We start from the raw sequence: 288,358 nt of genomic DNA on the forward strand, positions 1-288,358 counted from the left end.
GCGAGCTGCCAGGCCCCAGACTGCGCGAGCTGCCAGGCCCCAGACTGCGCGAGCTGCCAGGCCCCAGACTGCACGAGCTGCCAGGCCCCAGACAGCGCGAGCTGCCAGGCCCCAGATTGCAGACTGCGCGAGCTGCCAGGCCCCAGACCGCAGACTGCGCGTGCTGCCAGGCCCCAGACCGCAGATTGCGCGTGCTGCCAGGCCCCAGACCGCAGACTACGCGTGCTGCCAGGCCCCAGACCGCAGACTGCGCGTGCTGCCAGGCCCCAGACCGCAGACTGCGCGTGCTGCCAGGCCCCAAACCGCAGACTGCGCGTGCTGCCAGGCCCCAGACCGCAGACTGCGCGTGCTGCCAGGCCCCAGACCGCAGACTGCGCGAGCTGCCAGGCCCCAGACCGCAGACTGCGCGTGCTGCCAGGCCCCAGACCGCAGACTGCGCGTGCTGCCAGGCCCCAGACTGCGCGTGCTGCCAGGCCCCAGACCGCAGACTGCGCGTGCTGCCAGGCCCCAGACCGCAGACTGCGCGTGCTGCCAGGCCCCAGACCACAGACTGTGCGAGCTGCCAGGCCCCATACTGCGCGAGCTGCCAGGCCCCGGACAGCACGAGCTGCCAGGCCCCAGACTGCGCGAGCTGCCAGGCCCCGGACTGCGCGAGCTGCCAGGCCCCGGACTGCACGAGCTGCCAGACCCCGGACTGCGCGAGCTGCCAGACCCCGGACTGCGCGAGCTGCCAGACCCCGGACTGCGCGAGCTGCCAGACCCCGGACTGCGCGAGCTGCCAGACCCCGGACTGCGCGAGCTGCCAGGCCCCGGACTGCGCGAGCTGCCAGGCCCCGGACTGCGCGAGCTGCCAGGCCCGGGACTGCGCGAGCTGCCAGGCCCCGGACTGCTCGAGCTGCCAGGCCCCGGACTGCGGGAGCTGCCAGGCCCCGGACTGCGCGAGCTGCCAGGCCCCGGACTGCGCGAGCTGCCAGGCCCCGGACTGCGCGAGCTGCCAGGCCCCGGACCGCAGACTGCGCGAGCTGCCAGGCCCCAGACTGCGCGAGCTGCCAGGCCCCAGACTGCGCGAGCTGCCAGGCCCCAGACCGCAGACTGCGCCAGCTGCCAGGCCCCAAGCCCCAGACCGCAGACTGCGCGTGCTGCCAGACCGCAGACTGCGCGTGCTGCCTGACCCCAGACTGCGCGTGCTGCCTGACCCCAGACTGCGCGTGCTGCCTGACCCCAAACTGCGCGAGCTGCCAGACCACAGACTGCGCGAGCTGCCAGGCCCCAGACTGCGCGAGATGCCAGGCCCCAGACCGCAGACTGCGCGTGCTGCCAGGCCCTAGACCGCAGACTGCGCGTGCTGCCAGGCCCCAGACCGCAGACTGCGCGTGCTGCCAGGCCCAAGACCGCAGACTGCGCGTGCTGCCCGAGCTGCCAGGCCCCAGGCCCCAGACCGCAGACTGCGCATGCTGCCAGACCCCAGACTGCGCATGCTGCCAGACCCCAGACTGCGCGAGCTGCCAGACCCCAGACTGCACGAGCTGCCAGACCCCAGACTGCACGAGCTGCCAGACCCCAGACTGCGCGAGCTGCCAGGCCCCAGACTGCGCGAGCTGCCAGGCCCCAGACTGCGCGAGCTGCCAGGCCCCAGACTGCGCGAGCTGCCAGGCCCCAGACTGCGCGAGCTGCCAGACCCCAGACTGCGCGAGCTGCCAGACCCCAGACTGCGCGAACTGCCAGGCCCCAGACTGCGCGAGCTACCAGGCCCCAGACTGCGCGAGCTGCCAGGCCCCAGATTGCAGACTGCGCGAGCTGCCAGGCCCCAGACCGCAGACTGCGCGAGCTGCCAGGCCCCAGACCGCAGACTGCGCATGCTGCCAGGCCCCAGACCGCAGACTGCGCGTGCTGCCAGGCCCCAGACCGCAGACTGCGCGTGCTGCCAGGCCCCAGACCGCAGACTGCGCGTGCTGCCAGGCCCCGGACCGCAGACTGCGCGTGCTGCCAGGCCCCGGACTGTGCGTGCTGCCTGACCCCAGACTGCGCGAGCTGCCAGGCCCCAGACTGCGCGAGCTGCCAGGCCCCAGACTGCGCGAGCTGCCAGGCCCCAGACTGCGCGAGCTGCCAGGCCCCAGACTGCGCGAGCTGCCAGGCCCCAGACTGCGCGAGCTGCCAGGCCCCAGACTGAGAGAGCTGCCAGGCCCCAGACTGCGCGAGCTGCCAGGCCCCAGACTGAGAGAGCTGCCAGGCCCCAGACCGCAGACTGCGCGAGCTGCCAGGCCCCAGACCGCAGACTGCGCGTGCTGCCAGGCCCCAGACCGCAGACTGCGCGTGCTGCCAGGCCCCAGACCGCAGACTGCGCGTGCTGCCAGGCCCCAGACCGCAGACTGCGCGAGCTGCCAGGCCCCAGACCGCAGACTGCACGTGCTGCCAGGCCCCAGACCGCAGACTGTGCGTGCTGCCAGGCCCCAGACCGCAGACTGCGCGTGCTGCCAGGCCCCAGACCGCAGACTGCGCAAGCTGCCAGGCCCCGGACCGCAGACTGCGCGAGCTGCCAGGCCCCAGACCGCAGACTGCGCGAGCTGCCAGGCCCCAGACCGCAGACTGCGCGAGCTGCCAGGCCCCAGACCGCAGACTGTGCGTGCTGCCAGGCCCCAGACCGCAGACTGCGCGTGCTGCCAGGCCCCAGACCGCAGACTGCGCGTGCTGCCAGGCCCCAGACCGCAGACTGCGCGAGCTGCCAGGCCCCAGACCGCAGACTGCGCGAGCTGCCAGGCCCCGGACTGCGCGAGCTGCCAGGCCCCGGACTGCGCGAGCTGCCAGGCCCCGGACCGCAGACTGCGCGAGCTGCCAGGCCCCAGACTGCGCGAGCTGCCAGGCCCCAGACTGCGCGAGTTGCCAGGCCCCAGACCGCAGACTGCGCCAGCTGCCAGGCCCCAAGCCCCAGACCGCAGACTGCGCGTGCTGCCAGACCGCAGACTGCGCGTGCTGCCTGACCCCAGACTGCGCGTGCTGCCTGACCCCAGACTGCGCGTGCTGCCTGACCCCAAACTGCGCGAGCTGCCAGACCCCAGACTGCGCGAGCTGCCAGGCCCCAGACTGCGCGAGATGCCAGGCCCCAGACCGCAGACTGCGCGTGCTGCCAGGCCCTAGACCGCAGACTGCGCGTGCTGCCAGGCCCAAGACCGCAGACTGCGCGTGCTGCCCGAGCTGCCAGGCCCCAGGCCCCAGACCGCAGACTGCGCATGCTGCCAGACCCCAGACTGCGCATGCTGCCAGACCCCAGACTGCGCGAGCTGCCAGACCCCAGACTGCGCGAGCTGCCAGACCCCAGACTGCACGAGCTGCCAGACCCCAGACTGCGCGAGCTGCCAGGCCCCAGACTGCGCGAGCTGCCAGGCCCCAGACTGCGCGAGCTGCCAGGCCCCAGACTGCGCGAGCTGCCAGGCCCCAGACTGTGCGAGCTGCCAGACCCCAGACTGCGCGAGCTGCCAGACCCCAGACTGCGCGAACTGCCAGGCCCCAGACTGCGCGAGCTACCAGGCCCCAGACTGCGCGAGCTGCCAGGCCCCAGATTGCAGACTGCGCGAGCTGCCAGGCCCCAGACCGCAGACTGCGCGAGCTGCCAGGCCCCAGACCACAGACTGCGCATGCTGCCAGGCCCCAGACCGCAGACTGCGCGTGTTGCCAGGCCCCAGACCGCAGACTGCGCGTGCTGCCAGGCCCCAGACCGCAGACTGCGCGTGCTGCCAGGCCCCGGACCGCAGACTGCGCGTGCTGCCAGGCCCCGGACTGTGCGTGCTGCCTGACCCCAGACTGCGCGTGCTGCCTGACCCCAGACTGCGCGAGCTGCCAGACCCCAGACTGCGCGAGCTGCCAGGCCCCAGACTGCGCGAGATGCCAGGCCCCAGACCGCAGACTGCGCGTGCTGCCAGGCCCCAGACCGCAGACTGCGCGTGCTGCCAGGCCCCAGACCGCAGACTGAGCGTGCTGCCAGGCCCCAGACCGCAGACTGCGCGTGCTGCCAGGCCCCAGACCGCAGACTGCGCGTGCTGCCAGGCCCCAGACCGCAGACTGCGCGTGCTGCCAGGCCCCGGACTGTGCGAGCTGCCAGGCCCCGGACTGTGCGTGCTGCCAGGCCCCAGACTGCGCGTGCTGCCAGGCCCCAGACTGCGCGAGCTGCCAGGCCCCAGACTGCGCGAGCTGCCAGGCCCCAGACTGCGCGAGCTGCCAGGCCCCAGACTGCGCGAGCTCCCAGCCCCCAGACTGCGCGAGCTGCCAGGCCCCAGACTGCGCGAGCTGCCAGGCCCCAGACTGCGCGAGCTGCCCGAGCTGCCAGGCCCCAGGCCCCAGACCGCAGACTGCGCATGCTGCCAGACCCCAGACTGCGCATGCTGCCAGACCCCAGACTGCGCAAGCTGCCAGACCCCAGACTGCGCGAGCTGCCAGACCCCAGACTGCACGAGCTGCCAGACCCCAGACTGCACGAGCTGCCAGACCCCAGACTGCGCGAGCTGCCAGGCCCCAGACTGCGCGAGCTGCCAGGCCCCAGACTGCGCGAGCTGCCAGACCCCAGACTGCGCAAGCTGCCAGACCCCAGACTGTGCGAGCTGCCAGACCCCAGACTGCGCGAGCTGCCAGGCCCCAGACTGCGCGAGCTACCAGGCCCCAGACTGCGCGAGCTGCCAGGCCCCAGATTGCAGACTGCGCGAGCTGCCAGGCCCCAGACCGCAGACTGCACGAGCTGCCAGGCCCCAGACCGCAGACTGCGCGTGCTGCCAGGCCCCAGACCGCAGACTGCGCGTGCTGCCAGGCCCCAGAACGCAGACTGCGCGTGCTGCCAGGCCCCAGACCGCAGACTGCGCGTGCTGCCAGGCCCCAGACCGCAGACTGCGCGTGCTGCGGGGCCCCGGACCGCAGACTGCGCGTGCTGCTTGGCCCCAGACTGTGCGTGCTGCCTGACCCCAGACTGCGCGTGCTGCCTGACCCCAGACTGCGCGAGCTGCCAGACCCCAGACTGCGCGAGCTGCCAGGCCCCAGACTGCGCGAGATGCCAGGCCCCAGACCGCAGACTGCGCGTGCTGCCAGGCCCCAGACCGCAGACTGCGCGTGCTGCCAGGCCCCAGACCGCAGACTGAGCGTGCTGCCAGGCCCCAGACCGCAGACTGCGCGTTCTGCCAGGCCCCAGACCGCAGACTGCGCGTGCTGCCAGGCACCAGACCGCAGACTGCGCGTGCTGCCAGGCCCCGGACTGTGCGAGCTGCCAGGCCCCGGACTGCGCGTGCTGCCAGGCCCCAGACTGCGCGAGCTGCCAGGCCCCAGACTGCGCGAGCTGCCAGGCCCCAGACTGCGCGAGCTGCCAGGCCCCAGACTGCGTGAGCTGCCAGGCCCCAGACTGCGCGAGCTGCCAGGCCCCAGACTGCGCAAGCTGCCCGAGCTGCCAGGCCCCAGGCCCCAGACCGCAGACTGCGCATGCTGCCAGACCCCAGACTGCGCATGCTGCCAGACCCCAGACTGCGCGAGCTGCCAGACCCCAGACTGCGCGAGCTGCCAGACCCCAGACTGCACGAGCTGCCAGGCCCCAGACTGCGCGAGCTGCCAGGCCCCAGACTGCGCGAGCTGCCAGGCCCCAGACTGCGCGAGCTGCCAGGCCCCAGACTGCGCGAGCTGCCAGGCCCCAGACTGCGCGAGCTGCCAGGCCCCAGACTGCGCGTGCTGCCAGGCCCCAGACTGCGCGAGCTGCCAGGCCCCAGACTGCCGACTGCGCGAGCTGCCAGGCCCCAGACTGCGCGAGCTGCCAGGCCCCAGACCGCAGACTGCGCGAGCTGCCAGGCCCCAGACTGCGAAAGCTGCCAGGCCCCAGACTGCGCGAGCTGCCAGGCCCCAGACTGCAGACTGCGCGAGCTGCCAGGCCCCAGACCGCACACTGCTCGTGCTGCCAGGCCCCAGACCGCAGACTGCGCGTGCTGCCAGGCCCCAGACCGCAGACTGCGCATGCTGCCAGGCCCCAGACCGCAGACTGCGCGTGCTGCCAGGCCCCAGACCGCAGACTGCGCGAGCTGCCAGGCCCCAGACCGCAGACTGTGCGTGCTGCCAGGCCCCAGACCGCAGACTGTGAGTGCTGCCAGGCCCCAGACCGCAGACTGCGCGTGCTGCCAGGCCCCAGACCGCAAACTGCGCGTGCTGCCAGGCCCCAGACCGCAGACTGCGCGTGCTGCCAGGCCCCAGACCGCAGACTGCGCGTGCTGCCAGGCCCCAGACTGCAGACTGCGCGTGTTGCCAGGCCCCAGACCGCAGACTGCGCGAGCTGCCAGACCCCAGACTGCGCGAGCTGCCAGACCCCAGACTGCGCGAGCTGCCAGACCCCAGACTGCGCGAGCTGCCAGACCCCAGACTGCGCGAGCTGCCAGGCCCCAGACTGCGCGAGCTGCCAGGCCCCAGACTGCGCGTGCTGCCAGGCCCCAGACTGTGCGAGCTGCCAGGCCCCAGACTGCGCGAGCTGCCAGGCCCCAGACTGCGCTAGCTGCCAGGCCCCAGACTGCGCGAGCTGCCAGGCCCCAGACTGCGCCAGCTGCCAGGCCCCAGACTGCGCGAGCTCCCAGCCCCCAGACTGCGCGAGCTGCCAGGCCCCAGACTGCGCGAGCTGCCAGGCCCCAGACTGCGCGAGCTGCCCGAGCTGCCAGGCCCCAGGCCCCAGACCGCAGACTGCGCATGCTGCCAGACCCCAGACTGCGCATGCTGCCAGACCCCAGACTGCGCAAGCTGCCAGACCCCAGACTGCGCGAGCTGCCAGACCCCAGACTGCACGAGCTGCCAGACCCCAGACTGCACGAGCTGCCAGACCCCAGACTGCGCGAGCTGCCAGGCCCCAGACTGCGCGAGCTGCCAGGCCCCAGACTGCGCGAGCTGCCAGACCCCAGACTGCGCGAGCTGCCAGACCCAGACTGTGCGAGCTGCCAGACCCCAGACTGCGCGAGCTGCCAGGCCCCAGACTGCGCGAGCTACCAGGCCCCAGACTGCGCGAGCTGCCAGGCCCCAGATTGCAGACTGCGCGAGCTGCCAGGCCCCAGACCGCAGACTGCACGAGCTGCCAGGCCCCAGACCGCAGACTGCGCGTGCTGCCAGGCCCCAGACCGCAGACTGCGCGTGCTGCCAGGCCCCAGAACGCAGACTGCGCGTGCTGCCAGGCCCCAGACCGCAGACGGCGCGTGCTGCCAGGCCCCAGACCGCAGACTGCGCGTGCTGCGGGGCCCCGGACCGCAGACTGCGCGTGCTGCTTGGCCCCAGACTGTGCGTGCTGCCTGACCCCAGACTGCGCGTGCTGCCTGACCCCAGACTGCGCGAGCTGCCAGACCCCAGACTGCGCGAGCTGCCAGGCCCCAGACTGCGCGAGATGCCAGGCCGCAGACCGCAGACTGCGCGTGCTGCCAGGCCCCAGACCGCAGACTGCGCGTGCTGCCAGGCCCCAGACCGCAGACTGAGCATGCTGCCAGGCCCCAGACCGCAGACTGCGCGTGCTGCCAGGCCCCAGACCGCAGACTGCGCGTGCTGCCAGGCACCAGACCGCAGACTGCGCGTGCTGCCAGGCCCCGGACTGTGCGAGCTGCCAGGCCCCGGACTGCGCGTGCTGCCAGGCCCCAGACTGCGCGAGCTGCCAGGCCCCAGACTGCGCGAGCTGCCAGGCCCCAGACTGCGCGAGCTGCCAGGCCCCAGACTGCGTGAGCTGCCAGGCCCCAGACTGCGCGAGCTGCCAGGCCCCAGACTGCGCAAGCTGCCCGAGCTGCCAGGCCCCAGGCCCCAGACCGCAGACTGCGCATGCTGCCAGACCCCAGACTGCGCATGCTGCCAGACCCCAGACTGCGCGAGCTGCCAGACCCCAGACTGCGCGAGCTGCCAGACCCCAGACTGCACGAGCTGCCAGGCCCCAGACTGCGCGAGCTGCCAGGCCCCAGACTGCGCGAGCTGCCAGGCCCCAGACTGCGCGAGCTGCCAGGCCCCAGACTGCGCGAGCTGCCAGGCCCCAGACTGCGCGAGCTGCCAGGCCCCAGACTGCGCGTGCTGCCAGGCCCCAGACTGCGCGAGCTGCCAGGCCCCAGACTGCAGACTGCGCGAGCTGCCAGGCCCCAGACTGCGCGAGCTGCCAGGCCCCAGACTGCAGACTGCGCGAGCTGCCAGGCCCCAGACTGCGAAAGCTGCCAGGCCCCAGACTGCGCGAGCTGCCAGGCCCCAGACTGCAGACTGCGCGAGCTGCCAGGCCCCAGACCGCACACTGCTCGTGCTGCCAGGCCCCAGACCGCAGACTGCGCGTGCTGCCAGGCCCCAGACCGCAGACTGCGCATGCTGCCAGGCCCCAGGCCGCAGACTGCGCGTGCTGCCAGGCCCCAGACCGCAGACTGCGCGAGCTGCCAGGCCCCAGACCGCAGACTGTGCGTGCTGCCAGGCCCCAGACCGCAGACTGTGCGTGCTGCCAGGCCCCAGACCGCAGACTGCGCGTGCTGCCAGGCCCCAGACCGCAAACTGCGCGTGCTGCCAGGCCCCAGACCGCAGACTGCGCGTGCTGCCAGGCCCCAGACCGCAGACTGCGCGTGCTGCCAGGCCCCAGACCGCAGACTGCGCGTGTTGCCAGGCCCCAGACCGCAGACTGCGCGAGCTGCCAGACCCCAGACTGCGCGAGCTGCCAGACCCCAGACTGCGCGAGCTGCCAGACCCCAGACTGCGCGAGCTGCCAGACCCCAGACTGCGCGAGCTGCCAGGCCCCAGACTGCGCGAGCTGCCAGGCCCCAGACTGCGCGAGCTGCCAGGCCCCAGACTGCGCGAGCTGCGAGGCCCCAGACTGCGCGAGCTGCCAGACCCCAGACTGCGCGAGCTGCCAGACCCCAGACTGCGCGAGCTGCCAGGCCCCAGACTGCGCAAGCTGCCAGGCCCCAGACTGCGCGAGCTGCCAGGCCCCAGACTGCGCGAGCTGCCAGGCCCCAGACTGCGCGTGCTGCCAGGCCCCAGACTGCGCGAGCTGCCAGGCCCCAGACTTCGCATGCTGCCAGGCCCCAGACCGCAGACTGCTCGTGCTGCCAGGCCCCAGACCGCAGACTGCTCGTGCTGCCAGGCCCCAGACCGCAGACTGCGCGTGCTGCCAGGCCCCAGACCGCAGACTGCGCGTGCTGCCAGGCCCCAGACCGCAGACTGCGCGTGCTGCCAGGCCCTAGACCGCAGACTGCGCGAGCTGCCAGGCCCCAGACTGCGCGAGCTGCCAGGCCCCAGACTGCGCGAGCTGCCAGGCCCCAGACTGCGCGAGCTCCCAGGCCCCAGACTGCGCGTGCTGCCAGGCCCCAGACCGCAGACTGCGCGTGCTGCCAGGCCCCAGACCGCAGACTGCGCGTGCTGCCAGGCCCCAGTCCGCAGACTGCGCGTGCTGCCAGGCCCCAGACCGTAGACTGTGCGTGCTGCCAGGCCCCAGACCACAGACTGCGCCTGTGCGCGTGCTGCCAGACCCCAGACCGCAGACTGCGCGAGCTGCCAGGCCCCAGACCGCAGACTGCGCGTGCTGCCAGGCCCCAGACCGCAGACTGCGCGGGCTGCCAGGCCCCAGACCGCAGACTGCGTGTGCTGCCAGGCCCCAGACTGCGCGTGCTGCCAGGCCCCAGACCAAAGACCGCGCGAGCTGCCAGGCCCCAGACCCCAGACTGCGCGAGCTGCCAGACCCCAGACTGCGCGAGCTGCCAGGCCCCAGACTGCGCGAGCTGCCAGGCCCCAGACTGCGCGAGCTGCCAGGCCCCAGACTGCGCGAGCTGCCAGGCCCCAGACTGCGCGAGCTGCCAGGCCCCAGACTGCGCGAGCTGCCAGGCCCCAGACTGCGCGAGATGCCAGGCCCCAGACCGCAGACTGCGCGTGCTGCCAGGCCCCAGACTGCGTGAGCTGCCAGGCCCCAGACTTCGCGTGCTGCCAGGCCCCAGACCGCAGACTGCTCGTGCTGCCAGGCCCCAGACCGCAGACTGCTCGTGCTGCCAGGCCCCAGACCGCAGACTGCGCGTGCTGCCAGGCCCCAGACCGCAGACTGCGCGTGCTGCCAGGCCCCAGACCGCAGACTGCGCGTGCTGCCAGGCCCTAGACCGCAGACTGCGCGAGCTGCCAGGCCCCAGACTGCGCGAGCTGCCAGGCCCCAGACTGCGCGAGCTGCCAGGCCCCAGACTGCGCGTGCTGCCAGGCCCCAGACCGCAGACTGCGCGTGCTGCCAGGCCCCAGACCGCAGACTGCGCGTGCTGCCAGGCCCCAGACCGCAGACTGCGCGTGCTGCCAGGCCCCAGACCGTAGACTGTGCGTGCTGCCAGGCCCCAGACCACAGACTGCGCCTGTGCGCGTGCTGCCAGACCCCAGACCGCAGACTGCGCGAGCTGCCAGGCCCCAGACCGCAGACTGCGCGTGCTGCCAGGCCCCAGACCGCAGACTGCGCGTGCTGCCAGGCCCCAGACCGCAGACTGCGTGTGCTGCCAGGCCCCAGACTGCGCGTGCTGCCAGGCCCCAGACCAAAGACCGCGCGAGCTGCCAGGCCCCAGACCGCAGACTGCGCGTGCTGTCAGGCCCCAGACCGCAGACTGCGCGTGCTGCCAGGCCCCAGACCGCAGACTGCGCGTGCTGCCAGGCCCCAGACCGCAGACTGCGCGTGCTGCCAGGCCCCAGACCGCAGACTGCGCGTGCTGCCAGGCCCCAGACCGCAGACTGCGCGTGCTGCTAGGCCCCAGACCGCAGACTGCGCGTGCTGCCAGGCCCCGGACTGCGCGAGCCGCCAGGCCCCGGACTGCGCGTGCTGCCAGGCCCCAGACTACGCGAGCTGCCAGGCCCCAGACTGCGCAAGCTGCCAGGCCCCAGACTGCGCGAGCTGCCAGGCCCCAGACTGCGCGAGCTGCGAGGCCCCAGACTGCGCGAGCTGCCAGGCCCCAGACTGCGCGAGCTGCCAGGCCCCAGACTGCGCGAGCTGCCCGAGCTGCCAGGCCCCAGGCCCCAGACCGCAGACTGCGCATGCTGCCAGACCCCAGACTGCGCATGCTGCCAGACCCCAGACTGAGCATGCTGCCGGACCCCAGACTGCGCGAGCTGCCAGACCCCAGACTGCGCGAGCTGCCAGACCCCAGACTGCGCGAGCTGCCAGACCCCAGACTGCGCTTGCTGCCAGGCCCCAGACCGCAGACTGCGCGTGCTGCCAGGCCCCAGACTGCAGACTGCGCCAGCTGCCAGGCCCCAGACCACAGACTGCGCCAGCTGCCAGGCCCCAGACCGCAGACTGCGCATGCTGCCAGGCCCCAGACCGCAGACTGCGCGTGCTGCCAGGCCCCAGACCGCAGACTGTGCATGCTGCCAGGCCCCAGACCGCAGACTGCGCGTGCTGCCAGGCCCCAGACCGCAGACTGCGCGAGCTGCCAGGCCCCAGACTGCGCGAGCTGCCAGGCCCCAGATTGCAGACTGCGCGAGCTGCCAGGCCCCAGATTGCAGACTGCGCGAGCTGCCAGGCCCCAGACCGCAGACTGCGCGTGCTGCCAGGCCCCAGACCGCAGACTGCGCGTGCTGCCAGGCCCCAGACCGCAGACTGCGCGTGCTGCCAGGCCCCAGACCGCAGACTGCGCGAGCTGCCAGGCCCCAGACCGCAGACTGCGCGTGCTGCCAGGCCCCAGACCGCAGACTGCGCATGCTGCCAGGCCGCAGACTGCGCGTGCTGCCAGGCCCCAGACCGCAGACTGCGCGTGCTGCCAGGCCCCAGACCGCAGACTGCGCGTGCTGCCAGGCCCCAGACCGCAGACTGCGCGTGCTGCCAGGCCCCAGACCGCAGACTGCGCGAGCTGCCAGGCCTCAGACCGCAGACTGCGCGTGCTGCCAGGCCCCAGACCGCAGACTGCGCGTGCTGCCAGGCCCCAGACCGCAGACTGCACGTGCTGCCAGGCCCCAGACCGCAGACTGCGCGAGCTGCCAGGCCCCAGACTGCGCGAGCTACCAGGCCCCAGACTGCGCAAGCTGCCAGGCCCCAGATTGCAGACTGCGCGAGCTGCCAGGCCCCAGACCGCAGACTGCACGAGCTGCCAGGCCCCAGACCGCAGACTGCGCGTGCTGCCAGGCCCCAGACCGCAGACTGCGCGTGCTGCCAGGCCCCAGAACGCAGACTACGCGTGCTGCCAGGCCCCAGACCGCAGACTGCGCGTGCTGCCAGGCCCCGGACCGCAGACTGCGCGTGCTGCTAGGCCCCAGACTGTGCGTGCTGCCTGACCCCAGACTGCGCGTGCTGCCTGACCCCAGACTGCGCGAGCTGCCAGACCCCAGACTGCGTGAGCTGCCAGGCCCCAGACTGCGCGAGATGCCAGGCCCCAGACCGCAGACTGCGCGTGCTGCCAGGCCCCAGACCGCAGACTGCGCGTGCTGCCAGGCCCCAGACCGCAGACTGAGCGTGCTGCCAGGCCCCAGACCGCAGACTGCGCGTGCTGCCAGGCCCCAGACCGCAGACTGTGCGTGCTGCCAGGCACCAGACCGCAGACTGCGCGTGCTGCTAGGCCCCGGACTGTGCGAGCTGCCAGGCCCCGGACTGCGCGTGCTGCCAGGCCCCAGACTGCGCGAGCTGCCAGGCCCCAGACTGCGCGAGCTGCCAGGCCCCAGACTGCGCGAGCTGCCAGGCCCCAGACTGGGCGAGCTGCCAGGCCCCAGACTGCGCGAGCTGCCAGGCCCCAGACTGCGCGAGCTGCCCGAGCTGCCAGGCCCCAGGCCCCAGACCGCAGACTGCGCATGCTGCCAGACCCCAGACTGCGCATGCTGCCAGACCCCAGACTGCGCGAGCTGCCAGACCCCAGACTGCGCGAGCTGCCAGACCCCAGACTGCGCGAACTGCCAGGCCCCAGACTGCGCGAGCTGCCAGGCCCCAGACTGCGCGAGCTGCCAGGCCCCAGACTGCGCGAGCTGCCAGGCCCCAGACTGCGCGAGCTGCCAGGCCCCAGACTGCAGACTGCGCGTGCTGCCAGGCCCCAGACCGCAGACTGCGCGAGCTGCCAGGCCCCAGACCGCACACTGCTCGTGCTGCCAGGCCCCAGACCGCAGACTGCGCGTGCTGCCAGGCCCCAGACCGCAGACTGCGCGTGCTGCCAGGCCCCAGACCGCAGACTGCGCGTGCTGCCAGGCCCCAGACCGCAGACTGCGCGAGCTGCCAGGCCCCAGACCGCAGACTGTGCGTGCTGCCAGGCCCCAGACCGCAGACTGTGCGTGCTGCCAGGCCCCAGACCGCAGACTGCGCGTGCTGCCAGGCCCCAGACCGCAGACTGCGCGAGCTGCCAGGCCCCAGACTGCGCGAGCTGCCAGGCCCCAGATTGCAGACTGCGCGAGCTGCCAGGCCCCAGACCGCAGACTGCGCGTGCTGCCAGGCCCCAGACCGCAGACTGCGCGAGCTGCCAGGCCCCAGACCGCACACTGCTCGTGCTGCCAGGCCCCAGACCGCAGACTGCGCGTGCTGCCAGGCCCCAGACCGCAGACTGCGCGTGCTGCCAGGCCCCAGACCGCAGACTGCGCGTGCTGCCAGGCCCCAGACCGCAGACTGCGCGAGCTGCCAGGCCCCAGACCGCAGATTGTGCGTGCTGCCAGGCCCCAGACCGCAGACTGTGCGTGCTGCCAGGCCCCAGACCGCAGACTGCGCGTGCTGCCAGGCCCCAGACCGCAGACTGCGCGAGCTGCCAGGCCCCAGACTGCGCGAGCTGCCAGGCCCCAGACTGCGCGAGCTGCCAGGCCCCAGACTGCGCGAGATGCCAGGCCCCAGACCGCAGACTGCGCGTGCTGCCAGGCCCCAGACTGCGTGAGCTGCCAGGCCCCAGACTTCGCGTGCTGCCAGGCCCCAGACCGCAGACTGCTCGTGCTGCCAGGCCCCAGACCGCAGACTGCGCGTGCTGCCAGGCCCCAGACCGCAGACTGCGCGTGCTGCCAGGCCCCAGACCGCAGACTGCGCGTGCTGCCAGGCCCCAGACCGCAGACTGTGCGTGCTGCCAGGCACCAGACCGCAGACTGCGCGTGCTGCTAGGCCCCGGACTGTGCGAGCTGCCAGGCCCCGGACTGCGCGTGCTGCCAGGCCCCAGACTGCGCGAGCTGCCAGGCCCCAGACTGCGCGAGCTGCCAGGCCCCAGACTGCGCGAGCTGCCAGGCCCCAGACTGGGCGAGCTGCCAGGCCCCAGACTGCGCGAGCTGCCAGGCCCCAGACTGCGCGAGCTGCCCGAGCTGCCAGGCCCCAGGCCCCAGACCGCAGACTGCGCATGCTGCCAGACCCCAGACTGCGCATGCTGCCAGACCCCAGACTGCGCGAGCTGCCAGACCCCAGACTGCGCGAGCTGCCAGACCCCAGACTGCGCGAACTGCCAGGCCCCAGACTGCGCGAGCTGCCAGGCCCCAGACTGCGCGAGCTGCCAGGCCCCAGACTGCGCGAGCTGCCAGGCCCCAGACTGCGCGAGCTGCCAGGCCCCAGACCGCAGACTGCGCGTGCTGCCAGGCCCCAGACCGCAGACTGCGCGAGCTGCCAGGCCCCAGACCGCACACTGCTCGTGCTGCCAGGCCCCAGACCGCAGACTGCGCGTGCTGCCAGGCCCCAGACCGCAGACTGCGCGTGCTGCCAGGCCCCAGACCGCAGACTGCGCGTGCTGCCAGGCCCCAGACCGCAGACTGCGCGAGCTGCCAGGCCCCAGACCGCAGACTGTGCGTGCTGCCAGGCCCCAGACCGCAGACTGTGCGTGCTGCCAGGCCCCAGACCGCAGACTGCGCGTGCTGCCAGGCCCCAGACCGCAGACTGCGCGAGCTGCCAGGCCCCAGACTGCGCGAGCTGCCAGGCCCCAGATTGCAGACTGCGCGAGCTGCCAGGCCCCAGACCGCAGACTGCGCGTGCTGCCAGGCCCCAGACCGCAGACTGCGCGAGCTGCCAGGCCCCAGACCGCACACTGCTCGTGCTGCCAGGCCCCAGACCGCAGACTGCGCGTGCTGCCAGGCCCCAGACCGCAGACTGCGCGTGCTGCCAGGCCCCAGACCGCAGACTGCGCGTGCTGCCAGGCCCCAGACCGCAGACTGCGCGAGCTGCCAGGCCCCAGACCGCAGATTGTGCGTGCTGCCAGGCCCCAGACCGCAGACTGTGCGTGCTGCCAGGCCCCAGACCGCAGACTGCGCGTGCTGCCAGGCCCCAGACCGCAGACTGCGCGAGCTGCCAGGCCCCAGACTGCGCGAGCTGCCAGGCCCCAGATTGCAGACTGCGCGAGCTGCCAGGCCCCAGACCGCAGACTGCGCGTGCTGCCAGGCCCCAGACCGCAGACTGCGCGTGCTGCCAGGCCCCAGACCGCAGACTACGCGTGCTGCCAGGCCCCAGACCGCAGACTGCGCGTGCTGCCAGGCCCCAGACCGCAGACTGCGTGTTGGACCTGGGCCTCTTGGCAGGGTCATCCCTAAACTTTTTGCCTTCCTCCAATACTCTCTCTGACCTGTTTTTGTTGGTTTAATGACTCTGGGCACTTTACCACTGCTGACCAGTGCTAAAGTGCATATGCTCTCCCTGTATAAAATGTAACTGTGTTTGGTATACCTGATTGGTTCATTGGATTTACTGTCAGTCCCCAGTAAAGTGCACCAGGAGTGCCAGGGCTTGTAAATGCCAATACTGCTAGTGGGCCTGCAGCGCTGGTTGCGCCACCCACAGAAGCAGCCTTAAAATGTGTCTAGGGTCTGCCATTGCAGAACCTGCGTGCAGTCTGGTACTGTCATGCTGGCTGGGCAAGTGCACACATTTGCCAGCCCCTAAACCTTCCCTTAACTACATATTAGTCACCCCTATGGTAGGCCCTAGGGCAGGGTGCATTGTAAGTGTAAGGTAGGACATGCTCTGATGTGTGTGGCATGTCCTAATAGTGAATTACAGCCAAATTCGTTTTTCACTGTGTAAGGCTACCTGCTCCCTTTAGGCCAGAATGGGCTGCTGGAATTATTACACTCTATAATCCCAGCAGGCTCAGGGAACATGGTAGAAATTAATGTTTAGTATGCCTGAACTCAGAATAATAAAATACTTCTTTTAGTAAAGTTTATTTTAATATCCTGTGTTTGCAAATGCTACTTTTAGAAAGTTAGCATTTGCTTGTCTAACCATTTCAGCCCACCTCTGCAGTATGTGTATCTGACTGTCTGGGATGTGTGAGTGACAGGGCTGGGGGATGACAGGTGGTGAATGCAAGGATTACACCTTAGTGGGAGGTAGGAGTGCCCCTTGACTCTTAATCTGGCTGTGCTCTGCCACCACAATGCTGGCTCCGCCCCCCTGGGGAGCGACTGATGACTCAGCCTGCACCTGGCCCAGGAAGGGCGAAGCCCCATCATCAAGGTACTCCTGGCTGCCCCTGTCCACACAATGCTGGCTCCACCTCCTGTGGAGCGTCTGACGTGCCTGCCCTCACACTGAATGCAGAAGCCAGAAGTACCCCCAACAAGTGCTCAGAGGCTGAGAGCAGTTATGCAAAGGCCCCCCTGGCCTGTCAGAACAAAAGAAATGCAGTATAAAGGTAGGAGCCCTGCTCCTAAGAAATTAGAATCCTGTTTTACCACAAAGGACCTCTGCCCGACTAGAAGGAGAAGAGACGCCGGAAGGACTGGCCTGCTGCTTGCCTTGCTGAAAAAGGAGAGGAGAAGACTTACTGAGGAAAGACTTTGTTGCTTTGTGCTCTAAACATTCTCCAAGGGCTTGACTGAGCTTGCCCCCTGATCTGGACCCCAGGACTAGTGGGTCCTTGGTGCTTTTGCTCGTCCTGACATTCGAGCCGTGTGTGCATCCCGCTGGAGCCAGACTGCGCCCCTCATCGCCCCTCCTAGGGCTGTGGCACTCGGGAGCTTGCCTGCCTTTGTCCTGTGAGAGCCTCGCTCCGACCGGAGTCGCTCTCTGCCCCCAGGCTTGGCTTCCTGCTCCTCTGCCCCTTGCCTGCTACTGGAGTGCCCTGAGACGCTCTCCCCCCTCCTGCCGGAATTCCCTCTACAGATTGCGATCTACGCCAGGTCGACAGCTGCACAGTCCGTGCCCTGTGACCCCGCTTCGCGATCTTGGAGGCTCGTCAGGCCGCGCCGCCCCCGTTGAGGAGACCCCCGCACCGTTGTGCCAAGGGTCGCGGGCCGCGCCTGCCTGACTGCACACGCCCGCTGGCGTCAAGATCCAAGAGTGCCCCCAATCACCGGAGTCGCACAAGCCTGTGCCGACCCCCGCTGAAGAAGAGGAAGTGTTCGTGAAGTGCTCCTCAATCACCACCGGGCTCGGGCCCGCAACTTGTGTTTACCCCGTTCTTGCTTTGGAGCCGAGCAGAGAAGCATTCCTGAAGACGACATCAGCCTTCCCTGTGCCTTGGCCCCAGAGGCTCCTCTCATCGCCTGCTTGCTGCTCTGCTCCGCAGCTCAGCCCCCACCTCTGGAAAAGGCCCAGGGTTTCCCCGAGGCCCTATCTGGTCTCCATTCCAAGCCTACCGCGAGATGCGTGAGAGTTGGTAGGGGCCGAGTCAGTTTCACCCTTGAAGGGCCGGGACCGGCACAGGAGTGCTCACTCCCGATGCGTGAGAGTTGGTAGGGGCCGAGTCAATTTCACAGTGGAGAGCAGGAGAGGCGCTGCAAGGCACGCCGAAGGCCCGGGGTGGGTCCAGAACCCATCGAACTGAGGGAGAGGTTTCATTTTGTGAGAAAGTAAGCCGCATTTAATAAAGAAACCTGTTAGAAACGGGACCCTGGCTGGCCAAGACTCGCGTCGAGGTCAGTCAGGGATCACCATTCCCAAGGTCAGGGCAAGGGAGTCACACACCAAGGCAACCCCTACTCGCCCTCTAGGTAACGTGGCGCGAGCAGTCAAGGCTAAACTTGGAGGCGATGTAAGTTAAGTATTTGCGCATGCACCCCAGCAACAACACCCAGGACCCACCACAAAGGAAACTCCACACAAGGTTATATAAAAATAGCCTTTGTATTAAACCAAAACACATTAGATAGAACACACACTTTACAATGTGCCAGGGGCACGGGCAGAATTTACAAGGGGAATTATATGTACATGGGACAGGGCCACATGGGCCACTGTCAGGGTGTGCACTTTTAGAACTTAGCACTTTTTAGATCATAGAATTAAAATTACTGTAGCACAAAATAGAACTTGTAACACACAACCAGTCACTACTGGTACCAGGTGAGCACCACCTATGCAACCCTCACTATCTTAGGAGATTACACTAGGGAACCTGGGCTCTGCTAGCACCACCTGTACTAGCAAGAAGGAAACCACCTAAGTATTGCTATACCTGTAGGGGTCTAAGGAAGGAAACACATGATGCATCACAATACATTCAGCGGTGTAAAAGGACAAAGCACAAGAGAACACATGATGAATAATCTACCCATTCAGAGGTGTAAGCAAAAACACACAGTTGCGCAAAACTCAGATAAGTCACCACCTGTGACAGTCCCTAGGCCAACTGGCCTCTCTAGGGCTAGGACGCCCTGTGTCCCGAAGTCAGGGGGCCTAAACGTGGCAGTTGCCCACAAAGTGCTGGGCAACTGGTGCAGGGAAAGTTAGCGCAACGTTGGAGCCCTGTGGGCTCAAGAACCACCACTGTGGCACTGCGGAGCCTCGCTGGGCTCCTGGACAAGAAATGGCGCCCTGAGCCTCTCTCAGGCTCTTCAACTCGAAATAGGCACTCGAGCCTCTCAGGGCTCGCAAAGCAAAAGGCAGGCTGGAGCCTCTCTGGGCTCAAGAACGAGGAAATGGCACCCTCAAAGCCTCGCAGGCTCTGCTTTCCAGAACAACTGTGCCCCAGAGCCTCTCAGGGCTCTCAAAACGACTATGGGCACAAGAGCCTCTCGGGGCCCAATGAACAATGGCCACGTTGGAGTCCCTCTCGGGGGACTCGGAGCAAGGACAAATGCACCCCAGAGCCTCACAGGCTCACGAACAAAGAACTGCCCTCGAGCCTCTCAGGGCTCGTGAAGTAAGGAAATGCCCCCAGAGATCGTGGGAGCGACCCGCTGCCAACCGGGGCCGCTCTGAGCACACTGATTGCCACCTCTGGACCCCCGGCCCTTCCCTGCGCAGAGGAGCGACCCGGAGCCCGCCCGCACTCACCGGCTGTTGGAGGCGGCGGCTCCTCGCGGCGTCAGCTCTTCTCTGCTGGGCTCTTCTGGGTGGCGGCTCCTCTCGAGAGCTCCCGCTCCTCGGGGGCTCTCTCCACTCTTCTCCCTCTCTCCCTGGGGCTCTCCCTCACTCTTGGGGGCCCCGGGGGGACGGATGACCAGGCGCCGGCTCTCTCTTCTGACCGGAGCGCGGGGTGAGCTCCCGTCCGCTTCCGGTTGTCTCGATGTCCCGCCCCGGCCTGCCTGACTTCCGGTCTGGCAGCCAATGGCAGCGCGACCCCTTGGCCGAGCCTCCAGGCTCCGGGGCGCGCTGCTAAGATTACTGCGGTGAATTTCGAGGGGCAATGCCGGGTGGGCACCGGCTTCAATTAATACACAAAGCGAGGTGGCACTCGCTCGAAGGCGGCAATGTCCCTGGCAGGGCGGGCACCTGCCAGAGGACTCGAAAATCGTCACGCAGTGGGGCAAACGCCGGGTGGACTCTGACTTTCAAAAGTAAAGTGCTCCTCAGCGCTAAAAGGCAATTCACAGCGCTCCCTGCGCTAAATGCAAAATAAAGCGCTCTTAAGCGCTAGAAGCACAGACACAGCGCTCCCAGGTGCCCTCAGGCAGATAAAGCGCTCCCAGCGCTGGCAGACAAAATAAAGCGCTTCCAGGCGCTTCAGGGGAAACACAAGTCCAGCAAAAGTCCTTCCAAGGGGCAGGGGGCAAGGCTGGGCCCAGAGCCAGCACACTGGGTCTCCAGGCAGGGAGACACCCCAAGTGGCGGTCCTCTGGCCCAGCAGCAGCAGCAGCCCCCTCAGGATCCTGGAACAAGAACAACTTCAGTGGGGACACAGCCCCTTCTTATACTGTAAATCCTTTGTTTAAGGGTGCAGGGTGGGGGAGAAACCAGTCGCAGCTGGTTCTGGAGCACTCTTGATGGCCCAACCACCCATTTCATTCACTGGGGAGGCTAGGGTCGTTAGACACACCACAGGGGGGCGGAGCCAGCATTGTGTGGGGAAAACCCAGCCCATCCAGGACACAGGTACACTCCTCCCACACATCACTCATGCTAATCTCCCACTCACCACCGGGCAGACCCATCCAGACTTCCTGGAGCCTGGCATGCCAGCCAGCTCCAGCCAATCACGCTCCAGCACCCTCACTGCACACATATCTCAATGTCCAGAAGTAGCACTTCCCTTCTAGACACATACATGCCGCAGACACCATCTCGCAGCATTCACTCTCACGAGTTTACACATACTAAACTCGAGCCTGCACTCCTCACTCATCAGGAACTACCAGGGACCCACACATTCCCCATGCATTCCTATGGGAGGGCAGGCCAGCCATACTACACGCACGCACTTTCACTCTGGGACTCGGGGAAAAGTGCGCAGAGACCCAAAAATCACTAACACAGGGTCACACATAAGGCAAAAAGTCTAGGGGTGAACCTGCCCTAAGGGCCAAGTCCAACACAACCCCCTTCCAGCCAAAACGCAGGGTAGAACAATCACCACCGTGATGGACTTCCCTGCTTGGGGCGATAGAACACGGACGCAGGCCCGCCACTGCCGGGACACCCTCCTGTTCTATGCCACGGTGAACCCCTAGGGTTCCTTCTAAAGCTACTGTAAGGACCAACTGGGCTACCCCACTGGTACTCCTCAGCTGTCCGCGGCCAGGACCAGGCCCTGGGCCACCCAGGTGCCACCGGTCCTTGCCAATTCGCCGAGCGTGGGGTTGTAACCCCTGGCACATAGTATCCATTCTCCACTCTCCCTGTCTGCAAGACAGGACTAGACTGCCACTGGTTCTCCAGCCTAGGGTCTACAACCTTAGGTGGACCAGGAGTCGCAGGGAAGGCTCTCCTCCCCTTACCTCTTCTCCTAGGGTTCCTCCTCCTCCGGCGAGGGGTACACCTAGCACGCCATTCCAACCCAGGGTTTAACCCCTCAGGCTGCACCGGGGTCAGAGGTGGGCTTTCCCACCCTCTGCACCCCCTTCCAGAGGTCTGCCCTCTCCCACCTGGAGAAGTTCCTCTGGAAGAAGAACCGGTCAGGACACTGGTTACAGTCGTCCTACCCTTCAGGTCAGGCTGACCCTGAACCTGGCCATCCAACCTCCGGTCTAAAACCTTTGGTGGAACAATTGCCTGGCACTCCAGGACTTCTGGGGACTCACACGCAATCCCCCTGAGGCTAACAAATGTCACATCTGTTGCGTGACTGTCTGTCTGGCGCAGATCTCCCGCCCTCTGTCCACCTGACAGTGCGTGACGATCCCCCAGACCAGAAGTGGCACCACCCGGGTCCCTCCAAGAAGATCTAGCCCAACTGGCTAGTCTCTGGTCCACTGGTGCATCCACTGGGAAACTCATCCCCCAATCACTCCTCACGCTGGACTCCTGTACCCTCCCTACCGGAGCGGTACTGCCAGCCTCTAGAACCACAGGAGCTCTGTTTACAGACGCTCCAGGCCCTCTACTCACAAGGAGATCCTCCTCAAATGGGCTAACAGGACAGCCTAGGTCCCCAACCTGGTGTTCCCTCAAGAAACCACCCAGGTTCTGAGACAGGGCTTCGGGCCTCTGGGGGCTCTCAGCCACCCACTGACTCCTGCTCCACTGAGCCAGGTAGTCAGCCCCTGCACCCTTCTCACTATACTGGGACCTAGCTGGGCTACACTGAGCCTCTTCCACCACGCTGGGCTGGAAGATCCCTGACCCACTACTTTCGGAGTCACTCCCTAATGACTCAAAGGAACCTCTTGCACTCTCCCAGCGCCCTGCTTCATCTGCAAGGTCCCAAGGACTAAGGGATTCAGACTTCAACAGGTGCTGGCGCAACTCTGGACCAACAACACTGAGCAACTGCTCTTTGAGAAACATATTCAGTACTCCGTCTCTCTCATCATCCGAGCTAGCCGCCAGCCAATCCCACATTGCATCAGAACAGTCATCCACAAACTCCCCCCACTCCTGGTGAGGCAGTCTCCTAAGGTTCCTGAACTTCATCCGGCCCTCCTCCTCTTGGGAACAAGGGACCATACGTTGGGCCCTGGGTAGGGGACTTCCTACACTGAAGTCTAAATAGCTGCCACCACTGGACTCAACCCTCCCGGGGGGATCCAAAAAATTATGACTGCAGTCAGGGGATAACCTACACTCTAGGGCTATCTTCTCCCTGGCCAAGGCCCTCTCAGCCTCTGCAGTCCGCTCATTCACACCCAGCTGCGCCATCTCTCTGGCATACTCTAACCTAAGCTTCTCCATGGCCAGCTGGTGCTCCCTCTCTTCTCTCTTATCCACCCACTCCTCTGGGGACAGGGAAAGGGATGGGGTGCTACATCTGACACTGGACCCAGCAAGGGACTCCCTATCTAGGGGGTACTCGCTCTCTGCTGGCGCCCATTCACGGTCAAACTCACTTTCCACATCAGACTCTTCAGGGCTCCCCTCAGACCCACCACCCTCATGGTGTGCGGTCCGGGCCCTCTCCCTCTCACTGTGCTCACGCTCCCAGTCACTCTTCTGCCACAGGATCATGTTATCCCTAAGCTTGGACTGGGTGTCTGACTCACTCACTGGGATGTCTCTCTCCTTACATAACCGTACCAACTCATGCACACTGTACTTAAACAGGCCACAAAGGTTAAAAGGAGATTCCATCTTGACAGGATGCTCACAGACACATGCAACACAAGGGACCTAGCAATCTGAAGTAAAAGTACACAGTTCCAAAACTTCCACACTCTCCTTAAAAAAAAGAACTCACTCATGCGTCCAGGGAAACACACCATTCATCCACACACACCCTCCCCTCGGATCGGTAAGGCAGTTTCTACCACCCCTGACTTCTCAACCTGACCACATGTGACACAGGTACCAAACTCTGGAAGCAGGGCGGGGGACAAATGTACTGAACACAATTATCAAATGACACTCTTCAGGAGAAGCAATAATGGAACTTCACCAAAAACACAATAATCCCCAAAAATGTGGTCATCTAAAATGCAGAGCTTTGTAGTGGCCAGTTGCCACTGTGGTACAACGCAAACACAAATCCTTATCCTCACCGCTTGCCGCCAATGTTAGAAACGGGACCCTGGCTGGCCAAGACTCGCGTCGAGGTCAGTCAGGGATCACCATTCCCAAGGTCAGGGCAAGGGAGTCACACACCAAGGCAACCCCTACTCGCCCTCTAGGTAACGTGGCGCGAGCAGTCAAGGCTAAACTTGGAGGCGATGTAAGTTAAGTATTTGCGCATGCACCCCAGCAACAACACCCAGGACCCACCACAAAGGAAACTCCACACAAGGTTATATAAAAATAGCCTTTGTATTAAACCAAAACACATTAGATAGAACACACACTTTACAATGTGCCAGGGGCACGGGCAGAATTTACAAGGGGAATTATATGTACATGGGACAGGGCCACATGGGCCACTGTCAGGGTATGCACTTTTAGAACTTAGCACTTTTTAGATCATAGAATTAAAATTACTGTAGCACAAAATAGAACTTGTAACACACAACCAGTCACTACTGGTACCAGGTGAGCACCACCTATGCAACCCTCACTATCTTAGGAGATTACACTAGGGAACCTGGGCTCTGCTAGCACCACCTGTACTAGCAAGAAGGAAACCACCTAAGTATTGCTATACCTGTAGGGGTCTAAGGAAGGAAACACATGATGCATCACAATACATTCAGCGGTGTAAAAGGACAAAGCACAAGAGAACACATGATGAATAATCTACCCATTCAGAGGTGTAAGCAAAAACACACAGTTGCGCAAAACTCAGATAAGTCACCACCTGTGACAGTCCCTAGGCCAACTGGCCTCTCTAGGGCTAGGACGCCCTGTGTCCCGAAGTCAGGGGGCCTAAACGTGGCAGTTGCCCACAAAGTGCTGGGCAACTGGTGCAGGGAAAGTTAGCGCAACGTTGGAGCCCTGTGGGCTCAAGAACCACCACTGTGGCACTGCGGAGCCTCGCTGGGCTCCTGGACAAGAAATGGCGCCCTGAGCCTCTCTCAGGCTCTTCAACTCGAAATAGGCACTCGAGCCTCTCAGGGCTCGCAAAGCAAAAGGCAGGCTGGAGCCTCTCTGGGCTCAAGAACGAGGAAATGGCACCCTCAAAGCCTCGCAGGCTCTGCTTTCCAGAACAACTGTGCCCCAGAGCCTCTCAGGGCTCTCAAAACGACTATGGGCACAAGAGCCTCTCGGGGCCCAATGAACAATGGCCACGTTGGAGTCCCTCTCGGGGGACTCGGAGCAAGGACAAATGCACCCCAGAGCCTCACAGGCTCACGAACAAAGAACTGCCCTCGAGCCTCTCAGGGCTCGTGAAGTAAGGAAATGCCCCCAGAGATCGTGGGAGCGACCCGCTGCCAACCGGGGCCGCTCTGAGCACACTGATTGCCACCTCTGGACCCCCGGCCCTTCCCTGCGCAGAGGAGCGACCCGGAGCCCGCCCGCACTCACCGGCTGTTGGAGGCGGCGGCTCCTCGCGGCGTCAGCTCTTCTCTGCTGGGCTCTTCTGGGTGGCGGCTCCTCTCGAGAGCTCCCGCTCCTCGGGGGCTCTCTCCACTCTTCTCCCTCTCTCCCTGGGGCTCTCCCTCACTCTTGGGGGCCCCGGGGGGACGGATGACCAGGCGCCGGCTCTCTCTTCTGACCGGAGCGCGGGGTGAGCTCCCGTCCGCTTCCGGTTGTCTCGATGTCCCGCCCCGGCCTGCCTGACTTCCGGTCTGGCAGCCAATGGCAGCGCGACCCCTTGGCCGAGCCTCCAGGCTCCGGGGCGCGCTGCTAAGATTACTGCGGTGAATTTCGAGGGGCAATGCCGGGTGGGCACCGGCTTCAATTAATACACAAAGCGAGGTGGCACTCGCTCGAAGGCGGCAATGTCCCTGGCAGGGCGGGCACCTGCCAGAGGACTCGAAAATCGTCACGCAGTGGGGCAAACGCCGGGTGGACTCCGACTTTCAAAAGTAAAGCGCTCCTCAGCGCTAAAAGGCAATTAACAGCGCTCCCTGCGCTAAATGCAAAATAAAGCGCTCTTAAGCGCTAGAAGCACAGACACAGCGCTCCCAGGTGCCCTCAGGCAGATAAAGCGCTCCCAGCGCTGGCAGACAAAATAAAGCGCTTCCAGGCGCTTCAGGGGAAACACAAGTCCAGCAAAAGTCCTTCCAAGGGGCAGGGGGCAAGGCTGGGCCCAGAGCCAGCACACTGGGTCTCCAGGCAGGGAGACACCCCAAGTGGCGGTCCTCTGGCCCAGCAGCAGCAGCAGCCCCCTCAGGATCCTGGAACAAGAACAACTTCAGTGGGGACACAGCCCCTTCTTATACTGTAAATCCTTTGTTTAAGGGTGCAGGGTGGGGGAGAAACCAGTCGCAGCTGGTTCTGGAGCACTCTTGATGGCCCAACCACCCATTTCATTCACTGGGGAGGCTAGGGTCGTTAGACACACCACAGGGGGGCGGAGCCAGCATTGTGTGGGGAAAACCCAGCCCATCCAGGACACAGGTACACTCCTCCCACACATCACTCATGCTAATCTCCCACTCACCACCGGGCAGACCCATCCAGACTTCCTGGAGCCTGGCATGCCAGCCAGCTCCAGCCAATCACGCTCCAGCACCCTCACTGCACACATATCTCAATGTCCAGAAGTAGCACTTCCCTTCTAGACACATACATGCCGCAGACACCATCTCGCAGCATTCACTCTCACGAGTTTACACATACTAAACTCGAGCCTGCACTCCTCACGCATCAGGAACTACCAGGGACCCACACATTCCCCATGCATTCCTATGGGAGGGCAGGCCAGCCATACTACACGCACGCACTTTCACTCTGGGACTCGGGGAAAAGTGCGCAGAGACCCAAAAATCACTAACACAGGGTCACACATAAGGCAAAAAGTCTAGGGGTGAACCTGCCCTAAGGGCCAAGTCCAACAAAACCTTTGCCCCTGGAACTGTAAACTGTTGGTGGGACATTTCAAGAAGAAATCCACATTAGAGCTGCAAAGAAGTAAATTTATAAGGGAACCCTGTGGAAAGCCTTTTGAACTGAAACTAAGAACCTTTGCCTATTTACAACCTGTGGTGCACCAGAAACGTTATTTGGTATTGTGATAAGTCTGACCTAAGAGATATATATATTTTACATAAAGAAGCGTATTTTTATATACTCACAGCCTGGTGTCCATTTGTGGGGGGATTGGTGTATTTTACTGTGTGTGTGATTACAAATGCTTAACTAACTAACGCCTGGAGAATAGCCTTGGCTGCTCACGCCACGCACCTAGAGGGTGAGCAAGGGTCATTCTAAGGGGTCATCCTTCGCCCTGACTTAGAGGAGAGGGTCCCTGCTTGTCACAAGTGCATACTTGCGCCAACCAGAGACCCCCAATTCTAACATTGGACGCAGCGGTGAGGATTTGCGAATTTGCATTTGTGGTTTACATACAGTAAATTGCTGATCACCACATAGTGAGAGCAGACCGATAACGCAGCCACAGATTTCCATTTGTTTAATTTTGCTGGGAGATCTCCATGTGCTGGTAAAACGTCATGCCTGATTCAGTGAGGATGGAAAAGGCAGCAACCAGATGCCTGTCGCCAGAGGAGTTGGCAGACAGGGCAGCAGCCAGGGCACATGAAATGGAGATGGCGAGATTAAAAGGACAATTGGAAATGGAGAAGCAGAAATTGGCAATGGAAAGCCAAAAATTAGCCATGGAGGCGCAAAAACGCCAAAGAGCTCACTACTTGAGGATGAGAGAACTTGATTTGGAGCTTGAAGCCAGGAGGGCGTCAGCCCAACATCCAGAGATGTGTGTAGCTCGCAGATGGAGCTTTGCTGAGTTGGAGGTGGAGTCCAGCTCAGCTGGTGGCAGCAACATTCAGGTACCTAGTGCTGACAGCATAGTGCGCGCACCTAGAGATATGGCACCTGACTTAGAGGGGGTTAACTTACACCAGGAGGTTCAAGGGCATGAGGTTGCTCCAGTAGTGCGCAGCGTCCCTGAAGGGAATAGGGTGGCGGGCGTAGGAGTTCATGGTCCTAGTGGTGGGAGGAATTCCCCCATGGTTGAGGTCCTGGTGGGTGAGTGTAAGGACCGCCCAGAAGAGTGTGGGTTGTGTGACAGAGTCAGTCCGCTACTGTCTGGCCAGTCTCAGGAGAATGGTGTGGAGTATGTGTGTGAGGCGCTGGATGGTGAGGTGAAGGATGGTTTGGCTAATCCTGCTAGGGGGCTGTGTAATCCAATTGTGGGAGAGCATACTTTGAGTCCCAGTTTTCCAGAGCTATGCCAACACCTGTTTGAGAGTGAGTTCTCTGACCCCAGGGAGCTCACATTGGAGGCAGACCTTGTGGTGGATTCCAGAGGGTCTGGAGAGGCATTGGGGTGTGATCCTGTGGGGAGTGGCTCAGGTATCTTCCAGCCCGAGGGCTGGAGGTGGCGCAGAGTAGCCCAGCTAGGTCCTGTAGTAGTGAGAGGGGTGTAGGGCCTCACGTCCTGTCCTTGAGGGGAAGGAGTGAGAATGGGTTTTGTCCCGGTAGTGCCCAACCTCAGTCTCAGAGCCTGGATGGTTCTTTAAGGGAACACCAGGTGGGGAGCCTAGGCTGTCCGGATGAGTCATCCTCTGAGGGAGATCCTCCAATGGCTAGAGAACGTGGAGGCTCTGTAAATAGAGGTCCAGTAGTTCTGGTATCGGGCAGTACCGCTCCAGTTGGGAGGGTGCAGAGGTCCAGATGGGGGGGCGAGAGGGGGAAAGAGTCCCCAGTGGAAGAACCAGTGGGTCAGGGGCCAGCCAGCAGGGCTGCGTCCCCAGTGAATGACCATGGGGACACCACTTCTGTCCTGGGGGATCTTCCCGCACTGTCAGAGGGACAGAGGCTGGGAGATCTGCACCAGGCAGACTGTCGCACGGCACATGAGCTATGTGCCACCCTCAGGGGGGGCATGCGTGCTCCCCGAGAAGTCCTGGTGCGCCAGGCAAGGGTTCAACTGCAGGGTTGGGTCCCTGAGTTGGAGAGCCAGGTTCAGGTGTTGTCTGACCTGGAGGGTGGGACCACTGTAATCAGTGTCCTGACCCATGTCACTTCTAGGGGTACCACTCCAGTGAGGAGTGGGCAGTACTCTGGAAGGGGGTGCAGAGGTAGGGAGTCCTTGCCTCTCACCCCGGTGCAGTTTGAGGGTTTAGACCCTGGGATAGAGGGCCAGGTGCAGGGTGTCCCCCCAGACCTGGTGCCCCAGTTGCAGGATAGCACCCCTGAACTGGTGGGTGAATTGTGCAGATCACCTGCCTCAGGTGCCCTGACAATTCTGGAAGGGGGTACCACTCCAGGTGGGAGGGTACAGAGCCCCAAGGAGGAGGACCGGGTGTGGGAGAGGCCACCCCCGTGTTTGGTCCAGCCGCCAGGTACAGGCCTCGAGCTGGTGGGTCAGTGCCAGGATGACATACCTGACCTGACAGGAGGGAGAGTGGACAAAGGGTGCCAAGCACCTGGGGCTACTGCCCCCCGCTCTCTGAGGCCACAGAGGTTTGAGAGCCCTGAGAGGCATGAGCCCTGGTTCTCCACCGTTGTGAGAAGTTGGCCCGATATGCAACGTTCGCTATTCTAGCGACCGCTATGTATCGTTCCAACGACCCTTATGGTGTTTGGTTGTAAGTCAACCTATAGACCAGCTATCCTAGTAGTGTGGATACGAGCAGTCTAAGGCTAAAGACTCGAGAGGGCGTGTTAAGCCAGCTGTTTACCACACATGTACCCCTTGAACACCCAGTGAAAGGACACCACACAAGTGTTATGAAAATAAACAGGATATTTATTAAGAATCACAACAGCCCTGTACTCTTTATGAGGACAGGGTACTAAGCACAAACCAAATCTCTTTAGCAAATACTTCAAGTGCACAATTAAAACAAGTGTCCGAGGACACGGAAAGGTTAAGGTCTCGGGCGGACCCGATAAGGCAAGTCGGAAGCGAGGGACTCGGGACCCTAGAGTAAGGAGGCTATGCAGGCACCGAAATGCCGAGTTACCTAGCCACGAGGGCTGCGGCTGCACAAGTCTTACAGGCGTCGGGGTCTTCGCTGACGAGCCAGGAGCCGGAAGAAAGGAGTTGCTGGCCGGCGACCAGTGCTGAATAGTTCGTAGAGATCCAAGCCTGGATCGGAGATTGATGAAACCTGAAAGCAGAGGGGACCAAGTTCGTACTACTAGCCAGTAGTCAGAGGGTACCAGGAAGGCACCGGTTGGCCGTCACCTCGACTAGGTGAGTGGGCGAAGCTGGGCTCTGCAGTCTCACGGACCAGGAGGCGTTGTCGGCGACCACGGTGGAGGTGCGAGCTGTCCCACGAAGGATGATGCTGTCGGCGTCGCTGGGCCCAGGATGGGGCAACAAGCCTTGGCAGATCTCAGGGCCACGTGGTGGGCCTAAGATGGCGTCTTGAGTGGACCAGGAGGGTCCGGGGTGCTTCTCGCAAAGATGGAAGCAAGGGCCAGTCTGGAGCAACCAGACCAGCAGTGATGATTCTCGGATGTCGTCACAGAAGGGCACAAGCCAGCGGCGAGTGACCAGACAACGTGCTGAGCAGCGAGCAGAAGGGCCCCACGCAGATCGTGGAGATGCTGGGAGACTGCACTTCGGTGCTAGAGCGGCTCAGGGTCGGGGCTTCTCGGACCCCAGAGCACTCACCAGAGAGTTACCTCGATGGTCGTGCTGGTTTTTAAGAGCGTGCAGGTTCTGATGATGGCCGGTCCCTCGAGGTCTCGTCGCACCCACAGATCACAGCTGAGCTGATGACGTGGGTAGAGGTCAGAGGTGCCAGGGAAGCCGGTTCTCGTCGAGCTGGGCCGTCGGATCCTTGAGGAAGGACTTGCAGCAAACCGCAGAGTTCTTAGATGGTGCCTGCTGATGCAGGGTGACTACTCCTTAGTCACAAGGGAGAAATCTTGAGAAGAGTCTTGAGTGTCCTTTCGTAGAAAGTAGTTCTTGATTCAAAGATGATCTAATTTGGAAGGGTCCCCGCTCCGGTCTTTATCCTAAAGAAAGGGGTGGGTACATGACTAGGTCCTGCCCTAAGGGCGGGACCAGGAAGGGGGGTAGTTACGCCCCTCTCCCCTGCCGGACTTTCCCCAGGCCAGGGCTGTCGCCCCTGGAACTGGTTCTAACCGGCAGATGCGTAGTGAGCACCGGGGTGCCACTCCGCAGTCACCTTCTCGCCAAAGCCCTACCTACCCAGAATACACAAACCCTGTCTGGGACGGTGCGAACAGCGCCCTCGACAGGAAACCCTTTGTCCAAGTGCTCCTCGCTGGAAGGACTCCCAGCAGCAGGAGGTCAGACTTGTGTCTGTGGTGGCAGCATCCATTTTGTGGAGCTGAGGCTTCAGTTAACTTTAACCGGGGTTCACAGTTACGTACATGTCGTGTCCCTCTAGAAGGGTGGGATGCTAACCTCATCGCCAGGGTTGGTGAGAGGGCAGCATCCCGATTCGTATGACACCTTACTCGACATGTCTTGATAACGCGACACCGAAGTTACCGATGTGGTACGCGTTATCATGGAACAGCCATTGGGTCTTGATTCCGCAAGCTGCAACCGGGCTCGGCTCGGGCCTGAACCTAGCTCACACGAGCCCACGCACTCTGCCTTCAGGATTGTTAAGGCCTGCCATAGGAGTGACTGATAGGAACTCGGGTGTCCATTGTATGGTTAGATATAGAGCTACTATACCTAAAGCGAAGGGTGGTTACACGTCTTCGCCCCAGCTGTCGTGCAGCCAGTTGTGTCAAATTTAAGAGGCCAGCCAGGGGTGGCATAATACATGCTGCAGCCCCTGGCGGCCCTGGGTACACCTATGCCCTGCGTTACGGGGTCTGATAAGGTGGCCCAGTACCAATTGGTAAATGCACCTAGGGTACATATCGTAATTTAGAAAGAGAACAGCCAGGCTGTGGGTCTGATTAGCAGGCCCACAGCCAGAGAAAGTCGTAAACCAGTGAAACAAAAGCAAAAAATCTGGGTGATCATAGGATTGCAGACCCTACTCTCCTACAACCGTGACTACTGTCAGTGGCCACTGTGAGTTGATGACTGTCTGTTGGGACACACCTGTGAGCCAGTTAAGGTTAGAAGCTGCACAGGTGGTGTCCACAAGGAAAGAGAAGGGTGCCCCATGGATTAGCTGGGTGAACCCTGAGAGTATGGACAGAGGATTTGAAATAGGTTCAGATTGGTGTAGAACTGGAATGTGCCCCTGCTGTTGCGGGCCAGGTCCAGGTTCTATCGCCCAAAGCAGGGAAGCCCATCACAGTGGTGATTGGTCTACCCTGCGTTTTGGGTGGAAGGGGGTTGTGTTGGACCTGGGCCTCTTGGCAGGGTCATCCCTAAACTTTTTGCCTTCCTCCAATACTCTCTCTGACCTGTTTTTGTTGGTTTAATGACTCTGGGCACTTTACCACTGCTGACCAGTGCTAAAGTGCATATGCTCTCCCTGTATAAAATGTAACTGTGTTTGGTATACCTGATTGGTTCATTGGATTTACTGTCAGTCCCCAGTAAAGTGCACCAGGAGTGCCAGGGCTTGTAAATGCCAATACTGCTAGTGGGCCTGCAGCGCTGGTTGCGCCACCCACAGAAGCAGCCTTAAAATGTGTCTAGGGTCTGCCATTGCAGAACCTGCGTGCAGTCTGGTACTGTCATGCTGGCTGGGCAAGTGCACACATTTGCCAGCCCCTAAACCTTCCCTTAACTTCATATTAGTCACCCCTATGGTAGGCCCTAGGGCAGGGTGCATTGTAAGTGTAAGGTAGGACATGCTCTGATGTGTGTGGCATGTCCTAATAGTGAATTACAGCCAAATTGTAAAAAAGTGTAAGGCTACCTGCTCCCTTTAGGCCAGAATGGGCTGCTGGAATTATTACACTCTATAATCCCAGCAGGCTCAGGGAACATGGTAGAAATTAATGTTTAGTATGCCTGAACTCAGAATAATAAAATACTTCTTTTAGTAAAGTTTATTTTAATATCCTGTGTTTGCAAATGCTACTTTTAGAAAGTTAGCATTTGCTTGTCTAACCATTTCAGCCCGCCTCTGCAGTATGTGTATCTGACTGTCTGGGATGTGTGAGTGACAGGGCTGGGGGATGACAGGTGGTGAATGCAAGGATTACACCTTAGTGGGAGGTAGGCGTGCCCCTTGACTCTTAATCTGGCTGTGCTCTGCCACCACAATGCTGGCTCCGCCCCCCTGGGGAGCGACTGATGACTCAGCCTGCACCTGGCCCAGGAAGGGCGAAGCCCCATCATCAAGGTACTCCTGGCTGCCCCTGTCCACACAATGCTGGCTCCACCTCCTGTGGAGCGTCTGACGTGCCTGCCCTCACACTGAATGCAGAAGCCAGAAGTACCCCCAACAAGTGCTCAGAGGCTGAGAGCAGTTATGCAAAGGCCCCCCTGGCCTGTCAGAACAAAAGAAATGCAGTATAAAGGTAGGAGCCCTGCTCCTAAGAAATTAGAATCCTGTTTTACCACAAAGAACCTCTGCCCGACTAGAAGGAGAAGAGACGCCGGAAGGACTGGCCTGCTGCTTGCCTTGCTGAGAAAGGAGAGGAGAAGACTTACTGAGGAAAGACTTTGTTGCTTTGTGCTCTAAACATTCTCCAAGGGCTTGACTGAGCTTGCCCCCTGATCTGGACCCCAGGACTAGTGGGTCCTTGGTGCTTTTGCTCGTCCTGACATTCGAGCCGTGTGTGCATCCCGCTGGAGCCAGACTGCGCCCCTCATCGCCCCTCCTAGGGCTGTGGCACTCAGGAGCTTGCCTGCCTTTGTCCTGTGAGAGCCTCGCTCCGACCGGAGTCGCTCTCTGCCCCCAGGCTTGGCTTCCTGCTCCTCTGCCCCTTGCCTGCTACTGGAGTGCCCTGAGACGCTCTCCCCCCTCCTGCCGGAATTCCCTCTACAGATTGCGATCTACGCCAGGTCGACAGCTGCACAGTCCGTGCCCTGTGACCCCGCTTCGCGATCTTGGAGGCTCGTCAGGCCGCGCCGCCCCCGTTGAGGAGACCCCCGCACCGTCGTGCCAAGGGTCGCGGGCCGCGCCTGCCTGACTGCACACGCCCGCTGGCGTCAAGATCCAAGAGTGCCCCCAATCACCGGAGTCGCACAAGCCTGTGCCGACCCCCGCTGAAGAAGAGGAAGTGTTCGTGAAGTGCTCCTCAATCACCACCGGGCTCGGGCCCGCAACTTGTGTTTCCCCCGTTCTTGCTTTGGAGCCGAGCAGAGAAGCATTCCTGAAGACGACATCAGCCTTCCCTGTGCCTTGGCCCCAGAGGCTCCTCTCATCGCCTGCTTGCTGCTCTGCTCCGCAGCTCAGCCCCCACCTCTGGAAAAGGCCCAGGGTTTCCCCGAGGCCCTATCTGGTCTCCATTCCAAGCCTACCGCGAGATGCGTGAGAGTTGGTAGGGGCCGAGTCAGTTTCACCCTTGAAGGGCCGGGACCGGCACAGGAGTGCTCACTCCCGATGCGTGAGAGTTGGTAGGGGCCGAGTCAATTTCACAGTGGAGAGCAGGAGAGGTGCTGCAAGGCACGCCGAAGGCCCGGGGTGGGTCCAGAACCCATCGAACTGAGGGAGAGGTTTCATTTTGTGAGAAAGTAAGCCGCATTTAATAAAGAAACCTTTGCCCCTGGAACTGTAAACTGTTGGTGGGACATTTCAAGAAGAAATCCACATTAGAGCTGCAAAGAAGTAAATTTATAAGGGAACCCTGTGGAAAGCCTTTTGAACTGAAACTAAGAACCTTTGCCTATTTACAACCTGTGGTGCACCAGAAACGTTATTTGGTCTTGTGATAAGTCTGACCTAAGAGATATATATATTTTACATAAAGAAGCGTATTTTTATATACTCACAGCCTGGTGTCCATTTGTGGGGGGATTGGTGTATTTTACTGTGTGTGTGATTACAAATGCTTAACTAACTAACGCCTGGAGAATAGCCTTGGCTGCTCACGCCACGCACCTAGAGGGTGAGCAAGGGTCATTCTAAGGGGTCATCCTTCGCCCTGACTTAGAGGAGAGGGTCCCTGCTTGTCACAAGTGCATACTTGCGCCAACCAGAGACCCCCAATTCTAACACTGCGCGTGCTGCCAGGCCCCAAACCGCACACTGCGCGTGCTGCCAGGCCCCAGACCGCAAACTGCGCGTGCTGCCAGGCCCCAGACCGCAGACTGCGCGTGCTGCCAGGCCCCAGACCGCAGACTGCGCGTGCTGCCAGGCCCCAGACCGCAGACTGCGCGTGTTGCCAGGCCCCAGACCGCAGACTGCGCGAGCTGCCAGACCCCAGACTGCGCGAGCTGCCAGACGCCAGACTGCGCGAGCTGCCAGACCCCAGACTGCGCGAGCTGCCAGGCCCCAGACTGCGCGAGCTGCCAGGCCCCAGACTGCGCGAGCTGCCAGGCCCCAGACTGCGCGAGCTGCCAGGCCCCAGACTGCGCGAGCTGCCAGACCCCAGACTGCGCGAGCTGCCAGACCCCAGACTGCGCGAGCTGCCAGGCCCCAGACTGCGCGAGCTGCCAGGCCCCAGACTGCGCGAGCTGCCAGGCCCCAGACTGCGCGAGCTGCCAGGCCCCAGACTGCGCGAGCTGCCAGGCCCCAGACTGCGCGAGCTGCCAGGCCCCAGACTGCGCGAGATGCCAGGCCCCAGACCGCAGACTGCACGTGCTGCCAGGCCCCAGACTGCGCGAGCTGCCAGGCCCCAGACTTCGCGTGCTGCCAGGCCCCAGACCGCAGACTGCTCGTGCTGCCAGGCCCCAGACCGCAGACTGCGCGTACTGCCAGGCCCCAGACCGCAGACTGCGCGTGCTGCCAGGCCCCAGACCGCAGACTGCGCGTGCTGCCAGGCCCTAGACCGCAGACTGCGCGAGCTGCCAGGCCCCAGACTGCGCGAGCTGCCAGGCCCCAGACTGCGCGAGCTGCCAGGCCCCAGACTGCGCGAGCTGGTAGGCCCCAGACTGCGCGAGCTGCCAGGCCCCAGACTGCGCGAGCTGCCAGGCCCCAGGCCCCAGACTGCGCGTGCTGCCAGGCCCCAGACCGCAGACTGCGCGTGCGGCCAGGCCCCAGACCGCAGACTGCGCCAGCTGCCAGGCCCCAGACCGCAGACTGCGCGTGCTGCCAGGCCCCAGACCGCAGACTGCGCGTGCTGCCAGGCCCCAGACCGCAGACTGCGCGAGCTGCCAGGCCCCAGACCGCAGACTGTGCGTGCTGCCAGGCCCCAGACCGCAGACTGTGCATGCTGCCAGGCCCCAGACCGCAGACTGCGCGTGCTGCCAGGCCCCAGACCGCAGACTGCGGGAGCTGCCAGGCCCCAGACTGCGCGAGCTGCCAGGCCCCAGATTGCAGACTGCGCGAGCTGCCAGGCCCTAGACCGCAGACTGCGCGTGCTGCCAGGCCCCAGACCGCAGACTGCGCGAGCTGCCATGCCCCAGACCGCACACTGCTCGTGCTGCCAGGCCCCAGACCGCAGACTGCGCGTGCTGCCAGGCCCCAGACCGCAGACTGCGCGTGCTGCCAGGCCCCAGACCGCAGACTGCGCGTGCTGCCAGGCCCCAGACCGCAGACTGCGCGAGCTGCCAGGCCCCAGACCGCAGACTGTGCGTGCTGCCAGGCCCCAGACCGCAGACTGTGCGTGCTGCCAGGCCCCAGACCGCAGACTGCGCGTGCTGCCAGGCCCCAGACCGCAGACTGCGCGAGCTGCCAGGCCCCAGACTGCGCGAGCTGCCAGGCCCCAGATTGCAGACTGCGCGAGCTGCCAGGCTCCAGACCGCAGACTGCGCGTGCTGCCAGGCCCCAGACCGCAGACTGCGCGTGCTGCCAGGCCCCAGACGGCAGACTGCTCGTGCTGCCAGGCCCCAGACCGCAGACTGCGCGTGCTGCCAGGCCCCAGACCGCAGACTGCGCGTGCTGCCAGGCCCTAGACCGCAGACTGCGCGAGCTGCCAGGCCCCAGACTGCGCGAGCTGCCAGGCCCCAGACTGCGCGAGCTGCCAGGCCCCAGACTGCGCGAGCTGCCAGGCCCCAGACTGCGCGTGCTGCCAGGCCCCAGACCGCAGACTGCGCGTGCTGCCAGGCCCCAGACCGCAGACTGCGCGTGCTGCCAGGCCCCAGACCGCAGACTGCGCGTGCTCTCAGGCCCCAGACCGCAGACTGTGCGTGCTGCCAGGCCCCAGACAACAGACTGCGCCTGTGCGCGTGCTGCCAGACCCCAGACCGCAGACTGCGCGAGCTGCCAGGCCCCAGACCGCAGACTGCGCGTGCTGCCAGGCCCCAGACCGCAGACTGCGCGTGCTGCCAGGCCCCAGACCGCAGACTGCGCGTGCTGCCAGGCCCCAGACTGCGCGTGCTGCCAGGCCCCAGACCAAAGACCGCGCGAGCTGCCAGGCCCCAGACCGCAGACTGCGCGTGCTGTCAGGCCCCAGACCGCAGACTGCGCGTGCTGCCAGGCCCCAGACCGCAGACTGCGCGTGCTGCCAGGCCCCAGACCGCAGACTGCGCGTGCTGCCAGGCCCCAGACCGCAGACTGCGCGTGCTGCCAGGCCCCGGACTGCGCGAGCTGCCAGGCCCCGGACTGCGCGTGCTGCCAGGCCCCAGACTGCGCGAGCTGCCAGACCCCAGACTGCGCAAGCTGCCAGGCCCCAGACTGCGCGAGCTGCCAGGCCCCAGACTGCGCGAGCTGCCAGGCCCCAGACTGCGCGAGCTGCCCGAGCTGCCAGGCCCCATGCCCCAGACCGCAGACTGCGCATGCTGCCAGACCCCAGACTGCGCATGCTGCCAGACCCCAGACTGAGCATGCTGCCAGACCCCAGACTGCGCGAGCTGCCAGACCCCAGACTGCGCGAGCTGCCAGACCCCAGACTGCGCGAGCTGCCAGACCCCAGACTGCGCGTGCTGCCAGGCCCCAGACCGCAGACTGCGCATGCGGCCAGGCCCCAGACCGCAGACTGCGCCAGCTGCCAGGCCCCAGACCGCAGACTGCGCGTGCTGCCAGGCCCCAGACCGCAGACTGCGCGTGCTGCCAGGCCCCAGACCGCAGACTGCGCGAGCTGCCAGGCCCCAGACCGCAGACTGCTCGTGCTGCCAGGCCCCAGACCGCAGACTGCGCGTGCTGCCAGGCCCCAGACCGCAGACTGCGCGTGCTGCCAGGCCCCAGACCGCAGACTGCGCGTGCTGCCAGGCCCCAGACCCCAGACTGCGCGTGCTGCCAGGCCCCAGACCGCAGACTGCGCGTGCTGCCAGGCCCCGGACTGTGCGAGCTGCCAGGCCCCAGACTGCGCGAGCTGCCAGGCCCCAGACTGCGCGAGCTGCCAGGCCCCAGACTGCGCGAGCTGCCAGGCCCCAGACCGCAGACTGCGCGTGCTGCCAGGCCCCAGACCGCAGACTGCGCGTGCTGCCAGGCCCCAGACCGCAGACTGCGCGTGCTGCCAGGCCCCAGACCGCAGACTGCGCCTGTGCGCGTGCTGCCAGGCCCCAGACCGCAGACTGCGCGGGCTGCCAGGCCCCAGAACGCAGACTGCGCGTGCTGCCAGGCCCCAGACCGCAGACTGCGCGTGCTGCCAGGCCCCAGACCGCAGACTGCGCGTGCTGCCAGGCCCCAGACCGCAGACTGCGCGTGCTGCCAGGCCGCAGACTGCGCGTGCTGCCAGGCCGCAGACTGCGCGTGCTGCCAGGCCCCAAACCGCAGACTGCGCGTGCTGCCAGGCCCCGGACCGCAGACTGCGCGTGCTGCCAGGCCCCAGACCGCAGACTGCGCGTGCTGCCAGGCCCCAAACCGCAGACTGCGCGTGCTGCCAGGCCCCAGACCGCAGACTGCGCGTGCTGCCAGGCCCCAGACCGTAGACTGTGCGTGCTGCCAGGCCCCAGACCGCAGACTGCGCGTGCTGCCAGGCCCCAGCCCGCAGACTGCGCGTGCTGCCAGGCCCCAGACCCCAGACTGCGCGTGCTGCCAGGCCCCAGACCGCAGACTGCGCGTGCTGCCAGGCCCCGGACTGTGCGAGCTGCCAGGCCCCGGACTGCGCGTGCTGCCAGGCCCCAGACTGCGCGTGCTGCCAGGCCCCAGACTGCGCAAGCTGCCAGGCCCCAGACTGCGCGTGCTGCCAGGCCCCAGACTGCGCGAGCTGCCAGGCCCCAGACTGCGCGAGCTGCCAGGCCGCAGACTGCGCGTGCTGCCAGGCCCCAGACTGCGCGAGCTTCCAGGCCCCAGACCGCAGACTGCGCGTGCTGCAAGGCCCCAGACCGCAGACTGCGCATGCTGCCAGGCCCCAGACCGCAGACTGCGCGAGCTGCCAGGCCCCAGACCGCAGACTGCGCGTGCTGCCAGGCCGCAGACTGCGCGTGCTGCCAGGCCCCAGACCGCAGACTGCGCGTGCTGCCAGGCCCCAGACCGCAGACTGCACGTGTTGCCAGGCCCCAGACCGCAGACTGCGCGAGCTGCCAGACCCCAGACTGCGCGAGCTGCCAGACCCCAGACTGCGCGAGCTGCCAGGCCCCAGACTGCGCGAGCTGCCAGACCCCAGACTGCGCGAGCTGCCAGGCCCCAGACTGCGCGAGCTGCCAGGCCCCAGACTGCGCGAGCTGCCAGGCCCCAGATTGCAGATTGCGCGAGCTGCCAGGCCCCAGACCGCAGACTGCGCAAGCTGCCAGGCCCCAGACCGCAGACTGCGCGTGCTGCCAGGCCCCAGACTGCGCTAGCAGCCAGACCCCAGACTGCGCGAGCTGCCAGGCCCCAGAACGCAGACTGCGCGAGCTGCCAGGCCCCAGACCGCAGACTGCGCGAGCTGCCAGGCCCCAGACCGCAGACTGCGCGAGCTGCCAGGCCCCAGACCGCAGACTGCGCGTGCTGCCAGGCCCCAGACCGCAGACTGCGTGTGCTGCCAGGCCCCAGACCGCAGACTGCGCGTGCTGCCAGGCCCCAGACCGCAGACTGCGCGTGCTGCCAGGCCCCAGACCGCAGACTGCGCGTGTTGCCAGGCCCCAGACCGCAGACTGCGCGAGCTGCCAGACCCCAGACTGCGTGAGCTGCCAGACCCCAGACTGCGCGAGCTGCCAGACCCCAGACTGCGCGAGCTGCCAGACCCCAGACTGCGCGAGCTGCCAGGCCCCAGACTGCGCGAGCTGCCAGGCCCCAGACTGCGCGAGCTGCCAGGCCCCAGACTGCGCGAGCTGCCAGGCCCCAGACTGCGCGAGCTGCCAGACCCCAGACTGCGCGAGCTGCCAGACCCCAGACTGCGCGAGCTGCCAGGCCCCAGACTGCGCGAGCTGCCAGGCCCCAGACTGCGCGAGCTGCCAGGCCCCAGACTGCGCGAGCTGCCAGGCCCCAGACTGCGCGAGCTGCCAGGCCCCAGACTGCGCGAGATGCCAGGCCCCAGACCGCAGACTGCGCGTGCTGCCAGGCCCCAGACTGCGCGAGCTGCCAGGCCCCAGACTTCGCGTGCTGCCAGGCCCCAGACCGCAGACTGCTCGTGTTGCCAGGCCCCAGACCGCAGACTGCGCGTGCTGCCAGGCCCCAGACCGCAGACTGCGCGTACTGCCAGGCCCCAGACCGCAGACTGCGCGTGCTGCCAGGCCCCAGACCGCAGACTGCGCGTGCTGCCAGGCCCTAGACCGCAGACTGCGCGAGCTGCCAGGCCCCAGACTGCGCGAGCTGCCAGGCCCCAGACTGCGCGAGCTGCCAGGCCCCAGACTGCGCGAGCTGCCAGGCCCCAGACTGCGCGTGCTGCTAGGCCCCAGACCGCGCAGACTGCGCGTGCTGCCAGGCCCCAGACCGCAGACTGCGCGTGCTGCCAGGCCCCAGACCGCAGACTGCGCGAGCTGCCAGGCCCCAGACCGCAGACTGCGCGTGCTGCCAGGCCCCAGACCGCAGACTGCGCGTGCTGCCAGGCCCCAGACCGCAGACTGCGCGTGCTGCCAGGCCCCAGACTGCGCGTGCTGCCAGGCCCCAGACCAAAGACCGCGCGAGCTGCCAGGCCCCAGACCGCAGACTGCGCGTGCTGTCAGGCCCCAGACCGCAGACTGCGCGTGCTGCCAGGCCCCAGACCGCAGACTGCGTGTGCTGCCAGGCCCCAGACCGCAGACTGCGCGTGCTGCCAGGCCCCAGACCGCAGACTGCGCGTGCTGCCAGGCCCCGGACTGCGCGAGCTGCCAGGCCCTGGACTGCGCGTGCTGCCAGGCCCCAGACTGCGCGAGCTGCCAGGCCCCAGACTGCGCAAGCTGCCAGGCCCCAGACTGCGCGAGCTGCCAGGCCCCAGACTGCGCGAGCTGCCAGGCCCCAGACTGCGCGTGCTGCCAGGCCCCATACCGCAGACTGCGCGAGCTGCCAGGCCCCAGACCGCAGACTGCGCGTGCTGCCAGGCCCCAGACCGCAGACTGCGCGAGCTGCCAGGCCCCAGATCGCACACTGCTCGTGCTGCCAGGCCCCAGACCGCAGACTGCGCGTGCTGCCAGGCCCCAGACCGCAGACTGCGCATGCTGCCAGGCCCCAGACTGCGCGTGCTGCCAGGCCCCAGACCGCAGACTGCGCGAGCTGCCAGGCCCCAGACCGCAGACTGTGCGTGCTGCCAGGCCCCAGACCGCAGACTGTGCGTGCTGCCAGGCCCCAGACCGCAGACTGCGCGTGCTGCCAGGCCCCAGACGGCAGACTGCGCGAGCTGCCAGGCCCCAGACTGCGCGAGCTGCCAGGCCCCAGATTGCAGACTGCGCGAGCTGCCAGGCCCCAGACCGCAGACTGCGCGTGCTGCCAGGCCCCAGACCGCAGACTGCGCGTGCTGCCAGGCCCAGACCGCAGACTGCTCATTGCTGCCAGGCCCCAGACCGCAGACTGCGCGTGCTGCCAGGCCCCAGACCGCAGACTGCGCGTACTGCCAGGCCCCAGACCGCAGACTGCGCGTGCTGCCAGGCCCCAGACCGCAGACTGCGCGTGCTGCCAGGCCCTAGACCGCAGACTGCGCGAGCTGCCAGGCCCCAGACTGCGCGAGCTGCCAGGCCTCACACTGCGCGAGCTGCCAGGCCCCAGACTGCGCGAGCTGCCAGGCCCCAGACTGCGCGAGCTGCCAGGCCCCAGACTGCGCGAGCTGCCAGGCCCCAGACTGCGCGTGCTGCAGGCCCCAGACCGCAGACTGCGCGAGCTGCCAGGCCCCAGACTGCGCGAGCTGCCAGGCCTCACACTGCGCGAGCTGCCAGGCCCCAGACTGCGCGAGCTGCCAGGCCCCAGACTGCGCGAGCTGCCAGGCCCCAGACTGCGCGAGCTGCCAGGCCCCAGACTGCGCGTGCTGCCAGGCCCCAGACCGCAGACTGCACGTGCTGCCAGGCCCCAGACCGCAGACTGCGCGTGCTGCCAGGCCCCAGACCGCAGACTGCGCGTGCTGCCAGGCCCCAGACCGCAGACTGTGCGTGCTGCCAGGCCCCAGACAACAGACTGCGCCTGTGCGCGTGCTGCCAGACCCCAGACCGCAGACTGCGCGAGCTGCCAGGCCCCAGACCGCAGACTGCGCGTGCTGCCAGGCCCCAGACCGCAGACTGCGCGTGCTGCCAGGCCCCAGACTGCGCGTGCTGCCAGGCCCCAGACCAAAGACCGCGCGAGCTGCCAGGCCCCAGACCGCAGACTGCGCGTGCTGTCAGGCCCCAGACCGCAGACTGCGCGTGCTGCCAGGCCCCAGACCGCAGACTGCGCGTGCTGCCAGGCCCCAGACCGCAGACTGCACGTGCTGCCAGGCCCCAGACCGCAGACTGCACGTGCTGCCAGGCCGCGGACTGCGCGAGCTGCCAGGCCCCGGACTGCGCGTGCTGCCAGGCCCCAGACTGCGCGAGCTGCCAGACCCCAGACTGCGCAAGCTGCCAGGCCCCAGACTGCGCGAGCTGCCAGGCCCCAGACTGCGCGAGCTGCCAGGCCCCAGACTGCGCGAGCTGCCAGGCCCCAGACTGCGCGAGCTGCCAGGCCCCAGACTGCGCGAGCTGCCCGAGCTGCCAGGCCCCATGCCCCAGACCGCAGACTGCGCATGCTGCCAGACCCCAGACTGCGCATGCTGCCAGACCCCAGACTGAGCATGCTGCCAGACCCCAGACTGCGCGAGCTGCCAGACCCCAGACTGCGCGAGCTGCCAGACCCCAGACTGCGCGTGCTGCCAGGCCCCAGACCGCAGACTGCGCGAGCTGCCAGGCCCCAGACTGCGCGAGCTGCCAGGCCCCAGACTGCGCGAGCTGCCAGGCCCCAGACTGCGCGTGCTGCCAGGCCCCAGACCGCAGACTGCGCGAGCTGCCAGGCCCCAGACTGCGCGAGCAGCCAGGCCCCAGATTGCAGACTGCGCGAGCTGCCAGGCCCCAGACCGCAGACTGCGCGAGCTGCCAGGCCCCAGACCGCAGACTGCGCGAGCTGCCAGGCCCCAGACCGCACACTGCTCGTGCTGCCAGGCCCCAGACCGCAGACTGCCCGTGCTGCCAGGCCCCAGACCGCAGACTGCGCGTGCTGCCAGGCCCCAGACCGCAGACTGCGCGTGCTGCCAGGCCCCAGACCGCAGACTGCGCGTGCTGCCAGGCCCCAGACCGCAGACTGCGCGAGCTGCCAGGCCCCAGACTGCGCGAGCTGCCAGGCCCCAGATTGCAGACTGCGCGAGCTGCCAGGCCCCAGACCGCAGACTGCGCGTGTTGCCAGGCCCCAGACCGCAGACTGCGCGTGCTGCCAGGCCCCAGACCGCAGACTACGCGTGCTGCCAGGCCCCAGACCGCAGACTGCGCGTGCTGCCAGGCCCCAGACCGCAGACTGCGCGTGCTGCCAGGCCCCAAACCGCACACTGCGCGTGCTGCCAGGCCCCAGACCGCAAACTGCGCGTGCTGCCAGGCCCCAGACCGCAGACTGCGCGTGCTGCCAGGCCCCAGACCGCAGACTGCGCGTGCTGCCAGGCCCCAGACCGCAGACTGCGCGTGTTGCCAGGCCCCAGACCGCAGACTGCGCGAGCTGCCAGGCCCCAGACCGCAGACTGCGCGAGCTGCCAGGCCCCAGACCGCAGACTGCGCGTGCTGCCAGGCCCCAGACCGCAGACTGCGTGTGCTGCCAGGCCCCAGACCGCAGACTGCGCGTGCTGCCAGGCCCCAGACCGCAGACTGCGCGTGCTGCCAGGCCCCAGACCGCAGACTGCGCGTGTTGCCAGGCCCCAGACCGCAGACTGCGCGAGCTGCCAGACCCCAGACTGCGTGAGCTGCCAGACCCCAGACTGCGCGAGCTGCCAGACCCCAGACTGCGCGAGCTGCCAGACCCCAGACTGCGCGAGCTGCCAGGCCCCAGACTGCGCGAGCTGCCAGGCCCCAGACTGCGCGAGCTGCCAGGCCCCAGACTGCGCGAGCTGCCAGGCCCCAGACTGCGCGAGCTGCCAGACCCCAGACTGCGCGAGCTGCCAGACCCCAGACTGCGCGAGCTGCCAGGCCCCAGACTGCGCGAGCTGCCAGGCCCCAGACTGCGCGAGCTGCCAGGCCCCAGACTGCGCGAGCTGCCAGGCCCCAGACTGCGCGAGCTGCCAGGCCCCAGACTGCGCGAGATGCCAGGCCCCAGACCGCAGACTGCGCGTGCTGCCAGGCCCCAGACTGCGCGAGCTGCCAGGCCCCAGACTTCGCGTGCTGCCAGGCCCCAGACCGCAGACTGCTCGTGTTGCCAGGCCCCAGACCGCAGACTGCGCGTGCTGCCAGGCCCCAGACCGCAGACTGCGCGTACTGCCAGGCCCCAGACCGCAGACTGCGCGTGCTGCCAGGCCCCAGACCGCAGACTGCGCGTGCTGCCAGGCCCTAGACCGCAGACTGCGCGAGCTGCCAGGCCCCAGACTGCGCGAGCTGCCAGGCCCCAGACTGCGCGAGCTGCCAGGCCCCAGACTGCGCGAGCTGCCAGGCCCCAGACTGCGCGTGCTGCTAGGCCCCAGACCGCAGACTGCGCGTGCTGCCAGGCCCCAGACCGCAGACTGCGCGTGCTGCCAGGCCCCAGACCGCAGACTGCGCGAGCTGCCAGGCCCCAGACCGCAGACTGCGCGTGCTGCCAGGCCCCAGACCGCAGACTGCGCGTGCTGCCAGGCCCCAGACCGCAGACTGCGCGTGCTGCCAGGCCCCAGACTGCGCGTGCTGCCAGGCCCCAGACCAAAGACCGCGCGAGCTGCCAGGCCCCAGACCGCAGACTGCGCGTGCTGTCAGGCCCCAGACCGCAGACTGCGCGTGCTGCCAGGCCCCAGACCGCAGACTGCGTGTGCTGCCAGGCCCCAGACCGCAGACTGCGCGTGCTGCCAGGCCCCAGACCGCAGACTGCGCGTGCTGCCAGGCCCCGGACTGCGCGAGCTGCCAGGCCCTGGACTGCGCGTGCTGCCAGGCCCCAGACTGCGCGAGCTGCCAGGCCCCAGACTGCGCAAGCTGCCAGGCCCCAGACTGCGCGAGCTGCCAGGCCCCAGACTGCGCGAGCTGCCAGGCCCCAGACTGCGCGTGCTGCCAGGCCCCATACCGCAGACTGCGCGAGCTGCCAGGCCCCAGACCGCAGACTGCGCGTGCTGCCAGGCCCCAGACCGCAGACTGCGCGAGCTGCCAGGCCCCAGATCGCACACTGCTCGTGCTGCCAGGCCCCAGACCGCAGACTGCGCGTGCTGCCAGGCCCCAGACCGCAGACTGCGCATGCTGCCAGGCCCCAGACTGCGCGTGCTGCCAGGCCCCAGACCGCAGACTGCGCGAGCTGCCAGGCCCCAGACCGCAGACTGTGCGTGCTGCCAGGCCCCAGACCGCAGACTGTGCGTGCTGCCAGGCCCCAGACCGCAGACTGCGCGTGCTGCCAGGCCCCAGACGGCAGACTGCGCGAGCTGCCAGGCCCCAGACTGCGCGAGCTGCCAGGCCCCAGATTGCAGACTGCGCGAGCTGCCAGGCCCCAGACCGCAGACTGCGCGTGCTGCCAGGCCCCAGACCGCAGACTGCGCGTGCTGCCAGGCCCCAGACCGCAGACTGCTCATGCTGCCAGGCCCCAGACCGCAGACTGCGCGTGCTGCCAGGCCCCAGACCGCAGACTGCGCGTACTGCCAGGCCCCAGACCGCAGACTGCGCGTGCTGCCAGGCCCCAGACCGCAGACTGCGCGTGCTGCCAGGCCCTAGACCGCAGACTGCGCGAGCTGCCAGGCCCCAGACTGCGCGAGCTGCCAGGCCTCACACTGCGCGAGCTGCCAGGCCCCAGACTGCGCGAGCTGCCAGGCCCCAGACTGCGCGAGCTGCCAGGCCCCAGACTGCGCGAGCTGCCAGGCCCCAGACTGCGCGTGCTGCCAGGCCCCAGACCGCAGACTGCGCGAGCTGCCAGGCCCCAGACTGCGCGAGCTGCCAGGCCTCACACTGCGCGAGCTGCCAGGCCCCAGACTGCGCGAGCTGCCAGGCCCCAGACTGCGCGAGCTGCCAGGCCCCAGACTGCGCGAGCTGCCAGGCCCCAGACTGCGCGTGCTGCCAGGCCCCAGACCGCAGACTGCACGTGCTGCCAGGCCCCAGACCGCAGACTGCGCGTGCTGCCAGGCCCCAGACCGCAGACTGCGCGTGCTGCCAGGCCCCAGACCGCAGACTGTGCGTGCTGCCAGGCCCCAGACAACAGACTGCGCCTGTGCGCGTGCTGCCAGACCCCAGACCGCAGACTGCGCGAGCTGCCAGGCCCCAGACCGCAGACTGCGCGTGCTGCCAGGCCCCAGACCGCAGACTGCGCGTGCTGCCAGGCCCCAGACTGCGCGTGCTGCCAGGCCCCAGACCAAAGACCGCGCGAGCTGCCAGGCCCCAGACCGCAGACTGCGCGTGCTGTCAGGCCCCAGACCGCAGACTGCGCGTGCTGCCAGGCCCCAGACCGCAGACTGCGCGTGCTGCCAGGCCCCAGACCGCAGACTGCACGTGCTGCCAGGCCCCAGACCGCAGACTGCACGTGCTGCCAGGCCGCGGACTGCGCGAGCTGCCAGGCCCCGGACTGCGCGTGCTGCCAGGCCCCAGACTGCGCGAGCTGCCAGACCCCAGACTGCGCAAGCTGCCAGGCCCCAGACTGCGCGAGCTGCCAGGCCCCAGACTGCGCGAGCTGCCAGGCCCCAGACTGCGCGAGCTGCCAGGCCCCAGACTGCGCGAGCTGCCAGGCCCCAGACTGCGCGAGCTGCCCGAGCTGCCAGGCCCCATGCCCCAGACCGCAGACTGCGCATGCTGCCAGACCCCAGACTGCGCATGCTGCCAGACCCCAGACTGAGCATGCTGCCAGACCCCAGACTGCGCGAGCTGCCAGACCCCAGACTGCGCGAGCTGCCAGACCCCAGACTGCGCGTGCTGCCAGGCCCCAGACCGCAGACTGCGCGAGCTGCCAGGCCCCAGACTGCGCGAGCTGCCAGGCCCCAGACTGCGCGAGCTGCCAGGCCCCAGACTGCGCGTGCTGCCAGGCCCCAGACCGCAGGCTGCGCGAGCTGCCAGGCCCCAGACTGCGCGAGCAGCCAGGCCCCAGATTGCAGACTGCGCGAGCTGCCAGGCCCCAGACCGCAGACTACGCGAGCTGCCAGGCCCCAGACCGCAGACTGCGCGAGCTGCCAGGCCCCAGACCGCACACTGCTCGTGCTGCCAGGCCCCAGACCGCAGACTGCCCGTGCTGCCAGGCCCTAGACCGCAGACTGCGCGTGCTGCCAGGCCCCAGACCGCAGACTGCGCGTGCTGCCAGGCCCCAGACCGCAGACTGCGCGTGCTGCCAGGCCCCAGACCGCAGACTGCGCGAGCTGCCAGGCCCCAGACTGCGCGAGCTGCCAGGCCCCAGATTGCAGACTGCGCGAGCTGCCAGGCCCCAGACCGCAGACTGCGCGTGTTGCCAGGCCCCAGACCGCAGACTGCGCGTGCTGCCAGGCCCCAGACCGCAGACTACGCGTGCTGCCAGGCCCCAGACCGCAGACTGCGCGTGCTGCCAGGCCCCAGACCGCAGACTGCGCGTGCTGCCAGGCCCCAAACCGCACACTGCGCGTGCTGCCAGGCCCCAGACCGCAAACTGCGCGTGCTGCCAGGCCCCAGACCGCAGACTGCGCGTGCTGCCAGGCCCCAGACCGCAGACTGCGCGTGCTGCCAGGCCCCAGACCGCAGACTGCGCGTGTTGCCAGGCCCCAGACCGCAGACTGCGCGAGCTGCCAGACCCCAGACTGCGCGAGCTGCCAGACCCCAGACTGCGCGAGCTGCCAGACCCCAGACTGCGCGAGCTGCCAGGCCCCAGACTGCGCGAGCTGCCAGGCCCCAGACTGCGCGAGCTGCCAGGCCCCAGACTGCGCGAGCTGCCAGGCCCCAGACTGCGCGAGCTGCCAGACCCCAGACTGCGCGAGCTGCCAGGCCCCAGACTGCGCGAGCTGCCAGGCCCCAGACTGCGCGAGCTGCCAGGCCCCAGACTGCGCGAGCTGCCAGGCCCCAGACTGCGCGAGATGCCAGGCCCCAGACTGCGCGAGATGCCAGGCCCCAGACCGCAGACTGTGCGTGCTGACAGGCCCCAGACTGCGCGAGCTGCCAGGCCCCAGACTTCGCGTGCTGACAGGCCCCAGACCGCAGACTGCTCGTGCTGCCAGGCCCCAGACCGCAGACTGCGCGTGCTGCCAGGCCCCAGACCGCAGACTGCGCGTGCTGCCAGGCCCCAGACCGCAGACTGCGCGTGCTGCCAGGCCCTAGACCGCAGACTGCGCGAGCTGCCAGGCCCCAGACTGCGCGAGCTGCCAGGCCCCAGACTGCGCGAGCTGCCAGGCCCCAGACTGCGCGTGCTGCCAGGCCCCAGACCGCAGACTGCGCGTGCTGCCAGGCCCCAGACCGCAGACTGCGCGTGCTGCCAGGCCCCAGACCGCAGACTGCGCGTGCTGCCAGGCCCCAGACCGCAGACTGTGCATGCTGCCAGGCCCCAGACAACAGACTGCGCCTGTGCGCGTGCTGCCAGACCCCAGACCGCAGACTGCGCGAGCTGCCAGGCCCCAGACCGCAGACTGCGCGTGCTGCCAGGCCCCAGACCGCAGACTGCGCGTGCTGCCAGGCCCCAGACCGCAGACTGCGCGTGCTGCCAGGCCCCAGACTGCGCGTGCTGCCAGGCCCCAGACCAAAGACCGCGCGAGCTGCCAGGCCCCAGACCGCAGACTGCGCGTGCTGTCAGGCCCCAGACCGCAGACTGCGCGTGCTGCCAGACCCCAGACTGCGCGAGCTGCCAGACCCCAGACTGCGCGAGCTGCCAGACCCCAGACTGCGCGAGCTGCCAGGCCCCAGACTGCGCGAGCTGCCAGGCCCCAGACTGCGCGAGCTGCCAGGCCCCAGACTGCGCGAGCTGCCAGGCCCCAGACTTTGCGTGCTGCCAGGCCCCAGACCGCAGACTGCGTGAGCTGCCAGGCCCCAGACCGCAGACTGCTCGTGCTGCCAGGCCCCAGACCGCAGACTGCGCGTGCTGCCAGGCCCCAGACCGCAGACTGCGCGTGCTGCCAGGCCCCAGACCGCAGACTGCGCGTGCTGCCAGGCCCTAGACCGCAGACTGCGCGAGCTGCCAGGCCCCAGACTGCGCGAGCTGCCAGGCCCCAGACTGCGCGTGCTGCCAGGCCCCAGACCGCAGACTGTGCATGCTGCCAGGCCCCAGACTGCGCGTGCTGAGGCCCCAGACCGCAGACTGCATGAGCTGCCAGGCCCCAGACTGCGCGAGCTGCCAGGCCCCAGATTGCAGACTGCGCGAGCTGCCAGGCCCCAGATTGCAGACTGCGCGAGCTGCCAGGCCCCAGACCGCAGACTGCGCGTGCTGCCAGGCCCCAGACCGCAGACTGCGCGAGCTGCCAGGTCCCAGACCGCAGACTGCGCGTGCTGCCAGGCCCCAGACCGCAGACTGCGCATGCTGCCAGGCCGCAGACTGCGCGTGCTGCCAGGCCCCAGACCGCAGACTGCGCGTGCTGCCAGGCCCCAGACCGCAGACTGCGAGTGCTGCCAGGCCCCAGACCGCAGACTGCGCGAGCTGCCAGGCCCCAGACCGCAGACTGCGCGTGCTGCCAGGCCGCAGACTGCGCGTGCTGCCAGGCCCCAGACCGCAGACTGCGCGTGCTGCCAGGCCCTAGACCGCAGACTGCGCGAGCTGCCAGGCCCCAGACTGCGCGAGCTGCCAGGCCCCAGACTGCGCGAGCTGCCAGGCCCCAGACTGCGCGAGCTGCCAGGCCCCAGGCCCCAGACTGCGCGTGCTGCCAGGCCCCAGACCGCAGACTGCGCGTGCGGCCAGGCCCCAGACCGCAGACTGCGCCAGCTGCCAGGCCCCAGACCGCAGACTGCGCGTGCTGCCAGGCCCCAGACCGCAGACTGCGCGTGCTGCCAGGCCCCAGACCGCAGACTGCGCGAGCTGCCAGGCCCCAGACCGCAGACTGTGCGTGCTGCCAGGCCCCAGACCGCAGACTGTGCATGCTGCCAGGCCCCAGACCGCAGACTGCGCGTGCTGCCAGGCCCCAGACCGCAGACTGCGCGAGCTGCCAGGCCCCAGACTGCGCGAGCTGCCAGGCCCCAGATTGCAGACTGCGCGAGCTGCCAGGCCCTAGACCGCAGACTGCGCGTGCTGCCAGGCCCCAGACCGCAGACTGCGCGAGCTGCCATGCCCCAGACCGCACACTGCTCGTGCTGCCAGGCCCCAGACCGCAGACTGCGCGTGCTGCCAGGCCCCAGACCGCAGACTGCGCGTGCTGCCAGGCCCCAGACCGCAGACTGCGCGTGCTGCCAGGCCCCAGACCGCAGACTGCGCGAGCTGCCAGGCCCCAGACCGCAGACTGTGCGTGCTGCCAGGCCCCAGACCGCAGACTGCGCGTGCTGCCAGGCCCCAGACCGCAGACTGCACGTGCTGCCAGGCCCCAGACCGCAGACTGCGCGAGCTGCCAGGCCCCAGACCGCAGACTGCGCGTGCTGCCAGGCCCCAGACCGCAGACTGCGCGTGCTGCCAGGCCCCAGACCGCAGACTGCGCGTGTTGCCAGGCCCCAGACCGCAGACTGCGCGAGCTGGCAGACCCCAGACTGCGCGAGCTGCCAGACCCCAGACTGCGCGAGCTGCCAGACCCCAGACTGCACGAGCTGCCAGGCCCCAGACTGCGCGAGCTGCCAGGCCCCAGACTGCGCGAGCTGCCAGGCCCCAGACTGCGCGAGCTGCCAGGCCCCAGACTGCGCGAGCTGCCAGGCCCCAGACTTTGCGTGCTGCCAGGCCCCAGACCGCAGACTGCGCGAGCTGCCAGGCCCCAGACCGCAGACTGCTCGTGCTGCCAGGCCCCAGACCGCAGACTGCGCGTGCTGTCAGGCCCCAGACCGCAGACTGCGCGTGCTGCCAGGCCCCAGACCGCAGACTGCGCGTGCTGCCAGGCCCTAGACCGCAGACTGCGCGAGCTGCCATGCCCCAGACTGCGCGAGCTGCCAGGCCCCAGACTGCGCGTGCTGCCAGGCCCCAGACCGCAGACTGTGCATGCTGCCAGGCCCCAGACCGCAGACTGCGCGTGCTGCCAGGCCCCAGACCGCAGACTGCGCGAGCTGCCAGGCCCCAGACTGCGTGAGCTGCCAGGCCCCAGATTGCAGACTGCGCGAGCTGCCAGGCCCCAGATTGCAGACTGCGCGAGCTGCCAGGCCCCAGACCGCAGACTGCGCGTGCTGCCAGGCCCCAGACCGCAGACTGCGCGAGCTGCCAGGCCCCAGACCGCAGACTGCGCGTGCTGCCAGGCCCCAGACCGCAGACTGCGCGTGCTGCCAGGCCCTAGACCGCAGACTGCGCGAGCTGCCAGGCCCCAGACTGCGCGAGCTGCCAGGCCCCAGACTGCGCGAGCTGCCAGGCCCCAGACTGCGCGTGCTGCCAGGCCCCAGACCGCAGACTGCGCGTGCTGCCAGGCCCCAGACCGCAGACTGCGCGTGCTGCCAGGCCCCAGACCGCAGACTGCGCGTGCTGCCAGGCCCCAGACCGCAGACTGTGCATGCTGCCAGGCCCCAGACAACAGACTGCGCCTGTGCGCGTGCTGCCAGACCCCAGACCGCAGACTGCGCGAGCTGCCAGGCCCCAGACCGCAGACTGCGCGTGCTGCCAGGCCCCAGACCGCAGACTGCGCGTGCTGCCAGGCCCCAGACCGCAGACTGCGCGTGCTGCCAGGCCCCAGACTGCGCGTGCTGCCAGGCCCCAGACCAAAGACCGCGCGAGCTGCCAGGCCCCAGACCGCAGACTGCGCGTGCTGTCAGGCCCCAGACCGCAGACTGCGCGTGCTGCCAGACCCCAGACTGCGCGAGCTGCCAGACCCCAGACTGCGCGAGCTGCCAGACCCCAGACTGCGCGAGCTGCCAGGCCCCAGACTGCGCGAGCTGCCAGGCCCCAGACTGCGCGAGCTGCCAGGCCCCAGACTGCGCGAGCTGCCAGGCCCCAGACTTTGCGTGCTGCCAGGCCCCAGACCGCAGACTGCGTGAGCTGCCAGACCCCAGACCGCAGACTGCTTGTGCTGCCAGGCCCCAGACCGCAGACTGCGCGTGCTGCCAGGCCCCAGACCGCAGACTGCGCGTGCTGCCAGGCCCCAGACCGCAGACTGCGCGTGCTGCCAGGCCCTAGACCGCAGACTGCGCGAGCTGCCAGGCCCCAGACTGCGCGAGCTGCCAGGCCCCAGACTGCGCGTGCTGCCAGGCCCCAGACCGCAGACTGTGCATGCTGCCAGGCCCCAGACTGCGCGTGCTGAGGCCCCAGACCGCAGACTGCATGAGCTGCCAGGCCCCAGACTGCGCGAGCTGCCAGGCCCCAGACTGCGCGAGCTGCCAGGCCCCAGACTGCGCGAGCTGCCAGGCCCCAGACTGCGCGAGCTGCCAGGCCCCAGACTTTGCGTGCTGCCAGGCCCCAGACCGCAGACTGCGTGAGCTGCCAGGCCCCAGACCGCAGACTGCTCGTGCTGCCAGGCCCCAGACCGCAGACTGCGCGTGCTGCCAGGCCCCAGACCGCAGACTGCGCGTGCTGCCAGGCCCCAGACCGCAGACTGCGCGTGCTGCCAGGCCCTAGACCGCAGACTGCGCGAGCTGCCAGGCCCCAGACTGCGCGAGCTGCCAGGCCCCAGACTGCGCGTGCTGCCAGGCCCCAGACCGCAGACTGTGCATGCTGCCAGGCCCCAGACTGCGCGTGCTGAGGCCCCAGACCGCAGACTGCATGAGCTGCCAGGCCCCAGACTGCGCGAGCTGCCAGGCCCCAGATTGCAGACTGCGCGAGCTGCCAGGCCCCAGATTGCAGACTGCGCGAGCTGCCAGGCCCCAGACCGCAGACTGCGCGTGCTGCCAGGCCCCAGACCGCAGACTGCGCGAGCTGCCAGGTCCCAGACCGCAGACTGCGCGTGCTGCCAGGCCCCAGACGGCAGACTGCGCATGCTGCCAGGCCGCAGACTGCGCGTGCTGCCAGGCCCCAGACCGCAGACTGCGCGTGCTGCCAGGCCCCAGACCGCAGACTGCGAGTGCTGCCAGGCCCCAGACCGCAGACTGCGCGAGCTGCCAGGCCCCAGACCGCAGACTGCGCGTGCTGCCAGGCCGCAGACTGCGCGTGCTGCCAGGCCCCAGACCGCAGACTGCGCGTGCTGCCAGGCCCTAGACCGCAGACTGCGCGAGCTGCCAGGCCCCAGACTGCGCGAGCTGCCAGGCCCCAGACTGCGCGAGCTGCCAGGCCCCAGACTGCGCGAGCTGCCAGGCCCCAGGCCCCAGACTGCGCGTGCTGCCAGGCCCCAGACCGCAGACTGCGCGTGCGGCCAGGCCCCAGACCGCAGACTGCGCCAGCTGCCAGGCCCCAGACCGCAGACTGCGCGTGCTGCCAGGCCCCAGACCGCAGACTGCGCGTGCTGCCAGGCCCCAGACCGCAGACTGCGCGAGCTGCCAGGCCCCAGACCGCAGACTGTGCGTGCTGCCAGGCCCCAGACCGCAGACTGTGCATGCTGCCAGGCCCCAGACCGCAGACTGCGCGTGCTGCCAGGCCCCAGACCGCAGACTGCGCGAGCTGCCAGGCCCCAGACCGCAGACTGCGCGAGCTGCCAGGCCCCAGACCGCAGACTGCGCGTGCTGCCAGGCCCCAGACCGCAGACTGCGCGTGCTGCCAGGCCCCAGACCGCAGACTGCGCGTGCTGCCAGGCCCCAGACTGCGCGTGCTGCCAGGCCCCAGACCAAAGACCGCGCGAGCTGCCAGGCCCCAGACCGCAGACTGCGCGTGCTGTCAGGCCCCAGACCGCAGACTGCGCGTGCTGCCAGACCCCAGACTGCGCGAGCTGCCAGACCCCAGACTGCGCGAGCTGCCAGACCCCAGACTGCGCGAGCTGCCAGGCCCCAGACTGCGCGAGCTGCCAGGCCCCAGACTGCGCGAGCTGCCAGGCCCCAGACTGCGCGAGCTGCCAGGCCCCAGACTTTGCGTGCTGCCAGGCCCCAGACCGCAGACTGCGTGAGCTGCCAGACCCCAGACCGCAGACTGCTTGTGCTGCCAGGCCCCAGACCGCAGACTGCGCGTGCTGCCAGGCCCCAGACCGCAGACTGCGCGTGCTGCCAGGCCCCAGACCGCAGACTGCGCGTGCTGCCAGGCCCTAGACCGCAGACTGCGCGAGCTGCCAGGCCCCAGACTGCGCGAGCTGCCAGGCCCCAGACTGCGCGTGCTGCCAGGCCCCAGACCGCAGACTGTGCATGCTGCCAGGCCCCAGACTGCGCGTGCTGAGGCCCCAGACCGCAGACTGCATGAGCTGCCAGGCCCCAGACTGCGCGAGCTGCCAGGCCCCAGACTGCGCGAGCTGCCAGGCCCCAGACTGCGCGAGCTGCCAGGCCCCAGACTGCGCGAGCTGCCAGGCCCCAGACTTTGCGTGCTGCCAGGCCCCAGACCGCAGACTGCGTGAGCTGCCAGGCCCCAGACCGCAGACTGCTCGTGCTGCCAGGCCCCAGACCGCAGACTGCGCGTGCTGCCAGGCCCCAGACCGCAGACTGCGCGTGCTGCCAGGCCCCAGACCGCAGACTGCGCGTGCTGCCAGGCCCTAGACCGCAGACTGCGCGAGCTGCCAGGCCCCAGACTGCGCGAGCTGCCAGGCCCCAGACTGCGCGTGCTGCCAGGCCCCAGACCGCAGACTGTGCATGCTGCCAGGCCCCAGACTGCGCGTGCTGAGGCCCCAGACCGCAGACTGCATGAGCTGCCAGGCCCCAGACTGCGCGAGCTGCCAGGCCCCAGATTGCAGACTGCGCGAGCTGCCAGGCCCCAGATTGCAGACTGCGCGAGCTGCCAGGCCCCAGACCGCAGACTGCGCGTGCTGCCAGGCCCCAGACCGCAGACTGCGCGAGCTGCCAGGTCCCAGACCGCAGACTGCGCGTGCTGCCAGGCCCCAGACGGCAGACTGCGCATGCTGCCAGGCCGCAGACTGCGCGTGCTGCCAGGCCCCAGACCGCAGACTGCGCGTGCTGCCAGGCCCCAGACCGCAGACTGCGAGTGCTGCCAGGCCCCAGACCGCAGACTGCGCGAGCTGCCAGGCCCCAGACCGCAGACTGCGCGTGCTGCCAGGCCGCAGACTGCGCGTGCTGCCAGGCCCCAGACCGCAGACTGCGCGTGCTGCCAGGCCCTAGACCGCAGACTGCGCGAGCTGCCAGGCCCCAGACTGCGCGAGCTGCCAGGCCCCAGACTGCGCGAGCTGCCAGGCCCCAGACTGCGCGAGCTGCCAGGCCCCAGGCCCCAGACTGCGCGTGCTGCCAGGCCCCAGACCGCAGACTGCGCGTGCGGCCAGGCCCCAGACCGCAGACTGCGCCAGCTGCCAGGCCCCAGACCGCAGACTGCGCGTGCTGCCAGGCCCCAGACCGCAGACTGCGCGTGCTGCCAGGCCCCAGACCGCAGACTGCGCGAGCTGCCAGGCCCCAGACCGCAGACTGTGCGTGCTGCCAGGCCCCAGACCGCAGACTGTGCATGCTGCCAGGCCCCAGACCGCAGACTGCGCGTGCTGCCAGGCCCCAGACCGCAGACTGCGCGAGCTGCCAGGCCCCAGACCGCAGACTGCGCGTGCTGCCAGGCCCCAGACCGCAGACTGCGCGAGCTGCCATGCCCCAGACCGCACACTGCTCGTGCTGCCAGGCCCCAGACCGCAGACTGCGCGAGCTGCCAGGCCCCAGACCCCAGACTGCGCGAGCTGCCAGGCCCCAGACCGCAGACTGCGCGTGCTGCCAGGCCCCAGACCGCAGACTGCGCGAGCTGCCAGGCCCCAGACCCCAGACTGCGCGAGCTGCCAGGCCCCAGACTGCGCGAGCTGCCAGGCCCCAGACTGCGCGAGCTGCCAGGCCCCAGACTGCGCGAGCTGCCAGGCCCCAGACTGCGCGAGCTGCCAGGCCCCAGACTGCGCGAGATGCCAGGCCCCAGACCGCAGACTGCGCGTGCTGCCAGGCCCCAGACTGCGCGAGCTGCCAGGCCCCAGACTTCGCGTGCTGCCAGGCCCCAGACCGCAGACTGCTCGTGTTGCCAGGCCCCAGACCGCAGACTGCGCGTGCTGCCAGGCCCCAGACCGCAGACTGCGCGTACTGCCAGGCCCCAGACCGCAGACTGCGCGTGCTGCCAGGCCCCAGACCGCAGACTGCGCGTGCTGCCAGGCCCTAGACCGCAGACTGCGCGAGCTGCCAGGCCCCAGACTGCGCGAGCTGCCAGGCCCCAGACTGCGCGAGCTGCCAGGCCCCAGACTGCGCGAGCTGCCAGGCCCCAGACTGCGCGTGCTGCTAGGCCCCAGACCGCAGACTGCGCGTGCTGCCAGGCCCCAGACCGCAGACTGCGCGTGCTGCCAGGCCCCAGACCGCAGACTGCGCGAGCTGCCAGGCCCCAGACCGCAGACTGCGCGTGCTGCCAGGCCCCAGACCGCAGACTGCGCGTGCTGCCAGGCCCCAGACCGCAGACTGCGCGTGCTGCCAGGCCCCAGACTGCGCGTGCTGCCAGGCCCCAGACCAAAGACCGCGCGAGCTGCCAGGCCCCAGACCGCAGACTGCGCGTGCTGTCAGGCCCCAGACCGCAGACTGCGCGTGCTGCCAGGCCCCAGACCGCAGACTGCGTGTGCTGCCAGGCCCCAGACCGCAGACTGCGCGTGCTGCCAGGCCCCAGACCGCAGACTGCGCGTGCTGCCAGGCCCCGGACTGCGCGAGCTGCCAGGCCCTGGACTGCGCGTGCTGCCAGGCCCCAGACTGCGCGAGCTGCCAGGCCCCAGACTGCGCAAGCTGCCAGGCCCCAGACTGCGCGAGCTGCCAGGCCCCAGACTGCGCGAGCTGCCAGGCCCCAGACTGCGCGTGCTGCCAGGCCCCATACCGCAGACTGCGCGAGCTGCCAGGCCCCAGACCGCAGACTGCGCGTGCTGCCAGGCCCCAGACCGCAGACTGCGCGAGCTGCCAGGCCCCAGATCGCACACTGCTCGTGCTGCCAGGCCCCAGACCGCAGACTGCGCGTGCTGCCAGGCCCCAGACCGCAGACTGCGCATGCTGCCAGGCCCCAGACTGCGCGTGCTGCCAGGCCCCAGACCGCAGACTGCGCGAGCTGCCAGGCCCCAGACCGCAGACTGTGCGTGCTGCCAGGCCCCAGACCGCAGACTGTGCGTGCTGCCAGGCCCCAGACCGCAGACTGCGCGTGCTGCCAGGCCCCAGACGGCAGACTGCGCGAGCTGCCAGGCCCCAGACTGCGCGAGCTGCCAGGCCCCAGATTGCAGACTGCGCGAGCTGCCAGGCCCCAGACCGCAGACTGCGCGTGCTGCCAGGCCCCAGACCGCAGACTGCGCGTGCTGCCAGGCCCCAGACCGCAGACTGCTCATGCTGCCAGGCCCCAGACCGCAGACTGCGCGTGCTGCCAGGCCCCAGACCGCAGACTGCGCGTACTGCCAGGCCCCAGACCGCAGACTGCGCGTGCTGCCAGGCCCCAGACCGCAGACTGCGCGTGCTGCCAGGCCCTAGACCGCAGACTGCGCGAGCTGCCAGGCCCCAGACTGCGCGAGCTGCCAGGCCTCACACTGCGCGAGCTGCCAGGCCCCAGACTGCGCGAGCTGCCAGGCCCCAGACTGCGCGAGCTGCCAGGCCCCAGACTGCGCGAGCTGCCAGGCCCCAGACTGCGCGTGCTGCCAGGCCCCAGACCGCAGACTGCGCGAGCTGCCAGGCCCCAGACTGCGCGAGCTGCCAGGCCTCACACTGCGCGAGCTGCCAGGCCCCAGACTGCGCGAGCTGCCAGGCCCCAGACTGCGCGAGCTGCCAGGCCCCAGACTGCGCGAGCTGCCAGGCCCCAGACTGCGCGTGCTGCCAGGCCCCAGACCGCAGACTGCACGTGCTGCCAGGCCCCAGACCGCAGACTGCGCGTGCTGCCAGGCCCCAGACCGCAGACTGCGCGTGCTGCCAGGCCCCAGACCGCAGACTGTGCGTGCTGCCAGGCCCCAGACAACAGACTGCGCCTGTGCGCGTGCTGCCAGACCCCAGACCGCAGACTGCGCGAGCTGCCAGGCCCCAGACCGCAGACTGCGCGTGCTGCCAGGCCCCAGACCGCAGACTGCGCGTGCTGCCAGGCCCCAGACTGCGCGTGCTGCCAGGCCCCAGACCAAAGACCGCGCGAGCTGCCAGGCCCCAGACCGCAGACTGCGCGTGCTGTCAGGCCCCAGACCGCAGACTGCGCGTGCTGCCAGGCCCCAGACCGCAGACTGCGCGTGCTGCCAGGCCCCAGACCGCAGACTGCACGTGCTGCCAGGCCCCAGACCGCAGACTGCACGTGCTGCCAGGCCGCGGACTGCGCGAGCTGCCAGGCCCCGGACTGCGCGTGCTGCCAGGCCCCAGACTGCGCGAGCTGCCAGACCCCAGACTGCGCAAGCTGCCAGGCCCCAGACTGCGCGAGCTGCCAGGCCCCAGACTGCGCGAGCTGCCAGGCCCCAGACTGCGCGAGCTGCCAGGCCCCAGACTGCGCGAGCTGCCAGGCCCCAGACTGCGCGAGCTGCCCGAGCTGCCAGGCCCCATGCCCCAGACCGCAGACTGCGCATGCTGCCAGACCCCAGACTGCGCATGCTGCCAGACCCCAGACTGAGCATGCTGCCAGACCCCAGACTGCGCGAGCTGCCAGACCCCAGACTGCGCGAGCTGCCAGACCCCAGACTGCGCGTGCTGCCAGGCCCCAGACCGCAGACTGCGCGAGCTGCCAGGCCCCAGACTGCGCGAGCTGCCAGGCCCCAGACTGCGCGAGCTGCCAGGCCCCAGACTGCGCGTGCTGCCAGGCCCCAGACCGCAGACTGCGCGAGCTGCCAGGCCCCAGACTGCGCGAGCAGCCAGGCCCCAGATTGCAGACTGCGCGAGCTGCCAGGCCCCAGACCGCAGACTGCGCGAGCTGCCAGGCCCCAGACCGCAGACTGCGCGAGCTGCCAGGCCCCAGACCGCACACTGCTCGTGCTGCCAGGCCCCAGACCGCAGACTGCCCGTGCTGCCAGGCCCCAGACCGCAGACTGCGCGTGCTGCCAGGCCCCAGACCGCAGACTGCGCGTGCTGCCAGGCCCCAGACCGCAGACTGCGCGTGCTGCCAGGCCCCAGACCGCAGACTGCGCGAGCTGCCAGGCCCCAGACTGCGCGAGCTGCCAGGCCCCAGATTGCAGACTGCGCGAGCTGCCAGGCCCCAGACCGCAGACTGCGCGTGTTGCCAGGCCCCAGACCGCAGACTGCGCGTGCTGCCAGGCCCCAGACCGCAGACTACGCGTGCTGCCAGGCCCCAGACCGCAGACTGCGCGTGCTGCCAGGCCCCAGACCGCAGACTGCGCGTGCTGCCAGGCCCCAAACCGCACACTGCGCGTGCTGCCAGGCCCCAGACCGCAAACTGCGCGTGCTGCCAGGCCCCAGACCGCAGACTGCGTGTGCTGCCAGGCCCCAGACCGCAGACTGCGCGTGCTGCCAGGCCCCAGACCGCAGACTGCGCGTGTTGCCAGGCCCCAGACCGCAGACTGCGCGAGCTGCCAGGCCCCAGACCGCAGACTGCGCGAGCTGCCAGGCCCCAGACCGCAGACTGCGCGTGCTGCCAGGCCCCAGACCGCAGACTGCGTGTGCTGCCAGGCCCCAGACCGCAGACTGCGCGTGCTGCCAGGCCCCAGACCGCAGACTGCGCGTGCTGCCAGGCCCCAGACCGCAGACTGCGCGTGTTGCCAGGCCCCAGACCGCAGACTGCGCGAGCTGCCAGACCCCAGACTGCGTGAGCTGCCAGACCCCAGACTGCGCGAGCTGCCAGACCCCAGACTGCGCGAGCTGCCAGACCCCAGACTGCGCGAGCTGCCAGGCCCCAGACTGCGCGAGCTGCCAGGCCCCAGACTGCGCGAGCTGCCAGGCCCCAGACTGCGCGAGCTGCCAGGCCCCAGACTGCGCGAGCTGCCAGACCCCAGACTGCGCGAGCTGCCAGACCCCAGACTGCGCGAGCTGCCAGGCCCCAGACTGCGCGAGCTGCCAGGCCCCAGACTGCGCGAGCTGCCAGGCCCCAGACTGCGCGAGCTGCCAGGCCCCAGACTGCGCGAGCTGCCAGGCCCCAGACTGCGCGAGATGCCAGGCCCCAGACCGCAGACTGCGCGTGCTGCCAGGCCCCAGACTGCGCGAGCTGCCAGGCCCCAGACTTCGCGTGCTGCCAGGCCCCAGACCGCAGACTGCTCGTGTTGCCAGGCCCCAGACCGCAGACTGCGCGTGCTGCCAGGCCCCAGACCGCAGACTGCGCGTACTGCCAGGCCCCAGACCGCAGACTGCGCGTGCTGCCAGGCCCCAGACCGCAGACTGCGCGTGCTGCCAGGCCCTAGACCGCAGACTGCGCGAGCTGCCAGGCCCCAGACTGCGCGAGCTGCCAGGCCCCAGACTGCGCGAGCTGCCAGGCCCCAGACTGCGCGAGCTGCCAGGCCCCAGACTGCGCGTGCTGCTAGGCCCCAGACCGCAGACTGCGCGTGCTGCCAGGCCCCAGACCGCAGACTGCGCGTGCTGCCAGGCCCCAGACCGCAGACTGCGCGAGCTGCCAGGCCCCAGACCGCAGACTGCGCGTGCTGCCAGGCCCCAGACCGCAGACTGCGCGTGCTGCCAGGCCCCAGACCGCAGACTGCGCGTGCTGCCAGGCCCCAGACTGCGCGTGCTGCCAGGCCCCAGACCAAAGACCGCGCGAGCTGCCAGGCCCCAGACCGCAGACTGCGCGTGCTGTCAGGCCCCAGACCGCAGACTGCGCGTGCTGCCAGGCCCCAGACCGCAGACTGCGTGTGCTGCCAGGCCCCAGACCGCAGACTGCGCGTGCTGCCAGGCCCCAGACCGCAGACTGCGCGTGCTGCCAGGCCCCGGACTGCGCGAGCTGCCAGGCCCTGGACTGCGCGTGCTGCCAGGCCCCAGACTGCGCGAGCTGCCAGGCCCCAGACTGCGCAAGCTGCCAGGCCCCAGACTGCGCGAGCTGCCAGGCCCCAGACTGCGCGAGCTGCCAGGCCCCAGACTGCGCGTGCTGCCAGGCCCCATACCGCAGACTGCGCGAGCTGCCAGGCCCCAGACCGCAGACTGCGCGTGCTGCCAGGCCCCAGACCGCAGACTGCGCGAGCTGCCAGGCCCCAGATCGCACACTGCTCGTGCTGCCAGGCCCCAGACCGCAGACTGCGCGTGCTGCCAGGCCCCAGACCGCAGACTGCGCATGCTGCCAGGCCCCAGACTGCGCGTGCTGCCAGGCCCCAGACCGCAGACTGCGCGAGCTGCCAGGCCCCAGACCGCAGACTGTGCGTGCTGCCAGGCCCCAGACCGCAGACTGTGCGTGCTGCCAGGCCCCAGACCGCAGACTGCGCGTGCTGCCAGGCCCCAGACGGCAGACTGCGCGAGCTGCCAGGCCCCAGACTGCGCGAGCTGCCAGGCCCCAGATTGCAGACTGCGCGAGCTGCCAGGCCCCAGACCGCAGACTGCGCGTGCTGCCAGGCCCCAGACCGCAGACTGCGCGTGCTGCCAGGCCCCAGACCGCAGACTGCTCATGCTGCCAGGCCCCAGACCGCAGACTGCGCGTGCTGCCAGGCCCCAGACCGCAGACTGCGCGTACTGCCAGGCCCCAGACCGCAGACTGCGCGTGCTGCCAGGCCCCAGACCGCAGACTGCGCGTGCTGCCAGGCCCTAGACCGCAGACTGCGCGAGCTGCCAGGCCCCAGACTGCGCGAGCTGCCAGGCCTCACACTGCGCGAGCTGCCAGGCCCCAGACTGCGCGAGCTGCCAGGCCCCAGACTGCGCGAGCTGCCAGGCCCCAGACTGCGCGAGCTGCCAGGCCCCAGACTGCGCGTGCTGCCAGGCCCCAGACCGCAGACTGCGCGAGCTGCCAGGCCCCAGACTGCGCGAGCTGCCAGGCCTCACACTGCGCGAGCTGCCAGGCCCCAGACTGCGCGAGCTGCCAGGCCCCAGACTGCGCGAGCTGCCAGGCCCCAGACTGCGCGAGCTGCCAGGCCCCAGACTGCGCGTGCTGCCAGGCCCCAGACCGCAGACTGCACGTGCTGCCAGGCCCCAGACCGCAGACTGCGCGTGCTGCCAGGCCCCAGACCGCAGACTGCGCGTGCTGCCAGGCCCCAGACCGCAGACTGTGCGTGCTGCCAGGCCCCAGACAACAGACTGCGCCTGTGCGCGTGCTGCCAGACCCCAGACCGCAGACTGCGCGAGCTGCCAGGCCCCAGACCGCAGACTGCGCGTGCTGCCAGGCCCCAGACCGCAGACTGCGCGTGCTGCCAGGCCCCAGACTGCGCGTGCTGCCAGGCCCCAGACCAAAGACCGCGCGAGCTGCCAGGCCCCAGACCGCAGACTGCGCGTGCTGTCAGGCCCCAGACCGCAGACTGCGCGTGCTGCCAGGCCCCAGACCGCAGACTGCGCGTGCTGCCAGGCCCCAGACCGCAGACTGCACGTGCTGCCAGGCCCCAGACCGCAGACTGCACGTGCTGCCAGGCCGCGGACTGCGCGAGCTGCCAGGCCCCGGACTGCGCGTGCTGCCAGGCCCCAGACTGCGCGAGCTGCCAGACCCCAGACTGCGCAAGCTGCCAGGCCCCAGACTGCGCGAGCTGCCAGGCCCCAGACTGCGCGAGCTGCCAGGCCCCAGACTGCGCGAGCTGCCAGGCCCCAGACTGCGCGAGCTGCCAGGCCCCAGACTGCGCGAGCTGCCCGAGCTGCCAGGCCCCATGCCCCAGACCGCAGACTGCGCATGCTGCCAGACCCCAGACTGCGCATGCTGCCAGACCCCAGACTGAGCATGCTGCCAGACCCCAGACTGCGCGAGCTGCCAGACCCCAGACTGCGCGAGCTGCCAGACCCCAGACTGCGCGTGCTGCCAGGCCCCAGACCGCAGACTGCGCGAGCTGCCAGGCCCCAGACTGCGCGAGCTGCCAGGCCCCAGACTGCGCGAGCTGCCAGGCCCCAGACTGCGCGTGCTGCCAGGCCCCAGACCGCAGGCTGCGCGAGCTGCCAGGCCCCAGACTGCGCGAGCAGCCAGGCCCCAGATTGCAGACTGCGCGAGTTGCCAGGCCCCAGACCGCAGACTGCGCGAGCTGCCAGGCCCCAGACCGCAGACTGCGCGAGCTGCCAGGCCCCAGACCGCACACTGCTCGTGCTGCCAGGCCCCAGACCGCAGACTGCCCGTGCTGCCAGGCCCCAGACCGCAGACTGCGCGTGCTGCCAGGCCCCAGACCGCAGACTGCGCGTGCTGCCAGGCCCCAGACCGCAGACTGCGCGTGCTGCCAGGCCCCAGACCGCAGACTGCGCGAGCTGCCAGGCCCCAGACTGCGCGAGCTGCCAGGCCCCAGATTGCAGACTGCGCGAGCTGCCAGGCCCCAGACCGCAGACTGCGCGTGTTGCCAGGCCCCAGACCGCAGACTGCGCGTGCTGCCAGGCCCCAGACCGCAGACTACGCGTGCTGCCAGGCCCCAGACCGCAGACTGCGCGTGCTGCCAGGCCCCAGACCGCAGACTGCGCGTGCTGCCAGGCCCCAAACCGCACACTGCGCGTGCTGCCAGGCCCCAGACCGCAAACTGCGCGTGCTGCCAGGCCCCAGACCGCAGACTGCGCGTGCTGCCAGGCCCCAGACCGCAGACTGCGCGTGCTGCCAGGCCCCAGACCGCAGACTGCGCGTGTTGCCAGGCCCCAGACCGCAGACTGCGCGAGCTGCCAGACCCCAGACTGCGCGAGCTGCCAGACCCCAGACTGCGCGAGCTGCCAGACCCCAGACTGCGCGAGCTGCCAGGCCCCAGACTGCGCGAGCTGCCAGGCCCCAGACTGCGCGAGCTGCCAGGCCCCAGACTGCGCGAGCTGCCAGGCCCCAGACTGCGCGAGCTGCCAGACCCCAGACTGCGCGAGCTGCCAGGCCCCAGACTGCGCGAGCTGCCAGGCCCCAGACTGCGCGAGCTGCCAGGCCCCAGACTGCGCGAGCTGCCAGGCCCCAGACTGCGCGAGATGCCAGGCCCCAGACTGCGCGAGATGCCAGGCCCCAGACCGCAGACTGTGCGTGCTGACAGGCCCCAGACTGCGCGAGCTGCCAGGCCCCAGACTTCGCGTGCTGACAGGCCCCAGACCGCAGACTGCTCGTGCTGCCAGGCCCCAGACCGCAGACTGCGCGTGCTGCCAGGCCCCAGACCGCAGACTGCGCGTGCTGCCAGGCCCCAGACCGCAGACTGCGCGTGCTGCCAGGCCCTAGACCGCAGACTGCGCGAGCTGCCAGGCCCCAGACTGCGCGAGCTGCCAGGCCCCAGACTGCGCGAGCTGCCAGGCCCCAGACTGCGCGTGCTGCCAGGCCCCAGACCGCAGACTGCGCGTGCTGCCAGGCCCCAGACCGCAGACTGCGCGTGCTGCCAGGCCCCAGACCGCAGACTGCGCGTGCTGCCAGGCCCCAGACCGCAGACTGTGCATGCTGCCAGGCCCCAGACAACAGACTGCGCCTGTGCGCGTGCTGCCAGACCCCAGACCGCAGACTGCGCGAGCTGCCAGGCCCCAGACCGCAGACTGCGCGTGCTGCCAGGCCCCAGACCGCAGACTGCGCGTGCTGCCAGGCCCCAGACCGCAGACTGCGCGTGCTGCCAGGCCCCAGACTGCGCGTGCTGCCAGGCCCCAGACCAAAGACCGCGCGAGCTGCCAGGCCCCAGACCGCAGACTGCGCGTGCTGTCAGGCCCCAGACCGCAGACTGCGCGTGCTGCCAGACCCCAGACTGCGCGAGCTGCCAGACCCCAGACTGCGCGAGCTGCCAGACCCCAGACTGCGCGAGCTGCCAGGCCCCAGACTGCGCGAGCTGCCAGGCCCCAGACTGCGCGAGCTGCCAGGCCCCAGACTGCGCGAGCTGCCAGGCCCCAGACTTTGCGTGCTGCCAGGCCCCAGACCGCAGACTGCGTGAGCTGCCAGGCCCCAGACCGCAGACTGCTCGTGCTGCCAGGCCCCAGACCGCAGACTGCGCGTGCTGCCAGGCCCCAGACCGCAGACTGCGCGTGCTGCCAGGCCCCAGACCGCAGACTGCGCGTGCTGCCAGGCCCTAGACCGCAGACTGCGCGAGCTGCCAGGCCCCAGACTGCGCGAGCTGCCAGGCCCCAGACTGCGCGTGCTGCCAGGCCCCAGACCGCAGACTGTGCATGCTGCCAGGCCCCAGACTGCGCGTGCTGAGGCCCCAGACCGCAGACTGCATGAGCTGCCAGGCCCCAGACTGCGCGAGCTGCCAGGCCCCAGATTGCAGACTGCGCGAGCTGCCAGGCCCCAGATTGCAGACTGCGCGAGCTGCCAGGCCCCAGACCGCAGACTGCGCGTGCTGCCAGGCCCCAGACCGCAGACTGCGCGAGCTGCCAGGTCCCAGACCGCAGACTGCGCGTGCTGCCAGGCCCCAGACCGCAGACTGCGCATGCTGCCAGGCCGCAGACTGCGCGTGCTGCCAGGCCCCAGACCGCAGACTGCGCGTGCTGCCAGGCCCCAGACCGCAGACTGCGAGTGCTGCCAGGCCCCAGACCGCAGACTGCGCGAGCTGCCAGGCCCCAGACCGCAGACTGCGCGTGCTGCCAGGCCGCAGACTGCGCGTGCTGCCAGGCCCCAGACCGCAGACTGCGCGTGCTGCCAGGCCCTAGACCGCAGACTGCGCGAGCTGCCAGGCCCCAGACTGCGCGAGCTGCCAGGCCCCAGACTGCGCGAGCTGCCAGGCCCCAGACTGCGCGAGCTGCCAGGCCCCAGGCCCCAGACTGCGCGTGCTGCCAGGCCCCAGACCGCAGACTGCGCGTGCGGCCAGGCCCCAGACCGCAGACTGCGCCAGCTGCCAGGCCCCAGACCGCAGACTGCGCGTGCTGCCAGGCCCCAGACCGCAGACTGCGCGTGCTGCCAGGCCCCAGACCGCAGACTGCGCGAGCTGCCAGGCCCCAGACCGCAGACTGTGCGTGCTGCCAGGCCCCAGACCGCAGACTGTGCATGCTGCCAGGCCCCAGACCGCAGACTGCGCGTGCTGCCAGGCCCCAGACCGCAGACTGCGCGAGCTGCCAGGCCCCAGACTGCGCGAGCTGCCAGGCCCCAGATTGCAGACTGCGCGAGCTGCCAGGCCCTAGACCGCAGACTGCGCGTGCTGCCAGGCCCCAGACCGCAGACTGCGCGAGCTGCCATGCCCCAGACCGCACACTGCTCGTGCTGCCAGGCCCCAGACCGCAGACTGCGCGTGCTGCCAGGCCCCAGACCGCAGACTGCGCGTGCTGCCAGGCCCCAGACCGCAGACTGCGCGTGCTGCCAGGCCCCAGACCGCAGACTGCGCGAGCTGCCAGGCCCCAGACCGCAGACTGTGCGTGCTGCCAGGCCCCAGACCGCAGACTGCGCGTGCTGCCAGGCCCCAGACCGCAGACTGCACGTGCTGCCAGGCCCCAGACCGCAGACTGCGCGAGCTGCCAGGCCCCAGACCGCAGACTGCGCGTGCTGCCAGGCCCCAGACCGCAGACTGCGCGTGCTGCCAGGCCCCAGACCGCAGACTGCGCGTGTTGCCAGGCCCCAGACCGCAGACTGCGCGAGCTGGCAGACCCCAGACTGCGCGAGCTGCCAGACCCCAGACTGCGCGAGCTGCCAGACCCCAGACTGCACGAGCTGCCAGGCCCCAGACTGCGCGAGCTGCCAGGCCCCAGACTGCGCGAGCTGCCAGGCCCCAGACTGCGCGAGCTGCCAGGCCCCAGACTGCGCGAGCTGCCAGGCCCCAGACTTTGCGTGCTGCCAGGCCCCAGACCGCAGACTGCGCGAGCTGCCAGGCCCCAGACCGCAGACTGCTCGTGCTGCCAGGCCCCAGACCGCAGACTGCGCGTGCTGTCAGGCCCCAGACCGCAGACTGCGCGTGCTGCCAGGCCCCAGACCGCAGACTGCGCGTGCTGCCAGGCCCTAGACCGCAGACTGCGCGAGCTGCCATGCCCCAGACTGCGCGAGCTGCCAGGCCCCAGACTGCGCGTGCTGCCAGGCCCCAGACCGCAGACTGTGCATGCTGCCAGGCCCCAGACCGCAGACTGCGCGTGCTGCCAGGCCCCAGACCGCAGACTGCGCGAGCTGCCAGGCCCCAGACTGCGTGAGCTGCCAGGCCCCAGATTGCAGACTGCGCGAGCTGCCAGGCCCCAGATTGCAGACTGCGCGAGCTGCCAGGCCCCAGACCGCAGACTGCGCGTGCTGCCAGGCCCCAGACCGCAGACTGCGCGAGCTGCCAGGCCCCAGACCGCAGACTGCGCGTGCTGCCAGGCCCCAGACCGCAGACTGCGCGTGCTGCCAGGCCCTAGACCGCAGACTGCGCGAGCTGCCAGGCCCCAGACTGCGCGAGCTGCCAGGCCCCAGACTGCGCGAGCTGCCAGGCCCCAGACTGCGCGTGCTGCCAGGCCCCAGACCGCAGACTGCGCGTGCTGCCAGGCCCCAGACCGCAGACTGCGCGTGCTGCCAGGCCCCAGACCGCAGACTGCGCGTGCTGCCAGGCCCCAGACCGCAGACTGTGCATGCTGCCAGGCCCCAGACAACAGACTGCGCCTGTGCGCGTGCTGCCAGACCCCAGACCGCAGACTGCGCGAGCTGCCAGGCCCCAGACCGCAGACTGCGCGTGCTGCCAGGCCCCAGACCGCAGACTGCGCGTGCTGCCAGGCCCCAGACCGCAGACTGCGCGTGCTGCCAGGCCCCAGACTGCGCGTGCTGCCAGGCCCCAGACCAAAGACCGCGCGAGCTGCCAGGCCCCAGACCGCAGACTGCGCGTGCTGTCAGGCCCCAGACCGCAGACTGCGCGTGCTGCCAGACCCCAGACTGCGCGAGCTGCCAGACCCCAGACTGCGCGAGCTGCCAGACCCCAGACTGCGCGAGCTGCCAGGCCCCAGACTGCGCGAGCTGCCAGGCCCCAGACTGCGCGAGCTGCCAGGCCCCAGACTGCGCGAGCTGCCAGGCCCCAGACTTTGCGTGCTGCCAGGCCCCAGACCGCAGACTGCGTGAGCTGCCAGACCCCAGACCGCAGACTGCTTGTGCTGCCAGGCCCCAGACCGCAGACTGCGCGTGCTGCCAGGCCCCAGACCGCAGACTGCGCGTGCTGCCAGGCCCCAGACCGCAGACTGCGCGTGCTGCCAGGCCCTAGACCGCAGACTGCGCGAGCTGCCAGGCCCCAGACTGCGCGAGCTGCCAGGCCCCAGACTGCGCGTGCTGCCAGGCCCCAGACCGCAGACTGTGCATGCTGCCAGGCCCCAGACTGCGCGTGCTGAGGCCCCAGACCGCAGACTGCATGAGCTGCCAGGCCCCAGACTGCGCGAGCTGCCAGGCCCCAGACTGCGCGAGCTGCCAGGCCCCAGACTGCGCGAGCTGCCAGGCCCCAGACTGCGCGAGCTGCCAGGCCCCAGACTTTGCGTGCTGCCAGGCCCCAGACCGCAGACTGCGTGAGCTGCCAGGCCCCAGACCGCAGACTGCTCGTGCTGCCAGGCCCCAGACCGCAGACTGCGCGTGCTGCCAGGCCCCAGACCGCAGACTGCGCGTGCTGCCAGGCCCCAGACCGCAGACTGCGCGTGCTGCCAGGCCCTAGACCGCAGACTGCGCGAGCTGCCAGGCCCCAGACTGCGCGAGCTGCCAGGCCCCAGACTGCGCATGCTGCCAGGCCCCAGACCGCAGACTGTGCATGCTGCCAGGCCCCAGACTGCGCGTGCTGAGGCCCCAGACCGCAGACTGCATGAGCTGCCAGGCCCCAGACTGCGCGAGCTGCCAGGCCCCAGATTGCAGACTGCGCGAGCTGCCAGGCCCCAGATTGCAGACTGCGCGAGCTGCCAGGCCCCAGACCGCAGACTGCGCGTGCTGCCAGGCCCCAGACCGCAGACTGCGCGAGCTGCCAGGTCCCAGACCGCAGACTGCGCGTGCTGCCAGGCCCCAGACGGCAGACTGCGCATGCTGCCAGGCCGCAGACTGCGCGTGCTGCCAGGCCCCAGACCGCAGACTGCGCGTGCTGCCAGGCCCCAGACCGCAGACTGCGAGTGCTGCCAGGCCCCAGACCGCAGACTGCGCGAGCTGCCAGGCCCCAGACCGCAGACTGCGCGTGCTGCCAGGCCGCAGACTGCGCGTGCTGCCAGGCCCCAGACCGCAGACTGCGCGTGCTGCCAGGCCCTAGACCGCAGACTGCGCGAGCTGCCAGGCCCCAGACTGCGCGAGCTGCCAGGCCCCAGACTGCGCGAGCTGCCAGGCCCCAGACTGCGCGAGCTGCCAGGCCCCAGGCCCCAGACTGCGCGTGCTGCCAGGCCCCAGACCGCAGACTGCGCGTGCGGCCAGGCCCCAGACCGCAGACTGCGCCAGCTGCCAGGCCCCAGACCGCAGACTGCGCGTGCTGCCAGGCCCCAGACCGCAGACTGCGCGTGCTGCCAGGCCCCAGACCGCAGACTGCGCGAGCTGCCAGGCCCCAGACCGCAGACTGTGCGTGCTGCCAGGCCCCAGACCGCAGACTGTGCATGCTGCCAGGCCCCAGACCGCAGACTGCGCGTGCTGCCAGGCCCCAGACCGCAGACTGCGCGAGCTGCCAGGCCCCAGACCGCAGACTGCGCGTGCTGCCAGGCCCCAGACCGCAGACTGCGCGAGCTGCCATGCCCCAGACCGCACACTGCTCGTGCTGCCAGGCCCCAGACCGCAGACTGCGCGTGCTGCCAGGCCCCAGACCGCAGACTGCGCGTGCTGCCAGGCCCCAGACCGCAGACTGCGCGTGCTGCCAGGCCCCAGACCGCAGACTGCGCGAGCTGCCAGGCCCCAGACCGCAGACTGTGCGTGCTGCCAGGCCCCAGACCGCAGACTGCGCGTGCTGCCAGGCCCCAGACCGCAGACTGCACGTGCTGCCAGGCCCCAGACCGCAGACTGCGCGAGCTGCCAGGCCCCAGACCGCAGACTGCGCGTGCTGCCAGGCCCCAGACCGCAGACTGCGCGTGCTGCCAGGCCCCAGACCGCAGACTGCGCGTGTTGCCAGGCCCCAGACCGCAGACTGCGCGAGCTGGCAGACCCCAGACTGCGCGAGCTGCCAGACCCCAGACTGCGCGAGCTGCCAGACCCCAGACTGCACGAGCTGCCAGGCCCCAGACTGCGCGAGCTGCCAGGCCCCAGACTGCGCGAGCTGCCAGGCCCCAGACTGCGCGAGCTGCCAGGCCCCAGACTGCGCGAGCTGCCAGGCCCCAGACTTTGCGTGCTGCCAGGCCCCAGACCGCAGACTGCGCGAGCTGCCAGGCCCCAGACCGCAGACTGCTCGTGCTGCCAGGCCCCAGACCGCAGACTGCGCGTGCTGTCAGGCCCCAGACCGCAGACTGCGCGTGCTGCCAGGCCCCAGACCGCAGACTGCGCGTGCTGCCAGGCCCTAGACCGCAGACTGCGCGAGCTGCCAGGCCCCAGACTGCGCGAGCTGCCAGGCCCCAGACTGCGCGTGCTGCCAGGCCCCAGACCGCAGACTGTGCATGCTGCCAGGCCCCAGACCGCAGACTGCGCGTGCTGCCAGGCCCCAGACCGCAGACTGCGCGAGCTGCCAGGCCCCAGACTGCGTGAGCTGCCAGGCCCCAGATTGCAGACTGCGCGAGCTGCCAGGCCCCAGATTGCAGACTGCGCGAGCTGCCAGGCCCCAGACCGCAGACTGCGCGTGCTGCCAGGCCCCAGACCGCAGACTGCGCGAGCTGCCAGGTCCCAGACCGCAGACTGCGCGTGCTGCCAGGCTCCAGACCGCAGACTGCGCATGCTGCCAGGCCGCAGACTGCGCGTGCTGCCAGGCCCCAGACCGCAGACTGCGCGTGCTGCCAGGCCCCAGACCGCAGACTGCGCGAGCTGCCAGGCCCCAGACCGCAGACTGCGCGTGCTGCCAGGCCGCAGACCGCAGACTGCGCGTGCTGCCAGGCCCCAGACCGCAGACTGCGCGAGCTGCCAGGCCCCAGACCGCAGACTGCGCGTGTTGCCAGGCCCCAGACCGCAGACTGCGCGAGCTGCCAGACCCCAGAGTGCGCGAGCTGCCAGACCCCAGACTGCGCGAGCTGCCAGACCCCAGACTGCGCGAGCTGCCAGGCCCCAGACTGCGCGAGCTGCCAGGCCCCAGACTGCGCGAGCTGCCAGGCCCCAGACTGCGCGAGCTGCCAGGCCCCAGACTGCGCGAGCTGCCAGGCCCCAGACTTTGCGTGCTGCCAGGCCCCAGACCGCAGACTGCGCGAGCTGCCAGGCCCCAGACCGCAGACTGCTCGTGCTGCCAGGCCCCAGACCGCAGACTGCGCGTGCTGCCAGGCCCCAGACCCCAGACTGCGCGTGCTGCCAGGCCCCAGACGGCAGACTGCGCGTGCTGCCAGGCCCTAGACCGCAGACTGCGCGAGCTGCCAGGCCCCAGACTGCGCGAGCTGCCAGGCCCCAGACTGCTCGAGCTGCCAGGCCCCAGACTGCGCGAGCTGCCAGGCCCCAGACTGCGCGAGCTGCCAGGCCCCAGACTGCGCGAGCTGCCAGGCCCCAGACCGCAGACTGCGCGTGCTGCCAGGCCCCAGACCGCAGACTGCGCGTGCTGCCAGGCCCCAGACCGCAGACTGCGCGTGCTGCCAGGCCCCAGACCGCAGACTGCGCGTGCTGCCAGGCCCCAGACCGCAGACTGCGCCTGTGCGCGTGCTGCCAGGCCCCAGACCGCAGACTGCGCGGGCTGCCAGGCCCCAGACCGCAGACTGCGCGTGCTGCCAGGCCCCAGACCGCAGACTGCGCGTGCTGCCAGGCCCCAGACCGCAGACTGCGCGTGCTGCCAGGCCCCAGACCGCAGACTGCGCGTGCTGCCAGGCCGCAGACTGCGCGTGCTGCCAGGCCCCAAACCGCAGACTGCGCGTGCTGCCAGGCCCCAGACCGCAGACTGCGCGTGCTGCCAGGCCCCAGACCGCAGACTGCGCGTGCTGCCAGGCCCCAAACCGCAGACTGCGCGTGCTGCCAGGCCCCAGACCGCAGACTGCGCGTGCTGCCAGGCCCCAGACCGTAGACTGCGCGTGCTGCCAGGCCCCAGACCGCAGACTGCGCGTGCTGCCAGGCCCCAGCCCGCAGACTGCGCGTGCTGCCAGGCCCCAGACCCCAGACTGCGCGTGCTGCCAGGCCCCAGACCGCAGACTGCGCGTGCTGCCAGGCCCCGGACTGTGCGAGCTGCCAGGCCCCGGACTGCGCGTGCTGCCAGGCCCCAGACTGCGCAAGCTGCCAGGCCCCAGACTGCGCGTGCTGCCAGGCCCCAGACTGCGCGAGCTGCCAGGCCCCAGACTGCGCGAGCTGCCAGGCCGCAGACTGCGCGTGCTGCCAGGCCCCAGACTGCGCGAGCTGCCAGGCCCCAGACCGCAGACTGCGCGTGCTGCAAGGCCCCAGACCGCAGACTGCGCGTGCTGCCAGGCCCCAGACCGCAGACTGCGCGAGCTCCCAGGCCCCAGACCGCAGACTGCGCGTGCTGCCAGGCCGCAGACTGCGCGTGCTGCCAGGCCCCAGACCGCAGACTGCGCGTGCTGCCAGGCCCCAGACCGCAGACTGCACGTGTTGCCAGGCCCCAGACCGCAGACTGCGCGAGCTGCCAGACCCCAGACTGCGCGAGCTGCCAGACCCCAGACTGCGCGAGCTGCCAGGCCCCAGACCGCAGACTGCACGTGCTGCCAGGCCCCAGACCGCAGACTGCGCGAGCTGCCAGGCCCTGGACTGCGCGAGCTGCCGGGCCCCGGACCGCAGACTGCGTGTGCTGCCAGGCCCCGGACCGCAGACTGCGCGTGCTGCCAGGCCCCAGACCGCAGACTGCGCGTGCTGCCAGGCCCCAGACCGCAGACTGCGCGTGCTGCCAGGCCCCGGACTGTGTGAGCTGCCAGGCCCCGGACTGCGCGTGCTGCCAGGCCCCAGACTGCGCGAGCTGCCAGGCCCCAGACTGCGCGTGCTGCCAGGCCCCAGACTGCGCGAGCTGCCAGGCCCCAGACTGCGTGAGCTGCCAGGCCGCAGACTGCGCGTGCTGCCAGGCCCCAGACTGCGCGAGCTGCCAGGCCCCAGACCGCAGACTGCGCGTGCTGCAAGGCCCCAGACCGCAGACTGCGCGAGCTGCCAGTCCCCAGACCGCAGACTGCACGTGCTGCCAGGCCCCAGACCGCAGACTGCGCGTGCTGCCAGGCCCCAGACCGCAGACTGCACGTGTTGCCAGGCCCCAGACCGCAGACTGCGCGAGCTGCCAGACCCCAGACTGCGCGAGCTGCCAGACCCCAGACTGCGCGAGCTGCCAGGCCCCAGACTGCGCGAGCTGCCAGACCCCAGACTGCGCGAGCTGCCAGGCCCCAGACTGCGCGAGCTGCCAGGCCGCAGACTGCGCGAGCTGCCAGGCCCCAGACTGCGCGAGCTGCCAGGCCCCAGATTGCAGACTGCGCGAGCTGCCAGGCCCCAGACCGCAGACTGCGCAAGCTGCCAGGCCCCAGGCCGCAGACTGCGCGTGCTGCCAGGCCCCAGACTGCGCTAGCAGCCAGACCCCAGACTGCGCGAGCTGCCAGGCCCCAGATCGCAGACTGCGCGAGCTGCCAGGCCCCAGACCGCAGACTGCGCGAGCTGCCAGGCCCCAGACCGCAGACTGCGCGAGCTGCCAGGCCCCAGACCGCAGACTGCGCGTGCTGCCAGGCCCCAGACCGCAGACTGCGCGTGCTGCCAGGCCCCAGACCGCAGACTGCGCGTGCTGCCAGGCCCCAGACTGCGCTAGCAGCCAGACCCCAGACTGCGCGAGCTGCCAGGCCCCAGACCGCAGACTGCGCGTGCTGCCAGGCCCCAGACCGCAGACTGCGCGTGCTGCCAGGCCCCAGACCGCAGACTGTGCGAGCTGCCAGGCCCCAGACCGCAGACTGCGCGTGTGAGAAGTTGGCCTGGTATATAATGCTCACTAATTCTTAGTGATCACTTTGTACCATGCCAAGCAACCCTTATGATGATGGTTGTAATTCAACCTTGTAGACCAGTTATCCTAGTGGTAACGTGGACAAAGCAGTCTTAGGCTAAACTCTGAAAGGCATGTGAAGCCAGCTGTTATACCATACACAACTCCCTTGAATACCAAATGAAAGGGACACCACACAGATATATATTGAAAATATATATTGATTTATTAACTATAAAATCCCCTGGACTCTTTATGAGCACAGAAGCACAAGCGTTAAATCACAAGACAGTTTAAAATACACAAAAGTTGCACAATATGGATGAGCCCTAGGGGCCACCTAAACCATATACTAAGAAAGTGGTATAAGAGATACCAATAGGAAAGGGAACAGGCCTAGGGCCTTGGGAATCGCTGGAGCTATTCGAGACTAGCAATGATTAAGTCGGGAAAGGCCCACGGGACTCGGGTGCAGTGTTCAAAGTGCACGCACTTTCCAATACAAAGTCTATGGTGCGTAAAAAGTACACAAAGTTAGTTTAAGGGCACTTCCGCTGAACCTAGAGGAACAAAACTTAAGACACAGACCCTAGAGGTGTGTACCAGTGTAGGGACACCGGCGTTGCAATGTTACCTCACCCACAGGAAGTGGGTGCACAGGGTCGAAGTGGCGTTGGGTTTTGACACGCAGGTTCTTGGCGCTTGAAGCTGAAGATGCTGCAGGCGATGTGAAGGAGAAGTGTCCGGTGGATCCAAGGGTGGATCTGAAGTGGTGAAGACCTGAAAGCAGAGGGGACAATGTTCAAAGTCACTGACCAGTGACCACCGTGGAACCAGATTGGAACCAGGCAAAGTCGGGTGCAAACAGGTGATGAGGTGTTGCTTCTCTCTGCAGCCACGTGAACACGAAGAGATCAAGGACGTCCAAGAGTCGATCACGAACTGTCCCTCGAAGGCTCTAGCTGATGGCGGTGTTGGCAACTCGATTGAAGCAAACAAGCCTTGGCTAACGCAAGCCACGGGGAAAGTGAAAAAGGCTTATTACTCGAACCAGCAAGGTCAGAGCGGGTACTCCTTTCTACAGGAGCGAGGGCAGGTCTAGAGCAATCAGACCCATAGTGTAAATTGTAGGTTTCGTCGCCAAGATGGCCGCTGATCACGTGACAAGCGGCCGGGATGGCGAGTCAAGTGGCACAAAGCAAAAGGGCCCCACGCAGATCGTGGAGATGCTGGAAGGCTGATCTTTGGTGCAAATGCTGCTCGGTTGTGGGGCTTCTTAAACCCCAAAGCACAGAGTCGAGGGTGCCTCGGGCGCTGCGCAGTCAGCGTCTTGGGGGTCTTTCAAGATGTCCGCTCCCACGTCTCTCGGTGCCTCCACGGGCCCCTTCTTTGCAGGGACTATGGATCGGGCTGTGAGAAGTCTGGGAAGCTGGGTCTTGTCAGGCTCTGCACTCGGGCTCCGGCGGGAGGCGGCGGCAAAGCAGACGTCGAGTTGCTGGTTGGTACCTGTGTTCACAGGGTGGCCACTCCTAGGCCACAAGGGAGATTCTCTTCAGTCTTCTGTGCAGCAGAATGTCGAAGTCCAGTCTTCTTCTTGTTTAAAGTTGATTTCAGGATGATCTGCTGTGCAATGGCACTGCTCCCACTCTTATTCCAATCTGAGGGGTGGATCTCCTGCTAGGTCCCTCCCCTATGGGTGGGACTAGGAAGGGGGGTGGTTACACCCCCTCTCCTTTGTCCAGCTCCTCGCCAGGACTGGGGCTGGAAAGCCCCAGAACCGGTTTGGGCTGGCTTATGCACAGGGACACCTTGTGTGCCCCAGGCATGTCTCAATCTATTCAGCCCTGTCCTACCCAATACACAAAACCCTGTCTGGGGTGGTGCTCGCACCTCCCCAGGCAGGAAACCCTTTGTCCAGGCCCTCCTCGCTGGAAGGACTCCCAGCAGCAGGAGGTCAGACATGTGTCTGTGGTGGCAGCATCCATTTTGTGATGCTGAGGCTCTGTTTAACTTTAACCGGGGTTAAGGCTACACACATGTCGTGTCCCTCTAGAAGGGTGGAATGCTATCCCCGTCGCCAGAACTGGCGAGGGGATAGTATTCCAATTCATATGACACCTTACTCGACATGTTTTGATAAAGCCAAACCAAAGATAGCATTTAACCGCGAGGATTATAATGCACTTAAGAGTATATGGTATGGCAATATCCCGGAACAGCTTAGGGAGTGGTTCCCGACAGCTGCAGACAGGCTCAGCTCATGCTAGAGCACCATCTCACATATTTCCAAGCACTCTGCCTCCAGGATTGATGAGGCCTTCCATAGGAGTGGCTGATAGGAACATATGTGTCCAGTTTAGGGTTAGGCACAGACATACTGTACCTAAGTAAGAGGTGATTACACCAACTTACCCCAGCTGAGTGATCAGCCAGTTGTGTCAAATATGGAGGCCAGGCCAGGGTTGGCACAAGACGTGCTGCAGCCCCTGGTAGGCCTTGGATGCACCTATGCCCTGGGTACCTAGGGTACACTGTTACAGGGGCCTATAAGGTGAACCAGTTCCAATTATGTTATGCACCTAGGGTACATGGAGTCCATTTTAAGGAGAGAGCAATCAGCCTGGGGCCCTGAATAGCAGGATCCCAGGCCAACTATGTCAAAAACCAGCTAAACACCAGGCAAAAAGTTTGGGGGTAACCATAGTCAGATATCCACCTTCCTACATAACCCTACACCTACACCCCTGTCTGCCATAACAGCTATCCTAAATGCTTCCCTTCAAACCTCCACTGTTCCTTCCTGCTGGAAGCACGCAGTGGTGACTCCACTACTGAAGAAACCGTCATCCGACCCCACAGTTCTCTCCAATTACCGACCTATCTCCCTGCTCCCGGCCTTTTCCAAGCTCATGGAAAGGCACATTCACTCCGCCCTCACCTCTTTTTCTGAAGATAACAATCTTCTTCACCCCTCCCAGTCAGGCTTCAGAGCAGGCTACTCCACGGAGACCGCTCTACTAGGTGTGACAGAAAAAATTCGCCAACTCCTGGATGGAGGTCAAACAGTCGCACTCATTCTTCTGGATTTGAGTGCGGCGTTTGACACCATATCACACAAAACCCTTTTATCTACCCTAGAGGAAAATGGCATTCGTAACAATGCCCTCAAATGGATCAAGTCCTTTCTATCCGGAAGAACTTTCCAGATCAAATCCAACATCGCTAGTTCAGACATCTTCCCCCTGCCACATGGAGTTCCACAAGGCTCCATCCTAAGCCCACTGTTTTTCAATCTTTACCTCAGACCACTGGCAGACCTGGCCGACCGCGTAGGCCTGACCTTGATGACCTACGCTGACGACTCACAAATTATCTTTTCTCTTTCTGAAGCAAACACGTTAACCCCTTCCCTGCTGAAATATGGCCTCCAAGAGATTTTCAACTGGATGACCACCAACCAGTTGAAACTAAATGGAGACAAAACGGAGGTTCTTCTACTGGGAAGAAATAAGGAGCTCTGGACCCCTCTCCACTGGCCGCATGAGCTGGGCAACATTCCCCCGCCAGCCTCCCAGGTAAGAAACCTAGGGGTCATCTTGGACAATACCCTGTCTATGAAACAGCAGGCAAACAAAGTCACTGGACTCTGTTTCACCATAATCAAGTGGCTAAAAAAAATCATCTGGATGCTGCCCCTAGACACGCAAAAAAACGTGGTCAACGCTTTAATAACTTCACGTATTGACTACGGAAATGTCCTCTACCTTGGTTCCAACTTAGCTGTAATCAAGCGACTCCAACTAATTCAAAACGCCGCTGCAAGACTCCTGTGTAGGATTAAAAAGTCCGAAAGCGTTTCAAAACATCTGAACGAATTGCACTGGCTCAGGGTTGAACATCGGATAAACTTCAAAACATTGAGTTACATGTTTAAAATAAAAAACAAAACAGCACCCTCCTACCTACAAGCCTTAGCCTCTCCCTACCTGCCACAAAGAAGTCTTCGCTCTCAAACGGCCTCGAATTTTGTCGTCCCCCGTTTCAAACTACAAAGATCCGGTGGAAAATCCTTTTCTGTTAGAGGACCGGTATTATGGAACTCACTCCCCCTTCATATCCGGAAAGAGGACAGCTACACAAAATTCCGGAAACATGTAAAAACCTGGTTGTTTCAGAAACAACTGTGTTAAACTATTAATACAGTATTTTCCTTGACCATCCATATGTCATAGGCGCCGGGAAACCCTTGTTGGGTAGCTGAGCGCCATACAAATACATAAAATAAAATAATAAAATATAAATAACCCCCCCCCCAAACGAAAGGAGATAAGGCTATCCTTGACCAGGTAAGCCTATATTGCCTAAGTGGCCATATAAGGAAGTACCAGCTCTGGCTTGGTAACCCCCTGTTTCATGGTCCACTAAGCAATCCCTCACCCTAAGGGTATCTGAGGGTCTCCACCATAGGGAATCCGTACCTGTGGTGTGTCTTTGCAAAGTCAAAGGCTGGTGTTGAGATGGAGTACTGAAGTGAGTCTCCTCTGTAGGGCTCATCTTCCTCCAATTACTCTCCACCATGTGTGCCTTTCTTTCTCTGACTGAGTTGCACTGTGCTCTCAGGGTCAACCTCTGGCTACCTAAAGCTGGAGGCTGGGTCCCTCTGTTTGGCTTACTGGAGGGACAGGTCAGGTGTGGGGCCTTTTGGTCCCAGGTTTGGCTGTGCCCAACAATATCCATCTGGGGGAGGTCCCTAACTACTTTTAAGGGGGATCCCTCAGGAGTTTTTAAAGTTTTCACCTCACTAGGGCTACTAGTTTCGGTGCCCCTAATCTGTTGATGGGGGTGCTTTATTTGACAGGGGGCCCTTTGGGTCTCACTGTCCTTCTTGTCCTCTGCAGCCCTGGGCTGAGTAAGGCAAGGTAGAGAGGGGCAGGTTACCTGCTCCAGACTGGGTCCCTCCTGAGAAGGGTCCACTGCCATCAGAGGCTCTGTCAGGCCAGGCCTAACAACCTCTGGGACAGTTCCTTCATCAGGGGTAAGATCAGTTCCCTGAGGAGGCTGATCCTTTCCTAAAGTCTGGTGGGAGGGAGATTTCTCTTCCTCCTCAATGCTCTCTGTTTGGGTGGAGTGATCCATCATTTCAGGCTTCACTACCCATGTATCAGTTTGAGTTTGGGCTGTGGCCATCACAGCCCCACCAACCTTTTCAGGAGGAGACTCAGTTTGGGTATGGGCTGTTATTAGTACAGCCCTGCTACTCTTTTCAGGAGGGAGGTTATCTAAAGATGGGGCTGAGGTTTGCTCAGCCCTCCCAACCTTTTCAGGAAGGACATCTTGGATTGGGGCTGTAGCCAGCACAGCCCCACTAACCCTTCCATGGAGATTTACCATTCTAGAATGGGTTTGCTGTTCAACCTCAGCCCAGGCTGAGATTTCCAAATCATTACCCAGTAGGCAATCTACAGGCAAGTTTGCTGACACTGCCACTCTCTTTGGGCCAGTGACACCTCCCCAGCTAAGATTGACTACTGCCATGGGATGATTGGTTTCTATGCCATCAATGTTTGTCACCTGATATCTGGCATCAGGTAAAAGTTGCCTTGAGGGGACTAGACATTCAGCCACCATGGTGATGCTAGCCCCTGTGTCTCTGAAGGCCTCAACTTTCAAACCATTGATGAGGGGCTCCTGTCTATACTTGCTCAAAGTGTTCGGGCAAGCAGTGAAATTGGCAAACCCCATGCCAGTCTCATAGACAAGAGTATCTGAGTTAGGGGACCTGGATAGGCCAGAGTCCACCTGTCCTCCAAAAGTATACCCACCCAAATTCTTGGGGGTGCTCCCACCACCTGGGGGACCACTGCTAACAGTGACAGGAGGTGTTGGAGCCTTACCTGGAGGTATATTCTCCTTATTGCCATTCTTGGGACAACAGCTATCCGTTTTGTAATGCCCCACCTGTTTACAGGTATGACAATAAGGCCTTTTCTGGGTTGTAGAAGTGTCTTGGGACCCACCCCCATTCTTGGAGTTTTGGGGCCCTGGGGAAGTCTTTTCCTTACTTTTATCCCCACCCTTTTCTTGAGGCTTGGTAGTCTCTTTCTTTTGGTCACCACCCTGGTTCTTAGGCCTGATCCTGGTTCTGACCCATTTGTCTGCCCTCCTACCCAATTCTTGTGGGGAGGTCAGATCAGAGTCAACCAGGTGCTGATGTAGAAGCTGATTTTGACAATTACTTAAGATTTGCTCTCTCATAATTAAATTATACAATCCTGTATAGTCAGTAACCTTACTTCCCAGCAACCAGCCCTCTAGAGCCTTAGTGGCACATTCAACAAATTCAGACCAGTCCTGAGTCTGTGTCTTCTGGGTATCTCTGAACATTAACCTGTACTGTTCAGTGGTTAAGCCTAACCCATCAATCAGAGCACTCTTCAGGACCATGTAGTTTCTAGAATCCTCATCACTAACTGTGAGGAGTCTGTCTCTGCCTCTACCTTCAAAGGAGAGCCACAGGATTGCTGCCCACTGCTCCTGAGGGATCTGCTGTACCATGCAGGCTCTCTCAAGTGCAGTCATCCATTTGTGGATGTCATCCCCAGCTTTGTAGGGGGGCACAATCTTACTCAGGTTTCTTGTATCAAAAGACCTGTCTTTATCCTTCTGGATAGTGCTGCCACCAGTGGATCCTAATCCACTCTCTCTAGGCTGTCTTGCTCTAGCAAGTTTCTCTTGGGCCAGGGCAACTTCTAATTCTTGTCTCTGGATCCTAAGCTCAGCCTCTCTCATCTTGGCCTCATGTTCCCTTCTCTGAGGGCTAGTCATCTCCTTTCTAGAGTGACCATGAGAGCCTCTAGAAGCATGGGAGTTGTCAGAGTCACCTGAGTGAGTCCTTCTCCTCCTAGGCCTCTGGTTAAGTCCACCTGGGGGTCTGAATGGGTTGTTACCTGATTCATTCCCAAGTAAGCTTAAGTTAGCCTGGTTCAGTCTACTGACCAGCACCTGACTATTTCTGTCATCATCTGACTCACTGCTTTCCATCTCCTCCTCTTCCTCTTCCTCTTCCTCCTCATCTACCTGAGGAGCTCCAGTGGTGGAGGCTTCCTCATCTACCAGGATGATAGGGGCAGGGGTGTCTACAGTGTCATCCTCTGAAGAATGGCCTCCTTCAGCATTCCCTGTGGGGTTTGCTTTAGAGGGCTTTAGAGTCTCAGACTGGTCTAAGAGCTCTCTTAGGTGGTCTGTAGTAGGGGAAGGCCCTGTCTTCAGACCCCTTAAGACACAAAGCTGTCTTAATTCCTTAAAGGAAAAAATAGCAAATTTGGATGGTGCCCTTGGAGGGTCACTCTCAACAGGAGTAAGTCCACTGGACCCCTCTGCTCCAGACATTGCTCTAGTGTGGGTGGATGTGTTGCAATCTACCTACACTGGTGTTTACCTACTAAACCTATCTAGTAGTTGTAGCTAGGGTGTGCTACTCCCTTTGCTCTACAACAACTAAGTTCAGTAGAACTTATGTATACTAGTCTTGTTTTATATGTACCTAGCAGGTACCTGTATGATCTTTCAAATGATAATCTCAAAGATTGTAATGGTAAAACAACAGCAAGCTCAGATCCCAATCCGCTGCTCACCAATGTGAGAAGTTGGCCTGGTATATAATGCTCACTAATTCTTAGTGATCACTTTGTACCATGCCAAGCAACCCTTATGATGATGGTTGTAATTCAACCTTGTAGACCAGTTATCCTAGTGGTAACGTGGACAAAGCAGTCTTAGGCTAAACTCTGAAAGGCATGTGAAGCCAGCTGTTATACCATGCACAACTCCCTTGAATACCAAATGAAAGGGACACCACACAGATATATATTGAAAATATATATTGATTTATTAACTATAAAATCCCCTGGACTCTTTATGAGCACAGAAGCACAAGCGTTAAATCACAAGACAGTTTAAAATACACAAAAGTTGCACAATATGGATGAGCCCTAGGGGCCACCTAAACCATATACTAAGAAAGTGGTATAAGAGATACCAATAGGAAAGGGAACAGGCCTAGGGCCTTGGGAATCGCTGGAGCTATTCGAGACTAGCAATGATTAAGTCGGGAAAGGCCCACGGGACTCGGGTGCAGTGTTCAAAGTGCACGCACTTTCCAATACAAAGTCTATGGTGCGTAAAAAGTACACAAAGTTAGTTTAAGGGCACTTCCGCTGAACCTAGAAGAACAAAACTTAAGACACAGACCCTAGAGGTGTGTACCAGTGTAGGGACACCGGCGTTGCAATGTTACCTCACCCACAGGAAGTGGGTGCACAGGGTCGAAGTGGCGTCGGGTTTTGACACGCAGGTTCTTGGCGCTTGAAGCTGAAGATGCTGCAGGCGATGTGAAGGAGAAGTGTCCGGTGGATCCAAGGGTGGATCTGAAGTGGTGAAGACCTGAAAGCAGAGGGGACAATGTTCAAAGTCACTGACCAGTGACCACCGTGGAACCAGATTGGAACCAGGCAAAGTCGGGTGCAAACAGGTGATGAGGTGTTGCTTCTCTCTGCAGCCACGTGAACACGAAGAGATCAAGGACGTCCAAGAGTCGATCACGAACTGTCCCTCGAAGGCTCTAGCTGATGGCGGTGTCGGCAACTCAATTGAAGCAAACAAGTCTTGGCTAACGCAAGCCACGGGGAAAGTGAAAAAGGCTTATTACTCGGACCAGCAAGGTCAGAGCGGGTACTCCTTTCTACAGGAGTGAGGGCAGGTCTGGAGCAATCAGACCCATAGTGTAAATCGTAGGTTTCGTTGCCAAGATGGCCGCTGATCACGTGACAAGCGGCCGGGATGGCGAGTCGAGTGGCACAAAGCAAAAGGGCCCCACGCAGATCGTGGAGATGCTGGAGGGCTGATCTTTGGTGCAAATGCTGCTCGATTGTGGGGCTTCTTAAACCCCAAAGCACAGAGTCGACGGTGCCTCGGGCGCTGCGCAGTCAGCGTCTCAGGGGTCTTTCAAGATGTCCGCTCCCACGTCTCTCGGTGCCTCCACGGGTCCCTTCTTTGCAGGGACTATGGATCGGGCTGTGAGAAGTCTGGGAAGCTGGGTCTTGTCAGGCTCTGCACTCGGGCTCCGGCGGGAGGCGGCGGCAAAGCAGACGTCGAGTTGCTGGTTGGTACCTGTGTTCACAGGGTGGCCACTCCTAGGCCACAAGGGAGATTCTCTTCAGTCTTCTGTGCAGCAGAATGTTGAAGTCCAGTCTTCTTCTTGTTTAAAGTTGATTTCAGGATGATCTGCTGTGCAATGGCACTGCTCCCACTCTTATTCCAATCTGAGGGGTGGATCTCCTGCTAGGTCCCTCCCCTATGGGTGGGACTAGGAAGGGGGGTGGTTACACCCCCTCTCCTTTGTCCAGCTCCTCGCCAGGACTGGGGCTGGAAAGCCCCAGAACCGGTTTGGGCTGGCTTATGCACAGGGACACCTTGTGTGCCCCAGGCATGTCTCAATCTATTCAGCCCTGTCCTACCCAATACACAAAACCCTGTCTGGGGTGGTGCTCGCACCTCCCCAGGCAGGAAACCCTTTGTCCAGGCCCTCCTCGCTGGAAGGACTCCCAGCAGCAGGAGGTCAGACATGTGTCTGTGGTGGCAGCATCCATTTTGTGATGCTGAGGCTCTGTTTAACTTTAACCGGGGTTAAGGCTACACACATGTCGTGTCCCTCTAGAAGGGTGGAATGCTATCCCCGTCGCCAGAACTGGCGAGGGGATAGTATTCCAATTCGTATGACACCTTACTCGACATGTTTTGATAAAGCCAAACCAAAGATAGCATTTAACCGCGAGGATTATAATGCACTTAAGAGTATATGGTATGGCAATATCCCGGAACAGCTTAGGGAGTGGTTCCCGACAGCTGCAGACAGGCTCAGCTCATGCTAGAGCACCATCTCACATATTTCCAAGCACTCTGCCTCCAGGATTGATGAGGCCTTCCATAGGAGTGGCTGATAGGAACATATGTGTCCAGTTTAGGGTTAGGCACAGACATACTGTACCTAAGTAAGAGGTGATTACACCAACTTACCCCAGCTGAGTGATCAGCCAGTTGTGTCAAATATGGAGGCCAGGCCAGGGTTGGCACAAGACATGCTGCAGCCCCTGGTAGGCCTTGGATGCACCTATGCCCTGGGTACCTAGGGTACACTGTTACAGGGGCCTATAAGGTGAACCAGTTCCAATTATGTTATGCACCTAGGGTACATGGAGTCCATTTTAAGGAGAGAGCAATCAGCCTGGGGCCCTGAATAGCAGGATCCCAGGCCAACTATGTCAAAAACCAGCTAAACACCAGGCAAAAAGTTTGGGGGTAACCATAGTCAGATATCCACCTTCCTACAGCGCGTGCTGCCAGGCCCCAGACCGCAGACTGCGCGTGCTGCCAGGCCCCAGACCGCAGACTGCGCGTGCTGCTAGGCCCCAGACCGCAGACTGCGCGAGCTGCCAGGCCCCAGACTGCGCGAGCTGCCAGGCCCCAGACTGCGCGAGCTGCCAGGCCCCAGACTGCGCGAGCTGCCAGACCCCAGAACGCGCGAGCTGCCAGGCCCCAGACTGCGCGAGCTGCCAGGCCCCAGACTGCGCGAGCTGCCAGGCCCCAGACTGCACGAGCTGCCAGGCCCCAGACTGCGCGAGCTGCCAGGCCCCAGACTGCGGGAGCTGCCAGGCCCCAGACTGCGCGAGCTGCCAGGCCCCATACTGCGCGAGCTGCCAGACCCCGGACTGCGCGAGCTGCCAGACCCAGGACTGCGCGAGCAGCCAGGCCCCGGACTGCGCGAGCTGCCAGGCCCCGGACTGCGCGAGCTGCCAGGCCCCGGACTGCGCGAGCTGCCAGGCCCCGGACTGCGCGAGCTGCCAGGCCCCGGACTGCGCGAGCTGCCAGGCCCCCGACTGCGCGAGCTGCCAGGCCCCGGACTGCGCGAGCTGCCAGGCCCCGGACAGCGCGAGCTGCCAGGCCCCAGACTGCGCGAGCTGCCAGGCCCCGGACTGCGCGAGCTGCCGGGCCCCGGACCGCAGACTGCGTGTGCTGCCAGGCCCCGGACCGCAGACTGCACGTGCTGCCAGGCCCCAGACCGCAGACTGCGCGTGCTGCCAGGCCCCAGACCGCAGACTGCGCGTGCTGCCAGGCCCCAGACCGCAGACTGCGCGAGCTGCCAGGCCCCAGACCGCAGACTGCGCGAGCTGCCAGGCCCCAGACCGCAGACTGCGCGAGCTGCCAGGCCCCAGACCGCAGACTGCGCGTGCTGCCAGGCCCCAGACCGCAGACTGCGCGTGCTGCCAGGCCCCAGACCGCAGACTGCGCGTGCTGCCTGGCCCCAGACCGCAGTCTGCGCGTGCTGCCAGGCCCCAGGCCGCAGACTGCGCGTGCTGCCAGGCCCCAGACCGCAGACTGCACGTGCTGCCAGGCCCCAGACCGCAGACTGCACGTGTTGCCAGGCCCCAGACCGCAGACTGCGCGAGCTGCCAGACCCCAGACTGCGCGAGCTGCCAGACCCCAGACTGCGCGAGCTGCCAGGCCCCAGACTGCGCGAGCTGCCAGACCCCAGACTGCGCGAGCTGCCAGGCCCCAGACTGCGCGAGCTGCCAGGCCCCAGACTGCGCGAGCTGCCAGGCCCCGGACTGCGCGAGCTGCCAGGCCCCAGATTGCAGACTGCGCGAGCTGCCAGGCCCCAGACCGCAGACTGCGCAAGCTGCCAGGCCCCAGACCGCAGACTGCGCGTGCTGCCAGGCCCCAGACTGCGCTAGCAGCCAGACCCCAGACTGCGCGAGCTGCCAGGCCCCAGATCGCAGACTGCGCGAGCTGCCAGGCCCCAGACCGCAGACTGCGCGAGCTGCCAGGCCCCAGACCGCAGACTGCGCGTGCTGCCAGGCCCCAGACCGCAGACTGCGCGTGCTGCCAGGCCCCAGACCGCAGACTGCGTGTGCTGCCAGGCCCCAGACCGCAGACTGCGCGTGCTGCCAGGCCCCAGACCGCAGACTGCGCGTGCTGCCAGGCCCCAGACCGCAGACTGTGCGAGCTGCCAGGCCCCAGACCGCAGACTGCGCGTGCTGCCAGGCCCCAGACCGCAGACTGCGCGTGCTGCCAGGCCCCAGACCGCAGACTGCGCGTGCTGCCAGGCCCCAGACCGCAGACTGGGCGTGCTGCCAGGCCCCAGACCGCAGACTGCGCGAGCTGCCAGGCCCCAGACTGTGCGAGCTGCCAGACCCCAGACTGCGCGAGCTGCCAGACCCCAGACTGCGCGAGCTGCCAGGCCCCAGACTGCGCGAGCTGCCAGACCCCGGACTGCGCGAGCTGCCAGGCCCCGGACTGCGCGAGCTGCCAGGCCCCGGACAGCGCGAGCTGCCAGGCCCCGGACTGCGCGAGCTGCCAGGCCCCGGACTGCGCGAGCTGCCAGGCCCCGGACTGCGCGAGCTGCCAGGCCCCTGACTGCGCGAGCTGCCAGGCCCCGGACTGCACGAGCTGCCAGGCCCCGGACAGCGCAAGCTGCCAGGCCCCAGACTGCGCGAGCTGCCAGGCCCCGGACTGCGCGAGCTGCCAGGCCCCGGACCGCAGACTGCGTGTGCTGCCAGGCCCCAGACCGCAGACTGCGCGTGCTGCCTGGCCCCGGACCGCAGACTGCGCGTGCTGCCAGGCCCCAGACCGCAGACTGCGCGTGCTGCCTGGCCCCGGACCGCAGACTGCGCGTGCTGCCAGGCCCCAGACCGCAGACTGCGCGAGCTGCCAGGCCCCAGACCGCAGACTGCGCGAGCTGCCAGGCCCCAGACCGCAGATTGCGCGAGCTGCCAGGCCCCAGACCGCAGACTGCGGGTGCTGCCAGGCCCCAGACCGCAGACTGCACGTGCTGCCAGGCCCCAGACCGCAGACTGCGCGTGCTGCCAGGCCCCAGGCCGCAGACTGCGCGTGCTGCCAGGCCCCAGACCGCAGACTGCAAGTGCTGCCAGGCCCCAGACCGCAGACTGCACGTGCTGCCAGGCCCCAGACCGCAGACTGCGCGAGCTGCCAGGCCCCAGACTGCGCGAGCTGCCAGGCCCCAGACTGCGCGAGCTGCCAGGCCCCAGACTGCGCGAGCTGCCAGACCCCAGACTGCGCGAGCTGCCAGACCCCAGAATGCGCGAGCTGCCAGACCCCAGACTGCGCGAGCTGCCAGGCCCCAGACTGCGCGAGCTGCCAGGCCCCAGACCGCAGACCGCGCGTGCTGCCAGGCCCCAGACCGCAGACTGCGCGTGCTGCCAGGCCCCAGACCGCAGACTGGGCGTGCTGCCAGGCCCCAGACCGCAGACTGCGCGAGCTGCCAGGCCCCAGACTGCGCGAGCTGCCAGACCCCAGACTGCGCGAGCTGCCAGGCCCCAGACCGCAGACTGCGCGAGCTGCCAGGCCCCAGACCGCAGACTGCGGGTGCTGCCAGGCCCCAGACCGCAGACTGCGCGTGCTGCCAGGCCCCAGACCGCAGACTGCGCGTGCTGCCAGGCCCCAGGCCGCAGACTGCGCGTGCTGCCAGGCCCCAGACCGCAGACTGCACGTGCTGCCAGGCCCCAGACCGCAGACTGCACGTGCTGCCAGGCCCCAGACCGCAGACTGCGCGAGCTGCCAGGCCCCAGACTGCGCGAGCTGCCAGGCCCCAGACTGCGCGAGCTGCCAGGCCCCAGACTGCGCGAGCTGCCAGACCCCAGACTGCGCGAGCTGCCAGACCCCAGAATGCGCGAGCTGCCAGACCCCAGACTGCGCGAGCTGCCAGGCCCCAGACCGCAGACTGCGCGTGCTGCCAGGCCCCAGACCGCAGACTGCGCGAGCTGCCAGGCCCCAGACTGCGCGAGCTGCCAGGCCCCAGATTGCAGACTGCGCGAGCTGCCAGGCCCCAGATTGCAGACTGCGCGAGCTGCCAGGCCCCAGACCGCAGACCGCAGACTGCACGTGCTGCCAGGTCCCAGACCGCAGACTGCGCGTGCTGCCAGGCCCCAGACCGCAGACTGCGCGAGCTGCCAGGCCCCAGACTGCGCGAGCTGCCAGGCCCCAGACCGCAGACTGCGGACTGCACGTGCTGCCAGGTCCCAGACCGCAGACTGCGCGTGCTGCCAGGCCCCAGACCGCAGACTGTGTGTGCTGCCAGGCCCCAGACCGCAGGCTGCGCGTGCTGCCAGGCCCCAGATCGCAGACTGCGCGTGCTGCCAGGCCCCAGACCGCAGACCGCGCGTGCTGCCAGGCCCCAGACCGCAGACCGCGCGGTCTGGGGCCAGGCCCCAGTCCGCGCGAGCTGCCAGGCCCCAGACCGCGCGAGCTGCCAGGCCCCAGACCGCGCGTGCTGCCAGGCCCCAGACCGCGCGTGCTGCCAGGCCCCAGACCGCGGACCGCACGTGCTGCCAGGCCCCAGACCGCAGACCGCGCGTGCTGCCAGGCCCCAGACCGCAGTCCGCGCGAGCTGCCAGGTCCCAGTCCGCGCGAGCTGCCAGGCCCCAGTCCGCGCAAGCTGCCAGGCCCCAGACCGTGCGAGCTGCCAGGCCCCAGACCGCGCGAGCTGCCAGGCCCCAGTCCGCGCGAGCTGCCAGGCCCCAGACCGCGCGAGCTGCCAGGCCCCAGACCGCGCGAGCTGCCAGGCCCCAGATCCAAGGCCGCGCGAGCTGCCAGGACCCAGGCCGCGCTAGTCCGGCGATCACCTTCCTGTGAGTACTGAGAAGCACAGGCCCGCCGCTGGGCCACAGCGCCACTCGACCTCCCGGCTTCAGAGGCCCTCGCCGCGATTCCCAGCGCGTCCCCGAGCCGTCCGTCCTGGCCATCCTCCATGCCTCCGCACCAACTCCTGTGCTCCTGCCCGGGTCCTACAGCTGTGCCGCACAGTTAAGTGGACGGGTGACCTCCACGGGTCCGTATATGTCGGTGAAAGCCGGCCGGGCACGGAGCTCTAGCAAATGCCGTCCGCCATCATGGCTGTTCGGCCACGCCCCCCACGCATCTCGCGTGTGGTGCCAAACCCCACGCATCTCGCGTGAGGTGCCAAACCCCACGCATCTCGCGTGAGGTGCCAAACCCCATGCATCTCGCGTGAGCTGCCAAACCGCACGCATCTCGCAGTGAGCAGGCAAACCGCACGCATCTCGCGTGAGGTGCCAAACCCCACGCATCTCGCGTGAGGTGCCAACCGCCACGCATCTCGCGTGAGGTGCCAAACCCCACGCATCTCGCGTGATGTGCCAAACCCCACGCATCCCGCGTGAGCTGCCAAACCTCACGCATCTCGCGTGAGCTGCCAAACCGCACGCATCTCGCGTGAGCTGCCAAACCTCACATAGAGGTTAGGGGGCCTATGACGCCGCGGTAGAAAGGGTACACCCTGGAGGGGTCGGCCAGCTACGGCTTGGTCTTGAAAGAGCCAATGCTTGCCGGACTCAAGTTGGTACCATTCCACCAGAGTGCGCAGCTGCGCTGCTTGAAAGTACAGGGTGAGGTCCGGCAGGCCCACGCCTCCATGGGCCGGGGGGAGAGTTGCGATCCGCTGCTTAAAGCGGGGACGACGATGTTCCAGACATAGCGCGCCAGATCCGCTTGCGAGTTCTGGGGCCATCCCGTCGGTGGGCGTAGAGGAAGGACCGGGAAGATGTAAAGGACCTGCGGTGAGAGGGTCATCTTGACCGCCGCTACCCGTCCGAGCCAGGAAAGTGTGAGGTGATTCCATTTCGTCAGTGTCTCGCTAATTTGTGTGCTCAGCCTGGCGTAGTTGGCTTCCGCCGTACCTCGCACCGTCGGCGCTAGTAAGACCCCCAGATACGGAACTGTGGAACTGGACCACTGCAGGTCAAACTCGGCTTTGGCATCTGCCAACACGTCGGGGGGCAGGGACACATTCAGGGCCACAGATTTTTCCACATTAATTTTAAAACCCGAGGCCTGTGCAAAGGAGTGCAGTTCGACCAGAAGTGCCCGCAGGGATTGCATAGGGTCCATTAGGGAGAGCAGGATGTTGTCTGCATATAAGCTGATCTTGTGCGTGTCTCCCCCGAAGGGGATGCCTCTAATGCGGTGGTGACGCCGGACCCTTTTTGCTAGTGGCTCCATGTACAGCGCAGACAGGAGGGGAGAGAGCGGGCAGCCCTGCCTGGTCCCTCTGCCTATCGGGAAACGTGGTGAGGTATGACCATTAACCCGGACCGTCGCGGTGGGCTGTCTGTAGCAGTTAAATATCCGATTTCGGGTAGTCTCCCAAAGCCGAATTGCTGGAGCGTCTGTTCTAGATAGGGCCAGTGCACCCGATCGAGCGCCTTTTCGCGTCTATGGTGAGAAGCATACAGCCTGGCCTCGTGTGCGATCCCGCTTCGATAAGGTGGAGGACGCGTCTGGTGTTATCGCTCGTTTGTCGCTGGGGGATGAAGCCAGCCTGATCAGGTTCGACCAGTTGCTGCTTGTATGGCGTCAACCGGCTTGCGATGATACATGTATACAACTTAAGGTCTCCGTTCAATAGAGATATCGGCCTGTAGGAGCCGCACCGAGTGGGGTCCCTGCCTACCTTGGGTATCACCGAAATTGCCGCCTCCAGCAGTTCCGGGGGGATAGTCCCGACCTGGTCGAAGGTGTTGAAGGGATCCGGCAGTAGGGGGGCTACTTGCTGGCAGAACTTCTTGTAAAAAGCCGCGGAGTAGCCATCCGGGCCTGGGGATTTCCCCAGCTTGAGGCGGGAAATCGCGGAAATGACTTCCTCCAGACCTATGGGCCTATCGAGGAACTGAGATTGCGCCTCGTTCAACGATGGAAGGGTTGCCCCGTCCAGGTAGTCGCTACCGCGCTGTAGGTCTAGCCTGTCTGCTTCATACAGGTTGGTGTAGAAGGTCCCGAATGCAGCCGCAATGGCAGCGTCGTCGGTGAGTGTACCCCCTCAAGCGGGTCGGATGGCGTGGATGTGTCGCTGCTGCCGTTGTTCCCGCAGTTTGCATGCCAACAGTTTCCCGCAGCGGTCCCCCCCCTGTATAGTAGGCATGTTTCAGGCGTATAGCGGCGAATTCCGCAACATCCTGATCCAGTGCTGCTAGCATCTTTCGCTCTGTGCAGAGCTGGCGCCAAGCCCTGGCCGCCCCGGTGCGTTGGTGCAGTTGTTCCAGCTCCTTTACGCGCTGTGTGAGGTCGGCCCTTTCCTGCGTGCGCTCCCTATTGTTGGCCGCGGCCAGTGAAATAAACTCGCCACGGAGGACAGCTTTTAGTGTTGCCCATTGGGTAGCTTTGGTAGTGTCGCCGTTAGCATTGTGTGTGAGTGTAGGAGAGTAGGGTCTGCTATCCTATGGTCACCCCAAATTTTTGCTTTTTGCTTCACTGGTTTCTGACTTAATGTGGCTGTGGGCCTGCTAATCAGACCCACAGCCTGCTGTTCTCTCTCTAAATTACTGCCAATGCACTTTAGGTGCATTACGAATTGGAACTGGTTCACCTTATGAGCCCCTGTATTAGTGCACCCTAGGTGCCCAGGGCATAGGTGTATCCAAGGCCTACCAGGGGCTGCAGCATGTATTGTGCCACCCCTGGCCTGGCCTCCATATTTGACACAACTGGCTGAACACTCAGCTGGGGTAAGTCGGTGTAACCACCTCTTACTTAGGTACAGTATGTCTGTGCCTAACCCTAAACTGGACACATATGTTCCTATCAGCCACTCCTATGGAAGGCCTCATCAATCCTGGAGGCAGAGTGCTTGGAAATATGTGAGATGGTGCTCTGGCATGAGCTGAGCCTGTCTGCAGCTGTCGGGAACCACTCCCTAAGCTGTTCCGGGATATTGCCATACCATATACTCTTAAGTGCATTATAATCCTCGCGGTTAAATGCTATCTTTGGTTTGGCTTTATCAAAACATGTCGAGTAAGGTGTCATACGAATTGGAATACTATCCCCTCGCCAATTCTGGCGACGGGGATAGCATTCCACCCTTCTAGAGGGATACGACATGTGTGTAACCTCAACCCCGGTTAAAGTTAAACAGAGCCTCAGCATCACAAAATGGACGCTGCCACCACAGACACAAGTCTGGCCTCCTGCTGCTGACCGAAACTCGGCAGATGGTGGCCTGGACAAAGGGTTTCCTGCCTTGGGAGGTGCGAGCACCACCCCAGACAGGATTTTGTGTATTGGGTAGGACAGGGCTGAATAGAATCAGACATGCCCGGGGCACACAAGGTGTCCCCGTGCATAGGCCAGTCCAAACCGGTTCTGGGGCCTTCCAGCCCCAGTCCTGGCGAGGAGCTGGACAAGGAAAGGGGGTGTACCCGCCCCCCTTCCTGGTTCCTCCCAGAGGAGGGACCTAGTAGGTGATCCACCCCTCAGATTGGGAATAAGAGCGGGAGCAGTGCCATTGCACAGCAGATCATCCTGAAATCAACTTTAAACAAAGAAGAAGACTGGACTTCGACATTCTGCTGCACAGAAGACTGAAGAGAATCTCCCTTGTGGCCTAGGAGTGGCCACCCTGTGAACACAGGTACCAACCAGCGACCCGACGTCTGCTTTGCCGCCGCCTCCCGCCGGAGACCGAGCCCAGAGCCCGACAAGAACCAGACTCCCAGACCTCTCAGAGCCCGATCCACAGTCCCTGCAAAGAAGGGACCCGTGGAGGCACCGAGTGACGTGGGACCGGACCTCTTGGAAGACACTCGAAAAGCTGACTGCGCAGCTTCTGAGGCATCCTCGACGTTGTGCTTTGGGGATTGAGAACCCCCACCACCGAGCAGCCCTTGCATCGAAGATCAGCCCTCCAGCATCTCCACGATCTGCGTGGGGCCCTTTTGCATTGTGCCACTCGACGCGCCATCCCGGCCACTAGCCACGTGGTCAGCGGCCATCTTGGCGACGAACCCGAAGATTTACACAGCAGGTCTGGTTGCTCCAGACCTACCCAAGCTCCTGTAAAAAGGAGCACCCGCTCTGACCTTGCTGGTCCGAGTGTTAAGCATCTTTCACCTTCTGCCTGGCTTGCCTTTGCCAAGGCCTGTTTGCTCCGATCGAGGTGCCGACACCGCCAACAGCGAGAAGCCTATGTGGGACAGCTCGTGACCGACTCCTGGACGTCCTCGACCCCGGGTATCCACGTGGCTGCAGAAAGAAGCTACCCGACAACGCCTGTTTGCACCCGACATCGCCTGGTTCCAATCTGGTTCCACGGTAGTCACTGGCTAGTGACTTTGAACATTGTCCCCTCTGCTTTCAGGTCTTCACATCTTCAGATCCACCCTTGGATCCACCGGAACTCTTCTCATCGAGCCGCCTGCAGCATCTTCAGCTCCAAGCACCATCGACCAGCGTGACGAAACCCGACACTACTTCGACCCTGTGCACCCGCTTCCTGTGGGTGAGGTAACTCAGCTCCGCCGGTGCTCCTGCACTGGTACACATCCCAAGGGCCTGTGTTTTAAGTTTCAGCTCCGTAGGTCACTCGGAAGGTTCCTAACTTTCTAACTTTGTGCTTTTTACGCACCATAGACTTTGTATTGAGAAGTGCGTGCACTTTGAACACTGCACCCGAGTCCCGTGGGCCTTTCCCGACTTAGTTATTTCCAGTCTCGAATAGCTCCAGCGATTCCCAAGGCCCTAGGCCTCTTCACTTTCCTATTGGTATCTCTTATACCACTTTCTTAGTATATGGTTTAGGTGGCCCCTAGGGCTCATCCATATTGTGCAACTTTTGTGTATTTTAAACTGTCTTGTGATTTAACGCTTGTGCTTCTGTGCTCATAAAGAGTCCAGGGGATTTTAATAGTTAATAAATCAATATATATTTTCAATATATATCTGTGTGGTGTCCCTTTCATTTGGTATTCAAGGGGGTTGTGTGTGGTATAACAGCTGGCTTCACATGCCTTTCAGAGTTTAGCCTAAGACTGCTTTGTCCACGTTACCACTAGGATAACTGGTCTACAAGGTTGAATTACAACCATCATCATAAGGGTTGCTTGGCATGGTACAAAGTGATCACTAGAACTAGTGAGCATTATATACCAGGCCAACTTCTCACATTGGTGAGCAGCGGATTGGGATCTGAGCTTGCTGTTGTTTTACCATTACAATCTTTGAGATTATCATTTGAAAGATCATACAGGTACCTGCTAGGTACATATAAAACAAGACTAGTATACTTAAGTTCTACTGAACTTAGTTGTTGTAGAGCAAAGGGAGTAGCACACCCTAGCTACAACTACTAGATAGGTTTAGTAGGTAAACACCAGTGTAGGTAGATTGCAACACATCCACCCACACTAGAGCAATGTCTGGAGCAGAGGGGTCCAGTGGACTTACTCCTGTTGAGAGTGACCCTCCAAGGGCACCATCCAAATTTGCTATTTTTTCCTTTAAGGAATTAAGACAGCTTTGTGTCTTAAGGGGTCTGAAGACAGGGCCTTCCCCTACTACAGACCACCTAAGAGAGCTCTTAGACCAGTCTGAGACTCTAAAGCCCTCTAAGGCAAACCCCACAGGGGAAGCTGAAGGAGGCCATCCTTCAGAGGATGACACTGTAGACACCCCTGCCCCTATCATCCTGGTAGATGAGGAAGCCTCCACCACTGGAACTCCTCAGGTAGATGTAGAGGAAGAGGAAGAGGAGGAGGAGGTGGAAAGCAGTGAGTCAGATGATGACAGAGATAGTCAGGTGCTGGTCAGTAGACTGAACCAGGCTAACTTAAGCCTATTTGGGACTGAATCAGGTAACAACCCATTCAGACCCCCAGGTGGACTTAACCAGGGACATAGGAGGAGGAGGAGTCACTCAGGTGAATCCAATACCTCCCATGTCTCTAGAGGCTCTCATGGTCACTCCAGGAAGGAGATGACTAGCCCTCAGAGAAGGGAACATGAGGCCAAGATGAGAGAGGCTGAGCTTAGGATCCAGAGGCAAGAGTTAGAGGTTGCCCTGGCCAAGGAGAAACTTGCTAGAGCAAGACAGCCTAGAGAAAGTGGGGTAATAGAACCCACTGGTGGCAGCAATATCCACAAGGATAAAGACAGGTCTTTTGATAATAGAAACCTGAGTAAGATTGTGCCCCCCTACAAAGCTGGGGATGACATCCATAAATGGATTACTGCAATGGAGAGAGCCTGCAGAGTACAGCAGATCCCTCAGGAGCAGTGGGCAGCAATCTTGTGGCTCTCCTTTGAAGGTAGAGGCCGAGACAGACTCCTCACAGTTAGTGATGGGGATTCTAGAAACTACCTGGTCCTGAAGAGTGCTCTGATTGATGGGTTAGGCTTAACCACTGAACAGTACAGGTTAATGTTCAGAGATACCCAGAAGACACAGACTCAGGACTGGTCTGAATTTGTTGAGTGTGCCACTAAGGCTCTGGAGGGATGGTTGCTGGGAAGCAAGGTTACAGACTATGAAGGATTGTATAATTTGCTGATGAGAGAACAAATTTTAAATAATTGTCAGAACCAGCAGTTGCATCAACATTTGGTTGACTCAGATTTGACCTCTCCCCAAGAATTGGGAAAGAGGGCAGATAAATGGGTAAGAACCAGAGTTAAGCAAAAGAACCAGAACCAGAACCAGGGTGGTGACCATAAGAAAACAGACCAGAAGGGTGGGGAGCAGAAAGCTAAAGACCAGAAGTCTTCAACAGGGCCCCAAACTGAGTCAGAGGGTGGGTCCCAAACTTCCAAGAAGAAGAAGAAAGAAGGTCAGAAGAAACCCTGGTGTAAAACTTGTAAGAACACCTCTCACTGGACAAGTGAGTGTAAAAAGGGTGGAGCCCCCAGCACTGCAGCCCCTAAGGCACCTGCACCCACTAGTACAGTTAGCAGTGCTGGTCCTCAAGCCAAGGGTTTAGTGGGTATCACTTTGGGAACTGAAGGAGATTCTGACCTAGTCAGAACCCTTACACAGGCTGTTCTGGTTTGTGAAGGGAACATAGATTTGACCCCTGACATAAGTCCCAGTAACCTGGGCAAATACAGACAGACACCTTTGATCAACAACAAAGTGGCTCAAGCTTACAGGGACACATGTGCCAGTGTCACTATGGTGACACCTAACTTTGTGGACCCTGGACAATACATGCCAGGCGATGATTACCTGGTGACCAATGCCAGCAATGTCACTACTACACATAGTGTGGCACTTGTTAACTTTTCCTGGGGAGGGGTAACTGGCCTAAAGAAAGTTGTGGTTAGTGCTGATCTCCCAGTAGAATGTTTGTTGGGCAATGACCTGGAGAACTCTCTATGGTCAGAAGTTGAGTACAGGACTCATGCAGAGATGTTAGGGATATCATCACATGTCCTTGCTGTGACCAGGTCACAGGCCAAAAAGTGCCTCTCTGAACCTCAGGTCTTGGATCCTGGAACAATGGACCAAGCACCTTCCAAGAAGAAGAACAGGAGGGTTAAGGCTGCGCCTTCCCAACTGCCTACAAGTGAGGATCAGGCTTCACAGGAAACTGATCTTGAGACCCCTGAAGGAACTGTCCCTGAAGAACTTGAACCTGATCAGGTTGAGTTTCTGGGGACAGGGGGACCTTCTAGGGCAGACTTGGGGCAGGCTCAGTTAACCTGTCCTTCCCTTGAACCCCTCAGACAGCAGGCTGCTGCTGAGGCTGCTGGGAATGCTCAAGGTGCCCATAAAGTATATTGGGACGATGGACTCCTTTATTCAGAGGCTAGAGACCCCAAGCCTGGTGCTACCAGGAGGTTGGTTATACCTCTGCAATTTAGGGGCTTCCTACTCACCTTGGCCCATGATATTCCTTTAGCAGGACACCTAGGCCAGAACAAGACTTGGGACAGGCTTGTCCCTCACTTTCACTGGCCTCACATGTCTGAAGACACCAAGGAGTTTTGTCGCTCCTGTGAAACCTGCCAAGCCAGTGGTAAAGCAGGTGGAACAACAAAGGCCCCCCTGATACCACTACCTGTGGTGGGGGTTCCCTTTGAAAGAGTGGGGATTGATATTGTTGGTCCAATGGATCCCCCTACAGCATCTGGGCACAGATTCATACTGGTGGTAGTGGATCATGCCACCAGGTACCCAGAGGCAATTCCACTTAGGACCACAACAGCTCCTGTTGTGGCCAGGGCCTTACTTGGAGTTTTCTCCAGAGTGGGGTTTCCTAAGGAGGTAATCTCAGATAGAGGTACCAACTTCATGTCTGGATATTTGACAGCTATGTGGAAGGAATGTGGTGTCAACTACAAGTTCACCACTCCTTATCACCCACAATGCAATGGGCTTGTTGAGAGATTTAACAAGACCCTAAAGGGCATGATTAAAGGATTACCTGAAAAGCTCAGGCGAAGATGGGACATCTTTCTGCCCTGCCTTTTGTTCGCTTACAGAGAGGTCCCTCAAAAGGGGGTTGGCTTCAGCCCCTTTGAATTGTTGTTTGGGCACCCTGTAAGAGGACCCCTGTGTCTAGTGAAGGAAGGATGGGAGTTACCTCTCAAAAAGCCTAAACAGGACATAGTGGACTATGTACTTGGTCTCCGCTCCAGGATGGCAGAGTACATGGAAAAGGCATCTAAAAACCTTGAGGCTAGCCAAGAATTACAAAAAGCTTGGCATGACCAAAAGGCTGTCCTTGTTGAATTTCAGCCTGGACAGAAGGTATGGGTGTTGGAGCCAGTGGCCCCAGCAGCACTCCAAGACAAGTGGTCTGGACCCCATACAATTCTGGAAAAGAAGGGAGAGGTTACCTACTTGGTGGACCTAGGAACTCCCAGGAGCCCCCACAGGGTGCTCCATGTGAACAGATTGAAGGCATATGTCAGCAGGGCAGACATGGGCTTGCTCATGGCTACAGATGAGGGACAGGAGGAAGAGAGTGACCCTCTCCCAGACCTGCTCACTCAGAACCCTGAGGATGGCTCAGTTGATGGTGTGGCCTTAGGTGGCAGCCTCACTGAACATCAGCAACATGACTGCAGACAAGTTCTACAGGCATACAGGCATATGTTCTCATTGACACCCAGTCAGACTAACTGGTGTACACATGTGGTGGACACTGGTGACAGTCTTCCTGTAAAGAGCAAGATTTACAGGCAACCTGACCACGTCAGGGACTGTATAAAGACTGAGGTGCAAAAGATGCTGGAATTAGGTGTCATTGAGCCTTCAGAGAGCCCCTGGGCTAGCCCAGTGGTTCTGGTCCCCAAACCTCACACCAAAGATGGCAAGAGAGAGATGAGGTTCTGTGTGGATTACAGAGGACTCAATGCTGTCACCAGGACAGATGCACACCCTATTCCAAGGGCAGATGAGCTCATTGACAAGTTGGCTTCTGCCAAATATTTGAGCACATTTGACTTGACAGCTGGCTACTGGCAAATCAGGTTAGCTGAGGAGTCTAAAGCCAAGACAGCATTTTCTACCCCTAGTGGGCATTATCAGTTTGTGGTGATGCCCTTTGGTTTGCAAAAATGCACCTGCCACCTTCCAAAGGTTGGTGAATCAAGTCCTCACTGGGTTGGATGACTTTTGTGCAGCTTATCTGGACGATATTGCTGTCTTTAGCTCCACCTGGGAGGATCACCTGGTCCACCTGAAGGAAGTGCTTGAGGCTCTGCAGAAGGCAGGCCTCACTATCAAGGCAACAAAGTGCCAGATAGGGCAGAGCAAGGTTGTATACCTGGGCCACCTTGTAGGTGGAGGCCAAGTTCAACCACTGGAGAGTAAGATCCAGACCATCAAGGACTGGTCCCCTCCAACTACCCAGACTCAGGTCAGAGCTTTCTTGGGCCTGACTGGGTACTACAGGAAGTTTGTTAAGAACTATGGGTCCATTGTGACTCCTCTTAATGATCTGACATCCAAAAAGATGCCCAAAAAGGTTCAGTGGACAGAAATCTGTCAAAAGGCATTTGATGACCTGAAGAAGGCCATGTGCTCTGCACCTATCCTGAAGAGTCCTGACTACTCAAGAGAGTTCATTGTCCAAACAGATGCTTCTGAGTTGGGAGTGGGAGCAGTGCTTTCACAGCTTAATGTAGATGGCCAGGACCAGCCCATTGCTTTCATTAGCAGAAGGCTGACCCCCAGAGAGAAACGTTGGTCAGCTATAGAGAGGGAGGCCTTTGCTGTGGTGTGGGCCCTGAAGAAGTTGAGGCCATACTTATTTGGTACTCACTTCAAGATTCAGACCGACCATAAGCCCCTCCTATGGCTTAATCAGATGAAGGGTGAAAACCCCAAACTACTCAGGTGGTCCATTTCCCTACAGGGGATGGACTTTACAGTGGAGCACCGCCCAGGGACTGACCATGGCAACGCAGATGGTCTCTCCAGGTACTTCCACTTAGAACATGAAGACACAACTGGTCAAGGTTAGTCTAATGTCCCTGCGTTTGGGGGGGGGTTATGTAGGAGAGTAGGGTCTGCTATCCTATGGTCACCCCAAATTTTTGCTTTTTGCTTCACTGGTTTCTGACTTAATGTGGCTGTGGGCCTGCTAATCAGACCCACAGCCTGCTGTTCTCTCTCTAAATTACTGCCAATGCACTTTAGGTGCATTACGAATTGGAACTGGTTCACCTTATGAGCCCCTGTATTAGTGCACCCTAGGTGCCCAGGGCATAGGTGTATCCAAGGCCTACCAGGGGCTGCAGCATGTATTGTGCCACCCCTGGCCTGGCCTCCATATTTGACACAACTGGCTGATCACTCAGCTGGGGTAAGTCGGTGTAACCACCTCTTACTTAGGTACAGTATGTCTGTGCCTAACCCTAAACTGGACACATATGTTCCTATCAGCCACTCCTATGGAAGGCCTCATCAATCCTGGAGGCAGAGTGCTTGGAAATATGTGAGATGGTGCTCTGGCATGAGCTGAGCCTGTCTGCAGCTGTCGGGAACCACTCCCTAAGCTGTTCCGGGATATTGCCATACCATATACTCTTAAGTGCATTATAATCCTCGCGGTTAAATGCTATCTTTGGTTTGGCTTTATCAAACATGTCGAGTAAGGTGTCATACGAATTGGAATACTATCCCCTCGCCAATTCTGGCGACGGGGATAGCATTCCACCCTTCTAGAGGGATACGACATGTGTGTAACCTCAACCCCGGTTAAAGTTAAACAGAGCCTCAGCATCACAAAATGGACGCTGCCACCACAGACACAAGTCTGGCCTCCTGCTGCTGACCGAAACTCGGCAGATGGTGGCCTGGACAAAGGGTTTCCTGCCTTGGGAGGTGCGAGCACCACCCCAGACAGGATTTTGTGTATTGGGTAGGACAGGGCTGAATAGAATCAGACATGCCCGGGGCACACAAGGTGTCCCCGTGCATAGGCCAGTCCAAACCGGTTCTGGGGCCTTCCAGCCCCAGTCCTGGCGAGGAGCTGGACAAAGGAAAGGGGGTGTACCCGCCCCCCTTCCTGGTTCCTCCCAGAGGAGGGACCTAGTAGGTGATCCACCCCTCAGATTGGGAATAAGAGCGGGAGCAGTGCCATTGCACAGCAGATCATCCTGAAATCAACTTTAAACAAAGAAGAAGACTGGACTTCGACATTCTGCTGCACAGAAGACTGAAGAGAATCTCCCTTGTGGCCTAGGAGTGGCCACCCTGTGAACACAGGTACCAACCAGCGACCCGACGTCTGCTTTGCCGCCGCCTCCCGCCGGAGACCGAGCCCAGAGCCTGACAAGAACCAGACTCCCAGACCTCTCAGAGCCCGATCCACAGTCCCTGCAAAGAAGGGACCCGTGGAGGCACCGAGTGACGTGGGACCGGACCTCTTGGAAGACACTCGAAAAGCTGACTGCGCAGCTTCTGAGGCATCCTCGACGTTGTGCTTTGGGGATTGAGAACCCCCACCACCGAGCAGCCCTTGCACCGAAGATCAGCCCTCCAGCATCTCCACGATCTGCGTGGGGCCCTTTTGCATTGTGCCACTCGACGCGCCATCCCGGCCACTAGCCACGTGGTCAGCGGCCATCTTGGCGACGAACCCGAAGATTTACACAGCAGGTCTGGTTGCTCCAGACCTACCCAAGCTCCTGTAAAAAGGAGCACCCGCTCTGACCTTGCTGGTCCGAGTGTTAAGCATCTTTCACCTTCTGCCTGGCTTGCCTTTGCCAAGGCCTGTTTACTCCGATCGAGGTGCCGACACCGCCAACAGCGAGAAGCCTACGTGGGACAGCTCGTGACCGACTCCTGGACGTCCTCGACCCCGGGTATCCACGTGGCTGCAGAAAGAAGCTACCCGACAACGCCTGTTTGCACCCGACATCGCCTGGTTCCAATCTGGTTCCACGGTAGTCACTGGCTAGTGACTTTGAACATTGTCCCCTCTGCTTTCAGGTCTTCACATCTTCAGATCCACCCTTGGATCCACCGGAACTCTTCTCATCGAGCCGCCTGCAGCATCTTCAGCTCCAAGCACCATCGACCAGCGTGACGAAACCCGACACTACTTCGACCCTGTGCACCCGCTTCCTGTGGGTGAGGTAACTCAGCTCCGCCGGTGCTCCTGCACTGGTACACATCCCAAGGGCCTGTGTTTTAAGTTTCAGCTCCGTAGGTCACTCGGAAGGTTCCTAACTTTCTAACTTTGTGCTTTTTACGCACCATAGACTTTGTATTGAGAAGTGCGTGCACTTTGAACACTGCACCCGAGTCCCGTGGGCCTTTCCCGACTTAGTTATTTCCAGTCTCGAATAGCTCCAGCGATTCCCAAGGCCCTAGGCCTCTTCACTTTCCTATTGGTATCTCTTATACCACTTTCTTAGTATATGGTTTAGGTGGCCCCTAGGGCTCATCCATATTGTGCAACTTTTGTGTATTTTAAACTGTCTTGTGATTTAACGCTTGTGCTTCTGTGCTCATAAAGAGTCCAGGGGATTTTAATAGTTAATAAATCAATATATATTTTCAATATATATCTGTGTGGTGTCCCTTTCATTTGGTATTCAAGGGGGTTGTGTGTGGTATAACAGCTGGCTTCACATGCCTTTCAGAGTTTAGCCTAAGACTGCTTTGTCCACGTTACCACTAGGATAACTGGTCTACAAGGTTGAATTACAACCATCATCATAAGGGTTGCTTGGCATGGTACAAAGTGATCACTAGAACTAGTGAGCATTATATACCAGGCCAACTTCTCACAGTGAGGAATTGGCTGATGGCCGCCTTGATCTTCTCCACCGCCGAGGGGTTCTGCAGCAAGCCGTCTCGCAAGCGCCAGTGACGTTGTGGGCTGGGTGTGTCGGGTACCAGAAAGGATGCTGTAACCGGGGAGTGATCAGAGAGCGAGGCCGGGTGGATCTCGACCTCTTGCGCGCGTGTCGCTAGTTGGGCGGAGCAAAGCAGGTAATCTAGTCGCGCGTAAGACTTATGGGCTGCTGAGTAGTGAGTGTAGGCTGTTGCGTGGGGATGAAAGTGTCTCCACAAATCGACCAATCCCAGGTCTGCAAGGTGTGCGTGGCCCTCCACTGACAATGCCCCTACCTGGCCCACCCTCTGGTTGGAGCGATCAGCGACGTTGTGAAACACCAGGTTTAAGTCCCCCCCTAGTTGTAGGTGTTGGTGCGTGTTGGCTGTGGCCGCCTCAAGTGCGGAGTGCAAGTTCTTTTCTTGTCCTTCATTGGGTGCATACATGGAGCCTATTAGTAGCGTCTGCCCTGCCACAAGGAAGCTGTGGATTAGTAGCCTACCCTTCACCTCCGCCTCTTTCTGCAACACCCGTCCCTGAAAGGACCTTGCCACCAGAATGGCCATCCCGGTTACTTTCTTGGACGTGGACGAGAAAAGCTGCTCAGGGAAGGCGCGGGACCGAAGCCTGTGGTGGTCCTTGGACAGCAGATGCGTCTCCTGCAGGAGGCAGATGTCGGCCTGTGAGCGCTCTAGGAAGGAGAGGATTGCCCTGCGCTTGTTGGGGCTGTTAAGCCCCCTGACATTTAGGGAAAGAATAGTCAGCGGAAGTATCATTCTAGGCGCGGAGTAGGGCCAAGCTCATGTTTAGAGTGGGCTGGTGGCCTGAGAGGGAGAAATAAAAAATCGACGGTACATCTCAGCATCTGCGGACAAGAAGGTTCCCCCCCTCCCTTCCCCCCTCCCTCCCCTCCAAAAGACTGTCCCACCCGAACCCCAACTGGAGAACTCCACAAATTCCACCCCGCCGTTACCGAACCTCCCTCCCCACCCCCTCCCCGCAATACCCCAACTTGAAACCCCAAAGAACAAACCATAGTCCCAGTCCTGGTAGGCAATACAGGTCCGTAGAAGAGTCTCTGTGGGAAACGTGGCAGTGGTGGCTCCCCTTCGGCCCCCCACCCCCCCCCCCAATATTAAAGCAAAGTGTGATGAGCGACCCCCATCATGCTGTTCACGGGGCAACAGTGGTATCTCGCACCACTTCCTGGACGGCCGCTGCTTGTTTCTGGGCGATTGTCTCAGGGTCCAGTTTCAGGCGTGCACCACGCCTGCGCCGCCTTCTGATCCTCTGCCAGCCGTCCTGGTTGCGTTGCGTCAGCCAGTCCTGAGAACCCATCCTCTGAGTCCGAGGGATCTGGCAGGTCAATGTTCAAGAGGGAGCAGGTGTCGCTGAGGGAGAGAAGTTGATGCAGTTTCCCATGCCATTTGAAAATGATCCGAAACGGGTGGCCTCATGAATATGGTACCTCTTTCTCGCGCAAGAAGGTTGTTACGACCTTAAATTCGCGTCTCTTTTGCAGCGTGATGGCTGACAGGTCCTGAAACAGTGCAATGCCAACCCCTCTAAATTGCAAGGGTTGTTTCCGCCGGGCCTCCTGGAGGATCCGTTCCTTCACAGGGAAATCAGGGAGGTAGGCCAGAATGTCCGGTGGTGGGGCCGGGGCCCGTCTCGGCAGGCCCACCCTGTGAGCACGGTCTATGCGTATGGGGAAGTCCTCCGATTCCCCCAGCACCTCCCGGAAAAGATCCTGCAGGTAACCAGTGACACTATTCCCCTCTGCACCCTGTGGTACATTCCTGACCCGTATATTATTTCTCTGAGAGCGGTTCTCAAGGTCCTCTGTGTGAGCCTGAAGACCCACCTGCTGCTCCTGAAGATGGAGGACTTCCTGCTGGAGGTGCACTAGCTCTTCACTGCGGGCATGTCGGGCCTCCTCCACCGCGGCCACCCGTTCCCCCAAACCATCCAAGTCTCGACGGAGTTCCTGTTGTTTCCCAGCGATGTCCTGTTTGAGAGCCTGGAAGTCGTCTCTGAGGGTATTGAACAGCGCTTCCAGGAAGGTGCGGGTGATGGGCGCTTCGCGTTCCTCCTGGTGCTGCACCTTCGGGTCGGCCGGGGTGGCGAGGGGTGTCTGAGCCTTCCCTCCCTTGGTGGTAGGTTTGTTGAGCATGTCCGTGATGGTGCGGTTAGCTCTGCGGCTTGAGTTGGCCATGCTGCTCCCCGGTGCAGGCCCGCGCCCCTCCCGAGCCCAGGGGGGTGCCCGCTCCTGTCTGCCAGCGGATGACTCGCGTCTACAGGCGGTACCTCTGTGGCCTTCAGCCATCCTCGTGGTCCCTTACCTTCCGGCACCTGCCCGCGATGCCTGCCGTCGCCCGCCTCCACCTGCCTCCACAATCCCGGCCTGGCTCCGACAGGTGCCCCTCACACCTCCCGCCGTGGGCCCGATCACCTTGCCCCCGAGATATGCGGCCCAGTCTTCACATCAGTTCGGGCTTCTTTGGGGCTCTGCTATGCGCCCCACTGGCACGTCTCCCCATATACCCCGAATCTTCCTCACTAGTGATGGGGTATAGTGTCTCTCTGCTGATTTGCCTGGGCGGTCGGGAGGCGCGCAGGTGGTGGACCGCCGCGGACCCGGGCCCCAGGCCACTCACCGTCTCGGAGGTCTGGGCCCCCTCGTCGCTGCTCCCAATCTCGAGGCCTCTGCCCTTCAGCCCAGTCTCTTGCTCGCTAGGGTGCAGGAGCCCCACTCGGCTGTGCCGCCTAGGCCCAAAGCCGGGTCCTCGATTGCGGTGCCTCAGCGCTCTGATAGAGTCTCTAATCCCGGGGTCCGGCCCACCGGTGCAGCGCCCACAACGGGGGCCCAGCCGCTCACCCCCGGGCCCCCTGCAGCTTCGCTCCTTCTCCGGGTCCGACGCCCCCGAATATCGGCATCGCACTCTCCCCAGGGGCGTGTGGGCTCACCTCCGGGCGCGGCCCAGTCCCGGCCTCGCCGTGATGTAGGCTCCAGGCCCCTTGCAGCACCTTCCTCGGGGTCAGTGCTTTACTCGTTGGGCCTCACCCACACCGGCCCAGTGCCGCTGCTGCGCCTTTCTGTGAGGCCCCGTCGCGGCCGCCTAGGCCCGAAGCCGGGGCCTCAATTGGATCAGCTCGCCGGCCTGGAGTCGGACGGCCACCGCTTCTCGCTGTCTCCGCTGCCGCCGGGGAATTGCGCGGCACCGGCTGCCGGCCGAATCTGACCGCGTCTTATGGGCCTCGTCACCGACTCGTCCGTGTCCCCTGCAGGTCGCTCCGCTGCCCCCACCGGGCCGCTCAGCCCCCGGGGCCCGCCTCCTCAGCGGCTGTCTCCCGCTCCGAGTCGGAGCGCGGGCTGCTTCGTCCCCTCCTGCAGGTCCGGGCCGGGGGGACGGTCTCCTCGCTGGTGGCCACTTGCCCACACCACAGGAGCGGAAAATCCTCGGTTTTTAGAGGGTCACCACCGCTGTAAAAAGGCTAGTTTGGGGCTTGGGCCGGGGAGCCGAGGGAAACCACGTCCGCTTAGCCCGCCATCTTGGCCACGCGTACTTTAACAATATATTCCTGCCTCAAAGACCAATTGTGAATATAATTTTTCTTAAGTGCCATTGGAATGATCATATCTGAAAAACCAAGCCATAAGGGTACATGCAATCTGGTACTGGACAACATAACCTGCAAGTTACCAAACTTAATTCCGCGATGAGATTTTATTATTGTTCATAAATCGGACACAAAAAACACTGGCAGATCTAGTTCTGCCTGGTTTCCAGGTTTCCAATACATACAATGGATAAAGCAACTTTCACAAGGCTCTCTGCAGCTTTTAAATGTAGAGGTGCACCCCTTAACTCCATTCATATTTAGAGCTAATTATGAAAGGCTACTGTTTAAAATCACCATCTTTTGTGTTATTCCACCAGATGTTTGCCACCTTGTGAGGAACTTGCTTTTGCTGGCTATAGGCCTCTACCACTGGTTAGCAAGAGTAAAGTGGACAAAGTGCTTGTGCTTGTCAGGTTGCTTCTTCCTCAGGATCTGGAGTGATGATATAAGGGGCCCACCTCTCAATACCTCCAACTCTGATTGTAATGATTACACAGAGTATTGAAGTGATTAAGCAGGGGGAAAGGTAATTAGGAAGGGAACAGCTGGGAAGGAGATATGAAAAGGAAAAGTTACTCACAAACAAAAATACACGCACTTCCCTTTGCACAAAGACGTAAATTAGTACATCAGATTCTGTCCTTCAATCAGGAACTATCTTAAGAGCTTCATGGCTTGCGTTTATTCAGACAATCAGACTCTTAGTTGGCCTTTCTTAGATCCGCTATATTGTGGCGATAATACTTCACTTCAGTATCAACTGCTCAAAGACATAAGCGGCAGAATTTGGTTTAGGTCTTTCTATGACTAGGTTTTCAATCACCTAAACAATCAGTGTCTTATATTTCCTTATTTTATGTGACTTTAAAAGTATTCCCAAAAACATTCATGGAACTACTATAGAACAAGAATTACACTCGTGAATATGGTAATGAGCTAGAGAAAACGTGCATAGAATTTCTACTGAACAAGAATCACACTCGTGAATATGGTAATGATCTTGAGAATCAAAACGAATGTTCCTAATAATTCACTGAGATGGTTTTAACAAGATTCGCAATCTTACCTGTAGAGTAAGACCTACTCTACTTCTGAATCTGGGTTAGTGACAGGTAACCTCCAAAAGCTAGCCTCACGGGGAGCCGATCAAGAAGAGAAGCCTCCGCAGATTCTAAACTCCTCCTGCAGCTCAGCGAGCGTTGTAGCAGTCTTCAGGCACCCAGAACTCTCCACCGATCAAAAGAAGAAAGCTGGACACGCCGAGAAACGGAGCCCCAAGATCCTCTTCCTCCTTCACCAAAAGACGCTGAATAGTGAGCAGGGGAACTGGGCGTGGCCACTGACGTCATCGTAGGCACGCCCATGCCAAATCCCACGCATCTCGAGTGAGGTGCCAAATCCCACGCATCTCGCGTGAGGTGCCAAATCCCACGCATCTCGCGTGAGGTGCCAAATCCCACGCATCTTTTTTTTCTCAAAACTTTATTCGTGAATGCATATTCATCACATATATATGTTGTTATGGCAGCAGATATGCTATACATCACGCTTTTCAATTTACTCCCAATTCGTAGACAAAGGGTAGAGACTCATCTTCCAGGACAGATCCGTACATTATTGTACACATTATTAGAGTCCTCCATTATTATCAAAACACGTTCCCATACCCACCCTCCCCAACTATCCCTCCCCTACCCAACCAACTCAGGTGTCCAATTCCTCCTAACTGTTCCATTCCAGCTCGCCAGCGCTGACCACTCTCTACCAGGATTATACAATAGAAGCTCATTAAACCACCTCTGTCCTGCCTCGGTACTCGGTAGCTACTACAATAATTCCGCGGGGTCTCGGTGTGCTCAGGTGTCCTGGGACAGCGGCCGATCCATACTATCTAATTCTAGTAGCATGACCTCCCAATCCAGTGCCATCGGGGTTTTTCTCCTCCCGCCTTCTTCCTCCTTTCTAAGGGCAACACATTCCGTTCTACCCCATTTCACCACGTCCGCCCGCCATGCCTCCGCCCTAGGCGCTCTCTGGGACTTCCACTGCATTGTAATCTTCCTGATCGCCAAGAGGAGAGCTAAGTCCACAAATCGCAGTTTGGGTTTTAACGATTTAGGGCGCTGGCGGGCTCCCACTAGGCAATACAATGCACTCTCCCTCACCTGGATCTGAGACACTTCTCGCACTGTCCGGCAGACCTCGCTCCAGTAAACGCCCAATTGTGGGCACGACCAAAGCATATGCAGGAGGCCTGCCTCATCTGCCCTGCAGCGCGGGCACTGATGAGAGGCGTCGGGGAACATCCTATGGATCTTCTCCGGGGTAAGGTATGCCCTATGGAGTATCATGGCTTGTATGTATTTGAATCTCACATTCCGGGAAACTCTTTTGAGATGTTCTAGGGCCACCCGACAAGTTACGTCAGTAAAATCCTTTCCAGTGTCCCGTGCACAGGTCTCCCGCAGGGTGTCAAGGGGTAATGCAGCATGTGTCCTAAGCCCTGTGTACAGCCGTCTTACCAAGTGGCCGCCAGCCCCCATATAGTGTACGAGGTGTACTAGTTCGTGTTGCTGTGGTTGTATTTGTTGTGGCGCCCAAGCCGTCCTGATAAAATGAGAGACAGTGGCGTGTAAGAAGTAGTGTCTGTCCGAAGACCCAGTCAATTGTACAAAGGTGCGATGGTCCAGCAACAGATTGTCCCCGAAAAAACTGCCCACCCCCTCAATCCCGCACGCCGTCCATTCCCTCAGGGCGCATCTGGTAAGTTTCCCCTGCGGTGTCGGGATACCTAGTAAGGGAATATTGTCTGCGTATGGCTGTACCGAAGATGTGTAAGCCAACGCCTTCCTCCAACAAAGAACGGCAGTGCGGAGCAGCGGATGACATTCTCGCTGAAGTCTACTCTTGGGCAGCAGTAAAGTATGCAAGTCCCCCCGGCCTAGCCGGTCCGTCGTCCACCCGATCTCATGGAGGTTTCTCCCGGCCAGCCAATAAGACAACCATTGCAGTTGACTTGCATAATAGTATGCCTGGAAGTCAGGGGCACCCAGTCCCCCCTGAGAGGTGCCAAGTTGTAATTTACTCAGACTAATTTGTCTCCTGCCTGATCCCCATATAAGAGTAATCAATAAAGACTTAAGGGTCATAAAGATACGATGTGGGATACAGATAGGCAGATTCACAAAGTAATACAGCAAGCGTGGCAGCATTACCATCTTTGCTATCGCATTGCGTCCCATGACTGATAATCGGAGTGAGGTCCAAAAACCGATGCTACCACGGAGGCCGGCGATGGCCCTAGAAACATTACCATCCAGCTTCTCCTCCAGTCTCCTATATATGCGGATTCCCAGGTATTTAAAGCTGGATTGGGCTACCGGGATCGTGTAGGCGCCAAACGGCAGGGAGGGCAGATGAGGCCCGTCACGGAAGTAAAATCCCACCGATTTCTCTGGGTTGATGGCCAGTCCCGATACTGTTTCGAATCGGCGGACGGTGTCATACAACCTCCCATGGTCGACTTCCAAATCCCTGAGGTATAATAACATGTCGTCCGCATATACTGATATGAGATGGGACGTCCTCGCCATAGGTATACCCAGCTCCGCTGCGTGTTGGCGAAGGGCAATGGCCAGTGGTTCAAGTGCTAGCACAAACAGCATTGGGGACAGAGGGCATCCCTGCCTGGTGCCCCGGTGGACTGTATATTCAGCCGATACATACCGTCCCGCTCTCGCCCTTGCCGTGGGGTTGGTATAGAGCAGCCTGGTCCACCGTATTAACGGGTCAGGAAAACCAAATCTGTGCAGGACTGCGAACATAAAGGACTAGGAAAGTGAATCGAACGCTTGTTTGAGATCTAAAGCTTTACAACCCACCTGTGGCATCTCCGCCGGCGACGCTGTCATTATAGCGTGAAGGCGTCTCGTGTTGAGGGAGGTGCTGCGCCCCGGCAGAAACCCACACTGGTCGCAGTGTATAAGCGCAGTCAGGTGGGGTTGGACTCGGAGGGCTATAGCTTTGCTCAAGATTTTATATTCCGTGTCCAGCATGGATAATGGTCTATAGTTTGCTAGCTCCAAGCTGTCCCTACCCGGCTTAGGTATAGAGATCACCATGGCCTGCATGGTTGTGTGTGGGAGATGGCCTTTCTCGAAGGCTTCCTTGTAGACCTTTTCCAGAACCGGTACCAGTGAGTCGGCATAAGTGGAATAGAACTCCCCCGGGAGTCCGTCCATGCCCCGCGTCTTATTTCTGTTTAAATGTTTGATCGCAGCGCGTATTTCTTGTTGGGTAAAGGGTCCCTCGATCGACTTTTGTGTCTCTGCTGTCAGTCGGGGGAAGGGGAGGTCCCGGATGAAGTCAAGTATGCGAGTAGGATCGTCTGACCCGGTCCAGCTATATAGGGCCTTTAAGTGATCATGGAATGCCCGATTGATGTCAAGTTGTGTGCCTACTAGGTCACCCACATGGTTACGAATCTGAGTGAATTTTGGAGTGTCAGGCCGGTCTCGTACCAGTTGGGCCAACAGCGCACCAGAGCGGTCCGCTTCCGTGTGTTGTCTCTGCAAGTAAGCTTTGTAATCAAGGGTGGGTAGTGTTTCTAATGTCTCTGCGTGTAGGATATGGTGTTCCTGCAGAACCTGTCTTTTCCCCGGCTCTTCAATTACCTCTTGTTCAAGCCACGTTAGTTGGTCCTCCACCTCACATAACTTCCTGTGTATCTCTTGCCTGGCACCGACCAACTTCCCAATCGCTACCCCCCGCACTACCACTTTCATCGCATCCCAGACCACCAAGTTGGAAGAGGCAGTATCCCAATTGATCTCCCAATAGTGTGTCAGGGCCTCCAAAAGAGTCACCCTGAACGATCTGTCTTCCAAGTGCTGCGGATTGAGTCACCATGTGGGGACTGGGGTCGGGACCCGGCCCCAGGAGAAGGTGCATTTTAGTGGCCTGTGATCCGAAAAGGTCTTTGCTAGGTATTCTGGGGCACTCATCTTCGCAATCAGCGCCTGAGAGCACAGGAGCCTATCGATCCGTGTGTGTAAGTCGTGTACAGGGGAGTAGAAGGAATATTCTTTGTGTGTGGGGTGTACCTCTCGCCAAACATCCCTCGGCCTCCAACCCTCCACCCAGGCCTTGAAGGTGGCAGTAAGCTTAATAGCTCCGGCAGCCTGTAGGGGTGGATGTGACCTGTCCAGGGCCAGATCCAGCACGGCGTTCCAATTCCCCCCGAGTATCCAGGGGATCTCAGCCCACGAGGAGAGTGCCCTCCCGACCCTCTGTAGGAACAATTCCTGGTCATAATTCGGGCGTAGATGCTGCCCAGGACAATCAGTTTGCCGTCTAGGGTACCTTTGATTAGGATGTACCTGCCCTGCTCATCCACCTTCCTTTCCACTTCAGTAAACGGGGTCCCGTGTTTCACCCAAATAGTGGCCCCCCTAGAAAAGGCTGAGTATGACGTGGAATATATATTCCCTCTCCATTTCTTCCGCAACTTCTGAGCCTCAGACACCGTGAGGTGCGTTTCCTGTAGGAAGGCGATTTGCGTCTGCTGTCTAAGTAGGTAAGAGTGTACCCTGTGTCTTTTCTGCACTGCCCCTAGCCCTCGCACATTCCAGGTGACAACTTTGTACATTCCAGAGTGATCAGCCATAATCTACCTGTGGCGGAACCATTACTGTCAGTGGTCGTGTTCCGAAAACTCCGGGGAGCCGAACCCAGGAGAGTACACCTTTAAAAACATCTAACCGAATTAAAACAAACTTGGCGCAGCCAGTGAACGTGGCTGTGCCCAACATTGATAATAGAAATAAAGAGAACCAAAGTTTGGTGCATTCGCCATTGGGGGGTAGCCTAGATCATACGTCTCCATTTTTTTTACCAGTTCATGTCTCCACCGGCTCAACAGTGGCCCGGCCGGGCCCTTGATGCTTATAAAACAAGCATTTGCAATGCAATAGGTCTCGCATTAGGAAAGTTTGAGCTATTGGTATTGTAAATGACAAATTTTTTATTTATGTTTTGTTTTTGAAAATAGCTAAATTAATAGCTTTGTCATTAACAATGCCAATAGTTATAACTTTCGCAAATGTGACACCTATAGCATTTGTAATGCAATATGTGTTGTATTTACATGACTTACATCAAAAGCCATGGGAGTTATGTTGGAACCCCCACGCAACACCCATGTAACGCCTTCCCAGGGCAGAGTAAGGCAATGCAGTTATTTATACTGTGTTGCCTTACTCCAGATTTATGGAGCCTCTCAAGGCCACGCAAAGTGGCCTTGCGTGGCTTCATAACTCACATGTAAGGTTTGTGTCCCTCTTGCTCCGTGCTGTATGGAGCAAGAGCAACGCAAAATGGTTCATAAATGGATACCAAGGCATCCATTAGAGAGCAGGAACTGCTATGCCATTCTTTCACCAAGATGTGCTTTTGTGAGATGGAATGAGATTCAGAGGTAGGGGCACTATTTTCTTCCAAGCATAGACAGAAGGTAGAACTTCAAACAGCATTTCCTCCTTGCTCCCACATCGACTTTTTCCTTGCTTTTAACTTTAAAATGCAAATTTCTGAAAAATTGTTTATGAACAACCATTTTAATAATATTTCGTTAGAAATTACAAGTGGTCTTTTAGTGAGTAGTGAGTGGGTGTGTGTCTACGTGTGTGGGTATGCTTGGGCGCGCCTGTGTGCATGTGCAGGTGCATTTAATGAGTCTTCTTTGGTGTGCCTACTGAATGGTATGTGTATTTTTGTCTTTGTTAGTTTGGTATAGTTGTTTTTTGTCTGTGCATCTGTATTTTTGTGTGTCTATTTCAGCATGCGTTTCTGTTTGTGAGTGTTCGTCTATATGCATGTTTCTGCATTGCTGCAAGTGTACGTGTCCGCATGCCTGGGGTGTGTACCTGTGTTGGTGTCTACATCAGTGTGTGTGTGTAAACGTGTGCACATGTGCATGTGTGTAAGTGTGTGTGTGTGTGCACGTGTCCGTGTCTCTCTATAAATCACAGGTATCTGTGCTAGTACGAGTGTGTATACTTCTGAACCTGTGTTTTAGAGGGCAGGGGCACGGAATGCCCTTGAGAAACTGAAACTTATTATTCCCTCCAGTCTTATCAGGTTGTTATTAGAACCAATGTCATCCACTAAAAAAAACCACAGATAGCAATTAGTCTGTTTTTCCAAAATAAGCCTGAATGAACATTGCCGCAAGGTGCAGGTAGTTCAAACAATAAGGTACCTGACAAGAGCTAGCTCTTTCAGTCGGCTTTCACGGAGGCTGTGTGTAAACAGAGGTCTGTTAATCCCGGTGTTTGGGGTCTGATCCTACCATCCCCTGGCAACTAGTTCGCGTTTGTCTGTAGGGCGAGGTCAAGGCTTGCTTGTGCAAGGTCAAGCTGCATGGGAGACAGCACATCCTTCGGGATCACAAAGTTGTGAAGCCTGGCGTTATAATGATTTGTTTATGAAAGTGTCAGTGCTTCCGTGTTAGAAAACACTGATGTGCAATGTCCTACTAAGGTTCAACTTTGTCCTTTCATATCTTCATCGGGGCACTAGTTGGTTCGGTGCCCTAAGTACGCTGCCATCTGCATGTGCTCCTTGCCGGGATTCAGGCCAGGCAGGCAAGGCTTCCCAGGGAGAGGCTACTGGGATATACGAGTGGGAGTTTCATTAGCGAGTCCCACGGCATGGGCTGCTGGTTGGATGCGGAGAAGGCGAGACGGGGACGCCGGAGGCAGCAGACTAGCATCGGTCGCGGTGGAGGGGGGCTCTCAGCGCCTGCGGGCTGTCACAGCTACGATTAGTGCCTCTGGGCTGTCAAAGTGGCAATCGGAGAACTGACTGCCCGAGCCGCCCACTCACCGGTCAGCAGCAGATGAGAGGAACAAGCCTGAATCTACTCTCCCACAACTTGAAGTATTTCCTTCCACAGCTCGCTACTCAGAACGGCCAACGTAAAGCGAACCATCCTCCCAATTCGGACCTGCGCCAGCGGATCCCGTTACTTTCGGACAGACCTGCTCCCAATGATGAAGCGTAAGATGCATATTGGCGACCTGTCAAGGGCGGACGGGGAGACTTAGAGTCAAGCACAATATCGGTACCGCTCTCCAGTGACAGCGCCCCCGTAGACCTGTGCCTCCCTTATCGCCGTCTCAGTCTCGCTCTCAATACTAATGACAGTCCCGCTCAAGTGTCCCGCCCTCCCCAGCATTCATCTCCAGGTAACCCCCCTCCCTCTTCTCTCGGTTGTCCCTCTGCGCTCGAGAGAGTAACTCTCATATAGGTGGTGTACGTGGCTCTATGTGGGTATTTTGAGGTTAAAGGGTATGTAGAATGTATTTCAAATTCAACTGATCAGTATGGACATGGACTTCCGAATATCATTTACAATAAAATAAAAAAACAAGGCGGAAGGGACGCGAGACGCCAGCGGCCACTCGCGTGCACATCTCCTGTCCTAGTAGTGATCGGGAGGGTGCCGCCGCGCTGCCCGTGGCGACCCGGAAGCTCTTGGCCGGCCGGCCAATCCGCTTGCGGCCGACCGGAAGTCCCTCCTCCTGAGGTCCGTGAGAAGAAGGCCTGCCGGCGCATGAAGCACCCTGCCGGTCCTGGGTAGCCCGGGTCCCCAGGAGTGGGCCGGGGAGAAGGAGGAGTGTGGCGCCTGTTGCGGGGCTCCTCTGACCTGAGGGAGCCCCGATCCAGAAGAGTAGACGCGCCGTGAGGAGCAGAGCCCCGCCGGAAGAGCGCAACCGGTGAGTGGGGCCCAGGGCTGATGTGAAGTCTGTGCCTGCCTGTGTGTAAGCCTGTGGGGGAGGGAGGGGGGGGGGGGGGGGGGGAGTGTGTGCGCGTGTGCGTGTGTGCGCGAGGGAATGTGTGTGCGAAAGCGTGACTGTGTGTGATTGAGAGAGAATGCGAGGCAGGGGATAGTGTGCCGTGTGCCTGTATGTGTGCCGTGTGCCTGCGTGTGCATGCGCGCGCCTGTGTGTGTGTGTGTGCGTGCATGCAGAGGGGTGGGGGCTGCCTGTGTCTGTGTGTGAGCAAGGGCTGTGTGTTACTCCGCGCAAGCGCAGCTCAGACGCGCGCTCCCGAGGTGAAATCTGACAATGTCAAAGCGCGCGTCTGATTGCTGTCCACATTCCTAAATACGGATAACATTAGGTCTGAAGCAGACACCATCAATGCTCACGCATTGAGGGTTAGGTCTGCTCGACCTAAAAAGTCAGTGTGGTATACAGACAGCAATTTTGGAAAAGGTGATGGACAGAGTTTCTGAATGATGCAGAATACTCCTACCCAGTCAAGAGATCAGGGCTTGATCCATCACCGTTTTTTAGCTCACTGCACCATCCCAGCTCAGAACCTGGCTACATGCAAATTAGTCTGTTCCTGTCCCAGTGCATGATGGGAACAGGGCAGACCAAACTACCAAGCCAATTCTTCACCAGAAAGGAGACAAGCTACCGGGGACCGGTTTCTGGCATTTCAGCCGTCATCGGCCCGGCTTGCTTGAATCCTGATGGTGCAATGAGCTAGGGACTCACGTCTGAGTATACCCTCCCACACATAGTGTGAATAAAATCAATTTTGGAAAAAGTGATGGACAGAGTTTCTGAATGATGCAGAATACTCCTACCCAGTCAAGAGATCAGAGCTTGATCCATCACCGTTTTTTAGCTCACTGCACCATCCCAGCTCAGAACCTGGCTACATGCAAATTAGTCTGTTCCTGTCCCAGTGCATGATGGGAACAGGGCAGACCAAACTACCAAGCCAATTCTTCACCAGAAAGGAGACAAGCTACCGGGGACCGGTTTCTGGCATTTCAGCCGTCATCGGCCCGGCTTGCTTGAATCCTGATGGTGCAATGAGCTAGGGACTCACGTCTGAGTATACCCTCCCACACATAGTGTGGATAAAATCAATTTTGGAAAAGGTGATGGACAGAGTTTCTGAATGATGCAGAATACTCCTACCCAGTCAAGAGATCAGGGCTTGATCCATCACCGTTTTTTAGCTCACTGCACCATCCCAGCTCAGAACCTGGCTACATGCAAATTAGTCTGTTCCTGTCCCAGTGGATGATGGGAACAGGGCAGACCAAACTACCAAGCCAATTCTTCACCAGAAAGGAGACAAGCTACCGGGGACCGGTTTCTGGCATTTCAGCCGTCATCGGCCCGGCTTGTTTGAATCCTGATGGTGCAATGAGCTAGGGACTCACGTCTGAGTATACCCTCCCACACATAGTGTGGATAAAATCAATTTTGGAATACAGACAGCGCCTGTGAAGATGTCAGTGAGCAACCTCAAGCCTTGTCCCCAAGTACCTAGTACAGTGCCAAGTCTAGGGGATGTGATATCTATTGTGGAAAGAGTCATCATGTGTTCATCACGTGTATCACCCCCATCCCCCCACACATATCTTCTCAAATTGGGCATGCATCAGAAGCCCCAAGTTCAACAAAAAAGGATACCGTGCAGTGACAGCTGCAGAGGTGTCAGTCCTGGATATCACCTGACAGGTTAGCTATCGATGAGGTCATCAGCGGCTCTGGGCGTGATTGTAGGAAAGAGCAGCACACTGTTTTCCAAGTCGGAATGCACCGTGTTGTCGTCAGAGTCTGTGGCTATTTTCGCCGAGTCCTCTCTGAAGGTACCGGCAAGCGTGAGAGCCGCCAACTGGTCCTCCTTCTGGTGATCCCACGACGGGCCGCGCTCAGCAGGTCTCCCACCTGATCCAGAGGAGGAGCGGCGGCTACCCTCGGAGCTCTTCTCAGACGTCCTCGCCACCGCCTCCTGGGATGCTTCCTGGCTGCCGTCCAAACCCATCGCCTCTAGCCATTCTTCGGCGTCCGCAGGGCTTTCGAAAAAGTGAGATTTCTTCCTGTGGACAACTTTCAAGCAGGCGGGGAAGAGTAACACATATTTTAGCTGTGCGCCTCTCAGTTTCTTCTTCACCTCCATGTAGGAAGCCCGCTGTTTTTGTACCATGTTTGTATAATCCGGGTAGAGCGACACCCTCTGATTCTCAAAATGGATGATGTGTTTCTCACGGGCTTTTCTCAGGAGGGCGTCCCTGTCGCGGTAGTTAAGGATACGAACAATGAGAGGGCGCGGAGGGCGCCCCGGCAGTGGCTGTCCCGTCGGGATCCTGTGCGCTCTCTCCACACAGAAGTACAGAGAGAGCCTTTCCGATGCCACGTGTTCTCTGAACCACCGCTCCATGAACTCTTCAGCCTGCGGTTCCTCACATTTTTCTGGCAGGCCGATCACCCTTATATTATTCCTTCGGTTGCTGCCTTCCTCGACCCGTTCCATAAGCACGGCGACCTGGCCTTGTATTTCTTGGATGGACGTGCCATGATCAACCACCTTGGGCGCAAGGTCTGTGAGTGTCAGGCCATGGTCTTTGACTTTGTCTGCCAGCTTGCCGTGATCGGCTTTTAGAAGGGATAGGTTAGTAGTGAGGGTTCCGAGTTGGTGCTGCAGCGCTTGTCTGGAATCCCGGATTTCGTGGAGTATAAGGTCCAGCTTGTCCGGCTGTTGGGTACTCAGTTCAGTTCAGTTCATTATGTCTTTATTTCGAAATAAAATTCATAAAAGACAACATACAATGCATAGAATGTGATAAAAACAATAATCATAACCCGTAATATTTAAAAAGTTGTAAACATACAGCAGAGACTTCATACCATATCATTTAAGTTAAATAAGTGTTCAGTTTCTTAATGCGAATCAACCACGCCCTTCCCAGAAACTTGGCCACACAGACCACAAAAAGCTCAGATCTTATATTACGAAACTTTCGCAGGGCTTCAAGGTGGCCCCCACAATCCAATCTACTGCATAAAGGTTTCAGCCATTTAGATCGTGGGGCTCGATAAGCTGGGCAGGCAAAAAACAAATGGCCAATACTTTCCACATGATCCGGACACCAGGGACATTTATTATTTACATTCCTCGCCCACTTTGCAGTGAAGGAATTAATGGGGAGTGTGCCTACGCGAAACTGATGATACAATTTCCGATCCAAGGTTTTACATATCAAATCCCAATAAGGCTCGAGGGAAGGTGTCAATTTATGAGTTAAAAAATGCCCTGTTAGGTTAGTTATGAATAGAGGGGTTCGACCCATGTGGTCAATGGGACCTGGGTAATACGTTAAGATATATAAAGGGGTCCCTGACCAAACACACAACACTTAGAAATATTACTTAATTATTTGAGTAGAAACAAGACACAAATGATGGTGAACAGTGTTTTTATTATCACTGTAACAAAAAACCATGTATTGATTTTACGATTGCTAGTATAGTATACAAAATTCAAGTGCGCCCACAAAGGAAGGGGGAGGGAGTGCAAGGGAAGGGGTGTGTTTCAATTAGTTAACATCACTAATCAAAAAAATCATTAAGCACCAATCCACAACTGAAAACATTATCATTGATCCATATGTTGAAGATCAAGAAAAAACACATGTTGAGCAGCAGAACATATCACATAAAACAGAAACTCCCGTGATGATTATTATTATCAATCTTGGGTTAAGGAGTTCTTGTAGGTAGATGGTGGTCTACGTTTCGACCCAAAGGTGTAGGATACTTGATCCTTACTCGCGGGTCTTCATCAGGACGTTGGGGGGGGTGAAGGAAGGAGTGGGGCTGTGTCCTAGGTAAGGAAAAGAAAATACGCTAAATTATTTCAAACGGTCTCAGAAGAGTCCCGACATAATTGGATTACAAAAGGCCAAAGGGCCAGTAGAAACAAGACATTAAAAATTATTTTCTTCTCAAAAGAAAATTAAAAGGACTTTAGAAGGAGGTTAAATGGCACTGAGGACAGAATACTGCATGATTAGGTGACCCGACAAATGGGTAGCCCGGGCAGCCGCCCTGCTGGGCATGTTAAGGAGGCCAGTCCCAGATACTAAACGTGACGTATGAAAAAACATGTCATTAAAAGGCATAATGGAATAAAGGTGGTACCGTAGCACCGACCACCGAAAAAACACTGGCCTATTTTTGGGCTGAGGTAGGGTGACATTAGAAACGTAACCTTAGTGAAATTGGGGTGTTAATCACCTGGTCTTGATGCCAGGGCAGGATATATGGATTATGTCCGCATTGTTCGGACACGAGCGTTCATCTGCAAAACATCGAGTGAAAAACGGAACATCAAGAATTGCAGGATAAAATCAGACAAGATGTATCACACGCATTGTTCTAGTGCAAAAACTCACCCGAGGGGGATTGTGCATCAAACACTCAGAAGGAGCAGTCACAGCACGTCACCTTCGCAGTAAATGAAAGCTTAGCAACGCGTCCAAAACGTGGATCGCGCACTGCAGACCGCCGTCTGGAAGAACAGATTTCAGAGAGTTAGGGGTACCAAGGGCGATTAGCCTCAGAGGTTTAACGGCGGTTCCAACAAACGGACTTACCCGTGGTCGGTCAGAAAATGAGCCAGCGTCAGCGCGTGTCAGCCTGGAACCAGGAAGTGTTACCCTGGTAACCAAGCCCGATTATATAACCTCCTAGAAGAAAGACTCGAAGGCGTTGCTAGGTAACCGAGAAAACAACCTTAGGGAGGGAATGCAGACCCAGGAGGTTTCTGTCTTGCCGACAAAGTGAGGGGGCAATGTTGATGGTACAGATATGAATTGCATTAAAATACCAAGTGTGAATTCTGGTCATTGGGATACATGGAATGAGGAAGAGAACTCAATGGTTTGTTAAAAAATTATATACGTCCGGGGGGCATATATTATACAGTACCCTGGTATGGCCGTCGGAAAACGCGGGGTCGCCTTACAAAGGCGTGGACCAACCAAATGGGTCATTTAACAACTGTGTCCTCAAAAAACAATGCATGATTCAATGGGCTACATAGTATTGTACACGTATAAATTAAATGTCGTATTTGAATTATAACAAATTGCCAAATATGAATTACGATGAAGGCATGGACCTGCCACACATGGCGGTCAAACGCACATTACTCCCAAAACAAAAAGTCATCAAATCATTTCAAATACGTACTATAGGTCAGCATTACTGAGTCCCTGAATCATGTCATTGGGATACAAGGAATGTAGAAGAAAACTCAGTTATTTTAGCAAATACGTCAAGAAGGCAAACATAATATAATGCCCCGTTGTACGCCCTCGGGACGCATAAACGCACTACATAGGCGTGGACCAACCACACATGGTAGTCAAACGCCTAGGGGTCATTATTACAACTGTATCCTCAAAAATTTGCATGATTCAATAGTCTGCATAACATGTACTGCAAAGGCGTGGACCAACCAAGCATGGTAGTCAGACGCCTTTGGGTCAGAGGGAAACACTCAGAAAAGGATGCAAAGAGAAATCAGTTCGGTGTATTACAGATTAGTATAGTATAGTATAGACACCCCGGAGTGTGACAGTAGGAAAGCTAAATCACAAGGTGGCCATTTGCGCAAAACTACTTTCAGATTCATTCAAACCCCTGGTCACTGAGTCAAAGAAACGAATCCATTTTATCTCCCTCACATTGAGGACGGGTTCAATGTTGCCACCCCTTGGGCCCAGTCGGACCTGTTCCAGGATTGTCCACTTCAGGCTTTCAGGGAGGTGATTGTGTGTATTACAGTGTTCAACCAACGGGGCTCCTACGACCTTGCATCTCACCCGACTGCAATGTTGCAGAAAGCGAACTTTCGCACGTTGTTGAGTCTGCCCCACATATATCTGGTCACAAGGGCATATTATACAATATACCACATTTGTGGAGTTACAATTGGTGTGTGACTTGAGCAGTACTTGCTGTTGTTTATGGGTGAATATCTTAGTCTGAATTGTCAACGGGCAGGCTTTGCAAGACCCACACCGGAAATGTCCCACAATTGGCGGCAGATTCCACATGGTTGTGATTGTTGATGTGGCTGGATTAGGGAGAAAAGAGCGCACCACATGGTCTCGGATATTCCTTGCCTTTTTAAATGCATGAAGGGGCGGGCAACTGATATTAAGATCCTCAGATATCAGATTCCAATATTTGTTAACAGTTTTTTTTATCCTGTTACTCTTTGTGGAAAAAGTTGTTACACAGATCATGCGATCCTCATTCTTATTCTGTCTGTCTCCTGGTTCCAGTAAAGTCTCTCTGGGGTTGAACCATGCTCTCTTCATGGCTTTCTTTACCAAGCGCCTGGGGTATCCACGGTCAAGTAATCTGCCCATCAGTATTGAAGATTGATCCATATAATCCTCCTTTCTGCTGCAGTTGCGGCGAATCCGCAAAAACTGGCCGAAGGGGAGGTTGTCACGAAGGCCCCTGGGGTGGTGGCTGGAGTACAGAAGGAGGGAATTCCTCTCCGTGGCTTTCCTAAAAAGATTGGTTTGAAGGGTCTCATTCTCCACAAAAATTGTTAGGTCCAAGAAATCGATAGATTTCTTATCAAATTTAATTGTGAACTTTATGTCAGGGGATCTATCATTGAGCCAGATGAAAAAGTTGTTGATATCATCCTCAGATCCTGACCAGATACAGACCACGTCGTCTATGTATCTCATCCATAGGTTTATTCGGGATCTGAATGGATTGGCGTTGGTGAGTATAAAGGTGTCTTCATACATTGCCATGAAGATTATGGCCAGATCAGGAGCAAAGGCCGCCCCCATCGCCACACCCTTGGTCTGGAGATAAAAGCAATTCCGAAAGATGAAGAAATTCCTCATCATTGCAATCTTGAGCAGTAGAATAATGAATGATGTTGGTACTTGAACTGGTGCCTCCCGTTTGTCAAGCGCAATCGACATTGCGACCAGGGCCTCCTCCTGGGGTATGCTAGTGTACAATGACACAATGTCACATGTTACCAGGAGGTCTCGTGTGGAATCGAAAGGGTGTCCATCGATCAGGTTGATCGTTTGAGTGGTATCCCTTAGGTATGTGGTTGTAGCCTCCGCCAGCGGTTTCAGAAAGAAGTCTATATACCTACAGAGAGGTTCCAGCAGGGAGCCGCATCCGGATACAATAGGGCGTCCCGGGGGCTTTTGGAGATCCTTGTGGACTTTGGGTAACGTATAGATGGTGGGAAGACGTGGGTGCTTCTGATTCAAGTACTGGAATTCGTGTTCCGATAGGAACCCTTGTTGTAGGCCATCTTGGGTGACCCTCAGGATTTCAGCCATTATACTTTGTGATGGATCACCGCCCAATTGTCTATAACTGATCCCATCATTTAGCTGTCGTAGAATTTCATTGGTGTAGTTGTTCTGGTCCTGTATTACAATTGCACCACCCTTGTCCGCGGGTTTAACCACTATTCCGATGTTGTCCCTCAGGGATTTTAATGCAAGTTTCTCCGCTTTACTGGTGTTGTATTTGGCAAAATTGCTGTCTTCCAAGATGATCTGCACATCACGTAGTACTAGACTTTCATACGCCAAGATGCGTTGGGTCATGGCATACGTAGATGGTACAAAAGTCGACGGTGGCCTCAAGTTGGTAGTTGAGGAGGCTTGTTGGTAAGGCTTATCCTTGAAGAAATATCTCAATCTTATCTTCCTAAAGAACTTGTGGAGTTCGACCATAGTGTTGAATGCATCCGGTGTGGAAGTGGGAACAAAAGATAAACCACGGCTTAATACTTTCGTTTCATTCTCCTGGAGGGTGTAGTTCGAGATGTTAATCACAGGGGAAGTCACCTCTACCACCTGTAGTTTTTCCTGCGTGTGGACCTCTCCCCGTGTTCCTCCTGGGGGAAACTCACTTGCTTCGTGCCTCTCCCTCACACGGAGTCCCACTCCTGGCCAGCATTGGGTTGGCCCCTGCCAGGGCCCCTGCTCCAATTGTTCCCTCTGCCCCGTGGCGGTCTCCATCCTCCCTGTCCTAAAAAAGGGGGTTGGTAGGAAGGACCGTAGGAGTCCTGGTATCCGTATGTGCCACTAGGACCGGCTCGTTCTGAGTCCTCACCCGAACTGTACGAGGAATCTGAGAAAGTAGTAAAGTTTCTCCTGCCCCTATAGGCCCCTCGGCCACGGTTGGTGAATCTCCCTTGGTTATCCTGTCTGTAGTATTCGTCCTGCAGGTAGGGATAGGTTCTTTTTTTGTCGTACGACCTCACGTCGCGGGCTAATTTCTCAAGTTTCTTTTTAATTGTGGTCGTTTCGAAGTCCTGGAGGGTCGCCACCAGTTTAGTCAATGCCTCTTTAGAGTTAGTGAGAGTGGAATCCCCACTTATCTCAGCTTTTAGGTCAGCTATCTGCTTTGTTAGAATGGCAATTTGTTCACTGGCTGTTTCAATGCCTAGGACCATCCAATGTCGCGAACAGTTGTTCGCGACAAAGCTGAAACCTTCTCGAAACTTGGGAACGTCGATAAAAATAGCGGGTTCCACTTTGACCTGTAAGCCTACAGGGATAATATTAGATTGTAAACACTGCGCCAGAAAATGTCCATGCAGTTTGGTTCTAATGAGTTTTTTCTCTAGGCGCTCCAGCTGATTAACTTTGTCATTGAGAGAAAAATCAATCACAGGTGTGGTTGAGGACAGGAAAGTATTAGCAGAGTCTGAGAGAAATTGTTTAATATAGTCCTCAGTATACGAAAGAACCTCCTTATCAACCATGATGGTTGAGGAATTCGTTTAAGAAACAGAAATGAAATAGGAATAGGTATATAAAGTATGAAAGAAAGAGAACCTCGCAGACCAGCGCCTGCTCGAAGTATGTTATGAATAGAGGGGTTCGACCCATGTGGTCAATGGGACCTGGGTAATACGTTAAGATATATAAAGGGGTCCCTGACCATTAAGCTTAATGATTTTTTTGATTAGTGATGTTAACTAATTGAAACACACCCCTTCCCTTGCACTCCCTCCCCCTTCCTTTGTGGGCGCACTTGAATTTTGTATACTATACTAGCAATCGTAAAATCAATACATGGTTTTTTGGTACAGTGATAATAAAAACACTGTTCACCATCATTTGTGTCTTGTTTCTACTCAAATAATTAAGTAATATTTCTAAGTGTTGTGTGTTTGGTCAGGGACCCCTTTATATATCTTAACGTATTACCCAGGTCCCATTGACCACATGGGTCGAACCCCTCTATTCATAACATACTTCGAGCAGACGCTGGTCTGCGAGGTTCTCTTTCTTTCATACTTTATATACCTATTCCTATTTCATTTCTGTTTCTTAAACGAATTCCTCAACCATCATGGTTGATAAGGAGGTTCTTTCGTATACTGAGGACTATATTAAACAATTTCTCTCAGACTCTGCTAATACTTTCCTGTCCTCAACCACACCTGTGATTGATTTTTCTCTCAATGACAAAGTTAATCAGCTGGAGCGCCTAGAGAAAAAACTCATTAGAACCAAACTGCATGGACATTTTCTGGCGCAGTGTTTACAATCTAATATTATCCCTGTAGGCTTACAGGTCAAAGTGGAACCCGCTATTTTTATCGACGTTCCCAAGTTTCGAGAAGGTTTCAGCTTTGTCGCGAACAACTGTTCGCGACATTGGATGGTCCTAGGCATTGAAACAGCCAGTGAACAAATTGCCATTCTAACAAAGCAGATAGCTGACCTAAAAGCTGAGATAAGTGGGGATTCCACTCTCACTAACTCTAAAGAGGCATTGACTAAACTGGTGGCGACCCTCCAGGACTTCGAAACGACCACAATTAAAAAGAAACTTGAGAAATTAGCCCGCGACGTGAGGTCGTACGACAAAAAAAGAACCTATCCCTACCTGCAGGACAAATACTACAGACAGGATAACCAAGGGAGATTCACCAACCGTGGCCGAGGGGCCTATAGGGGCAGGAGAAACTTTACTACTTTCTCAGATTCCTCGTACAGTTCGGGTGAGGACTCAGAACGAGCCGGTCCTAGTGGCACATACGGATACCAGGACTCCTACGGTCCTTCCTACCAACCCCCTTTTTTAGGACAGGGAGGATGGAGACCGCCACAGGGCAGAGGGAACAATTGGAGCAGGGGCCCTGGCAGGGGCCAACCCAATGCTGGCCAGGAGTGGGACTCCGTGAGAGGGAGAGGCACGAAGCAAGTGAGTTTCCCCCAGGAGGAACACGGGGAGAGGTCCACACGCAGGAAAAACTACAGGTGGTAGAGGTGACTTCCCCTGTGATTAACATCTCGAACTACACCCTCCAGGAGAATGAAACGAAAGTATTAAGCCGTGGTTTATCTTTTGTTCCCACTTCCACACCGGATGCATTCAACACTATGGTCGAACTCCACAAGTTCTTTAGGAAGATAAGATTGAGATATTTCTTCAAGGATAAGCCTTACCAACAAGCCTCCTCAACTACCAACTTGAGGCCACCGTCGACTTTTGTACCATCTACGTATGCCATGACCCAACGCATCTTGGCGTATGAAAGTCTAGTACTACGTGATGTGCAGATCATCTTGGAAGACAGCAATTTTGCCAAATACAACACCAGTAAAGCGGAGAAACTTGCATTAAAATCCCTGAGGGACAACATCGGAATAGTGGTTAAACCCGCGGACAAGGGTGGTGCAATTGTAATACAGGACCAGAACAACTACACCAATGAAATTCTACGACAGCTAAATGATGGGATCAGTTATAGACAATTGGGCGGTGATCCATCACAAAGTATAATGGCTGAAATCCTGAGGGTCACCCAAGATGGCCTACAACAAGGGTTCCTATCGGAACACGAATTCCAGTACTTGAATCAGAAGCACCCACGTCTTCCCACCATCTATACGTTACCCAAAGTCCACAAGGATCTCCAAAAGCCCCCGGGACGCCCTATTGTATCCGGATGCGGCTCCCTGCTGGAACCTCTCTGTAGGTATATAGACTTCTTTCTGAAACCGCTGGCGGAGGCTACAACCACATACCTAAGGGATACCACTCAAACGATCAACCTGATCGATGGACACCCTTTCGATTCCACACGAGACCTCCTGGTAACATGTGACATTGTGTCATTGTACACTAGCATACCCCAGGAGGAGGCCCTGGTCGCAATGTCGATTGCGCTTGACAAACGGGAGGCACCAGTTCAAGTACCAACATCATTCATTATTCTACTGCTCAAGATTGCAATGATGAGGAATTTCTTCATCTTTCGGAATTGCTTTTATCTCCAGACCAAGGGTGTGGCGATGGGGGCGGCCTTTGCTCCTGATCTGGCCATAATCTTCATGGCAATGTATGAAGACACCTTTATACTCACCAACGCCAATCCATTCAGATCCCGAATAAACCTATGGATGAGATACATAGACGACGTGGTCTGTATCTGGTCAGGATCTGAGGATGATATCAACAACTTTTTCATCTGGCTCAATGATAGATCCCCTGACATAAAGTTCACAATTAAATTTGATAAGAAATCTATCGATTTCTTGGACCTAACAATTTTTGTGGAGAATGAGACCCTTCAAACCAATCTTTTTAGGAAAGCCACGGAGAGGAATTCCCTCCTTCTGTACTCCAGCCACCACCCCAGGGGCCTTCGTGACAACCTCCCCTTCGGCCAGTTTTTGCGGATTCGCCGCAACTGCAGCAGAAAGGAGGATTATATGGATCAATCTTCAATACTGATGGGCAGATTACTTGACCGTGGATACCCCAGGTGCTTGGTAAAGAAAGCCATGAAGAGAGCATGGTTCAACCCCAGAGAGACTTTACTGGAACCAGGAGACAGACAGAATAAGAATGAGGATCGCATGATCTGTGTAACAACTTTTTCCACAAAGAGTAACAGGATAAAAAAAACTGTTAACAAATATTGGAATCTGATATCTGAGGATCTTAATATCAGTTGCCCGCCCCTTCATGCATTTAAAAAGGCAAGGAATATCCGAGACCATGTGGTGCGCTCTTTTCTCCCTAATCCAGCCACATCAACAATCACAACCATGTGGAATCTGCCGCCAATTGTGGGACATTTCCGGTGTGGGTCTTGCAAAGCCTGCCCGTTGACAATTCAGACTAAGATATTCACCCATAAACAACAGCAAGTACTGCTCAAGTCACACACCAATTGTAACTCCACAAATGTGGTATATTGTATAATATGCCCTTGTGACCAGATATATGTGGGGCAGACTCAACAACGTGCGAAAGTTCGCTTTCTGCAACATTGCAGTCGGGTGAGATGCAAGGTCGTAGGAGCCCCGTTGGTTGAACACTGTAATACACACAATCACCTCCCTGAAAGCCTGAAGTGGACAATCCTGGAACAGGTCCGACTGGGCCCAAGGGGTGGCAACATTGAACCCGTCCTCAATGTGAGGGAGATAAAATGGATTCGTTTCTTTGACTCAGTGACCAGGGGTTTGAATGAATCTGAAAGTAGTTTTGCGCAAATGGCCACCTTGTGATTTAGCTTTCCTACTGTCACACTCCGGGGTGTCTATACTATACTATACTATACTAATCTGTAATACACCGAACTGATTTCTCTTTGCATCCTTTTCTGAGTGTTTCCCTCTGACCCAAAGGCGTCTGACTACCATGCTTGGTTGGTCCACGCCTTTGCAGTACATGTTATGCAGACTATTGAATCATGCAAATTTTTGAGGATACAGTTGTAATAATGACCCCTAGGCGTTTGACTACCATGTGTGGTTGGTCCACGCCTATGTAGTGCGTTTATGCGTCCCGAGGGCGTACAACGGGGCATTATATTATGTTTGCCTTCTTGACGTATTTGCTAAAATAACTGAGTTTTCTTCTACATTCCTTGTATCCCAATGACATGATTCAGGGACTCAGTAATGCTGACCTATAGTACGTATTTGAAATGATTTGATGACTTTTTGTTTTGGGAGTAATGTGCGTTTGACCGCCATGTGTGGCAGGTCCATGCCTTCATCGTAATTCATATTTGGCAATTTTTTATAATTCAAATACGACATTTAATTTATACGTGTACAATACTATGTAGCCCATTGAATCATGCATTGTTTTTTGAGGACACAGTTGTTAAATGACCCATTTGGTTGGTCCACGCCTTTGTAAGGCGACCCCAAAAGGTTGTTTTCTCGGTTACCTAGCAACGCCTTCGAGTCTTTCTTCTAGGAGGTTATATAATCGGGCTTGGTTACCAGGGTAACACTTCCTGGTTCCAGGCTGACAGGCGCTGACGCTGGCTCATTTTCTGACCGACCACGGGTAAGTCCGTTTGTTGGAACCGCCGTTAAACCTCTGAGGCTAATCGCCCTTGGTACCCCTAACTCTCTGAAATCTGTTCTTCCAGACGGCGGTCTGCGGTGCGCGATCCACGTTTTGGACGCGTTACTAAGCTTTCATTTACTGCGAAGGTGACGTGCTGTGACTGCTCCTTCTGAGTGTTTGATGCACAATCCCCCTCGGGTGAGTTTTTGCACTAGAACAATGCGTGTGATACATCTTGTCTGATTTTATCCTGCAATTCTTGATGTTCCGTTTTTCACTCGATGTTTTGCAGATGAACGCCCGTGTCCGAACAATGCGGACATAATCCATATATCCTGCCCTGGCATCAAGACCAGGTGATTAACACCCCAATTTCACTAAGGTTACGTTTCTAATGTCACCCTACCTCAGCCCAAAAATAGGCCAGTGTTTTTTCGGTGGTCGGTGCTACGGTACCACCTTTATTCCATTATGCCTTTTAATGACATGTTTTTTCATACGTCACGTTTAGTATCTGGGACTGGCCTCCTTAACATGCCCAGCAGGGCGGCTGCCCGGGCTACCCATTTGTCGGGTCACCTAATCATGCAGTATTCTGTCCTCAGTGCCATTTAACCTCCTTCTAAAGTCCTTTTAATTTTCTTTTGAGAAGAAAATAATTTTTAATGTCTTGTTTCTACTGGCCCTTTGGCCTTTTGTAATCCAATTATGTCGGGACTCTTCTGAGACCGTTTGAAATAATTTAGCGTATTTTCTTTTCCTTACCTAGGACACAGCCCCACTCCTTCCTTCACCCCCCCCAACGTCCTGATGAAGACCCGCGAGTAAGGATCAAGTATCCTACACCTTTGGGTCGAAACGTAGACCACCATCTACCTACAAGAACTCCTTAACCCAAGATTGATAATAATAATCATCACGGGAGTTTCTGTTTTATGTGATATGTTCTGCTGCTCAACATGTGTTTTTTCTTGATCTTCAACATATGGATCAATGATAATGTTTTCAGTTGTGGATTGGTGCTTAATGATTTTTTTGATTAGTGATGTTAACTAATTGAAACACACCCCTTCCCTTGCACTCCCTCCCCCTTCCTTTGTGGGCGCACTTGAATTTTGTATACTATACTAGCAATCGTAAAATCAATACATGGTTTTTTGGTACAGTGATAATAAAAACACTGTTCACCATCATTTGTGTCTTGTTTCTACTCAAATAATTAAGTAATATTTCTAAGTGTTGTGTGTTTGGTCAGGGGCCCCTTTATATATCTTAACTGTTAGGTTAGTGTCCGAAGAATGAGTAACTGCAGTAGATTTAACCGTAGTCCAAAATTGGTCTTTGAAATCTTGTTTTGAAGGGAAAATGGAACACCCCGGATTTATCCACAGCTCGGGAAGGCCCATTGCATATAAAACATGTTTGACTTCCCTGAGCCATGGGATTCTATAGGCACCCCACAGTGATTTAACCTCCTCCAACTCATGAGCAAAGAGGCTAAGCTCTGGGGTCGTCCAGAGCCGTCGCCAAAGTGCCACCAAAGGAAACTATGCCATCTCATCTAAAGGTTTACAGCCTAGGTCTAACAGCAGTGGCTTGGTGGGTGTGGACTGGGGTAGCCCTACCAGATTCCGCAGGAACCTGTTCTGGGCTGTGGTCAAAACAGACAAATCCTTGTAGCCCCATATATCTGCTCCATACAGGGTGGCTGTATTGATCTTAACTTCATATATTTTTAGTGCTGGGGTAATGCGTTTAGTCAATGATCTCTTCTGTTCCTGCAATAAACAACCCGTAAGGCGAAGAAATTTAAGATTTAGTGCCTCGATCTGGGGTTTCCAGCTGAGTTGGTAATCAAGGGTCACACCCAAATAAGTCATAGCCTTAACCTGTTCGATTGAAACACCGTTCAGACTAGCAGAGCTTTTAATCGGGGTTTTGTTACTAAAGACCATAAATTTGGTTTTGTCTACGTTAATCTGTAGGTCATTTATCCTACAGAAGTCGGCAAACCTATTCAAAGCTGTCTGCAACATGCTTCGGGTTTTAGAAAGGAGCAGGGTGTCATCGGCAAAGATTAACATCGGGTATTTAGACCCGCCCAGTGATGGTGCATCAGTCTGAGTATTAATAAAAAATTCGACAACCTGGTTGATGAAGAGGAGAAATAGGGTGGGGGCCAGCACGCATCCCTGGCGCACTCCACGTTGGACCGGGAAGCTGCTGGTCACCTGGCCCTGCTTGCCCCACCTCACTCGGGCAAAGTTGTCCTCATACAATCTCATGACTAATTCCAAGAGTTCGACAGGAAGGCCCATGAGTCTTAGTGCTTCCCAAAGTTTCGCTCTTGGAACCAAGTCAAAGGCCGACTTGAGGTCCACAAAAGCGGCATAGATAACCCCACCACCCAAAAAAACCACCTTCCAATAAAGCATAGTGAGTCTGAACACCTGGTCTATAGTACTGGTGCCCTGTCTAAACCCAGCTTGCATGGGGGAAAGTATATTATTCTGCTCTATCCATCCCTGAATTCTTCCAAGAACCATTCTTGAGACAATTTTTTGGAGTGAGTCGATCAGACTTATGGGGCGATAGTTATTTGGCAATGATCGATCCCCTTTTTTAAATATAGGCAAGATCTCAGCCCCTTTCCAGGATTGTGGAATCCTGGCCCCTGCTGCGATGGCATTTGCCAACATAGTGATGTACGGGACCCATACATCAAGGTTCGATTTAAAAAGGTCTGCGGGGATAGCGTCTAGTCCCGGAGCTTTTCCTGACTGGACAGAGCCAAGGGCATGCACCGTGTCTGAGGAGGAAAAAATAAGAGAGGCCCCGGAATTATTGAGCGGTAATCCCAGTACAGGCTTGGTTACTAAATCGGGCACGGCACTCAAATCTTTAAATTGGGCGGTGAAAAAACCCACCCAGTCCGAAGCAGAGACATAGTTAACCGGTACTTGGGAATCCGGGTCCCTACCCCACCTAACAGTCTCCCAGACCTTCACTTGGTTAGACACGCCAAGAGTAGTTCTGACCAATATGAATCATCCCATTCACTCTTGGCTGACCATAAGACCTGCTTATAGATTAGCCTAGCATTCTTGATATCATTGGAAATCCTCGATTTAACAGCTGCTATTAATTTGCTATGGGCTTCCCTACAGCTCTTGTTGTACCATCTTTTACGGGCTTTAACTACCTTATTTTTCGATGGCTTAGTGAGCAGGCTTTTGAGTTCCGTGAAACACTGCTCATGGAGGTTGGTAATTAAAGAGTCGACCCCACTAGAGGGGGATAGGTCTATCATCTTACCCCTTGTTCCAAAGACCACCTCCTCTATTTCTTTAATGAGCTCAGGGTCAGCTATGACCCTGGGCCATTTAACCCGTCTTCTGTTGTTACACAAAATTATGTCAGAAGTTGGGCAAGTTGTTACCAAGGGTCCGGCACCCAATCCGGGGACCCTAAGACCCAAAGAGAGGGGATTGTGGTCACTCTCTGGCCTAGTCTCTACCTCCATGTCTATCACGGATGACCAGAATTCTACTTTGACCAGTATATAGTCGATACGACTCGCACTGGTCCCATTATCAAAGGTTGATTTGCCGGATTTATCGGACAGAGTGCGGCCGTTCACTGCCCGTAGCCCCCACTCCAAACAAAATCCCAACCAGTGAAGGGCCGCCTCAGTTCCCCTAACACCCTTACTTATGGTTAGCGGGGGTATATTCCAAGCAGTGTCCTCGTCAGTTCCCACATCTTCAGCCAAACTAAAAATGGGTTCAAATGAACAGTTCAAATCTCCTGCCACTAGGATAGGACGATCGCCACTGAACTTCTTCAGGAGGCAATCTAGATCGTTCAAGACCGATTGCTTACGGCCGCCCTGTCTCCCTCGGGCGTAGATGTTAATTAGTATAATGCCCTCATTATTACCCTTACTAAGGTTGATACATAGAAGGTCAGCATTATCTACCAAGATTTCCTTAGATTGGAATCCCAGGGAATCTCTGATCCATACCACTAGACCTCCAGAGGCCCTACCTTTTGGGCCCTGTATGGCGGGCTTGTAGTGGTTCAGATAACCTGCTCTAAATAAGGGACCGGTTGCCCAGGTTTCCTGGAATACGACAATATCATAAGTGTCGATAAAATCGACCCAATCATCGTTGTCCAAGCGACCCCTTAGCCCTGCTATGTTCCAGGAAGCCACCTTAAGTGATCCCACTGGGCTACTAGTCGGGATTACCTCTGATAAGCCTAAAACTTCCACCCTGGTCATAGTGTGTCTAGTGACATGACTAAGGACTGGTCGTGAGCCTTCAGAGGGAGCAAGACTGTCTACACGTGCTTCTAAGTGGGTAGGGGGAAGAATCACCTGGATGGGAGTAAGTTCGGTGTTGTGGGCTGAAACATCGACCCCCCCAAGTCAATCAACCTCATCCAAACAACCGAACATATTGGAAGTAGGAGCCCCTTCCCACCAGCCATTTTGACCTTGCCAACCATCCCTTATTCCACTCTGCATCGAGTTATTAGCTGTTGACCAGTTCCCCCCTTGATTAACGTTCTGCCGTGGGGGTAAAAGAAGGTAAGAGGTCTGACAACGATGGTTGAATTATCGCCTCGTACATCCCAAGAACATAGATGTTGAGCCGTACAGGGATCTGCAAAGGAAACCACTATACAGTCACCAACAATGGACTTAGGCATGGGACCTACCCAAGGTACTCTACGTACCATTAGTATGTTACTTCTTAGGTGATTTGGAAGCTGTCTATTTACATTAAGCCAGTAAATAACCTTGTTTTTTAGTGACCAATGATTCTCCTGAGATTGTGGCTCCAAGGCAGGGACACCAGCTAACACTATGACATATGGCCCAGCATCTGGTGGTAAATCTATGAATCCCCCACGAAAATTAGGACGAATAGATTGCTGGGGATAAGTATGCGTGATCACAGTCTTATTGGGTTGTTGGACTATAGCCTGAGACCTCTGTTTAGATGGTACTGTGCCTTGAAGGGGGCGAAGGATTGGGGCTGTAGTTCGTGGGATAGTAACTGTAGGGAGACAGACCTTTGTGCGGGGTTTGGGTATGGGTTTAGGGTTAGGGGGGGGCAGGGCCGGTGCATCTAGCACCGGAACCTGTGAGGTGTGCTCATCAGCCTTGGAGATATTAGCTTCCATTTGTTTTAGGGTAAGACTAGCTAGAGTAACTATAGTCTTATCCATTTCTAGTAGACTGTTTTCGATACGAGTAAGTCTAAGTTCTAGGGGAGTTAAAAGCTGTTTTAATGTAACCCAAACAATTTTGAGGAATTCTTCATCACCCCCCTGATGCTTCCCTGACTCACTCAACCGCCCCTCAACAACCCTCTCAGCAGTGTTTACAAGGGTATCCCCCGTTGTTAGGTCTAACACAGCGCTGTCTAAGCCAGTGCCAATTTCCTCGGCCGGTGAACAAGTATTAGCCTCAGGAACATCAGTACCTACCCCGTTTAAGACCAGAGGTCGGCGGTTGTTAAAAAATTGAGACCTCGCGATTTTTGCCTTTTTACGTGCATAGGCTGATCTGGCATGGCATTTCCTTTTGTGAATAACATCCTTTTTGGTTACACTTACTGCTTGCTTTGATAACTCAAATTTATTGGGAATACCTATGCCTAAACCTGAGGTGTTTGACGACAAACTCTGAGTGGGCTTTGGAGATGTCGATGATGGAATAAGAAGATGCTCCGAGTGTGGTGTTGATGGTAAATGATGGATATCCGCCTGGGTTATCAATGGTCGAAGACCAGACAGGCGCTCCGGAGTTTTAGCAGAGGCAATATTACCCAGAGATGATTTTTTTGAGGAAGCTAAGTTCTGGGATAGTCGTCGTGCTGCTTCTAGCTCCAAAGACACTCTATGTTGCATTTTGCTGATTTCCATATCAATGGACTTATTGGTCTTGGTAAGGAAATCATCAAGGGTCCTGTTGGGTACTCAGCATCGTTTGGTCAGCCAGGCCAGGTCCGCCACCGCTCGCCCCTTCTTCCGCCTGCGGACTGGGTTCCGACGGCTCCCCCGGGCCTTCCACGTTCCTCTGGCCCTTCCGGACCATTGTGCACTTGTCCTGTAGTGTTTTTAGCTGCCCTATAGGTGAGCCGGCCTCCCGGGCGCCGGGGGCCCCTCCGTGCACCAGGTCTGTCAGGCCCGCCCCAGGCTCCCAGGTGGAGAAAGAGCCGGTGAGCAGGAGGCACCAGCCCCGAACAGGGTCGTCACACAGGGGGTTCCAAACCCCACCAGGGTACAGCTGTCTGTGGCTCGCTCCGTAAGGGCGTCTCCTCCGGCCACGAGGCCTGCTCAAGGTGAGTATGGCGACTAAGGGCAGCTCCCCCCCACAGCCACCGCCCCAAATCGTGAGCTTGGTGCCGCGAGGCGATGCTTTACTGTCTCTTGGCACAAGGACCGCAGGCCCCGCCTCCGCTAGTCCGGCGATCACCTTCCTGTGAGTCCTGGGATGCACAGGCCCGCTGCCGGGCCACAGCGCCACTCGACCTCCCGGCTTCAGAGGCCCTCGCCGCGATTCCCAGCGCATCCCCGAGCCGTCCGTCCTGGCCATCCTCCACGCCTCCGCACCAACACCTGTGCTCCTGCCCGGGTTCTACAGCTCTGCTGCACAATTCAGTGGACGGGTGACCACCACGGGTCCGTATATGTCGGTGAAAGCCCGGCCGGGCACGGAGCTCTAGCAAGAGCCGTCCGCCATCGTGGCTGTTCGGCCACGCCCCCCACGCATCTCGCGTGAGGTGCCAAACCCAACGCATCTCGCGTGAGGTGCTAAACCCCATGCATCTCGCGTGAGGTGCCAAACCCCACGCATCTCGCGTGAGGTGCCAAACCCAACGCATCTCGCGTGGGGTGCCAAACCCCACGCATCTCACGTGGGGTGCCAAACCTCACGCATCTCGCTTGGGGTGCCAAACCTCACGCATCTCGCGTGAGGTGCCAAACCTCATGCATCTCGTGTGAGGTTCCAGAAGTTAAATTGTGAATTACAAAAAACAAAAAAAAACACAAACCACATGCTAAAGTGGACACTCGAATGGCAATCTGAATTCACCTGGTTTCTTTGAGAGCATATGCAAACTGACTTCTAAATAGTATGTGAATAGTTGTGCAGGAGGCATATTTGAACTAACTTGATATAAGGTCATTTGTTTAAGAAAATTGTTGAATTTGTTCTGTTAGCTAAAGTACGCTTTTTCCCTTGAACATGTCCTATACAGTGCCCTTTGTAGACGGCATAAAGGTATCGTTAGCTGACGATTCTTAGCGTACTTTAAAAATATATTCCTGCCTCAAAGACCAATTGTGAATATAATTTTTCTTAAGTGCCATTAGAATGATCATATCTGAAAAACCAAGCCATAAGGGTACATGCAATCTGGTAATGGACAACATAACCTGCAAGTTACCAAACTTAATTCCGCGATGAGATTTTATTATTGTTCATAAATCGGACACAAGAAACACTGGCAGATCTAGTTCTGCCTGGTTTCCAGGTTTACAATACATACAATGGATAAAGCAACTTTCACAAGGCTCTCTTCAGCTTTTAAATGTAGAGGTGGATCCCTTAACTCCATTCATATTTAGAGCTAATTATGAAAGGCTACTGTTTAAAATCACCATCTTTTGTGTTATTCCACCAGATGTTTGCCACCTTGTGAGGAACTTGCTTTTGCTGGCTATAGGCCTCTACCACTGGTTAGCAAGAGTAAAGTGGACAAAGTGCTTGTGCTTGTCAGGTTGCTTCTTCCTCAGGGTCTGGAGTGATGATATAAGGGGCCCACCTCTCAATACCTCCAACTCTGATTGTAATGATTACACAGAGTATTGAAGTGATTAAGCGGGGGGAAAGGTAATTAGGAAGGGAACAGCTGGGAAGGAGATCTGAAAAGGAAAAGTTACTCACAAACAAAAATACACGCACTTTCCTTTGCACAAAGACGTAAATTAGTACATCAGATTCTGTCCTTCAATCTGGAACTAGTTTAAGAGCTTCGTGGCTTGCGTTTATTCAGACAATCAGACTCTTAGTTGGCCTTTCTTAGATCCGCTATATTGTGGCGATAATACTTCACTTCAGTATCAACTGCTCAAAGACCTAAGCGGCAGAATTTGGTTTAGGTCTTTCTATGACTAGGTTTTCAATCACCTAAACAATCAATGTCTTATATTTCCTTATTTTATGTGACTTTAAAAGTATTCCCAAAAACATTCATGGAACTACTATAGAACAAGAATTACACTCGTGAATATGGTAATGAGCTAGAGAAAACGTGCATAGAATTTCTACTGAACAAGAATCACACTTGTGAATATGGTAATTATCTTGAGAATCAAAACGAATGTTCCTAATAATTCACTGAGATGGTTTTAACAAGATTCGCAATCTTACCTGTAGAGTACGACCTACTCTACTTCTGAATCTGGGTTAGTGACAGGTAACCTCCAAAAGCTAGCCTCACCGGGAGCCGATCAAGAAGAGAAGCCTCCGCAGATTCTAAACTCCTCCTGCAGCTCAGCGAGCGTTGTAACAGTCTTCAGGCACCCAGAACTCTCCACCGATCAAAAGAAGAAATCTGGCCACGCCGAGAAACGGAGCCCCAAGATCCTCTTCCTCCTTCACCAAAAGACACTGAATAGTGAGCAGGGGAACTGGGCGTGACCGCTGACGTCATCGTAGGCACGCCCATGCCAAATCCCACGCATCTCGCGTGAGATGCCAAATCCCACGCATCTCGCGTGAGGTGCCAAATCCCACGCATCTCGCGTGAGGTGCCACATCCCACGCATCTTTTTTTTTTCTCAAAACTTTATTCGTGAATGCATATTCATCACATATATATGTTGTTATGGCAGCAGATATGCTATACATCACGCTTTTCAATTTACTCCCAATTCGTAGACAAAGGGTAGAGACTCATCTTCCAGGACAGTTCGGTACATTATTGTACACATTATTAGAGTCCTCCATTATTATCAATACACGTTCCCATACCCACCCTCCCCAACTATTCCTCCCCTACCCAACCAACTCAGGTGTCCAATTCCTCCTAACTGTTCCATTCCAGCTCCCCAGCGCTAACCACTCTCTACCAGGATTATACAATAGAAGCTCATTAAACCACCTCTGTCCCGCCTCAGTACTCGGTAGCTACTACAGCAATTCCTCGGGGTCTCAGTGTGCTCAGGTGTCCTGGGACAGCGGCCGATCCATACTATCTAATTCTAGTAGCATGACCTCCCAATCCAGTGCCATCGGGGTTTTTCTCCTCCCGCCTTCTTCCTCCTTTCTAAGGGCAACACATTCCGTTCTACCCCATTTCACCACGTCCGCCCGCCATGCCTCCGCCCTAGGCGCTCTCTGGGACTTCCACTGCAGTGTAATCTTCCTGATCGCCAAGAGGAGAGCTAAGTCCACAAATCGCAGTTTGGGTTTTAACGATTTAGGGTGAGGGCGGGCTCCCACTAGGCAATAAAATGCACTCTCCCTCACCTGGATCTGAGACACCTCTCGCACTGTCCGGCACACCTCGCTCCAGGAACCGCCCAATTGTGGGCACGACCAAAGCATATGCAGGAGGCCTGCCTCATCCGCCCTGCAGCGCGGGCACTGATGAGAGGCGTCGGGGAACATCCTATGGATCTTCTCCGGGGTAAGGTATGCCCTATGGAGTATCATGGCTTGGATGTATTTGAATCTCACATTCCGGGAAACTCTTTTCGGATGTTCTAGGGCCACCCGCAAAGTTACGTCAGTAAAATTCTCCCCAGTGTCCCGTGCCCAGGTCTCCCGCAGGGTGTCAAGGGGTAATGCAGCATGTGTCCTAAGCCCTGTGTACAGCCATCTTACCAAGTGGCCGCCAGCCCCCATATAGTGTACGAGGTGTACTAGTTCGTGTTGCTGTGGTTGTATTCGTTGTGGCGCCCAAGCCGTCCTGATAAAATGAGAGACAGTGGCGTGTAAGAAGTGGTGTCTGTCCGAAGACCCAGTCACTCGTACAAAGGTGCGATGGTCCAGCAACAGATTGTCCCCGAAAAAACTGCCCACCCCCTCAATCCCGCACGCCGTCCATTCCCTCAGGGCGTATCTGGTAAGTTTCCCCTGCGGTGTCGGGATACCTAGTAAGGGAATATTGTCTGCGTATGGCTGTACCGAAGATGTGTAAGCCAACGCCTTCCTCCAACAAAGAAGGGCAGTGCGGAGCAGCGGGTGACATTCTCGCGGAAGTCTACTCTTGGGCTGCAGTAAAGTATGTAAGTCCCCCCGGCCTTGCCGGTCCGTCGTACACCCGATCTCAAGGAGGTTTCTCCCGGCCAGCCAATAAGACAACAATTGCAGTTGACTTGCATAATAGTATGCCTGGAAGTCAGGGGCACCCAGTCCCCCCTGAGAGGTGCCAAGTTGTAATTTACTCAGACTAATTAGTCTCCTGCCTGATCCCCATAAAGAGTAATCAATAAAGACTTATGGGTCATAAAGATATGATGTGGGATACAGAGAGGCAGATTCACAAAGTAATACAGCAAGCGTGGCAGCATTACCATCTTTGCTATCGCAATGCGTCCCATGACTGATAAGGGGAGTGAGGTCCAAAAACCGATGCTACCACGGAGGCCGGCGATGGCCCTAGAAACATTACCATCCAGCTGGTCCTCCAGTCTCATATATATGCGGATTCCTAGGTATTTAAAGCTGGATTGGGCTACCGGGATCGTGTAGGCGCCAAACGGCAGGGAGGGCGATGTGGCCCGTCACGGAAGTAAAATCCCTCCGATTTTTCTGGGTTGATGGCCAGTCCCGATACTGTTTCGAATCGGCGGAAGGTGTCATACAACCTCCCATGGTCGGCTTCCAAATCCCGGAGGTATAATAACATGTCGTCCACATATATTGATATGAGATGGGACGTCCCCGCCATAGGTATACCCAGCTCCGCTGCGTGTTGGCGAAGGGCAATGGCCAGTGGTTCAAGTGCTAGCACAAACAGCATTGGGGACAGGGGGCATCCCTGCCTGGTGCCCCGGTGGACTGTATATTCAGCCGATACATACCGTCCCGTTCTTGCCCTTGCCGTGGAGTTGGTATACAGCAGCCTGATCCACCGTATTAACGGGTCAGGAAAACCAAATCTGTGCAGGACTGCGAACATAAAGGACCAGGAAAGTGAATCGAACGCTTGTTTGAGATCTAAAGCTATACAACCCGCCTGTGGCATCTCCACCGGCGACGCTGTCATTATAGCGTGAAGGCGTCTCGTGTTGAGGGAGGTGCTGCGCCCCGGCAGGAACCCACACTGGTCGCAGTGTATAAGCGCAGTCAGGTGGGGTTGAACTTGGAGGGCTATAGCTTTGCTCAAGATTTTATATTCCGTGGCCAGCATGGATAATGGTCTATAGTTTGCTAGCTCCAAGCTGTCCCTATCCGGCTTAGGTATAGAGATCACCATGGCCTTCATGGTTGTGTGTGGAAGATGGCCTTTCTCGAAGGCTTCCTTGTAGACCTTTTCTAGAACCGGTACCAGTGAGTCGGCATAAGTGGAATAGAACTCCACCGGGAGTCCGTCCATGCCCGGCGTTTTATTTCTGTTTAAATGTTTGATTGCAGCGCGTATTTCTTGTTGGGTAAAGGGTCCCTCGATCGACTTTTGTGTCTCTGCTGTCAGTCCGGGGAAGGGGAGGTCCCGGATGAAGTCAAGTATGCGAGTAGGATCGTCCGACCCGGTCCAGCTATATAGGGCCTTTAAGTGGTCATGGAATGCCCGATTGATGTCAAGTTGTGTGCCTACTAGGTCACCCACATGGTTACGAATCTGAGTGCTAGTTGGAGTGTCAGGCCGGTCTCGTACCAGTCGGGCCAACAGCGCACCAGAGCGGTCCGCTTCCGTGTGTTGTCTCTGCAAGTAAGCTCTGTAATCAAGGGTGCGTAGTGTTTCTAATGTCTCTGCGTGTAGGATATAGTGTTCCTGCAGAACCTGTCTTTTCCCCAGCTCTTCAATTACCTCTCGTTCAAGCCCCGTTAGTCGGTCCTCCACCTCGCATAACTTCCTGTGCATCTCTTGCCTGGCACCGACCAACTTCTCAATCGCTACCCCCCGCACTACCACTTTCATCGCGTCCCAGACCACCAAGTTGGAGGAGGCAGTATCCCAATTGATCTCCCAGTAGTGTCTCGGGGCCTCCAAAAGAGTCGCCCTGAACGATCCGTCTTCCAAGTGCTGCGGATTGAGTCGCCATGTGGGGCCTGGGGTCGGGACCCTGCCCCAGGAGAAGGTGCATTTTAGTGGCCTGTGATCCGAAAAGGTCTTTGCTAGGTATTCTGGGGCACTCATCCTCGCAATCAGCGCCTGAGAGCACAGGAGCCTATCGATCCTTGTGTGTAAGTCGTGTACAGGGGAGTAGAAGGAATATTCTTTGTGTGTGAGGTGTACCTCTCGCCAAACATCCCTCAGCCTCCAACCCTCCACCCAGGCCTTGAAGGTGGCAGTAAGCTTAATAGCGCCGGTAGCCTGGCGTTCCAATCCCCCCCGAGTATCCAGGGGATCTCAGCCCACGAGGAGAGTGCCCTCCCGACCCTCTGTAGGAACAATTCCTGGTCATAATTCGGGCGTAGATGCTGCCCAGGACAATCAGTTTGCTGTCTAGGGTACCTTTGATTAGGATGTACCTGCCCTGCTCATCCACCCTCCTTTCCACTTTAGTAAACAGGGTCCTGTGTTTCACCCAAATAGTGGCCCCCCTAGAAAATGCTGAGTATGACGTGGAATATATAGGCCCTCTCCATTTCTTCCGCAACTTCTGAGCCTCAGACACCGTGAGGTGCGTTTCCTGTAGGAAGGCGATTTGCGTCTGCTGTCTAAGTAGGTAAGAGTGTACCCTGTGTCTTTTCTGCACCTAGCCCTCGCACATTCCAGGTGACAACTTTGTACATTCCAGAGTGATCAGCCATAATCTACCTGTGGCGGAACCATTACTGTCAGTGGTCGTGTTCCGAAAACTCCGGGGAGCCGAACCCAGGAGAGTACACCTTTAAAAACATCTAACAGAATCAAAACAAACTTGGCGCAGCCAGTGAACATGGCTGTGCCCAACATTGATAATAGAAATAAAGAGAACCAAAGTTTGGTGCATTCGCCATTGGGGGGGTGGCCTAGCACATACGTCTCAATTTTGTTACCAGTTCCGGTCTCCATCGGCTCAACAGTGGCCCGACCGGGCCCTTGATGCTTATAAGAAAAGTCAGTGTGGTATACAGACAGTGCCTATGGAGATGTCAGTGAGCAACCTCAATACTTGTCCCCAAGTGCCTAGTACAGTGCCAAGTCTAGGGGATGTGATGTCTATTGTGGAAAGAGTCATCATCTGTTCATCACGTGTATCACCCCCATCCCCCACACATATCTTCTCAAATAGGGCAGGCATCAGAAGCCCCAGGTTCAACAAAAAAAGGATACCGTGCAGTGACAGCTGCACTGGTGTCAGTCCTGGATATCACCTGGCAGGTTAGCTATCGATGAGTTCATCAGCGGCTCTGGGCGTGATTGTAGGAAAGAGCAGCACACTGTTATCAGAGTCGGAATGCACCGTGTTGTCGTCAGAGTCCGTGGCTATTTTCGCTGAGTCCTCTCTGAAGGTACCGGCAAGCGTGAGAGCCGCCAACTGGTCCTCCTTCTGGTGATCACACGACGGGCCGCGCTCAGCAGGTCTCCCACCTGATCCAGAGTGGGAGCGGCGGCTACCCCCGGAGCTCTTCTCCGACGTCCTCGCCACCGCCTCCTGGGATGCTTCCTGGCTGCCGTCCAAACCCATCACCTCTAGCAATTCTTCGGCGTCAGCGGGGCTTTCGAAAAAGTGAGATTTCTTCCCGTGGACAACTTTTAAGCAGGCGGGGAAGAGTAACGCATATTTTAGCTGTGCGCCTCTCAGTTTCTTCTTCACCTCCATGTAGGAGGCCCGCTGTTTTTGTACCATGTTTGATAATCCGGGTAAAGCGACACCCTCTGATTCTCAAAATGGATGATGGATTTCTCACGGGCTTTTCTCAGGAGGGCGTCACTGTCGCGGTAGTTAAGGATACGAACAATTAGAGGGTGCGGAGGGCGCCCCGGCCAAGGCTGTCCCGTCTGGATCCTGTGCGCTCTCTCCACACAGAAGTACGGAGAGAGCCCTTCCGTTGCCACGTGTTCTCTGAACCACCGCTCCATGAACTCTTCAGCCCGCGGTTACTCACATTTTTCTGGCAGGCCGATCACCCTTGTATTATTCCTTCGGTTGCGGCCTTCCGCGCCCTCGACCCGTTCCATAAGCGCGGCGACCTGGCCTTGTATTTCTTGGATGGACGTGCCATGATCAGCCACCTTGGGCGCAAGGTCTGTGAGTGTCAGGCCATGGTCTTTGACTTTGTCTGCCAGCTTGCCATTATCGGCTTTTAGAAGGGAGAGGTTAGTAGTGAGGGTTCCGAGTTGGTGCTCCAGCGCTTTTCGGGAATCCCGGATTTCTTGGAGTATAAGGTCCATCTTGTCCGGCTGTTGGGTACTCCGCATCGTTTGGTCAGCCAGGCCAGGTCCGCTACCGCTCGCCCCCGCTCCCGCCTGCCGACCGGGTCCCGACGGCTCCCCCGGGCCTTCCACGTTCCTCTGGCCCTTCCGGACCATTGTGCGCTTGTCCTGTAGTGTTTTTAGCCGCCCTATAGGTGAGCCGGCCTCCCGGGCGCCGGGGGCCCCTCCGTGCTCCAGGTCTGTCAGGCCCGCCCCAGGCTCCCAGGTGGAGAAAGAGCCGGTGAGCAGGGGGCACCAGCCCCGAACAGGGTCGTCACACAGGGGGTTCCAAACCCCACAAGGGTACAGCTGTCTGCGGCTCGCTCCGTAAGGGCGTCTCCTCCGGCCACGAGGCCTCTCAGGGTGAGTATGGTGACTAAGGGCAGCTCCCCCCCCCCCCACAGCCACCGCCCAGGCGATGCTTTACTGTCTCTTGTTTCGAGGGTCATCCCCGACCCCTCAATGGGGCTGGTCCGCCGGCTACAGAGATAGCGAGGGGGGGGAGCAGGCTACAGGAGATTTACAAAGGCCCGCGCTCTGCAGGGGCTACGTCGTGGTCCCGAGGCTCTCCCCTGGCTGGCAGTCTCGAAATGGCGCCACCCATTAATGTCTCCAGGTCGGCCACGGGACTCTGCGCGCCTTGCCCCCTCCTCCTCACCTTGGTCCACCATTGTTCCCGCTTTCTGGCAGTGTCCGCGGGGGGGGGGCAGGCAGCCGCCGCCGCACAAGGACCGCAGGCCCCGCCTCCGCTAGTCTGGCGATCACCTTCCTGTGAGTCCCGGGATGCACAGGCCCGCAGCGCCACTCGACCTCCCGGCTTCAGAGGCCCTCGCCGCGATTCCCAGCGTGTCCCCGAGCCGTCCATCCTGGCCGTCCTCTACGCCTCCGCACCAACTCCTGTGCTCCTGCCCGGGTCCTACAGCTGTGCCGCACAGTTCAGTGGACGGATGACCTCCACAGGTCCGTATATGTCGGTGAAAGCCCGGCCGGGCACGGAGCTTTAGCAAGAGCCGACCGCCATCGTGGCAGTTCGGCCACGTCCCCCCACGCATCTCGCGTGAGGTGCCAAATCGCACGCATCTCGCGTGAAGTGCCAAATCGCACGCATCTCGCGTGAAGTGCCAAATGGCACGCATCTCGCGTGAGGTGCCAAATGGCACGCATCTCGGGTGAGGTGCCAAATGGCACGCATCTCGCGTGAGGTGCCACATGGCACGCATTTTGCGTGAGGTGCCAAATGGCACGCATCTTGCGTGAGACGCCAAACCTCACGCATCTCGCGTGAGGTGCCAAATCGCACGCATCTCGCGTGAGGTGCCAAATCACACGCATCTCGCGTGTGGTGCCAAATCACACGCATCTCGCGTGTGGTGCCAAATCGCACGCATCTCACGTGAGGTGCCAAATCGCACGCATCTCGCGTGAGGTGCCAAATCGCACGCATCTCGCGTGAGGTGCTAAATCCCTCGCATCTCGCGTGAGGTGTCAAATCCCACGCATCTCACGTGAGGTGCCAGAAGTTAAATTGTGAATTACTAAAAAAAAAAAAAAAAAGAAAAAGACACAAACCACATGTTAAAGTGGACACTCGAATGGCAATCTGAATTCACCTGGTTTCTTTGAGAGCGTATGCAAACTGACTTCTAAATAGTATGTGAATAGTTGTGCAGGAGGCATATTTGAACTAACTTGATATAAGGTCATTTGTTTAAGAAAATTGTTGAATTTGTTCTGTTAGCTAAAGTACGCTTTTTCCCTTGAACATGTCATATACAGTGCCCTTTGTAGAGGGCAGAAAGGTATCGTTAGCTGACAAAATCTTAGCGTACTTTAACAATATATTCCTGCCTCAAAGACCAATTGTGAATATAATTTTTCTTAAGTGCCATTGGAATGATCATATCTGAAAAACCAAGCCATAAGGGTACATGCAATCTGGTAATGGACAACATAACCTGCAAGTTACCAAACTTAATTCCGCGATGAGATTTTATTATTGTTCATAAATCGGACACAAGAAACACAGGCAGATCTAGTTCTGCCTGGTTTCCAGGTTTCCAATACATACAATCGATAAAGCGACTTTCACAAGGCTCTCTGCAGCGTTTAAATGTTGAGGTGCACCCCTTAACTCCATTCATATTTAGAGCTAATTATGAAAGACTACTGTTTAAAACCACCATCTTTTATGTGTTAGTCCACCAGATGTTTGCCACCTTGTGAGGAACTTGCTTTTGCTGGCTATAGGCCTCTACCACTGGTTAGCAAGAGTAAAGTGGACAAAGTGCTTGTGCTTGTCAGGTTGCTTCTTCCTCAGGGTCTGGAGTGATGATATAAGGGGCCCACCTCTCAATACCTCCAACTCTGATTGTAATGATTACACAGAGTATTGAAGTGATTAAGCGGGGGGGAAAGGTAATTAGGAAGGGAACAGCTGGGAAGGAGATCTGAAAAGGAAAAGTTACTCACAAACAAAAATACACGCACTTTCCGTTGCACAAAGACGTAAATTAGTACATCAGATTCTGTCCTTCAATCAGGAACTAGCTAAAGAGCTTAGTGGCTTGCGTTTATTCTGACAATCGGACTCTTAGTTGGCCTTTCTTAGATCCGCTATATTGTGGCGATAATACTTCACTTGAGTATCAACTGCTCAAAGACATAAGCGGCAGAATTTGGTTTAGGTCTTTCTATGACTGTTTTCAATCACCTAAACAATCAGTGTCTTATATTTCCGTATTTTATGTGACTTTAAAAGTATTCCCAAAAACATTCATGGAACTACTATAGAACAAGAATCACACTCGTGAATATGGTAATGAGCTAGAGAAAACATGCATAGAATTTCTACTGAACAAGAATCACACTCGTAAATATGGTAATGAGCTAGAGAAAACATGCATAGAATTTCTACTGAACAAGAATCACACTCGTGAATATGGTAATGATCTTGAGAATCAAAACGAATGTTCCTAATAATTCACTAAGATGGTTTTAACAAGATTCGCAATCTTACCTGTAGAGTACGACCTACTCTACTTCTGAATCTGGGTTAGTGACAGGTAACCCCCAAAAGCTAGCCTCACCGGGAGCCAATCAAGAAGAGAAGCCTCCGCAGATTCTAAACTCCTCCTGCAGCTCAGCGAGCGTTGTAGCAGTCTTCAGGCACCCAGAACTCTCCACCGATCAAAAGAAGAAAGCTGGCCACGCCGAGAAACGGAGCCCCAAGATCCTCTTCCTCCTTCACCAAAAGACGCTGAATAGTGAGCAGGGGAACTGGGCGCGGCCGCTGACGTCATCGTAGGCACGCCCATGCCATATCCCACGCATCTCGCGTGAGGTGCGAAATCCCACGTATCTAGCGTGAGGTGCCAAATCCCACGCATCTCGCGTGATTTGCCAAATCCCACGCATCTCGCGTGGGGTGTTAAATCCCACGCATCTCGCGTGAGGTGCCAAATCTCACACATCTTGCGTGGGAAAAAGTTAGTAAAGAGAACAAACATACTAGGACACAAGAACATGCATCTTTAAACATTTTCACCACCACAATCCTCCAGGGGCTACTCTATGGCTTTTACCACATAAGGGTTGATCGCACAGGAACAGGCGTATGTGCCTACAGGATGGGGCGGGCCCTAGACCGCAAGCCGCCCTAGTCCTGACAGTGCTCTCCTTTTTGAACATGTTAGAATTGGCATAAACCTAATTGGCACATTTAATTTACTTGTAAGTCTCTAGTACATGGTACCACTGTACCTAGGACCTACAAATTAATGCTACTGCGAGAAATTTGGTATTTGGTTGAGGGGTGTGGAGGCCCCACTCGGGCAACTACCATAATCCTTGTCAAGGAGAACCACATGTCACTAAACTAACCTGTGGTTAACCTTTGGGTAGCTTGGTGCAAATGGAGGAGTAGGGAGAGATAAAGTGTCTTTCGAGTGGTGGCAAGTACTGTGTGTCTTAATACTGCCCTCACTCACACAGTTGTGACATGCTTCATCATAGGGCTTCTACAACATACCCCTGCGCAGCAAACTCCTGGCGTGGAGCAATAGGGTAGGGGAAGACTAACAAAACACACAAGAAGCATATGATTTCTAAAGTGACTGGGATCACCAGAAGTGAATGTGCAGTGTAGATTAAAATGAGCTCGGAGGTGTTGCTGTGCCTATAGTAGTGAATAACTTTATTCAGTTAAATAACCAAAGTATACACAACAAATAAAACCAAGCTCAGACAATCAATTCACGGGAAAAAATACTGGGTCCTATATACACCAATACAGCCTCACTACAATTATCAAACATTTCAATCAGTTCATTAAAATATTCATAATAGCAATAATGTACATAATTTTAACATTTCCCTCCAGGCAGTTTAAATAAATTATAAAAACACAAAAAAATATCCCATATAAAGTACAACAAACTTATATATATATATACACAAGTTTACCCAAAAACGAAAGGGCCCAACAGGTAGGTATGGCTTCCAATCTTTAATGGAGGTTGTTGATGAAGAGTCAAAGGCATGTCAAACCAGGAATAAGTTCAGCCTCATGCCGACGCGTTTCGTGTACTTCCACTTCTTCATGGGCTTGGCTGACTCGGGCATGCACCAACAATTTTCAAAAGAGCACCTGAGTTTGTTTCTGAATACTTGCCCGGCGTGGCCAACCGCTCGGCCTGCTGGTATTCGTAGTGCTTTTCGTCTTACTACAGTGAGCTTGTAGTGCATCCCAAATGAAAAGTTAATAAAACCACAGTGGGTTGTTGCACATCCATGAATCACTTCAACAACACCTCAGCTCCTCCATTAGCAGCTCCTGTCCCTCACACTGGTTTCACCAACTGGAGTTACCGATGGTCTGCCTTCGTGCAGCGGGCTTCTTTCACGGCGTAGGCGAGCCGTTCACATCAAAACACAAGTTTACCCAAAAACGAAAGGGCCCAACAGGTAGGTATGGCTTCCAATCTTTAATGGAGGTTGTTGATGAAGAGTCAAAGGCATGTCAAACTAGGAATAAGTTCAGCCTCATGCCGATGCGTTTCGTGTACTTCCACTTCTTCATGGGCTTGGCTGACTTGGGCATGCACCAACAATTTTCAAAAGAGCACCTGAGTTCGTTTCTAAATACCCGATTCATGGATGTGCAACAACCCACTGTGGTTTTATTAACTTTTCATTTGGGATGCACTACAAGCTCACTGTAGTAAGACGAAAAGCACTACGAATACCAGCAGGCCGAGCGGTTGGCCACGCCCACCCGGACGGGTATTTAGAAACCACACTTTTTAGAAAACCTACCGCAGGTAACACTACTCTACACGCCTCCAGTCTCCACCCCAGGCACACCATAAATAGCATTCCCTTTGGAGAAATTCTGTGTCTCAAAAGAATATGTATATATATATATATTGAAGTATCGACCACTCTGACTATCAGGTCACTTTATAGTCATTTGTTTGAACCAGCAACCATTTAAAAAAAACAGTACATGCTTTTCATCTGCAGGTGCCAGGTTGCAAATAGGGCAGATTTCAGTTTCTTGGTTTGCTGACCATTTGCTTGTAAGGATTCTCAGTGGTAAAATTCCATAACTAAATCTTCTATACAAGTTTCTGGTTTCAAGATGGGAAAATTAAATCTAAACATTCGTCAAATAGTGGAGAGTGCTTATGAGCCAAGAACATATTAGTTGCAGGGGCATTGTGGGTATTCATAACAGATTCGTCATTTATATAAGCCCAATACCTATATTTAAGTATTTTAATATCCGATTTTAAAATAGAGTTGGGCTCATCCCACAAGTTCTGCATACAGAGTTTGGAAAACCAGCCAGAAACAGATTTAACCCAAGAATTTCCCTGGCTCCTTGAAGGTTCATTACCTCTACTAGAGAGTCTTTAAAGCCTATAAGTTCTGGTGTAGACCATAGTCCAGTGGTTCCCAAACTTTTTTGACCTGTGGCTCCCCTGACCTAATCGGCAGTTGACCGTGGCTCCCCACCATTTTTTTTACCGGTGGGTGGGTGGTTGGGTGGTGTGTACCTCCTGTTATCTTCCTTAAAGTATTTGGGACGCAATGAAGGTATTATATTGGTTGGAATGCTTGAATTATTAATCTCATCCACTCGCTGCATCCCAATCCATCGTTTTTTTCCCCAACAGAGTAGCTGGTCCCAAACCCTTATTTATGCCAGCTGCTGCTTTCAGTACCTTTTGGTACTGAGACCCGGTCTGAGAAAATGGAACATTGAGTTTGGTCTGTCGTAATCAGTATCCCCAGCCTTATTTTTACACTAAAAAGGTCTGTCCTTCCATCTGTGTGCCCATCTATATCCAAACATATTCAACCATTTGCACACCTATCCACCATATATCCTTCCGTCCATCATTTCACTCATCCATCCCTCCATCCACCCTTTCACTCATCCATCCATTATTCATCTACCCACCCTTTCACCCCATCCATCTGTACAATCATCCATGCATCCACTCTTCCACCCAGCCATCCATTCACTTACTCATCCATCCACCCATTCACTTACTCATCCATTCACCCAGTCATTTATCCTTCCACCCATTCACCCTTTCAGTCATTCATCCTCCCTTTCTCTCTGCATCCCCCTTTCACTTATCCATCCATATACCCACCCATTTACTCACCCATTCATGAATCCATCCATTGATCCTATTACTCATCCATTCTTTCACTCATCCAACCATCCGTTCACTCATCCAGCCATCCGTTCTCTCATCCATCCACCCTTTCACTTCACTCATCTATCCATCCTTTTGTCCATCTACCCCCTTTCACTAACTCATCAATCCTTACATCCACACTTTCACCCATCCATCCATTCACCATTTCACTTATCAATTCATCCATCCACCCATTCACTTGCCCATCATCTACCCTTTCATTCATCCACCCATCCATCCTTTCACACACCCATCCACCAATTCACTCGCCCATCAGCTGCCCTTTCACTCATCCATCCATCCTTTCACACACCCATCCACACTTTTACCCATCCATCTACCCTTCCACCCATCCATCTACCTTTCCACCCATACATCCATCTATTTACCTTTTCTCTCATCCATACTTCCACTCATTCACTCATCCATCCATCCATCCTTTCTTTCATTATCTATCCATTCCCCCTTTCATTCATGCATTCATCCTTTCAGTAATCCATCCAGCCATTCACCTTTTCCTTCACTTATTTACTCACCCACCTTTCCACATTAAGAGCTGAGCCTTTGTCTGCAGAGTTGCAGGCAGAAGAGTCCCATCAAGAACGAACTACAGCAAGGTGTGGGGTGCGGTGGGGGAGAGTTCCCTATGCCCCTGCACATCGGCAGACTGAAAACGTAGAAGTCATGCATGATGCACAGTGCCAGGATGTGAGGTTACTGTAACATGGTGTTGTTTCCAGGGTTTTAAGAGGTGTAAAAAAACTGGGGGGTCTCTTCAAAGGGGGTGTTTGGCGTAATTAAGAGCGCAGCTTAAAACACCTAGGCTAAAAATATGCGCTTAGCATAGTGTTCTGCCTCACTGGTATTATGTTGTCTCTGTCATTGCATCCAGATATATAATACAGCAAGTATCATTACACCCCAACAAGCCAGGACTATTGGCTTTGTCAATGGTTGCTAGTTCCTTAAAAAAAAAAAAGGAGCAACCATGTCTTTGTTGAATACAATATTGAAAATACTTCAGTTCTAAAATGACAGGACAGTGAGAGAACGAAAACCTGTCCTTTTAAACTTATTTTACAGGCTTCTTTGAATAAAGTGTTTTCTAACGTTGCAGCGTGGGCGTTTTACTTTTTATCGTACAGATTGCCCTTCTGTACTCTGAGGCAGGAGGAGGCCGCCACATGCTTTAGCACCCCCAGACTGCCCCATTGTCATTCAGTAAGTGGCAATCAGCGGCATACTTAATGACAATGGGCGGGAGGGGCTGCTCTTGTGCTCCTGGAGGAGTGCGAGGCGCCTCCAGCAGCAGGGGTGAGGCCTCTCACAGGGGAGCAGCGCTGCTCCCTGTGATGGCCAAAATTACAGATAAAAGGCCCGTGGTCACCCTAGTGTGCACGGCGCCCCTGGCACCTCATTACGGCGCACTGGGGCGCCGCGGCGCACAGTTTGGGAACCACAGCCATAGTCGGATCCAATTTATTAAAGTTTTCAAAATGGCCCGGTGAGCAACTCGTTTTATTCCAACATGAAGATACATGGGGATTAATGGCGTACTAGATGGTAAGCCTAATAGTCTTCTGAAAAAGCTGTTCTCAGCAATGGTTAACAACTGTAAATTACAATAACCCATATCTCTGCCCCATGAAGAGCGGCACCCTGAGCCGTTGCTTGGTAAACTTCCACAACCGGGGAAATAGTACTCAAGTTTGTTTGATTATAAAACCTTAAAAAGGCATTGGATCGGTGTTCAGTAATTGGTTTTGATTTCTCCAATTGGTTTGCCCACCCTAAATTGTCTTCAAGTCTGACCCCCAAATAATAAAAACTCTGTACTCTGCCCAGGGCCTCGCCCCCGGCATGAATACTACGACTTCCTTTTTTCTTCTTTCCAAAAACCATAAACTTAGTTTTGTTTATATTCAGTTCTAAGCCTCTCAAATTACAACATTTTAAAAAGTATCACTTAAAATTTGGAGGCCCTTCGGAGATTTAGATATGAGGAGGGAATCGTCAACAAAAAGTAAAATAGGTATCTTTGTTATTTAAATTTTGAGTCATTTTTACAATGTTCTAGGGTGTACACAACATACTTGTTGTGTAGCTGAAGCCAGACGCCGCCATATTGGTGCGGGTCGTGGCGCCTGTTTAGTGAACTTACGCCGGCCTACTTAAAGCTCCACCCTTTTCAACGCGCAGCGGTGACGCGCAGGGTGGCGCCTTCTCTGTGCCTGAGTCGTGCCAGAGTCCTGCCCGTCTGCGCCCGTCAGCGTTCCGGCAGCAGACGGGGCAGGACGGCTGGCTGGCACCTATACCTGGTAGGTGCGCTATCCTTCTTTGTTCAGACCATGTCGCTTTCCTACTCTTCGGAGACTCTTCTAAATCTTCGTCCTCCGGTAGGTCGCTGCCATTATGTTTTCCCCGGTAGCCGTGCCCTAAGAAAAGGTTGCACGGACTGCGGATGGCGTCTTTCCACATACGAAAAGCCCATATTGACTCATCAATCAACCTCAGTTGTTTGCCTACTTCTTAACACACGTTCTTTGGGCTGCCACGCGCTGGACATATGGAACCTGCTTGATAACTCTAATATATCCTGCCTTTTTCTTACAGAAACATGGCTTAATGACACCTCGGCCCCCGACTTAGTCAACGCCATCCCTCCAAACTATTCCATCATTAGGAGGGATAGAACATCTGGGCGTGGGGGTGGTGTGGCTATCATAGTAAACAACCAGCTGCGCTGCACTACTTTCCCGATTGACAACATTCAGGAAACCGAGGCCCTCGGCTTCACACTTCATTTGTCACCCTCTCAGGCATGCACCGGCATCCTCTTATATAGAACTCCCGGCCCCGTAGGCTCTTTCTTGGATGAATTACAGGTAGCACTCTCAGTCCCTTGTCTCAAATCGGAACACTGCATACTCCTAGGTGATCTAAATATACACATGGATGAGGCCACTAACCCTGATACAATGAAACTTATGGATGTCACTACAGCATTAGGACTAATACCGTACATTCAGGAACCTACGCATAACAAGGGCCACATCCTGGACCAAGTCTACTCTACCATCTCTATTAATGCACTAGCTCCACAGCCAGTACTATGGTCGGATCATTATTTAATCACCTTCTTCCTATCATGTGCCTCACCTTCTAGATCAAAACCCACTACCTCTTCCAAACGATTTTCTAGACCGTTCCATCTGCTCTCAAATGAGATGCTACTGCAGGCCATGTCATGTTCACCCTGCACTTTGTCAGGCGACGTGGAAGATGATCTAGCCCATTTTACTGAGTGGCTTGCGGCAAGACTGGCGATTCTCGTGCCCGAGAAAGTAGCTAAATCTGGGAACAAACGGCCCTCTGCCCCTTGGTTCACCTCTCAGCTCAGAGAAGCTCGCCAAAACTGCAAGAGAGCTGAAAGAGCCTGGAGGAAAGATTACAATCCTCTCGAGAAAGTAAAACTTAAAAATCTGACCAGATCCTACCACAAGTTGTTATGGAGTGAAAAAAAATCTTATCTGGAACGTCGTATTGATGAATCAGAAAACTCCTGTAAGGAAATCTTTAAAATTGTCAAGGACTTTACTTCCCCGTCCCTAGGCACCCCCACTCAGTCTCACTCAGAACCCTGGCTGATTGAACTGGCGCACTACTTTGTAGACAAGATAACATCCATCCAAGCTTCTCTTGCTGTTTACTCTAAACAATCTAAGGCTGCGCCTCTTGGTGCCCTTTCCTCCTCACAACCTGCATCAGCTCCCACTCTCTGGGAATTTCCCCCGCTGAGTCTTGCTTCCTCATTAGATCATCTGACAGGTCTGAAGTCGGGCTCACCTTTTGATCCCTGCCCTGTTTCTTGTTTCAACAAAATAGCCCCTGCGCTAAACGGCCTCATCAATTCCATCCTTAACTCCTCACTGTCTTCTGGCATAGTCCCTCAGGCTTGGAAGAGTGCCCTCATTCTTCCACTTCTAAAAAAACCAGCCCTTGATCCCATCGTTCATGCCAACTACAGGCCAATCTCTCTCCTCCCTGCTCTGGCGAAGGTGGCGGAAAGACATGTGCACAGATCAATCTCTGATTTCATCGAGGAAAACCATCTGCTGCACAACACTCAATCCGGGTTTCGTGCTAATTATAGCACAGAGACCGCGTTACTTGAAGTCACTACCGCCATCGGAGAGGTTTTGGATGCTGGAGGAAAGGCCATGTTGGTCATGTTGGACCTGTCGGCGGCGTTCAACACCGTTCCCCATGATACCCTCCTAATACGACTCTGGGAATGCGGTCTTCGGGGGACGGTGTGGAACTGGCTCAAATCATTTCTAGCCAGCCGTCGGCAAACGATCTGGGCGCCTCCACACTCTGCCGCTATGGCACCTCTGGAAGTAGGGGTCCCTCAGGGGTCTATTCTTAGCCCCCTGCTCTTTAACATCTTTTTGGCCCTCCTTGCAGAGGTAGCGGAGTCGTTCGGCGCTCAGATCGTGTCTTACGCTGACGACACCCAGCTCTTGTTCACATATGACAAGAATGAGGTGTTTGATGGGACTCGCATCAGAAGATGCCTAGAGGCAGTATTTGATTGGTTCAGAGGACACGGCTTAAAATGCAACTCCGATAAGTCGGAGCTGATTTTCTTTGGCTGCGCCACCGAACCAAATTGGAAAAGCTGGTGGCCTCAAGACTTGTTTCCACCTGCAAACGCAAGTGTCAAGGCCAAAAATCTAGGAATCATTGTCGACAATGATTTAACCTTTGGGCCTTAAATATCCTGTCTCTCTGGAAATTTGTTTCGGGATTCTCCGGATGCTCAGGAAATTTCTCCCCTTGATCTCAATTAACCATCGAAGGGTCATTGTTCAAGCACTTGTTGGGTCTAGATTAGACTACGCTAATGCCCTCTATCTAGGACTCCCCAAATACCTCGTGAGGAGACTTCAGGTAGTCCAAAATTCAGCTGCCCGGGCTATTTACGGGCCACCTAGACGCGCTAGTGCCTCAGACCTGTTAAAGGAACTGCACTGGCTTCCTATAGCCAAGAGGGTCCTGTTCAAAAGTCTGACGCTGACCTTCAAAGCCCTTCATGATATAGGCCCTAGCTACATCAGGAAACGTCTTGCTTTTTACAAACCTAACAGGGCCTTGCGGTCCGCCTCCTTGTCTAAAATGGTCGTTCCGACCATTAAACGCACCAGACAAGGCGGTCGCTCTTTTCATTACTTGGCTCCTGGAATGAGCTTCCCCTTTCTCTCAGACAGTTCCCTAGCCTGATGTCTTTCAGAAAGGCTTTAAAAACTTGGCTCTTCACCAGATAACTCCCGCCTTTCCTTATGTTTTGCAGTTATGTCGCCACCCCGAAGGACTTCTTCGCCAAAGCGCCGGGACACTCCTTCTGGAGTAGCCGTTGCGCTATAGAAGAATCCGATAACATAACAACATAACATAACATTAATATATAGAGAAAATAGGGTGGGCTCTAGCACACAGCCCTGGCGAACTCCTCGTTCTATATGAATATGATCCATCAATTCTCCATTTGGACCCCAGCCGACCTGTGCAAAAATATTCACATTTAATCTACTTATTAAATGCACTAGGTTGGCCAGAGCACCCATCTTTATCAGAGCTTGCCAAAGGGCCGATCGTGGTATAAGTTCAAACGCTTCTCTAAGATCAATAAATGCCACGTAAAGTTGTTGTTTCTGAAGTGAAATATATTCCAATATAAAACAATATATCTAAACATTTGATCTGTTGTACTAATTCTTGGTCTAAAACCTGTCTGGAGGGGACAAAATCTCTTATGTTTCAACCCAATCCAAAAGTCTCATCAGGATTTGTTTTGATAAAATCTTTTGGGCATTATCAATGAGGCTGATAGGCCTATAATTAGATAGCTCCCCTAGATCACCTTTTTTATGTACAGCTATAATTTCAGCTCCAAGCCATGAGTCGAGTACCTCCCCCCACCCCCCCACCCCAGCTGCAATGGCTTTAAATAACATATTAAGGTAGAAGGACCATATCAAAGGTTCAGATTTATATAAGTCCCCGGTTATTTTATCTGGTCCAGGGGCTTTAGCAGATTTCTGTGAATCAATTGCTCTAATTGTTTCACCTAAGCTAAAGATAATAGGAGGAGTGGGATCTAATATAGGCCATACATTTAGAAAGCTAGTGCTAACAGGGACCTGGGCGTCACCAGAAGCATAAAGCATTGTAAAATGAGATACCCATTTATCCGGGGAAATATTATATTGATGTAAATTTGGTTTTTCTGACTTACTTTGGGTAACAAGGCGCCAAAATAGTCTGTCATTCTTTTACCTGGCATCCAAAATATCTTGCCGTAAGTTTTTATTCCAATTACTCTTGGCTTTAATCAAGATAGATTTGTAGTGAGATCTTGCTGCTTTAACATTAGTACTATTTCCTTCTAAGATAGCCTTCTCAGAGCTGACTTGGCTAACTTGCAAGCCAAATTAAACGGTTTCTCCAACTTCAATGAAATTTGAAGTCCTAATAGTACAATTTTGGTAAAAAATCTCCCATAAGGCATTAGACAGGCCAACATGAATGTCTAAAATAGGACCTACATCCATATTCAGTCCTACATATGCTTCAAAGTACTTAACATAACGTTTGTAAATCTTTGAGAACAGTTCCTGATTAGACATAACATTTGGCCATGAAACATAACGGTGATTATTAGTTACCACCAGGGCAGGTACCATAGTTTTGTGGTTACTTTTTATATTGGTTTAAAGAGTCACTGGTCAAAGTTACTTCAAGGGAATTATGATCACTATCAAAGTGGACCACCACTTCCATATCATACAGTAGAGGCCATAAACTTACATCGACCAAGACATAATCAATAGTGCTGGTACATACCCTTCTCTTAAATGTAGCTGCCCTTGTAGGATCAGAGCGAGTATGCCCATTACACGTTCTAAGGCCCTTGCTTATTGTAAACGAGGCCAGTTCTAAGGCAGTGCTTGAAAATGATCTCAAAGTGGGACCAGTCAAAGGTGGTATACCCCATACTTCATCTTCCTCTCTAGTTATCTCATTTAAATACAATGAGGTTCAAAACTGGCATTAAAAACACCTGCTACTATGACTTTTACACTAGAATACAAATTGTCTAGAAGTTCCTCCAAAAGAGATAGTATAGGTGATTTATCCAATCCCCTAGGACGCCTAAGATAAATATTAAAAATAGTCAATCGGAAACCTGAAGAAAAGGTTAAAGTAATCCCCATCAGATCTAAGTTATCAATCACCATCAAGGTAGAGCTGCTAACACAGCCATTATTAATTAAAATCAAAAGCCCACCTATGGCTCTCCCAAAATGGGCTGCAGGTTTGGCCTCCACACTACAACTAGTTAATCTATCAAGAGGCACTTTTTCTGTCACCCATGTCTCTTGTAACAAACAGATATCTTGATTGACTATATATGGCAACCAATCTGGATCTACTAGTTTTGGTCCCAAGCCAGCAATATTCCAAGATAATATCTTGAGGAAGGGGAAAATACTATTCTGCCGGATCAAATCATTTCCAGACTTAATAACTAGTAATTCTGCCTGGTCAGGTTTTTCTGTAGGATTAGTACTCTCAACATGAGAGTACTTACACCTATTATCAGTAGGATTCATGTCCAAATAACAAGGGGATAGAATTATTGATGATTCATTAATGTAACCCCCTCCCAACTTGGTTAGTTGTATCAATAGGCCCCACCCAATCATGAGGCATATAAGGGGACACTACCTCCCTTTAACTCGATTCACAGGGATTACTTGGGGCAACAGGAGATAAAACATGGGCATTACTACACCCAGTATTGCAAGAAGCTACATAACCCTGGTTCCCAATTGTAACCTGGCTCACCATACCTTCCCCAGTTAAATGCTTTATGGATGAAACAGTCTTCATTGAGGCACCACAAACCTCTCCCCCTTATTCATATGAGGATCAGGAGTTCGATGTCCAATAAAGGCATCTGGTGTCCTTGGAACCATACTGGGGGTAGTAGAATTTGGCACCGAAGAACCAGGTAAATCCATTACATGCCTACTCCTACAACAGTTTCTTCCTATGCTTCTCTCCAAGACATAGGGCCTTAACCATATCCATTCCCGATCTACTAGAGAGCCAAATTGAGCCTGCAATCAGTCAATCTCTATTAGGCCAGAGAGAACACCAAAGTGATTCGGATGGATAAATGAACAATGATGGGGAGGAGGGTATCTTTTTGGGCCATGCCCCAGAGAATATTGCCACCCATTTGGCTCCTGTTGGGGATGGGGGGGGGGGTAAAAAAAGCACAAGGGGTAAATCTTTATTGTATTGTTAAATAAGGTTGTAACATGCTTTAGGACAAAAGACGCACACCTTACATCGTTAAAATTAAGTACAATGCAATCCCATTCACTGGATTTAATTTTAGAACCCAACCATCCCACCCTCGTAGCCATAATATTAACATTGAGCCAATTAAGAGGGGATGGAATTCTTGTTGCGCACCAGTGAGCTGCCTTATTAATCAGACTTGTACAGCTTTTTTTGTTGCCCTGGAGGAGGATGAGTAACACCTGTCAAGACAACTATATAGGGGGTGCAGTCAGGGGGTAGGTTTAAAATAATATCCTCCCCTTGGCCCGCAGGTACTCGATACCCTGGGTCTAAATTACTTCTTGCTTCTTGCATATGTCTCACTGCCCCAAGTGTTCTTGGGTCAATTTGTCCACCTTGCCCATTGTCCACTCCCCCCTAGTCCAATCCTACTATACTTTATTCCTGGACTCTCCGGCCAGGATTAAAAACGTGAAGGATGGTAGTGATTGGGAGATGTAATGTGCTCCTTACACCCCTACTTACTGCCAAATTGTCGACATGTTTCGGCCGTGTATTTGTGCTCCTCTTCTTCGGGACTCTGCGGGTCCCAGAGTATTTGTGTATCTCTCTCACCTTGTGTTGAGATAAGAGGGTGTTGGAACCAATGTTTTCTCTAATTTTTTCCTCTGTGTGTAGCAGTGGAGGGTCTCTGTGAGCTGCAACCATGGCTGTGTGTGCCAGGAACCAGACCACATGCGTGTTCAGCGCCAAATGTCACTCCAAACGTTTACTTAAAGTGAAAAGATGGTGCATTTTCACACATACAGCGCCACATTAAGGGTCTTGAGACCGATTTGTAAATTGGATAAACATGCCTTGACACGAATTGGTTACACAGGCAAGTACACTTTTTGTTTAGAAAAGCACAAGACTCCAACGGTGGTAGCATCATAAGATTTTACTAAATATTCTTAACTGGAGCACTGTTCATTGGGTGGGGAAATGTTGAGAGCCTATACAATATCACATATACACAATAAGTTACAAAATTACATAACATATTTACAATTTGATGTGAAAGCTACTGAGTAATGTTGGGCTATCCTGCCAGAGATAGTTTGTAAAACTCTGACATCCAGGCAAACATGGACTGTGGGAGAGGGTTGTTCAGGCACAGCAAGTGGCATCACTAGATAGGTGACTGGGTTGCTTCTCACGGCGATCCTTGCCATTTTTCCAGTGCTGATAAACTCACAATGTGTTGTAAATATGCTGCATTTCCTTTCTAAATAGATAGAGGCTGCGGGGTGATTGTGTGCCTTTGTTAAAGTTTTCAGGTAATTGCAGCTCATGGGTGGCACTGTGATTAACCTGAAAACTTTATCAAAGGTATGCAATCACCCCGCAGCCCTGATCTATTTAGAAAGGAAATACAGCACATTTACAACACGGCGTGTGCTTTTTAGGTTAATCTGCCTTGTTTGCAGACTTGCTGTATTGTTTTGTTAGTAAAGCGAGGCTGTGGGACAGATTGTGTGCTTTTATTCAAGTATTCATGTTAAATGCAGCCCCTTCACGAGCTGCAATTTGGTCCGGAGTAGGTGAGTCCGTTATTATAGCTTGGTGGAAAAGCATTCAAGCTTAACTTGGAGCTACTGTGTTAAGTATTTATCCAGTATTATGGGTATCTTTCATAGATTCCCATGCCTGAATCATTCCCCGTCGTCAGGGTGGGAGTCCCCGGTATATAAAATAGTAATGTCCTAGAGACATACATACAAACTAATAGGCCAGAGGCCTCACATTAGTAACCTATCTGAGTCCTTTTGTGAAAAGGACCAAACTTTGGCCAGGAGCCAATCAGCTACTACCACCCTCTAGAACCTTCCTGGAAAGAGCCCTAGTCCCTCAGATTTTCTACCGCACGTCGTGCTAAGGGAGTCTCCACTGAGCTCTGCTCAGGTTTCTGGTTTTTACTGGACTTTATCCCTATTTTCTCTTGTTGTTTACTCTTGTGAAGGAGGGCTAGAGTCTACCATGTCTACCACTCCTAAAAAAGGGCTTTTTAGACCTTGTGCCTCGTGTAAGAAGCTGAGACTGCATGTAGATGACAAGCATGAAGACTGCCTCTACTGTCTCTACCCTGACCATTCTGCCAAGGAGAAAACACCGTCAACGCCGATACCGTCTACGACATCGTCGTCGGGGAAGACGTCGACGACCACCCCGTCGACGGGCCCGTCGACGGAAGGCTCTCCCAAGATAAAGTGTATTTATACACATTTTAAAATGACAACGCAAACGCTGATGCCAGAAGCGACGTCTCCTAGCAGAGTCCAACCACTGCCGCCGGCCAATCTACTGGAGTCTGAGGACTATGATGATGGAGCCATGTTCCCAGTGGCAACAAGCCCATCTCAACTACTCGTTAAGGTACATGAAAGTTCAGACAACGAAGACATGGATCAGGAAGACACTCCTTATCAAGAGGAATATCATTCACTTTCCACTCCACAGCCTATGGTGAGCCTCCCGGCTTCAATTGTCACGGACCTCCAATTCCTTATAGCGGACTACAAGCAGCGGTTCCCACCTGCTCCGCCACTTATAGTGGTACCGCCTCAAGCGGCATCATCTGCCCCTCCTCCTCGCCATAAACCACCTCCGCTGGTTATTTCCCCAGATCCTGTGTCCCTGCCTCCGCAACAATCTTCGGACGAAGAGGAAGCAGTGGAAGAGGAAGAAGAGGGTCAACAGGACGAGGGAGAAATACAAGAGGATGAGTGGGACGAATATGTCATCTCGCATCCAGTCGCACCAGATCAGGCACAGGCGGACTCTCCTCCGGAGGACATCGGGGGGTTTCACAATATCATAGAACGTGCAGCAGCGAGGTTCAAACTAGAAATGACCACACAACCTCAGGACTGCTTCTTATATGACTTTAAGGAGCCATTCATCAAAAAGTCTGTCCGGTCAATCCCGATTACCGAACACATCTGGGATCGGGGATTAAAGATTAGGCAAAACCCCTCATCTCTGCTTCCAGTGCCGCCAAGACTTGATAAGAAATACAAGGCCCCGGAGAAGGCACCGGCATGTCTTACAGGCCATACTAAACCGGACTCTGTGATCACACAGGCCACGCAGCGGAAATCCAACAATCTAGCTGCCGCGCTGACTGCGCCTCCGGACAAGGAAGGCCGTAAGCTCGATAACATCGGGAAAAGGTTCTCCTCGATGTCAGCCATTAACGTCAGAGCAGCGAACTCACTTGCGCTCCTGGGACGTTACAATCGTCAGATGTGGGCAGATGTAGCACCATACCTAGGCTCTCTGCCAGAGGAGCAGAAAGAGGAAGTAAAGAAAATCCTCCTTGAAGGAGAGCGGTCCGCATCGGAGATTATTGATGTGGCGATGGACATCGCCTCTACAGGATTTCGCCAGCTGGCCGGGGCGGCTGTCCTTAGGCGCCAAGGCTGGCTGAAAGCTACATCTTTCCGACCGGAAGTTCAAGCCAAAGTACTAGATATGCCGTTCGATGGCGAGCTTCTCTTCGGGAAGCATATCGACGAGATGCTCCAGGGTATCAAGAAAGACACCAAGACCGCAAGATCCCTGGGAACACTACAGTACAAGAATACTTTCTTTCGAGGCTCCAGAGGAAGGGGCCAACAAACAAGAGGTGGATACCAGGGGTACAAATCCACCTACGGCTCATCCCAGCAATACAAGCCTCAATACCAACAGAGGCAACAACAAGGCCAGTCCTCTTACAACAAGTCCACCTTTCGAGGGAGAGGAGGAAAGAAGGATCCCCCCAGAAGACAGTGACTTCTTTCTCAACCAGGCCTCCGCTTCTTCTCCTTATTACGTAGTTGGAGGAAAAATTTCCAACTTCTTCCACAATTGGCAAAAGATAACTACGGATCGTTGGGTTCTCCAACTGGTTCGGTTCAGGCATACCCTGGAGTTTGTGGACACTCCTCCTTCGAACCCTCCATGTCCCATGCCACGCAAGAATCTTCATCTTCTACAGGCGGAACTCTCACTAATGCTTCAAAAAGGAGCGGTAGAGAGAGTCCGCAGAGGTCAGCGGGGGAAAGGATTCTACTCACTGTTCTTTGTGATACGAAAAAAGGAGAAGAAATGGAGACCTATACTGGATCTAAGGAACCTCAACACATACCTCAAAAAACAATCCTTTCGGATGGTATCCATTCAAGAGGTTTTACAACTCCTCAATTCCAGGGATTTCATTGTGTCCTTAGACCTCCAGGATGCCTATTTCCACATACTCATCCACAAGAGTCACCGCCAATTCTAAAGATTCACTGTGGCGGGCAGACATTACCAGTTCAGAGTGTTGCCTTTCGGCCTAAAGTCGGCGCCACACATTTTTACGAAATGCCTATCTCCAATGGCAGCATACCTTCGCCAACAGCATCACCAGGTATTCCCCTACCTGGACGACTGGCTCATCAAGTCCCCTACTCTAGAAGGCGTGAGCAGGTCTTCCAACGCCTGTCTTCAGCTCTTCGAGAAACTAGGACTTACACTAAATCAGGAGAAGTCAGTACTACAGCCCTCTCAACAGCTCACTTTCCTGGGGGTGATTCTGGACACACATCAAGAGAAGGCCTTTCCATCTCAGGAACGTCAGGCCAAACTGAGGTCTCTGGCAGCAAACATTCAGCTCAAAAAGACCATCAAGGTGCGACTTTTCAAGTCACTGCTAGGAATGATGTCCTCCAACATCCTCCTGATTCCACACTGCCGCCTTCGTATGCGTCCCTTACAGGAGGCACTGTCAGCCCAGTGGAATCAAAGTACGGGATCCTTCGACGATCGACTCAGAATCACCCCGTTCATGGTGAAGGCCCTACACTGGTGGCTTCAACTAGAAAATCTGAACCAAGGCCTACCATTCCTGCTTCCCGTCTCCCCACACGTGATAACAACAGATGCATCGTTAGAGGGATGGGGTGCGTTCCTGCAGGAACTTCAGATACATGGTCAGTGGTCGCCAGCGGAGAAACTACTCCACATCAACCTGTTAGAACTGAGGGCAGTATACCTGGCTCTTCGAGCTTTCCTGCCTAGAATCAGGAACTCCCTAGTGCTTGTGAGGACGGACAACACCACCACAATGCACTACTTAAACAAGCAAGGGGGAACTCGATCCATGACGCTCTCTCAAGAATCGCAGCAAATTTGGAAGTGGCTACTCCAATCCAACATCTCGCTGAGGGCGGAGTACGTCCCAGGAGCAGACAACACCCTGGCGGACTCCCTAAGCAGCCAACGCTCCATCTGCCTCGAGTGGGAGCTAGACCAACATGCCCTCGACGCGGTGTTCTCCAGATGGGGCAGGCCTCCCCTGGATCTGTTTGCGACAAAGATCAACGTGAGATGCCAACATTACGCAAGCAGGTTTCCCCAGAAAGGATCTCTCGGGGATGCATTTTCGATGACATGGTGCAACGTCTTTGCCTACGCTTTTCCACCATTTCCCCTGATCCCCAGGGTCATGCGGAAGATGAAAGCAGATTATTGCACTTTGATCCTGGTAGCTCCAGCGTGGCCACGCCAACACTGGTTTACAGAACTCCACCTTCTATCGCTGGAGCCTCTGATTCCTTTCAAGCCTTACCCACATCTCCTCACCATGAACCGGGGGCAAGTCCAGCATCCAGATCTGACATCTCTCAGATTATCGGCTTGGCTCCTGAGTTCAGAGAGTTCCAGGACCTAGATATCCCTCAGGACTGCAGAGTTGTCCTAGCCCGGGCCCGGGCTGACAGTACCAAAAAGACATATTCCCTTAAGTGGAAGAGATTCTGTTTATGGTGTAAAGCTAACAATCTGCACCCGTTCTCGTCATCTCCGGCACAACTGCTGCCCTACCTGCTTCACCTAGCCAACTCGGGACTGGCTCACGCCTCCATCAAGGTCCATCTGGCAGCCATATCTCGATATAGACACTCTTCGTCTGGTGCTTCTCTATGGTCTAATAGACTGATCAAGCAGTTTCTAAAAGGCTTATTCAGGACTTATCCTCCAGTGAGGCCTTTACCACCTACATGGCAGCTCAATCTTGTCCTGGCACAATTGATGAAGCACCCCTTTGAGCCGATACATAAAGCGGAGCTCAAATATTTGTCATGGGAAACAGCTCTCTTGCTGGCTCTCACGTCAGTAAGGAGGGTGAGTGAGCTACAAGCCTTCTGCATTCAAGACCCGTTCCTTCAGTTTAAATAGGACAGAGTCATTCTACGGACTAAACCCAAATTCATACCTAAGGTTCCGTCTGCTTTTCATCTGAATGAACCTATTGTCCTGAGATCTTTCTTCCCTAATCCATCCTCTCCAGCAGAAAGATCTCTACATTCCTTAGATCTGAAGAGATGTCTGAAATTCTACCTTCATAGAACAGAACAATTTCGCAAATCCAACCAATTGTTCATTGCCTTCAGCAGGCCCAGGAAGGGCCTACCATTGACAAAGCAGAGCATCTCAAGATGGATATCTGCATCTATCGCCTTCTGCCACCAACAGGCGGGTCATCCTCTGCCGGCCAAGGTTCGGGCTCATTCCACTAGAGCGGTTACCACGTCCTTGGCGCTCTTTTCTGGGGTGCCCATTGTCGACATTTGCAGAGAGGCGACATGGAAAACTCCACATACGTTCACCAAGCATTACTGCTTGGATTCTGAACTTACGAAGGATGCAGCAGTGGGACAGGCGGTGCTCTGTCATCTATTCCATTAGAGGTGAGCCTTGTTCCTTTCATCCCACCTTTCCTATCCTACTGATTGCACATTTCTTATCTTGCTACTGTTTGCAGTTTCTTTTATTGCCCTATTGATAAGTTGTTATCAGGTGTCTTACATACTATGTTATGCGAAATGTGCTGCCTACTACTTGCTTCTCCGATTCAGGCATGTGAATCTATGAAAGATACCCATAATACTGGATAAGAAATGCGTTACTTACCTGTAACTGCAGTTATCCAGTATTGGTATCTTTCATAGATTCACATGCAACCCGCCCGCCTCCCCTGGAAGGGCTCACCTTGGTTCTCTCAGTAGGTACTGCTTAGCACAGTGCTTACGAAAATCTGAGGGACTAGGGCTCCTTCCAGGAAGGTTCTAGAGGGTGGTAGTAGCTGATTGGCTCCTGGCCAAAGTTTGGTCCTTTTCACAAAAGATAGGTTACTAATGTGAGGCCTCTGGCCTATTAGTTTGTATGTATGTCTCTAGGACATTACTATTTTATATACCGGGGACTCCCACCCCGACGACAGGGAATGATTCAGGCATGTGAATCTATGAAAGATACCAATACTGGATAACTGCAGTTACAGGTAAGTAACGCATTTCTTATGCAGCACACAATAACAAAGTGAAAATACAATGCAAGACCAATCCCAAATTAATTGAGAAAAAATTGAGTACATTTTATTAAATAAAATGACACCAAAACAAATTAAATCAGTAGAACCGGTGTTATGAATTTTTAACGTTTTTAGTGTGAAATGGAGCCTTAAAGAGCCAAACGCAGGCACATGGGGCAAAACTGGCTCCAAGTTGCATGTATTCTGGTGAGACCTGGCCTGGATGTCTAGGCTGGACTGTTCCCATTGGATCAGGGTCAAGAGTGATTTGAACATGACAGCAACATGGCTGAGTAAGACGTGCCTGTTGCTAGCTCTAGCTGGAGCTACCAAATCCGACCTAAATCCTGCAGTTCAAAAACCTTGAAGCCAGTCAAACTCTGTTAGCGCTCAATCCATAGGGTATGGGGTCCTTCTTACAGCTGGGGGCCAGAATATATATCGAAGCGAAAATTCTGTGAATTACGGGTCAACGTAACTGAGAGAAGCTTGAATTGGGCCCACCTGTGGCGGAAACCGGAGAAGCTGCCAGAGTCATGGATAATGAGGGAGCTTCCTGGCCTCACTCCCGCATGACTGCCGGGAGAGAGTGGAGACAAGATTGCATCGGGCGGAGACCCGACTGGGTCAGGTGATCCACCCACTGAAATGGAGTCCGGACAAGGGTACCTCGCTGGGCCTGTCCAGAGGCCTGATTTGGAGGTACCCTGCAGCTGGGGGAAAGAAACGAGACCGCCCGGAGTGACTGCGTCCGGCCTGAGGGCCTGGAGGGAGTGACTGGATTCAGCCCTGAGGCTGCAGCCCCCCCCCCCCAACCAGAATTTAGAGCAGAGAGAGGAGGCCGAGATAGATGGCCGATTAGTGCCCCGAGAGATCAGCCTAGGCCCTGGGACAGTAAGGATTCTCCACTCCCCCGAGCAGACTGCATAAGGTAGACGATGCACCCAGGAACACAGAAAATGATCTGGCTTCTGGACAAACAGAGTTGGGCTGTGCAGCGAGAGGGGCCGCAAGGAAGCGGCCACGACATTACTCAACCACCAGAAGAGCTGGCCCGTAGGCCCGGAAATGCCAGCCTCTGGATAAGCTTAGAGGCGGACCGGTAGGACTGAAGGGACCGCCTAGACACTCTACCCATCTGCCACAATCGCAGGCCTGGAAAACACTGGTGAGCGGCCACACAGAACGTGGCCAACCTACCTGGAGGTGAAGGACTCCATCCACTGCCAAGTAACTGGTGAGCAAGGCTGTGCGACCAAGAAACACACAGGTGATACCCAGGGCACCGGTGAGCAAGGATTGGAGAGGCTTGGGACTAAAAAGCCTGAGAGACTTCTGCCCAGGCCTCAGGAACCGAAATGCAGAACAACGGGGAGCCCTGAGATCATCAACATTTGGGGTCCCCACTACATCACAGGCTCTGCATGACCCAGCGCATTTGGTCATGTGAAGACAGGGGACACAGCAAGAGAAGATAGAGGGTGGAGGGGACCCTGGAATAAGTTGAGTCTCCCTTGCAACAGAACATTTCCACTAAAACGGTGGAGAACTCCCTGTACAAAACCCTAAGAGACCCTCCCAACCCCATGACAAACTAAACTGGCAATTCGAGGAGTAAACTCCTGGTGAAGAATACAGACCAGGGATCCGGGAACCAAGACCATTGTGAAAGGATGTAACCCGACCCCTCTGCCATACTAAATACAGATAGATAAGAAAGGGATTGCTACCCACTAGAGAAGCCATATGTTGGATGCTCCGACACGATAAAACAGGGAGGGGAAGACCTAAGAGGGCCAGACACAGTCCTAAAGATTAAAAGTGAGCCCTGAATGGGAGACTACATACATCATGGGCAAAGACCCTAACCCCCACAGAGAAGGAAAGATTGACCAGTATACCAGAATGGTCACCCACCTCCTGACACAACAAAAATACCTCTCCCAGACATGGCTGCAAGTGATTCAGTTGTCCGACAACACTGGAAGATAGGAGAGGTCCGTTCAGAAGTCGCACTACTCCATCAAGACCTACGGAAGCTCGCTGATAGGATGACTGAATCTAAAACCTGTGTTACAGAAGCGGAGGAAGCATTTAAAAAAAAATAAACTTCTGAAAGGGGTTTATGAGCTACAGATGACTGGCAAAGACATCCTTTTGTGCATCGAAGATGCCAAAAACAGGGCACCCAGAAACAATCAATGATTTGTGGGCTTTCAGGAGGGGGTTGAAGAGACAAGTACCCCGGACTTTTTGATTTCCTGGTTAAAAACATCATCTCACCAGATAAGTTAGCTTCCTGTTGGAAAGCTCAGGGCCCACCAAATCCAATATATGCTTATGTTCCTTGCAAAGCTCAGTTCTCTTCTTGAGAAAGAGGCGTGGTCATGGGTGGAGAAAAGACCAGTGCTTTGATCGGCCGAGAGGTCACAAACAGAGGGGGGTGCCACCCACGAAACAGAGACCAGTCCCAAGGGATTGCAAAGTAGGAGGAGGAATGCGGAACAATGAAGGAGACTTATGATTGGGGGAACCCCCTATGCTTTGCAGGGGACCGTAGGTCACAGAGAAGGGTCCCTGGCTCCAACGGAGTCTGCCAGTGAGACCACACTTAAACCATGGATGGCTACAGCAAAAAGACTCCCTAACGAATTTGGAGAGCCAAGAGTTATCCTTGGGAGACTAGGCCCAAAACCACCTGGCTATCGAAATGGGGGTCCTGGAACAAGTTATGGAGACGGACTATGTCTGCCTCTTTCAATAACCTGTTCACTGCAGCCCCTTTATCGTGCAGGATATGTGAACTTTTACAAGGCAGCTACTTCTACCGGGGCAGGAACGCCTTGAGGGTGAAGCCGGGTCTGGTGGCTAAGTGGACTAATGTATCCACTGCAGGGGCCTGTGTTAAACCTCATGGTCACAGGTTCAAATCCCGGCAGGTCCACTCAGCCTTTCATCCATTTGAGGTTGATAAAATGAGTACCATTTAGTTGGGTAACACTATACATCTGTTATTTCAACGCCAAGATGCCCTGTTGCTGAGGTGAACATGCACTTTACAAATACACCTGTTATGTTATGTTATGTTACAATATGGGGGAAAACCACCATGTTAGGCTTGGTGAAGGAGGTTACAGTTAACTCCCCAGACATTATATCCTTTAGTTTGGCCGCTCACCCGGAAGTGACATATCTATATATATAAAAACGAAAGTATGTCTGTTTGTCCTTTATGCATTACTACACCATTCATCCGATCGCCATGAAACTTTGGGAAGTTGTTGAGTACACTCCCGCGAAGGTTTCTGGCAAAAAACAAATAACAATCTTTTAAATATTGGCCCCCCAGGGCCCTCCTAATCTTTCGAATACTGACCGTTTACAGTTTACTGTGCGACTCGCTTTTGCAATGACCATCAACAAAGCACAAGGACAATCGCTGCAAGTGTGTGGACTAGATTTGGAGAATCCGTGCTTCTCACATGGACAACTGTATGTGGCCAGCTCAAGCGTCTGAAAACCACCCTATTTATTAGTGTAGGCACCAGATGGAAAAACAAAAAATACTGTGTATCCACAAGCACTCGAATAAATAAACAGAATTAAAACAACTCTTTAAAATGTTTTCCATATTAAAATGAATAAGTTTCAATCAAAATGACACAATGTAAATTGAATGTTAGCATAACAAGTTTCCTTTCTGGGGGGGGTGGAGCTTGCCGGCATCCATGAAAGATGTGTGAGCGTTGAGCTCCTCGCCTGAGCCCCGTTAAAATCCGTCAAACTTATCCTTTAGGCACCCAACTGGCTCTAAAAGTTGGTGTGAACTTCCAGACTACGTTCCAGTCCATTTGGAGATCTTTGTCCCGCCGAAAACCGGTGCTGTGGAGCTTTGCTGGTCGGGAGACCTCGCCGGGGCGGACCAGGCCAGCATCCACGGACTTTCCTGCTGGGCTGCCCGGGCTACGTCACGCTACGTGCGGCGTGGCACACTGGAGAGGGACCGGTGCGACAGACCTGCGGCCGGGCACGGGTGGCTGTGCAGTGCTAATACGAACTGCTGTCCGGTGGAAGTGGGGCAAGTTGGCGATCGTCTAAGCGGAGACCGAGGTGCCTCGCGTGGTGGTCTCTGCAGCGGTACTAGCCGCCCGGGACAGTGATCGGCTGATTGCCCCTCCTTGGGGAGATATCCTATTGCCCCACCGCCCACAGACGGGCGCCGTGTCGAAAGTGTGGAAAGGGAGTGCTTTCACAGTGGAAGAATCTGGCGGTTGGGCCTACTCTCACAGTCCTGCGCACGGCCGCCCTTTTTGCGCGCAATTTCTTGCTGCGCTACACATTGCTATTTGGCGCTAACTGACTGAGCGGCTCCTGCTGTGGCTCCCCCCGGCTGTACACTGCAGTCGGCTGTGCGACTCACCTTGATGTCTACTAGAAACGCCATGGGGAAAGGCTACAGGACACAAACCAAGCTATCGTTTGACCAACGTAAGGCGAAAGGGACTTAGGGGATGGCCCCTGAAACTTCGCCGCGCACTGCTGCCCCGGACAGTTCATTGTGTGCAGATATCCGTGAAATGCTGGTATCGATGGAAAAAGGCCTACAGGACAGCATGGCGTCGATTGGTACCAAGCTCGATGCCCTGACATATAGCATGGATCGCATGTCTGAAAGAGTCAACAAGCATGCAGAACGGCTCGACATGGCGGAAAGACGTCTAACGGAGGCGGAGGAGGCACAGTCAGAATGGGACAAAGATCGCAAACAGTTTGGCAGACTCCTACAGGTCATTCAAGACAAGACTGAGGACTTGGAGGCGCGTTCTCGGCGCTCCAACGTTCGCATCACTGGGGTGGCGGAGACTACCCAAACTGGCAAAATGGAGCTGTTTGTTGAAAAGTTACTGCGGGCACTGCTGGGGGACGACGTCTTTTCCCCCATGTTCATCGTGGAAAGGGCTCACCGCACAGCAGGGCCAAAGCCACAACCGGGAGCGCCTCCGCGGCCGATTATAGCGAAGCTATTGAACTACCGTGACAGGGATCTAGCGCTTCGTCTGACCAGAGAAAAAGGAGATCTACAATATGAGGGTATGAACATTTCCCTATACCCGGACTTCACGGCAAAAGTGCAGGAGGAGAGGAAGCGCTTTGCTCCGTACAAAAAACAACTGAGAGACCTTGGGCTTGACTATGCCATGATGTACCCTGCGAAACTCCGTATCAATAGGCTGGGGCATTCGCATTTCTTCACTGAACCTACGGAGCTGAAAACGTCACTGAAGGAGTGGGCTAAAGAACGGCGGAACAGTCGGAGGAGTCAGCGAGAGGACGTCGATGCCACCTCTCACATGGAGGAGCAGGAGTGAATATGAAAGCAGAGCTGGATAGCCCCAAGATGATTCGCAGGGACGAAGGGGGACTTGGACTACTTGTACAAACTCTTTGCGAGACAAGTGTGGCACAACGGACATTGGAACTCGAAGGGCGTGTGCAGGCCCACTATGAGACAATTACTGGGTGAGAACTTTCTGGTTAATATTCGCACTGCTTTGCCTGTTTATGGAAGAGAGATAGCAGTTGGGTCTGCTAAACACTAGTTTTTGCGGATTGTATTCCCCCACGAGTGGGAGTTCACTTATTTGACTGTTTGACGGAACCTATCGAGGGTGCCGATTGCTATTAAGGGGCAGGGTGGAGGAGTATCTAGGCATTGCAGTAACGGACTAGAGTTGAACTGTTGTCTGGCTGGGATCCTCTGCCCCTGTGCTTTCGGCCTCTGGCTCTGACAAGAGCCTCATAAGGGTTTGTTGGGTTGGCTTGTTGTGTGGGGGGAGGATGGGTGGTAGTGGGGTCTGTCTGACCTGGTCGGGGGTAGTCGGCTGTGTTGTTCTTCTCTGAACAGGTTGGGTATGTTAAGCTGGAGCAGTTGGGATGTTTTTCGGCCTACTACGGGAATGTGTCTGCGATCCAATGTGTACGAGTTCACTAAACAGATCCTATTGGAATGGCAGGCACTGAGGTCTTAGAGTTGGAGGGCGGCCCCAACTCTCTTAAAGTACTAACCTGGAATGTGAGGGGGTTGAATGACTACCGTAAATTCCGGAAAGTGCTGAGCTATTTACAAAGACACCGAGTTGACCTTGCACTCCTGCAGGAGACGCACCTTCCTCTTACCAGCCCTATGCTGACGGCCAGAGGCCTAGGAGGCAATTGCGCAGCAGCGGGCTTCACCACGCATGCACAGGGGGTGATTACGTGGGCTAACCCCAAAACACAGCTGAAGTTACAGCAGATGATCGTGGACCCGGAGGGTCGTTATCTAATTGCACGCTGTGTGGGGAAAGGTCATGATTTAATTGTTGTGAATGTTTATGGCCCTAACTATGACACCCCTGCCATTTACTCCTCCCTGGCAGATTTGTGCAGGCAGTATGTGGGTTCCAGACTGTTATGGGGGGGTGATTTCAATTTTGTGTTAAGCCCGGAACTGGATAGGTCGGCTGGCACGGCCCGCTGTCCGGCGGCATCGGCGTTGCTTATACAGACTGAAATGATAAAGCTCGATCTGGTGGATGTATGGCGCCATAGACACCCAGGGAGGGGAGGGTACACACATTATTCGGCCTATCATAATATACATACGAGAATTGACTATTGGTTTGCGTCTCACTCTCTTCTCAACTCAGTGAAGGCGTGTGTGATACTGCCCCGTACGTTGTCGGACCACTCACCATTACTGCTGCTGTTAGATGCTCCGGCTAGGAGAATTCCCCCGTTCATATGGAGGTTTCCCTCATATTCACTACTAGACGAGGTCTTTAGAGGGGAGTTGGCTGAGGACATAGACACATACTTTGAGACTAATGTGGGGTCAGTGGATAGCGTCCAAACACTCTGGGACGCATTCAAAGTGTACATTCGAGGTATGACGATGGCTAAACACTCTGGGGTGCTCAGAGCTATTAGGCAGAGGCTGAAACACTTAGAGACGCAGCTATCTGAGCTGGAACGACAATCTAGTCCTGCAGGGAACACTGACACTGAGGAACGGATTAAAACCCTGATAATAGAATTTAACGAGGAGGCTGATAGAGAAGTACAGCACATGGGGAAGTATGCCACGGCACGCACCTACGGGGAGAGGGATCGCCCTCGTTCACTGCTGGCAAAACTCATGCGCAACAGAAGGCCGCAGTTGGTGGTTGAGGAATTAATTACATCCAATGGGGAGGTGGTCCCTGAGGAGGGCGACATACTTGCAGAATTCCAAGATTACTATACTAAGCTCTATCAATCACGGTCTGGTCAGCTCGAGGAGGAAATTGATGACTATCTTAGTTATATCAATATGCCCTTCCTCGCCAATTTTCAGAGGGAATTTCTTATGATGCCAATTCAGAAGGAAGAGATCTTGGAGGCACTTGAGGGAATGAGATCAGGCAGTGCTCCAGGTGCCGATGGGCTTACAGTGGCCTTCTACAAGGCTTTCCAAGATGAGCTTATTCCACACTTGATGTCTCTCTTCGACGATATTTGCCAACAGGGCAGCATGCCAAAGTCTATGAGGGAGGCGCTTCTTATCACAATACCGAAACCGGGGAAACCCCCCAATGAATGCGGTTCATATAGACCGCTCTCCCTGATGAATGTTGATGCCAAGTTATATGCGAAGGTTCTGGCTGCGCGGCTTGCCATACTGGTCCCCGAGCTAGTTGCCCCGGAGCAGGCCGGATTTGTCCCCGCTAGGAATTTGACGTATAATATTCGCATGGTGTTAGGCACCATACAACACGTACGGCAGGAAAATAAGGCTGTCGCTATATTCTTGGACATGGAAAAAGCGTTTGATTCGGTTGAATGGCCATTCATGCTCAGGGTTCTGAGGAAGTACGGGCTGGGTGAACCTTTCTTGCAGATGTTGGGGGCCCTATATTACAAACCGTCGGCTAGATTGAAACTAAGGAATATGGTCACCGCCCCGATTGCGATCGGTAGGGGAACTAGGCAAGGCTGCCCCCTTTCCCCTCTTTTGTATGCCCTGGTTGCGGAGCCACTGGCATGCGCGGTCAGAGAATATCATGGGTTCGAGGGGATCAACTTCCCTACCTACAAGATTGGCATATCTATGTATGCCGATGATACATTGTTGTACGTTAGGGAGCGGGAGGAGAACTTGGCGTCTGTATTGAGGGAGGTAGTGAGATTCGGTGCACTGTCTGGCCTGCGAGTCAACTGGGATAAATCAGTGGCGCTTCCCCTGACTCCGGTGACCCACCCGTTTGACTCGGAGTACCCACTACAGTGGACCACGGACTCCATACACTATCTCGGGATTTGCTTACATACTGACCCCGAGATACTTGTGCGTGAGAACTATGGGGTGGCGTACTCTAAACTTGTGGATGACATGGAGGTGTGGTGCAGGCTTCCGTTGTCTCTGATGGTAAGAATACCGATAATGAAGATGGTGGTCCTCCCAAGGTTCCTCTTCCTCTTCACCAACATCCCGGTGGTGCTGTCTAGGGCCTTTTTCCGGCAGCTCACGCAGACACTTATCAGACTAGCGTGGGGAGGTAAACAGCCCAGGGTCCAATGGTAGACTTTAATGCTCCCCTTTGACCGGGGGGGACTCGGGGCTCCTGACTTGGAGCGATACTACAGAATAGCGCAGGCGGCACACCTTCACACCTGGATCCATGGGAGCCCCGATATCCCGCACATGAAACTAGAACGTCTGTTTGCCGACCCCATTCCTCTCCCAGCTACGATATGCCACCCAGTCGATCGCAGGACTGGGATCTTGGACTCTATAGCGTCTACGAATCACGCCTGGCATGAGCTGGTCCGCACGCGGGAAAGTGAGCTGCTGTACTCACCCCTCATGCATGTGGAATGGGCGGTATGGCTTGCCCCGTTGACGGAGAAGGGGGTACTTAAGGCACTACATGAACTAGGCATAGATAAGATGGGGGATCTCTTCTTGAATGGCACAGTGAAGACTCTCCAACAGGTACTACAGTCCCAGACCGGGAAGTCGCTGTTGCACAGTTTTCAATACCATAGGGTCCGCAGTGCGCTTCAAGAGTTGCTTGGTCCGGGATTGGCGGAACCCCCGGAAGTGCTGGAACTCACTTATGTGATTAAAACTCCATCGTCCGGCAAATTGGTCACGAACCTCAAGAAACTGGGGGACCGGCACATGCAATGCCCGATCTCCAAAGCCAGGCTAGCTTGGCAGAGTGATTTACAGCTGACGATTACGGATGGCAATACTGCTGCACAAACACAAGAAAGGTGTCGTTCAACAGCCGGCATAGACTGGTACATTTCAAATACCTACAGCGTGTCTATTACACGCCGGAGAGGTTGCACGGGTATGGACTGAGGGGCTCGGCGGAGTGCGAGTGATGCCATATTCCGTCGGCGGACTTTCTTCATATGGCTTGGTCTTGCCCTGGAGTTTATAAATTTTGGCAGGGGGTTTTCTCTGAACTGGGTCTGATGTTGGGCGTAGACATCCCACCATGTCCGGCCCTGGCACTGCTGGGCTATTCCAAGAAACTGCCGGTAGCCTGGCGGATATAGCCTTGCTGATCGCTAAATGCCTGGTTGCTATATGTTGGATGAGAGGGCCAATACCGACCAAAAAAAGGTGGGCGGCGGACTTACTATACTGCTGCACGCAGTCGGAGACGTACAGCGAGCTGCTGCCTCCGAAAAATCGGCCCAAGAACTTCTGGGGGTTATATAAGACCTATTTGTGCGCCAGGGATAGTGGGGAGACGGACCCGGACTCGGAGAGGGAGGAGATGGGTGAGATACAGGAGGAGGAGCCAGAGACTTTGGAAAGGGACGCTCTGCACAACTAGCGATGGCATGGTGGGGAGGTGGAGTTCTGGTCATCCAGGGCTGTCGCTGGCACTGAGTGGGGTGGCCAGGGTCAGGGGGTGTGGCACACGAAACCGGCAGCTGGTGGTCATGGACATTGGGGACACCTTCATACACGTGGGTAGGTAGGCTCTGTAACTGTAGGGCACAGTGTTAGTCATTAGACATTCATGGATAACACAAGTGGTTAGGTAGGCACATGTTCGTGTGGGCTGGTTGTTGGGGGGGGGGTTAGGTCAGCGGTAGGAATCACTGTACTGTTACATGGAGAATGCTGATTTTTAGCGTGAGGACTTGTTATGCACAGATGCACTATCTGAACCGAAGCAACACCATGTAATGCGGTCCTGGGTTGTTTTACGCGGCACACTTTTTCCATATTTGCTAGATGGCCGTGCTATGTATGCATGATACTGTTTTCTTCTACGCCGCCAGGCCCCCGGGATACTGGCACTGAGGCTGTGTATACTGTATTTGAGACCTAGAGCAGATGCTACCTACTGTTGCCGCCGGCCTCCGGGTTGTGGGTGATGTGTGCTGTGTGTACGTTGAATATGCAATAAAGTACAAATGTAATAAAAAAATAAAAAAACAAGTTTCCTTTCTTCGGAGATCGCAGCAACGCGCGACGGGCAAGCTAGTTATATATACAATGTATACTGTAGTCCCATTAGGAACCGGACAGAATTAAATGTTGTAGATCTGAATGAGAATTTAGCTTCACTTCCAGCTTCTGCAAGGAAGGTAGTAGGGGGAGATTTTAACTGTCAAGTCGAACCATTGAGTACAGATAACTAAGTGCTGACCGCAAATGTCAGAGAATTGCAATGGTCGACATGTTTCAGCCAAACGCTCCCCTTAGAGATGTAGCTGCTTCTGCAGGACCAAAGTATGTAAAGGCGTCCTAACTTCTGACCGTTGGAAATATTTGTACAATTCCTTTACAGCCATTTGAAGGTTCTTGTGTTAGAAAGCATTACATTCTGCAGCATTTCCTTTCACAATTCTGTTTCGCCAGCAGGCTTGTTACATACTTCCCTTTACAGAATCTTCTTTCTTTGCAGTACGAGAAAAAAAAGTAAACGTCAATCTCTCATGTTAAAAAACATAAAAGCAGCAATTTGTTAGAAGGCATAGCCTGTTATTTGACCTGTCTTTGAGCACAGAGAATATGACCAGCTAGAAACACAATTTCAATATATTTCTCTACTTATTGGTCATTCACCTTCTGAACTCCAGCGTATTTATTTTGGTAGTGGTGCAGCACCCTGACTACCCCTACTACCAGCGCCTGAGACTAACTTCAATCTAAGTACCTATTAGAGGGAAAGCCTCATTTGTTCAGATTTCTTAAGTAATGTTGCAGGGAATAGAACTCTGCTGAGGACCATAGAACATCAGCTCAGCACCTATGAGCCAGACTACCTATAGTTCCTCACTTGCCCTTTTAACCTTTCCAGAGGAACAAGTGAATTGGCACTCCATAACACAACCTTCACCCTCACTGTGATCGCGGTGACAGACACACTATTTTGCTCTAGCTCGTTCTTGTCCACAATATGATAAATAAGAGGCACAAAGGAAGCTTATAATATTTATTTAAACGATATCATGCTGTAAGATGCAGTATTGCACCACAATTAGAAACAAATGCATTCCAAAAATATCTTTAGCATGGTTAATCAACCAAATACCATAAAAATCCCTGGCATGTTATAAGATAGTGAAGCTAAATGATTATATAGCAAAGATCTCTGGAATTAGAGGTGGACCCCGTACCGTAAGCATACATAGATGGATGTTGTACATTTCAGCTGACAGTGATCATGCTTCAGGACCTTTGCTCAGTGTGTTTTTAGAACTTCTGTCTATGACAAGACATGTTTGCTCACAAACAGCAACCAAATTCTCGTGTTATGTTTGGGTGCTAGTGCTTGACCAGAGAGAATACCCAGGGGCATTGTTGTTTGACCTAGTTTATGGTGTTCAAACAAAATCCCAGGAAAAGAAAAAAACACAAACGTATGCAGGTTCGGTGTGAAAATACAATGTGGCCCAAAAGCAAGCAGTTTTATTGTAGTGATGTGTGCAAAAGAAATGCGCCCTACAACGTGCAAACTAGGCTAATGTAGGGAAAACGACAATGGGCCATGCTGGAAAAATGACATTAAGAGATGTTAATTCTTATGGTTATCTTCAGTGTATCCCAGGAAGTGGAGGCCTTCTAGTTAGACTGACCAGATTTTCAGAACCAAAACCTGTGAGCCGTTAAACATAGTAAAAGGACTATGGTGGCACTGGTCAGTGCAGTACCCACATTTAGTCCTATTTCTGTGTAAGTATATATCATATATATCCATGTCGCATGAAATATTAATGGCTCGCTCTGCCATGGGCAGGTTTATCCTATCCTTGGGTGATAGGCCCCACATAGTTTGATTAATCCCTCACAAAAAAACCTGCTATGCTACGTCAGTGAGGTTAGACAACACAGCAGGAGACTCTTTAAACACACTTTGTTCCTGGTGTGATGATAGGGCTGCTGTGAAAGTGAGCTTTCACAGCATTGCAATAAATGTGCATGCTTGGTAGGCAATACGACACGCACTGGCGCTGAGTGAGCTGGCCACCCCTCCCTGTCCCACAACTCTGTGCTGAGATTTCCTCTTCCGAGTGCATCAAATTTGACGTTGCCACCAATGCTTGAACCGCTGAAGGACGCTCTGAGACGTCAAGACGCGTAGCAACGGTAAGGGCTGCTTTCCTTGGTAGTACTGCCTCGCTGACCCAGACCAAGCTATCTCTCATGGCTCTGGTTGCTGTGGGGTGCTGCTCCCCGGAGGTGCGCCGGCTGAGCCTTGGCTGCTTTGGATCCTCGTGGCTGCTCCAGGGCTCTGCTTAGTGAATTACCGTGGGAATATCAGGACAGTCCTGCAGGATGCTTAAAAAAAAAAAAGGTGGAAGTTGATGTGTTTTCTTCAGACTTCAAATCCCGAGCTAAAAGCTGTAAGACCTTGAGGATTATTAGAGCGCTGTTAGACATGGGGTCTCTAGTTGGCAGAGGTAGGTACCTTTGTCCAAATAGGGACCCTTGCTTCTAATCAGGGTAAGGGGGATACACACCTAAACTGACCCCTGCTCACCTCTTGGTAGCTTAGAGGTGATGCGTCACTTCCTTGTTGCACGGGGAGTTGATGCGTCTGTTTCTTACTGCGGAGCCCAAACAATGTGACAGTCTTTGGCGCCTCAGTGCAATGCCTCGATCCAGTAAGATGCGAGTCTTCGTGCAGCCCCGCAGCAGGCTTGTGTTGGGATCAGTGCGGCGGCAATTTCTCAAGCCGCGGCAGGCGCTGCGACTGTTTCTCCGGTGATGCGTCCGAAAATCAGTGCGGACGAGACGCGCTTCTTCGGTGTTGCATCGATTTCCCAGCTCCCAGCAACAAACAGTCTCCAGAGGTCCTAAACAGCCAAAGGGACCTCTTTGCAGGTTGGAATTCCAAGCTAGGGAATTCAGGGGAGCTGGTGCTGAAGTCTTTGTGTCCCTGAGACTTCAGAACAGGAGGCCAGCTCCGTTTCAAGCCCTTGGAGATCTTCCTCTAGATTACAAAGCAAACAGCAAAGCCCTTTTCTCCTTTCCTTGGCTGCAAGTAGCCGCTGCAGGCCAACCCCAGACAGCAAACTGCACAGGGGCAGTGTTCCTCCTCCGCCAATCAGGCTCTTCTCCTTGGCAAAGGTTTCCTCTTGATTTCCCTGATGTGATCTAAAAGTCTGGGCCTCTCTTTTTATACACCAAAATCATTTTGCTTTATGAAGGCAGAGAGTGTCTGTACCCAGCCAAAACCAGTTCTGTGGGGCACACTTTGCAAGTGCACAACAACCTCCTTTGTCTGTGTGAACCCTGGCACAGCCCTATTCAGATGAAGGTTCTACTCCTCCCACCATTCCAAATGCAGATCAGGCCTTTTCAGCCCAGCCCTGACTCATCAGACTTCTGGAACCACTATCCTCCTACAGCCCCTGTCATCCAAAAGCCAGACATGCAATACATAAACCTAGCAGATGCATGCCGGATGGTTGGCCAAGAAAATACCCACTTTCTAAAAGTGGTATTTTCAAATGCAGAATGTAAAAATCACCCTCACTAAAAGATGCACTTTAGCATTCTGAGTTAAACTTTATTTTCCTATCTTGTTCTCAGGCTCAATTATGTTTATAAGATGTTAGAAACTAACTGCCCATTCTGGTCTATGAGAACAGATAGCCTTGCAATAGTAAAAAAACAAAGTTGGCAGTATTTCACTATCAGTACATGCTACACACTTCAGGGCATGTCCTACCTTTCACATACAATGCATCCTGCCCACAGGGGTACCTTGGGCCTACCTTGGGGGTGACTAACGTGTAGAAAAGGGAAGGTTAAGGGGCTGGCAAGTGTGTGCACTTGCCAAGTCGACATGGCTTTCCCGGACTGCACAAAGCTCTGCAATGGCAGGCCTGAGTCACATTTTACAACCTGCTTCTGTGGGTGGCACAATAAGTGCTGCAAGCCCACCACCAGCATTTGATTTACAGGCCCTGGTCTCACACAGTGCACTGTACTGGGGTCTGGCAAGTAAATGAAATAGACAATCATGGAAACACTGATCCATAACACAATTTACAAAAGAGAGCATATGCACTCTAGCACTAATCAGCAGTGGTAAAGTGCCCAGAGTCATAAAACCACCAACCGGTCAGAAAAAATACAGGAGGAAGGCAAAAAGTTCTGGGATGACCCTGCAAAAAGGGCCAAGTCCAACAAGCGCCCTGCAAGTTTTTTTTGGTTCTGTTGGTATACTGTTCCCTCTATGAACTGAGCTTTATATCTATTGTCTGGGACTTGCTGTGTCTATTTTTCTTGGGGTGGTCCACTACATAATTTAGGGGTGTAGAAATACCTCATTCTAGGATTTTAGAGGGACACCTGAACCCCTAGTCCGCGTTGAGGGGATCACCAGGTTTCACTACAGACCCAGCCTCCCTATGGTTTTTCCTCGAAAAGCTTCCTGGGAGTGGGTCGCTGGGTGGATCCCCTGCCAAGTCTACTCTAAGATTTAAGAGTGAATATCCCAACCTAATGCAATGGGAATTTCCAGCAAGATGATCAATACATATTCTACTGCAAGCCTCAAAATGAAAGCACGCTTTTCCCAAGTGAAATCTGCGGCAGCAAGGGCATACAGCAATCTAAAATCCCAGCATAGGCCTGCTGCAGTATGAGGCCCATTAAGTTCAGAGGAAGATATTGTGGACAGTGGAATTGAAGTTCGGACACTCAACAGGCGAGACCACAAGACCAAGAAGGACAGGAGCCCAATCCGGTTCCACAGGACGTGCCTTTAAACCCCTTCAGTGCGAAAAAGTTGGCAGGGGATAATAAAGAGGCATGACCAAGCAAACTTACTGCAGGAAGGCAGTTCTTCTATAACTATAACAGTTGAAGGGATTGCGTGTTCAACCTCAGGGCAGGCGAAAGAGTATCCACTGTTCTTCAAACCTAAAGCTACTACAGCCACACTTTGGGGGTCTCCCAGTAACATGCATTAGTCTCAGGACTTCAGTTATTCACTCCCAGCTCAGATCAGGTGGCCCTCTTGAAAGAAACCAGTACTAAGCAAGGTCCTTCACAACAAAATGCTCTCATCAATACGCAGCGGCTGCCTCGGCCTTCCATAACTGATGTAAGCAAGGACGTCACTCCACAAGAACAAAGCCAGGCTGATTCAGAAAGATCATTCTAGATGCATCAAGGGGATGAGGCAGCTGTACAATGGGATATAAAAACCATGTTAAACCTGAAATAAGAGAACTGAAATACAAGCAACCAAGATGGCTTCTCCGCATCATAGCCTAACGAAAATCGAGGACGCAGTGGCAAGCTTCCTGCTCAGGAGGAAGAGTCCAGGATTTCACAGGTCAAGGATCCGATCAATAGAATGCAGCAGCAAGTGGATTTAGTGCAGAAACAAGTCCTTGCTGGAGACTAAGATTGCATTGGAAAACCACTCGAACTGTTCCAACCTTCAATTTGTAGAAGTACCAGAAGGCTGTGAAGAGACCCAAACTATGCAATGGGTCGAGACATTTAATGCAAACTTCGGGTTTTAGCGAAAGGGAAGTTTCACATGTTCAACAATCTCGAAGCTTAAAAATTACTGAAAAGAATGTCTACTTTGACAGTCAAAAGAAGAGCGAAATCAAGTATTAAGATCTGTCAGGGAGAGGGGGTTGGGGGATTTTCACCGCGGGTGCACCATCATGGCACCTAGCACATGTAGGTGCCAGTCGAGGGGGGCTGGAGAGGGGTATTGTGGGCAATTCCCTTTCTCCCAGGGTGGGAGGGGAAGTGATGGGGGTTGGTGGTGGGTATGGTATGGCAGTCCTAATAAAAGAGTAGAAACCTAGATAAGAATGCAACAGCAGGGGATTTTTTTTAGATTTGAGGTTTTAACTCAAAACTTATTTGGGGAGATGGGGCTTGAAATGCATATTATATCCGTAAATATTAATGGCATATCCAATGAGCAGGAGTACGGCCGTCTAATTAGATGGGTAAACCTCTTTAACCACAGTCTTTTTCTTCAAGAAACTCCCTTAAAGACAAATACACCTAAGCTTTTCATTTCTAAATATTATTTGAAGGTGTACTTTGTTTCTTCCGGATTGGCTAGAAGGGGCGTTTCTATCTATCTATCTGAGAAAGGGGACAGGCTGGCAGGTCACACAAGTACAGAGGAAACTCCAGGGTGGATGGATTTGGATTACATTTGGGGTAAATGGCAATTTATTTAATTTTGTGAACTATTCCACCCAGGTGGGGGATGACCGAAGGCCTATCATTAAGATTGAGTTGGCCAGAGAAACTGTTGGCCCCATAATTTTCGGGAGGGGATTTTAACTACATTCAGGACCTAGCACAAGACACTAAGAATAAAACTATTTAGGAGCTAAGGGATTTTTTTCATAATTGAAGAATTAAATATTTTGCTGACATTTCACCAACAGATGTATGAAGAAAATCAGTTGCTGGATACATTTTTGACCTGGTCAACACGGATGAAGTAGGAGGCTGCATTTTACAGAAATGTAGGAACCAGAAACTGGGGTTTTGGTCTCCAAAAAGAAAAGAAAACAGCATTTTATTAGCACTATATTAACCTCTTTGTGACTAAATATAGCTTTTCATTCCTAAATATTATTTGAAGGTGTACTTTGTTTCTGCCGGATTGGCTAGAAGGGGTGTCTCTATCTATCTGAGACAGGGGATAGACTGGCATGTCACACAAGTACAGAGGGACATCCAGGATAGATAGATTTGGATTACAGTTGGGGTAAATGGCAATTTATTTAATTTTGTGAACTATTACACCCTGGTGGGGGATGACCGGGGGTCTATCATTAAGATTGAGTTGGCCAGAGAAACTGTTGGCCAGATAATTTTCGGGAATGGATTTTAACTACATTCAGGACCCAGCACAAGACACTTCGAATAAAACAAAAAAATCTGCTGAAGCCAACTACTAAAAAAAATGACTAGATTTATTGATACAAGACCATCAGTTGATTGACCCATGGCGCAGAGTCTCTTCCACTTTTTATTCTCAACGGTTCCAATCAGCCTCTCGTATAAATTATTTCCTTGTGTCTACCACCCTAAGGTGCCTAAACTCTCAAATAATGGCTAATTATTTTTCAGACCATTCACTGATTAGTCTGAAGATAGAAATGGAAGCTAGGCGAAGGGACAGGCCCAGGTGGCAGATGGACCACATCATGCTCTCTAATCAAGAGTGGCTGTTAAATATGAAAAATTGGATAACCATTTTTTTTCAGATCAATAAGGGCACTGCCACACCTTTTGCAGTCTGGAAGACTTAAAAAGCATCTATTTGTGACCAGATCATTACCTTTACGATAGCCCAATCAAAAATGTGTGTGGCAAGCATAACTGAACTTCAACTATCAGTCGACACTGCCTTGCAGGCAATGTCCTTTTCCTCTGGAGATTGCATGGTGGTTGACCTTGCAGTTGGCTGTAGCCCAACAGGAACTAAGATTTTTTTCATAATTGTAGAATTAAATAATTTGCTGACATTTCACTAACTGATGCATGAAGAAAATCAGTTGCTGGTTACATTTTTGTCCTTGTCAACATGGATGAAGCAGGAGGCTGCATTTTACAGAAATGGAGGAACCAGCAACTGGGGTTTTGGTCTCCAAAAAGAACAAGCATTTACAATGCAACGGTCTCGCCTTTGCAAAAGTTAGCGCTTTTGGCATTGTAAATGACAAATGTTTTATTTATGTGTTGGTTTTGGAAACAGATAAATAAATGGCATTGTCATGAGCAGTAGAGAGTGAGTAGTAGAGAGTGAGTAGTAGAGAGAGTAGTAGAGAGAGTAGTAGTGAGTAGTAGAGAGAGTAGTAGTGAGTAGTAGAGAGTGAGTAGAGAGTAGTAAGTGAGTAGTAGAGTGTGTAGTAGAGAGTAGTGAGTGTGTAGTAGAGAGTAGTGAGTGTGTAGTAGAGAGTAGAGAGTGTGTAGTAGAGAGTGTGTAGTAGAGAGTGTGTAGTAGAGAGTGTGTAGTAGAGAGTGTGCAGTAGAGACTAGTGAGTGTGTAGTAGAGTGGTGAGTGTGTAGTAGAGTGTGTAGTAGAGTGTGTAGGAGAATGTGTAGTAGGGAGTGTAGTAGAGTGTGTAGTAGAGAGTGTGTAGTAGAGAGTAGTGAGTGTGTAGTAGAGAGTGTGTAATACAGAATGTGAAGTAGAGAGATTGAAGTAGAGAGATTGAAGTAGAGAGATTGAAGTAGAGAGATTGAGGTAGAGAGATTGAGGTAGAGAGATTGAAGTAGAGAGTGTGGAGAAGAGAGTGTGGAGTAGAGAGTGTGGAGTAGAGAGTGGAGAGTCTGTAGTAGAGTGTAGTAGAAAGTAGTGAGTGTGTAGTAGAGTAGTAGAGAATGTGTAGTAGAGTAGTAGAGAGTAGTAGAGTAGTAGAGAGTAGTAGAGGGTGTGTAGTAGAGTGTGTAGTAGAGCGTGTGTGTAGCAGAGTGTGTAGTAGAGTGTAGTAGAGTGTGTAGTGTAGAGTGTGTAGTGTAGAGTGTGTAGTAGAGAGTGTGTAGTAGAGAGTGTGTAGTAGAGAGTGTGTAGTAGAGAGTGTGTAGTAGAGAGTGTGTAATGTAGAGTGTGTAATGTAGAGTGTGTAATGTAGAGTGTGTAATGTAGAGTGTGTAATGTAGAGTGTGTAGTGAAGTGTGTAGTGAAGTGTGTAGTAGAGTGTGTAGTAGAGTGTGTTGTAGAGTGTGTAGTAGAGAGTGTAGTAAGTAGTGACTGTAGTAGATAGTGTGTAGTAGAGAGTGTCTAGTATAGAGTGTGTCGAAGAGAGTAGTGGCTGTAGTAGTGAGTGTGTAGTGAGTGTGTAGTAGAGTGTGTAGTAGAGAGTAGTGACTGTAGTAGAGAGTGTGTAGTAGTGTGTAGTAGAGAGTAGTGACTGTAGTAGAGTGTGTAGTACAGTGTGTAGTAGAGAGTAGTGACTGTAGTAGATAGTGTGTAGTAGAGAGTGTCTAGTATAGAGTGTGTCGAAGAGAGTAGTGGCTGTAGTAGTGAGTGTGTAGTGAGTGTGTAGTAGAGAGTAGTGACTGTAGTAGAGAGTGTGTAGTAGTGTGTAGTAGAGAGTAGTGACTGTAGTAGAGTGTGTAGTACAGTGTGTAGTAGAGAGTAGCGACTGTAGTAGAGAGTGTGTAGTAGAGTGTGTAGTAGAGAGTGTGTAGTAGAGTGTGTAGTAGAGAGTAGAGTGCGTAGCAGAGAGTAGTGACTGTAGTAGAGAGTGTGTAGTAGAGTGTGTAGTAGAGAGTGTGTAGTAGAGTGTAGTAGAGAGTAGAGTGCGTAGCAGAGAGTTGTGACTGTAGTAGAGAGTGTGTAGCAGAATGTGTAGTAGAGAGTAGTGACTGTAGTAGGGAGTGTGTAGTAGAGAGTAGTGACTGTAGTAGAGAGTGTGTAGTAGAGAGTGTGTAGTAGAGAGTGTGCAGTGATTTGAGTTTTACATCAAATTAAAAACGGGAACGGAACAAACTCATCCTATACATTATTGTGGTAGGTGCCCACGCATATAGGGTTAAATGATGCGTTAGATGCCACAGGTCCCACCAACACGCTTCCTTTATGATAGGAGAATGCCCAACATCGCGGAGATTTGCTCTCTGCTCTTCCCGGATATTTGTATTTTCAAATGTATAATGTTATCCTGCTAAACGAAGACGATGCTCAAACTATAAAAGAAGAGGGTTTCACAGATATGTTAGTCCTTCCGGGCAAACAAAATGACCCAAAGAAAGATCAAGTGACAGTTTAGAGCTCCAAGTGAGTCTTAATAAAATCAGTGTCTGGAACGCATAGCATCAAAAAACGAGCGGGGCATCAAACTGCAGTGTCATTCAATCAAAGCTTCAAGGCTTCTGAGCGCTAGCCGAGAATTATTTTTTGTGAAGCACTAATCACTGTGGAAGGTGCCCCTGCTATCCCAGATGTGAGAAGTCAGTCTGATATGAAAATAAGCAGTATTTGGAATGAATGTATTTGGCAGGGGGAAGGTGGGGCGGCGCAAGACCGTACTGACGAGTGAACAGGAGCCATTTTGTACCGAGTGATTCTGCCTGTGTGCATGTAGACAAACCAGGCAGCAGCATGAGCATGTGATTCGGTAAAATAACAAGCATTTACAATGCAATGGTTTTGCCTTTGTTAAAGTTAGAGCTATTGGCATTGCTCTTGACACTCTGAAGCTCCACTCTGCATTCTGAAGCTCCACTCTGCACTCTGAAGCTCCACTCTGCACTCTGAAGCTCCACTCTGAAGCTCCACTCTGAAGCTCCACTCTGAAGCTCCACTCTGAAGCTCCACTCTGAAGCTCCACTCTGAAGCTCCACTCTGAATCTGCACTCTGAAGCTCCACTCTGAATCTGCACTCTGAAGCTCCACTCTGAATCTGCACTCTGAAGCTCCACTCTGAATCTGTACTCTGAAGCTCCACTCTGAATCTGCACTCTGAAGCTCCACTCTGAATCTGCACTCTGAAGCTCCACTCTGAATCTGCACTCTGAAGCTCCACTCTGCACTCTGAATCTGCACTCTGAATCTGCACTCTGAATCTGCACTCTGAATCTGCACTCTGAAGCTCCACTCTGAATCTGCACTCTGAATCTGCACTCTGAAGCTCCACTCTGAAGCTCCACTCTGAAGCTCCACTCTGAAGCTCCACTCTGAAGCTCCACTCTGAAGCTCCACTCTGCACTCTGAAGCTCCACTCTGAAGCTCCACTCTACACTCTGAAGCTCCACTCTACACTCTGAAGCTCCACTCTGAAGCTCCACTCTGAAGCTCCACTCTGAAGCTCCACTCTGAAGCTCCACTCTGAAGCTGCACTCTGAAGCTGCACTCTGAAGCTGCACTCTGAAGCTGCACTCTGAAGCTGCACTCTGAAGCTGCACTCTGAAGCTCCACTCTGAAGCTCCACTCTGAAGCTCCACTCTGAAGCTCTACTCTGAAGCTCTACTCTGAAGCTCTACTCTGAAGCTCTACTCTGCACTCTGAAGCTCCACTCTGAAGCTCCACTCTGAAGCTCCACTCTGAAGCTCCACTCTGAAGCTCCACTCTGAAGCTCCACTCTGAAGTTCTACTCTGAAGCTCCACTCTGCACTCTGAAGCTCCACTCTGAAGCTCCACTCTGAAGCTCCACTCTGAAGCTCCACTCTGAAGCTCCACTCTGCACTCTGAAGCTCCACTCTGAAGCTCCACTCTGCACTCTGAAGCTCCACTCTGAAGCTCCACTCTGCACTCTGAAGCTCCACTCTGAAGCTCCACTCTGAAGCTCCACTCTGAAGCTCCACTCTGAAGCTCCACTCTGCACTCTGAAGCTCCACTCTGAAGCTCCACTCTGCACTCTGAAGCTCCACTCTGAAGCTCCACTCTGCACTCTGAAGCTCCACTCTGAAGCTCCACTCTGAAGCTCCACTCTGAAGCTCCACTCTGAAGCTCCACTCGGAAGCTCCACTCTGAAGCTCCACTCTGAAGCTCCACTCTGAAGCTCCACTCTGAAGCTCCACTCTGAAGCTCCACTCTGAAGCTCCACTCTGCACTCTGAAGCTCCACTCTGAAGCTCCACTCTACACTCTGAAGCTCCACTCTACACTCTGAAGCTCCACTCTGAAGCTCCACTCTGAAGCTCCACTCTGAAGCTCCACTCTGAAGCTCCACTCTGAAGCTGCACTCTGAAGCTGCACTCTGAAGCTGCACTCTGAAGCTGCACTCTGAAGCTGCACTCTGAAGCTGCACTCTGAAGCTCCACTCTGAAGCTCCACTCTGAAGCTCCACTCTGAAGCTCTACTCTGAAGCTCTACTCTGAAGCTCTACTCTGAAGCTCTACTCTGCACTCTGAAGCTCCACTCTGAAGCTCCACTCTGAAGCTCCACTCTGAAGCTCCACTCTGAAGCTCCACTCTGAAGCTCCACTCTGAAGTTCTACTCTGAAGCTCCACTCTGCACTCTGAAGCTCCACTCTGAAGCTCCACTCTGAAGCTCCACTCTGAAGCTCCACTCTGAAGCTCCACTCTGCACTCTGAAGCTCCACTCTGAAGCTCCACTCTGCACTCTGAAGCTCCACTCTGAAGCTCCACTCTGCACTCTGAAGCTCCACTCTGAAGCTCCACTCTGAAGCTCCACTCTGAAGCTCCACTCTGAAGCTCCACTCGGAAGCTCCACTCTGAAGCTCCACTCTGAAGCTCCACTCTGAAGCTCCACTCGGAAGCTCCACTCTGAAGCTCCACTCTGAAGCTCCACTCTGAAGCTCCACTCTGAAGCTCCACTCTGCACTCTGAAGCTCTACTCTGAAGCTCCACTCTGCACTCTGAAGCTCCACTCTGAAGCTCCACTCTGCACTCTGAAGCTCCACTCTGAAGCTCTACTCTGAAGCTCCACTCTGCACTCTGAAGCTCCACTCTGAAGCTCCACTCTGCACTCTGAAGCTCCACTCGGAAGCTCCACTCGGAAGCTCCACTCGGAAGCTCCACTCTGAAGCTCCACTCTGCACTCTGAAGCTCCACTCTGCACTCTGAAGCTCCACTCTGAAGCTCCACTCTGCACTCTGAAGCTCCACTCTGAAGCTCCACTCTGCACTCTGAAGCTCCACTCTGAAGCTCCACTCTGAAGCTCCACTCTGAAGCTCCACTCTGCACTCTGAAGCTCCACTCTGAAGCTCCACTCTGAAGCTCCACTCTGCACTCTGAAGCTCCACTCTGAAGCTCCACTCTGAAGCTCCACTCTGAAGCTCCACTCTGCACTCTGAAGCTCCACTCTGAAGCTCCACTCTGAAGCTCCACTCTGAAGCTCCACTCTGCACTCTGAAGCTCCACTCTGAAGCTCCACTCTGCACTCTGAAGCTCCACTCTGAAGCTCCACTCTGAAGCTCCACTCTGCACTCTGAAGCTCCACTCTGAAGCTCCACTCTGCACTCTGAAGCTCCACTCTGAAGCTCCACTCTGAAGCTCCACTCTGAAGCTCCACTCTGAAGCTCCACTCTGCACTCTGAAGCTCTACTCTGAAGCTCCACTCTGCACTCTGAAGCTCCACTCTGCACTCTGAAGCTCCACTCTGAAGCTCCACTCTGAAGCTCCACTCTGAAGCTCCACTCTGAAGCTCCACTCTGAAGCTCCACTCTGCACTCTGAAGCTCCACTCTGAAGCTCCACTCTGAAGCTCCACTCTGAAGCTCTACTCTGAAGCTCTACTCTGCACTCTGAAGCTCCACTCTGAAGCTCTACTCTGCACTCTGAAGCTCCACTCTGAAGCTCCACTCTGAAGCTCCACTCTGAAGCTCCACTCTGAAGCTCCACTCTGAAGCTCCACTCTGCACTCTGAAGCTCCACTCTGAAGCTCCACTCTGAAGCTCCACTCTGCACTCTGAAGCTCCACTCTGAAGCTCTACTCTGAAGCTCCACTCTGCACTCTGAAGCTCCACTCTGAAGCTCCACTCGGAAGCTCCACTCGGAAGCTCCACTCTGCACTCTGAAGCTCCACTCGGAAGCTCCACTCTGCACTCTGAAGCTCCACTCGGAAGCTCCACTCTGCACTCTGAAGCTCCACTCGGAAGCTCCACTCTGCACTCTGAAGCTCCACTCTGCACTCTGAAGCTCCACTCGGAAGCTCCACTCTGCACTCTGAAGCTCCACTCTGAAGCTCCACTCTGCACTCTGAAGCTCCACTCTGCACTCTGAAGCTCCACTCTGAAGCTCCACTCTGCACTCTGAAGCTCCACTCTGAAGCTCCACTCTGCACTCTGAAGCTCCACTCTGAAGCTCCACTCTGCACTCTGAAGCTCCACTCTGAAGCTCCACTCTGCACTCTGAAGCTCCACTCTGAAGCTCCACTCTGCACTCTGAAGCTCCACTCTGCACTCTGAAGCTCCACTCTGCACTCTGAAGCTCCACTCTGAAGCTCCACTCTGAAGCTCCACTCTGAAGCTCCACTCTGAAGCTCCACTCTGAAGCTCCACTCTGCACTCTGAAGCTCCACTCTGAAGCTCCACTCTGAAGCTCCACTCTGCACTCTGAAGCTCCACTCTGAAGCTCCACTCTGAAGCTCCACTCTGCACTCTGAAGCTCCACTCTGAAGCTCCACTCTGAATCTCCACTCTGAAGCTCCACTCTGCACTCTGAAGCTCCACTCTGAAGCTCCACTCTGAAGCTCCACTCTGAAGCTCCACTCTGAAGCTCCACTCTGCACTCTGAAGCTCTACTCTGAAGCTCCACTCTGCACTCTGAAGCTCCACTCTGAAGCTCCACTCTGAAGCTCCACTCTGAAGCTCCACTCTGCACTCTGAAGCTCCACTCGGAAGCTCCACTCTGCACTCTGAAGCTCCACTCTGAAGCTCCACTCTGCACTCTGAAGCTCCACTCTGAAGCTCCACTCTGCGCTCTGAAGCTCCACTCTGCGCTCTGAAGCTCCACTCTGCACTCTGAAGCTCCACTCTGAAGCTCCACTCTGCACTCTGAAGCTCCACTCTGAAGCTCCACTCTGCACTCTGAAGCTCCACTCTGAAGCTCCACTCTGAAGCTCCACTCTGCACTCTGAAGCTCCACTCTGAAGCTCCACTCTGAAGCTCCACTCTGAAGCTCCACTCTGAAGCTCCACTCTGCACTCTGAAGCTCCACTCTGCACTCTGAAGCTCCACTCTGAAGCTCCACTCTGAAGCTCCACTCTGAAGCTTCACTCTGAAGCTCCACTCTGAAGCTCCACTCTGAAGCTCCACTCTGAAGCTCCACTCTGCACTCTGAAGCTCCACTCTGCACTCTGAGGCTCCACTCTGAAGCTCCACTCTGCACTCTGAAGCTCCACTCTGAAGCTCCACTCTGAAGCTCCACTCTGAAGCTCCACTCTGAAGCTCCACTCTGAAGCTCCACTCTGCACTCTGAAGCTCCACTCTGAAGCTCCACTCTGCACTATGAAGCTCCACTCTGAAGCTCCACTCTGCACTCTGAAGCTCCACTCTGAAGCTCCACTCTGAAGCTCCACTCTGAAGCTCCACTCTGAAGCTGCACTCTGAAGCTCCACTCTGAAGCTCCACTCTGCACTCTGAAGCTCCACTCTGAAGCTCCACTCTGCACTCTGAAGCTCCACTCTGAAGCTCCACTCTGAAGCTCCACTCTGCACTCTGAACGGTCAGACTCCAAAAATCGGCCCTAATCACAATAGTATTATTTCACCTGCGTGAATATAAGTCTTTGAAATTCTGGCCAGTGGTAATACACACAAGTAATATAAAATTGTTGTTCCAAAGAGCATTAAATGGAAATAAAACAAGTACCAGACCCATTGATGCCTGCACCTTAAAAGTGAAACTGACTGAAGCAAGCGCCAGGGCCACGTTGAAAAAAAAAGCCACACACATTAGATGCAGTCAAGGCGCGCTCACGAGGTCAGAAGGCACTCCACATGAACAACTACCAGACACATTGACGCCTGCACTTTCAAAGTGAAATGAAACAAAGTGAAACTGACTAAAGGAAGCGCACGGCCCATTAGATGCAGTCAAGGCGCGCTCACGAGGTCAAATCTCCAAAGGAGAAGCTCGTGACAGCCTGACTACAGCAGAAAAAGCTCGTAACAGTCTGATGTCCACAATATTCCCAGAAAAGTGGCAACATAAGTTGTCTCGCATAGACAGCAAAAGCTTCGCTTTTGCTTTCGTCTAGGCGAGACCTAAAAAAGGAGCATTTTATTTTAGCACTATATTAACCTCTATGCGACTAAATATACGGCTTTGAGGGAAGTGATATGACAGTATGTCTTGGAAATTAATTTGCAGCAAATGTAAAGTTCCCAGGCAGAGGAAATAGTGGCTGATATCACTACATTAGGAATCTGGGAGGCTTTAGCTTCAATGCCATCTGGCAAGGCCAGTGGAAAAGACTTCCTTCCAACTGAGTTCTACAAAGAGTTCATACCTTTTTCAGTAGAGCCTTTTAGTTTTGTAAAAGCAGGCAGTGAGGTTCCATCAATTTTTAAGGAATCACAGTAGTTAGCTTTGTTAAAAGGGGAAGAATCCCAGAGATATAAATTCTTACAGACCAATCAGTTTGCTAAGCTCTGATTATAACGTGTTAATGAAAATCTGGACCAATCTGGCTGCTTGGCAAATGTCATCTAATACTGCTTTTTTAATACATGCATTAGATTTCCTCAACGTCAATCAGATTCTTGGATTTATAATGATGGTACATGCTGAGAGCTTTTGCCTTGGTCAATTGGGAAACCCTTTTGTATGGCATTAAGGTGGGTTTCCTAACTCCATTACTAACATTCTATGAAATCTAGAGCAAGGAGTTCAGACTTAGTTTTTCGTGAATTCTAACTTAGCCAGAGTTGTAGATCTAAATTGTGGAAGTCCGAAGTGCTATCCTTTCTTGCCTGTTTTATTTACTTTTTTATTGAAGCATTGGCAGCCAGGATTAGGGCAAATGTAGGTTTAGAAGACCCTATAGTGGGCATGACTAAATGAAAGCTGTTTGCGGACAATAATATTCTATACCTAAAGCTGCTAGAACAAAATCCAACATCTATGTCCGCTGAGTTTGCTCAATTTCAATCAATCGGAGGGTATACAATTAATCGTAAGAAAACTGAAGTTTTGATATAACACCTCGATTAACATCCTTACCGCTACTCTTCAATGTCAAGCTCTATCCAACAATCCAATTCGATATCTCATAGTATACATAACTAATTCTTATGCAGGAATGTATAATATAAATTATTATCATGATGAAGAAAATTAGAGTTTTATTATATAGGTGGTCACTTCTGCCCTCACCTTAATTGGTTGGGGTTCTCTAATTTAAATGTCAGTTTTACTCCTGTTAATTTTTCTTTTTACCAACGTCCCGATAAAAGCAAATTCAGCATTATTTAAAGAATCTAAGCACTATTTTGCCAATTTGTTTGAAACAAAAGGGCACCCAGGGTTAAATATCCAGTACTTACACTGGAAATTAATCGGGGGTGGGGCATAGCTCTGCTCCAGATCTGAACATATGTTCAGATAATTGACCTCCAGGGATCCTTAGATTGCTTCTTTTTGGAGAAAACGGTAAAGGAAGCAGGGTCCCAGCTCTCAGTAGTTATAAAGATAGTAAAACTCCCACATACACTTAATTTTGCAAAAAGTTCTAGGAGAGTCCTTGGAAAAACCAGGATGTCTGGTCACCCCACTGCTGGGAGGTGTGGGAAACATTCCATTGGAGGTGTACCAAGAATATTAAGTACTTTAATTCAGGCATCCCTGTAATCTGGCACAGTTTGGAGTAGTGGTTGGTTTGTCAGTCAAATCAGTGGCTAAGTTGAAGTGGGAGATGGCGTAAAGTACGACCAAAATGGACACTTTAATTGAGCAGCAGATCTGTTCATTCCACATACATGGAGCTTACGAAGTGGAAAGTTGAAGGACTGTTATTATTGGAGCTGCACAAGATAATTCCGGGCACCTCAACATTTACCTAGAGGTGTGTTTGTGTCATTCAGTTAAATACAATAACTTTGTCCATATATTGAGCTGGATATTTTCACCAATACTGATCCCAGGGTCAACATCTGAGAATTTTTATATTACTGCAGGTTCCTTGTTGCATAAAGGATCTGTGGACTGTTTGTTGGAACAGTGTGTAACTGGAGCTATGTTGTGCCATCATTTCCTATTATAAGTACTGTTTCATTCTTTTTAGGGCCTGCTGATGGCTACCATAACTCCACTATCGACCGCTATGCAGAAACTTGAGGATGTAGAAAGCAACTGCAAAAAGAGAATACGCCATTACAAGATGAGTGGGTGCTTCTCTTCTGTGTCAGGGTAAATGGCAGGAAGTACAGTTGAGGTTAGTATGTAATGTTTATCATGATCTAGACACAAAAGTACAACTGAAGTAAATGAACTTCCACCATCATTCATCTGCAATTTCGCGCATTTTCATCCTCGTCAAGAAGTTCCCCCAAATCCTCTTTTTAAAAAAAAAATGTTTTAAACACAAGAAGCTCGTATTAGTTACACTGGAACAATAACTTTAGGTTGGTAGCAAGATGTTTGACAGATTAGAATGGACTAACCCACATTTTATGGTTAAGTCGTTGCCGTACTAAATCTCAGAACACTGTTTACTTTCGCTGGTGACTAGACTGAACTGGTTTTGCAGACCCCCTGCCCCCCTCACTTTATTTTAGGACATTATCTTACTTTTCCTTGCAATATTTTTTGATATTTTTGTTTTTTTGTTTTTGCTACTGTTCTTGCTAATGTTTGGCACTATCTTTCTGTTCGGTCTGTGTACCTGCCCTTCTATGGTAGTCAGGAGGTTCTAGGGGAAAATGTCCAGGAAGGGTTAACATGTCTGCAGTCTGCCTTATGTCCTCTTCTACCACTGAGGAGCATGATACTTTTAAGACCGTGACTGGGGTGAGAAGTCTTTTATATCAATGTAACTATAGTATGTCAGAATCTGACATTTGGCAGCAGATGTCCTGCTGAAGGATAGTGTCTGGCACTGAGCCCTATGTATAAACATCAAAGTAGGCACTGTTACTCGTATATGCTTTCTTTGAGGAAAACTGTAGAAGGGCGTTTTTCTTGTTCCTTCTCTAGCCCGGAGAACTACATGTTATTCCTCCTATCCTTGGTATGGTCTTCCCGCAAACTTTTTGCTTTCTCCCCTCTGGTTTTCTGAATTTGTTTTTGTTGGTAATGGGACTCTGTCCAAACTTTCACTTCTAGCCAGTGCTAAAATAACTTTTCTCTCCCTCCAAAATGGTAAAATTGGCTTACAAGAAAATTAACTGTGCCAATTGGGTGTAGGTGCCAGGTACTACATGTATCCAGGACCTGTAAGTTAAATGCTACTTGTAGACTTGCAGCACATACTGTGCCACCCAGTAGAGTAGTACTATAAAATTTCACCGGCCTGGCGTAACAGCCTGTAGTGCAGTTATCAACTGCCGATTTGATCTAGCAATATAAACCTTTTTGCTTGACCCAACCATTTATTTTTAATATGTATGTCACTGCTAAAGTAGGCCTTAAACAGCCCATAGGGAAGGGTGCATTGTATTTAAAAAGTGGGATGCATTTTTAAGCATAACATGTCAAGATAGTAAACTAAATTCGTTATTCACTATTCTAAGACTTGCTTTTACCATAGGATCACTTTCGTTTACTTTATTACATTTGATCCGTGCTATTTCATTTAGAACGGGTATAAATATGATGTTTGGCCTCAAATGAATTGTAATTTATAATACTTCTTAATGGTAAAGGCGAATTTTAAGTCACAATTCTGAAAATACCACTTTTAGAAAGTTGGTAGTTTCTGGTCCTAGCCATTTGTTGCCTCATGCCAGTGACCCTGCTGTTAGGCTTTGTGTATGCATCGCAGACCATGAGACAAAAGGATTTAGTTGTGGGCAGGATGGATGGAGGCGGAGCTGTTCCCTGCCCCACTTGGACTTCAATAGGGACTGCATCCAGCACACACAAATAAACCTAACTAGTCTTCTGTTACCATAGAGTTCTTGGAGCCTTGGGAGGGAGGGGAAGGGAGTACTTCCTAGACCCGGATGTGGGGGTATCCTAGAAGTTTCCCCCATTTCAAAGGCTAGCACTAGTTATAAATATTAGACCCTCAGCAACTTCTCAGTACATTTGGGCACCTGCGGAGGACATCACAACTGCCTTGGATCCCCAGAGGCCTGCTATAATGCTTGAACTCAGGACTAAAATAGTGACTCCAAGGGCAGGTTGGCTGCCGCCCCCGCCCCCCCCCCATTCCTGCCAGAGCAACAGGGACATAACCGACTCCAGGGACCTTAAGCCCTGCACCTAGCATCTGATGGAGTGACTCTTTACTCTGCAAGTGGTGCCCAATCAGTCCTGGACCTTTGGGAGTGTTGGTTTTATAAATGTGGTACCCTTGACTAACCCTAAAAGTTGGTTCTTAAATCCCTTTCACCAAAAAAAGGCATGGGAACTAACACAAGACAGGACCTACTTGCCTGCCGATCCACCTGAGGTGTATTGTTGCTCGGCCTGACTTTGCTGTAGCTCCTGCTAAGTTCTTTTCCACAGCAGCAAATCCTGTTCAGTTGGACCTATTGCCTATGGTATTCGGCATCGTGAGTCCTTCCTGGCTACTGCCTTCAGCTTTGTCCTGTTGTAGATTTTCCGCTTCCAAACAGGTGACTAAGACCGAATGTAGAAATCTTCACGTCAACCCTGTCCAAGGGGTCCCAGTCAACACATCCTGCTCTACCACCACCAGCTGCCTAGCTCTGCTGTACTTCACCTTTCAGGAACATTTTGTTGATATTTCTTCCAAATCAGAAGGTAAGCCTAGACCCGGCCCAATCCATCTTGTGTAGGCAAACCACTCTTTATCGTGGTTGGCCTTAACTTTTAACTTAGACTATGTCTTGTGTGACCAGATTGCAGCAGTTAGCACTTTGATCTTTTAGGTGTTATTTTTCACTTAAAACTTTAAAGACTCATAACTCTGAGATTTCTTTTTTTGTGTGTCATTTTATGTATTTAATAATAGTCAAGTTTTGAAAATTGATGTGGGATTATTCTTGTGTTTTTACTTTATTACGGTTTGTGTGCTGCATAAATACTTTATGCAAAAACAGTTGATGGACAGAATGCAGAACAATGTCATACATTCCCCCCAGTACAGAGATCTGAGCCTAAATCCATTGTTGTTTTGCACTCCGCACCCCCCCAGTTCAGACATAGCCATATGCAAATCAGCCTTCACCCTGTGCCTCATGGGAACAGTCCAGCCCGAACTGCCAAACCATGTCTTCCCTGGACCAGAATCCAGCATCCTAGGACCGGTTTCTGGCTATCAGCCGTCATCAGCCAGGATAGCTTGACTCCAGTGGTGTAGAGAGCACAGAACTCATGTCTGAGCCTACCCGTCCCACTCGGGGTGACGAATGCAAAAACAGTGGAATGGCATGGTGAGCAAAAAAACTATGGATTTAACTCAGATCTCTGTAGTGGGGTGAATGTATGACATTGTTCTGCATTCTGTCCATCAATTGTTGTTTTTGCTTTTCTCACCCCGAGTGAGTCGGGTATGCTCAGACGTGAGTCCCATGCTCTCCATGCCACTGGAATCAAGCTATCCTGGCTGATGAGGGCTGAAAGCCCGAAACCGGTCATAGGATGCTTGTTTCCAGTCCAGGGAGGACCTGCCTTAGCATTTCGGGCTGGACTGTTCCTATGGGGCACAGGGTCAAGAATGAATGAATGAACAGAAACTTATAAAGCGTAACTTAGCCCAAGGGCATCAAGGCGCTGAAGCAGGTCATCCAACACACAGTCAGAAGAATCGGCTTTACAAGTACGCTTCAGAGAAAAGCCAGGTTTTTAAGGCCTTCCGGAACAGAGAGAGAGAGGGTTGCCCTATAAGCTATGGGGGGAGAGTTCCACAATCGTGGCGCCACAGAGGAAAACGCTCTACCTCCCCATTTTGCTCTAACAAACCTGGGGACCTCAAGAAAGTTCTTATCTGAGGAGCGAAGGAATCTACTGGGGTATAGAGATGTACAAGTGACTTGATCCCCTCTGGATCAGTACCTTAAAAAGCTCCATGAGATAGACAAAGGATTTTAAAAGTGATCCTATAATGTATGGGAAGCCAGTGTAAATTTTCCCACGCTGCCAAGGCTGAGGCACATCTAGGGAGGTTCAGAGCAATTTCGCCGCAGCATTCTGGACCATTTGAAGACGATGGATCAGGCTCTTGTTAATGCCCAGATAAAGGGCATTACAATAATCTAATCTGGAAGAGACTAATGCCACCGTAGCATGTTTCCGAGCAGCAGGGCAAAGATAATGAGCGATCTTTCTAAGAACCCTAATAATGCCACAGCAGGTGGAGATAGTGCTATTGACCTGACGGTCAAAGGAAAGGCAGTGTCCATTAGCACCCCTAAGTTCTTGCCGTAATGGCGAGGGTGGGGGCATTCCCCAAGTGAGGGTGGCCACCAGTCCCTTGACGAGATATCTTGATTGCCCCCAAAGATTAAAACCTCACCATCCACTGAGAGCCTCCATACAGCTCCTAAAATTCTGAGCAGAATCCTTCACTGAATGAGTGAGAGAGACCATTATTTGGGTGTTATCAGCTTAAGACAGCACCTCCAGCCCAAATGATCTAACCACCCTGGCAAGGGGGGGCCACATATATGTTAAACAATGTAGGGCTCAATGAAGAGCCCTGAGGGACCCCACAGTGCACAGGCTTAGGGGCAGACAGAAACTGGCCCAGTTTCACTCTGTTCCCTTTCGTTAAGAAAGGAAGCAAGAAGACTCAGGGCAGGGCCTCCGACCCCTATCTCCCTAAGACGTGACACCAATATAGATGGGGACAGAGTGTCGAAGTCCGCTGTAAGGTCCAACAGGACCAAAGTAGTGGTATGGCCCTTGTCAACCTGAGAGCGAATATTATTAACAACAGCAGTGAGAGCAGTTTCAGTGCTGTGAAATCTCCTGAACCCATGTTGGGAGGCATCCAAAAGGGAGAAATCCCTGAGATAAGTTCTAAGATGAAGATGAGATGGGACTCCAACATCTTTGCGGGGGCTGGAAGTAGAGAGATGGGGCAAACATTTTTCAAGATCCCTGGGTCCAAAGCAGGTTTCTTCAAAAGTGGTTTTACAACAGCCGTCTTCCATAGGGAGGGAAAAACTCCCTCCAAGATGGCACGGTTCATAACCTTCATAAAAGGTGGAATAACCACTTCCCGACAGGCTTTCAGTACTTTGAGCGGGCAAGAATCTAAGGGAGAGCCAGACCTAATATTGTCAAGAAGCTGCGTCATCATCTCAGATGATAAAAGAGGAAAAGACAGAAGACTTGGGAGCTGCTCACCAGGCAGACTCACGACCTCAAAAGAGGCCGGAGGATTAGGATGTCCCATACAGGAGTTTAAATATTCAAGCGTGCCATAAATATCCAAGATCTTTCTATGAAAAAAGGCAGAGATATTATCGCACAATTCTTGAGATTCCACTATTGAATCTACTACCTGGGGAGAAGATAAAGAATCTATGACCTTAAAGAGATCTCTAGGAGAGTTAAGTAAGGCAGTAACTTTAGAAAAGTAAGCTCTCTTTTCCTCCACAATGGGTAGCTTGTATTCCTTTATGCAGAGTTTGTGGTTCCTTCTCCAAGGGATCAAGATGGACCCGCCAAAGCCTCTCCTGTTTTCGGCACCCTTGTCTCAGTTGTCTAAGTCTATCTGAATACCAGGGAGCCGAGGGGCTCTTCCTTGCTGAATAATGCTGTTAGGAGGGGCCAGGTTATCCATAGCTCCTGAAAGAGCATGCGAGAGTTCACGAGCAGCAGAATTAACATCCTGCAAGTCAACAGACGCCAACTCATTCAGATAGGGAGATAGTACGTCGTTATTAATGAATTTAAAATTCCTTCTGAATTCCTGCTTCTTACAGTCTGACAAGGGAAAAACTGCTTCCTGAAAGGACAGGTCCAGCGGTACAGCAAAGTGGTCAGACCATGCTAAAGGGACCGGAGGCCCCACCCTCAGCCTAGGGTCATTAGAAAAGACTCCATTGAGGGTATGTCCTGCCAGATGGGTAGGGCCTACCACCAACTGAGCCAGACCACAAGAGTCCAGAGTTTCCAGGAGAGCCTGAGTATCTCTAGATCCTGTATTCTCCAAATGGAAATTAAAATCACCAAGAAGGGTAACATTGGGTTTCTCAATAAACGGCTCTAACAATTTGATAATATCTTGACTGGAAGAGGATCTAGGTCCAGGTTGTCTATAAAACAAAAGGGCGGAAAAGGAGACCGATGGACAGGAATTAATAGAAAAATAAAAGGCCTGGAAAGGATCTGAGGGAGTAGAAAGAAATTCAGTGCGACAGATAAAAGAGTCCATATACAGGATTCCCACTCCTCCTCCTCGGCGACCAACTCTGTCCATCCTAGACAGCGCATAGCCGGTAGGGATGGCATCTACCAGAGCAGGTCCCGAGGCATCCGTTGCCCTGGTCTCTGTGATAAACACCCAAGTCAGGTTCCTGGCTGAAAACAAAGTCTCTAAACAATATTATTTTTTACTAGCGACCTAGCATTAATAAGAAACCCCTTTTCAACCGTCAGACTAGAGGCGGGCTTACACACAGTAGGATCCGACAGTGACTTCCATACATTCCCCTTTCTAAAATCACAGCATTGGCACCCACCAAACATTCTATCTAAAAAAGCCTCCGGGTCAATGGTTTGGTGGCAGGACTTACTTGTGGGCCTAAGTTAAAACAAGAGCCTTCTTTCATAGCAACGCCTTACTTGTAAACATGTGGCCGGTAGAGCAGCCTCCCTGGAGCGATCTTGGCGTGGATGGGCGCAGACGGGCTTGCCTTTGGCACGTGTCCGCTACGCGCGGAGCAAGTCATACGATTTAAGTAGAGAGGCACCGGGACACTGATCCAACGTGTGACCCTCGCTCTCCAATCAGGGAAGAGCTACAATCTGCACCTGCGCCCTCCACGACAAACGGGAAAATCCGTGGTGGAACGGGGCGCTGGGGAGACACCTGACGAGAGCAGGGAGCAGAGAATAAGGTAGGCAGTCAAAGCCAGAATAAACACAGTAAAAAAATTTAAATGTTAAAAACACAGCGCAATGTAGGACACAGCCAACAGCAACTGAAATGCATCAGAACCGCTGATTTGCATATGGCTGGGTTCGAACTGGAATGGCATCTTGAGCAAAAAAATGATGGATTGGGGTGAATGTATCATTGTTCTGCATTCTGTCCATCAACTGTTGTTTTTGCTTTTGTCACCCCGAGTGGGACGGGTATGCTCAGACGTGAGTCCCGTGCTCTCCATGCCACTGGAATCAAGCTATCCTGGCTGATGAGGGCTGAAAGCCCAGAACCGGTCCTAGGATGCTTGTTTCCAGTCCAGGGAGGACCTGCCTTAGCATTTCGGGCTGGACTGTTCCCATAGGGCACAGTGTCAAGACTGATTTGCATATGGCTGGGTTCAAACTGGAATGGCATGGTGAGCAAAAAAACGATGGATTTAGGCCCAGATCTCTGTACTGGGGTGAATGTATGACATTGATCTGCATTCTGTCCATCAACTGTTGTTTTTGCATAAATACTTTAGACATTGCCTCTAAGTAAAGCCTGACTGCTTTTGTGCCCAGCTACCAGAGCATTAAGCACAGGTTCAATTATTGACTTTTGTGGTTCACCCTGACTTGGATTGTGGTTGTTGCTCTAAGGATTTTCAACACCTTTCAACCAATAACCCAATTTCAAAAATGCCTCATTTGACGTAGATGGCTTTGACTTCAGTGAAGTTATCAGTCTGCGCCATCAACTTAAAGACTGAACACAAGGATACGGAGTCGTACGTCTTTAAGGATTAAGGCATTTGTTTTTCTTTTCCAGAGCTATCCACTCCAGAGCTTGTGGCAATCTTGACGTCTGAGGCTTGTATTTGCACACTTATTGTGCTAGCTTTAATTCCTGACCTTACTAAGATGGGACAACCACTGCCCGATTACTTTCACACTCTGTGGTCAGCATAAAGATGCATAGCAAGAACAAATAGGGTATCTTGGAGAACTTCTAGACCTTGTCAGCGAATATCAAAGGAAGACCACCACAAAAAAGGATTGAGTGACCGAGGAGGAGCCAAGGATTGTGTTGCTTGGCATAAGTGTCATCCCTAGGCATCATCAGTTGTCCTTGACATTCGAGGAATGATGTCATAAATACACAGCTGACCTTTTCAAACGACGCGCTGTCCCCATTAAACCTGTTTCTTTCCTTCTTCAAATGTGTCTGGATATGTTTGTGGCATTCCAGGAGGGTTTCCACCATAGCGGAAATAAACTGAACATCACAATTTAATCTCTTGTAGCCTTCAGTAATCTTTGTTCTGCAGCAAAAGAATCTGCGAGACCCATTCTTTCTGTGGTCTTGGATCTTGTGGGTCTACCGTGGGCATGTTTCCCCATGCTTAACTTCATACTGCATGTATGATGTCTTCTGAACGTCTTAAAAAATGCCAATTCAGTTTCTTCTTGCACATGGATGTGTTTGTTTGTCTATTGAAGCTGGGTGGTATGAAAACTTGGAAGGAAGCAGATGAACTACTTTACATGGATAGATCTGGCTTTCAATTTTACTGTAGTATGTGCCAGTTGGATGCCATTACTGCTTATTGAAAGTGCCCTATGATCCATGTGATTAAAGATTTCTTGCAAAAAGAACAATTGATGGACAGAATGCAGAACAATGTCATACATTCACCCCAGTACAGAGATCATAGCCTAAATCCACCGTTTGTTGCTCACCATACCATTCCAGTTTGGACCCAGCCATATGCAAATCAATCTTGACCCTGCACCCAATAGGAACAGTCCAGGCCGAACTGCCAAGACAGGTCCTCCCTGGACTGGAAACAAGCATCCTAAAACCAGTTTCGGGCTTTCAGCCCTCATCAGCCAGGATAGCTTGACTCCAGTGGCATGGACAGCACTAGATCATTAAAGATTTCTTGGCCTTAGACCAGTAGTATGGTTCTTTTATATCAAATACTGAATTCTGCTGACTTACTGTGTATTTGTCTCAATGAAAAGAAAGCGGGGTTTGGTCAAGATGGGGACTTCGGACGGTCTGTTTTGAGAACTGGAAGTTTCACAATCCTAATTGGTAGGTAAAGCGGTTTTGTAGAACACTTGGTAGAGAAATGTGGTATATTGAACCGACTTCGAAAATGGCTTGCCATTAATACATACTGAATGTCTTTGGAGTTTTCCGCACAATAACAGAGGTTAAAGATGTATTTGGCAGGCTTGCTTTATTAAGAAGACACCATCTCCATGAGAGCGATATATACCCTGTAGTTTAAATGAGTGGGCCCACCTTTTTGAGATAATGGACGCAGCAGAGTGCAAACATCTGTTCTGAAAGGTCGCCATTTTAGAACCCATATGAATGTTGTGGGAACACCACATCAGTAATCCTCTGCACAGAACGCCGTATAGCAACGATTACAGTAATTTCAAGGAGAGTAGCTCACCACAAGGTCACTTGGAGTTTTCGGGAATAGGGATTTGCATGCGAGATCGACGTGTTTCAATCCTTGCCTGTTTTCCCGATTATGGACCTTTTCTATGAAGACTCATCACCGGTCTTTACTGCTGATGTGCCCAGGTGAAAGCTTCATGTGTGCTATGTTCTCACACTCTTTGCATTCTAAATTCTGCCATTGTCACGTTTGTCTGAATTGGATTTACATCCCTCCCTTCTTTCTCAGGATGTATCCCATGCTAGGGAAGGGTGAGTGAGCGCCTTACATAGTCTGATAGTGAAGGTGGTGGTATACGTCTGATATACTAGAAGGCTAGCATATGCAATAGTTGAGCAAAAACCTAAAACAATCTGAAGCACTCCATGAAACTCTTAGGACTCTCAGTAATTAAACTTTGTGTGCTAAAGTATTGATGGGACTCAAAGGGGTAAATGTGGTATGCGTTGTTTGAACACCATGCCTCTGCTCATCTTGTATGCTGATCTTTGATACCCAGATTTCAGTGTTCTGTTTCGTGAACACATTAGCAGGTGGTTTTCTTGCAGAGCTGGGTCAAAACACGGTTTGCAATCTGGAGGCCTTGTGCTTGATGCTAAACTTGTTTCTTTAACGCTGACCTTTGCCTTAAGCTTTTCCATAAAGGGGATGTATAGATGCTAGATGAGGCAGTGCCCATGTATGTGTTGTATGTTGCACATGTTAAGTGATGTATACTTCAACCAGGACCCGGTTTCCCGCCCTGTGATCAAATTTAATTGTAACCTTATTGAGCTGCTTGAGGGATGGTGAGAAGAACTATAGGAAGACCAGTGTGTATAGCATTGTTCTGCTCGCAGTCAAGGCTACAGTTATATCTTGAATTAAGTTCTCAGTGTGTCTTCCCCTCAAATCCTTTGAAAGTTGCTAGCTACTGGCCTTTCTGTGATCAGTTTGATCCTCTTATGTGGAAAGCAGGTAAGAGTTTCACAGTGAAAGGGCTCACCTGGTTCACAGAAGAAATTTTGGAAGCTTTGTAATTTGGTGATAATACCTTTTGAAAGGAGAGACTACCTATTCAGTCATGGCACGTGGAAACTCGGAAAACAGACCTGATACTACCACTCTACAAGAAAGGCAAGACCTCTGATCCCAGCTCCTATTGACACTTCGGCCTAATCTACATGGTAGACCATCTTCTCTAAATTCATCCTGAAACCTCTGATCTTCATGCGGTGATGGGAATCACTTAAAGAACCCTATAAAGTGAAGTTTCAGGCGTGGACTTTCTGTTCTAAATGAGACCTTCATTCTCTACTATGTCTTCTATTAGTTACTCACCAGAAGACTTCTACCCCTGTCTGTGGACTTTGCAGAAGCATTTGGCCTGGTCAATAAGCAGCTGCTTTGGTCTGACTGTATATGCGGTCTCCCTTCAGCCCACTTCAGGTTCAGTCTACCTTCAGTCTGAAACAAAGGCACAACAAGCAGGTAATTTACCAAAGCAATATGATGTAGCCTTGTTTCTCTCCTGTTTAACATATTCAAATAACCTGGAGGGCAAGAATGGCCGCATCCCCAGATATCGTGAGTCAACCAGAGAAAGATTATTTTTCTTCTGCACACTGAATTTTATCCTTCTTGCAAGAATGCAATATGCCTGCAGTCCCAGCTCTGAGAAGTGGAAGACAATCACGATAAACGTACCTACAAATGAACCCAGCATAAACGTTGGGATCTAGGGACTGTAAACAAAGGCATTACTCAGTCCATCAATACTGTGAAACCAGATAGCAAAGAAGCACTTATAAATATCTTGGAGTGACCGCGAACAAGTCACCTAGTGAGAAGCAACCATGAAGATTCCCTTACCAGGGCCAATGACACTGCAAAGAGAATATAACTGGTTACAGGACATTCTCACAATCCCTAAGAAATCTGAAAGCAGTGGTACAAGCAAAGATGGGAGGCATCTGTTACAATGGTGAAAAGATGAGTGGGTGCATCAACCATCATGTCCGGCATAAACCATATGGCGAGGAGCCTGTGGAAAAAACATTCTACATCCCTCAGTCAACATTTATGTGCCCCGCTGGAGTATGTCTCCACTGAAGATTGAGCTGCATACACCACACTCAAAAGTAGCATTAAAAGGAAATTTATCTCAATCAACCCCCTGTTAAACCGTCCTTGGGATGAGGCCACAGCATCAAATAACACAAGTGATCCATCTAGGAAAACTGTTTGTAGCCATAAACAAAAAGGATCTGCTGGACATGCACCCTAGCACCTACTAAATTAAAGATGTGAGGGATGGCAAACGTTCACTCTCATGGAGTTATTACACAAAAAGAAACCAGCAAGGGACAAAGCAAGCAGTGCTAACATTTGACCTGTGTCTTTTGAATGCACAGCAGATCTGACGAGATGAGAACAAGATCAGGGGGGCATGGCTAAGGCGCCGATGTAGCTGGAAGCGGGACTCCGGAGATCCTCCGCTCCCGCCTAGCTCCGCAGCAGATTCTGACCCCCGGCTCGGACCTCGGACCCCCAGACGCACATGGGAGAGTCTGGAGAGCACTGGGGACAACTTTGGTGGCCCTGGAGTCCCCGTAGCTGCCAGAAACGAGCGGTGGTACACACCGAGGAGCGCCCGGAGACACGGGCGCCCAAAATGGCAGCCGCGGTCCCTGCCCGCTACGCCTGACGGCGAGACCCTGCAGGCGGCGGGGGACGCGGAAGAACAGAGTCGATCACCAGCGCTGCAGCAGGAGCCCCCCCCGGTGCTGGAGGAGGCGGAGGGCTTCACCCGGCGAGGCGGCGTTTGTGGAGCTCGGCGGCCGATTCAGCGGCACGCTGCCTGACCCCAAGATGGCGGCCCCATTGTGACGGAGCCGGGCCGAGCACTATCGGCGGTGAGACCAGGCTGACTGGTGGGTCCGCCTTGCTGCTGTGGCGGATACCCTGTTGCCCTGTGCCCTGGGAGGACTGGTGCAAGTATCACTGGCGGACCAGAGGTGAGAGGGTCTGAGGTGGGGCACCCCGAGTGGCGTGCGGCCAAAATGGCGGCGGCTGCCCGTACTTGACGGCGGAGCGCTGGTGGAGCCAGAGAACCCTGGAGGGAGTGGGGGACAACGCCCACGGTGTGGCAGTGGCCCAGGCGCCCGGGGGCTGCCCTGGAGATTTTGGCGGCAGTCGAGCCCGAGGCCTCGCTGAGTGGGGGGGCCGCCTCGCAACTGGAGAGAAGACATTTGCCTTCACCACAGGTCGTTGGTGGTGAGTGGTGAGCGGCCTTGAGCGAGGGGGACACACGGAGGAATAGAGGAGATACCAAGGCTGTCGGCGGCGTGAGCCGGCCCCCGGACCAGAGGCGATGAACTGTTGGGCGCCCGCACACCAGGGGTCGGCCTAGGCCTCGCACCCGGATGTGCAGGACAAGTCAACCCGCAACATCCTTGAGAGGGGGGCACTCGCCCCGCGCCTGGAGAGGGGGCCCCCGGGGGATCCCCCCCTGATCTGGTGAAGTGGGGCCCTGCACCCTGGGGCTGCGGATGAGCTGGTGCACTGCCACGTGAGAAGAGGGGAGGCGCGGAGGTGCTGAGGCCCCACGACAACGCCGGAGCGGAGATCAGAGGTGCCTTGGATCGCTGGAGGCCGCGACAGACGCATACCAATATTGGCACTCGGCAGCATGGTGCGAGGAGGCAGGAAGAAGGGCTTCGAAGCACTGAAACTAGATGACCCAGGCCACCTCGTGGAAGAGGCCGGGACGGCTACTGGCTCGGGGGGCTCGGCGTGCTCGCGAGATCCCTCATTGAGTGGCATTATGCAGGCGATTGTAGCGTCGCGGGAGGCTATTGAAAAGCGCATGGACACCATCGGTTCGGACCTGTCCCTCCTGAGGGACGACCTCAGGAAGTTGAAGGAGCGGGTGGCGTCCTCGGAGGTGACCCTGAATGACCTGCCTGGAGACGTGGCTACACTGAGAGCATCGTTAGCGGAAGTGGCGCAGAAGGTCCGGGTGCTGGAGCTCAGAGCCGAGGACAGTGAAGGGCGCTCTAGGCACAATAACCTCCGCCTCGTGGGAGTGCCAGAAAAAGTGGAGGGCCAAGATGCGGTCTCCTACTTGGAGGGATGGCTGCGGTCTGAGGTGGCTCCAGAAGGACTTTCCCCGTTCTTTGCCTTAGAGCGCGGCCACAGAGTCCCAGCGCGACCGCCCAAGCCTGGTGGTCCGCCGCGCCCGATAGTGATGCGCCTCCTACACTTCAGAGACCGGGACTATATCCTCCAGAGGGCCAGGAACCTGCCGGATCTGCGAATTGACAACAGCAAGGTCATGGTTTTCCCAGACTTCACGAGAGATGTGCAAAAGCAACGGGCCTCTTTCACGGCGGTCAAGCGGAAATTGAGGTCTTTGCAGCTGTCATATGCTATGATGTTCCCGGCCCGGCTGAGGGTCATTGCTGGGGATCACACTCACTTTTTTCTCACGCCGCAGGAGGCCTGGAGCTGGCTGGACACTAGGGGGGAGTCAAGCACGGATCCCCCTCCGGCGACCTCGCCTAGAAGGCGCTCTGCGGAAACGACGCCGACGAGGGGATCTGGGTCCCCGTCGGGATGGCAGCAGGAGAGAGCTAAGGCGGTACTAGCGGTCGTGGCCATCAGCCAGGGAGACGCCAGTCCTTCCAGCAGTGCATCGGAGCTATCGAAGAATAGTGCTCTTAGCCCAGGCTCCAGTAGTGTACAAGATCTTTCGGAGGTGGACCTACCGGTGGTGACTCCTCAAACAGCCGACGGAATCCTTAGCTGATGCGGCCTGGGCGATACTGGTCATGTTTACAAGGTACTGGGTTGTGAGTTGAGGCTGCCTCCAGAGGCTGAACGCTGTGCTGAATATGCCTCCTGAGACTTAACACTGTAGTGCGGGGGGGGGGGACGAGCCGGGGGGAGAAGACACCTGGATGTTCCGGGGGGAGGGGGTGGGAGCGGGGGGCTTCGGGCCCATCTGGGTCGGCGTACTGGCCAACCTAGCCCTCTTCTGTTGAGATACACTCGCTTGACTAGAGTTTGGATGGGGATTCCACGTTGGTTGTCTGTCCGGGGGAGTGGGAGTTGGGGTGGATTTCTTGATTTGGTTGGGGGGGGGCTGGGGATTGGTCCTGGGCGTGTCAGGGGGGTCGCTGCGAGGATGTGTGAAGCACGATGGGTACTGCAATGGGACCCGACCTAGGCTACAAATGTCTCACGTGGAACGTAAGAGGAATGCACACTATGCACAGACGCCACAAGGTCCACTCCTATCTGATTAGACGGGGCATTCACTTCGCCTTCCTCCAGGAAACACACCTGTTAGATAAGGAGGGGAAAGCACTGCAAAGAAGATGGCGAGGGCAGATCTTTCATACTGGCTACTCTGCATATGCTAGGAGGGTTGCTATCTGGGTGCGGGCAGGAGTTCCATTCCAGTGCACACAGCAGTTAATTGATCCAGAGGGTAGGTATATCATGGTGCGAGGCAAACTAGATGGGAGGGACCTGACATTGGGTTGTATATACGCCCCGAATGTGGAACAAATGGCCTTTCTCTCTTTGCTGTCCAACAGGCTGGCCCCCTTCTTGGTAGAACCCTTGCTCCTCGGAGGAGACCTTAATAGTGTTGCTGACACTGCGCTGGACAGATCTCACCCCCCCTACCGAATGCACCGGCTGGCAGACTGTCGCTTGTGCGTTCCGCTTGGCAAACCCAGTGGAATCTGGTTGACTCGTGGAGAGCTGGCCACCCATCAGATAGAGACTACTCGTTCTTTTCCGCTCTTCATGACCTGCACGTCCGCATAGATGCCTTCCTGTGTTCCCAAGACGTGCATGTGGAGGTGAGCCACAGTGAGTATCTCACACGCACAATCTCCGATCATAACCCGCTCCTTTTGCAACTGCGCTGGTCGCAGTGCCGACCCCGAGTCCCTGCCTGGAAGCTGCGCCCGGAGGCGCTGGATGATCAGTTCTTCCGCACCACGATAGCCTCGAACATTGAGGAATACTTTCAGGTCAACGCGGGCACCGCGGGCTCAGCCACAATTGAATGGGACGCCTTTAAAGCAGTAGTGCGGGGGCAATGCATCGCGACGGCGTCTGGTGTTAGAAAGACCCTGTTGGCTGACGTCACGCGGGAGGACGAGAAACTCCGGGTTCTGGAGAGGGTGCGGCCGGAGCGCCCAGACACCCATGAGGCCCTGCTGGAGGCGCGGGAACTAGTGGCAGCGACGGTGGAGCGACTACAGTGCTTCGACTACAAAGCCTACCTCACCCGGGCGCACTCGGAGCGTGATAAGTCAGGAGCTCTCTTGGCCTGGCTGGCCAACCCAGCACGCCGGAGCTCGGTCATCCTCGAGCTCAGAGACCACTTGGGTGCGGCGCGGTTTGACCAGCAGGGGATTAATGAGATTTTCCATGACTACTACACGGAGCTATACCGTAGCAGGGTCCTGCCGTCGGAGGACGCATTCCGGGGTTTCCTGGAGGGACTCGACTTGCCGGAGCTGGCGGAAGACAGCGCAAAGCTGCTCGGGGGCAAAATTGAAGAGAGAGAGGGGAGGGTCGCCATCAAGAGCATGGCGAGAAATAAGACGCCGGGCTCCGACGGGCTCCCTACGGAATTCTATCTCACCTACACTGATCTCCTTGCGCCCCGCCTAATGTGGCTTTATAATGAGGCGAGGCGGCTGGGCAGCCTGCCGGTGTCCACTGGTGAGGCGCTCATCATCCCGCTATTGAAACCAGGCAAACAGCCGTGGGACAGGGCGGCGTACCGGCCACTGTCCATGCTCAATCTGGACTACAAGATCTTGAGTAAGATCCTAGCGACGCGATTACTCCCTCATATGTCCACACTGATCCACGTGGACCAATCCGGGTTTATCCCGACCCGCAACACGGCGCTTAGTATACAACGGCTCCAACACGTCTTGGAAGCTGACACCTACGATGGTGAGGAAGCGGCGGTGTTCGCAGTCGACATGAAGAAGGCCTTTGACAGCCTGGAATGGCCGTACCTTTTCCGGGTCAAGCGCACGCTGGGTCTGGGAGAGGGTTTCGTGGACTGGACGTCGTTACTCTACCGAAACGCCACAGCGAGGGTCAGAACTGGCAGAATAATCTCTGAGATGTGTATGGTGGGCACCCCCTATTATTTGCCATAGCGATCGAACCCCTAGCGGCGCGAGCCAGGCAGGGACAAGCGTATCAAGGGCTCAATGTCTACGGACAAGTACACCACATCGCCTTGTACGCCGACGATCTGCTGATGTTCTTGGTGGACTCGGAAGCATCCCTGCGTGGGCTAAGACCCTCCTGCAATCTTTGAGCAGGGTGTCGGGCCTCCGGGTGAACTGGACGAAGTCCTACCTGTTCCCGGCCCGCCCACGCAGACTTTGTTCCCAGTCTACGGAAGGAGTGACATGGGAAGAAAGGAGTCTTCGCTACCTAGGCACCTCGATCTTTCATGATCAGGCTGACATCTTTGAGGGCAATATTGGGTCGGCAATACGGCTCACTAAGATGAACTTCGACTTCTGGAGCACGCTCCCACTGTCGCTGATGGGAAGAGTGGCGCTCCTTAAAATGGTGACCCTGCCGCGGCTGCTTTATTTCTTCAGGACCCTCCCGATCTGGATCCCGGTGAGCTACTTCCGGAAGCTGAGATCGATGGTGATCGGCTTTGTAGGAAGGTACATCCTGACTATGGTTGCCCCCAACTTTTTGCCCTGTGTTTTAGCTGGTTTTGGACATAGTCGACCTGGGATCCTGCCAATCAGGACCCCAGGCCTACTGCTCTCTCTTTAAAATGGATTCCATGTACCCTAGGTGCATTTACCAATTGGTACTGGGCCACCTTATCAGACCCTGTAACTCAGGGCATAGGTGTACCCAGGGCCGCCAGGAGCTGCAGCATGTATTATGCCACCCCTGGCTGGCCGCCTAAATTTGACACAACTGGCTGCATGACAGCTGGGGCGAAGTCGTGTAATCACACTTTGCTTTAGATATAGTAGCCCTATATCTAACCATACAATGGACACTCGAGTTCCTATCAGTCACTCCTATGGCAGGCCTTGACAATCCTGAAGGCAGAGTGCATGGGCTCGTGTGAACTAGGCCCTGGCCCGAGCCGAGCCCGGTTGCAGCTTGCGGAACCAAGACCCAATGGCTGTTCCATGATAACGCGTACCCCATCGGTAACTTCGGTGTCGCGTTATCAAGGCATGTCGAGTAAGGTGTCATACGAATCGGGATGCTGCCCTCTCACCAACCCTGGCGAAGAGGTTAGCATTCCGCCCTTCTAGAGGGACACGACATGTACGTAACTGTGAACCCCGGTTAAAGTTAACTAAAGCCTCAGCTCCACAAAATGGATGCTGCCACCACAGACACGAGTCTGACCTCCTGCTGCTGGGAGTCCTTCCAGTGAGGGGCGCTTGGACAAAGGGTTTCCTGTCGAGGGCGGTGTTCGCACCGTCCCAGACAGGGTTTGTGTATTCTGGGTAGGTAGGGCTTTTGCGAGAAGGTGACTGCGGAGTGGCACCCCGGTGCTCACTACGCATCTGCCGGTCAGAACCAGTTCCAGGGGCGCCAGCCCTGGCCTGGGGAAAGTCCGGCAGGGGAGAGGGGTGTAACTACCCCCCTTCCTGGTCCCACCCTTAGGGCAGGACCTAGTCATGTACCCACCCCTTTCTTTAGGATAAAGGCCGGAGCGGGGACCCTTCCAAATTAGATCATCTTTGAATCAAGAACTACTTTCTACGAAAGGACACTCAAGACTCTTCTCAAGATTTCTCCCTTGTGACTAAGGAGTAGTCACCCTGCATCAGCGGGCACCATCTAAGAACTCTGCGGTTTGCTGCAAGTCCTTCCTCAAGGATCCGACGGCCCAGCTCGACGAGAACCGGCTTCCCTGGCACCTCTGACCTCTACCCACGTCATCAGCTCAGCTGTGATCTGTGGGTGCGACGAGACCTCGAGGGACCGGCCATCATCAGAACCTGCACGCTCTTAAACCAGCACGACCATCGAAGCGATTCCCTGGTGAGTGCTCTGGGGTCCGAGAAGCCCCGACCCTGAGCCGCTCCAGCGCCGAAGTGCAGTCTCCCAGCATCTCCACGATCTGCGTGGGGCCCTTCTGCTCGCTGCTCAGCACGTTGTCTGGTCACTAGCCGCTGGCTTGTGCCCTTCTGTGACGACATCCGACAATCAACACTGCTGGTCTGGTTGCTCCAGACTGGCCCTTGCTTCCATCTCTGCGAGAAGCACCCCGGACCCTCCTGGTCCACTCAAGACGCCATCTTAGGCCCACCACGTGGCCCTGAGATCTGCCAAGGCTTGTTGCCCCATCCTGGGCCCAGCGACGCCGACAGCATCATCCTTCGTGGGACAGCTCGCACCTCCGCCGTGGTCGCCGACAACGCCTCCTGGTCCGTGAGACTGCAGAGCCTAGCGTCGCCCACTCACCTGGTCGAGGTGACGGCCAACCGGTGCCATCCTGGTACCCTCTGACTACTGGCTAGTAGTACGAACTTGGTCCCCTCTGCTTTCAGGTATCAACAATCTCTGATCCAGGCTTGGATCTCTACGAACTATTCATCACTGGTCGCCGGCCAGCAACTCCTTTTCCTCCGGCTCCTGGCTCGTCAGCGACGACCCCGACGCCTGTAAGACTTGTGCAGCCGCAGCCCTCGTGGCTAGGTAACTCGGCATTTCGGTGCCTGCATAGCCTCTTTACTCTAGGGTCCCGAGTCCCTCGCTTCCGACTTGCCTTATCGGGTCCGCCCGAGACCTTAAACTTTCCGTGTCCTCGGACACTTGTTTTAATTGTGCACTTGAAGTATTTTCCTAAGAGATTTGGTTTGTGCTTAGTACCCTGTCCTCATAAAGAGTCCAGGGCTGTTGTGAATCTTAATAAATATCCTGTTTATTTTCATAACACTTGTGTGGTGTCCTTTCACTGGGTGTTCAAGGGGTACATGTGTGGTAAACAGCTGGCTTAACGCGCCCTCTCGAGTCTTTAGCCTTAGACTGCTCGTATCCACGCTACTAGGATAGCTGGTCTATAGGTTGACTTACAACCAAACACCATAAGGGACGTTGGAACGATACATAGCGGTCGCTAGAATAGCGAACGTTGCATATCGGGCCAACTTCTCACATTGGTGAGCAGCGGTTGGGATTTGAGCTTGCTGTTGTTTTACCACGCGTATCCTAAGAATATCTTGTTGAAAGATCACATAAGTACTGTTAGTACATATAACTAAAGCTTAGAATACTCTGAGTTCTACTGAACCAGCTGTTGCAGCTCCTCAAGGCTTAGCACACCTTGGCTGCAACTCTTAGCAAGGGAACAGTAGGTAAACACATAGTGTAGGTAGGTGCATCACTTACACCACACTAGAAACAGTATGTCGGACAAAGGAGGAAACTCTGAGTCTCCCCTTGTGTCAAGTGACCCTCCACAGGTCATCCCTTCAAGATATACTGTGCTGAGCTTCAAGGAGTTAAGACAAGTGTGTCACTCCAGGAAGATCAAGCAGGGGTCTAACCCCACCACGTCCTTTCTGATTGGTCTCTTGGAGACTTATGATGCCAGAAAAGCTGAGACCCGTCTTAGCTCTTCTAATCCAGAAGGAGACATGCCTCCCCTCGAGGGAACCAGAGACGATCCTGACCTCATCCACCTCGCAACTGAGAACGAAGATGTGGAGGATGATGAGGATGAGGATCCCTCTGGGGATGAGGCAGATAAGGGACAGGTAGAAGTCGTCAGACTAAGCAGGTCCAACTTAAGCAAACATGATAGCGGTACTGGGGGACCCCTGGGGCCACTATCAGGTCAGCTTAACATTGGGAATGGACGAGCCCGATCTCTGTCAAGAGACTCTGGCAGATCCCTTCAAACCAATGGCTCTCGCAACTCTTCTCAGAGAGGGATGACGTCCCCTCAGCGGAGAGTGTACGAAGCTAAGGAAAGGGCAGCTAATCTGAGGATCGAAAGGGAAGAACTTGCCCTGGCCAAAGAAAGGCTTGCCTTTGCGAGAGAGCAACAGTTAAGTGGGGTAGTCCCCACTGGTGGCAGCAATGTACCTAGCAATAGGGAAAAGAGTTTCGATACGAAACACCTTGGTAAGATAGTGCCCCCCTTTAAACAAGGGGACGACATCCACAAATGGATTACTGCTTTGGAGAGGGCCTGCACTGTGCAAGGTGTTCCCCAGAGTCAGTGGGCAGCTATCTTGTGGCTCTCCTTTGAAGGTAAAGGAAGAGACAAGCTCCTCACCACAAGGGTGGAGGATGCGAACGATTACCAAGTCTTGAAAAATACACTCGTTGAAGGGTTCGGCCTAACCACTGAGCAGTACAGGGTGCTGTTCAGGGATACCCAGAAAACGCAGTCTCAAGATTGGTCTGATTTTGTCGATTGTGCCACTAAGGCTTTTGAAGGCTGGCTACTGGGTAGTAAGGTTACTGATTTTAAAGGATTATATAATCTAATTATGAGGGAGCAAATCTTAAATAATTGTCAGAACCAGCTATTACATCAGCACCTGGTAGACTCTGAGTTGACCTCTCCACAGGAATTGGGTAAGAGGGCAGACAAATGGGTCAGAACCAGGGTTAGGCCTAAAAACCAGGGTGGTGACCAGAAAAAGGAATCAACCAAGCCTCAAGAGAAGGGTGGGGATAAATCCACAGAGAAGACTTCCCAAGGGCCCCAAAACTCCAACAAGGGTGGTGGGTCCCAGAACACTCCTTCAGAACAGAAGAAACCTTATTGCCATTCCTGTAAACAGGTGGGCCATTACAAAAGTGATGCCAAGTGCCCTAAAAATAGCAATAAGGAAAACATACCCCCAAGTAACACTCCCAGACCTCCTGTTACCACTAGTGGTAATCCCCCAGGTGGTGTGAGTGCCCCCAAGAATGTGGTGGGCATTACTTTGGGCAATCAGGAGGACTATGGCCTAGCCAGGTTCCCTGACCACACTCTTGTCTGTGAGACTGGCATGGGGTTTGCCAACTTCACTACTGGACCCCACATTTTGGGAAAGTATAGACAAGAAGTTTTAGTGAATGGTCAGAAAGTTGAGGCATTCAGAGACACAGGGGCCAGCCTCACCATGGTGAGTGACCATCTGGTCCCCTCTGCTCAACTGACCCCTGGTTTTACTTATCAGGTGACAGACATTCATGGAGTGAAGAGAAGGCATCCCATGGCAGTGGTCAAGCTCAGCTGGGGTAATGTCACAGGGCCCATGAGAGTGGCAGTGACAGATAACCTACCTGTAGATTGCTTACTGGGGAATGACCTGGAACTCTCAGCATGGGCTGAGGTGGAGCAAGAAACTCACTCCAGAATGATAGGCCTATCCAGACAGGTTAGTGGGGCAGTAATAGCTACAGCCCCAGTCCAAGCACCGTTCCTCCCTGAAAAGGTTGGAAGGGCAGTGGTAGCCACTGCCCAGGCTCAGACAGACTTTCCAGAACAGGATAGGAGGGCTGTGACAGTCACAGCCCAAACACAAACTGAGTGCCCTCCTGAAAAGGTTGGCAAGGTTGAAATGGTCTCAACCTCTACTCACACAGATAGTGAGGTTGTGAAGCCTGAAACAATGGATCACCCCACTCAAACAGAGAGCATTGAGGAGGAAGAAAAGTCTTCCCCCTCCCAGACACTAGGTGAGAGCCAGCCTCCTCAGGGAACTGACTCTACCCCTGTTGAAGGAACTGCCCCAGAGGTAGTCAGGCCTAGCCTGGCAGAACCCCTGATGACAGTGGACCCTTCCCAGGTGGGACCCAGTCTGGAGCAGGTAACCTGCACCTCTCTACCCTGCCTCAGTCAGCCCAGGGCTGAAGAGGACAGGGAGGTCAGTGGTGGACCCCAAAGGGCCCCCTGTCCAAAAGAACCCCTTAATCAGCAGATTAGGATCACTGAAGCTGGTAAACCTAGCCAAGTGAAAATAAGTAAGACTCCTGAGGGACCCCCCTTAAAAGTAGTTAGGGAACTCCCCCAGCTGGACACTGTTGGGCACAGCCAAACATGGGGCCTAAAAACCCCAGACCTGACCTGTCCCTCCAGTAAGCCAAACAGAGGGACTCAGCCTCCCGCTTTAGGTAGCCAGAGGCTGACCCTGAGAGCTCAGTGCATCTCAGCTAAAGAAAGAAAGGCACACATGATGGATGGTGATTGGAGGAAGTTGAGCCCAAAGGTAGAGGAGCCTCACTTCAGTACTCCATCCCAGCATCAGCCTTCTTCTTTCCCAAGACACACCAGAGACAGAGATTCCCTATGGTGGAGACCCTCAGATACCCTTAGGGTGAGGGGTTGCCTAGTGGACCATGACACAGGGGGAAACCAAGCCAGAGCTGGTCCTTCCTTATATGGCCACTTAGGTAATAGAGGCTTACCTGGACAAGGATAGCCTTATCTCCTTTCGTTTGGGGGGGGGGGTTGTGTAGGAAGGTACATCCTGACTATGGTTGCCCCCAACTTTTTGCCCTGTGTTTTAGCTGGTTTTGGACATAGTCGACCTGGGATCCTGCCAATCAGGACCCCAGGCCTACTGCTCTCTCTTTAAAATGGATTCCATGTACCCTAGGTGCATTTACCAATTGGTACTGGGCCACCTTATCAGACCCTGTAACTCAGGGCATAGGTGTACCCAGGGCCGCCAGGAGCTGCAGCATGTATTATGCCACCCCTGGCTGGCCGCCTAAATTTGACACAACTGGCTGCATGACAGCTGGGGCGAAGTCGTGTAATCACACTTTGCTTTAGATATAGTAGCCCTATATCTAACCATACAATGGACACTCGAGTTCCTATCAGTCACTCCTATGGCAGGCCTTGACAATCCTGAAGGCAGAGTGCATGGGCTCGTGTGAACTAGGCCCTGGCCCGAGCCGAGCCCGGTTGCAGCTTGCGGAACCAAGACCCAATGGCTGTTCCATGATAACGCGTACCCCATCGGTAACTTCGGTGTCGCGTTATCAAGGCATGTCGAGTAAGGTGTCATACGAATCGGGATGCTGCCCTCTCACCAACCCTGGCGATGAGGTTAGCATTCCGCCCTTCTAGAGGGACACGACATGTACGTAACTGTAAACCCCGGTTAAAGTTAACTAAAGCCTCAGCTCCACAAAATGGATGCTGCCACCACAGACACGAGTCTGACCTCCTGCTGCTGGGAGTCCTTCCAGTGAGGGGCGCTTGGACAAAGGGTTTCCTGTCGAGGGCGGTGTTCGCACCGTCCCAGACAGGGTTTGTGTATTCTGGGTAGGTAGGGCTTTTGCGAGAAGGTGACTGCGGAGTGGCACCCCGGTGCTCACTACGCATCTGCCGGTCAGAACCAGTTCCAGGGGCGCCAGCCCTGGCCTGGGGAAAGTCCGGCAGGGGAGAGGGGTGTAACTACCCCCCTTCCTGGTCCCACCCTTAGGGCAGGACCTAGTCATGTACCCACCCCTTTCTTTAGGATAAAGGCCGGAGCGGGGACCCTTCCAAATTAGATCATCTTTGAATCAAGAACTACTTTCTACGAAAGGACACTCAAGACTCTTCTCAAGATTTCTCCCTTGTGACTAAGGAGTAGTCACCCTGCATCAGCGGGCACCATCTAAGAACTCTGCGGTTTGCTGCAAGTCCTTCCTCAAGGGTCCGACGGCCCAGCTCGACGAGAACCGGCTTCCCTGGCACCTCTGACCTCTACCCACGTCATCAGCTCAGCTGTGATCTGTGGGTGCGACGAGACCTCGAGGGACCGGCCATCATCAGAACCTGCACGCTCTTAAACCAGCACGACCATCGAAGCGATTCCCTGGTGAGTGCTCTGGGGTCCGAGAAGCCCCGACCCTGAGCCGCTCCAGCGCCGAAGTGCAGTCTCCCAGCATCTCCACGATCTGCGTGGGGCCCTTCTGCTCGCTGCTCAGCACGTTGTCTGGTCACTAGCCGCTGGCTTGTGCCCTTCTGTGACGACATCCGACAATCAACACTGCTGGTCTGGCTGCTCCAGACTGGCCCTTGCTTCCATCTCTGCGAGAAGCACCCCGGACCCTCCTGGTCCACTCAAGACGCCATCCTAGGCCCACCACGTGGCCCTGAGATCTGCCAAGGCTTGTTGCCCCATCCTGGGCCCAGCGACGCCGACAGCATCATCCTTCGTGGGACAGCTCGCACCTCCGCCGTGGTCGCCGACAACGCCTCCTGGTCCGTGAGACTGCAGAGCCTAGCGTCGCCCACTCACCTGGTCGAGGTGACGGCCAACCGGTGCCATCCTGGTACCTTCTGACTACTGGCTAGTAGTACGAACTTGGTCCCCTCTGCTTTCAGGTATCAACAATCTCTGATCCAGGCTTGGATCTCTACGAACTATTCATCACTGGTCGCCGGCCAGCAACTCCTTTTCCTCCGGCTCCTGGCTCGTCAGCGACGACCCCGACGCCTGTAAGACTTGTGCAGCCGCAGCCCTCGTGGCTAGGTAACTCGGCATTTCGGTGCCTGCATAGCCTCTTTACTCTAGGGTCCCGAGTCCCTCGCTTCCGACTTGCCTTATCGGGTCCGCCCGAGACCTTAAACTTTCCGTGTCCTCGGACACTTGTTTTAATTGTGCACTTGAAGTATTTTCCTAAGAGATTTGGTTTGTGCTTAGTACCCTGTCCTCATAAAGAGTCCAGGGCTGTTGTGAATCTTAATAAATATCCTGTTTATTTTCATAACACTTGTGTGGTGTCCTTTCACTGGGTGTTCAAGGGGTACATGTGTGGTAAACAGCTGGCTTAACGCGCCCTCTCGAGTCTTTAGCCTTAGACTGCTCGTATCCACGCTACTAGGATAGCTGGTCTATAGGTTGACTTACAACCAAACACCATAAGGGACTTTGGAACGATACATAGCGGTCGCTAGAATAGCGAACGTTGCATATCGGGCCAACTTCTCACAGGCTTTCTCTGGGGGGCGGGCAGACGCAGGGTAGCACACAGCACACTTCTCCGTCCTAGAGCAGAAGGAGGGCTAGCGGTGCCGGACTATGAACTATACTACCTGGCGGCCCAGCTGCAATGGCTGACACAGTGGGTCGCGAGAGCCAGGAGGGAGGAGGACTGATCAGGGGAGCCGGCGGGACCGGTTCAGGTACTATCCCGGATTGTCCTGGGACTTCCGATGGGAGAGTTCCACCTCACCCAGGAATTTGCGACGGCACGGAAATGCTGGAACAGATACCGACGGAGGGGCCACATCACAGTCCCATATGCACCTGAGATCCAGTTGAAGCTGTGCGGGGCGCTCCCACATGGAGGCTCATGGCGCCGACTTGAGAGCTGGGGGCAGCAGGGGTTGGAGTCCATGGGTGACCTCTATGAGAACGGAGTGCTGCTGCCTTTCGACCACTTGCGAGACCGCTTTGAACTGGCGGGGGGGACTTCCTCCTCCACGCGGCGCTGACGACGGCGATCCGCAAGCACTGGAGGACGGGCATGTCGGAACCGCCGCTTTCGCTGGGCTGCCAATACGTAGTGATGATGGCGGGGACGGTCAAGGCTGTCACGTGCCTATATAGGTGCATGGTCTCGGAGACTATCACCCCTCTCCTATCCCTGAAAGCGAAATGGGAGGCCGACTTGACAACGGAGATTCCTGAGGAGGCATGGTCTAGCATAGTGGAACGGGCCCGAAACGGGACACGCAACGCTAGGTTCCAGCTGGTGCACTTCTTCGTCCTGCACAGGGCATACCTGACCCCTGACAAATTACATACATATTTCCCATTCCACCCGGCGACCTGCCCGCGATGGCCGGCGGACGTGGCTGACTTCCAACACATGTTTTGGTCCTGCCCGCAGTTATATACCTTTTGGCGGGAGGTAGTGGATACCCTGGGGGAGATCACGGAGAGGGACTTGCAATTCAGCATGGCACACTGCATCCTACACTGGTTCCCACACACATCAAAGAACAAAGTCACTAGCAAGTTTCTGGACCTAGGCCTACTCTTAGCGAAGCGGGCCATAACATCCCAATGGAAATCAAGTAGGGGTCCCACTATAGAGAGATGGAAGGCTGAGCTGCACAAATGGGCCCGATGTGAGGGGGAGCTCCGCATGCAGGCAGCGCTCAGGGCGAGCAATGACGTGGCTCTGGAGAGGGCCAGGGCGTGGGAGCGGTTGGTCCTCGACCTCCAGCTCTTAGACCTAGATGATGAAGACACCCCTGCGCATAGCCCTGCTCCGGCGGAGTAGCCGGCTGAGGTGGTGCTGGCCTGTCCTCCACCCCTTGTTTCCCTGCTTCCTCCGTGATGACTTCCCCATGTGTATGTTAGATTGGTATGAGGTATGTGAAACTTGTGAGACAAGAAACAAGGTGTAAAACCTTAGAAAGGAAGAACAGAATGATCAGTAGAGAACCCATCCCTCAATACCCCACCCCCCATAGTCTCCAACGGGTGTAGCGATAAGAGGAAGGTCGCTCCTCCAGAGGAACAGAAGTATACAGAGCCACCATAACTTTTGGCGTAACATCCCCCAATAGAACTGTAGCCTAACGAGGGATTGATGATAAGTATCCAAGGCATATCACAAGGTAATAGGGGAATGTATATATAAATCGATGGACATAGAAATGTGTGAGATGTGAATGTTTGAGTGCATAAGTTCACTGTGTGAGCGTTAAGGAATTGGTGTGTTTAGTTGGACACTGAATAGTTAGTGAGTATAGACCTAAGACGTAGACAGGGTTATGGGTATCTGTAATAAGAAGCAAGCACTAATCGAGGCAATTATGTATGGAAGTATGAGCCAGACTTGAAAGCATGTGTTGTCTTAATAGTACATATTTCATTATACATATTTTAAACACAGTTGAAACATTTTTATAGCTTATTTCCTTACACATAGGACTTAGTCCTGAACTGGTCTGCATTTTGAGCAACAGTAAACAGTTATTTTACACTTAGGTGGAAGTAGTGGACAAAACTTTGAGTGCAGAAGTGTCCATACATGTATCAGCCTTTACGTCTAGAAATTTGTTGAGCGAGCATGGGTCTGTGAAAATGTGAGGAACACCGTGTGCGAAGATTCAGAATTTTGACGGAGCAATGAACAAACCCTGTAGACCAGCTGCTTTCATTTTCGATCGGAGGTCAAGAAACCCCTTGCGGGAGTCCAGTTAGTTTTGAGTAATCCTGGGATATAAATATATTTTTGCCTTTCCATAGTATATGATTATTTACTTGTGTGGTTTGGAATCAATTCGACATGCTAGTACCTTAGTGGTTTGCAAACTATAGGTCTGGGAGTTTTGGTATTGTGAGATATCCGAGTCGGGTCCCTGTAGGTCCTGTCAAATTCCAGCTCTTTATCAAATTTTATGTTGGCGGCCTGGGTGAATCATTTCTCTAGGAAGACAATACATGAGTGGTCAGCATCTTCTTCTCCCTCAGGCAGGCCGAAAATACGTAGGTTGCCGCGCCTGTTTCTATCCTCCAATTCCGGAAGATCTTTTGCAAAGGATCAGGGAGCCAACATTGAGCGATTGAATGTATTTCTCTATTGCTTTACCGTTGACTAATTCTGTTTTCCGCCTCTAACTCTGGTGTTTGTTTCCTTCATGTCTTGGCAGATGGCTGCAATTTTGGTCTGAATGAGGTCCGTATTTGTTTTTGTGGACTTGGCCAGGTCGTGTACATCTGCTAATTTCTTGAGGATCGTTTCCAGTAATGTCCTGCTTCCCTTTTGTTGGCGAGTCCGGGTGTGGTGGATCAGCTTTCACTCTTTTTAGAGTGTTTACTTTCTTTGTCCGTCGTTTTGGCAAGCCTGTGTATACTGAGATTATGACGCTGTCCTGCCGGAGCAGTGAGAGCGGTAAGACGTCAAAAGTTGGTGACTACAGAGGATCCATGGTGGGACTCTTGGGGGCACTAGGATGTTGGCATTTGACTTACTTGATTCTCTTGACTTACTTGATTCTCTTGACTCCCTTCATACTCTTGTATACTTGACTCTCTTGACTGATTTGACTCACCCGGTTCGCTTGGTACTTTGAGCTTTGCACTCCTTGCTCTCTTGGTTCTTAGCACTTGGCTCTTGGCCATTGATTCTTGGTTACTGGCGAAGGATACTTGGATTCTTGTTACCTCGTACTTGACGGTTGGCGCATGAAGTTTAGTATTTGGTCCTTGTTACAGCTTTTGGTACTACAGCTTTTGGTTCTAAGCACACCGCAATTGGCGAGTCCCGGTATATGGTCTGCTGGCCCCTTGGTTTTTTGGGTCTTGGCACTTGGCACTCATCGCTCACCTGTGCCTTTTAGCCTCACCTGTGCCTTTTAGACTATTTTTGTCGTTTTGTCTCTTTTTGTCTCTTGGTGCTTCGTACTTGTCTAGATCCGGTGTATGGTTATTTGGCTTTATGTTTTTTTGGTTTTTTTTTTAGTTTCTGGCTCACTTGTCATTTGCCACACACTACTCTTTTTTTTTTTCTTGGCTCTTCGCACTATGCACATGGTACTCTTGAATACTGGAAGCTGGATCTTGGCATGTGGGACTTGATGTTTGGTATTGGTGCTTGGCTCACGTTGTTGCAGATACTAATGTGCAGCTCCCATCAGTACTGGTGATTTAAGGGCCATCTTGGTGATTAGTTTGATAAATTGATAGGTTGTGAGCAATGTGGGCGATGGTTGTGTTTGACAGTGAAGCTTTAATTGGTTGAGCTGGCTAAACTGGCTAAGACATGATGATTTTGCCCTTATTATGCCACTATTGCATTTGCTGTCGTGATTTTAAAACTGGTGTCTTTAACGACTTCAGTATAACTTTAGACCGTTGTTATTCCACTGCTATTGTGTTATCACCGCTGTTGCTGCTAACAGTTCGAAAACTAAACCTCTAATATGCCGCCGCAACTGCCATTTTAAGGTCAGACCGTTGGTGATGTAACGAGTACTCCAGCGAACCGGGTATGTGCTCCACAACAAGGTTTTAATATGCACATGCACGTTGATAAAACATCATGAAGGGACCACGAATGTTTGAATCCTGGGCGAACCACTGGTGATTACCAGGTGATTAGAAAGTCATGAGCACAACCAAATTTTCAGCCACCATTTCGAGCGCAGAACCACAAGTCCACAAATCTGTGTCAATGCCAAACCGGTGTCTTTGGGTATAGCACAGATTGTCGCTATTGTAATGCTATTGCACTGCTACTGTGTTATTGCGATGCCTCCACCGTCGCTGCCCTCATTGTATCGCAATCGTTACAGATCATTTTGTTCAATGGTACACATGGTTGTTTTAGTGGTAGAGCGCCTTTGTCAAGCCTTAATGAGCCTCTATGTCGACGCAGTTGCCATTTTAAGGGCAGGCAACCGGACAAGTAACGAATGTTCAGACGATCCAGATATATACTTTACGGTTAGCATTTACATGCACATAGACGATACTGCATGGGAGCGTTGAGATTCCACATACATAACTGTACTAATTCACAGGCATTACTTACATCCCTTAGGGACCTTTGTGTTTTGGCAGGATTTGGGCAAATGAGTATTAACTTCCTGTTTCTGCAGTATGTCGCATAACCATTCGCCCTACCTCCGTACAGCCTGGGTTGTTACGAGTCCCCTGCGTACCTCCGTGTGTCCTCAAGGATCTGAGTTGAGGTTGGGACAGAAGGTGTCTTAAAGCATTGTTGGTTGTTGGGGCATCTTTATGGCAATCTATGACCAACTAGTATCGGTGAAAATGAGGAGGTTATTTCTCTGGAGCGGAGCTGAACAGTCACACCGCCAGTTACCTCTGCATCCAAGCCAAGCCCCCTGTATATTATGCATTTTTTTTAAAGATTCTTCATAATTTACAATCTATAGAAAATTCTATTACATAACCAAATACAACGTGTTATCCATTGCTAAAAAAGTGTTACAACAGCAGTTGGGAGAATCTATCCAACATAATTTTTAGCGTTGGTAACATTCTCTCCAGTAAAGTACTATACGGCTAAGATTGTTGAAAAAAGGAACACAATCAATAAAATACATTACCATGTCAGAATTCCTAAATAATGTACTATACAAGTTCCCAAATCACTAAGATAGTAAGTCAGAAGTCATATTAAACACAAGTCTTCAGATCAGTTGCTTGTTACATGTGTGAAATTTAGCCAGACTAGACTATGCATTTTGGTCAACCAATATTATTCCATTCACAATGACACAATACGATCTCCTTACTGTGCATGTTTGAGTATTCATTCCTTTGAGTGAAGTACTCAATGACTCACCATGCATGCACAATCAATGCCACTTAATAAATATAGAAGACCTAAATACCATACTCATGTAGGTCAAAAGCCACTTCATTGACAATCTTCAGGACCCTTATGTGAAAGACCACATGGTAATGAAGCAAAGCTCTGGCTAACGAGAATGCTGCTAGTACAACAAAAACCTAGACTATATAGGCACTTATAAAGTTTACCTTTGTTTGGGATATACCATTTGTTGCATTATTGTTGGTGTTGGAGAAAGTAACAGGAGACACACATACAGTGGAGCGATTGCTAACTAGGAAAGAAGCCAAATGGATTTTTCAAGAAAAATCTGATAGACTAGGGTTGAACGATCTACTGGAGTGGAACAAAATACATTGAATCAGTCATTATGATGGTCCTTTGGTAGGGGGGCGTGGCTACGCGCGCGACTGAAATGGACGCCTTCGGGTAGAGCTCCGGGCCGAGCTCCCCTTCCCGGCGCAATTATCCGAACAATTACCCACTGCAGCCGACCGGCAATCACGGGCGCAGCAACGAGGCACCAAGACCCAGTGCCTATCTGATTTTGGCGGCGATCGGTGACACTGAACCGCACCGCGACTTTCGCGGAGCCACAGCCGCACACGTCGCCCCCGGGCCCGGCGGACACTCAGGATACCTCGGGGCTCCGGCGGCGGCGGTAGGCCTGACAGTGCGGCCTGCGGCCGGCGCCGGCGGGGCCCGCAAACAGAATACCTGTGAACCTGCCCTGGCCATTTGTGGGCGCTGAGTCCCATGTGCAGTGCACGTTGGAGCGGAGCCCGAGGGCAGGGGACGGAAGAAAGACCCATTGGGACCAGAGGCCAGGAACCGGCGCCCGAGATCAGATCCCCGACAACGGAGGACGCGGAGTCTGCGATGCGGGACAGACGAGGGTAGGCGGCAGCGGACCGGGTGCCGGGGGAGGCCGAGACCCAGGGCGCAGATTACAGGCAGGCACCGGCGGGCCCGGTGGACACAGCTGGAGACAGACCGCCCACCCGCCGCCGACGCGTGGCGAGGGCACAGAATTACCCACGACTGGGGGCTGATCAGGTGGGACAGTAAAGGAGGCGCGAGGTGCGTGGAGCCCAAGCAGCTGGCAACACCACGAGACACGGAGCGAGTGGCAACTTGCGAAGCTAAGTGACGCATGCGAACCCCGCCTGGGGTGAGGATTCTGGGGCCACAAGGCGTGCAAGTGTTGGCGCAAATGACTAGCCACCATAGGGGTAGAAGAGCAGACAATAGACCGCCTACAGACCGTAGGCATCGGGAGGCCGGCCCAGCTTTCCCAGCGCTGCGGGCCCACCCCCTGCCCAGTCCTCTAGTGGCCACGCCGCTACAGGTCTCGATACAGTGGCAGAACACGAGCCAGGGCACTGATGTCTAACGGACCCAGGACGCGAACCGGGGCCGGAAGCGCAAGCTCTAAGGGCAAAATGGACAAATCCAGTAAGAATGCAGATCCGGACCAGACAACGGCCAAACTGGACACTATGCTGGCAGCTATGGAAAGGCTGGAGGAGTCCATCCAGCTCATACGCACCTCCCTAGCCACCAAAATAGATAGTGTGGTCATAGACCTCACACATCTGAGAGCGGACCACAAAAAATTGGCAGAACGCACCACGTCCCTGGAAAGCGACGTGAAGGAACTTCAGCCCCAAGTCGGACAATCAAATAAGCAGTTACAGGACCTGCTAAACAGGGTGGAATTTCTGGAGGACAGAGCCGAGGATGTGGAAGGTAGGGCACGAAGGAACAACTTGCGACTGGTAGGGGTTCCGGAGAAATGGGAAGGAAGGAACCCGGAGGAACACATGGAAAGGTGGCTGAAAGACATACTGCCGGAGGGGTCACTCTCGACACACTTCGTAGTAGAGCGTGCTCACAGAGTCCCCACAAGGCCTTTGACAACGGGCTCCAACCCGAGGCCCATGCTACTCCGCATACTGAACTACAGAGACAGAGACTCCATCCTACGCAAAGCACGCAAATTCCAAGAGGTACGGATTGAGAACACGACGGTAATGTTCTTTCCGGACTACATGGTGCAAGTGCAGAGACAAAGACACTCCTACCTGGTGGTGAAAAAGCGCCTGAGACAGCTGGGTATGCAATATTCTCTGCTGTTTCCCGTGAAATTGAGAGTAGTAGCTGGCGAACAAACGCACTTCTTCACCGACCCCAACGAAGTGGAGGCGTGGCTAGACAGTGGCACGGATACGGAACCCAGAACAGCCGCGGGCCCGCTCATCGACACCAGTCTGGAGGCAGCCGGAGGAGACGCAGACCCCGCCTTAAAAAATCACAGACCTGTACGCGAGGAGCGGCGAGGACACCCCCCGGCGGACGCTACGCAGCAGGAGTAACAGGACGCCCTACGCCTGGTGATGGAACTCAGCCGCTCCCCTACGCAGAGCGAAGCAGCAGGCGGCAGTCCACAAGACCTCCACAGCGACGACGAAGCAATCTATGGAGTACCAGACTTCCAGGCCTCGTCACGCCTCAGACAGCGGACTACATCAGCTGAATGCACCACGGGATGCTACACCCCGGAGGCACTCACTGAGGCGTGCCGTAACGGCTGCGGAAGACTGGCTGATTGAGCTGCGGCGCTACGGATGCCAGAGAAACTCACGCCAACAGGCAGCAAACCCGACTGTAGGAAGGTGGATATCTGACTATGGTTACCCCCAAACTTTTTGCCTGGTGTTTAGCTGGTTTTTGACTTAGTTGGCCTGGGATCCTGCTATTCAGGGCCCCAGGCTGATTGCTCTCTCCTTAAAATGGACTCCATGTACCCTAGGTGCATAACATAATTGGAACTGGTTCACCTTATAGGCCCCTGTAACAGTGTACCCTAGGTACCCAGGGCATAGGTGCATCCAAGGCCTACCAGGGGCTGCAGCACGTCTTGTGCCACCCCTGGCCTGGCCTCCAGATTTGACACAACTGGCTGATCACTCAGCTGGGGTAAGTTGGTGTAATCACCTCTTACTTAGATATAGTATCCCTATATCTAACCTTAAACTGGACACATGTTAACCTGTAAGCCATTCCTATGGAAGGCCCCTGCAATCCTGGGGGCAGAGTGCATGGTTATATGTGAGATGGTGCTCTAGCATGAGCTGAGCCTGTCTGCAGCTGTCGGGAACCAATCCCTAAGCTGTTCTGGGATATTGCCATACCATATACTCTTAAGTGCATTATAATCCTCGCGGTTATATGCTATCTTTGGTTTGGCTTTATCAAAACATGTCGAGTAAGGTGTCATACGAATTGGAATACTATCCCCTCGCCAGTTCTGGCGATGGGGATAGCATTCCACCCTTCTAGAGGGACACGACATGTGTGTAGCCTTAACCCCGGTTAAAGTTAACCAGAGCCTCAGCATCACAAAATGGATGCTGCCACCACAGACACATGTCTGACCTCCTGCTGCTGGGAGTCCTTCCAGCGAGGAGGGCCTGGACAAAGGGTTCCCTGCCTGGGGAGGTGCGAGCACCACCCCAGACAGGGTTTTGTGTATTGGGTAGGACAGGGCTGAATAGATTGAGACATGCCTGGGGCACACAAGGTGTCCCTGTGCATAAGCCAGCCCAAACCGGTTCTGGGGCTTTCCAGCCCCAGTCCTGGCGAGGAGCTGGACAAAGGAGAGGGGGTGTAACCACCCCCCTTCCTGGTCCCACCCATAGGGGAGGGACCTAGCAGGAGATCCACCCCTCAGATTGGAATAAGAGAGGGAGCAGTGCCATTGCACAGCAGATCATCCTGAAATCAACTTTAAACAAGAAGAAGACTGGACTTCGACATTCTGCTGCACAGAAGACTGAAGAGAATCTCCCTTGTGGCCTAGGAGGGGCCACCCTGTGAACACAGGCATCACCCAGCACCTCGACGTCTGCTTTGCCGCCGCCTCCTGCCGGAGCCCGAGTGCAGAGCCTGACAAGACACAGCTTCCCAGACTTCTCCCAGCCCGATCCACAGTCCCTGCAAAGAAGGGACCCGTGGAGGCACCGAGAGACGTGGGAGCGGCCATCTTGAAAGACCCCCGAGACGCTGACTGCGCAGCACCCGAGGCACCCTCGACTCTGTGCTTTGGGGTTTGAGAAGCCCCACAACCGAGCAGCATTTGCACCAAATATCAGCCCTCCAGCATCTCCACGATCTGCGTGGGGCCCTTTTGCTTTTTGCCACTCGACTCGCCATCCCGGCCGCTTGTCACGTGGTCAGCGGCCATCTTGGCGACGAAACCTACAATTTACACTGTGGGTCTGGTTGCTCCAGACCTGCCCTCGCTCCTGTAGAAAGGAGTACCCGCTCTGACCTTGCTGGTCCGAGTAATAAGCCTTTTTCACTTTCCCCGTGGCTTGCGTTAGCCAAGGCTTGTTTGCTTCAATTGAGTTGCCGACACCGCCATCAGCTAGAGCCTTCGAGGGACAGCTCGTGATCGACTCCTGGACGTCTTTGACCTCTTCGTGTCCACGTGGCTGCAGAGAGAAGCAACCCCTGATCACCTGTTTGCACCCGACTTTGCCTGGTTCCAATCTGGTTCCACGGTGGTCACTGGTCAGTGACTTTGAACATTGTCCCCTCTGCTTTCAGGTCTTCACCACTTCAGATCCACCCTTGGATCCACCGGACACTTCTCCTTCACATCGCCTGCAGCATCTTCAGCTTCAAGCGCCAAGAACCTGCGTGTCAGAACCCGACGCCACTTCGACCCTGTGCACCCACTTCCTGTGGGTGAGGTAACATTGCAAAGCCGGTGTCCCTACACTGGTACACACCTCTAGGGTCTGTGTCTTAAGTTTTGTTCCTCTAGGTTCAGCGGAAGTGCCCTTAAACTAACTTTGTACTTTTTACGCACCATAGACTTTGCATTGGAAAGTGCGTGCACTTTGAACACTGCACCCGAGTCCCGTGGGCCTTTCCCGACTTAATCACTGCTAGTCTCAAATAGCTCCAGCGATTCCCAAGGCCCTAGGCCTCTTCACTTTCCCATTGGTATCTCTTATACCACTTTCTTAGTATATGGTTTAGGTGGCCCCTAGGGCTCATCCATATTGTGCAACTTTTGTGTATTTTAAACTGTCTTGTGATTTAACGCTTGTGCTTCTGTGCTCATAAAGAGTCCAGGGGATTTTATAGTTAATAAATCAATATATATTTTCAATATATATCTGTGTGGTGTCCCTTTCATTTGGTATTCAAGGGGGTTGTGTATGGTATAACAGCTGGCTTCACATGCCTTTCAGAGTTTAGCCTAAGACTGCTTTGTCCACGTTACCACTAGGATAACTGGTCTACAAGGTTGAATTACAACCATCATCATAAGGGTTGCTTGGCATGGTACAAAGTGATCACTAGAACTAGTGAGCATTATATACCAGGCCAACTTCTCACATTGGTGAGCAGCGGATTGGGATCTGAGCTTGCTGTTGTTTTACCATTACAATCTTTGAGATTATCATCTGAAAGATCACACAGGTACCTGCTAGGTACATATAAAACAAGACTAGTATACTTAAGTTCTACTGAACTTAGTTGTTGTAGAGCAAAGGGAGTAGCACACCCTAGCTACAACTACTAGATAGGTTTAGTAGGTAAACACCAGTGTAGGTAGATTGCAACACATCCACCCACACTAGAGCAATGTCTGGAACAGAGGGGTCCAGTGGACTTACTCCTGTTGAGAGTGACCCTCCAAGGGCACCATCCCAGTTTGCTATTTTTCCTTTTAAGGAATTAAGACAGCTTTGTGTCTTAAGGGGTCTGAAGACAGGGCCTTCCCCTACTACAGACCACCTAAGAGAGCTCTTGGATCAGTCTGAGGCTCTAAAGACCTCTAAAGCAAACCCCACAGGGAATGCTGAAGGAGGCCATCCTTCAGAGGATGACACTGTAGACACCCCTGCCCCTATCATCCTAGTAGATGAGGAAGCCTCCACCACTGGAGCTCCTCAAGTAGATGTAGAGGAAGAGGAAGAAGAGGAGGAGGAGGAGGTGGAGAGCAGTGAGTCAGATGATGACAGAGATAGTCAGGTGCTGGTCAGTAGACTGAACCAGGCTAACTTAAGTCAACTTGGGAATGAATCAGGTAACAACCCATTCAGACCCTCAGGTGGACTTAACCAGAGCCATAGGAGGAGGAGGCATCACTCAGGTGAATCCAATACCTCCCATGTCTCTAGAGGCTCTCATGGTCACTCCAGAAAGGAGATGACTAGCCCTCAGAGAAGGGAACATGAGGCCAAGATGAGAGAGGCTGAGCTTAGGATCCAGAGGCAAGAATTAGAGGTTGCCCTGGCTAAGGAGAAACTTGCTAGAGCAAGACAGCCTAGAGAGAGTGGGGTAATAGAACCCACTGGTGGCAGCAATATCCACAAGGATAAAGGCAGGTCTTTTGATACAAGAAACCTGAGTAAGATTGTGCCCCCCTACAAAGCTGGGGATGACATCCACAAATGGATGACTGCACTTGAGAGAGCCTGCATGGTACAGCAGATCCCTCAGGAGCAGTGGGCAGCAATCCTGTGGCTCTCCTTTGAAGGTAGAGGCAGAGACAGACTCCTCACAGTTAGTGATGAGGATTCTAGAAACTACATGGTCCTGAAGAGTGCTCTGATTGATGGGTTAGGCTTAACCACTGAACAGTACAGGTTAATGTTCAGAGATACCCAGAAGACACAGACTCAGGACTGGTCTGAATTTGTTGAGTGTGCCACTAAGGCTCTGGAGGGCTGGTTGCTGGGAAGTAAGGTTACTGACTATACAGGATTGTATAATTTAATTATGAGAGAGCAAATCTTAAGTAATTGTCAAAATCAGCTTCTACATCAGCACCTGGTTGACTCTGATCTGACCTCCCCACAAGAATTGGGTAGGAGGGCAGACAAATGGGTCAGAACCAGGATCAGGCCTAAGAACCAAGGTGGTGACCAAAAGAAAGAGACTACCAAGCCTCAAGAGAAGGGTGGGGATAAAAGTAAGGAAAAGACTTCCCCAGGGCCCCAAAACTCCAAGAATGGGGGTGGGTCCCAAGACACTTCTACATCCCAGAAAAAGCCTTATTGTCATACCTGTAAACAGGTGGGGCATTACAAAACAGATAGCTGTTGTCCCAAGAATGGCAATAAGGAGAATATACCTCCAGGTAAGGCTCCAACACCTCCTGTCACTGTTAGCAGTGGTCCCCCAGGTGGTGGGAGCACCCCCAAGAATTTGGGTGGGTTTACTTTTGGAGGACAGGTGGACTCTGGCCTATCCAGGTCCCCTAACTCAGATACTCTTGTCTATGAGACTGGCATGGGGTTTGCCAATTTCACTGCTTGCCCAAACACTTTGAGCAAGTATAGACAGGAGCCCCTCATCAATGGCTTGAAAGTTGAGGCCTTCAGAGACACAGGGGCTAGCATCACCATGGTGGCTGAATGTCTAGTCCCCTCAAGGCAACTTTTACCTGATGCCAGATATCAGGTGACAAACATTGATGGCATAGAAACCAATCATCCCATGGCAGTAGTCAATCTTAGCTGGGGAGGTGTCACTGGCCCAAAGAGAGTGGCAGTGTCAGCAAACTTGCCTGTAGATTGCCTACTGGGTAATGATTTGGAAATCTCAGCCTGGGCTGAGGTTGAACAGCAAACCCATTCTAGAATGGTAAATCTCCATGGAAAGGTTAGTGGGGCTGTAATGGCTACAGCCCCAATTCAAGATGTCCTTCCTGAAAAGGTTGGGAGGGCTGAGCAAACCTCAGCCCCATCTTTAGATAACTTCCCTCCTGAAGAGAGTAGCAGGGCTGTACTGATAACAGCCCATACCCAAACTGAGTCTCCTCCTGAAAAGGTTGGTGGGGCTGTGATGGCCACAGCCCAAACTCAAACTGATACATGGGTAGTGAAGCCTGAAATGATGGATCACTCCACCCAAACAGAGAGCATTGAGGAGGAAGAGAAATCTCCCTCCCACCAGACTTTAGGAAAGGATCAGCCTCCTCAGGGAACTGATCTTACCCCTGATGAAGGAACTGTCCCAGAGGTTGTTAGGCCTGGCCTAACAGAGCCTCTGATGGCAGTGGACCCTTCTCAGGTGGGACCCAGTCTGAAGCAGGTAACCTGCCCCTCTCTACCTTGCCTTACTCAGCCCAGGGCTGCAGAGGACAAGAAGGACAGTGAGACCCAAAGGGCCCCCTGTCAAATAAAGCACCCCCATCAACAGATTAGGGGCACCGAAACTAGTAGCCCTAGTGAGGTGCAAACTTTAAAAACTCCTGAGGGATCCCCCTTAAAAGTAGTTAGGGACCTCCCCCAGATGGATATTGTTGGGCACAGCCAAATCTGGGACCCTAAGGGCCCAAACCTGAACTGTCCCTCCAGTAAGCCAAACAGAGGGACTCAGCCTCCAGCTTTAGGTAGCCAGAGGTTGACCCTGAGAGCACAGTGCAACTCAGTCAAAGAAAGAAAGGCACACATGGTGGAGAGTGATTGGAGGAAGCTGAGCCCTACAGAGGAAACTCACTTCAGTACTCCATCCCAACACCAGCCTTTGACTTTGCAAAGACACACCACAGGTAGAGATTCCCTATGGTGGAGACCCTCAGACACCCTTAGGGTGAGGGATTGCTTAGTGGACCATGAAACAGGGGGTTACCAAGCCAGAGCTGGTACTTCCTTATATGGCCACTTAGGCAATATAGGCTTACCTGGTCAAGGATAGCCTTATCTCCTTTCGTTTGGGGGGGGGTTATGTAGGAAGGTGGATATCTGACTATGGTTACCCCCAAACTTTTTGCCTGGTGTTTAGCTGGTTTTTGACTTAGTTGGCCTGGGATCCTGCTATTCAGGGCCCCAGGCTGATTGCTCTCTCCTTAAAATGGACTCCATGTACCCTAGGTGCATAACATAATTGGAACTGGTTCACCTTATAGGCCCCTGTAACAGTGTACCCTAGGTACCCAGGGCATAGGTGCATCCAAGGCCTACCAGGGGCTGCAGCACGTCTTGTGCCACCCCTGGCCTGGCCTCCAGATTTGACACAACTGGCTGATCACTCAGCTGGGGTAAGTTGGTGTAATCACCTCTTACTTAGATATAGTATCCCTATATCTAACCTTAAACTGGACACATGTTAACCTGTAAGCCATTCCTATGGAAGGCCCCTGCAATCCTGGGGGCAGAGTGCATGGTTATATGTGAGATGGTGCTCTAGCATGAGCTGAGCCTGTCTGCAGCTGTCGGGAACCAATCCCTAAGCTGTTCTGGGATATTGCCATACCATATACTCTTAAGTGCATTATAATCCTCGCGGTTATATGCTATCTTTGGTTTGGCTTTATCAAAACATGTCGAGTAAGGTGTCATACGAATTGGAATACTATCCCCTCGCCAGTTCTGGCGATGGGGATAGCATTCCACCCTTCTAGAGGGACACGACATGTGTGTAGCCTTAACCCCGGTTAAAGTTAACCAGAGCCTCAGCATCACAAAATGGATGCTGCCACCACAGACACATGTCTGACCTCCTGCTGCTGGGAGTCCTTCCAGCGAGGAGGGCCTGGACAAAGGGTTCCCTGCCTGGGGAGGTGCGAGCACCACCCCAGACAGGGTTTTGTGTATTGGGTAGGACAGGGCTGAATAGATTGAGACATGCCTGGGGCACACAAGGTGTCCCTGTGCATAAGCCAGCCCAAACCGGTTCTGGGGCTTTCCAGCCCCAGTCCTGGCGAGGAGCTGGACAAAGGAGAGGGGGTGTAACCACCCCCCTTCCTGGTCCCACCCATAGGGGAGGGACCTAGCAGGAGATCCACCCCTCAGATTGGAATAAGAGAGGGAGCAGTGCCATTGCACAGCAGATCATCCTGAAATCAACTTTAAACAAGAAGAAGACTGGACTTCGACATTCTGCTGCACAGAAGACTGAAGAGAATCTCCCTTGTGGCCTAGGAGGGGCCACCCTGTGAACACAGGCATCACCCAGCACCTCGACGTCTGCTTTGCCGCCGCCTCCTGCCGGAGCCCGAGTGCAGAGCCTGACAAGACACAGCTTCCCAGACTTCTCCCAGCCCGATCCACAGTCCCTGCAAAGAAGGGACCCGTGGAGGCACCGAGAGACGTGGGAGCGGCCATCTTGAAAGACCCCCGAGACGCTGACTGCGCAGCACCCGAGGCACCCTCGACTCTGTGCTTTGGGGTTTGAGAAGCCCCACAACCGAGCAGCATTTGCACCAAATATCAGCCCTCCAGCATCTCCACGATCTGCGTGGGGCCCTTTTGCTTTTTGCCACTCGACTCGCCATCCCGGCCGCTTGTCACGTGGTCAGCGGCCATCTTGGCGACGAAACCTACAATTTACACTGTGGGTCTGGTTGCTCCAGACCTGCCCTCGCTCCTGTAGAAAGGAGTACCCGCTCTGACCTTGCTGGTCCGAGTAATAAGCCTTTTTCACTTTCCCCGTGGCTTGCGTTAGCCAAGGCTTGTTTGCTTCAATTGAGTTGCCGACACCGCCATCAGCTAGAGCCTTCGAGGGACAGCTCGTGATCGACTCCTGGACGTCTTTGACCTCTTCGTGTCCACGTGGCTGCAGAGAGAAGCAACCCCTGATCACCTGTTTGCACCCGACTTTGCCTGGTTCCAATCTGGTTCCACGGTGGTCACTGGTCAGTGACTTTGAACATTGTCCCCTCTGCTTTCAGGTCTTCACCACTTCAGATCCACCCTTGGATCCACCGGACACTTCTCCTTCACATCGCCTGCAGCATCTTCAGCTTCAAGCGCCAAGAACCTGCGTGTCAGAACCCGACGCCACTTCGACCCTGTGCACCCACTTCCTGTGGGTGAGGTAACATTGCAAAGCCGGTGTCCCTACACTGGTACACACCTCTAGGGTCTGTGTCTTAAGTTTTGTTCCTCTAGGTTCAGCGGAAGTGCCCTTAAACTAACTTTGTACTTTTTACGCACCATAGACTTTGCATTGGAAAGTGCGTGCACTTTGAACACTGCACCCGAGTCCCGTGGGCCTTTCCCGACTTAATCACTGCTAGTCTCAAATAGCTCCAGCGATTCCCAAGGCCCTAGGCCTCTTCACTTTCCCATTGGTATCTCTTATACCACTTTCTTAGTATATGGTTTAGGTGGCCCCTAGGGCTCATCCATATTGTGCAACTTTTGTGTATTTTAAACTGTCTTGTGATTTAACGCTTGTGCTTCTGTGCTCATAAAGAGTCCAGGGGATTTTATAGTTAATAAATCAATATATATTTTCAATATATATCTGTGTGGTGTCCCTTTCATTTGGTATTCAAGGGGGTTGTGTATGGTATAACAGCTGGCTTCACATGCCTTTCAGAGTTTAGCCTAAGACTGCTTTGTCCACGTTACCACTAGGATAACTGGTCTACAAGGTTGAATTACAACCATCATCATAAGGGTTGCTTGGCATGGTACAAAGTGATCACTAGAACTAGTGAGCATTATATACCAGGCCAACTTCTCACACCGACCCTGCACGCGATCTAAGGACAGGGCACACACCAGAACCCTCTTCAGTGGGTGCTCAACCTAGGGACAGCACAGTAACTTGCGTGCAGTCGGCACACGAGTCCAAAGACGACCTACCCAGCAGCCGGCCAGCAGAGACACGTAAAGTATGATGGTTAATACTTGTATGAATGGTTCCCTGTATTGCAAGAGTGGTCTAGGCTAACACATACCCCCCGGGAAGGAGGTAGGCCTTCACAGAATGACTTTGTCGACTTAAATACTATTGTTATAGTGCACATCGCACAGCAACCCCCTTAGAATTAGACTTTGTTGCTCTCCTCGAGAGTATGGACGGGAGCACGTTCGGCCTCCGACCTTTTGGTATTCTAACTGTTCAACACGCTCAATGGCTCATTTTTCCATTAGCCATGTTCCTTAACCCCCCCCCTCTATTTTGATGAAGTGGTGTGATGGACTGGATGCAACTACGATAAATATTGTAGAGAACAATTGCTTGAACTGTGGGGCACATGGGAGGATGGCGGGAGAGCTGGGGGAGGGGAGCAGTTAAAGAACTGTAATGTCTGCTATTAAAATATGTACATGGAATGTGAGGGGCATGCACACACCGTCCCGGCGCTATCAGATCTATTCATACCTTAAGGGCCACCACATACAAATAGCTCTCTTACAAGAGACACACCTCAATGAATCGGAAACCCACACCTTGCGGCACAGATGTCGGGGACAACTATTAGCTACGCACTACTCATCCTTCGCTAGGGGGACACTGGTGTGGGTTAGACTGGGCACCTCATGGATGACACTGGACACTCATGTGGACCCCGAGGGGAGGTTCGTTGTAGTCAAAGGTACACTGGACGGGAACCCGCTGGTGCTGGCCTCGGTGTATGCGCCCAACACGGGACTGGCGGATTTCCTATCACAGTTGTCGAACACATTGGCGCCTTGGCATGGTATCCCGTGGGTGCTGGGAGGAGACTACAACTGCACACTAGACCCTGCCTTAGACCGATCCCGCCCCGCCACCTCATTCACAAGCACTGAACGCCGCTCACACCCTTCAGGCTTGGTCCGCGCATTGGGACTTACAAAATGCGTGGCGCAGCCGTAACCCCAACACAAGTCTACTCATATTACTCGGGAGCACATGACCTGCACGTGCGCCTTGACAGATACATGGTCACTAGCGAGACTCTACCATACGTCACGAACACACACTACATGGGTCGCACACATTCTGACCATAACCCACATCTTATAGACCTAGCATGGGAGCAACCACGACCACCAGTACCTACTTGGAGACTACAGCCTGATTTACTATTGGACGGCCCATTTAGGGACTCAATATCCACACAAACAGCGCAATATTTTGAAGAAAACACTGGCACGGCATTGTCACCCCAGCTAGAGTGGGACGCATTCAAGGTAGTCCTCAGGGGGCAATGCCTAGGCACACAGGCTCATTCCCGACGACAGATAGAGTCAGATCTGAGGCGACTAGAGACAGACCTGATACAGGCAGAACAAGAAGCAACTGAGGGCGCAAACACCAGACTACTAGAGGCGCGGGCGGAACATGACAAACTGGTTGATAGATTGAAGCACGTTAATTATACTGCACACTCGGCCCGCACACACCGCACTGGAGATAAGCCTGGCAAACTGTTAGCCTGGTTGATACAGCGGGAGGATCGAACGTCACCGGTGACGACGATACGCCCAATTGACGGCCCAGTGGTGTATACACTGGCAAAAATACACGAAGCCTTTGTAGCACACTACCGTGTACTGTATAAGTCGAAACTGCAGAATCCACAACCGGACATCGTTTCGTACCTAGACGAAGTAACGCTCCCTAACCTGACTGATGACCAACGGGACGACCTTGGGTCGCCGATTGTGGCGGATGAGCTGCGCGATGCCATCTTCGCCCTTTCGAATGGCAAGGCCCCTGGCCCGGATGGGCTACCGGCCGAATACTACAAGGCCTGCTCTGATATCCTGATCCCAGAACTTCTTAGGGTATACTCAGCGGCATTAGAAGGCTCGTCCCTGCCCCGGTCGATGAATGAGGCGACGTTGGTGTCTCTTCTCAAGCCAGGTAAAGATGACACACTCTTGGGCTCGTACAGGCCTCTGGCACTCTTGAACACGGACTACAAGATCCTAGCATCGACCCTAGCCCGACGGCTGGCAACCTTGGTGCCTGCCCTAGTACACGGTGACCAGAACGGCTTTGTGCCAACTAGGTGCACCTCCCAAAACGTAAGGAGACTGTTCCGAGTACAAGAATATGCGCTGCAGAAATGGCCGAGATCGGGCTGCCTGGTTTTAGACCTTGAAAAGGCATTCGACTCGGTCGAGTGGCACTACCTGCTGGCAGTGCTGCGTAAATTCGACCTGGGAGACAATTACATTGAGCTAGTCGGACTACTGTACAGGAGTCCTGAGGTAAGAGTACGCACGGGCAAGCTGTTGTCCGATGCCATTAAAGTTCGAAGGGGCACCAGGCAGGGCTGCCCGCTATCCCCACTGCTCTTCTCATTAGCAATGGAGCCTCTCGCCGAGATGCTGCGCAACAGAGGCACGCACTGGGGCATCCCGCTAGTGGACGGTACACACGTTGTGTCGCTATACACTGATGATTTGCTCCTGTACATTAGAGACCTCACCCAATTTCCACTGGAATTATCGGACATCTTCCGGTCCTTTGAGACCATGTCGTGCCTGAAGGTCAACTGGGCCAAATCGGAGGCATACTCATTTGCTCCTGACACCCCAGATCCTGCACTCAGAATCAATGGTGAGAGGCTGCCATGGCACCACACCACGTTCAAATACTTAGGAATATATATCTATAGAACCCCCCCCCCCCCGGATATCCTGGATGGTAACCTGACACGCGCCATCACGTCCATAAGATCCCAAGTCGCCTTTTGGAAGACTCTCCCACTCAATGTGCCAAGCAGAGTGACCTTAACGAAAATGATTGTCCTACCCAGACTCCTATATTACTTTGACAACATACCGGTGTACGTCCCGGTCCGCATCTTCAGGGAACTAGAAACCATGGTCAGAGATCTGATCTGGAACGCAGGAAGGCCCCGAGTGGCGCTGAAAAAACTATATACACCCGTCAGTGATGGAGGTCTCGCAGTACCAAATCTGGAGCTTTATTACTTAGCGGCACAATTACAATGGGTGGCGGCTTGGCTCTCTGGCAGGAACCAGGAGGACACAGCCACAGCAGAAGATACGCTGTCCCCCTTACAGATACACACGCTCTTTCACCCACTAACTAAAGTAAGGAAACAAACCCAACTACATGTAGCAGTGGCCGTAAAATGCTATACCAGGAGTCTGCGACTCACTAAGGCTCTCAAACCATATGCCCCGGCGCTCCCACTCCTAGGCACCCCCAAGACCACGACCAAAACCGGTCCGGTCCTCGGATGCTTGATTCCGTTCTGGGAAGGACATGGCTTTTGTAGTTCGGACTGGACTGTTCCCATGGGGCAACAGGGTCAGAGCTGATTTGCATATCGCCATTGTCTAACCCAGGGTGGTGTGGAGTGCAAAAAAACGATGGATTTAGGCCCAGATCTTTTGACTGGGGGAATGTGTGACATTGATCCACATTCAGTCCATCACTTGTTGTTTTTGCAATGGTCACAGAAGCGGCACTGGAACACTGGACACGCTCGGGAGTAGACACCATGGCAGATTTATATGCCGATGGCGCCCTGATACCTTTCGCGACACTTGTCAGTGACACGGGACTACCGGCGGGACAGTTCTTACAACACGCTTCCATAATAAAAGCATACACGCAACAATGGGGAAACATCACTGAGGAACTTCCCACTCACCAGCTACTACAATGTCTTCATGTAATGGGAAATGGCACACACGTGGTGCACTGGTTGACCCAAGCGCTGTTGACACACACACAACATACCTTACAACCATTGCGAGACAAGTGGGCAGTTGACAGAGGGAAAGCCTGGACAGACAAGGAATGGGCGGTGGTACTGGCGAGCCCCAAAAACATTCCCTGCAACGCACGCTTCAAACCAATCCAATTCTACATATTACACAGAGCATATCTTTCACCAGCTAAAATTAACCAGTACTTCCTGGGAGCCGCGGCAGGTTGCCCGAGATGCACACTGGAGGGGGCGGACCTGCTACACATACTATGGCAGTGTCCACAGATCCAAACATACTGGCGATCGGTGTTGGCATTGCTCGAAAGGGGCACGGCCATGCCGACACCGCACACATGGGAGGCATGCCTCTTGGGCCTCTACCGGAGAACCAAGCAGAATAAAGTCTCCTCCCGTTTTTGGGATCTAGGCCTCATCACGGCCAAGAGGCTGATCACCAAACACTGGAAGCGCGCATAACCGCCCCTGACAGAACAGTGGCGCACCTCCCTAGACAACTGGGCAAGAGCAGAGAGCATATCCCTTCACAATGAGGAGACGGCAGGACTGAGACAGTTCCCCATTGCGACGCTCTGGGACTAAACATTAACCGCCTTCCATAGGGAATACCAGATGCCAGGAGCTCCCACAGACGACACCCCCCCCAGAAGCGATCACGAGGGGGAGCACGACGCACCAGACAGCACCGCTGTTGGGCCTGCTGACGGCGCTTCCATCCGACCAGCAAGGTGGGACCCTCCCCCCAACCCCACCCGCACCAAGCACCTCCCGCTGACGGCACACCACCCTCCCCAAACTAGTAGAGCAACCATAGGTGGCCTGAGATGACACCTCCGAGCTCCCAACAAAGTGACACGTATCCACCACAACACACATTACACACCTCCAAGTTTAGCAACCCCACCGCACCCCCCCTTTTCTTCTTTTTTTATTTTCACTTTTCCCAATGCTGCAACGGCAGAAATGATAGTGATATAATCCTGCTATAGTATGAAATGTGATGTAACAGTATACTATGTGATTCAACCCGAGACCATCGCACACATCCCCGAGATGTGAGAAAATGTATAATGTGTAAATCATATTTTCTTTCATCCTGTGAAATCAATAAAGGATATATTTTTAAAAAAATGATGGTCCTTTGGCATTTGTATGAGCCTTCACCTATACTCAGGGCATAACTCTACATGTTATATGACATTCAAGCAGGTGAGATACTACCTTTTCTTAGTGGTTAGTATACATTAGTATGAGTTACCACCTATAAATCTACTTGAAATATGGGACACTACACTTATACACTTCCCAGTATATGTATTTATATCTGAGGTTTATCATATGTCATACATAGTGCATGAATACATTGACAATATGAGAATATGGAACTGAATCCTATTCATTGAGGCATGGATTGTGTTATTTATTAAGAGACTTGTTGCACAACATCACCTTGTGGACACACTGGGAATACATCAGGACGTATCCCTGTGTGGGTTTGTTTTTGTGCCTTAGGAACATTAATAAACAATTTGCCGAAAAGCAAGAACGATTCCGTGACCCCTGCAATTGTTTTGTGCACACTCTGAAAATTGTTGGACACGTTACCAGAACAAATTTAGGTTCCCACATTTTTATATTCTCGGACCTTTTTTAATGAATTAACCAGCTCTAGGTCACGAGTTTATATATTTCAATGGATGCATATCATTCATTCACGTTACGAGACATAAAGCTTTGTTAGTTTCGTGTAACGTGACTATCAGTCGAGATCTCGCGAGTACTTTTCTCGTTGGGGCATGTTACATTGAGGGTAATGGATGACTGCCCAATTCAACATGGCAGCCGCGATTAACGCGAGATCACGCCGCGTAGTATATACAAACACACCATTCTTTCTCTAATCACGCAGGGGCTGAGTTACGGCCCGTTACCTTCCACCATCACGGTAAGGAGTAGGGGTTCTGGTATTTCGTCGTGTCCTGAAACTGTAATATGAGTATAGCTTTAAGGAAACGGCCAGTTGCTAGTATATTGGTGATACACTAAGAGGGTTACGAAGTCGTTATCGTTACAATACGATAGAGCCAGAAGGGTATTTTAGATTTTTGAGCACAAGACTAACATTGAACAAACAGGCTGCGCTCTGAATTTGTACTGTTTATTAGAAGAGGCATGATGAGAGGCTAAGTGATGTCTATGCCAAATGCTCTACTTTTGTACAGCAATTTTGGTGATAGACTCTGTGATTGTGAGGTTAAGTCAAACCTTTGGAAAGAAAAATGTTTTAATTTCTTCACAAACATGACAGCAAAGGCAATGTTGTATCGTTTGCAGAATTTTGAAGGGGAGATGGAATAATCGACTTCTGGCGGTTTTCCTTTTTTATGAGATCTGCACCTCCTCGGCTGGTAGGAGCACCTATGGCCGTATGAGGGTAATTATCATGAGGCTATATGACAGAGATTGGAGCGGGCACGCGCTATGTAAGCAGGTTCATTACAATAAGTGTGTTTTATGTGTCATTCCAGTTGTGAAGACTTATCGGTCCATATGCAGTGGCTTTAATATACATGACGCCCTGAAGAAATTGCCTAAAAATTCGTTTGGCAATGAAACATGTCGGCAAGTGAAGTAGTACTGGTTAGATAGGTGACAACCAAGACTACTCTTTCCTTTTTAAACCCCATACCCAACACAAGAGACAGAATAAAATTGCATATCTGTGTTGGTGTGTGTGTTTTATGTGTTGTTTGACACTTTATTGGTCACTTCTTTTGTCTGTTTTCACTGCATCTTTTCACAAACTCTCCTTGTTGAGTTCCTGGACACTATTCTTTTTCTTTTTGAGCTTGATGGTGCCAATGATGAGAACAGGGCTATCCTGGCGAGTACCAGCCAGGTTCCCGTTGGTGGTGCGCCCGTGAGGTGCCATCTTGCTCTCACACAGTTTTTTCGTTTCAGCACATCACAATTTGACATGAAAGTGTGTGTGGTATGAGTGGTCTCACAACTGTCTTTTAGTTTTTTGGGAAGCCAGGTGAATGTTTAAAGGAGGCACAATCCTAAGATATACCAACTACCCCATTAATTAATGAAAGGGGAGTAAGGTTTGCAAAAATAATGCAACAAATGGTATATCCCAAACAAAGTTAAACTTTATAAGTGCCTATATAGTCTAGGTTTTTGTTGTACTAGTTGCATATTGAGTGGAGGGCAACCTATGACTAGCTTTACCCTCTAAGCTCCTGTTTGTTTTTGAATACGTTGAACGGCGGCTCAGCCGTGAGAGCATGCAAAACCCCTGGGTTCCCATTTTTTAAAATAAATTCTGATTCACACTTATTGTTTTGACCTGTGAGTCGCGTGTCCTGACACCATCTATAATATATACCTTGCGGTCTCTAACAAGCCATATTATGGATAAAAATTGCTTGGCTTTTTCAGATGACCAGATCGCCGCAATATTAGCGGCCCCCTCACTCTTGTCGGATACACCATTACTAGGGAATACCTCTGTAAGAGAAGAGTGGGAAAAATTAAGCAATTTAAAGAAAAAGCAAGTCCGAATAGCTTTACATGAGGCGTTAATGCCAGAGTATTATACATCAGGAGCCTCCCCAGCTAGTCTCCTGGTAAGAATAGAACCCAGGATATTCTTGGATGAAAATTCAGGTTAGACTGGAGTTACATAGCTAACAAATGCACCAGGGATTGGCTAATTCTCATAATTAGTACGGCCCAGAGATTAAGTGAAGAACTCTTAAAGGAGATCCTAGAGATCGAAGAGAGCATTAAACGTGATAACACTCTTACAAACGCCAAAGACCATCTGAGCAAAATACAGGAAGACCTTACTGAATACAAAACCTATATGATAAACCAGAAAATCAAAGGCCTTCAAAGAAACTTACAAAGATATTCTCATGAATGGGCATTCCCATATGTAAATGATACATACTACCAGACAGAACCTGAACAACCTAACCAAGCAGGACAACGAAGAGGTGGGGGAGGCAGACAACAACCTCGGCCCCGGCAACAGAAACGTACTCCAACTCATTGGTCCTTTGATAATACATCCAGTGATGACGAGCAAGATAGACCGCAAGGGAATTGAGTTAGGTTTAACCAACAACCACAGAGTAACGCTGAATTGGGAACACTACTGCGCTCTTTTTTAGAACAGGGCCAAGGGGCCAACAGAGGAACAGGACAACCAGGAAGGGGAAGAGGACGAGGCAATCGACCACCCCAATGGCAGACCTACTCCCCGAGACTAACCCGGAGCAGAGGCAGGCAACCCCAGTAAATAACATTGTGGTCAATCTTTCGGATCACAATCTGTCAGACAGCGAAGAACGAGTCCTCAATAAAGGGTTGGGATTCGTTCCGACACCTATCCATGATCCCTTTAGATGTAGGGTAGAGTTTTTGGAGACAGTCCGGAAAATCAAGCGTAAAAAATTCTTAGCCAACCAGCCACAAGAGAAGCAATGTAATTTTAATACAAACTTAAGGAAACCATCTACGTTCACTCCCTCGAGTGCAACGGTGGGCCCGGAGATTGTGGTCTTTGAGTCCAAAGTTTTACAGGATATTGAGGATCTGGAATCCCAAGAGAGAAATACTGGATATAAGAACATGTCCAGATCTGATTGGGAAGCGGTCAAGTCTCTGCAAAATAATATGAACATTACGATAAAAAGTGCAGATAAAGGGGGTGCAGTAGTCGTGCTTAATGTCCAGGACTATGAGACAGAGGTGTTACGACTACTCAATGTAAGAGCCAATTACCAACCTTTAACAAAAGACCCTACTCCTGATTTGCTTAAACTCATTAAAAAGATGGTGGCAGAAGCTAAAGAGAAACAATTGATTTCTAGTAAGGAGGCAGAATTCCTGGTGAACATGAATCCCAGGATGCCTGCATTTTACATTCTGCCGAAAATACATAAGCCTGCCCGGCCCCCGCCGGGCAGGCCTATTGTATCAGGGATACAATCCATCCTTGAACCTCTTTCTCAATTCGCAGACTATTTCCTGCGGGAATCAGTGATCACGCAAAAATCCTTTGTAAAGGATACTATGGACATTCTGAACGTGATCAGCGAGATGACTTTTGATCCCACTCTTGAAATATTGGTCACTATTGACATTGAGTCTCTTTACTCTTGGATCCCCCAGGACGCCACGCAATGTTGTATAGTTTGCAGAATTTTGAAGGGGAAGATGGAATAATCGACTTCTGGCGGTTTTCCTTTTTTATGAGATCTGCACCTCCTTGGCTGGTAGGAGCACCTATGGCCGTTTGAGGGTAATTATCATGAGGCTATATGACAGAGATTGGAGCGGGCATGCATTATGTAAGCAGGTTCACTACAATAAGTGTGTTTTATGTGTCATTCCAGTTGTGAAGACTTATCGGTCCATATGCAGTGGCTTTATTATACATGACGCCCTGAAGAAATTGCCTATGGCAATGAAACATGTCGGCAAGTGAAGTAGTATTGGTTAGATAGGTGACAACCAAGACTACTCTTTCCTTTTTAAACCCCATACCCAACACAAGAGACAGAATAAAATTGCATATCTGTGTTGGTGTGTGTGTTTTATGTGTTGTTTGACACTTTATTGGTCACTTCTTTTGTCTGTTTTCACTGCATCTTTTCACAAACTCTCCTTGTTGAGTTCCTGGACACTATTCTTTTTCTTTTTGAGCTTGATGGTGCCAATGATGAGAACAGGGCTATCCTGGCGAGTACCAGCCAGGTTCCCGTTGGTGGTGCGCCCGTGAGGTGCCATCTTGCTCTCACACACTTTTTTCATTTCAGCACATCACAATTTGACATGAAAGTGTGTGTGGTATGAGTGGTCTCACAACTGTCTTTTAGTTTTTGGAAAACCAGGTGAATGTTTAAAGGAGGCACAATCCTAAGATATACCAACTACCCCATTAATTAATGAAAGGGGAGTAAGGTTTGCAAAAATAATGCAACAAATGGTATATCCCAAACAAAGGTAAACTTTATAAGTGCCTATATAGTCTAGGTTTTTGTTGTACTAGTTGCATATTGAGTGGAGGGCAACCTATGACTAGCTTTACCCTCTAAGCTCCTTATTGTTTTTGAATAACAAGAATGCTGACCAATTATCTGAGAATGTTCAGGACTGCAACTCTCATGAATCAATGTTATTACACTTACAAAAGTGCATAATAAATTAGCAAAAAAGCGTAAAACAAGGCAATTGTAATAGAGAGAGTGCTATGTGCAGAGGATACTGCAATGAGGGCACCATTGGCGTGCCTTATATTGCACTGAATCATAATTGGTGAGACAAAGTACCTTGTGCGAGACATGTCATCAGTGGTCTGCAGTGCCCTGTTTATCCTAGTTACATAATCCAAGTTTATACAATATCTTGGAGCCATCGGACCACATAGTGCTACGAGTTAAGTGCTTAATGCAAAGGAATCCAGTTTACGCAGTATCTTGAATCTGTCTGACCCCATAAAGTGCTGAGGAAAAAGTGCCAAATGCAGAGAAATCTAGCTTACAGTTAGTGTCATGTGTGTCCTCCGTTAATTCATACATAGATAAAATTCAAATTTCAGCAAAGCAAATACTGATACTTGATATCTTGTTTGTAGGGACAGTGCAACTACAAATCATGCTCTTCGAGAGAGCCTGGCAGGCCAACTGGTAGGGTGAATTCAAAGTTTCAACCAATCGAGGGCTAAAGAGTACATATGGCAAATGCAAAGCTGCAGGGTACCAGATGCAGTCAACTCTCATAGATGTACGTGTAATTCGGTGTCTGCATTCAGTCCCCTTGGTACCACTGTACCTATTAAGATGATCCATTTCGACTCTGATCTCAGTCAACTCTTGGCCACCTCCTCTTGATGCCTTCATGATATGTTGAGTACCATAGTAACTCACCTTCGACTTTCTGCCATTCTGATTTTCCCAGATATGTTTGGCCAAGGAATATGTTAAGTCCCTGTTGGAGATGGCCTGAAGATTGCAGAATCCATAGTTTCAATTTGTTGACAGTGCTTACTACATATTTCTTTCCACTTTTGCACCCCAGGACAGATAAGACATATGTTGTCTCACAGTTTATCCATTCCTTTATCATTGGTTTTCCATTCTGCAACTCAAGTTGTCTTATTTTGGCCATGGGAACACGCTTTGATCTTGAAGCAGCGCCAGAAGCTTTTTTGTCTAGTAGAAGCCAATTGGAGTTATCAATTTTGCAACTTTCCTCAAACCTTTGTCAAATGCTCTTCCCATGAAGCTATCTTTTTATAAGTGATCTTAGGATAATCAGGCAGTATTTGGCTCAGTGTCGTCCATTTTGAGGAGTTTCAAATTTCTTTTTAAGAGTCCCTCTCCCCATTACTTAAGGAATTGCAATCCATAATATACCTGATAGCATTACTTGAATCCTCTGCTCTCTGCTACCTTTTTGGGGAACAATAGTTCTTCCCTTTTACTCTTCCAGGCTCTCTTTAGTGCATCGTCTAATATAGCCATGTTGTTAACTTATATGGCAAACTCATTATCCTCCGAGCAGTTGCATCTTTCTCTGCGGAGTTTGTCGAACATCATAGTAATTTTGAGTGTGCTAGGATGTCCACTATTGGCATGTAATAAGCTATTACCGCTTGTGGCCTTCCTGCGGTTTTTGGTACACATTTTACCATCCCATACTTGAATTTCTATGTCCAAATAGGTTATTTACGTGGCACTGATGCATGGGTATAACTGAATTTCTGGGGGATTGCTGTTCAATGAGTTAAAAAGATCTCACTTCTTTCTCAGATTAAAAGCCAATGATCAATATATTGTACCCATAAAATCATGTGGTTTTCGAGTTCTGTTGGGTCCAGATCGCTTCTGCCTCCCGCCACCCTATTGTTAAATTGGCATTTGTGAGGGCAAAGCACATACATATGGCAGTTCCTTTCTTGTGTAGGCAATAAGTTATCAAACCAAGATGGTGTGTGTAGATTTACACTGGAAAAAAAAGAAAGCTTAAAGTAACATTATAGTGAACTAATGTCAGTGACCACATCAACGTTTTGAACTCAAAAACCCATATTAACGTTTTGAACTGAAACAAACGGGTGAATGTTATCACTGACCTATTCGCTGAACTGTTATTTTAACCTTTGTGTTTTTTCAGTGCATTTCTGTGTTTTACCATTGAGTAATTTATTACTGTACTTAGAACCAAGCAGCAGCGGGTTGTCTGCAGCCAAACCTACTCAGCACACAGCCTTTGGCCGTGCACAGCAGGGGGTTGGCAACTGTCCTTGGCAGTCAACCCACTTGGAGGCAGCCAACCCTACTCTTTGCGTGGCCTTTTGTCGTATGCAGCGTGGGGTTGGTTGCAGAGCCTGGCTTATAGCCGGGCCCTGCGCACAAGTCTCATCAGGCAGCCAACCCTACAGTGCATAAAGCCTCAGGCGTGCGCAGCTTAAGGATGGCCTTTTGGACCCATCCTCTGCAGCCAAAACATAAAGGAGAGAGTGGTATGCACCCCCTCCCTGACTCTTAATTGGCTCCAGGAACCCCATCCCCTGGTGCCAAATACAGTAAAGGTGAGGGGGGTGTGAGCCCCCTCCCAGAAGCCTTCTTATTCCCTGGGGCTGGCCTCTTTAAAAGGGGAGGGGAGCTGTGTTGACCCCCCTGCCTATTTCGCCCCCAAGGCTGCGGGGGAGCCCCAGGACCTGCCCCCTTGCGGCCACATCTGGCTCGATGAATGTTGCAGTAGCTGGCATTTCCCCCACCCAAAGGGTGCAACTATTTATGCTGCTCCCTCCAGGCAAGACCACAATGTTCTGTATTGCGTGCAGGGGAACAGAAGACTGCTTTCAGCCGGATGGACCATTTTTAAAGTTTCTGCTGGCTGGGAGCAGACTTGATGTCTGCTCCCGTGAGTAGAATAAAAGAAAGCACCCTGCCTAAGGGTATAGTGGCCCTAGCTAGAGGATCCAAACAATATGCAAAAGGGGTGATTAGCCTAGAAGCTGACACTGCACACAACAAACACAAAGTCAATCCAAGTAGACTCAACAAAATATATTAGAAAAATATATATTTTTTATTTATTTCTTTTAAATATATTTTTTTTAATTTGAGGTGACAAACATATAAAAGGTAAATAGTGCTTTTGGTTTCACGTGATACTTTTGGAGCATAAAAGGGACATATACTAATGGGGAAAAATTTAATTAAAGGGGAAAGGTAGACTGAATTAAGACCTACCCAGTAACAGCCACACTTCAGACATACTATCACACTCACTTCTTTGAAATTTTACTCTACCTACTATTCTAACATTCAACTTTCATTCTTCCATTCATTCTTCTAGTCCTGGCGTGTGCAACACATAGATGGTCAATATGTTGCATAGATCGGGAAGTTATTTCAGGCAGATGACATTAATACTGGTCCTGATGTAGTTAGGACAGAGTGCCGTATTCCTGGAGACACAAGCCGACGCGCGTTTCGGTGACAGGCCAATGAGGCCACACCTTCGTCAGGGCTGGGGGCAGTATACTGGGTGGGGAACAAGAATAAAATCTGAAAATAAAAAGCAACATCTTAGTTTTATATTCTATATATATATACAATATCAAAAAACATTCGGCATACAGTTTCCATTGTTCTAGTTCATTTTAAATACACAGTACATATTGATATGATACACATATGGTTGACTTTTTTGAAACTGTGCAGTGTCAAGCTATCTAGAGACACTCCCCGGAACCGATTCCCTGTTGCGTGGAATCTGAGACAGGCATAGTGATAACCTAGGCTAAATGAACCATAGAGCATATTTCATAACACAATTCATGTACACATTTTGTTCTAAGTACGTACACACATTCGTTCTCACACACATATGACCAAATAATTGTATTTCAGCCCAGAGTTCTGCAGGAAAGATTATTATAATTATTTTCATCACTGGAGGTAGGCCCGACCTCCAGATAAAGCAAGGCGTTCCTTATTACATATAGAGAAATCGGGGAACAATATTGGCATAGTCTGTCTGGAGTATACAATGATATTTACCTATATTTTTATATTGAATTTATTAGCAAGAAACACAGGTGTCTGGATGGACAATTAAGTGTATAATAAGGCAGTTTCAGGGTATAGCACATTTTATAAAACAGCCTCTTATGTGGCTTCGTTTTAGTTCCAAATTCCGTTGATGATGGGTAAGATTAACATGTGATCTAAGCTACTATGGTATCAGATAACAAACAACAGATGGCTATATTACTATGAATCACCAAAGGGGTCTTATTGGCTGGTTTCAGTTTGCACTAAACAGATGGTCCTATTCGCACAAGTTACCTGAAAGCTCTTATTAAATGACGTCAGGCGATGATAGGGATAGGTCACACCTCATAACACAAGGGGGTAATAATTCCCAATCACTCCCTAGTGAGAAGATAAACACGATTGTTATAGCCCTTATTAAACTATATAGTTCAACGGTAGAATAAAAGGGTAGCAAAATTTAATTACCAAAATATTAGTTGTCCAAAAAGCATTGTCCAGCGAAATTCGATTTAGGACAAGACAGTCAGGGACATGACTCACGAACGCCGTATTTCTGACGATTTAGGACGGCTGGTAGCTATCAGTCGTGATTTCTATTTGGAGAGGAGAGATAGATGTAACCCATGTCTATAGATTTCCCCTGTAGACTTTCAATTAGCAGTGCACAACTTTAGGTCAAATACACATACCAAAGCGATGGTGCGCAGAACGGTGTATCGCTGCTGTGTTTTCTGCCGCAAGTAGATTGAATTCCTATTAGCGATTAACAAAAGAAGGAAGCCCATTACATATATGGATGGCCCGATTCCGTCTAGAATAACCAGATTGTTGCTCTAAAATAATTACCTTCAAGCGATAATCAGGCGCCTTTGAATGGGGTTCCGCCAACTTCAGCGGTCAGCCTAATGCCACGAATGGGGACGGATCAATCGGGTTCCTGGGGGCGAATAACAAAGAGGGAGCCCATTATAGATATGGGTTAACCGATTCAGTTAAAACACCGGGTAATCGCTCAGAAACACTTACCTTCGTGAGATGGTCCGTCGTTTTTAAATGGTGTTCCGCCGACTGCACCGGTCGACCTACTGCGGGAGACAGGATACTCGCCTGTTCCAACTCTAGTCGCATTTAAATAAGTAGCTTAGATCACATGTTAATCTTACCCATCATCAACGGAATTTGGAACTAAAACGAAGCCACATAAGAGGCTGTTTTATAAAATGTGCTATACCCTGAAACTGCCTTATTATACACTTAATTGTCCATCCAGACACCTGTGTTTCTTGCTAATAAATTAAATATAAAAATATAGGTAAATATCATTGTATACTCCAGACAGACTATGCCAATATTGTTCCCCGATTTCTCTATATGTAATAAGGAACGCCTTGCTTTATCTGAAGGTCGGGCCTACCTCCAGTGATGAAAATAATTATAATAATCTTTCCTGCAGAACTCTGGGCTGAAATACAATTATTTGGTCATATGTGTGTGAGAACGAATGTGTGTACGTACTTAGAACAAAATGTGTACATGAACTGTGTTATGAAATATGCTCTACGGTTCATTTAGCCTAGGTTATCACTATGCCTGTCTCAGATTCCACGCAACAGGGAATCGGTTCCGGGGAGTGTCTCTAGATAGCTTGACACTGCACAGTTTCAAAAAAGTCAACCATATGTGTATCATATCAATATGTACTGTGTATTTAAAATGAACTAGAACAATGGAAACTGTATGCCGAATGTTTTTTGATATTGTATATATATATAGAATATAAAACTAAGATGTTGCTTTTTATTTTCAGATTTTATTCTTGTTCCCCACCCAGTATACTGCCCCCAGCCCTGACGAAGGTGTGGCCTCATTGGCCTGTCACCGAAACGCGCGTCGGCTTGTGTCTCCAGGAATACGGCACTCTGTCCTAACTACATCAGGACCCGTATTAATGTCATCTGCCTGGAATAACTTCCCGATCTATGCAACATATTGACCATCTATGTGTTGCACACGCCAGGACTAGAAGAATGAATGGAAGAATGAAAGTTGAATGTTAGAATAGTAGGTAGAGTAAAATTTCAAAGAAGTGAGTGTGATAGTATGTCTGAAGTGTGGCTGTTACTGGGTAGGTCTTAATTCAGTCTACCTTTCCCCTTTAATTAAATTTTTCCCCATTAGTATATGTCCCTTTTATGCTCCAAAAGTATCAAGTGAAACCAAAAGCACTATTTACCTTTTATATGTTTGTCACCTCAAATTCAAAAAAAATATATTTAAAAGAAATAAATAAAAAATATATATTTTTCTAATATATTTTGTTGAGTCTACTTGGATTGACTTTGTGTTTGTTGTGTGCAGTGTCAGCTTCTAGGCTAATCACCCCTTTTGCATATTGTTTGGATCCTCTAGCTAGGGCCACTATACCCTTAGGCAGGGTGCTTTCTTTTATTCTACTCACAGTTGTTTTCCCCCCATGGCCTGCCTATATCTTTAAGAAACCCAACGGGGAACCCCCTTCTTTTGTTCATTTTCTCACAGCCTTGTGCTGTGGGGGTTGTCTGTGTCTTCAAGCTAAATGAACCAATAGAGACTGGAAATGAGAGGTAATTGATAGATAGTATGAATGTTTGTCTGAATGTGAAACACATCTGACCTATACCTATATCTACCTTGGCCCTCAAAAAATAGACTCCCCGTCTGGGACTGTCCATTTAATCCGCTCAATACTATATATCCCCATTTAAATAACAACTAATGGACACTATAAAAACATTCGGCTTTACCGATGATGACTTCGCTAAGATGCTTGGCCTTCCAGCAGATGGCAATCAAGATTTTTCTGTACCTAAAGGGCTCAATGGGGATTGGAACAAGTTGCTTAATCTCCGAAAAAAATCAAAAAGGACAGAACTACATGCCAAATTCATGCTCGACTATTTACGAGCCGGTACCATCCCTATCGGACTTAGAGTCCGCAACATCCCAGGGATGTTTATAGAAATCAGGCAGTTCCTGGAGCGATGGGCTCTTATCTCTAACCGTTGCTCCAGGGACTGGATGATGCTTATTGTGGAAACGGCCCGTGCCGTGATTGACATCCTCGATAAGGAAATCCGAGAATTGGAAGACAAACTGAAAGAGGGGGATGCAGTAGATGAGGGGAAAAGGAAGCTTGAGGAGATCCAATTTGAATTGGAATCCTTCTCTGAATACCTACTTAAAAGAAAAACTGAAAAATTGAGGAAGGATATTCGAATGTTTTCTCAAGAAAGGGCATATCCCTACTTGGGAACTGATTTCTATACCACCCAAGAAGAGAATGCACCTCGAGGACAGGTACCTAGATGGGGCCAAGGAAGGAAAGTCACCACTTTCTCAGAAACGACTGATTCCGAGGGGGATGCCCCCGAAGAATATGACCCTAGCTATGACCAAGGTCACAATTCCAATCAAGGACATAACTCCAATAGAGGAAATAGAAATGGAGGGTATGATCGCAACCACCAACAGAATCGTTTTTTAGGGAACCGCCGGGGCAACACCCGTCCACCGTCGAGAGCCCCACAAACGAGGAATCAGGGTCGCGGACAACCGCAAATGTATGTGCAGACCCGCCATCATCAGTATTGGCGAACATAAGGGGGCTCCCTGTGTTCAACCTGTCCAGTGAAATCATAGACCCAGTGGCCATCCAACTTCTATCAAGGGGCTTATCCTTTGTACCGTCTGCTAATTTTAGCAAATTCGAATTGAATAGAGACTTACAGCTATTTTTCAGGAAGGTCCGCCTCCAAAAGTTCTTTCTAGAGGCGCCACCTACTAATAACGGCAACAATAGATCTGGTTGCAAACCCCCCTCTTCATTTACTCCTTCCTTAGAAATGGTGGGACCGGAGGTAAATATCTTCGAAAAGACAGTCATGCGTAAAATCAATAAAATGACAAAGTATGTACCCATGCCTAAAGCCAATCTGCCCACCCTAGAGAACAGAGCCCTTAAGGACCTTGAATCAAATAGAAACATCACAATTAAACCTTGTGATAAAGGGGGAGGGATCACATTGCTCGATACCTCTGACTACAAAAGAAGAATGACCGAATTGTTGTCCTCCTCTGGTCACTACATACGGATCACTCGGAACCCTGAGAACGCTCTAAAAAAGCGTATATTGACAATGGTTCAGAAAGCTGTCATCCAAAATCAAATCTGTGAAGCTGAAGCTGAATTTCTGACCCCGTGTAACACCAAAATACCCATTATATATGGGCTACCTAAGACCCATAAGTGTAGCTCAGACCCACCCATGCGACCGATCGTCTCCACAATGGGCTCTGCCACCGAGCCATTGTCAAAGTACATTGACAAATTTCTAAACCCGATGGTGACTGAACTGGAATCATATGTGCGGGATACAGGACACTTTATCCAGCAAGTGGAAGGCACCCTATTCTTTGAGAGTTCTGAAATAATGGTCACCCTTGATGTGGAAGCATTATATTCCAATATCCCTCAAAGAGGGGCGTATGATGCTATCGAAACTATACTCTCAAGAAACACCGACATCACAAATAAGGGATTCATTTTGGAATGCCTCAAAATAGTTCTATTTGAGAACTACTTTGAATTCGACAACACCCTGTACAGGCAGGCCTCTGGAGTCAGCATGGGAGCGAGTTGTGCCCCAAGTATAGCCTGCTTGTATATGGGGGAGTTTGAAAGAACAAACATCTTTAACGAAATGGCCCCCTTCTTCGAAAACGTCAAGAGCTGGAAACGGTTCATTGACGACATTTTTTTCATCTGGAAGGGGGCTGAAGAACAACTCCGTGAATTCATCGAGTGGCTCAATGCGGCGGACGCCAATTTGAGATTTACTAGCCACATTAGCACGTCCAAAATAGAATTTCTGGATATCTGGATTGAGCACCATGACAACCTCATCAAGGTCTCTTTGTATACAAAACCCACGGCAGGAAACACCTTACTTCAATATGCCAGCTTCCATCCGCGCAGTCAGAGGGACAGTATCCCGTATAGCCAGTTCCATCGCATTAGAAGGAACTGCACGGATTTGGATGACTTTCTGATCCAAGCAGACATCTTACAGGAAAAACTCTGTGTCAGAGGCTATCCACCTAGATTAATTAAAGAGTCATTTAAACGAGCAAGATATACCAACAGAGAGGCGATGTTCGTGGAAAGAGACTCTGAGAAATTAAATCAACTAGTATGCGTGACCCGTCACTCTGAAATGAACCATAGAATCAGACAAGCCATCAATTCGAGTTGGCATATTTTGAATTTAGAAAATGAGAAAACACACTTGATTCGTCCAATCTTTGCCTTTAAAAAAAACCCCAACCTGAAAAATCATCTGGTAAGGGGCAACATCCAAGAAACATCTGGAAACAGCCAAACTACCATAACTGGATTGGACCCAGTATATGGTAACCACAAATGTGGGACATGCCACATTTGCCCACAGGCCATTGTTGGTGATACTGTCAGTACCAACACCCGCACAATATCTGTACGACGCAATGCCAACATGACCAATTGTCGTACCAGTAACATCATTTATTTGGTATTGTGCCCGTGTAATCTCCCCTATGTTGGGGAAACAGGCAGAGAATGCCGGGTGCGAATAGGGGAACACAAGTCCAATATTAGAAATCAAAAATCAGCAGCCCCCTTGGTAACACATTGGCTCGAAAAAGACCATAAAGAACTGGAACTTCGCTGGTTTATCTTGGAAAAGATAAAGGCCAGCCCAGGAACTGACCCTGTGAGCCTCCGAAAGAAACGGGAGGTATTTTGGATTTTCTTCTTGAATGCTGTTGAAAAAGGACTTAATGAAGAATGTCCTTGGCACCAGGCAATCTTGTAAAATAATCCCTTGATTGTCTGACCTAAAAATCATATAGAAAATAGGGGATAAAAAACACATGGCAAGGTGTATAATTTTGTGGTATTTAAAAAAATATAAAGGACATAAAAATGAATTAATATTATGGACCCTCCAGACTTTATTGAATTTGGCAACTTTCCGTTCTAAGATGGTCGCTACATAATGACTATAACCATTAGGTTCTTTTGCTAGTTTGACAGCGTCTAGCCGGTTTTCTCAAAATGACCGCGGCTAAGCTTCTAAATGCACACAAGGACATGTATCATAGCGTATGAGTGTCCTACTGGTTTACCCAAGATGGCGGTAGGCCATCGTGAAGGAGAACTGAGTTCATCGTCTATGTCCGCGTACTTTCCACACAGCTGGTGTAGCTTTCAGGGAGGCGCGAACAATCACTTATTTAAATGCGACTAGAGTTGGAACAGGCGAGTATCCTGTCTCCCGCAGTAGGTCGACCGGTGCAGTCGGCGGAACCCCATTTAAAAACGACGGACCATCTCACGAAGGTAAGTGTTTCTGAGCGATTACCCGGTGTTTTAACTGAATCGGGTAACCCATATCTATAATGGGCTCCCTCTTTGTTATTCGCCCCCAGGAACACGATTGATCCGTCCCCATTCGTGGCATTAGGCTGACCGCTGAAGTTGGCGGAACCCCATTCAAAGGCGCCTGATTATCGCTTGAAGGTAATTATTTTAGAGCAACAATCTGGTTATTCTAGACGGAATCGGGCCATCCATATATGTAATGGGCTTCCTTCTTTTGTTAATCGCTAATAGGAATTCAATCTACTTGCGGCAGAAAACACAGCAGCGATACACCGTTCTGCGAACCATCGCTTTGGTATGTGTATTTGACCTAAAGTTGTGCACTGCTAATTGAAAGTCTACAGGGGAAATCTATAGTCATGGGTTACATCTATCTCTCCTCTCCCAATAGAAATCACGACTGATAGCTACCAGCCGTCCTAAATCGTCAGAAATACGGCGTTCGTGAGTCATGTCCCTGACTGTCTTGTCCTAAATCGAATTTCGCTGGACAATGCTTTTTGGACATCTGCTTCCGGGTTGAGATCGCCTGGGAGAGGCCGCCACAGTGAGGAGTGGTTTGTTTCACGACACTTCAATGTCAAATGAACAAAAATCGTTGTAATCATCAGTACTGACACAAGCGAATTCGGCAAAGCTCTGGTTGGTACGGCTCACCTGCGCCTCCTTCACTTTTTGAAGTCTTGGAGAGTCGAAAGCAAGTCTGAGGCGATCAGATGTTTAAAGATCCTTCGCTGGGTGTGCCACAGAACTATATTTGAGCTCACATACCTGACGCTGAATACTGCCACAAAGGATCTCTCTGCTGCCGAACGAAGGGCGCCTTCTGTGCTAACTTTGCCCAGCTGTGTCCAGACTTCTTGGAGGTCGCGCCGCTGGTGGGAGCTCTTCCGTGGTCGACGGATTGCCTACCAGCTCCCAGCGAGCGCTTGACCCCATTTCCATTGGCTGCCTGCACCGGGGGACTGCGAGGACCAGAAGCCTTTGCTTCTTTCACCTGGAGCCTCTTCCCCCGGCGGTAACGCCCCCGTGCACAAACCTCCCCTTAAATTGAACTGCATCACACGCAACGCGGGACGCGCGCGAGGAGAAGCGCGAGGCGAAGCCCGGGCCAAGGGCGGGCCCGTTTCAGCCCGTTCCAGACTGTGAGAGACTGGACTGGGCCACGGTATTTGTGTTTTACCATTCATTCTTAGACTTGTTCTGATAATAACTGCGGGGACTTACACCCATATCTTAGTCAACAGTGAGACCAGTCTGTTTTTGCCCTATCATCATTGTGTAGTTTGAGACGCATAGCGTCCGATCATGAGTAGAGCCACTAGAAGTAAAAAGACAGATAAAACTACTGACATAACCGGACCCATTGACTTATTTCGAAACAAAGCCAATGCAGTTATCGATAATACCATTCAATTGATAGATCGACGGGTGTCACACGAACTGGAGATTGCTAGAAAAAGATCATCAATGGGCCCCTTGGCTCTAGCACAAACTCCAATTCACAAGGGTCCGATCACTCCCTTGTTGAATCAAGCAAGTGCACTAGTTCACACAGTTCCAAATACTGTGGACTTGTCAGCAACACAATTGTCATTAGGATCTGATTCTGTGGAGGACTTGGAAAAAACTCCGGACCTACAACTCCTACACAATCAAGGCATGGTATTAGAACCTAACTCCACGGGTGAAAGGGAGGGTGCCATATCTAAGAGGTCAAGTAAGGGGTTGATTATACAGGAGATCACATCGGCTCCACCTAACTGCGTGAATCCTTGCAACCTGAATATGAATAGTAACAATATTGTAGTACTGCAAACCCCCCCATCCACCAATAGAGTGGTCCCTAATATGCCCCCACAGAACATTGAGCCTCGGGGGAACCTAGATGCACTAGGTGCTGTAGGTGGTATACACAAACCATGCACCACATGTGTGACACTACATGATTTTCTTACAAATAGCATGGGGGAATTGTTAAAATACCATCTGAAACCCTTGGAAAAAAGTATAAGGATAATTGAAAAACAACTTGCAAAATTAAATACTCCTGCATTTATTCAGAAGTCACTGGGCACCCTAGATACGGGGGAGGGGAAAATCAAAGAGCCAAGTAAACCGGCTAAACCGGCTCAACCGCTTACCTTACCAGCGGCGTGTCCAAAGCCCCGTGTTCAAGATAAAGAAGTAAACACCCAGACTAATAAAAGTGTCAGACCAAACTCACAAAATACCCCTAAACCCCTAATTGTAGAGGGGAAGGGCCAATCCGATAGCACCAGTGATAATGCGCAACCCACCCCAGCCCTTGTGGCGTTAAATACTCAGCTAGCTAATCTAAAGGAGACCTCACACACATCACAAAAAACCCAGTCCCTCCAATCTCAGGGAAAACAGAGGACGGGCACTAGGTTCAGGCGGCCGTTTCATCTGCCACCTGAGGCTACCCCGTACACTGTCGTCCTAACAGGGGTGTCAGAACTGCCAGATGGTTCGGATGAGCCCCCGTGGTCACTGAGGAACAAAGTTCTGCAATGGTTAAGTCAAAACAGACCCATACAGCCATCGCATCATAGCAGAATAAATTCAGTGAGAAGAGTGTATTGGATTGGGGACACGAAAAAAAGCTTACAGGGTGACTGTGTTATAGTCAATTGTGACGATCCTGCCATGGTTGACTATATCTCTTCTTGGCCAGCGCTCGAAAAAAGGGGGGGGGGTTGACGTACAGCGTCTTTCCTTCTTCTATCCACCCTTAAATATTCCCAATTATGATGATACAACTGGGTGGGATGAAGTCCAAGACTGGCCTTGGACGCAGGTGGGGTACACCAATAGAAGTAGAAACAGGAACAGCAATAATTACTGGAACAGAGGCTGGGATTCTCGCCCCTGGTACCATGGCAGAGGAAACCCAAATCCTGATCATTGGAGGGGGGCTCCTACAAGGAACAGATACGACTGCTTAGACATGGTCGATTGACCAACAAAGGTCACTACAGGGGTATCAGTAATCTTAGCTCCCCAATTTAAGATCCATGATGTCCTTCCCCAGGTAGAAAGCACTAATCCCGTGATGACAGAGACTACATTAGATCATGACACGGGTGGTGTAAAATTGTCAGGCCAGCATCTAACAGATAAATCTAGTAAGCCATTGAAGGAGAATGGACTTGAGTCCACAACCGAAACCACCTGTATGCATTCACACCTGAGCACAGTAGATAAGATTAAGAGTCAAATTCATAATGAGATTGGAGCCCTGCCCGTGGGCATTGTCCCACTAATTAGTCAGGAAGAATCCAGTCCACCCAATGAGGGGAAATGTTTGTTAAAAATAACATCATGGAATATTGCTGGGCTGGCTAAAAAAATGCGGGACCAGTTATTCCTAACTTTTATGGAAAGGCAGGACATAATCTGCCTACAGGAGTGCTGGGACTTAGATGAGACCCACATCGAGGGTTTTAGCACTTTTTATGTTCCCTCGATTCAGGGCAACCGAGGCAGAGGCTCTGGGGGACTGTGTATTTTCACCTCTAACCTCTGTAATATAGAACAGAGTATGTATGAGGCAAGCGGACCGAAAGCAGGCGCAGGGAGCTTATTACATGGCCTGTTTATTAAATCAAACGGGCGCTCCTTTTTCCTGATCAACCTTTATAACAACGCGCCAAAAGTTGAGGTTAAAACCTTAATAGCGGAGTTGGACTCACTGTTAAAGAGAGGTGGGCAGGCGGCAGACTGCTTACTTATAGCAGGGGATTTTAATTGTCACTTATGCCCCTATAGTCAAAAAAAAAGTGTGGCATTTTTGACTTAAAAGGGGATCCTACTACGCACTTTGAACACTCCATAGGGGGCAACCTGTTAAATCAACTCATGCATGAGTGGGATTTGGCCTTCGCAAATGAACTTTGTCAGCCACCCGTAGCATTCCAGACAACTTTTTTTGGCCATGGGGCAGGCACTGTAATTGACTTTATTTTAGTCTCTAACAGGAATCAAGGCTGGGTGGGGGGTTTTGATACGGAGGATCTAGCAATAAGCGACCATTTTCCTATCAGCACCTCCCTTAGTCTAGGGAAATCGGGGACCCAAAAAATAAGTACTATGAATATACTTCATGGTCGTTCAGTGGCGCTGGCCAGAAAAAATGGCTACGCCATTAAATGGGCAAAAATTGAACCCACAAACTTTCTAAAAGACCTGGTACGGAAAGAATCTAGACAATTTGCCACCTGTTTGGAACCAAGTACCAACCCCGAGCTAATAATACAGGCGTATGAAGGGATCAAAGCCACAATAAACGCCAAGTTAACTAAAAAATTAAAGTTAGGGGAAGACACAAGATTACATGGCTGGTTCGATCGAGCCTGTACTAAAGCACACAAAGCCCTTCTACAGGCCTTAAAGACCGTCCCTAGGGATAGCGGCCGAGTTAAGGAGGCTAGACAAGCTTATAAGCAGACCCTTCGAACTAGACAGAAAGAACTCAAAAACGCAGCCTGGGAAGCCCTGATAAAGGCAAGCGCTCTAAGGGACAACACGTCGTTCTGGAAAGAAATAAATGCCCCCTTCTTTTTGGATAGGAAGGTAGACTCCATGGAAATAGGCATATCAGAAGATGTTTGGGTTTATTATTTTACCTCCCTCTATAAGAAAGAATCACTTGCTTCGATCCCACAAGATGAGATGGATGCGGGGCGAGGGGTTCTTTCACCGTTTCAGGGAAATTTCCCATTAAAAGTAATGTTTACCCCTGTAGACGTGGAACAAGCGATTTGCCAGAGCGCTAGTTTAAAGGCCCCTGGACCTGATGGAGTCCCCATTGATTTGTTTAAAGGGAACGTAGATCTTTGGGCCCCCTTACTAGCAAATGTATTGAATGCTTACACTAAACTAGGCTTTCCCAACACATGGAATGAAGCAATAGTCATCCCAATATTTAAAAAAGGGGACAGACAAGATCCAAAATGTTACCGCCCCATCTCCCTGTTAGATAACCTAATGAAAGTAGCAGGCAGGGTGTTGCTAACCAAATTACAAACCTGGTCCAAGAGCAATGGGATACTCTCAAAATTCCAATATGGTTTTAAGTCGGGTTTGGGAACCATAGAGCAGGGTCTAAACCTGTCCCTCATAATGAACAAATACATTGGAACAAAAAAAGGGAATCTGTTCCTAACATTCGTTGATTTAACTTCGGCGTTTGATTGTTTGGATCATGGAATGCTGTGGAAAACCCTGACCACAATGGGGATAGATAAAAATATCTTAAGTTTTATCCAGGAGTTGTATAGAGATGCAGGCGCCACGGTGAGATTTGGCAAAAATGGTGAACAAACTAGAAAATTTCCCATAGCAAAGGGTGTTCGCCAAGGCTGCATACTTGCGCCATTTCTATTCAACCTGTACATCAACGAGGTAGCAGCTTTTTTGAATGATCTGGAGGTGGACTACCCCAAGATAAATGGTCTCGCAGTCCCACTATTGTTATACGCTGATGATGCGGTGATCATGGCCCGCACACAGCGGGGACTCCAAAAGGCACTAATGGGCTTTGCAACCTTCATGAGCTCTAGAGGCCTAAAAATAAACGTGGGGAAAACTTTCACGATGTCATGTACCACCAGTAAAAAAGTTCCTGATTGCAAAACCTTTGTTAATGATTCAAAGATAGCCATGTCTAAAACGTTTTCTTATCTGGGTATTATTTTTAACAATAGGGGGACATGGTCCTCAGCGATCACCTCCCGGAACTTGGCCTTTGCCCGCTCAATAGGGGCGGTCAAGCAATTTGCTAAAAGACTCGGCGGGAAACCGGTAGACACACTACTTAAGATTTATGCAGCAAAATGTGTGTCTACAGCTGTTTATGGGGCGGGGATCTGGGGACTTGCAGACAGCTCTCAAATTCAAAGGGTGGAAAATGCTTTCCTGAGGTATCTTTTAGGAGTCCCGCGTTCCACATCTACTACCATATGCCACAATGAACTTGACAGATCCCATATTGGTGATCTGATAAAGATAGCGCCAGTCATGCTGTGGTACAAGATTTGGACATGCGAGGACACGACCTTCAATAGGGAAGTAATTTATGATTGCCTGCAGCAAGCCAAGGGCTCTAAGCAGCCATGGCTGGCCTATGTTAAAAAAATTTTGAACTCCATCGGCCAACCAGAATTCTTTTCAAACCCAACCTCATGTGCCCAAATGTCAAAAAAAGTATTAAAAGAGACATGCCTTGGCCTATTGGAGGAGAGGAGATATTATCTAGATGGGAATAAGTCTACCATCGTAGCCCATCGCCAGATCCTCCATGATCACGGCCTTCATCCTTATCTGGCGCCAAATTTTTCATGTTATCATAGAATGCTTATAGCACGATTGAGGACGGATTCTTTTTTCAGGCTAATAACGTTCCCTGTTCCAAATGACTGGTCTGGGAATTTGATAAAATGCCCGTGTGATGGAGTAGCCACCCAGTCTAATATACATTGCATTCTTTTCTGCCAGTATTATCAGTGGGGGAGGAAAAAACACCTGCTACCACTATTAAAGCTGTGGGGTTTGAGAAGTTGTAAAACTGCCCTCCATAGATTGTATTTGCTCCAAGATGAGCTTACTATTGTAGTGGTGATAAAATTTCTGTCGTTCATTATAAAATGTAGAGGAACCATGAGAAGTGATTAGAAGGCTGAGGGTTTGTATGAGTATTATTTTGTGCCTAATAACATCATATAATACATAAATATGTTATATTTACCTCAACCGTCCTACCAACCCAATGAACTTATTTTCCTACCAAACGTATTTTATGGAAAGATTTTATGGCTTTTAAGATTAGATTAATTGATTGATAAATGTAACGAAGTGTATTTGTTGCAGTGATTTCTTTTTAATTATCAAGTTTCTAATGTTGTGTTTTTGACTGTACTTTGTATTGTTTGCTTTTATGGTGTTTGCCAAATACCGAATAAAGCTATCTTTGAATTTGAATTTGAATTTGACAACTAATATTTTGGTAATTAAAATTTGCTACCCTTTTATTCTACCGTTGAACTATATAGTTTAATAAGGGCTATAACAATCGTGTTTATCTTCTCACTAGGGAGTGATTGGGAATTATTACCCCCTTGTGTTATGAGGTGTGACCTATCCCTATCATCGCCTGACGTCATTTAATAAGAGCTTTCAGGTAACTTGTGCGAATAGGACCATCTGTTTAGTGCAAACTGAAACCAGCCAATAAGACCCCTTTGGTGATTCATAGTAATATAGCCATCTGTTGTTTGTTATCTGATACCATAGTAGCTTAGATCACATGTTAATCTTACCCATCATCAACGGAATTTGGAACTAAAACGAAGCCACATAAGAGGCTGTTTTATAAAATGTGCTATACCCTGAAACTGCCTTATTATACACTTAATTGTCCATCCAGACACCTGTCTTTCTTGCTAATAAATTAAATATAAAAATATAGGTAAATATCATTGTATACTCCAGACAGACTATGCCAATATTGTTCCCCGATTTCTCTATATGTAATAAGGAACGCCTTGCTTTATCTGGAGGTCGGGCCTACCTCCAGTGATGAAAATAATTATAATAATCTTTCCTGCAGAACTCTGGGCTGAAATACAATTATTTGGTCATATGTGTGTGAGAACGAATGTGTGTACGTACTTAGAACAAAATGTGTACATGAATTGTGTTATGAAATATGCTCTACGGTTCATTTAGCCTAGGTTATCACTATGCCTGTCTCAGATTCCACGCAACAGGGAATCGGTTCCGGGGAGTGTCTCTAGATAGCTTGACACTGCACAGTTTCAAAAAAGTCAACCACATGTGTATCATATCAATATGTACTGTGTATTTAAAATGAACTAGAACAATGGAAACTGTATGCCGAATGTTTTTTGATATTGTATATATATATAGAATATAAAACTAAGATGTTGCTTTTTATTTTCAGATTTTATTCTTGTTCCCCACCCAGTATACTGCCCCCAGCCCTGACGAAGGTGTGGCCTCATTGGCCTGTCACCGAAACGCGCGTCGGCTTGTGTCTCCAGGAATACGGCACTCTGTCCTAACTACATCAGGACCCGTATTAATGTCATCTGCCTGGAATAACTTCCCGATCTATGCAACATATTGACCATCTATGTGTTGCACACGCCAGGACTAGAAGAATGAATGGAAGAATGAAAGTTGAATGTTAGAATAGTAGGTAGAGTAAAATTTCAAAGAAGTGAGTGTGATAGTATGTCTGAAGTGTGGCTGTTACTGGGTAGGTCTTAATTCAGTCTACCTTTCCCCTTTAATTAAATTTTTCCCCATTAGTATATGTCCCTTTTATGCTCCAAAAGTATCAAGTGAAACCAAAAGCACTATTTACCTTTTATATGTTTGTCACCTCAAATTCAAAAAAAATATATTTAAAAGAAATAAATAAAAAATATATATTTTTCTAATATATTTTGTTGAGTCTACTTGGATTGACTTTGTGTTTGTTGTGTGCAGTGTCAGCTTCTAGGCTAATCACCCCTTTTGCATATTGTTTGGATCCTCTAGCTAGGGCCACTATACCCTTAGGCAGGGTGCTTTCTTTTATTCTACTCACAGTTGTTTCCCCCCCATGGCCTGCCTATATCTTTAAGAAACCCAACGGGGAACCCCCTTCTTTTGTTCATTTTCTCACAGCCTTGTGCTGTGGGGGTTGTCTGTGTCTTCAAGCTAAATGAACCAATAGAGACTGGAAATGAGAGGTAATTGATAGATAGTATGAATGTTTGTCTGAATGTGAAACACATCTGACCTATACCTATATCTACCTTGGCCCTCAAAAAATAGACTCCCCGTCTGGGACTGTCCATTTAATCCGCTCAATACTATATATCCCCATTTAAATAACAACTAATGGACACTATAAAAACATTCGGCTTTACCGATGATGACTTCGCTAAGATGCTTGGCCTTCCAGCAGATGGCAATCAAGATTTTTCTGTACCTAAAGGGCTCAATGGGGATTGGAACAAGTTGCTTAATCTCCGAAAAAAATCAAAAAGGACAGAACTACATGCCAAATTCATGCTCGACTATTTACGAGCCAGTACCATCCCTATCGGACTTAGAGTCCGCAACATCCCAGGGATGTTTATAGAAATCAGGCAGTTCCTGGAGCGATGGGCTCTTATCTCTAACCGTTGCTCCAGGGACTGGATGATGCTTATTGTGGAAACGGCCCGTGCCGTGATTGACATCCTCGATAAGGAAATCCGAGAATTGGAAGACAAACTGAAAGAGGGGGATGCAGTAGATGAGGGGAAAAGGAAGCTTGAGGAGATCCAATTTGAATTGGAATCCTTCTCTGAATACCTACTCAAAAGAAAAACTGAAAAATTGAGGAAGGATATTCGAATGTTTTCTCAAGAAAGGGCATATCCCTACTTGGGAACTGATTTCTATACCACCCAAGAAGAGAATGCACCTCGAGGACAGGTACCTAGATGGGGCCAAGGAAGGAGTCACCACTTTCTCAGAAACAACTGATTCCGAGGGGGATGCCCCCGAAGAATATGACCCTTGCTATGACCAAGGTCACAATTCCAATCAAGGACATAACTCCAATAGAGGAAATAGAAATGGAGGGTATGATCGCAACCACCAACAGAATCGTTTTTTAGGGAACCGCCGGGGCAACACCCGTCCACCGTCGAGAGCCCCACAAACGAGGAACTACCATCAGGGTCGCGGACAACCGCAAATGTATGTGCAGACCCGCCATCATCAGTATTGGCGAACATAAGGGGGCTCCCTGTGTTCAACCTGTCCAGTGAAATCATAGACCCAGTGGCCATCCAACTTCTATCAAGGGGCTTATCCTTTGTACCGTCTGCTAATTTTAGCAAATTCGAATTGAATAGAGACTTACAGCTATTTTTCAGGAAGGTCCGCCTCCAAAAGTTCTTTCTAGAGGCGCCACCTACTAATAACGGCAACAATAGATCTGGTTGCAAACCCCCCTCTTCATTTACTCCTTCCTTAGAAATGGTGGGACCGGAGGTAAATATCTTCGAAAAGACAGTCATGCGTAAAATCAATAAAATGACAAAGTATGTACCCATGCCTAAAGCCAATCTGCCCACCCTAGAGAACAGAGCCCTTAAGGACCTTGAATCAAATAGAAACATCACAATTAAACCTTGTGATAAAGGGGGAGGGATCACATTGCTCGATACCTCTGACTACAAAAGAAGAATGACCGAATTGTTGTCCTCCTCTGGTCACTACATACGGATCACTCGGAACCCTGAGAACGCTCTAAAAAAGCGTATATTGACAATGGTTCAGAAAGCTGTCATCCAAAATCAAATCTGTGAAGCTGAAGCTGAATTTCTGACCCCGTGTAACACCAAAATACCCATTATATATGGGCTACCTAAGACCCATAAGTGTAGCTCAGACCCACCCATGCGACCGATCGTCTCCACAATGGGCTCTGCCACCGAGCCATTGTCAAAGTACATTGACAAATTTCTAAACCCGATGGTGACTGAACTGGAATCATATGTGCGGGATACAGGACACTTTATCCAGCAAGTGGAAGGCACCCTATTCTTTGAGAGTTCTGAAATAATGGTCACCCTTGATGTGGAAGCATTATATTCCAATATCCCTCAAAGAGGGGCGTATGATGCTATCGAAACTATACTCTCAAGAAACACCGACATCACAAATAAGGGATTCATTTTGGAATGCCTCAAAATAGTTCTATTTGAGAACTACTTTGAATTCGACAACACCCTGTACAGGCAGGCCTCTGGAGTCAGCATGGGAGCGAGTTGTGCCCCAAGTATAGCCTGCTTGTATATGGGGGAGTTTGAAAGAACAAACATCTTTAACGAAATGGCCCCCTTCTTCGAAAACGTCAAGAGCTGGAAACGGTTCATTGACGACATTTTTTTCATCTGGAAGGGGGCTGAAGAACAACTCCGTGAATTCATCGAGTGGCTCAATGCGGCGGACGCCAATTTGAGATTTACTAGCCACATTAGCACATCCAAAATAGAATTTCTGGATATCTGGATTGAGCACCATGACAACCTCATCAAGGTCTCTTTGTATACAAAACCCACGGCAGGAAACACCTTACTTCAATATGCCAGCTTCCATCCGCGCAGTCAGAGGGACAGTATCCCGTATAGCCAGTTCCATCGCATTAGAAGGAACTGCACGGATTTGGATGACTTTCTGATCCAAGCAGACATCTTACAGGAAAAACTCCGTGTCAGAGGCTATCCACCTAGATTAATTAAAGAGTCATTTAAACGAGCAAGATATACCAACAGAGAGGCGATGTTCGTGGAAAGAGACTCTGAGAAATTAAATCAACTAGTATGCGTGACCCGTCACTCTGAAATGAACCATAGAATCAGACAAGCCATCAATTCGAGTTGGCATATTTTGAATTTAGAAAATGAGAAAACACACTTGATTCGTCCAATCTTTGCCTTTAAAAAAAACCCCAACCTGAAAAATCATCTGGTAAGGGGCAACATCCAAGAAACATCTGGAAACAGCCAAACTACCATAACTGGATTGGACCCAGTATATGGTAACCACAAATGTGGGACATGCCACATTTGCCCACAGGCCATTGTTGGTGATACTGTCAGTACCAACACCCGCACAATATCTGTACGACGCAATGCCAACATGACCAATTGTCGTACCAGTAACATCATTTATTTGGTATTGTGCCCGTGTAATCTCCCCTATGTTGGGGAAACAGGCAGAGAATGCCGGGTGCGAATAGGGGAACACAAGTCCAATATTAGAAATCAAAAATCAGCAGCCCCCTTGGTAACACATTGGCTCGAAAAAGACCATAAAGAACTGGAACTTCGCTGGTTTATCTTGGAAAAGATAAAGGCCAGCCCAGGAACTGACCCTGTGAGCCTCCGAAAGAAACGGGAGGTATTTTGGATTTTCTTCTTGAATGCTGTTGAAAAAGGACTTAATGAAGAATGTCCTTGGCACCAGGCAATCTTGTAAAATAATCCCTTGATTGTCTGACCTAAAAATCATATAGAAAATAGGGGATAAAAAACACATGGCAAGGTGTATAATTTTGTGGTATTTAAAAAAATATAAAGGACATAAAAATGAATTAATAATATGGACCCTCCAGACTTTATTGAATTTGGCAACTTTCCGTTCTAAGATGGTCGCTACATAATGACTATAACCATTAGGTTCTTTTGCTAGTTTGACAGCGTCTAGCCGGTTTTCTCAAAATGACCGCGGCTAAGCTTCTAAATGCACACAAGGACATGTATCATAGCGTATGAGTGTCCTACTGGTTTACCCAAGATGGCGGTAGGCCATCGTGAAGGAGAACTGAGTTCATCGTCTATGTCCGCGTACTTTCCACACAGCTGGTGTAGCTTTCAGGGAGGCGCGAACAATCACTTATTTAAATGCGACTAGAGTTGGAACAGGCGAGTATCCTGTCTCCCGCAGTAGGTCGACCGGTGCAGTCGGCGGAACCCCATTTAAAAACGACGGACCATCTCACGAAGGTAAGTGTTTCTGAGCGATTACCCGGTGTTTTAACTGAATCGGGTAACCCATATCTATAATGGGCTCCCTCTTTGTTATTCGCCCCCAGGAACACGATTGATCCGTCCCCATTCGTGGCATTAGGCTGACCGCTGAAGTTGGCGGAACCCCATTTAAAGGCGCCTGATTATCGCTTGAAGGTAATTATTTTAGAGCAACAATCTGGTTATTCTAGACGGAATCGGGCCATCCATATATGTAATGGGCTTCCTTCTTTTGTTAATCGCTAATAGGAATTCAATCTACTTGCGGCAGAAAACACAGCAGCGATACACCGTTCTGCGCACCATCGCTTTGGTATGTGTATTTGACCTAAAGTTGTGCACTGCTAATTGAAAGTCTACAGGGGAAATCTATAGTCATGGGTTACATCTATCTCTCCTCTCCCAATAGAAATCACGACTGATAGCTACCAGCCGTCCTAAATCGTCAGAAATACGGCGTTCGTGAGTCATGTCCCTGACTGTCTTGTCCTAAATCGAATTTCGCTGGACAATGCTTTTTGGACATCTGCTTCCGGGTTGAGATCGCCTGGGAGAGGCCGCCACAGTGAGGAGTGGTTTGTTTCACGACACTTCAATGTCAAATGAACAAAAATCGTTGTAATCATCAGTACTGACACAAGCGAATTCGGCAAAGCTCTGGTTGGTACGGCTCACCTGCGCCTCCTTCACTTTTTGAAGTCTTGGAGAGTCGAAAGCAAGTCTGAGGCGATCAGATGTTTAAAGATCCTTCGCTGGGCGTGCCACAGAACTATATTTGAGCTCACATACCTGACGCTGAATACTGCCACAAAGGATCTCTCTGCTGCCGAACGAAGGGCGCCTTCTGTGCTAACTTTGCCCAGCTGTGTCCAGACTTCTTGGAGGTCGCGCCGCTGGTGGGAGCTCTTCCGTGGTCGACGGATTGCCTACCAGCTCCCAGCGAGCGCTTGACCCCATTTCCATTGGCTGCCTGCACCGGGGGACTGCGAGGACCAGAAGCCTTTGCTTCTTTCACCTGGAGCCTCTTCCCCCGGCGGTAACGCCCCCGTGCACAAACCTCCCCTTAAATTGAACCGCATCACACGCAACGCGGGACGCGCGCGAGGAGAAGCGCGAGGCGAAGCCCGGGCCAAGGGCGGGCCCGTTTCAGCCCGTTCCAGACTGTGAGAGACTGGACTGGGCCACGGTATTTGTGTTTTACCATTCATTCTTAGACTTGTTCTGATAATAACTGCGGGGACTTACACCCATATCTTAGTCAACAGTGAGACCAGTCTGTTTTTGCCCTATCATCATTGTGTAGTTTGAGACGCATAGCGTCCGATCATGAGTAGAGCCACTAGAAGTAAAAAGACAGATAAAACTACTGACATAACCGGACCCATTGACTTATTTCTAAACAAAGCCAATGCAGTTATCGATAATACCATTCAATTGATAGATCGACGGGTGTCACACGAACTGGAGATTGCTAGAAAAAGATCGTCAATGGGCCCCTTGGCTCTAGCACAAACTCCAATTCACAAGGGTCCGATCACTCCCTTGTTGAATCAAGCAAGTGCACTAGTTCACACAGTTCCAAATACTGTGGACTTGTCAGCAACACAATTGTCATTAGGATCTGATTCTGTGGAGGACTTGGAAAAAACTCCGGACCTACAACTCCTACACAATCAAGGCATGGCATTAGAACCTAACTCCACGGGTGAAAGGGAGGGTGCCATATCTAAGAGGTCAAGTAAGGGGTTGATTATACAGGAGATCACATCGGCTCCACCTAACTGCGTGAATCCTTGCAACCTGAATATGAATAGTAACAATATTGTAGTACTGCAAACCCCCCCATCCACCAATAGAGTGGTCCCTAATATGCCCCCACAGAACATTGAGCCTCGGGGGAACCTAGATGCACTAGGTGCTGTAGGTGGTATACACAAACCATGCACCACATGTGTGACACTACATGATTTTCTTACAAATAGCATGGGGGAATTGTTAAAATACCATCTGAAACCCTTGGAAAAAAGTATAAGGATAATTGAAAAACAACTTGCAAAATTAAATACTCCTGCATTTATTCAGAAGTCACTGGGCACCCTAGATACGGGGGAGGGGAAAATCAAAGAGCCAAGTAAACCGGCTAAACCGGCTCAACCGCTTACCTTACCTGCGGCGTGTCCAAAGCCCCGTGTTCAAGATAAAGAAGTAAACACTCAGACTAATAAAAGTGTCAGACCAAACTCACAAAATACCCCTAAACCCCTAATTGTAGAGGGGAAGGGCCAATCCGATAGCACCAGTGATAATGCGCAACCCACCCCAGCCCTTGTGGCGTTAAATACTCAGCTAGCTAATCTAAAGGAGACCTCACACACATCACAAAAAACCCAGTCCCTCCAATCTCAGGGAAAACAGAGGACGGGCACTAGGTTCAGGCGGCCGTTTCATCTGCCACCTGAGGCTACCCCGTACACTGTCGTCCTAACAGGGGTGTCAGAACTGCCAGATGGTTCGGATGAGCCCCCGTGGTCACTGAGGAACAAAGTTCTGCAATGGTTAAGTCAAAACAGACCCATACAGCCATCGCATCATAGCAGAATAAATTCAGTGAGAAGAGTGTATTGGATTGGGGACACGAAAAAAAGCTTACAGGGTGACTGTGTTATAGTCAATTGTGACGATCCTGCCATGGTTGACTATATCTCTTCTTGGCCAGCGCTCGAAAAAAGGGGGGGGGGTTGATGTACAGCGTCTTTCCTTCTTCTATCCACCCTTAAATATTCCCAATTATGATGATACAACTGGGTGGGATGAAGTCCAAGACTGGCCTTGGACGCAGGTGGGGTACACCAATAGAAGTAGAAACAGGAACATCAATAATTACTGGAACAGAGGCTGGGATTCTCGCCCCTGGTACCATAGCAGAGGAAACCCAAATCCTGATCATTGGAGGGGGGCTCCTACAAGGAACAGATACGACTGCTTAGACATGGTCGATTGACCAACAAAGGTCACTACAGGGGTATCAGTAATCTTAGCTCCCCAATTTAAGATCCATGATGTCCTTCCCCAGGTAGAAAGCACTAATCCCGTGATGACAGAGACTACATTAGATCATGACACGGGTGGTGTAAAATTGTCAGGCCAGCATCTAACAGATAAATCTAGTAAGCCATTGAAGGAGAATGGACTTGAGTCCACAACCGAAACCACCTGTATGCATTCACACCTGAGCACAGTAGATAAGATTAAGAGTCAAATTCATAATGAGATTGGAGCCCTGCCGGTGGGCATTGTCCCACTAATTAGTCAGGAAGAATCCAGTCCACCCAATGAGGGGAAATGTTCGTTAAAAATAACATCATGGAATATTGCTGGGCTGGCTAAAAAAATGCGGGACCAGTTATTCCTAACTTTTATGGAAAGGCAGGACATAATCTGCCTACAGGAGTGCTGGGACTTAGATGAGACCCACATCGAGGGTTTTAGCACTTTTTATGTTCCCTCGATTCAGGGCAACCGAGGCAGAGGCTCTGGGGGACTGTGTATTTTCACCTCTAACCTCTGTAATATAGAACAGAGTATGTATGAGGCAAGCGGACCGAAAGCAGGCGCAGGGAGCTTATTACATGGCCTGTTTATTAAATCAAACGGGCGCTCCTTTTTCCTGATCAACCTTTATAACAACGCGCCAAAAGTTGAGGTTAAAACCTTAATAGCGGAGTTGGACTCACTGTTAAAGAGAGGTGGGCAGGCGGCAGACTGCTTACTTATAGCAGGGGATTTTAATTGTCACTTATGCCCCTATAGTCAAACAAAAAAGTGTGGCATTTTTGACTTAAAAGGGGATCCTACTACGCACTTTGAACACTCCATAGGGGGCAACCTGTTAAATCAACTCATGCATGAGTGGGATTTGGCCTTCGCAAATGAACTTTGTCAGCCACCCGTAGCATTCCAGACAACTTTTTTTGGCCATGGGGCAGGCACTGTAATTGACTTTATTTTAGTCTCTAACAGGAATCAAGGCTGGGTGGGGGGTTTTGATACGGAGGATCTAGCAATAAGCGACCATTTTCCTATCAGCACCTCCCTTAGTCTAGGGAAATCGGGGACCCAAAAAATAAGTACTATGAATATACTTCATGGTCGTTCAGTGGCGCTGGCCAGAAAAAATGGCTACGCCATTAAATGGGCAAAAATTGAACCCACAAACTTTCTAAAAGACCTGGTACGGAAAGAATCTAGACAATTTGCCACCTGTTTGGAACCAAGTACCAACCCCGAGCTAATAATACAGGCGTATGAAGGGATCAAAGCCACAATAAACGCCAAGTTAACTAAAAAATTAAAGTTAGGGGAAGACACAAGATTACATGGCTGGTTCGATCGAGCCTGTACTAAAGCACACAAAGCCCTTCTACAGGCCTTAAAGACCGTCCCTAGGGATAGCGGCCGAGTTAAGGAGGCTAGACAAGCTTATAAGCAGACCCTTCGAACTAGACAGAAAGAACTCAAAAACGCAGCCTGGGAAGCCCTGATAAAGGCAAGCGCTCTAAGGGACAACACGTCGTTCTGGAAAGAAATAAATGCCCCCTTCTTTTTGGATAGGAAGGTAGACTCCATGGAAATAGGCATATCAGAAGATGTTTGGGTTTATTATTTTACCTCCCTCTATAAGAAAGAATCACTTGCTTCGATCCCACAAGATGAGATGGATGCGGGGCGAGGGGTTCTTTCACCGTTTCAGGGAAATTTCCCATTAAAAGTAATGTTTACCCCTGTAGACGTGGAACAAGCGATTTGCCAGAGCGCTAGTTTAAAGGCCCCTGGACCTGATGGAGTCCCCATTGATTTGTTTAAAGGGAACGTAGATCTTTGGGCCCCCTTACTAGCAAATGTATTGAATGCTTACACTAAACTAGGCTTTCCCAACACATGGAATGAAGCAATAGTCATCCCAATATTTAAAAAAGGGGACAGACAAGATCCAAAATGTTACCGCCCCATCTCCCTGTTAGATAACCTAATGAAAGTAGCAGGCAGGGTGTTGCTAACCAAATTACAAACCTGGTCCAAGAGCAATGGGATACTCTCAAAATTCCAATATGGTTTTAAGTCGGGTTTGGGAACCATAGAGCAGGGTCTAAACCTGTCCCTCATAATGAACAAATACATTGGAACAAAAAAAGGGAATCTGTTCCTAACATTCGTTGATTTAACTTCGGCGTTTGATTGTTTGGATCATGGAATGCTGTGGAAAACCCTGACCACAATGGGGATAGATAAAAATATCTTAAGTTTTATCCAGGAGTTGTATAGAGATGCAGGCGCCACGGTGAGATTTGGCAAAAATGGCGAACAAACTAGAAAATTTCCCATAGCAAAGGGTGTTCGCCAAGGCTGCATACTTGCGCCATTTCTATTCAACCTGTACATCAACGAGGTAGCAGCTTTTTTGAATGATCTGGAGGTGGACTACCCCAAGATAAATGGTCTCGCAGTCCCACTATTGTTATACGCTGATGATGCGGTGATCATGGCCCGCACACATCGGGGACTCCAAAAGGCACTAATGGGCTTTGCAACCTTCATGAGCTCTAGAGGCCTAAAAATAAACGTGGGGAAAACTTTCACGATGTCATGTACCACCAGTAAAAAAGTTCCTGATTGCAAAACCTTTGTTAATGATTCAAAGATAGCCATGTCTAAAACGTTTTCTTATCTGGGTATTATTTTTAACAATAGGGGGACATGGTCCTCAGCGATCACCTCCCGGAACTTGGCCTTTGCCCGCTCAATAGGGGCGGTCAAGCAATTTGCTAAAAGACTCGGCGGGAAACCGGTAGACACACTACTTAAGATTTATGCAGCAAAATGTGTGTCTACAGCTGTTTATGGGGCGGGGATCTGGGGACTTGCAGACAGCTCTCAAATTCAAAGGGTGGAAAATGCTTTCCTGAGGTATCTTTTAGGAGTCCCGCGTTCCACATCTACTACCATATGCCACAATGAACTTGACAGATCCCATATTGGTGATCTGATAAAGATAGCGCCAGTCATGCTGTGGTACAAGATTTGGACATGCGAGGACACGACCTTCAATAGGGAAGTAATTTATGATTGCCTGCAGCAAGCCAAGGGCTCTAAGCAGCCATGGCTGGCCTATGTTAAAAAAAATTTGAACTCCATCGGCCAACCAGTATTCTTTTCAAACCCAACCTCATGTGCCCAAATGTCAAAAAAAGTATTAAAAGAGACATGCCTTGGCCTATTGGAGGAGAGGAGATATTATCTAGATGGGAATAAGTCTACCATCGTAGCCCATCGCCAGATCCTCCATGATCACGGCCTTCATCCTTATCTGGCGCCAAATTTTTCATGTTATCATAGAATGCTTATAGCACGATTGAGGACGGATTCTTTTTTCAGGCTAATAACGTTCCCTGTTCCAAATGACTGGTCTGGGAATTTGATAAAATGCCCGTGTGATGGAGTAGCCACCCAGTCTAATATACATTGCATTCTTTTCTGCCAGTATTATCAGTGGGGGAGGAAAAAACACCTGCTACCACTATTAAAGCTGTGGGGTTTGAGAAGTTGTAAAACTGCCCTCCATAGATTGTATTTGCTCCAAGATGAGCTTACTATTGTAGTGGTGATAAAATTTCTGTCGTTCATTATAAAATGTAGAGGAACCATGAGAAGTGATTAGAAGGCTGAGGGTTTGTATGAGTATTATTTTGTGCCTAATAACATCATATAATACATAAATATGTTATATTTACCTCAACCGTCCTACCAACCCAATGAACTTATTTTCCTACCAAACGTATTTTATGGAAAGATTTTATGGCTTTTAAGATTAGATTAATTGATTGATAAATGTAACGAAGTGTATTTGTTGCAGTGATTTCTTTTTAATTATCAAGTTTCTAATGTTGTGTTTTTGACTGTACTTTGTATTGTTTGCTTTTATGGTGTTTGCCAAATACCGAATAAAGCTATCTTTGAATTTGAATTTGAATTTGACAACTAATATTTTGGTAATTAAAATTTGCTACCCTTTTATTCTACCGTTGAACTATATAGTTTAATAAGGGCTATAACAATCGTGTTTATCTTCTCACTAGGGAGTGATTGGGAATTATTACCCCCTTGTGTTATGAGGTGTGACCTATCCCTATCATCGCCTGACGTCATTTAATAAGAGCTTTCAGGTAACTTGTGCGAATAGGACCATCTGTTTAGTGCAAACTGAAACCAGCCAATAAGACCCCTTTGGTGATTCATAGTAATATAGCCATCTGTTGTTTGTTATCTGATACCATAGTAGCTTAGATCACATGTTAATCTTACCCATCATCAACGGAATTTGGAACTAAAACGAAGCCACATAAGAGGCTGTTTTATAAAATGTGCTATACCCTGAAACTGCCTTATTATACACTTAATTGTCCATCCAGACACCTGTCTTTCTTGCTAATAAATTAAATATAAAAATATAGGTAAATATCATTGTATACTCCAGACAGACTATGCCAATATTGTTCCCCGATTTCTCTATATGTAATAAGGAACGCCTTGCTTTATCTGGAGGTCGGGCCTACCTCCAGTGATGAAAATAATTATAATAATCTTTCCTGCAGAACTCTGGGCTGAAATACAATTATTTGGTCATATGTGTGTGAGAACGAATGTGTGTACGTACTTAGAACAAAATGTGTACATGAATTGTGTTATGAAATATGCTCTACGGTTCATTTAGCCTAGGTTATCACTATGCCTGTCTCAGATTCCACGCAACAGGGAATCGGTTCCGGGGAGTGTCTCTAGATAGCTTGACACTGCACAGTTTCAAAAAAGTCAACCACATGTGTATCATATCAATATGTACTGTGTATTTAAAATGAACTAGAACAATGGAAACTGTATGCCGAATGTTTTTTGATATTGTATATATATATAGAATATAAAACTAAGATGTTGCTTTTTATTTTCAGATTTTATTCTTGTTCCCCACCCAGTATACTGCCCCCAGCCCTGACGAAGGTGTGGCCTCATTGGCCTGTCACCGAAACGCGCGTCGGCTTGTGTCTCCAGGAATACGGCACTCTGTCCTAACTACATCAGGACCCGTATTAATGTCATCTGCCTGGAATAACTTCCCGATCTATGCAACATATTGACCATCTATGTGTTGCACACGCCAGGACTAGAAGAATGAATGGAAGAATGAAAGTTGAATGTTAGAATAGTAGGTAGAGTAAAATTTCAAAGAAGTGAGTGTGATAGTATGTCTGAAGTGTGGCTGTTACTGGGTAGGTCTTAATTCAGTCTACCTTTCCCCTTTAATTAAAACTTTCCCCATTAGTATATGTCCCTTTTATGCTCCAAAAGTATCACATGAAACCAAAAGCACTATTTACCTTTTATATGTTTGTCACCTCAAATTAAAAAAATATATATTTAAAAGAAATAAATAAAAAATATATATTTTTCTAATATATTTTGTTGAGTCTACTTGGATTGACTTTGTGTTTGTTGTGTGCAGTGTCAGCTTCTAGGCTAATCACCCCTTTTGCATATTGTTTGGATCCTTTAGCTAGGGCCACTATACCCTTAGGCAGGGTGCTTTCTTTTATTCTACTCACAGTTGTTTTCCCCCCATGGCCTGCCTATATCTTTAAGAAACCCAACGGGGAACCCCCTTCTTTTGTTCTTGATGTCTGCTCCCATCTGGTGGGAAATTAGAAAATGCTCCCGCCAGACTGGAGAAAACATGTTTCCCTGCCCATGGTAGTGCGGGCAGGAAAACTGTGTCCAGAGGGTGGCTCCTTTGGACAGGGTAAGTGAGCCGTCCCTGGGGGATGTGGTGCCCAGTGCAGAAAATGGTGTGGGAGCCCTTATTGATGCCCCTCTCCACATATAAATATCAAAATGACTGGCGCCTTTTTACATTTTATTTTGCTGCAATCTTGCAGGATTGCGACAACATTTCCTTTTCCGTTTCTGTTTCTGTTACGGTTTGATGGGGTCTAAGGTGGGCAGGGTATCCCTACTAGATTGATTTATTTTTGTTTATTGGCGCTTCTGCAAGCTCTCTCTAATCCAACCGTCCAGATAAAAAAATATTTTTTATTACAGTCATAGAGTAGTAGAATTAATTTTACTACTTAGATATTTTCTTGGGTATGCATACCCCTTTTTCTCTTTTGACATTGATATACAGTGGAATTTGAAGTAAGAGCACTAGGGGCCTGGTTCACAAATGTTACATACACTTTTTAATAATACGGATAGATCTTTAAACCTTAAATTATGAAATTACTGAACAGATTTACTCCAAATTACAAAAAGCAATATCTGCGGATCTTCCTGACAAATGTGGTGTGATTCTGTTCAGTGTTTTTTGAAGTAGTGCTTCTTAAAGTCCTTCTTCGTGGTCTGCCCTGTTCCCATGATGCACTGGGCCAGGGTCAGACTAATTTGCATGTAGCCAGGTTCTGAGCTGGGATGGTGCAGTGAGCTAAAAAACGGTGATGGATCAAGCCCTGATCTTTGGACTGGGTAAGAGTGGTCTGCTTAATTCAGACACTCTGTTCATCACCACCCCCTTTTCTGAATCGTTATGTACAAAAAAGGCAATATATTGCACAATTACTAGTGCTGTTACATAATAGCAAATATATTAAAAACAATAGATTTCACAAGCACAGTTCAAGCGTTGTGCAGACGAAACCTAAACAAAGTAAGTTCCTGCTGTTATTATTACATTGGTTTCTGCAACTCTGGCCATATCCAGCACATGCTAGTGAGCCAGGAAGGTGCGCTCAAACTTATTATTGGCATCTTCTGATTGTAAAGCCCAATGCCCTGAATACCGACATCAGATTTCACTAAGTGGCAAATAGGCCATGACAGCATAGAGTACCCAAAGGGGGTCGTAGAGAGCCAGAGAATGATGCGCTCATGAATACCATCTACAAACACTAACATTATCTGATGAGACAGTCCTTGAAGTGACTGCCTACAGCCAACTTTTCAGTGAAACTGAATCCGCAAAAACAGACTGTGATATTCTCATCTCAATGGTTACTGATATGGTCTCCTTTCCTCCAGCACACATTTCTATGGTATTTCTCACATCATTGTTTAGAATGCATATATGTCAAAGTATGAAGGGACTCAAGTGGTTGAGAGGCAGTTGCAACTTGTAACCTGCCTGGATGGGATCTTCTGTTAAGAATAAACTTCAGTCAATTCTATCTTTATCTGGAGCCTGTCTTTCTTAAATTTCACAATGACGTAGTCAGAAGCTTTATCAGCTTCAAGAAGATCTCCACACCAATGAAAATGCATCTTCATCTGTGGTCAGATAATAAGTTTTTACCTTGCCATCTCTTAAGACTTTAAACTACAACCTGATTTGCCTCTTAAGACTTTAAGTGCATGCTAAAACCCTCCCACTTGCCACTCTTCACCCTGCACTTTGTTCAATTTAAATTTAATGTTTGGGAGCATTTCGACACCTGCTCGCTTTTAGTTTAAACTAATATAAAGGCTGGGATCAAATCGATGTGGCTCACTCTTGTGCATGGGTTAAAGTGTAACTGGTAGTATATGATGACATTTTACTTCAAGTTTTAATTCATATACACACTGGGTTGCGCGAGCAAATTTCAAATTAAAACATTTGAGCATTCCAAAGAATTTTGGCTTACTGTTGCCTCTTGATTCCATTCACGTGTCTTCTGCCAAGTTCTACACTTCCTCAACTAGCATTATAGAGAGAGCGTATGCTGTTACGCTAATAACGCTATGCGTCTCTACGTTTGGACGCTTAAGCGTGACGACTATCTTGGGTTTACATGTTTCCAAGCAATTGTTCTGCATGCTTCTTGACAACCAAGAGTCAATCTATTTGAGATGTCACTACGCTTTGACGCTGAAACGTGGCGGCCATCTTTGAGGTTTACAAATCGTATTGCGCGTTACAACTGATCAATTACAGCGATGCGATACGCTTGATTTCCCAACAATTTCATTTCACAGCTGATGGGCTTTATTTTACAAGTTGTCTGCAGTAACACGCATGCTTATATTTTTGTCCATTTGCACGTTTATTAGTGTGCACCGTGTGTATTCAACTGACACGTCGATCAGCGATTACACACGCTTGGATCTTGGATTCCCACCGATTTCACTTTACAGCTGAAGTGCTTCATTTTTACAATTTATCTGCAGCGATACGCATGCTTGGATTATTGACCATTTGCACTTTTGTTTGGTGCATTGTGTGTATTCAATTGACACGTCATTCAGCGATTCACACGCTTTCAACACTTTGTGGGTCTATACTTTGCAGCGTCTCGCACGCTTTCAAGCGTACAATTTTGAGTTTATAAACACACGATTCCTACACGCTTGGGTTTGGGCATCAATATTCTGTTTGATATTAATGTTTTTCAACCTAATTTACTTAATTTCAATCTGCTAAGTACATGTAGGTTTAGCAAATTTGTTAAACTTTATTTGATCATTTCTGTTACGTGTTTGGCGCTATGCAGAATGTTACAGCTGCCCCATTTTTTCTTGCTTGTCCTGGTGAACCTCAGATCAAATAAAAAAAATGGAAAAAGGTTTTTGAGATATGCAAGGGTATGTGGAGCTTCATTAAGTGCTGAAAGAAAGACTTCTGTTGCTTCATTGTCTAGGCTCTGAAGGGCAGGATGTTTTCAATCGCTTACCTGAGTTAACTGCTTCCGAAGCAGAAGGTCTAAATGATTATGAAATATGTATCAGTAAACTAGATAAGCACTATCTTCCAAAAATAAGTGCCATTTTAGAAAGATACCATTTTGGTAAAAGAATGCAGAAAGAGGAGGAAATGGTGGATGGTTATTTAACTGATTTGAGAAACCTTGCTTCATCGTGTAAGTTTGAGAGTTTAACTGACGACCATATCCGGGATCAATTCATGTTAGGTTGTAACATGGAAAAGCGAAGAGAAGAACTATGGTTACGTGATGAACCCACACTTGATGAGGTTGTAGCTGTGGCAAAAAGAATGGACAATTCACTGAAGTGTGTAGCTATCATTAAAATAGATCGCTCAAAGACTGTAAAGTGCAGAGTGTTAATAAGAAAAACTCCGACAATAAGATTAAGGTGAAAGAGCGAGATGTTTTAAACAAAGGTAAATCTAGCAGTATGCCTGTAACTTTAAAGTGTTATAGGTGTGATAGAATTGGGCATCTTGCTAATGATAAAAATGTCCTGCTCTGGGTCATGTTTGCAATCAATGCAAAAAGAAAGGACACTTTACGTCCATATGTAAAAGTAAACTGACTCATAGAGTTAAAAAGATAGAAATTGATGAAGATGAAGGTGCTGATACCAGTCCAGATGATTTTCAATTTGGCCAATTTGGCCAGATGATTTTCAATTTGGCCAGATTGTATCTGAAATTGAAGTGATTATTCAAAGAAGTTTTGTCCATTTGATGAAATTTTGGTTGATGGGGCATGTACTCGTGTATTATTCGGTTCGGGTGCAAAAATCACTATTGTTTCAAATGATTTTTATGTAAACAAGCTGAAGCATAAGATTAATTTGTTTAACCTGATATTACTCCTCTAGCCTATGGAGGTGAACCAATTAAATTACATGGTTATTTTTTGGGTTTAATTGAATACAGAGGTAGAATGATTTCAGGGAAAATCTATGTCTTCAAAAAAAGGTAAGTAAGCATTTTATTTGTTGATTAATTAAAATCATTACAAGCAAGAAAAAAAAAACAAGAGCCACCAAGAAAAACAAGCATATACTAGACACTGAATTATTAACATCTTAAAATGATCCACCAATAATGCGATAATAGATGACCATTCCATTAAAACATTAAAACATTACACAATATTTAAAATACATAAAACTTACTAAAATGCCTTATAATTTGCACCAAGAACTATTATAGCAACATTTACCTAAAGTGACTTATGTTAACAGTTGGAATTACAAATACAAAATTTTAGCTGTTTTTCATTTACAAGCGGTAATAAAGTGCAATGTGCGTGCCTATATTAAATTATACTCATAGTCCCTTAAGCTAGCTTAACACATTGCCTCCAATGAATCTTAAATTATGTTTCTTAAGTATTTCATATTGCAATACAGTTATTTACCCGTTCTACTACTTTTAGTTTATTCTCTGCAATAATGATAAATTTAACAAAACAATAAGTAAGTTTAATATTGACTCCACTCAAACAGGTAATAATAGCTTGCCTACAAGTTCTAATACCTAGTTTATTAAAGATCGGTTTTAGGATGGACTTCCGGGCGTCTGCCAGAGCTGGGCATAAGGTTACCATATGAATTATTGTTTCCTCCCTTTGCCTAAAAAGCCTGCAAATGCTCGATGACCACTGATTCTCCCATTTTGGTATGCCATCCTTTGTCGGATATCTTCCCAACCTTAAATGTATACATTTATTCTTAAACCTAGGTTTTATATGATATGCCAAATAAGGTTGAGGCGACAGCCTACCAAAGGAATTAGCAATTGTCCAAAAATGATTTTTTTTCTCCTTAATTCTTCCTTGTCAGCTATAATTGTTAGCAGTGCGGCCATTTGATTCATTTTTTTAAAAAACTACTTTACTCCTCATTTCATCTTCTAAATTAGAGCAATCAAAATTACATAAGCATTCATTTAGGTACAGCTGCCAGTTTTTTAAGTATTCCCCCTCTGAAATTTCTAGCCAACATAGCTTTGCTAAAGATCTTTCATCCGAGCGGGCTAATGATATTAAGGATTTCAAGAATGCTGACTGACGCGCCACAAATTGGTTTTTCAGTCCAAATTCCAGTCTTATGTTTGCTCGACTGATATAATTAGGGATTTTAAACACAGCTTTATAAGTTCTAATTTCTATATCGTCGAGCACTTTTGCGTCTTTTCTCCGAAAGATGATTGAGCAATAGTCCAAAGATGGAATTAACTTTGCTTTCATCACCTTCATCAAATGATCATAATTAGGGCATACTAATTTGTCTCTTAATTTCCTAAAAGCAAATGCAAGAGAGCAGCCCCTGGCTTCAACATTGTTAAAATGTTGTCTAAATATCAGTGCATCATCGAACATGATCCCAAGGTATTTATATGATTTCACATTTTCGATTACCAGGCCATTGATATTCCACTCTTTAATCCTTGGTCTCCCTTTTCCTATAGTCATTATTTATGTCTTTTTAGGTCGAGCTGGTAAGCATCCGTAGGATGCAGTCCAGATCGACAACTATAGTTATCGACTTCGGGGGAATGACGGACAAGAGGGTGTTACTAGCTTTTCTCCAGGATTTGGGTGCGTGAACGCGCACGTCGGCTCCGTCCACGCGTGCGCACACAGCCAGCCACCACACAGACTAAAACACACTCGCGCTGATTACTTTCACTTTCCATCCCCCACCAGTCATCGGCTCTTTTTACACACGCACGCATGCATGCATGCATACATTCACACACACAGGCACACACGCGCACAAACACACACACACACAGATACAGACACACTCGCGCAGACACACGCGCGCGCGCGCACACTTTTCTTCTAACAGCCTGCAAGCTCTCACTTACCGGCTCGTGTGCAGGTTCCTGGGCCGTCTTTTGGCAGGCCGCAGGGGTCTCCTCACCACTCAGGAGCCCCGTGTTGCCTCTGTTGCCATGCAGTCTGCCCTCGCTCTTTCGCCCGGTCTCTCTGAAGCGCCCCGGGACTTCAGCGTGGAGCCTGCATGTTTCCGGACATCCTCCTCGGCGGTTACTTCCTGTTTCTTTGACGGGCCCCGCCCACGTCCAAACAAAGGCTGCCTGACTTCCAGAGTGCGCCCGCGATGTTGTAAGCGCAGTGCATTTAGCCATAGTTGGGATTACGACATGCCAGAATCGCTAGAGTTTCAGGTTGCTGGTATGCATTCACTACTTTTAATTCGAGTGGCTTCATAGTTCCATTTCCTGCAGCTGCCTTGGGTGTCTCTATTGGGTGATTGCTCATTTTTTGGCACACATGGTTGTAATTTTCTGCCATATATCAGACCTCCTTTAAAGCAGAGTGTATTTTTCGAACTTGTATTTTTTCTTACACTTGAATGTTCTGTATATTTCCATGTGGTCTGAAAATCGTGCACCCCTTTAAGTTGCTTCGATGAGTGTTAGAACGCCAGCCAGGTTCTTTATTGGCACGACATGTGACAAAAACAATTAGACGCGCAAATGATACTGCCAGGGGTGGTTGAGTCTGGAGCATTGACACAGACGCCAGGGATGCGGAAGGCAGTGTGAGTCGGAGGGACAGCGGAACGAAGACACTGAATGTTCTTCTGCACTGGCCATGCGAGCAGCTTGAAAGCTCCAGTGGTGACGGTTCCAGAGAAGACATTCCGCCTTCAAAGGAGTGGATGTGACAGGCGAGGATGCCTGCGACAGCTGCAGAACCCCATGGTGCAGCGTAATTCCCATTGCAACGGGGCACTTTGAAGGTTGAAAGTGCAGCTTTTACTTCAACATGTGAGGTTGTGGGCTTTGAGGGGTGGGGTGGATCACAAGAGACATTCAGAAATCGGATTGTCCTCTGTAGATAGGATTGGCAGGGCCTAATGTACGTTTTCTTTGCATCTGTGTTGACTTGCTCCAGCAGTCCGTACTTAGAGTAGGGGGTGTATAGTACAAAAAAAACGAGACCCATGATTGCAGCCACTAGAGCCAATGGGCCAATTTCCCACATTTTGATCATAGCGTTTGGGATTTAGAGACATGGTCACTAAACTATGAAATAACTTCCCCCTCAACGTGTAGCCTCCTTAATTTCATGTTTATGCCACCCACATAATTGAAATGCAGATAAATTCGCACTTGCGTCATATACTTGTTTCATTCCCTCCTGCACTGGACATGGTCATGGAAATCAAAACTTTTGCAGCATTTTTGCAGAGGGGCCAACTCTGCAGACACTGACCTGCAGACTGTTTGGAGTGCTGCACAGTGTTTCTTACCTTTATGCCACACATGTTCTGATTGGTGATGTGCCAAGGGTTTCAAGGGGATTGTATATATACTTCGTATTTGCATTTTAAGCTTTAGATGCACCAAAGCACCACTAACTTTACTTATAACATGTGAGTTAAGGAAGCTGGACCTGTGAAGTTTCAAGAAATGGTCCTAAAGATTGGTCAGGAGCTAGACTGGTAGATTGAAGGTATCATGTTTATTGACAAGCTACTCCCTTTGCTACAGCATTGGGTACATAGCTCTAGTCAGGACCTCATCCTCCCATCAACTGTAACTATCTACAGACATCCACTGTACACTTGCAACACACTCCCTCCCCAATATCCCTCAAAACATTACCGTACCGTTGCATTTGACCACCAGCAAAGACATACAGAACATTGGGAGACTCTAGATACTACGGGACCCTGATGAAGAGTAAAAGTGTCAAACCTAAAAAGCCAGAAATGCATAAACTGCTGATTGCAAGCCGGAATTCTTAATGAACGGCAAATTATCTTTAACCTTGCCACCAAAAACGCACAATTATTATTACAATGGTGGGGATTTGGGTGCCAGGATTCCTTTTTTTTTTTGTCCTCATATTTGCCACCAGAATATATTTGCTCTAGATGGGTCTCTCCGATGCCTCTTATACTGTTATTTTTCGAGTCCGCCATGGAGACAGTATCATAGCATACAGGGAAGTCCCAGAGGTAGGCTGCTTTCCTTATCCTACTCCTCCAGGCCTATATTGGGCGCCCTAGGCCTGGTGGAGGACAGGACCGACTCAACCTCTGGCATAATCACAGGACCGTTCACCTATTTATCCAGACCACCAGTATAGACCAAACGTTCTCAGTGTTCTCTTTTCGACCAGCCAAATCCATTTTACAGACTTCCATTATATACTTCAGGCATTCTGCAAAACGAGGAGGAGACACTGACTTCCACTCCATACAAATTTGTCTCCTAGCAATGATTATTATATAAAAAATAAACTGTGAGTCCAGACTATTGATATCATAATCTTTCGATAAACCGAAAAAAACAAGTCTACGGGAACAAATAATAGTCGTTAAGAGTACATCACACAAAAAATCCATAACCGCTTTCCAGAAGTCTTGAATGGCTGGACATTCTAAAAAGATATGAATATTGTCGGCTGCATTATGTTTACATCGGGGGCAATAGTAGTTCTTTCGTGTGATCTTGTGCAGTTTGGCCGGAGTCCAATATACTCTATAAGCCGTAAATAGATGGTTACGTCTTAAGTTTGCTGGCTTAATTAGCCTCGATGACAACAAAAAGGAATCTAACCATACTTTGTTAACTTCATCGGGACCGTCCGGTATACAATGTCCCCATAAATTTATAACCTCTGAATTGGTTTTACTCTCTTCTTCTTTGATCAACAGTTTATACCAAAATGAGAGTTCTTTTACCCATTTCCCCCTCCTTCCTATATAGTCAAGAATATCTGTGTCTTTCTCTTTTTGCATATTTTGACTGGACCACCAGGAAGATAGTTGATAGTATTTGAACCTAGTCAACTGCCCATCAGTAAGTTGTACTAAAGAGTTCCAGTCCACCAGGCCCGAATCCCTCCTGAGATCACCCCATGTTTTTAACCCAGCATTTCTCAAAGGTTGTGACAGATGATCTTGGAGGCATAAAGGTGTACCAGGAGAGTCCCAAATTGGGGTATATGTATGGTAATATGGGATATCAAATATCTTCCTGATGAACCCCCAGTTTTTTAGTGCGGTCGATAGGATTTTAAGGCGAATTTTTAAAAAAAATTTCTGGTCTCCGAATTTAAACAAAAAATAATCATGGTCGTAGGGTAAGTCAATTAATAAGGCTTGAAACAAGCGGCCCTGTGATGATGCATCTAACTTATTTGCAAGAAGCCTAAAATTTCTGAAATGAAATGCATGACAATATGACAGAAGATCTGGGAGGGCAAGCCCTCCTATACTTAAACCCCTCCTCAGTTTCTTCCATGCGATTCTTGTAGACTTAAAGGCCCATATAAATGATCCAATTTTACCCTGTAAGGTATTAATATCTTTCAGTGAGAATGATAAGGGGATACAGTTGAATAGGAAAGTCAATTTTGGGAGAATAGTCATTTTAATGAGGTTGACTCGACCGTATATATTCAGGGGCAAGTTTCCCCATCTTATTAATGTTTTATTAATATCTTTAACCACCATATTCCAACTGAGTGATGTAATGTCTTTTAATGATTGGGTTAAGTAGATTCCCAGGTACCTCATTTTCTGATTAGCGCCTGATATAGGTGCGTTGTTATTCCATCCCATGATCTCAGTTTTCTCCTTATTTATCTGGTAACCTGACAGTTTCCCAAATTCTTCCGATAAATAAAATAACCTCGGTATTGCTACTAAATGGTCGGAAGTATATAAAAGAAGATCATCTGCGTACAACGCCACCTTCAAGGGCAGATTTCCGAGCAAAAAAGGTTGAATAATATTGTCCTCTCTAATCCCACAAGCAAAAGGCTCCATATAGACATCGAACAAAAGAGGGGATAAGGGACAACCCTGTCTAGTACCTCGGGATATATCGAACCATTCAGATAGAATTCCATTAACTAAAACCTTAGCCTTTGGGTTGTAATATAGGGATCTAACCGCCTTTATGAAAATTTGAGGGAACCCGAATGCCGCCATAGAGGCCCAAAGATACTTCCAATTGACCTGATCAAAGGCCTTAGCTGCATCTATGGCGACCAGGGCCAATGGGAGATTTTTAACGTTAGCGTAGTCTATAGCTCCTATTGCTTGAAATGTTAGTTCGTTTAACTGTCTCCCTGGGATAAAGCCTCTCTGATCAGGATGGATTATAGACTTAATAACCTTCGATAATCTAGTTGCTAAGATACCAGAGTAAATCTTCATGTCTGTGTTCAGCAAAGAAATAGGTCCGTAAGACTCTATTCTTTTAACATCCTTATTTGGTTTTGGTATGAGCGTTATAATGGCTTCTCCCCATGAGGGGGGTGTTGAGAAACCCTGAATCAATAAAAGGTTGAAAAGTTCCTTTAATGGAGATATTAATTGGTCTTTATTATACAAGTAGATCTCCACTGGCAACCCATCTGAGCCTGCCGCTTTCCCTCTTTTCATTTTCTTCAATTGACCCAGGATTTCCCCTTCTGTTATCTCACTATCCAGGTACACCTTATCCGTTTCAGGTATTTGCGGCAGATGTTTTGTTATCAGCCAGGATTCTAACTCTTCCCCCTTAGGATCTTTATCCTCAGTATAAATACTTCTCATAAAAGATCTTGCTTCTTCTCTGATTTCTATGTCTGTTTCCAATAATTCTCCGGTCTGTCTTTGTAATAGGGCTTTGACGTTATTTCTAGTTCTCTCTTCTCTGGCTTTCCAGGCTAAAAGGGCTCCACATTTTTCTCCGTACTCAAAATTTTTTAATCTGCTAGACTCCCATTTTTCTTTAAGAATTCTCTCATCCGATACTTTTAATTGAAGCTGTAAATCGATGGGTTCCTTCTCTATCAAGTGTACTCTGCTGGAGTTCTCTAAAATTGCATTCTGTAATTCTTGATCTTTTCTTGTTATTACTGCCAAATCTTCCCTTCTTTTTATTTTTATGCTCTTTCTCTTATAACTCATTAGGGAACTTAGAACTCCCCTCAAATAGGCTTTATATGTTTCCCAAACAACCTGGGGGGAGGAAGATCCTAAATTCATCGCGAAGAACTCTGATGTTTTTTCATTAACTTCTTCTTTTAATTGATTATCTAATAGAAGTGATCTCTCCAGTGTCCACCTAGGTTTTAACGAAGTTATGTTCAATTCAATTACCATTTCCAGTACAGCATGGTCTGATAAGCCTGTAGGTGTGAAGGAAAGGTAATTAATGTCCTTAAGGAAGTGCTGATCTACTAGAAGATGATCTATTCTAGAGTAATTCTTGTATTTTTTGCTATAAAAAGTGAAGCCTAATTTATTTTTGTATTTTTTTCTCCAAACGTCTACTAGGGTGAAATCTTTCATTAGGACGTCTAAGGTGGCAAGTGATTTTAAGGGAGCATGGTATTTCGCCTTAGAAGTTCTATCTAATTTTTGGTCAAAGACCAAGTTGAAATCACCACCAAAATTGAAGGACCAGTTGTCGTAAATAGTGCTAATTCCAATTTAGACAGTGGAACCGGATTGTCCTCGTTTGGACCATAGTACACGGCAATTGTATAGGGGGTATTTTGAATAAATACTTCCGCAGTTAACCATCTTCCAGATTGATCT

Source organism: Lissotriton vulgaris, chromosome 7 (assembly GCF_964263255.1).
Source record: "Lissotriton vulgaris chromosome 7, aLisVul1.2, whole genome shotgun sequence".
In the NCBI taxonomy this organism is placed as follows: Eukaryota; Metazoa; Chordata; class Amphibia; order Caudata; family Salamandridae; genus Lissotriton; species Lissotriton vulgaris.